Consider the following 288,358-nt stretch of genomic DNA (forward strand, 5'->3'; position numbering starts at 1 on the left):
ATTAAAAAAAAAAAAAGAAAGCACGTGGATGTGCATAGCAGCTTTACTCATGATAAGTGACCAAATTTAGAATGGCTACATGGTGGTATATTCCTACAATGGATGAAAAAGAGCTAACCCTAATACTGCAACAATATGAATTAATTTCATAAACATGTTGAGCAAAAGAAGCCAGACACAAAGAATACATTATGATTCCATGTATGTGAAACTTCACGATAGACAAAACTAACATGCAGTGCTAGAGGTCAGAATAGCAGTTACCTTTTGGGGGCTTGTTTACTGGGAGGGCGCATGAGGGAAAATTCTGGGGTAGCAGAAATGTTCTATATCTAGAACTGGTGGTAGTTACATGAATGTTGTTCTGGTTTATGTATTACTGTGTAACAAACTAGCTCCTAACTTAGCAGCTTAAAACAACAATTATTTATTTTTCTCATGGATCTGCAATGTGGTTAGGGCTTAGTGGGGAAGGCTCATGGCTGCTCCACCCAGAGTCAGCTGGGGTGGCTTGACTGAGGGCTGGAGGACCCACTTCCAAGAAGGCTCACTTACGTGGCTGGCAAATTGGTTCTGGCTGTTGGCTGGGAGCTCAGTCGGAGTTGAGGGCCCAGGACCTTGGTTTCTCTCCACATGAGCCTCTCCATGAGACTGGGCTTCCTCACAGCATGGCAGCTCCAAGCGCAAGTGGCCTGAGAGAGAGAGAGAGAGAGCCAGGTAGAGGCGCTATCTCCTTTTATGACCTAGCCTTCACAGTCACACAGCATATCACCTCCACACTTCACTTGTTGAGGTGGTCACAAAGGTCTGCCCAGGTTCAAAAGGAGAGGATATAGACTCTTCTCTTGATGGGGGAGCAGCAAGTCACATCGTGAGAAAGCCACATGGGATCAGAGACATTGTAAAGTCATCTTTAGAAAATACAGTCGGCTACAGGTATTACATATGTAACAATTTTTTAGCTTTATACTTGAGACTTGTGTCCTTTACTATATGTAAGTTATACCTCAATAGAAAGTAAATAAAATGTGAAAAACCTGTAGAAGAATATATAGAGATTAATGCAGAAAGTAAAGATTGACAATTCTTGCCCTTCTTTCCTGTACAACCACACTGTGGGGATCACCACCATTATCTGTTTGATACCTACACTCTTGAACTTTTTCGTATATACCTAAGAACATTATCTATCTATCTATACATATAAACACATATACCCCTAAGTACAATTTTTTAAAACTAAAAATGGTATCATACTACACATATTGTTCTGAAACTTGCTTTTTTTCACTTAATACATTGTGGAAATCCTTCCATGCCAAGAAGTTTGGGAGTGGAATGCCTTCAGATGTTCAAAGAATAGATGCTAAATACACTACTGAGAGCTTAGATGATGAATTTCCAAATTCATATCACAAAGTTAGCTTAACTCTGATACCAAAACCTAACCAAAAGAGCTCAAGGAAAGGAAACTATCAGCCAATATCATACATGAATATAATATGAAAATCTCAAATAAAGTAACAGCAAATCAGTTTGGCACTAATTAAAAGCATAATTAACCACAACTAAGTAAAATTTATTCACGTTAATTCGAAGGTAGTTCAATGTAAAGAAATGGCACTGGCAATTACCACTTCAAATATGGACATCTTGACCCAAGTATCAAAAAGACGTCTCCAGGGCTGGCCTGGTGGCATAGTGGTTAAGTTTGCACACTCTGCTTTGGCAGCCCAGGGTTCGCAGGCGGATCCCGGGTGTGGACCTTGCACGATTCATCTAGCCGTGCTGTGGCAGCATCCTACAAACAAAATAAAGGAAGATTGGCACAGATGTTAGCTCAAGGACAATCTTCCTCAAACAAAAAGAGGAAGATTGGCAATAGATGTTAGTTCAGGGCAAATCTTCCTCACCAAAAAAAAAACAACAAAAAAAGACATGTCCATATCCTTTGACACAATAGTTTCCCTCTTGAATATTTATCTGATTCAAATATATTCACACATTTGTGAAATGACACAAGTACATGGATATCATGACAGCTTCATTTGTAATAATAAAAGATTGGAATTTCCATCAAGAGAGAACCGCTTAAATTATGGTATATTCATATAATGGACCACTACACAGCCACTAGAAAGAATGAGGTAGTATTATATGTACTAACACGGAAGCACTTCACATTTTATTGTCCAGTGAAAAAGGAAGATTGAAAAAATAAAATGAGTTATACAGCTGAAATCATATAAAATTTAATAGGACATTACAGTGGATAGCAATACTCCTGTGTGACAATGTATTATCCAACTCTTGACCTTGTCTTCTCTCTACCTCAGTTTCCTCACCCCTAAATTTGTTATCAGATCATAATAAAAGCAGTATCATAGAGTCAGGAGTGGATCCAGGTTTTATGGGTTTGAAGCTTATACAAGTGTGTGTAGGGGGGTACTTTTTAAGAAAAAAATGCAAAACTAGATAGAAAATTAGGGTATATGTGTCTTCATTACAAGTACAAAGTACAACTCTTTTAAACTTTTCTATATGTTTGAAATTATTAGATAAATTGGTTAGAAGAGTATTTATTTAAAATGAGAAAAAATTATAACAAATCACACATTTCAAAAAATCTGATAAATATCACAAACAGCACAAATCCAGAAAATAACATAATCTTTTTTATTAAGTAACTGCCTGAAACACTTCTAGAATACTTCTCCCCTGCAATTTTGGCATCATACTCTTTGATTTTCTCTTTGCGTGAAAATGATTTTGGAACATCATTTTCTAGAGAGAGAACAGAAAAATTATTTATGTTTTTCCTCTAGCAGGATCAGAAAATTTATTATTGGCTATTTAGAGAAGTCTCTTCAGTTTCAGAACTTGTTACTGATAATATGTACATTTTTGGGGTTACTGTGAAATCTGGGAAAGCCACTTTGACATTTCTTTTCTGAACAAGCTGTAAGAGACATTTACAGTACTGCTACAGATTTGTCCCCTACAAACACAGAAATTCCAATAAATTCTACTTTGTGTGATTCCTATCACAAAACAGTATGATTATCTATAATTGTAATCAATGAATTATCAAGAATATTCCTGACAAGAGAGGACTTCTTTTTTGACCAGGTGTTAGTAAGAACCAAATCCTTCATCCTTTGATGGATTGGAGAAATTTTCCACAGACTAGCTTTTGTTGCTATTTATTTTTAACCTTGTTTTTCTCCACTACCCACATACTTCTGGGGCTGGGTCCCAGAGGATCCATTTATGTTATGATAAGTGTTCTGGCCCTGTACCTTTGTGTCATGATGCTGAATAAGTTGGCACAATGGGCAGTAGGAGTATTCCTGGAAGCTATTCCTATAATGGGCATCTAGCAAAAGTGACTGATAACCACATCAGGATATCCTACTAAACCTAATGAAATGTTCCCCTCACTCAGCTTCTCCTTAACGCCAGAGGCCCCGCCACTGCCCCCAATGACATAGGGGAATTGTGGAGGAAAGGTTGTCAGAAACAGCAGTCTTAACCAACTGTAGTTAAGATACTTTATTTTGCAAATCTTACAAAAATATAACATGGTGTGAATATATTGCTAGGGCCCCTCCCAGGGTCTAGGAGGAGATTTGTGCAAGTGAAGAGCCCTGAAGCTTAAGCTTCATTAGTTTCATGATAAATCTGCCTCTGCATAGAGTTGATGTGAGAATTAACTGAATTAATGTATGGAAAGCATTTAGAACAGCCTGGCAACAGAATGAGTGCCCAATAAATATTACCTATTATACATTACTGATATAGAAACAGACAGAAAGATAATACAGAGACTAGGAAGGCCAGAAACAGACCCAATTATATATATTTATTTATTGGAGTTAGCTTATATTTCACTCTCTACTTCAAAATATATGCCTGAAAGAATAAATCTGTATATTAAAGAAGACAACAGTAACAAAGAAGAAAAAGAAGAAGAAGAAGAAGAACAATGAGAAGCTCTAAAAGGACCAAAATAAAGTGCAAGTGAAATGATCTGGTTCTGAGGTGAAGAATGCCTTTCTAAACATAGCACCAAAGACTACATTCACAAAATAAAAATACTAGAAGATGACTATCTAAAAATGTTAAACTTTTGTCCAGCTACAAATAAAACATAATGATATTAAAAGTAAAAAGACAAACTAGGAAAATGTTTGTATGACTTACTACAAAAGGGCAGTATCCTTAATATATATAGAGCCCTTACAAATCAATAAGACAAATACCCACCCATCTCCTTTTCTTAATGGACAAAGGACATGAACAGAGAATGCACAGAAGTATAAACTTTCTGAAGAGCAATTCAGAAACGTGTGTCCACAGTTTAAACATCTATGTATCTTTTGTCCTGGCAATTCTACTTGTGGCAATTTATCCTAAGGAAATAAGAGCTGGGTATAGAATTTAAAAAAACAACAACAAGGATATCAAAGCACCATAATAATTTTTACAAATGGTAACAACCTAGATGGATAGTTGGTTAGGTAAATTATGGTACAATCAATTATATGTTGGAGCAATAAATATTTTGAAGAACATTATTGATATGAAAAAGTGTTCTTGGCCCATGACACTGAGTGAAAGAGCAGACTACAGAACAAGCAGCATACCATTTTGTCTCATGGGCTCAGAGTCGATCATTTTGTTTTAAATGTCTGTATTATATGTATAAAAAAGTCATTAATTTGGTAGATTGCAGGGTGATGGGAGTGCAAGTGATTCCTCCCATTTTATATTGCTTTTCTTATTTGAGGGTAAGAACAAGGTTTTTTTTTTCAAGTAAAAATATTGTGAGATTTGACTACATACAATTTTTGAATTAGCTAACTGGTAAGCTATAGCAAGGACACTAGCATGTCTATGTCATAAGATGCAGTTTATTTCTTTGACTTCCTCTGAAATGCTGTTAGGTATCACCTTTCATTTGACTAAATGCAACTTAATTCAGTTCAACACTCATACATCCCTATGCGCAAGGCACTAGAGAAGAGACTGAAAGGATGACTAGAACATATTACTTGCCCCAAAGAAGCTAAAAAGTTAGTAGGAGAGGGAAACCCACTGAGATCCACTCAGCTAGAAATAAAACTTCTTTTTGGATTTTTTAAAATCCAAAGGCAATTTGCCATACCCTAGACTAAATTCAGCTTACTTATGGAGCTCTTCTTTCTTTGGTTGTCATTGCTTTCTGGAATTCAGCCTAGGAAAGTAATATATGTCACCATGTGCGCGAGTTTATAATTAGAACAAATGTGAGGACTTATGAGAAAGTTATTGGCAAAAAACATTTAGTAAAACTCTAGAAAAGGCAGTCAGGAGAAAGAAGGAGGAAGAGATCTATTTTGGAAATTAATTTAAGGCTAAAGAAAGAGAAGACATTTAAAAAGTATAAAAGGCAATTCTGTCCTTAGGATTTTTATATTTCAGGAGTGCATGAAAATGTAGCTGCTATTGGATTACACTCTATTTGAAAGGATGAGTATTGTAGGTATAAATAGAAGCTAAGGTCAAGAAGCTAAAGGCAGAAAGAGACTCACGTGTCCAGCAGAGTCTGATAAGCATGTGAAATAATACCCTCTGCTCCTAAGGCTGCAATTAGGCCTGTGACCCGAGTTTGAGCTCCAGGGACGAAAGGAGGGGAAAAGTCAGAAGGGGCCAAGATTGCTCTTCTTATAAATCTTAAACTAGTCCTGGCCTTCACCAAACTTCACTGTGATAACACTAATACACAGCAGAGTCTTATTTCTAAGACCTCTGAGCCCACTGGGTAATTTTCTCCCCACACTCCACCTGTTTCCAACTAAGCATTAACACTTTTCAGAAAGATCAGTTGACCTAAGCCCTGAAATCCAACAGCCCCTCCCTTTGTAGGGTCAAGAGGTTCTGAGAAGCCTTTCCTAGAGGTATGGCCCCAGGAATTAAAAAACAAACAAACAGGTAGAGGGTCACCCCTAATCTAAAGCAGCTTGATTTTCCACCATCTTTCCATCCCCCGCCTCCCCATGATGCTGACCTCTCGTATCCCAGATTTCCCACATTTTGCTCGCCCCACTCAGACAGAACAGAGCCATTCAGGTTTCCTCCTTCTCCACTGTCCTGTCAGAGACAGCTTTCCTGTATCCTCAGGCTCTAACAGGGCGCGCTTCCCTGAGCACCTCCCCACCTCCTCCTGCCTTGACTGTCCCCTTGTCTTGGGCTTCTGTTCCAGCTGCCAGAGCCAGGCTCATTCACTAATGAATCCACCATCATGCCCCACTGTGCATGGTTGCAAGGGTCTCCACTGGGTGGTGGTGGGCTACTGGATGCTCAGTGGATCTTCTGCCTCTTCTTTGTCCTTCTCTCAGAGGTCTCTTCTCTGCATTTGACTCCCCTCATTACTTGGTCAGACCTTTCTTCAAGAAGAGAAGAAAGAATGGCCTTTCAGTTCACCAAGTCAACTCAAGTTCTCTAAGTCCACAGCTCTTTCTCATACATGCCTCATCACCACGTAGAATCTCTCTCTTCTGCCTTCACCTAGGAGCCACTATTCTGGACGTGAATGAGAATTTAATGGCTGATACACAGTTTGAGTCTGTGATCCATCTGAGGGATAGGGCAACACACCCATCCCAAACAGATTCTTGGCATCTTTTCACTAAGGTGTTTTACCAGTGGGTGGGAACAGGAGGTACTGTCTGTGCCCTTTATCTTTTTGGATCGAGGAGAGAGAAAATCCTATCTCATAGGTTCCCTCAGGCGATAACATTTCTTCTCATCCAGCTTTCTGGAACATGAATCGGGGAAAGCTGAGGTTTGTAACTTGCAAATTGCCCTGGTTTCTTAACCCAAACATCTGTCAAGTTGGCTGGCACCAGGACACTAGGCATGGTTTATCTTTATTGGCTTCCCACTATTTTTCTTAGAAACCCCAGATGCTACAAAATTGTCATGGATTTCTTGAACTGTCATCTTATGTCAAAATTTCTCCTCCTTTCTCTGACTCTATAAGAGCATGCATTCTTTCGGGCCAGTAGAACTGAACTAAATGTTAGATTTTAAACTAGACTGAAGTGTGTACAGGGCCTTGTTAAATAAAGAGGAGTGTTCAGGGAAAATAGATTTGTTAATTAAGTAGAAATAGAAGTCAGGGCAATTTGAGGACAGTTTATTTAGATGCCACGATAATACCGATAAGCATATATACGTAAGTACTAAGGGTATTATTTTTGGTCATCACTTTTCTCCTCCTCCTCCTCCTTCTTCTGACATTACCTCATCACTTTTAACAACTTTCTCATTCAAAAATTCCATTTTTAATTCCCTCTGGTTTCATCCAACAATTTGGAGAGTCGGGATAGCACAAAGGGTAGAGCATACACTCTGGAACCAAATTGCCTGAGTTCGAATTCTGACTCTGCCCGTATTGGTGTGTGACCTTGGGCAAGTTGCTTAACCTTTATATGCCTCAGTTTTCTTACCTGTAAAACGGGGAGTATGACATCTACTTTATAGAGTTGCTATGAAGATTAAATAAGATAATATCATAAAGCACTTAGAATATTGCCTGACACATGGTAAGAACTGTATTTAAGTGTTTTAAAATAAGTGATATATGCCTTTAAGCAAATTAGGGAGTACAGGCATTTGATTATTAAGTTTCCTAAGACTTCGCAGCCCTGAGAATGTCTTGGTGTCACCTTGTTCTGCGGATGACGGCTCTGCTGAGAAAACAGCCCTTTGCAATAAACCTCACCCTCGCCCGCTCCTCTACCACTAAGCCCTGTAGATGTCGTCCCATTGCATCTGGGCTCGACACGGTCCTCAGAAGAAGCAAAGGCATTTCTGACTTGGATTTTTTAAAAGTAATCTGCTCTTTGCTGGGAAACTTTGCAAGGTGTTTGCAATTTGAAAACACCGTGGTGTCAACCTCTGCCTTAATTTTTTGTTTTTACTTTTTATTGTGGAAGATTTCAAATCTATATGAAAATGCGGGCATTCCCTGACTTAATTTTAATAAGGACCTATTTATAGACTCATTTTCCACCCTCAAATTCCATTATACCTTTAGTTATTGACTGTTGAGAACTGGGACATCTTCTTTGGAGTTCCCGAGGTCCAGAGTCCAGAGGCTGCATTGTGTTGTCTCTGAGTTCTGTTTTATCACCCCGGGTGATAAATGCTGTGCGAAAGCCTGGGCCTGAATTCTGGCTTGATCATTTACTGATTACGACTTTATTAATTTTCTCTAAAAATTTCTTCATTTTTCAAGCATAGACAATAACGCCTACTTCTTTAGATCATTGTTTAGGATAAATTAGTTAATCCTGTATCTCATTGATACAGGACACCAACGATTATAAGACATACCACATTTTAGGTACCAGTAGGAAACAAAAATGGCTGTCAATTAAACTAACACACAATGGGTTTGTTTTGTCACCTAAGATTTCCAGTTCATACTTATTGAAAAGATTCCTTCAGATTTATTTAGACATATATTTTTATCATCTATCACTTTTGTAGAATTTCATTAGTATTTTTGATTTGAGTAAATCTATAGTTTTTTCCCCCCCTCAATTGAATCACACATATCAATTATAGGAGGCATTCTGATTTCAGAGATGTTAAAATGGGAAAAAATATACATTTAGAATTGATGAAATACACTACATGAAAACCATTCTGCTTACAATAGGAGTTCAGTGATTTTCTTCATTTTTTGTTTTACTGTGTATTTTTCTTTATAGAGTTCTTTCATATTCTGAATGCTTCTTGAGTTAAATCTGTTGTACTGACAGATTTTCTACCACATCAATTTCAATTTCCACTGTTTTTAATGATGACTTTAAGTAATCTATCATGATTTTTATAATAATTTTATTTTTATTTTTTTCTAAAGTATTTTATTTATTTATTTATTTATTTATCTATTTATTTATTTATTTATTTATTTTTCCCCAAAGCCCCAGTAGATAGTTGTATGTCATAGCTGCACATCCTGCTAGTTGCTGTATGTGGGACGCGGCCTCAGCATGGCCAGAGAAGCGGTGCGTCGGTGCGCGCCCGGGATCCGAACCCGGGCCGCCAGCAGCGGAGCGCGCGCACTTAACCGCTAAGCCACGGGGCCGGCCCTATAATAATTTTTAAAAAAGACTCAGCTTATTGTTCTTGTCCTCTGTTATCTTTTTTACAAATGGTGAACCTCACAGGACACAAAAAACCCATTCCCGATCTAACTGTGACAGGCCCAAAAAATCTTATAGCAGAAAACATAGGAGAACATATTGGAGTAGGCAAAACTTTCCTAAAAAGGAAATAAAAAGCACTTTACGTATGAAAGAAAAATTAATAAATTGGACTATATTAAAATTAAGAACTCTGTTTATCAAAGACATCAATTACAAGAATGAAAAAGAAGCTATAGATTGGGAAAAGATATTTGCAAAACACATATTTGACAAAGACCGTTGTCCAAAATGTGTAAGTTGATAAGAGAAAGGAAGCCAACTCGATAGAAAATGGGCAAGAGACTGGAACAGGCACTTCACTAATGAGGTTATGCAAGTGGCCAATAAGCACACAAAAAAGATGTTCAACATCATCTTCATCAGGGTAATGCAAACTAAAACCACAATGAGATACCACTACACCAGAACCAGAATGGTTAAAAAGTAAATGGCTGACAATAACAAGTGTTGACAAGGTTGTAGAACAATCAAAACACTCATATTCTCCTGATGGGAGTGTAAATTGATACAACCATTTTGAAAACTTATTTGGCACTATTTCCCAAAGGTGAATATACACTTAATCTATGACTAGAGATTCAACTCCTAGGGATATTCCCACTAGAAATATGTACATATGTTCACCAAAAGACATGCCGAAGAATGTTCATAGGAGTACAAGTTGTAATAAAAACTAGAGAGTACCCAAGTGTTCATCTTCAGTAGAGTGGAATACAAATTGTGGCATATTAACACAATGGAAATCCATACAGAATGAACTAATACATGCAATGGCATAGATGAATCCCACAGACATAGTATTGAATAAAAAGAGCCAGACCCTAAAGAGCATGTACTGCATAATTTCACGAATGTAAAGTTCAAAAACAAGAAACTAATCTTTGGTGTTAGAAGTCAAGATATGGACAGGACATGAGGTGGGCTTCTGGTGCTGTTAAAGTTCTGTTTCTAGATCTGGGTATCATAGGGGTGTGGACCTGCTTTTGAAGATTCACTAAACTATACACTTAGGATTCATGCATATTTTGGTGTGTATGTTAGACTTCATTAGAGTTTCCAAAGAAATATTGGAGATTTGTTCTCCAAATTCTTGCATTTCTTCTGGATGATTTAATCAAGAAGTCTTTTTTAGGTGCTTACTGCTTTTGTGTGTCTGTGTGTGTGTGAGGAAGATTAGCCCTGAGCTAACATCTATTGCCAATCCTCTCTTTTTGCTGAGGAAGATTGGCCCTGGGCTAACATCCGTGCCCGTCTTCCTCTACCTTATATGGGACACCGCCACAGCATGGCCTGACAAGTGGTGCGTCAGTGCGCACCCAGGATCTGAACCTGTGAACTCTGGGCTGCAGAAGCGGAGCACACGAACTTAACCACTGTGCCACCGAGCCGGCCTCAGGTGCTTACTGCATTTTACTGTCATTGTCCTTAGATTACTTTTTGCTTGCTTGAGTATTGGTGACAATACTTTGTTTTGTTTTGTTGTTGTTTTTTATTTTATCCTATTGAGGTCATAATAGTCTATAACAGCGTGAAATTTCAGTTGTACATTATTATTTGTCTGTCACCATATAAATGTGCCCTTTTACCCCTTATGCCCACCCCCCAACCCCCTTCCCCTCTGGTAACACCAATCTATTCTCCTTATCCATGCATTAGTTTATCTTCCACACGTGAGCGAAATCATGCGGTGTTTGTCTTTCTCTGTCTGGCTTATTTTGCTTAACATCGTACCATCGAGGTCCATCCATGTTGTTGCGAATGGGATGATTTTGTGGTGACAATATTTTTGCACACAATGAACGGATGTATTTTATTTCCCTCTTAAATAATGTTACCTTGCAGCCTTCCCTCTCTAAGACAGGAGGCCTATCTTCCCAGCACAGAAAGAGTGAATATTTGGCCTCCTTATCAAGGTGATTGGTTTAAAATTAGGGTGTCTGGGAAGAAGATCTGGTGTTCACTCCTGAGCCTCTTTTAGCCCCCAGGAATGCAGAATTGAGAGCCAGAAGCCCTGCCATGGACCTGCTGGGTAGGGGTGAGATGACCCCATTGCCTGGACCGCTTGGTCAGGGGCTGGATGGACAATGTGGCAGCAATTCAGTGGAGCCGATGGGTCAGTGAAAGCCAAGGGGAGGCTGAGCCAGCTGGAGAGCAGCCCTCAGGCTCTGACCCAGAGAAACAACACTGGGCTGCAGGTTAGAGCAACTGCAGGGGTCAGCCGCGGACACCAGAAGCCAGGGCCAGGTTATACCTCAGTGGTCACTAGCCTGCACATATCGAAGGGCCAGCATGAGGCCATAATATCTTGAGGTCACATCAGCCTCTTCCCTGTACCCAAATGCTACCTTAGAGATAAGCTGGAGAAGGAGAATCTGAGGGACTGAGTCATTTCGTCTCTGAGACAGCCTTACTTAAAGGGATTGGTCACATTCCTGCCTTGGACTAATTGTACTTGAGTAGACGGAAATATATTTGTTTCCATGTCACCGAAGTAGTGCGACCTGGTAAGACAAGGCTACATTTGCAGTCTTCTTTCTCTCTTTTGTTGGTTTCTTTTTCCTTGATTTTGCCAACTTGGAAGCCGTTGTTGCTGCTGAAAATAGTTCATTTTAGGAATTTTTCTAGGTATTTGAATAGAATTTGAGAAGAAAGCTCATGGCATTGCAACTCTCCACAATCATTCCTTTATTTATTAGTAAAACAGCTTTATAATTTCTCTTACTTTTTTATTCTATTCATCATCCAACCATCTATCTACCCACCCAAATGATAACCAGTCTTTGGAGCCATGTGTCAGGCATTGAGCTGGAAGATGAATGACCATCCTTGCCATCAAGTTTCAAATACAGAGGGTGAGCAGATAACGAACGCTGTTCTATATTCACTCCTCCACACAGCCACATGGGCTTGTTTTCACTTTTGGTGTCTAGGCATATTAATTGTTCAAAGCACTGAGGTCTGAGCCCTATGACAATGACAGTAATCTTTGAGAACTTCTTGCTTTGTAGAATGTCAAGATGTACTCTCCTGCCCCAGACCTGGAATCAGCCATTTCTCTAAGGAGCCTCGGTTCCCTTTAGTGGGAAGTATATTTAGAAACCAGAATCTGGCCTCTAAGGAAGCTCATTTCTTCTGGGTTGGTTATTATCTCTAGGCCTTTTCTGTGGACAGAGATGAGATGAAGAATATTAAAGGAAGAGCAGATTTTGGAGGGTAAAGGAAAAACTAATTTTTGTCAATCATTTTTCTATCAATCATTTAGATTGTATTTATTATTATAATAATAAATACATCTGTTAAAATACCTTTATTTGTAGTTTTTTCTCCTTTGAATTCATTTGCTTAGGATAATTTACTCTTGTAGGTTTATTAGTGCAGAGGGGAGGAAGGAGTACTGGGCTGTCTTGCCTAATTATTTCCTCAGAGGCTATATATGGGACCAGCTACATAATTTGCAGGGCCCAGTCTAAAGTGAAAATCCAGGGCTCTGGTCCAAAAAGTGGTAAATAAATTCCATTAAAGTACTAAAACATAAAGCTTTTTTGTCTTCTGCTGTCCTTCCCTTCCTCTCTCCCTCCACTCTCAGCCCTCCACCTGTCCTGTTGTTTTTAATTTCCTAGTTAATCTCCAGTTCCCTTGGGTACACAGATACTGGCAGGCTGAGTGCAGACCTCATGGGCCCCATCGAGGCTCAGTCCCCTGGCGGTGTGCACTGGGCACACCAGCTGTCGGGTGCCCCCTCCGGGCTGCCACCTGACCAATGTACCCGAGCTGGGTGAGGGATGTCCCCCTTTCATAGGCCGGCTGCCCCAAGCCACCAGGATGGGTGAACCCCAAGGGTGTTGCAACTTTCCTGCCAGGACGTGGTAGGAATCTAGATCCGGGATGGGTGAGAAGTTTGCCCCGCAAATTGTCTGCTGAACACACCAGGGCATGTGCACTCTGGGGCGAGGTCAGCTGCTGCCTTTCCTTCCCTAAGTCAACACCCCGCACAGGTGCCCGACTCACATCCTTCTATACCCAAGCCTAGGCCCCCGCAGGCGATGTGGGTGCCATTAGTTGCTGGGCAGGAGCAGGGAGAGGGAGACCAGATGAGGCCCACGACACCCGGGGCGGGGCGGGGCGGGGGGATTGAGCTGGTCCCTGGGAGGCAGGGAGGCAGCAGGAGGGGGACAGCGCATGAGCAAGGCTCCAAGCCTCGGGTTCACGCCCCATTGTCCCATCGGACTTCACTTACAAAGCACAGATTCAAAGATAAAATTCTTAAGAATTTCAAGATGGCAACTGGAGAGCGTGAAACCCCAAGCGGGGCTCTTAGAGGACAGGGCCCCATGTGACAGCGCTGGTCCTCTGCCTGGGAAGCTGGCTCTGGCTATACAGCAGCAGTTTAAAAAATATGATCGGGGCCTCCGGGGTTCATGTAGGCCCTTTCAGGGGGTCTGTGAGGTCAAAACTATTTTCATAATAACACATTATAAAGACATTATTTGCCTTTTTCACTCTCATTCTCTCAGGAGGGTGCAGTGAGGTTTTCCAAAGGCCACCTGAGAGCGTGATGTTGTAACAGAGACTGCAGAAGCAAAGAGTCAGGCTGTCTTCTATTAAGTCAGACAGATTTTCAAAAATGTGAAACTAATTTCTGTTTTGGAAAATATAGTTTTTCATAAAAATATATTATTTGTTGTTATTTAAAATTTTTACATATATTTCTACACATTCATTTTAGTTATTTAAAAATGAATAATGGTTTAAAAAATTCTCAGTTCTAATTTCTAACACAAATATTGATAGATATAAATCATGTAAACAAAAGCTCTTTGGGGTCCTCAATACTTTTTTTGTTTTTTTTGGAGGAAGATTGGCCCTGAGCTAACATCTGTTGCCAGTCTTCCTCTTTTTCTTTTTTTCTCCCCAAAGCCCCAGTACATAGTTGTATATCCTAGTTGTAGGTCCTTCTACTTCTTCTATGTGTGATGCCATCTCAGCATGGCTTGATGAGCAGTGAGTAGGTCTGTGCCCAGGATCCAAACCAGCGAACCCCTGGCCACTGAAGCAGAATGCGCGAACTTAAGCACTACACCACCAGGCCAGCTCCCTCAATACTTTTTTTTTATGAATAAATTTTTTTAATTAAGGTAAAATTCATATAATATGAAATTAACCATTTTAAAGTGCACGATTCAGTGGCCATTAGTACAATCACTATGTTGTGCAACCATCACCTCCTTCAGTTCCAAGACATTTTCATCACCCCAAAAGGAAACTCAGTACCCATTAAGCAGTCACTCTCCTTTCCTCCCTCCCCTAGGCCCCTTGCAAGGGCTAGTTGGCTTTCTGAATCTACAGATCTGCCCATTTTGGACATTTCATATAAAAAGAATTATCCAATATGTGACCTTTCTTTCACTTAGCACAATGTTTTTGAGGTTCATCCACACTGTAGCATGTATCAATAGTTTATTCTTTTTTATGGTTGAATAATATTCCATTTTATGATATACCATATTTTGTTTATCCATTCTTCAGTTGATGGACATTTGGGTTGTTTCCACGTTTTAGCTATTGTCAATAGTGCTGCTGTGAACATTTGTGTACAACTGTTTGCTGGAATACATGTTTGCAATTCTTTGGGGTATGATACCTAGGAGTAGAATTGTTAGGTCATATGATAATTCTATGTTTAATTTTTTGAGGAACTGACAAACTGTTTTCCACAGCAGCTGCATCATTTTACCTTCCCACCAGCAATGTAGGAGGATTCCAATTTCTCCACATCCTCGAGGACACTTGTTATTTTCCACTTTTTTTATTGTAGCCATCCTAGTGGGTGTGAAGTGGTATCTCATTTGTGGATTTGATTTGCATTTCCCTAATGATTAGTGATGAGCATCTTTTCATATGCTTACTGGCCATTTATGTATCTTTGTTGGGGAAATACCTATTCAAACCCTTTGCCCATTTTTAAATTGAGTTGTCTTTTTGCTGTTGAGTTGTAAGAGTTCTTTATATATTCTGGATACTAGACCCTTATCAGATATATGATTTGCAAATAATTTCTCCCATTTTATAGGTCGTGTTCTTACTTTCTTGGCAGTGTCTTTTGATGCACAAAAGTTTTTAATTTTCATTAAGTCAATTTGTCTAGTTTTTCTTTTGTAGCTTGTGTTTTTGGTGTCGTTTCTAAGAATCCCTTGTGAAATTCAAAGTTATGAACGTATACCCCTATGTTTTCTTCTAAGAGTTTTACAATTTTCTCTCTTACATTTAGATCTATGATTCATTTTGAATTAATTTTTATGTATGGTGTGACATAGAGGTCTAACGTCATTCTTTTGCATGTGGCTATCTAGTTGTCCCAGCACCATTTATTGAAGACACTATTCTTTCCTCAATTGATTGGTCTTGGCACTTTTGTTGAAAATCAATTGATCATAGATTTTTGACTTATTTCTGGATCTCAATTCTATTCCAATAATCTATCTATCTATCTATCCTATGCCAGTACCACACAGTCTTGATTCCTATAGCTTTGTAATGAGTTTTGAAATTGGGAAATGTGAGTCCTCTAACTTTGTGTTTATTTTCCAAGATTGTTTTGGCTATTCAGGGCCCCCTTGCAATTCCTTATCAGTTTTATAATCAGCTTGTCAATTTCTGCAACAAAGGTCATTGGAATTTTCCTAGGGATTGCATTGAATCTGTAGATTGCAATGGGTAGTATTGCCATCTTAATGATATTAAGTCTTCCAACATATGAACCCGGAATGTCTTTCCATTTATTTAGATTTTTATTTTCTTTCAGCAATGTTTTATAGTTTTCAGTGTACAAGTCTTGCACCAACTTGGCTAAGTTAATTACTAAGTATTTTATTCTTTTTGATGCTATTATACATGCAATTTTTAAAAAATTTTATTTTCAGATTGTTCACTGCTAGTATATAGAAATACAACTGATTTCTGTGTGTTGATCTTGTACCCTCCAACTTTGCTGAATTCATTAATTAGCTCTAATGGTTTTTTTGTATATTCTTTGGAATATTCTATCTATAGGATCATGTTATCTGTTAATAAAGATAATTTTACTTCCTCCTTTCTAATTTGGATGTCTTTATTTCTTTTTGTTGTCTAATTACTCTGGCTAGGACTTCTTGTGCAGTATTGTTGAGTAGCAGTGGTGAAAGTAGGCATCCTTATCTTGTTCCTGATCTTAGAGGAAAAGTTTTTAGTCTTTTATTATTGAATATGTTAGCTGTGAGTTTTTCATAAATGCCTTGTATCATGTTGAGAAAGTTTCCTTCTATTCCCAGTTTGTTGAGTGTTTTTATCATGAAAGTTTCAATAATTTTTAAGACTGTAAAGAGGTCCTGCTTGTATAGAATATTAGTTAAGAGCAAGGGCTCTGAAATCAGTTTACCTGGTTTGATTCACAGCTTGGCCACTTACTTGCTTCATGACCTTGGACAATTTACCTAACCATTCTGTGCCTCAGTTTTCTTATTCGGAAAATGGGGATGACAATAGTGACATGATCTACCTCAGAGGATTAAATGAAGATTAGATGAATACACATTAGAACAGTGCTTGATGTTGAGTAAATGCGCCATAAATGTTAGCAATTATTCAAAGAACTGAATTTAAGTATTCACTCCTAATTTCTGTATTACTCTTTTCATAAAAGAGTAGGAAATCTACCCCACATAGATTTAATAATTTAACTTTGATTTGATTATTTCATAGATGGTAAATGTAAATGGAATTTACATTTCTGTAGTTACTGTGGAGGCTAAACAGTTTTCAAATTTTTGTCACAGTTGTAATTTTTCCCTTTTTAATCTATTTTAACTGTCCAGTTGTACTTTTATTATTAGCTGTCTCACATACTATGTTAATGCAATAAAGTATAAGATAAATAACTAACGTTAGTCCAGTTTATACCACATTATCAAGGCTGTTGTCATGTTCATAAAAATAATATTAGGGATCCAAGGACAGTGAAGTGCTGGAATTATCTGTCCCACATGTTCTGAATCTTTGAAATAAGCCGTGGAGACTGGGCTCAGTTGCTGTGATTCTGCTGTAGTGATATAAATATGACCTTCCACGAAAAAGCATGTCATGGCCAGAAATGAAATTCAAAGCAGCAGGTTGAGTTTCAGAGTCCACATCACTAGAATATGCTGCCTCTCTGGTTACAGGGAAGTAAATATAGACAGGCTGATTATGTGAACACATTTCATTTAACTTTGCTACTCATTTCCCAGCAACAGAAACTAGATCAACCCAGTTATAAGTAAGTCTGCTATTCTTTTCCCATCTGCCTTAGAAATTTCCCTTCTTTTCAAGGCTAATTTTTCCACCTTTGCTCTTGGGTTCATTCCCTTACTCTCTTGCTGTACTCTCTCTCTCTTTTCTTTCTGGTGACTTCAGCCTATCCATTTCTACTGGCAGCTTTTCCTGGTACCCATACACATACAACTATTTCCCCCAACAGAAAAAAATGCCCTCAACCTTGTGTCAGCCTCAGTGTTCCCCTTTCTTCTTCCTTCCTATCACAGTATCTTCAGTCCGCTTCCTTATCTCCTGCCTCTCCTCAAGCAATGATAGTCAAGCTTTGGCCACCACTCCCCTGAGCACCTCTAAGGCTGCTGGCTGGTGATCTCCTTACTGCCAGATCTATTGAGCCTCTTTCTGTCATTTTATTTGACCTCATTGAGTGTGATGGTTGACCACTCACTTTTTGGTACTCTCTTTGCCTGGGTTTTTTTTTGGTGGGGAAGATCAGCCCTGAGCTAACATCCAATGCCAATCCTCCTCTTTTTGCTGAGGAAGATTGGCCCTGGGCTAACACCTGTGCCCATCTTCCTCTACTTTATATGTGGGACGCCTGCCACAGCATGGCTTGATAAGTGATGTGTGGGTCCATGCCCGGGATCCAAACCTGCGAACCCTGGGCCGCTGAAGCAGAGCACGGGAAATTAACCACTATGCCACCAGGCCAGCCCATCTCTGCCTGGGTTTTGTGATATGGTTTTGTAATTTTTCACACCTCTCTAACCTTTCCTTTTCAGTTTCCTACATGATGAGCTCCCTGTTTGTCCCCACCCTTAAGCATTGGTATTGATACCAACTCAACAGAAGTTGACATAAGGAAAACCATATTGAAGAAAAGAAACCATATTGTAACTTTGAATGACCTGATTGACTAACCCAGCTGGATATGCACCCTCCAGGAGATATACATGCTCTGTAGATTTTATGGCCCCTCCCAGCTGCAATAAATTGATAACTTGTTGTTTTGAGTTCCTTAGGAATGTGATGACCCCCCCAGGGCAGAGAGTCTATGCTGACAGCTGTCATAAATGGCTGCTGAAAGATCAGGGGAATAGGGCGTTGCTCTTGTCTCTAATGCATATCCAGTAAAACAAAAGATTAGCAGGAACTAAGATCAGATGTCTGCCCCCAACCCCAAGATCAGATGTCTGCCCCCACCCGGAGACCAGCCCCCTATATAACTGGCCATAGTCTTTGTTCTGTAAGATGGTTCTTTTGGACACTAGTCAGTCATCTTCCCTGTTGCTAGCAAGCTGTAATAAAACCCTTTCTCTCCTACCTCCTTGCCTCTTGGCTATTGGCATGTCTTGTGGTGGGCAGATGACCCCCCTTGGGCAGTAATAGTATTACTCAGGGTTCCATCCTTGGCTCCCTTCTTTTTTACCCCTCCACTTTCTGCAACATCTAATCTATTCCCAGAATTTCAGCTAATGCTGGTGATCCCAAAATCTACAACTCCAGACCTGATAATTTTTCTTGGCATAATACTTGTTTTGGATACCCAAATGTCTACTAGAAATCTCCTACCAGGGTCTCACATATACAGCAAACTGAGCTGACCACATCTCTTTCTGTGGACCCTCCTTCAACTCCTTATGAAGTAAATGGTTGCCTTAAAAAAATCCCGCTGAAATCCTGGCAGTGAGGTGGAAAGAGTGCCTGACGTTAGCCTTTGGCCTCAACAGATCAGTTATATCAGAATGGAACAGAATTGTCTTCTGTATGTTGTAAAATTGTATTCAGAGATGAGGGGAGCCATATGATTACGTTCCTGTCTCAGGGATTGGCTCCACCAACCAGTCAGCCACATGCTCTGGTAGAATAGTGACTTTCTAGTCACTGAGCACTGGTTCCTGTCCTTGTCTGTGCATTACTAGTTAGGTGAGCATGGGTGAGATTTTAACCTTGCGAAGCTGCCATTTCTTCATCTGTCAAATGAGGATACTTTTGTTGTTTACCTACCTGAATTAACACAGATGGTCGGATTGTTTGATCAGACTCACAAGAACCAGAGACCTTACCCAGTACTGGCCTTTACTAGTTGGGATGACCAACGCAGCTCCAGGTCCTTCCTCAACACCTAAGAATGCAGCTTGGCCTGGAATGAACATATGAGGTCTTTAAGTGCTGCACGTGGGCGTTGCTTACACAAAGGGGTGAAGAAACATCTTCGTTTTATACTCTGGTAATTACATAGTTGATGCTAATATTTTTCAGTAGGCTAGCCCCCATAAATGCATACATTCCAGGCATATTTTCCATAAGGAACCTACATAGACCAATTATATCCTGGTAAATGCATTGCATAGATAAGGCCTTTTGTTATCTTTCCAATTGTAAATACCGTCAAGAGGTATTTAGAAGAAAGCTGACATGGATCATTTCTTTTTGTCTTTTTCATCCCTTCTCCCCCAGGGTTCTGAAGGGAGGAAATATGACTTACAACCACTATCTAACGGTTATTTCTCTTTCTTTCCTGGTTTAAAAGACCTGATTTGATTTGGGCAGCAATACTCACAAGGAAGGAGGAGCTATCCATAGGCCTTAGAGAAAAACCATCATGGGTCGAAGCTTAACTGTTCCCCTGCTAGAGACTGGTTTTGAACTGAGCATATAACCAGTTCTGGCCAATGAGAGGGAAGAAGTCTGGGAGCAAGCTTTTGAGGAAGATGTTGTAGTCCAGTTAAAAATAACTGGACTACAATTAAAAATAAAAGCCAAGAGAGGCTGGCAGTTCCTAGATTGTGTTATGGTATTTTAGCCTCTGTTCTATTCCACATGTTCTAGGTAAGTTCTGTCCAGTTAAAAATAAAAGCCAAGAGAGGAAACAGCTGTGTGCTGACAGGCTTAAGGGTGAAAAACCAACGTGCTGAGGATGGGGATTAAGAAGCCATAAAGAGGCTGGGTCCTTAATGGCATCCTTGAGCCACTGCAGCTAAAGGGGAACCTTCTTTCTCCAGAATTCTTGCCATGTCACATTTCCAAATGTCTTCATTGCCGAAGCCCAGTGTGGGTTATGCATTCTGTTACTTGCAACTCTAAGAGTTCCTAATTGAAACGCTACCTTGCAGGGTTGTTTGAGAAGCAAGACAGACACTGAATGTCACACGTCAAACATATAATAGATTTCAATATTTCTTACAACTACTACCCAACAGTTTTCTCTTCTTTCTTTCCTAATTTATAAAACGTGATTTTATCTGGGGAGCACCAAGAGCAAGAAAGGAAGACTCTGTCTCCAGGCGTCAGAGGAAACCACAATAGGCTACAATACGGTATTTCAATGTGTCTTAGTCCCCCTAGTTCCCTGTCCTTTCCTTCTCTGCAGCAGCTGCCGTTCCTAAAGTCTCCTCTGGTCCACGCCTCTCACATCCAATTAATCACCAAGCTCTGTAGATTCTATTCGTGATCAGCCTCTCCTCTCTCCTCTCACTGTAGCTGCCCTGGTTCAAGACTCCTTCTTTTTCTTGCTTAGATTACTGCTACTCTTGTCCCTTTGCCCGTTATTTCATTCCCCCTCGCCTCAATCTCTGCACACTGACCCGAGTAAGCTTCTAAAGGGGCCAAGCTGAACACTTCACTCTCCAGCTTAAAATTTTCCTTAGCTCCTCTACCCCATGGGGGTAGCTGGCAGTTCCTAGATTGTGTTATGGTATTTTAGCCTCTGTTCTATTCCACATGTTCTAGGTAATTTCTGTCTGAAATGCCCTCTCTGCCCTGGTCCTTCAGGGATCATTTTCTCTCAGAAGAAAATGTATTGTTCGCTTCCCTGGCTGAAATTTTTTTTTATTGTGAAATTTTTGTTGTACATTATTGTTTATCAGTCACCATATAAGTGCATCCCTCCACCCCTTGTGCCCACCCCCCGCCAGCCCCTGGTAACCACCAAACAGTTCTATCTGTCCGTGTGTTGGTTTATCTTCCACATATGAGTGAAATCATGCAGTGTTTGTCTTCTCTTTCTGGCTTATTTCACTTAACATAATACCCTCCAGGTTCACCCATGTTGTTGCAAATGGGACGATTTTGTCTTTCTTTATGGCTAAGTAGTATTCCATGGTATATATATACCACATCTTCTTTATCCAATCATCAGTCGAGGGACACTTGGGTTGCTTCCATGTCTTGGCTATAGTAAATAATGCTGCGATGAACATAGGGGTGCATAAGCCTCTTTGGATTGTTGATTTTGGGTTCATTGGGTAGATACCCAGTAGTGGGATAGCTGGATCATAAGTTATTTCTATTTTTAAATTTTTGAGGAATGTCCATACTGTTTTCCATAGAGGCTGTGTCAGTTTGCATTCCCACAAGCACTGGATTAGGGTTCCCATTTCCCCACAGCCTCTCCAGCATTTGTTGCTTTTTGTCTTGGTGATTATAGCCATTCTAACGGGTGTAAGATGATATCTTACTGTGGTTTTGATTTGCATTTCCCTGATGATTAGTGATGTTGAGCATCTTTTCATGTGCCTATTGGCCATCTGTATATCTTCTTTGGAGAAGTGTCTGTTCATTTCCTCTGCCCATTTTTTAATTGGGTTGTTTGTTATTCAGTTGTGTGTGTTCTTTATATATTATGGAGATTAATCCCTTGTCAGATATATGGTTTGCAAATATTATTTCCCAGCTGGTGGGTTCCATGTTCATTTTGATCCCGGTTTCATTTGCCTTGTAGAAGCTCTTTAATCTGATGAAGTCCCACTTGTTTATTTTTTCTTTTGTTTCCCTTGTCCAAGTAGACATGGAATTCAAAATATCCCTTTATGGCTGATGATGAGTAGTGTACTACCTATGTTTTCCTCCAGGAGTTTTATAGTTTCAGGTCTCACCTTCAGGTCTTTGATCCATTTTGAGTTAATTTTTGTGTATGGCGAAAGAAGATGATCTCCTTTCATTCTTTTGCAAGTGGCTGTCCAGTTTTCCCAGCACCATTTACTGAAGAGACTTTCCTTTCTCCACTGTATGTCCTTAGCTCCTTTGTCAAAGATTAGCTGCCTGTAGATATGAGGTTTTATTTCTGGACTTTCAATTCTGTTCCATTGATCTGTGTGTCTGTTTTTGTACCAGTACCATGCTGTTTTAATTACTATCACTTGGTAGTATGTTTTAAAGTCAGGGATTGTGACACCTCCAGCCTTGTTCTTCTTTTTCAGGATTGCTTTAGCTATACAGGGTCTTTTGTTGCCCCATATGAATGTTAGTATTTTTTGTTCTATTTCTGTGGAGAATGTCCTTGGGATTCTGATTGGGATTGAATTGAATCTATAGATTGCTTTAGGTAGTATGGACATTTTAACTACGTTTATTCTTCCAATCCAAGTGCATGGAATATTTTTCCATTTCTTTTTGTCATCATTGATTTCGCTCAATAATGTCTTATAGTTTTCATTGTATAGGTCTTTCACTTCCGTGGTTACATTTACTCCTAGATATTTTATTCTTTTTGTTGTAATTGTAAATGGGATTGTCTTTTTGAGTTCTCTTTCTGTTAGTTCATTGTTGGTATATAGTAATGCAACTGATTTCTGTAAATTGATTTTGTACCCTGCCACTTGGCTGTAGTTGTTGATTATTTCTAATAGTTTTCCAATGGATTCTTTAGGGTGTTATATATATAAGATCATGTCATCTGAAAACAGCGAGAATTTCACTTCTTTGTTGCCTATTTGTATTCCTTTTATTCCTTTTTCTTGCCTAATTGCTCTGGCCAGAACCTCCAGTACTGTGTTGAATAAGAGTGGTGAGAGTGGGCACCCTTGTCTTGTCCCTGTTTTCAGAAGAATGGCTTTTAGTTTTTCCCCATTGAGTATGATGTTGGCTGTGGGTGTGTCATATATGACCTTTATTATGTTAAGGTACTTTCCTTCTATGCCCATTTTGTTGAGAGTTTTTATCATAAATGATGTTGGATCTTGTCAAAAGCCTTCTCTGCATCTATCGAGATGATCATATGGTTTTTATTCCTCTTTTTGTTAATGTGGTGTATCACATTGATTGATTTGCGGATGTTGAACCATCCCTATGTCCCTGGTATAAATCCCACTTGATCGTGGTGTATGATCTTTTTAACGTATTGCTGTATTCGGTTTGCAAATATTTTGTTGAGGATTTTTGCATCTATGTTCATCAGGGATATTGGTCTGAAGTTTTCCTTTTTAGTATTGTCTTTGCCTGGCTTTGGTATCAGGGTGATGTTGGCCTTGTAGAATGTGTTGGGAAGTGTTCCATCTTCCACTATTTTTTGTAATAGTTTGAGAAGGATAGATATTAAGTCTTCTTTGAATGTTTGTTAAAATTCTCCAGAGAAGCCATCTGGTCCTGGATTTTTATTTTTTGGGAGATTTTTGATTACTGTTTCAATCTCTTTACTTGTGATTGGTCTATTTAGGTTCTCTATTTCTTCTTGATTCAGTTTTGGGAGGTTGTGTCAGTCTAGGAATTAACCATTTCTTCTAGATTGTCCAATTTGTTGGCATATAGTTTTTCATAATATTCTCTTATAATTTTTTGTATTTCTGTGGTATCTGTTGTAATTTCTCGTTTTTCATTTCTAATTTTATTTATTTGAGCCTTCTCTCTTTTTTTCTTGGTGAGTCTGGCTAAGGGTTTGTCAATTTTGTTTATCTTCTCAAAGAACCAGTTCTTTGTTTAATTGATCCTTTCTACTGTTTTTTAAATTTCAATGTCATTTATTTCTGCTCTGATTTTTATTATTTCCCTCCTTCTGCTGACTTTAGGCTTTGTTTGTTCTTCTTTTTCTAATTCTGTTAGGCGTAGTTTGAGGTTTCTTATTTGGGCTTTTTCTTGTTAAGGTGGACCTGTATTGCTAGGTCCTGAGAGTTTCCCTCTCAGGACCGCTTTTGCTGCATCCCATATGAGTTGGTATGGCATATTTTCATTTTCATTTGTCTCCAGATATGCTTTGATTTCTCCTTTAATTTCATTGATGATCCATTGGTTGTTTAGTAGCATGTTGTTGAGTCTCCACAGCTTTGTCACTTTCCCGTTTTTTTCCTTGTAGTTGATTTCTAATTTCATGGCATTATGATGTGAAAAGACGCTTGTTAGGATTTCAGTCTTCTTAAATTTGTATAAGCCCTGTTTCCCAACATATGGCCCATTCTTGAGAATGTTCCATGTGCGCTTGAGAAGAATGTGTAATCTGCTGTGTTTGGATGGAGTGCTCTGTATATGTCTATTAAGTCCATCTCATCTAGTTTTTTATTTAGGTCCATTATTTCCTTATTTATTTTCTGTCTGGATGATCTGTCCATTGATGAGAGTGGGGTGTTAAGATCCCTTACTATTATTGTGGTGTTGTTAATATCTCCTTTTAGGTTTGTTAATAGTTGCTTTATGTTCCTCGGTGCTCCTGTATTGAGTGCATATATATTTAAAAGTGATATGACGTCTTGGTGGAGTGTCCCTTTTATCATTATATATTGCCCCTCTTTGTCTCTCATTACCTGTTTTATCTTGAAGTCAACTTTGTCTGATGTAAGCATGGTAACACCTGCTTTCTTTTGTTTGCCATTAGCTTGGAGTATTGTCTTCCATCCTTTCACTCTGAGCCTGTGTTTGTCTTTAGAGCTGAGATGTGTTTCCTGGAGGCAGCATATTGTTGGGTCTTGTTTTTTAATCCATCTCACGACTCTGTGTATTTTGATTGGAGATTTCCGTCCATTTACATTTAGGGTAATTATTGATATATGAGGGCTTGTTGTTATTTTATCACTCTTTTTCCAGTTCTTTTCCAGTTCTTTTATTTCTCATCCCGTGTGTTTTGGACTACCAATTCAGTTTAGTAGTCCTGTATGGGGGTTCTCTTAGTTTTCTCTTTCTTTATTGTGTGTGATTCTGTTCTAATTATTTGGTTAGTGGTTACCATGAGGTTTGTATAAAAAAATCTCGTGAATGTGATAGTCCATTTTTTGATGGCCTCTAATTCCCTTAGACTAAGTCAATTTGATCCCTTTCCTCTTCCCCTTCTAAGGTATTGTTGTCACATCTTATTCCTTCTTGTGTTGTGAGTTTGTGTTTAACATAATGAGGTATTATTTATGCTTGCTGCTTGCCTTCCCTTGATATTTGGTTTCATAATAAAGTGTTTGCCAATCTAGTTTCATAGAGAACTGCAATTTTTCTGGTTTTGTCAACCTATTTTCCTCCTTGTTCAAAACTTTGAATCCCCTTTCTCTTTTTTTTCTCAGGGATGAGGGCCTTCTTGAGCACTTCTTGTAGTGGGGGTCTTGTAGCAATGAACTCCCTTAGCTTTTGTTTATCTGGGATAGTTATTATTTCTCCTTCATATCTGAAGGATATTTTTGCTGGATAGAGTATTCTTGGCTGAAAGTTTTTGTCCTTCAGAATTTTGAATATATCATTCCACTCTCTCCTAGCCTGTAAAGTTTCTGTCGAGAAATCGGCTGTAAGCTTGACAGGAAATCCTTTGTATGTTATTTTTTTTTTGTCTAGCTGCCCTTAATATTTTTTCTTTGTCATTGACTTTTTCCAGCTTTACTACTATGTGCCTTGAAGAGGGTCTTTTCGTGTTGATATATTTAGGAGTTCTATTGATTTCATTCACTGGTATTTCCAGCTCCTTCCCCAGGTTTGGGAAGTTCTCAGATATTATTTCTTTGAACAAGTTCTCTGCTCCTTTTTCCTCTCTTCTCCCTCTGGAATACCTAAAATCCTTATGTTGGATTTCCTAATTGAGTCGGATATTTCTCAGAGAGTTTCTTCATTTCTTTTTAGTCTTAGTTCTCTTTCCTCCTCCATCTGGAGAATTTCTGCATTGCTGTCCTCAGAATTTTTAATTCTTTCCTCCATATTGTCAGCTCTGATGCTTAAGCCTTCCAGGTTTGTCTTTTTCTCCTCTATTATGTTTTTCATCTCTAAGATTTCTGATTGGTTTTTTTTTTTTTATAGTTTCAATATCTTTTGTGAAGAAACTCCTGATTTCATTGAATTGTCTGTCTGTGTTTTCTTGTATTTCATTAAGCTTTTTTATGATGGCTATTTTGAATTCCCTGTCATTAAGGTTATACATTTCTGTGCTTTCCAGGTTGATTTCTGGGTGCTTGTCATTTTCCTTTTTGTCTGGAGATTTAATATATTTTTGCATGGTGCCTGTCAGTGTTGGCTTACTTTTCCTCATAGTGAAAATATATGGTCACAGTTTCCTCTTGCTACTGCTGGGTGGGGGTCAAGGGCCTTGTATTCTGGCCCGCCTCAATCTGTGAGCACTCTTGTCGGCCCCTGGCTGATCTGAAGTGTGGCTGAGTGGAGGCTGCTGGGGAGGAAGTGTGGGAACAGCTGGAGCTGGAGCATGGGAACAGCTGAGACTGGAGCGCAGCTAGGCCAAAGCATCTGGGGCTCAGGTGCAGGTGGATTGATGCAGCTGCAGCTGAAGTACCGCTGGGCCAAACAAGCAGGAGCTGGAGTGAAGCTGGGCCGAAGAAGCTGGAACTGGAGTGCACGGGACCAAAGAAGAAAGAGCTGGAGCTCCACTGGGCCAAAGAAGCTGGAACTGGAGTGTGGTGGGCCAAAGAAGCTGGAACTGTAGTGCACTGGGCTGAAGAAGGAGGAGCTGGAGTGCCGCTGGGCCAAAGAAGCTGGAACTGGAGTGCGGTGGGCCAAAGAAGCTGGAACTGGAGTGTGCCGGGCCATAAAAGCTGGAACTGGAGTGCACAGGGCCGAAGAAGGAGGAGCTGGAGTGGCACTGGGCCAAAGCAGCTGGAACTGGAGTGCGGTGGGCCAAAGTTGCTGGCGCCAAGTCAGCTGGAGCCTCCTTCCACTTATTCTGGGGATTCCAGCACCACAGTCCTCGGATGTATGGCTGCCTGGGTGCCTCAGACATCCCCTGTGTTGTATGAATATCTTCTGTTGGAATATGAAGGTCCTTTTTGTTGTGTCTTAGAGGGGGAGAGTTCAAAGGGGGAAGCTCACTCCACCATGATGCTGACGTCACTCTTCCCTGGCTGAATTAATCACTCTCTTCCCTGTGCACCTTTGAACTTTCAACTTAGCCTCAAAACAACTTTATTCTGGAATAGCCAAAAGAATTGCAATTTGGGATATGCAAGCTATGGCAAACTACAGGCAAATCCAGCAAACAAAGAAGGGGAGCTGCTTTTATATAGAAAAAGGGGGAGTAGGGAGGGGCTGTTTTAAAGGAAAGTCCATTGGGGAAAAGTAACAGTTCTAGGTGGCAACAGTTTCTCATTGGCTAAGCTGTTGCCACGTGGAGAGAGAAATCTTCCTTCAGTACTAAAGTAGTTCTACTACCTGTCCAAGATGCAAGCCTCCCTCTCTTCCTGTTTGGTGTCACTGACGATGTGTGATAGGGCTCAAGAGCTCCCCCTACAGGCTTTCTCTATTAATTTCCATAGAACCTTATTGTCCTTCACAAGCACCAAGCACAACTGTGATTGTGATAATTTGTTTACACGTCTGAGTCCCTTAAAGATTGTGAATGGGTTGGTAACTTATTCACCCCTTCATTTTTTATGACCACAGTGCCTAGTACAGTATGTGGCACACTGTATTCATTCAAAAAGTACAGTCATGCGTTGCTTAATGACAGGGATACATTCTGAGAAAGGTGTTGTGAGGGGATTTCATCGTTGTGTGAACATCACAGAGTGTACTTACACAAACCTAGATAGTATAGCCCACTACACACCTAGGCTCTATGGTACTAATCTTATGGGACCACCGTCATATGTATGGTCTGTTGTTGATTGAAACGTTATGCAGTGCATGACTGTAAATGTGTATTGAGTGAATGAGTTTTAAATTTGATTGATTGGATAGAGATTCAGTTAGCTCTCCAGGACTTGGAAACTGGTTATAAAACGTGTAACTTATTTAGTCCTCATCCTACGTCTCCTTCTCACTTCTCTCTGCTTCCTGCTTTTATGCCATTTTCTTCCACACTGGACAGCAAGCAGGTGGTAAACCAATGAATGAGGAGTGAATGTGACATTTGGGACAGTCAATTTACTATAAACATAATTCTTATTGTCTGAGTATTCATTACTCAAGATTCCACAGTTTGAGTTTACATAAAGTAGCAAAAGTCATCAACTGTCCAACGTATTCACTAACAAATCAGTTATGAAATTAGTCCCCACTGGTTTAGCCCCAAAGTCTATCCCTGCCCATTGAGTCAATGGCTTTTTTCTAGTAGTCAGTCAGCTTCTCCTGAATTGTTGGACTGCAGAATTTCATGAAGTTGATTAAAGTGATGCTGGAGGATGGTTATTCACAAACAAGAATTTGATTATAAAACTAATTAACAAATGAAGAGCAAAGTGACAAGGATGAAGACTTGATAAGTGCTTCAAAGAAGGTGTTTGAATATCTAAGGATTAACAGCTGCCTTTGGAAAATTGACTCATAATCTCTTGAATACTTATGCAGACGCCTGTCTTGAATCTTGCTGCAAAACTCAAAAGTGAAATGAATGTTGTTGTATTAGGCAACCTCATTTTATTTACTTATTTTTACCAAAGTTATATATATATTTAATAAAAATGACAAACACGAATTTCCAAGGCTTGTAATGAAAACAGGAATCCCTTGCCCTACTTTTCCCCACCCCTGATTTCTGCCCCCAAAAGCAACATCTTCCAATGCCTGCTTTCCCCCGCATATTTCTAAATAACAAGTTTACACTGATATTTCTTGAATTTTTTTGTTTAGAGATTATCTACTGATTTTCTACTATGGAAGATGAGGCTGTTTCCTTAGTTTTCTATTTCCTCTCACTACTTCGGCCTCAAACTCCCTGGTGAAAAAGATTTTCATCTCTTAATACATTCAAACACACTAGATAACCTAACAATTTCATCTTTTTCTAGAGACAGTTCTCCTGGAGTTGCCTTCCTCCTGCCGTAAGCTGGACTGCCCATTCTCCAGGCCTGCTGCTGCACAGCTGTCACCCTATCATCTCAGGGGATCCCTCAGCTCCATTCCTGGAAACAGTTTCCTGTTTCCTGCATCCCATTTCTTCCTTTGCATTGTATACTCCTTTGTTTTGGTAGAACACATTCTCCAGTAGCTTTCTGAGAAAAGGCCCATGGGAGGTAGAGTTTTTTGAGACCTTGCATTACTGAAAATGCCTTTTTTGTTTTTGCCCCTCTCACTTGGTGGTTTAATTTTTTCAAGTTAAATCCTAAACTACCTGACTAGATAATCTGAAAACTCTCCCACTAAAAACACCTAAAAATGCTAGATAAAATACGACAAAATCACTTAAGCACATAGCCAAGCCTGCAAGAAGGTAAGTGAAGTCCCCAGAGGCTAAGAGAAAACTACACTCTGGGACCTAGAGTCTGTGAGCGATGCGGTACAGCTCCAGGGTTGCTGTCATTTCAATAACCTGGAAACTTGGTTTTTATGTCCACACCAGGTAGGAGACCAGCTTTGAGTTCACTGGATGCAAAATGTTGAAACTGACATCCCTGCAGAGACCTAGGACCTTTAAAGGCGACATACACCTTTGATGAAACGGTGAACCAGCAAAAAATCAGTTCTGTCTAACCCAAATCCTACCATATGGGGTCTTTTTGTTATACCTCAGGAGCAGTCTCAGGTCTGGATCTAGTCCTTGTCCTAGTGCTCAGCCTTTTCATGCAAGAGTCTCACATTACCCTCCATTTGTTTTCCTGTTAAACTACAATATCTGTCCTTACCTATCAACAGAGACTATTTCTTCTCTTGCCAGTCACTACCCATCGCCTTGTTTGTATTACAATGTTATTATGCGAAATGATATTCATAGGGCATTGCCTGAAGGATATTCGTGAATACCCTCTGATCAGAGCTGGCACATGGATTCAAGCTGGTGAGTGAGAAGAACCCCATCGGTGTGCCCCTTGGGAAGGCCTGTGGGGTGAGGTCTAATCTCTGTGGGAGAGAGTTCAGGGATCCTTGGTGATGTCTGCCTTGGCCTTGGACTTGAAGTGAGGATGTGCTTGCTAGGAAGGTATTTTTTACCCCTGCTCCCAGATATTACAAAATTTATCACTAAACGAAGCCAAACTTCCAAGAGTTGCTTATCTGTGTGCAATTCTTTTGGCTCCTTGAGGGCACTGAGTGGCTCTTGGCAATATGTCAATCGCCTGCACTGAGAATGTACTGAGAGACAACTGTTCAGAATCAGATTCTACATTTATTGCAGGAATGTTGCTGAGGACATGCTATATGACACAGCGGTCCTTTTAAGAGGAGCCATGGGAGAGTTCTTCTGAGCAACTGATCTGTTTTCATCTTATGGACACTGTGAATGCTATAACATTATGTTTCCCTCCTTGCTTTGGTTGCTGGGAAATCCAGGGCCATGGTGTAGACCTCCTCTAGCAGCTGCACAAGACCTTTTGACAAACACATTACACACTAACTTTACCTCTCCCTTCGTTTTATTTTCTTGTCACTTTCCTACAGACTTCTTTCCTTCCTCTTCGTCTTGCTCCTTCCTTCCTTTTTTTTTTTTTCCAAACCCACCTTCCTTTCTTCCTTTCTCCTTTTTTCTCTTTAGTTTACCTTTATTGAGCTCTGATCTATGCCTGGGCAGACAGCCACCATCACCTGAAATACCCATGTTAATAATTGCAGCCCTGGTCAGGGCACTCATGGCGACCGAAGAGAAACCTAGTATTTCATATCACTTAGTGTTTAGAGGAACTCGGTGTTTCTCTGGGTGGACTGGGCACTCTCTGGTCCTTTCTCCGGACAGGATCCTGGTGATCTCCCCACTAATGCCCACACCCTTGCCCTGGTCACTCTCGGGTGATTTTCCTGTCCCTGTACACCCTGCAGATCCATCTGTTTGACTGCCCCTTGCACATTCATCTAGAGTGAGCAGGCCTTTGTCAGAACACAAACACAGCTTTTATCAGAAGAATAAAAAAGTGGGAAACAGACGCATGTGAAGAGGGGAAGACTATGAGAGCGCTGGGGCTGGGGGCTTGAGAGTAAGCTGTAGGCTGACTTCTACTTGACTCTTCCAGAAGAGCATGACTCTGTGCTACCCTCAGCCCCAGCCCAGCAGCGTTCTATCTATCTTCGTTCCTGCTTCCTGAGTGACCAGGTTTCCTGCTGGTCTGCTTTCACTTCCCCTCCATGGCAGAAACACGCATGATTAGTCAATTATTTTGAATCAACAAGACAAAAAATCTGTGTCTTTCTCCTCAGGGGAAGGGCAGCGTACAGACCTCCATGTATCTATTTTTGCTTCTGAAGAGCTTGGAGTCAAATGTCACAGCTACTATATTAACCTTCACAGCTTGCAAGATTGATGCTCCTAAAAAAACAAAAATCAAAAACCAAACAGCAACAACTTTACTGTCTGAATACTTTTTATTTTCAGTCATACCCAACTCTTTTTCAAGAGAATGGGAACTTAATAATTACTGATCTGCATGGGGCAGAACTTCAGACCTCAGCCTCCTGAGCAATGAGTCAACTGGCCAAATCTGTAGCGTGTCCACCCACCGTTTCTAAGGTGCCCAAAGCGGTGGTTTGCTGTTGGTCCGCTGTGGTTTCCTGGGCACAGCGACAAAGGCAGAAAACATGAACTCAAGTCCACATTCTCTCTTGGCCCTTGACCTTGGGCGAGTCGTCTCACTTCTTTAAGCCCCAGTTTCTTCATCTATAAATGGCTCTATATTCTTCAGAGAGCTGTTGTGAAGACTAAAGGAGATAATGTCGATGGAATTACTTTATAATCTACAGAGTACTGTAGTGTTGCAGAGTGAGATTATATTCACCGCTTTGTGCCCTCCTCAGGAACCTGGGGAGGGTTCCTGTCAAATAGTCTTCTCAACTACATGCATTCTGACCACTCGTATTTTCAGCACTGAGAGAAATTGTTGTTAACAAACTCCTATAGTCTCCAATGTGTATATCACAGTACCCCAAAGCTTTGCCGTGACCCTTGGGTCCCTTGCAGACTCTGAGGGAGCAGCTCTCAGGGTTGGGATGTTGGATGCTTCTGCCAGTGAGTTCCGAGTTCTGATGGCCTGGGGCTGCTCTGCTGGTGGCAATGCTCACCAATCCCTCTCAGGTGGCATCTGTTACCATTCTCTTCGACTCCACCCTCTTTCTGGGACATTGAATTCATTTCCTTGATTTTAAGCCACATCTCTAGGCTGATGACCCCAAAATCTGTATCTGTAGCCTGTGCCTCTCTTGGTGCCACAGACTAGTATCCCCCATTGCCTATGGGACAGCTCCTCCTAGGAGCCCCATGGGTAGGGGAAACTCATCATGTCCAAAACCAAACTCGTCTCGGTGCCCTTCCTGCCCACTTTCTCCTCTTACAATTCCTATCCAGATCTTTCACATCTGCCCTCTCCTCTGCCCTCTCATTGCCATGGCTTTGGTTCAGGTCCTCATCATCTCTCACTGGGACAACTGTTGTGGCCTTCTGATTGGTCTTCCTGCCTCCTATCTCTCCTCTCTCTAAACTGTGGTCCACACCAGCTGCCAGGCAGAGCTTTCAAGATGCTGCTCTGACCAAGTCAGCGTGTCCTCCCACTCAGAAATCTTAAATGTGCTCTGCACTTGAGGTTCTCTGAGACTGAGCCCTGATCACCTCTCCATCTTCACTTCGTCGCAGCCCCTCTCTTGCACGACATCCCAGTATTTCCAACCAGAGCAAATGACTTGAAGTTCATCAAGTGACAGGCTCTCTCACACATTTCTGCCTTTAACATGCGCTGTCTCCATCGCCTGGAAAGCCCCTCCTATTCCTTGCCTGATAGGCCAGCTCCTACTTGTTCTTCAAGGCTGGTCGAAAGCCTCATCTCCTCTCTGAAGATTTTCTTGACTCTTCCACACAGAATTGATGGTTCCTATAGCAATTTGTACATACATCTTTTATTGCCTGGTATGGTAATTGTTTACAGGTCTTTTTCTCACACTAAACTGTGGTCTTCTTGGGCAAGATGTGTTTGTAATTCATCTTTGTGTGACCGCCTCTTTGAACAATGCTGGAAACATGGTAGATTCTCTGAAGATGTTTGAATAAGTTTATTAGTGATTGAACTATCACACCCATTCTTTTTTTTTTTTTGTGAGGAAGATCAGCCCTGAGCTAACATTCGTGCTAATCCTCCTCTTTTTTTTTGCTGAGGAAGACCAGCTCTGAGCTAACATCTATTGCCAATCTTCCTCCTTTTTTCCCCCAAAGCCCCAGTAAATAGTTGTATGTCATAGTTGCACATCCTTCTAGTTGCTGTATGTGGGACGCGGCCTCAGCATGGCTGGAAAAGCAGTGCGTGCGTCCGTGCGTGCCCAGGATCCGAACCTGGGCCGCCAGTAGCGGAGTGCACGCACTTAACCGCTAAGCCACGGGGCTGGCCCCACACCCATTCTTATAGTAGCAGCACACCTGAGGCCAAATCAATATGATAGGAGGAGTAAGTCCAGAGCTGTGAAGTCCAGTAAAGATGCCACTGGCCACATGTGGCTATTGAGCACTTGAAATGTGGCTAGTCTGAAATGAGATATACTGTAAGTATAAAATACACACAAAATTTCAAAGGCTAAATATGAAAAAAAGAATGTAAAGTATCTCAATATCTTTGACATTGATAACTTGTTGAAATGATAATCTTTTGGACATATTGGGTTAAATAAAATACACAATTAAAATTAATTTCACCTGTGTATTTTTGCTTTTCTAATGTGCCTACTAGAAAATTTAAAATTACACATGTGGCTCACATTTGTGGCTTGCATTATATTTCCATCGGGCAGTGATGATCTAGACAATTCATTCACTGAACAAATATTTCTTGAGCACCTGGTGCAGAGGATGCTCTGTACCAGGTGTTAACCTAGATGATGGGACTAGTACAGTAAACAGGATAGATAGGGTTCCTGACCTCGAGGAGCTTACATCATAATGGAGAGAGACACAGAACAGGAAGCAGATGTGCAAGCAAGATAATTTTGGGTAGTATAAGTAAAGTACTATGAAGAAAGCAAAGCAGGGTGCTTGATAGAGAGGTTGGGGGAGGCGCAGGAGGGCAACCAGGTAAGGTCTTCTAGAGCAGGTGAGGTGAGAGGCAGGGAGACGAGCAAGGAGGCTAGGACATGAGAGACGGTACAGACCTGAACTAAGACAGTGGTGGTACAGATGGGGAGGAGCAAACAGACTGGAGAGATTTGGAAAGTAACATTGGCAGGACTGTTGTAACCAAAGGAATGTGGCATTGGCCAGAACTAATGTGGACTCCCAGGCTTCTGGCTTGGATGACTGGGTGAATGGTGGTGCCACCAGATGAGATAAAGCTGGGGTGGTCTTGAGGCAGATGAGGAATTCCATTTTGGCCATGTGGAGTGTGAGGTGCCTGTGGGATGCCCATGCAGCAGCACTGAGAGAAGAGGTCAGTGCTAGGAATGACAATTTGGGATCTATCAGCGTTGACGCGGTCATTAAAATGGAGCATGGATGAGGAAGGAAAGAGAGGAGATGGCAAAGGGAGGGGAAACTCAGGTCCAGGAGCACATTTCTAAATTGGAACATACATGAGCACGTGTCTAGTGCGGTTCAAAGTATAAGAGAGAAGGCAAGATTGACACAGAGAGGTTTGGGTGGTGGTGGAGGGGTCGCGCTGGCCCCAGAGGTGGTGGAGATCGGTTGGGAGGAGAGAATGGTCTCAAGGGAGGTATGTGTTTTCGGGAGGAAGAAAGAGTTTAAGGAAAGTGGTGAAGGTTAGGAGTAGGTGTGTAAGAGGGTGATGTCCAGGTCACAGGTGAGGACATCTCTTGGGGAAACTTTGGATATGTCACAGTTTGGGCCAAGGCTTTATCATTATGTCCTCAGAGTTGGAGAAGCTTCCAAGAAGCACAGGATAGGGGGTCAGAGAGCTGGCTTTTGAAAAGCTGGGTCACCCTGGAACTGGTCATAGTCTTTTGCAGCTCATTTTTCTCATCTCTAGAGTGAGCCGCATGGTCTCTCCAGCTCACTGGCATTGTAAGGACACTAGTACATGTTGGACCTCTCTTGATTGCTTGAGTTGTTCTCTGAAACTTACTTCCCTTCCCTTTCCCTGCCAGTAGACCAATCCTGGCTCAGTCCCAGGGGGCTTTCTGAGGCCACCCCCAACACATGGTCATGCAGCCAGGGCAATACTCGGCATGCATTATTCCTATATTCTATAATGATATCATATTATTCTGTAACCAGAGGGCATCTGTCTGACAGTATTCTGAGGGCAGGGCCCTTGTCTTCCCTTCCTTGCACCCTGCAGGGCCTAGTGGGGGCTGCTGGCAGTAACCTGGCCTCCAGGAACCCTCCCTGGGATAGAAATGAAGGGCTCTTGAGTCTCCTAAGTCATGGCATTCCTCTGAGTGTCAGTTTCAATCCAAAAAATGGGAATTGCAGGCGACAGTAGCGTACTGAGCAGTGTACGGTGAGCGCTTCATGCACATTAACTCAGCGAATCCCGTGATCGTAGACGTGGGTTATCCCGGTTTGATAGAGAAGGGAAAAGACACAGGTTAAGTAACTTGACCAAGGTCAACAGCTGGTGAGTGCGCAGCCAGGGTTTAAAACCGGGATTCAGACTCAGTGTGCTTACAGCCTGTTGATGGCTGCTCCGGTGGAGGGGTTCCAAGGTTTCGGGATCATTTGTCCCTTCGCGTCCCCGGGCCGAGGGTTCCCCCCGTGGATGATCTTGCCGGCCCTTCCCGCTCTGACACTCCCAGTCTGGCTCCACCCTCCGCCGGCCCGCGGCTCAGCCCGGAGCCTCTCCAGGTCTTCGATGACAAGCTCCTGGCCGCCGGCTTCCCGCAGAGCGCGCGCCACGGGGGCACCTGTCCCCGCCGCTCCTCGGCGCCGCCCGCGCTCGCGGCCGAGCCCCGGCGCCCCTTGGCAGGAGGACGGCGCGGGCGCCTCCGGGACTGCGCCCCCGGGCGGCTGCGGGCCGGCGCGCCGAGGGGGCGCTGCAGCGGGCGGAGCGCGGCGGGCGCGGGGCGCCTCCAGGGCACGGCTGCCGAGGGGCGCGGGCGCTGCCGGAAGCTGGGCGGGGCGCCCGCCGGGATGCGGTGAAGGGCAGGCGGCGCGGCGGCGGCGATGAGTGCCTCTGCGGCCACCGGGGTGTTCGTGCTGTCCCTCTCGGCCATCCCGGTCACCTACGTCTTCAACCACCTGGCGGCCCAGCACGAGTGAGTGGGCGCGCGGCGGGGGCGGCGCGAGGGGCGGCGGAGTCGGCGCCGGGCGGCAGGAGCCCCACAACTTTTCAGATGGGTCTCGAGCCGCAGCTGCAGGGCAGCGGTTCGCCGGCCTCCAGCGGCGCCCCGCGCCGGGCCAGAGCGGGGAGGCGCCCCGGAGATCACAGGGGCCAGGGTCCTCGCTCAGGCTGGCATCCTTGACATTCGGTGCAATTCTTGGGCCGAGTGCTGGGCGCCCGCTCCGTGCCAGCGCCGTGCTAGGTGTCCGGGGTTACAGAGGTCAATAAGGCGATGCCCCTGTCCTTGAGGAGCTCAGGGGCAGAGACGCGGGCGGTGCAAACACCGACAACTAGGAGTGTGGCCATGTTATCTCGGGTCATGCCTTGTTCGTTTCGCATTTCTCAGAAACGTTTCCATGTATGGACACACACATGCTTATCGTTTCTTATTAATTTTAGAAACTGTTGTGAATGACTAGCAGAAATAGCCCTGAGCCAACAGGCAAAGACCTGGGTTGTAGGCCTGGCTTCGGCACTAACAGTGTGTCTGGCCTCAGTTTTCTGGTCTGTCAAATGGCCTATATTCGCGTCCTATTGCCAGGATCCAAAGAGACTGCGTAGGGGCGCTGTGTAGGATGGGCGGCTGGGATGCGAGGCAGAGCAGTTCAATGCTAGGGAAATGGGTGGGGCTGAAGGAGGCCGCAGATGGGTTTGGTTCAAAGCCCTGCTTCTCCCCATTGAGGGATCCCTGGCCGAGTAACCCCGCACCAGCCGCCGCACGCCCGCCCGGGCAGTGGGAGAGGTGCCAGGCCTCCGTGCTTGCGTTTGTTCCTGTTCTTGCCGTCTGCGGGGAGGAGGAAGTAACCTGTTATGTTCCCACAGCAGTTGGTGCTAAGGAAGTTGCATCAGTCTGTACGCTGCAAACCCCCCAGACCGACTGCGGAGAAATGTCTGCCCACAGGGCGGGGACTTCCTCTCCGGGCCGGGCCGCCACTTGCTGCCTGCCTTATCCAGACGCCCCCTCCATACTGAGCACTCGCTAGGCACCGGCAGTGTCTGCGCTCGGTCGGACCCAGTCTTGGGGCACAGCTACTAGAAAAAGCAACTCTGGGCAGTGGATGTCACACGTCTGTGAATATAGTGCGTGGGGAACCCTGCACTCCTAAAATGGCATTAGGGGCAATTCAGCAAGTGTTCATTGAGTCCCTACTGTGTGCTTGGCACTGTTCCAAGTGTTGGGGCTGTAGCCCTGAACAAGCCAGAAAGGGCTGGAGAAGCTGTTGAGACAGACATCAACAGATAAAATGGGGCAACATGAGAGTGACTGGGAAGGGGACTGGTGGTCAGGGAAGGCTTCTTGGAGGAGGTGACACTTGAGCTGCAGGAGGTGACCACAGGAAGATCTGGGGACAGAGACTTCCAGGTAGGGGAACAGGGAGCAGTGCTGGGAGAGGGATGTGGCTGGGACCAGGGGAGATTCTGGAGAGAGAGCAGTGCAGCTTACAGAAGGACTGCAGGTCATGGCGAGGATGTGAGGATGACTCGGAGGTTTTGGCCTCAGCCACTAGGAGGGTGGTGAGGGCACTTACTGAGGACACACTGAATTATGTATTGCCGTGCATTATTGAGCACATTGCTAAGCCCTGTAGAGTTTTGAATGATTGGTTCCAACCTTTCTTCCCATCCTCCTGCAGGTTAAAATCCCAGTGGCCTTTGACCCCTCCACTCCCTCCCTGCCACTGTCCCCTTCCCCATAAGGCCTGGGGCTAGGCTAGCATCAGTTTCCTCCTTCTAGTTTCCCCTGGCACTGGCCCTCCCTGACGTGGACCATGGCAGAGCCTCCCCTGGGGGGTCCCCCTGCCTCAGCGCCCCACGTCCACTGTGCTAATATTTCAGCCACACTGCAATGTTCTGTACCCCTTGGACACTCCTTAAATTTCCTGCCTCCTTGCCGTTGCTCATGCTGTCCCCTCTGACTGGATGCCTTCTTCCCTGGCTGACTATTGAAGCCACACCTGGACTTGACGGCCTGGAGCAAAATGGCACCTTTTCCTTTTCCAGACCCTCCCTCCAAGCAGACGTGCTCTCTCCCTCCTCTGAGCCCCCTTGGATTGCGCCTTTCCCATGAGAGTTGCTTTCCTGTGGTCAGAACTTACCTCCCCAGGCCATAGCTCACCTTAGTACTGCCCTGCCCGGCACAGGGCCCTGTGCAGATTCAGGTAGGTTTGGATTCGCTGGAATTAGTTGAGGCCTTCTTCCTATCAGACCATTTATGAAAGCCTGGAAAACAGAAAAAGCAAATTAGGTTGAGGAGTCACGAAAGTGTTGGAATCTCTCTCTGTCTCTCTCACATACACACACACACATGCACACACACACACACACACTCTCATACTCACCCACACATGTCCCCTCTCAGTAGGTGTCTGTTCACAAAAGGGCATCCATAAAAACCCCCCATCCCAAGACTAACAACTCTTTCACTCTTGGGGGAGTCACAGTACTTACCCATCACCCCCTGCCTCCAAGTCCCTGCTGGATCTGTTTCTCCCTGTCTGAGCAGGTCCTGCACTTGGCTGTCGCCAGGAGACAGAGATGATCTGGTGCCCCAGTTTCTCTTCATTCTTTGCTCCTCCACTAGAGGTGGAGAGCATGAGAGGACGCCGTGAACCGGTTTATTCTGTTCTCTCATATTCCAGAAGAGCACCAGCTATGCGATCTTGCTGGCTGTGAGCCCAGGTCCTTGGTAGGAGCAGGGATGAGGGTTGTCTCCTGGCCACCACCTACCTCAGGCTGTTTATGATTAAAATGCCTGTCAGCTTACATAGCGCACCTAATCTGTTCCCTCTTCACGGCATGCCTCAGCCCAGCATCATGTTTCTGACCCACATCAACTTTCTCTTCCATCTTCTCCTCCTTTGGCTCATCTCTACAAGAGGAGCCTGGAGCATCCACTGATGTGCACCACTAGAAACCTCCTATTTCAGTCTATTACCTGGACACTGACATGGTCATCCTTGTTCTTATCATAGAACTGTGTCATCCAGCCAGCCAGCCAGCCAGCCATCCAGCCAGCTAGCCAGCCATTCATCCAGCCATCCACCATCCATCCATTTATTCACTATCCACCATTCATCTTCCATCTATCCATCCTTCCATCTACCATCCATCCACCATCCATCATCCATCCATCCATCCATTTCTTCTTCCTCGCTTCCTCTCCCCGCTTCCGTCCTTCGTCCATCTATTAATTCTTGTACACCTTAGCAGAAGTCCTCAGGCAGACTTGCTGCATCACACTTATCCAGGTATCTTGAAAAGAGTTGCATATTCCCATGCCCCATCCTTGAAGTATTCTGATTCTGTAAGTCTAGGGTGGCATTTGGAAATCTGAGTGCTGCTGATGCGCAGAGCCCACTCCCCGACTCTGTGTGGGGCCTGGGACCAGGTGCTGGAGATACGGCTTTCCTGCACCTGTGGCCACTCTCTTTGGGGCCTGCAGGTTGGATGGATCACTTCCCGAGTGACCCCTCTGACATAGGGGAAAATAGTTCTGCCTAGTGCCTAGCACCCATTCCAGCTGCAGGCGTGTAGGGTGAACTCCAGCATGAGTTTGTCCCTCAGCTGTTGGTAGGCTGTTGGTGGGCTGTGGAACCTGTGACTGAGAAGGGTACTTTCCAGAAGTCCCGGTGCGTATGGCGAAGGTTATCCGAGAGTCCTCGTGTTGGGCTGTGTTGTGTGGAGGGATCCTGATGGGGAGGGTGCTGGCGGCAGCTCTCTCGGGCTGTGCAGGAGGCTGTGGTGCAGCGGTCCGTGGGAGCGGGCCAGGTGGGGTTTATCAGCACCGGAAGCCCTGCTGGTGCTGGAGTGTGAGGGGCAGAGTGTCTCTGTAGGACTGGAGGTGGATGAGAGCTCAGAGCTCATGAGATAGGTCCCTCCACGAGCACAGGGGCCTCTCTTGTTCATCCATGGTGCCTGGCACGTGTGGGTGTGTAATATATTTTTTCTTCAATATGTTTTTCCTTAATTAATAAACAGGTGACTGAAATGACATGACTTTCCTAAGGTCACACAGTCAGGCAGTGGCAGAGCAGGTACTAGAATCTGGGTCTCTTGACTGCTCCCTCCAGCAAGCCTCAGACCCTAGTGCTGCCCCCCTGAGGAGGGGCCTTGGCCCCTGGTCTCCTTGGTGCCAGGTGCCGCGCCCTTTCCCAGGAGAAGATCCGGGGCTGTGCTCCACCGAGCCGAGCCTTGGCTTCTTGGGTTTAGGGTTGGATGCTGGCCTGCTGGCCCTGGTGTGGGGGCTGGCTTCATTCTGGCCTCAGGTCTGGCCCAGACTCTTCCCCTCCTTGGATTGGCCTCGTCCCCTGGCCCCTTTGATTATGCACATGACCTGTGTCCCTTCTTCCTTGTCCCCCTGGAAGGTGTGTGTCGTTGAACTCCTGCGTGTTCCCTGGAGATCAGTCTGCAGTTTCCAGCTGGCCCTGAGGGAGGTGGCAGATCAATGGTTAGGCCTGTCACCCACCAGGACCAGGGACCAGGGGTTGGAGGAGCAGAGGCAGTGGGTCAGCGGCCATGTTGGGGGCAAGCTGGGGTGGGGCTGAGGGTGCTCAGGCACATGGTCTGTGCAGAGTGACAAGAGTGAGGACCTGCTGCCTCTGGTCCCTGAAATTCACAGGAGTGGCCCCGAGGGGCCAGAGTGCGCAGATCAACGTCATTCACCCTGAGGGGCCAGAGTGGGCAGATCAACGTCATTCAGCCTGAGGGGCCAGAGTGCGCAGATCAACGTCATTCACCCTGAGGGGCTTGAGCTGCACGCAGAGGCAGGGCTGGAGTGAGTGCCTTCAATTGCCAGGAAGTTCCGGGCACCAGCGTGTTTATTTTGGTGAGTGACCACCTCCCTGTTCTGGTTGTTGCAGTTCCTGGACAATTGTGGGGGTTGCTGCCCTCATCCTGCTCCTGGTCGTCCTGTTGGCTCGTGTCCTCGTCAAAAGGAAACCGCCCCGGGACCCACTGTTCTATGGTACGTCTCCCCGGGCGGGAAACCGTTTGTGTCCACTTAATAGCACAACACGTGGGCCGCCCTTCCTTTTCCTCCGTGGCTGTGAATGCTCTGAGCCCACGGGTGAAGTGGTGGGAAGTGGAGGAGTATTTCAGGATGGCGTGGCCCTCACCTCCAGGCCAACGCCTCCCCTGGCTGTGGCTCCACTACCAGGGCTAGGCAGGACCTCTGTGTCCCCCACACCCCCCCCATCTCCCCATGCTCTGATCTCTGACCTCAACTCTAGTACCAGCTCCTTCCTGCTCCTTGCAGCCCCCGCCACCTGACGTGGAACTTAACTGCATAGTGCCTCAGTCTGCACATTTGTATAACGAGGAAAATAGTAATGCCTACCATGGAGGGTTGGTACAAACATTAAATAAGATCATATTTGTAAAGTACTTAGAACAGTGCCTGGCAAATACACATGTATGTTAAATAAATAAAAACACCACTGATGGAGCACCCACGGTGTACCTGATACGGCTCTGAGCACGTTACCAGGATTATTTTACTTAATTCTCACAACAGATATCCTCCACTTACAGATGAAGACACTCACTCAGAGATGCTAAGAAACATGATCAAGGTGGCATAGTGAGAACAGCACTGACCCCGAAGCCCATGCTCTCTCTGCGCCACACTGGCTCAAGCAGAGCTGTCACTGGCCCTCGAGCACTTCCTGTGCCGGGAGCTCTGGGCATCTTATTCCTTTAGTTCCTGCTTTAGTAATGCTGCACATCACACATCCCCGGCTCAGTGTCCTACAGCAATGAATGTTTCTTTTTCTTTTCTTTTCCCAGGTTTGTGGAGATATAATAGACATATAACATGGTGTAAGTTTAAGGTGTACCACCTGACGATTTGATACACGTGTGTGTTGTGAAATGAGGGCCGCAATAAGGTTATTCACCTTAAGCTCCTTTACCTCACATAATTACCATTGTTTGTGCGTGTGGTGAGAACATTTACGGTTTGTTCTCTTAGCAACTTTTAAGTATGCAATTGTTGTTACGAGTGATCAAGTCGGCTCTGACTCCTGGTGACACTATGAATGAGCGATGTCCACAATGTCCTGTCCTCAACAGCGCCACTCACCTTCTGTAGACTCGTGCCTGTGGCTTCCTTTATGAAGTCAATCCAGCTCAAATTTGGTCTTCCTCTTTTCCTGCTGCCTTCTACTTTCTACTTCTACTTTCCCAGCCATGTTGTTGCTAATGGGATGATTTTGCCTTTTTTATGGCTGAGTAGTATTCCTTTGTGTGTGTGTGTATATGTAGACCACATCTTCTTTATTCAGTCATCAGTCGATGGTAGGCCAGTTTTTCATACGATATGTTCTGCATACAGATTAAACAGATAGGGAGATAAAACGCCCCCTTGTCTGACACCTTTGTGTGCTTCTCACGTTCCATGTTCCAACTGTGTGTGGCACAGCATCGGACTTTCCTTTCACCTTCATGCACTTCAGCCACAGACATCCTTCCGGCTTTAGTAGGTTGTGTCGTTAGCCACAGTGCTATTTGCACTGGTTCTTCACTCCTCCCCAGTAGCTGAGTGCCTTCTGGCCTGGGGGTTGCATCTTCCAGCACTATCTCATATTTCATTTTGCACTATCTCATCATAGAGTTTTCAAGATAAAAAAGCTTTAAAAGAAGGAGAAAAAGGAAAACGCAGCAGTGGGTAATTGACATTGCCTTCTGCTGCATGGTGTGTGGCTTGTCTGCTGCATGGTGTGTGGGTCCAAGCCACACGTGCTGGGGTCTGTGGTGTCACAATCACCAAACACCTGTGAAATGTAGATGCCTCTGTGGGTAAGTGTCCGATGCGTGTTGTTAACTGTAGTCGCCATGCTGCTCATTAGATCCCCAGAACTTATTCATCTTATAACTGGAAGTTTGTGCCCTTTGACCCCCATCTCCCCATTTCCTCCACCCCTCCAGCCCTTGGCAACCACCATTCTACTGTTACTGTGAGTTCGCTTTTTTAGATTCTACATAAGTGAGATCATGTGGTATTCGTCACTTAGCATAATGGCCTGAGGTCTATCCATGTTGTCACAAATGGCAGGATTTCCTTCTTTTTTATGGCTGAATAATATTCCATTGTGTGTGTGTGTGTGTGTGTGTATATATATATATATACACACCACATCTTCTTTATCCATTCAGCCATTGATGGACACTTAGGTTGTTTCCATGTCTTAGCTATGAACATTTATTTTCCTTGCTCACGGGTCTGCAGGTTGGCTGGGCTGCTCTGCTTCAGGCTGTGGGACGGGTTCAGGGCTGTTCCATGTGTCTCCTTGTTCTTGGACCAGCAGCTCCTAGGGCGTGCCCTTCTCGTGGCAGATACAGAGCACAAGAGGAGTAGTGGAAAAAGAGCAATGCCACTTAGGGCCTTGGCTTGGAGCTGGCCACTGTCGCTTTCACACACATTCCACTGGCCAAAGGGAGTCATGTGGCTGAGCCCATTGTCAATGGTGTGGGGAATATTCTCTGCCCACATTGGATCTTGGCAAAGGTAGGGAGGGGGAGAAGAATTGTGAGTACCTAATTTCTCTCAATTTGCATATGAAAAACTCTGAAGTTTAGAGAGATGATGTAACTTGCCTAAAGTTTAACAGCCTGTCAGTAGATGAGCCGGCCTGTCTGATGTCAAGGTCCATGTCCTTTCCCTGCCCCACTCCACAGCCTTTGATCTGTCCCCTGCCTGCCTCTCCAGACTCGTCCCCTGCTGCCATCTTCCCTCCTTGCCCTCCCCACTCCATGGAGCCCACACTTAGCTGCATCGTGTCTCTCCCAACTCCTCAGGGTGGGGCTCCTACACCCTCAGCCCCCTGTCCTCATTTCTGTCACAGCTTTGAGCATACTGCAGCCTCAAGCTCAGACCCTAGGCCAGACTCCTGCCCACTGGAAGACAGAGACTGTCCCTGTCATCTCTGACCCAGCGTCCGATACTCCTGTTGGCATCAGCGATTGTTGGTAGGATGATTATGTGAATGATCATGTGCCAAATGCTTCCTTTCCTGGGAGACATATGATGGCTGATCTACTGATGGCTGATCACCATCAGCCAGATCTGGGCCAAGGCCTGCCCAGAGGCATGGGGGGCAGGGTCCTCAGGACAGGAAGCGCGTGGGCCTGCCGCTGTTCCGGGGAAAATGTGAATGCTGGACTCCTGGCTGCAGACTCTGGGCAAGGCCTGCTTCCCTTCTTGGTGAATTCCCCTTCCCCACTCTCCTCTCATTTCTTTTTTCTCAGCTTTTCTTACATTCAACCTCAGATTTTTCTACTGTCCATGCCCATCACATGGTTTAAGATATTGATTTGTTACAACTTGAAAATGCAGCTGTATTGATAAACTAACATGAACTAAATTTGATCACTCACTGTTTAAAAAGTGTTATTCCTTAGCTATCTGTTGCTGGTAGTTTTAAGCCCATTTAGGAGATTCTCACAACCTTAGTAAGATTCTCTGAGATGCTATGGCTTTCCTTTCTTTTTTTTTTTTTTTTTAAAGATTTTATTTATTTATTTCCACCCCCCACAAAGCCCCAGTAGATAGTTGTATGTCATAGCTGCACATCCTTCTAGTTGCTGTATGTGGGACGCGGCCTCAGCATGGCCGGAGAAGCGGTGCGGCAGTGCGCGCCCGGGATCCGAACCTGGGCTGCCAGCAGCGGAGTGCGCGCACTTAACCACTAAGCCACGGGGCCGGCCCCATGGCTTTCCTTTCTTAATATTCAATTGTACCATCTCATATCCATTTTTAAAAGTCACTGGCCTTTCTTCTTAAAACCATTGTCCCTTGCTCATCAGCTGCTGTCTTTAGGAGCTCCAGTGTGGGAAGGGCAAACATGCTGGACACACTGTGAGTTGGCCTGCGTGGTAATCATTGAGATGAATTCTCTCTTCTGAGTCATTATTCTAAACCTGGTAGTCACCTCTATGCTTCCTTGGCCACTGGTCCCACTGTCCAGGTGGGATGCAGGTGTAGCCCTGGGCAGCCACTTGTAGGGGAGTGGACGATGGGTGGGGGCGGCCTGGTAGAATCCTCTGGGACAGAGTCAGTGGGTGAGTTCGTCATTCTGTGCCCCTGGCGGGGGTCCCCTCGGTGAGAGCATTAGGGCAGTGATGGGGCGATCCGTGACACAGGCAGAGATTGCACTGTGTGTGCAGGAGGCGTGTTCTGTTAGTCCATGTTGACAGTGTCCATAGTATCTTCTGGAAAACGTTAAAAACAAGCCATTATTATTATTATTTTTTAATGCTTTGTATATAGTAACTCTTTTTATTTATTTATTTATTTGTTTATTTTTCCCCCAAAGCCCCAGTAGATAGTTGTACGTCATAGCTGCACATCCTTCTAGTTGCTGGACGTGGGACGCGGCCTCAGCATGGCCAGAGAAGCGGTGCGTCGGTGCGCACCCGGGATCCGAACCTGGGCTGCCAGCAGCGGAGCGTGCGCACTTAACCACTAAGCCACGGGCCGGCCCCAAAACAATCCATTATTATTGATGAATGCCAAGTTCTTCGTCATCGTCCCCTGAGCTGCTGCTTTTCAACTGTTCTTTCTTTGCTCTAGTGTACACGGTTTTTGGATTTACCAGTGTGGTGAACCTCATCATAGCACTGGAACAGGACGGAATCATCGACGGGTTCATGACACACTACCTGAGAGAGGTATGGGGTTGCTTAGCGATGATGAGCCTTAACCCAAAGGGTCAGCTACCCCAGCTGTGTTGCCCAGAGATGAAATCCTTTCCGTTAGTGTGAGCAGGTGTCATACGTGGTGTTTCATTTCCTGCCGGACACACGGGCTGTTTACTCCCGGGGCAAGTGAAGCAGGAGGCCAGGATCAAGTCTCGGCGAGGCGATTCTCTTCAAGGGTCGGTCTTACAACTCCTCCCTCACACCTGACCCACTGCCTTTCTCCTTTGCTTGTATTTAATATAAATGAGATACTTTAAATGAATTTAGTATTTGAGTGTCTGTTTTTATTAAAACATCACTCTATCTGAAAGTCAGTCTCACATGTGGAAAGGACCAAACTCTGAGGCAGTTAATGGAGCCATTGGACTGTGATGACCCCCTGTCCCCATCACAGCGTTACAGAGCTACCCACACCTGAGAGAGTTAGTCCAATTTTCTTTTTTTCTTTTTTTTTGTGAGGAAGATCAGCCCTGAACTAACATCTGATGCCAGTCCTCCTCTTTTTGCTGAGGAAGACTGGCCCTGGGCTAACATCCGTGCCCATCTTCCTCCACTTTATACGGGACACCGCCACAGCATGGCCTGACAAGTGGTGCATTGGTACACACCTGGGATCTGAACCCCAGGATGCCGCAGCGGAGCACGCGCACTTAACCACTACGCCACCAGGCCGGCCCCACCGATTTTCTTAGTTTATGGTGTGAAGAATCCAGCAGCCCCAGAGAGGTTAAGTAACTTACTCAAGGTCACACTGGAAATTAGGAGCAGAGCTGAGAGTACAGTCTTCACCTGTGTTTCAAATCATGGGGAGCTTTGTATGCAAGCTAAGGGAGTTTGGATTTTATCCCATATGTGAGGGAAGATTTTAAGTCAGGGAACAATGTGGTCAGCCCTGGGAAGGAAGAGGTTGAAGGGAAGGGTCAATGCCATGAGCTGGGACACCAGTCAGGGCTAGTAAGGGCATGAAGATGGCCCAGACGGAGAAGAGCACAGGAAGTGGAGAGGGACACACTTCAGAGAATTCAAGTGGCTGGAATGAGCAGGACTTGGGTGAGTTGGGGGTGACGGGGAGAGGAAGGTCCAAGGTGACATCCTGCTTCCTGCTTTTGGAAGAATGCTGCTGTTATTAAACCCGAAAGGGATGAGAGGAGGAACGCAGGTCCATGGGCATGTGTTGAAGCAGACTCGGGCTCATAAGGCCTGCTTCCTCCCTCCGGGAGCTGTCAGGGAGATGGCACTGTCCTAGGTGCAGTGACAGAGACACCCTAGGCATGGAGTGCACAGAGGAAGAATTGACTCTGGGAGCAGTCAGGGGAGGCTCCATCGAGTTGGTGACAATGCTTTGGTATTTTTTAGAATGGCAATGGCAGTGGAGGATAAACATCTTCCAGGTAGACTAGGGAGGTGGAGGCCATTCCAAGGATAAGGGACAGCTTGGGCAAAAGCTTGGAGATGAGGAATAGCATGTGTCTCCCCACTGCCAACTGGGGTGCAGGTTTGCAGGCGTGATGCTGCGTTCATTTAGAGACGTGGAGTTTTGGATGGTTGAGGGACATCCTGGCAGATGTCCCAGCTGGCAGAGTTGTGCAGGTCTTGAGCTCTGAGGAACATTCCTGGCAGAGAGATTCGGGGGCCATCTGAGTATAGTTGGTACCTGAAGGTCTAAGAGGAGAGGAGCTTGCCCAGGAGAAGGTGGAGAGAGAAGAGGGCTGAGGCGAGAACTTTGGAGACTGTGGCCAGAAGAAGAGGAGCCTCTGAAGTGGGCCATGAGAGGCAGGCAAAGAGGCAGAAGGAAAACCCTGGGAGCATGGGTCCACTGAGGCCAGAGGAGCCAGGTTTCAGGGAGGAGGTGGCTGCCAAGAGGGCCTGGAGGCCGAGCTGGTGGCGTGACAAGCAGTGAGGCAGACAGGATAGGAGAAGGGGACTGGGGTGGAACCATGAGAAGGTCTGCAGGGCCAGGCTCTGGGGACCTGGCTGCCAGACAGAGGAGGTGGGGGTTGGGCCTGCAGGCAGCAACAAGCTTTGGGCGGTTTTTGAGCAGAAGAGTGACCTGTTAAGAGCCAGGCCCCGTGAATCTTCCTTTGGCAGTGGGAGAGTGGTGGATCGGAAGGAGATGAGAGAGGTAAAGAGACTGTTTGGGAATGGTTCAGTGGGGGCACTGACGGCTTGAACTAGGCTGCGACGAAGAAGGAGGATTGCCTGGGGTGATGTTATGGAGATAAAATTGATAGGACTTGCCAAGAGACCGCATAGGAGAAAGGAATAAAAAAAGACCCTGTGGTTTTTGACCTGGGTCAGTTGAGTGGCATCACCATTAATATAGAGAGGCCAGGTGGGGCTCGGGTGAGGGGAGAAGCTGATGAGTTAAAGGAATTCAGGTGAGTTTGCAGGACCCATGGGCCATCTGGGTAAAGATGCCCATTAAGGCACCAGGAGAGGCCAGCCCTGGCTCCAAGAGCCAGGTGTGTAGCGTGAATGATTAAAACCATGAAACTGGATGGTATTGTCCAGTCGAAGCCAGAGAGAAATGTCAGAGAGAAAACATGTGGGCCAGGCATGGGCAGAAGGACACCTTTTGTCTTGTTTCTTCCTCCTCCATGATTTTCATTTGATCTGATTTGTGGGGAGAGATGTCAGAGCAGTCCTTGCCTCAGGGGAGTGCAAAGCTTCAGAGAATGCCCCTCTTGCTTGTTGATTGATGGGCTGGTTGATCTGCACTGTTCCTTGTTGTGGAAAGGACTTCAGGCATCTTAGGAAGACATGTGAAACCAGGCAGGAGAGCACGAAGTGGGAGGAAGAAGAAAGGAAAACGGAGTGGAGCCAGAATGACACTAAAACCCCATGCAAATCGGACAGTGATGTCTAGTCGCCACCTGGACAAGGGAAATGTAGTTCATCATATCACCTTCTGTTCATAAGATTAAAAATTTTGCAGGAGAAGTACGGCTCTTCTTGAAAAGAAGCAGAGCTAGATACTAGCTATGTGACCTTAGGCAAGTCTCGTAACCTCTTGGAGCCTCTGTTTCTTCATCTGTAAAATGGAGTCAGTCACGTCCGTCCTGTAGGGCTGTTGGGAAGGTTGAACGAGGGGTGGGTGTGGAGCTCTGAGTGCAGTGCCCGCCTGCCTGTGTGTGTGTGGGCTGGGGGGTGTGGGCAAGGACGGCCTTGCTCACACTCATCCCCATGAGCCTCAGCGTCAGCATGAACTATGAGGGTCACCTAGAGGCTCTGGTGAGCAGGGTCTTCTCTGGCCACTCACTCTGGCCAGAGCCAAGCACCAGCAGTCACACATTTGACTTGGCCTCAGTGAGTTCAGGACTGCCCAGGGCGCCATATGCTCTGTAGCACTGCACACACCTGTGTTGACCCAGCATATTAGGGAACGGCCAGACCTTCTCTCGTTCCATCCCCTGTGGCAGACTCTAGTTTTGGCAGTTCCAGGGTAAATTTATATTTTCATGTTCCTACCAATTTTGTAATTTTAGAAGCTTAAGGATAGTTTCATTTAGCAGCCTAACAATTTAGTTCTGCTATTTTATTTTACTTGCAATACGTCTGGTATTCAGCATTGAAATGTTTGAGTCATTTTTACAGTGGACTTCTTTTTAATGTTTTCTTTAGGGTGAACCGTATCTGAACACTGCATATGGGCACATGATCTGCTACTGGGATGGCTCTGCTCACTACCTGATGTATCTGGTGATGGTGGCAGCCATAGCATGGGAGTAAGTCAGTTTGCCTGGTGTGTGTGTGCTTCTGCCACCTCAGCAACCGATAAGTGAGTATGTAAGGAAAACACATATAGAGGCAAATACACCAACAGGTTACATGGACATGAATGTATGCTCGATGGAGACAAGTTAGAATGGCTTTATTGTCCTTGCCTTAACTTTCTGATTATGTTCAACACATTCTAATTCAAAACTTCAATTTCATTTCAGTTCAAAGCTCTCTTTTCCCCCAGTTCAGGCATAGCCCTGAGGCTTAGGGGCCTGCAGTGAGGCAGGGATGTCTGGTCTATCCTTCTATTCCTTCTCAACTCACTCTGTAGCTGGCCCCTCTGGGAACGTGTGTGTACGTACATGGGGTTAAAGGAAGAGGGGCAGAGTCTCACATGACAGTTGCTGTCTTCTGGGTACTGGTTCCTGTTATTATGCTACGCTAGGTCTGTCTCGTAGGGCACATGTGTGGGTTCTTTGGAGACTCGTACCCATAGGAACCTTTGCATTGCCCCAATCCCTGAACTGAGCAATGCTCTCTCTGGCTGAATTTGTGTGACTTCCCTGCCCATGGTGGTACACCCACAGCTTCTTTCTGCTGGGGTCCCTGTAACCCGGAAGGCAGGATCCTTTCAAGACTCCTCAAGCCCAGCTACCTTCTTAGGCCTCCCCTTGGCTCCAAGTTAGAGAAAGTCATGCATTCTTGCCCCATACAAGGTTGAAATTCAGCTTGACCAACTGCCTGCCCCCTGCCCTCCCCCCAACCCCTAAATCATGAACTCAAGGACAGCTCCAGCTAATTTTTGGACTTTTTAGGCACCAGCCCCTCTCTTCATGAATGTTCCCAAGCTCTAGGGAACCCGTCAGGTGTTTTTGAGAATGCTGGAGCTCTGCTTGGGGGCTGCCAGGAGTGGGCCTGAGTTTCCATGGCTCTGTTAGCATCCAGCTGGGGAAGAAGACTCTTGTCTGTCCTCCTGCTGACAGTCCCAGCCATTGTGAATGGGCCTCCTGGGATCTGCTGCGTCTGGCTCATTGGGTGGGGCAGGGCAGGAAGCACACAGTGTTCCCCACTTCTGTTTCCCTTCAGAGAATCTCCTTTTGAATTTCTCGTAGCCCCGTACAGAGGTGGGTTATTGGGGTTATCAGTTGAAAGAACTTTTTGTCAACATCGTCTGTTTAGAAGATTAGGGGTGTATGTCTAGCAGCTCCTTCGGAACATGAGGGATGTGTCACTTATTATCTTCATCTTTGGAGCTTTGGCCAAAGTTCTGTGACACCAGAGAAAGTCCATGTAACATCCTATTACTCGTACTTAGAATGATTTAAAATATGGATCCAGTTTCTTTTCGTCTTTGAACCTTCTTTTTCCTTTCATGCTGTGAGTTTCACACAGAACAGGGAGGTGTGGGACTCTGACAGTGATGAGCATGCTGTAGTTTAGCAGAAGATCAGCGTAGCAACATAATTCCTATTCAAAAGGAACATCGAGGGCTCTGTAGTATATCACATATGGAAATGAAGTCTGATCAGTAGGGTTCCTTGTGTTTGTTATTCTCGTTCAGTACGTTTCAATTTATGTACTTTACTAGTTAGAATAAAGATAATATTGTGGACCATCTTTTGCTAACAGTATTCTAAGACCAGTGCATTAAGCCAAGATTTTTTCATTACAGGGAAAGTTACAGAACCATTGGCTTATATTGGGTTGGATCTATTATTATGAGCGTTGTTGTTTTTGTGCCTGGAAACATTGTAGGTAAGAAACTTTATCTTAAAATTTACTTTCCTTTTCTGGAACAGTGGGGATTGTTTTTAAATAGAGAAGCTATTTTGGTTGTGATAGAAGCAAGAAATTCCAAGCTTACCAAAAAGCTGTTTTGCAGAATTATTCCTTTTCACCTTCTTAAGCTCACTTTTTAAGAAATGCTTTCGAGCAGTTTTCAGAAGTGTACATTGAACAAGTAGACAACATAATATCAGTGATTCCTGACTTTTAGAAGGATCTAGAGGGGGCAAGTATTGTGTTTGTGGCTACCTTCAGTGTGCAAATATTTCTTACAACTTATATTTAACTCTTGACACACTATGGGGAACTCGATAAATGTACTTGAAAATTAAGACTCTTGAAAGCTAATGTAAAAAGAGGTTATTTATGCAAGCAAGAAATCAGGATATTATATTAAATATACTTTTAAAATACTGTAGATAGGATATGCCTGTTAATAAACACCTAATAGTTTTAAATTGACTTTTTTTTTTTTTTTTTTGGTCTCATTACAAGGTATTGTCTGGTCCACAGCAAAATTTTAGATGACTTGAGATGGGGAGCTATCTTAAATGTTATTTGTGTTTCGATATACTTTTGGTAAACTTTTGACTTTCTCTTTCTCTCTCTCTTTTAAATAGGAAAGTACGGAACACGCATTTGCCCTGCTCTTTTCTTAAGCATACCATATACTTGTCTTCCTGTCTGGGCTGGTTTCAGAATCTATAATCAGCCATCAGAAAATTATAATTATCCTTCAAAGGTGATTTTATTAAGTTAAATGTAACCTGTTCTGAAACTCACAGGGCTCACTCACACCCACTGGCTATTGGACTGAACCGTGCCTTCATGGACTGGAGCATTTGGGGCATTCAACCGTGTGACTGTGTTGATTCTGCAGCACTGGTTCACACGGTAGTTACCATGGCCAAGAAGATCTGTTTCTGTCTGAAAATGTCTGCTTTGATTGGCCAGGCCATACATTTTGGAACTTCTTGTGCCAGTGGTCATATTGGCTCTTTCCATCAGATCTTGCATTAGTGCGCTAGTGTGTGGTTTGTCTCGGGCTATTAATGGCCTGGAGTTTGAGCACCTGGGCACCTCTTTCAGCGATACTTGTACATTTATTGCCCCAAGGGGAGGCTGGAGAGATACTGTTGTTCAGGTAGCACACAGAGCCATAGGGTCTGATTATCAACAGATCCAGGCACATGGAAACTGGCTACAGGACGTCTTCTGAGACAGCTCCTGTCCATTCACAGCCAAGGTGGTCAGGGTAAAACAATACTGGCTGGGCAGGTACTCTGTTAAGGCCTTCATTTCTAAGCTAGTGACATCTTTCTAGGTTTCTCTTCCTTTTATAGGTATTAAATGATCCTTAAGATCCTTTACGCAGGGCCGGCCCTGTGGCTTGGTGGTTAAGTGCGCACGCTGCGATGCTGGTGGCCCGGGTTCGGATCCCGGGTGCGCATCGAGGCACCACTTCTCCGTTCATCCTGAGGCTGAGTCCCGCATACAGCAACTAGAAGGATGTGCAGCTACGACATACAGCTATCTACTGGGGCTTTGGGGGGAAAAAATAAAATAAATAAAATCTTTAAAAAAAAAAAAAAGATCCTTTACGCAAAACTGATATGTGAAAATATGAATTACTAGAGATAATCAAAACATTATTCATTTTACAAAAAGATTTACAATAGAATTCATTAAAATACATTTTAATTTATAAACACTTGATTTGTAAACATTAGACACCTGCTATGTAAACTCAGGTTGGCACAATGACAACTGGTACTCCCTTACATCCTTTTGAGGAATGAGGTGGTTGTTAAAAAAAAGCAAACAGTCACCATAGCCTTGGTGCTCACTCCACTGCCTTTGAAGGCTCCATAAGAGTGTGTCAGCAGAGTGTTCCTGTCATGAGACACACAGAACTGTTTATTAGTATTTTTTTTTCCGAGGAAGATTGGTCCTGAGCTAACATCTGTGCCCATCTTCCTCTATTCTTTTGTATGTGGGACACCGCCTCAGCGTGGCTTGATGAGTGGTGTGTAGGTCCACACCTGGGATCCAAACCTGCAAACTCGGCCGCTATAGTGGAGTGTGTGAACCCAACCACTACGCCACCAGGCTGGCCCTATTACTATTTTTTTAAAATGCTAAAACACAGTGATGGCCAGGGAGAAATAGACATTATCGCATAGTGCTGACAGGAACATAAATTCAGAATCGCTTTGCAGAGCAATTTGGCAATGACATCAACCTCAACAAATTTAACCCTTTAACGTAGTATTCTCTTAACATTCTAGGGCCTTATCCTAAGAAAACCATGAGAGAGATGCTGTCAAAGATTTATGTACAAAGTTGCTCATCATCACATTGAATGTAATAGTGAAAGTACATAAATGTCCAACAATGGGAAAATAGTTAAAATATGGTGCTTCCATATGATATTAAGTATTAGAATTCTTAATAATGTGGAAAACTGCTTATAATATACGTAGATGTTGAGTGTCAAAAGAACAAATACAAAATTGTTTATACATTAAGTCCTAATTTTGTGAAAAATAAATGTAGATTATCTATATATAGTTATATATCCATCCAGAAAAATATAGCAACTATTAATAGTAGTGTGATGGGCTTATGGTTTACTTTATTTTTAAAATGAGTGTGTCTTACATTTATAATCACAAAATTTTTGCTATTTCAAGAAAAAAATATGGACTCATAGAGCTAAAAGGGCCCTTCAGGATCACCTGGCCCAATCTCCTCCTTCCACAGGTCAGGAAGCTGAGATGTGAGGGGGAAATGATTTTGCTAAAGTTCCATGGCTGGTGGTTTATGAGATGCGTTGTGAATCTGCAAAAATCCTCTCATTACCCGTCATCATGGCATTTACGTCTCAGTAGATCTCAGGTTCCTCCTTGGCGCTTTGAGCCTGCTCATTACTTACAAACTCTGTTTCAGGTTGTACAAGAAGTCCAAGCGAAGGACCTGCTGAGAAGACCGTTTGATTTAATGTTGGTTGTGTGTCTCCTCCTGGCAACTGGTTTTTGCCTGTTTAGAGGCTTGGTAAGCATAACAGATCAAAATAACATAAAGAACTCTCTCTCTCTTAATCAGACTTCTAGCATGCTCACAAAATATTCCTCCTGTTAGAGCCTAGAGGCTAGACCTGCTTCCTGCCTCTCCCACCCAGGTCAACCCCAAACCTCCCCTCCCAAAGGGCGGTCCATTCTGGGCAACTTCATACCACCTCCTTCAGGTGCTTAGGTCAAGCTCTACTCAGAAGTATCTTCCTTCTCCCATTTTAGGGCACCTGAAAATTACCCATTAGTCTCATTCTTTTGGTTCCTTTGATGTTTCTGATTTAAATTTAAATATCTTTGGTAAGGGTGATAACTTAATACTCCAATAAAACTGTGGCACAGAGCATCCATGTATTCTCAGTAGGCGGATGGGACTGAGGAAGGGGTACCAGAGTAAGGAGTTAGAATCCTGGCCATTACTAGCCGTGTCGCCTTGGAAAAATTATTTAACCTCTTTGACCCTCAGTTTCTTCCTCTATAAAACAGTAGTACTTACCTTATAGTATTGTTTTGAAGATTAAATAAGATAATGAAGATTAAACACTTGTACAATGACTTATACATATTAAGTGCTCAATAAATGTTTGATGTTACTATTTTTATTGATCAATGATCCTTCACGATGCCCCAGTTTCGTGATTTATTCTTAGCAGAAATAAACTTGAGCAGCCGGAATTACATGGTTAATTATATTCAGCTTCAATGACAATTCCTAACTGTTCTAAGCCTACTGGTGTTGCACAACAGTTGGGGAGCGGAGGGGCAAGTGTAAGCTGATGTAGCTGACTCACTGTTTTGGGGTCCAGCGCGGCTGGCTGGGTTCACGGTGAAAAGCTGTTGTAAGAGTTGTGTCTGTCTGTGGATTGTCAGAAACTTCCTGGAGGAGAGTTGGCTAGTAGGCAGAGTGGCACAGGGAAGGGAAGTGGAGAAAGCAGGGCCATAGGCTTTGCTCAGACCACAGAGCAGTGAAACTGTTCTTTGCTTAGTTTACTATAATTCCCAAAGTTAAAAGAACAACAAAAATGAGCCCCAACTGTGTTCTTGCATAGCCATATGCACTCCTGTGCACATGAGAAAAACGTGTGCGTGTGGGGTGTGCACACCTGGTGGGTGGGACTTTTGCAGATGGGCTTTTAGGTTGGGGGCCATTTTTACCAACTCTGCCACTGGCCTGTGTCATATGTTATCTAGGTGGGAGGACATTTATGGCCAAGGATAGGACGAATGATGCCTGAGGGAGGTGACTCAGAGGGGATCCAGTAATGTGCCAAAGAGACATTTGTCTCTTCTGTGGCCTAGAGTCGACTCTGCCGTGATTCAGTCTGCTCTGCTCTCTTTCAAAGTGGACGCAGGAGGTGGCTTCAGACAAGAGGACTCTGCTCTCAAATCATTATCCTTTACTGCCCCCAAAGGCCATATTCTCTGTGAGGCACTGGAGAGAGGAGGATGCTATTTTTGAATCTTGCGAAGCATAGTAAGATGAATTTGGCATAGAAATGTACTTTTCTTCCTGCAGGAATAGTTGCCTAGTTATTCCCAGGAAAAGCGAAATTCATAATCTAAAGCTAGCTGTGCTTTGGCTAGCAAAACCTAGAGACTTAAAACCGAATACTCAAAAGGTACCCAAGAATAGGGCATTCGCTTCCATTTCCTGCTCCAATATTAACCTCTGCTTAAACTCCTTAGAGTAAATCTGCAGAATGTTTCTTTTCTTTCGCTTTTACAATACAGAGTTTTGGTTAAAATAGCAAAGCAGCTTGTGACTAAACCTGGCACATTTAGCCTTATCAGCAAACATAAGAGCCAGATGTGATTGTATCTTTATAATGAATTCATTTTTGTTCTCAGATTGCTTTGGATTGCCCAGCTGAGCTCTGCCGACTTTATATACAATTTCAAGAGCCCTACCTAAAGGATCCTGCTGCTTATCCTAAAATCCAGGTCAAGTAGTTATGAAGCCTAAGATTTTTATAAAACTAATTTTCTCTCTTTAAGAATGGGAAATGTGGTCTCATGTAGGAAATAGGAATTAACATTTTTAAAGATGAAAATGCTAATTTTCTGTGTTTTTCATCAGGCCGGGTTAACTGTTAATTTGCTGATGATGTTATTTCTCTGTTCAATACAGATGCTGGCGTATCTGTTCTATTCTGTCCCTTACTTTGTGATTGCACTGTATGGCTTAGTGGTTCCCGGATGCTCCTGGATGCCTGACATAACCCTGATACATGCTGGAGGTCTAGCTCAGGTACTAAGAACGTGCTCTATTAAGAAAGTTTACTGGCTGTCCTTGTTGAGTATCTGAAAAACATCTCTGCTTAGTGTTTTAGGGTAGGAAATAGTTATTAGACATGTCGTCCCCTTTTGTTTTACAGTTCTTTAGAAGACATTTCTGCACATACATTTTATCTAAATCTCACAATAACTATCTGGTAGGTGCACCATCCAGTTATACAGATGAGGAAACTGAGGCCCAGTGAGGTTAAATGATTTGTCCAAGGTCACATACAGCAAGTGGCACTGCTGTTTTATAATTTATTTATTTTTTCCTCCAAAGCCCCAGTAGATAGTTGTATGTCATAGTTGCACATTCTTCTAGTTGCTGTATGTGGGACGCGGTCTCAGCATGGCTGGAGAAGCGGTGTGTCGGTGCGAACCCGGGATCCGAACCCGGGCCGCCAGCAGTGGAGCGCACGCACTTAACCGCTAAGCCATGGGGCCGGCCCCGGCACTGCTGTTTTATAGTATTGTTTCCCAGTTCTGAACACCACAGCTCCTAAAAAAGAACTGAGAGCTGTTATCTTTAAGATGTCTATCTAACTTGAACATTTCAGAATTCCACTATACTATGCTATACAGAACCAGGGAAACTGGTTTTAAAACAGTTCTGCTCCTGGGAGGCAGGGCTTGTCATTCCATCCCCCAACCCCTGCTACTTGGCCATGTCCCTGGTCTAGAGCAGGTGTTCAGTGAACGCTTCCTTCATTGAACTGGAAATGATATTACCTGTGGAGCTGTATTATCAGACAAAGTACATTTTTTACAAGGTAACATCTAGCAAAACAAATTGATCTTATGAACAAGGAAGAAAATTAAGTAGTTTTATCTGTTTTTTTTCCCCTTACTGTAAATAAAAAAACCAAATGAACTCATCTTTTAAAATCATTATCTTCATCTTGCTCTTTTCAAGCAGGCATAAGCATGAAGTTCATCCAGAAACCCTAGGCATGTACGGTTAGTTATACTCATGGTACAGCAACCGTGATGGCAAAAAGACACAAGAATTTAGAGAGTTGAAAAATAGTTACAGCATTTATGGGTTAATACATTGGGCTAAATCCTTCCAGTCTGAGGTACTTCCTTAATTACAGAATTAGAATATTAATATAAAAAAAGTTGACGTAGCATCCAGAAGTAATGGTTTCTGTCCTTCCCTTGAAGGACTTACGAGGGAAGAGAACTAACATTTACCCTCTTTGCAGACCTCTGAATACTGATTCCTGAGGCCTTGGTTTTGGGTCTTTATTTCCATAACTTTCAATATCAGCTATAAGCTGATAACTTCCAATTTTCTATCTTTAGCCCAAACTGTTCCCAGACTCCTATATTTAATTCTAAACTCAGTCTTTTCACTGGGATGTCTCACTAGCATCTCGGATTTAATGTCTAAACTAGGGCTCTCGATCCTCCCCACTTCTCTTCCATTTTCTCTCATCTCTGTAAATAGCCCTTCCTTGCATCCAGCAGCTCAAGTCAAAAACTTGGAGTAATTCCTTACACTTCCCATTCCCTCGCCTTATACATCTAGCCCATCGCTAGATCCAGTTAGTTCTGTCTCCAGAGTAATTCTCAAATCCACCAATTTCTTTCCAGCTCCACTGCCACTACACTAGTCTGAGCTCTTGTTACCTTACTTCATGGGAGGCAAACCACGCTGTGTTTTACTTACCTATTTGTAAAGGATAGGCTATGTGCTCTGCTGGAGTAGCAAATATTCAGTGGTTTAATACAATAAAGTTTATTTCTTGCTTGTGCAAAGAGCATGTGGGATATTTTCAAGAGCCAGGCCTGGCAGCAACCTGACTGCAAGGGAGGCTGATAAACGTGGTCTTCCTGCATGCCTCAGAAGAAAGTGCATGAACACATAGCATTATCTCTGCAAGTTTTTTTAAAAGCCCCACTTAAAGATAAGAAAGCTGAGGCTCAGAGCAGCTTGTTACTTGCCTAAGGTCACAAAGCTACTAAATGGCAGAACAGGGATATGACATCCTGTCTGACCCCAAAGCCCATATTCTTCTGCACTGTTATCCCTCTCCCCATGCAAACAGTTAGCTACAGCACAAAGTAAGACTTTGTACGTGGCAGGGAGGGTGGGAGGCAGTGACATCTGAGCTGGGTCTGTGGGCTGAGTGGGCTTTATTAGACCGAGGAAGCGTTTAGGTATGGAGCATGCAGCAGGTCAGAGGGGACCGAGTAAGCCTTGGCTTTGTTTCCTTGGCCTGGTTCCCCTGCCTTATTCGCCTGTCTCTCAGGACAGAGGGCCTTCCACTCACCCCACTCTTACCGGTCTGTCTTTAAAGAATTCAACTGCTCAGAGTTTGACAGCTGCTCATTACCTGTGTGCTTTGCCTGCACAGTTGGGCTTCCTCTGCATGCCATGTGCCATGGTCTGCCCTGCACCCAACCCCGATGCAGGAACACTGAGTGTCATCAGCTAGGAGGCTGGCAAGAGTGAGGCCAGGTGTTGGACCTGGCCAAGTCTCAGGAGACAACTGGAGAACTAGGCAGGAAACCCTAGGCACAGGCCTGGTCATGTAGACAGGGTCAGAGAGGAGGCTTGGGAAGGTTTGCTTGGGGGCAAACGGGTGCTCGAACCTGTAGCAGTAAGACTGACCCCAGTGTACCTGCTGGGGAAGCTAAGCTTGCAGACGGGCACCTGTGACTCCAGCCAGGCGGCTCTGGGAAGGGCAGTGTGGCCAGCAGAGCAACTGGCAGCAGCAGTGGCAGCTCCAGCCAGACCCCAGGCCTTGCAGGAATCCTTGGGCTTCTCCATCACTGCCCAATTTGACAAGGTAGCCTGAGGCTAATGACTAGATCCTGTACATGTCAGAAGGCTGTTTCTCCCAATCCAGCAGAAGAATGGTGTAATCCGAGTATTATGTCACTGGCATTCCCATTGCTCTTGGCTGGGCTTTAATATCTACCTATTGGGAGTGTTTAGCCTAAGGAAGTTACAAATCATATTGCAGCAGAACTGCATATGATAAGAAGGTTGAATTTGTCACGTGATTTGTTTTCTACTTAGTGAACACTTGCTTATTGGTGAAGCTTGTCGCAGGAGGGTGTCTGGCCCAATCACAGAAAGCGCCCTCCAGAAGCCTGACCGGCACCCCCAGCTTGCCCAAACTGTCAGTCCTAATTTAGGAGCTCGATGCATTCAGGATCCCACTAACTTTATCAACACCTGCATTTACTGAAAAACCTAGTGAACCCCCAAGTCTATGTGATTTAATAGGAAAAAAAATCTTAAAAAAACTTCTAGATCAGTACAAGTCAATGGAAAACATGTTAAGTAGTTTTCGGGTCCTGATTTCAGACCATGTAAGAGTCTGTCAAATCTGCTGCCTTCAGAAATCAAAAGATCAATCATAAAGTAAAAATAAAATCAGGGCACATTTTACACCAAAGGGTTCCACTGGGGACTTAGTCATAAGTCCAAGTGGACTTTTCATATAAAGTCCTTATCATAGGATTAAAGTTGCAAGTCTAGTGTGAAAAGTATTACAGGCTGCTTAGATCCACTTATTACCATTTTCTATCAATTGAAGAATTCTTCTCTCATTGAAAATTAAAGAAAAAACCCAGAGCCAGTATAGTCTACATGGCTAAGACTCTCATTGAAAATTAAAGAAAAACCCCAGAGCCAGTATAGTCTACATGGCTAAGACTCTCATTGAAAATTAAAGAAAAAACCCAGAGCCAGTATAGTCTACATGGCTAAGACTCTCATTGAAAATTAAAGAAAAAACCCAGAGCCAGTATAGTCTACATGGCTAAGAGCATGAGCTCTGGAGGCAGACTGGCTCACAGCTCAGCTTGTGCTGATCATCTCAGTGACCTGGTTACTCCCCTCTGAGTCTCGGTTTCCTCCTATGTCAAGTAAAGAGAATAACAGTACCTTTCTCACAGAGCTGCTGTGAGGACTAAATGAGGTAATATATGTAAAGGGCTTAGGACAGTGCCTGGCATATAATAAGCTGTCAACCTCTTTGTTGCTCTTATTATTATTGTTGTTGTTGTTGTTGGGAGAAGATTCCCAATAAGAGTCTGGAGGAAAAAATGCCTTATGTTGCTCAGAAGATTCATTAATTAATCTGTAGCTATGTGTATTGTATATAATTACCTAAAAATCAGAGAAACTGGGAGAAAGCTTTGGGATAGATTCACAGTGGGTTTGGTAGGGCACCTGCCACGCCATCCAGTAACACCCCCGGCCACGGAGCAGCAGTTCCACCTCAGCCAGGCCATACCCCTTCCTACTCACTGCCTCACCCTCCTGCTCCCTGGCTATGCAGGTGCCATGTGCCTTCTCACGAAGGGTCTGGAGGCTCGTCTGTGGAAATTTGGTTGTGAAGAGTTGACTCTACTGAGGCGAACTTAATAAGTTTTTTCCTTTATCAAAATCTTTAAGAAATATTTGAAAGTCAAGGTTTAGGAAGAAAATAGATAATTGGGATACTAATGAAAATCTCATCTTAATCATCTGCTTCTTGTGTGATTCATCACTAAACATATTTAGTATTAAAACTAGACTTTGGGTTTAATATCTTTACATGCTTATTATCCTTTGGTGGAGACAGACAGTCTTGAAATTGTCGAAGGTCAGCAAGAGGATCTAAAACAAAGAGCCCAGGTTTTTAACAAAGTAGAGTGCCAGATCACGAACAGGTATTGCAATTGGGTTTTGTATCTGTGTCTGTGGAAGAGCGCCACGTGCTTGGCACTGTCCGAAGCACTTCACAAAGATCAACTCACTGAACCCACATAACAATCGTGTGAGGTAGGCTCCGTTATTATCATGCTTTTACAGATGAGGAAGCCAAAGAGGTTACAGACTGAAGCAAGGTCATACTGCTGGTTTGGGGTGGAGCAGGGATTTGAAGCTGTCCATCTGGTTCCAGAGTCAGTGTTTTTAACCTCTTAGACTATGCTGCTCAGAAAACCCTAAGAAATGATAACATGGCTCTGGATTAGCTGCTTACACTGTAGGGGTGAAATAGCCTGGCTATTGTCCCAATGACAGTTTTTGCCTATAATATTTATGTGAACACATAAAACTCTGAGTTCTCCTTTCTGGAGCCAGGATTGTGATTTTTAGTCATCCTTTCCAGGTTGTCTCTCTAAATATAAGAAAACAGAGCTATTACAATTTAACCTTTCTTTACCTTTATTGCCTCATTGTCCATCCTAATCATCCATTCAAAAAAAAATCAAAATATATCTCTTAATTAAATTTCTTTAAGGTGAAAAATGATTTCGACTGAAGCAGAAGAAAAATTATTAGGGGTTCAACCTCACTCACATCACTGAATTTTGGAGAAATTTCTAGGATCCATTACTTGTACCTATAATCTTGGGCCACATGTCACTTCAGCAGCACGGAGTTCATTGAGCCACTTGACCCCAGCATAGTGCTCAGGCTGAGCTCTCCCCGTGATAAGAAGGCCTGTGTGCTAATGGGAACAGCACTCAGGAGGCATGATGCAGCCCCCTAGCTATGTGCTCAGGAAGGAAGCCCTCCTCAGGTGAGACTGAGGTCTTTCTGAAACTTTAGACCCCTGGAACAGACACCACCATATGCTTTCGGAGGAAGCTACAGCTGCGTGCTCACTCAGCGGGAGGTGTGGCCACCATAAGTACCTCCATTAGAACCATAAACCCATTAGAACTGTAATACCGACACCACAAAAAACTGGCCTCAGGCTGCTTCTCTCACCTACACCTCTTTTGATTAGACATATAAAACTTTGCCCCTTGTTGAATAATTCTGAAGAAAAAGGCCTACTAAAACAGGTATATAAATAGAGAAATGCTTTGTAGAAACTTCTTCTATTTTGACAGTCACAAGACCATTATTGTTGAACATTTATTAAGTTCTAACAATGTGATAGGTGCCACACAAAACATTAGACATAGTACCTGCCCAGTGGGCTTACAATCTAATCTAAGGACATGATCATTTTTTAATGTTGCCATGAGTTTGCTGTTTTTGAAAATGAGGTATTAACTGCACTGGTTAGTGCAGGAAAAAGAGTCTACGGACTCAGTGATTTTTTATGCAGGTTTCCCTATGCAAGTAGGCATGATTACTCATATCACCTATTCTCTCCAAGTATGGTTGGCATTTCCCCAAATTTGATGATTTTTGTGATGTGTACAAGTGTCTATAAAGATAGGGACACCAAACTTACATTTCTGAAAATCTGGGTTCATATCTGGCCTTTAGTCCAGAAGAAAAAGTTTAGTTATATTATTCAGAAAAACAGTTATTCAAAATAGGCCCTAGGGAAAAACAGTGACGGGGACCAAGCTCCTGTTCAGTGTTCCTACAATGTCCAAAAGAGCAGCTCCTCAGGGCTGCCTCTCAAATGCCCTTTACTCTCAAGGTCTTTTGTCTTCATAGCCCAGAGATGAAATGCTTAGAGTGGGCTGGGTTCTGTTGGGGCATATGCCCAGGGGAGGAGTGTTTGAGGGCAGAGCCCTCTCAGTACCTCGAGGATCACTATGCAGAGGTGCATCCAGATGATTCACCTCTTGGTCCTTGGCAACATACCACAGTAATTTAACTTCTATCTCCAGAGAGTAGCAAAACTGTACCAGAGGCACACAGAATGGATCAGTAATTTATAAAAATGTAGCCTGTGAAAATATCCGTCACTGATACAAATGCAGACACATGCTGCTTATGAAAGCTTGTCCTTTTCCTGTCATGGTAAAGTCAAATGCCAAGTAACACTTTTTTTTTTTTGTGAGGAAGATGGGCCCTGAGCTAACATCTGCCAATCCTCCTCTTTTTTTGTTGAGGAAGACTGGCCCTGGGCTAACATCTGTGCTCATCTTCCTCCACTTTATATGGGACGCCGCCACAGCATGGCTTGCCAAGTGGTGCGTCGGTGCGCGCGCCCGGGATCCCAACCGGCGAACCCTGGGCCGCCACAGCAGAGCACGCGCACTTAACTGCTTGCACCACGGGGCGGGCCCCCGCCCCCCCCAGTAACACTTTTATCTGTTAATCACTTAGCAGAATATTCTGATTTCATATGGAAGGAAATGCAAGATACGTATTTTAAGCAAATTATTTATAGTTTTTCATTCTTGTTACTTTTGTGCCTTCTTCAGATTGTAATATCTTTTGTCTCTTCACTTTGATCCTGATGAATTAATAATTCGCCACTTACTACATTTAGACTCTCGATCCTTTATTCATGTATATCCTGAATTTCAGTAAGCTATGAAAATGCAGACTCCAGCGCTGCATTTTGTAACGATAGAAGGATCCTGAGGGAATCTTCTCACAGAAGCCTTTTCTAATCGTTTTCCCCTGTGCTTATGAAAAGTATCAAAAAAGATCAACTGGTACATTCTAAATGTATGTTCTGAACAAGTACATGTTTATAAGTACAAATGGGAAGCACTTGCTTTTCCGTCTTGTAAACTCAGATTATGCTGACAAGCTGTACTTCTAAATAAATTGTAATTTGACTTGAAAAGGTTGCCTGCTCTACATTTGACATTTTATAAAGAGCAACCATAATCCTACCCCCACCCAAGTTGCTAACAACCATATCTTACAAAACAACCTTTAGTATTTTTTAAGTTGCATAAAAAACAAATACATGAATAAATAAACCAACAAAAAAATACATAATGAAGGGCTCCGAGCTCCTGCTCCAAGGAGTAGGTGAAAGACTGATAAATGAAGTTGAGGTCCTCAGTGCTTCTCTTTAAATAGTAAGCTAAAAATATGTTAGCTTTCTAAATTCTGTACTTTCTTCATTTTCACTGGAACACATTTTGTGAGCCACAACTGAGTTCCTATATAGGATTTCCAGAATGCAAATCAGAAACAAACTTGAGATTTTGTTCAGATTTTCTGTTAAACTGAGCCACTAATGTTTGGTATGGGGAACTGGGTGGGTTAAAGAATAGCTGGCGTGATAAAGCCACATTAAAGAAGGTATACTTTATTGGAACAGTTGTGTGTCTTAAGACTGGCCGTAAATTCAGTGAAAAACTGAAGACTATGGATTGTTTGAAAGCACTGGTTTTGAGGGCACAGGAACATGATCTGAATGAATCATTTAGAACTCATCGTTCATCCAACTGAACACAAAATTCACGCTTACCCCCCCCCCCCTTTTTTTTAAATGCAACAGGCTCAGTTTTCTCACATCGGTGCTTCTCTTCATGCTAGAACTGCTTATGTCTACAGAGTCCCCGAAGAAGCGAAAATCCTTTTTTTAGCATTAAACATAGCATATGGAGTTCTTCCTCAGCTCTTGGCCTATCGCTGTATCTACAAACCAGAGTTCTTCATAAAAACAAAGGCAGATGAAAAAGTTGAATAAAAACATTATTTCATGTTCTTTTCTCTCTAGATTACTGACTTTTGTTATCCTCGTACTGATATTTTGTCCCATTTCACTCCCTTCCCATACACGAACACTTAAGAATACATAAATTCTTGCTCTGCACTGTATGTGTGAGCTCTCACATGGTTTTGTGTGGGTAAATTTTCTTTTTTTGAAGGAAAATTGAAGTTGTTGAGAAACAATTTGTTTAAAGAAATATATTCAAAATTATTTGTAAATAAACTTGACCATCTATCTCAATATTGTTTGCACATATTACATATAAGTGTGAAAAATCACAGTTTAGCTCCTACAATAATGAGCATGAAAACGAAAACTATTCAAAAGTGAATATGGTCTGTGCATATTAAAAAATTCAAAATAGCAAATACAGACTGGAGAAATATTTTTTGCATATAAGATATATATGCTTCGTTATCAACCTCAATATAAAAGGCAAATCATTAGAATATTTTTAAATGTTGTTTGAAAAATGTTTTCGCAAGGAAAGTATATTCTTTACTGCTGTTTTAAAAATTGCTTTTATTAAAAAATTTTTTTGTGTCTAAATAGATGAGGAGGGATCGATAACTTGATCATTATCCTTAATGAATACTTGTTTTATTGGTGACTGGAAATATTTCTATTGTATTTCTGTGTACATTTTTAATAAAATTATTTTTGGCCTTTTATGAAGATAAATCTTATTAAATTTAAAACATTTTATATATTTTTTCCCAGAAAAAGTTTTATAGTCTTTAGGCTTTTTATTTTAAAAATCTGTCAATTATATGTTTCAATTCAAAATGTCATCTACATTCTCCTTATGTTTTAGTGTGAGCAACGAAGAGGCCTTTGATGAATTAATTAAATTTCATTAATTTTAAATTAAATCAACATACTCAAAATTAAAAAGTACCTTTCAAGGAAAAAGAACTGGATTGGCATCTTTACTATCCTTTAATGAACTTTTCATATTTGGAATTATGAGTGAGTACAACAGAAAAAAATCGATATTTGCTAAATGAGAGAAACAAACCAAAAATACAGCCACCTCCTCAGTGCCCTAGGGTAGTAAGTGGATCAGTGCTTTCACACGCTCAGCTGCCATCATCACCACCATCACCATTGACGGCCCTAGGCTTTTGGAGTGTCTCACATTTTCTCTTGATATTATTTATTAGCTGTTCACTAAAATAAGAAAACTGAAAGAAAATGAGGTCCAAATCAATGCATGGATAATGTTAATCGTGTGAATTTAGGGTCCACTGAGCAGGTGAATATTATCTTAGATGTGCAAGCGACCATGTAGCCATTCCTCTCCCTCCCTCCAAAAAACCTAAAACCCAGAGAATGTTTAAAAAAAAAAAAAGAAAACCCTCACCTGCACTTGATTCTATTGTCAACTTGCTGTTAACAATTTTTGCTTTAATATATGAATTACATTAATACCTCACATTACACATATGAAGCCAAATTACACTAACTTAGTTGTTTACAACCTCAAATCTTACTCCCAGTACACATTCCAATAAATTTATTCTGTAAAAACAATACATTTTTTTGTTTTTGATTTTTTTTACAGTAAACTTTTCAACTACAAACCTTGAATACGCAAAAGATGTTCCAAAGACAAGCATAACAGGATTGATAAAACCCAAACTGACTAAATGTGTTCTCACAATATAAGCTGGCATAAAAATAAATAAAATTCTCTATTATCACAATAGCAACAATAATGTACACATAATAATGGTTTGTGGATGAATATTAACTATTCTAATTCTAGTTCCAAAAGAAAACAACAGTTCATTTTAAAAGTCTATATTTAAAAGTCAATGCTTTGTCTGGTTTCCCATAGGGCTACTGCTGGTTCCAGCTTTAAAATGTAAAGTATCCACCTTGAGTGATTAGCTCAAATTGTATTGGGAAAAAATAAATCATTGCCTTTATTTTGGAGTAACACAAAAGACTCACTAACTTCACATATAGAAACTGAGTTTGTGTACATAACATGAGTTTTGAGAAGTATAAGCTATCAACTAGCTATTTCTAATACAGAATAGATATTTTACAATATGATTAAATTTTACAAATGGCCTCAAAACTGAAGGACAATTTTAATTTCATCTTCAATATGCCAACATTATGTATCAAGGAATTGGTTCTTGGGTTCTGTCACAGAGAGAAAATTCCTTAAGCATTATGTTGAGTGGTCATCTTAAAAAAATGCTAATTTATATTTAACTGAGTGTTTGGTGATGATAGAGTAAAGGCAGCAGAATGATGAAAATAACTGCCTTGATAAAAGGATCCTAGACATGTATAAATTTGTGCAAAAATCTTGATAATCCTTAGTGGTTAAGGGCAACTTCATGCAACCAAATAACATAAAATTAAATCAATAACCTTAAAAAAGGCTAAAATGTCTTTTTTTCCCCCAAAACACAACAGAGAGGAATGTGAATAATGTACATACAAACTGGGATTCTGTCAATGACAACAAGGATTATGTGTTGGTTCATATCAAATCCAAGAATATGGGACAACCAAACGTATAACCTTCACGTGGTTTCTCTTAATATGCAGCATTCATTATGGCAGTTAGGTCTGTAAAAAAAGGAAAGAAAACAAGCCCTTAGGTGATTTAGGATATTAACAATAAAAGCTATCCACACCTATACAGTATAATAACTGGATTTTCTGAGATTTTAATCTACATTGCAGCATTAACAATACTTAGCAAGAACAGCCTCTGAGGCTTTGCTTTATACCTATCAATGCAAAAAGCTAAAGGAACCAGTACAGCATTTTTCCATTAAACAAAAAGAAAAAAAACAGTAAACTTTGTCTACTGTCTGGCAGGGCACAGAGTGCAATACTGTGCACTCTGTACAACTCCAGGACACCGTGTATTGCTGGGATATATAAAGTCAATGGAGAAAGTGAGATTATCTTTGTAAGGACTGTGGTGTTACAAAAAAAGATAAGCTGCCTAACATTTAAAAAGCATTTGGAGTGTTATTATTATTCTGTATAATATTTACAACTTAATTACTTGTGACAAATGGCTTAAAGAAATATAAGAGTTAAAATCAAGATGTATAAAAAGAAAGGAAGCCTAGATTTCTCTTAAAATTTAGATGGCATCCATGTGACAAAGATAAAATATTTCCATTTTCTAAAAGAAATATGTTTCAATTTGGGTCCCAATTTAAATTGTGTCAGGTTACATTTCCCCATAGGAATGCTATTTTTGTTTTCTTTATCATTAACCCAAATATATTTAACCCCCTAGTAATACTCTCATGGGATGAATGAAAGAGGGTATTCAGGCCCCAAATATTTTTTCTAAAAACAGCTTGTTTCAGCTTTTGACTTCACTAAGTGAATGAGCTTGTTTGTAAGCACACGTGCTCACTCATGGGTATGATGTTCTCACTTATATAGCCAAAATCTATACTGTACTGTATATAATGCCATATATAAATAATTCCAGGACCTTCAAATAGGAGAAGTTACTAAACCTACCATCCTCTCAAGATGGCAAAAATACATTTCTTAGCCTTCTCTGCTCCTACCAAAATGAGAAAGCCAATCTTGGGAAAAAAAAAAAAAAAAAAAAAATCGCATTTAAAATCTCTGAGTTTGCAAAATGCAGTGCCTCACTAGTGACTCCTAGTTATTTATTAACAAATAAAAATACTGATATAAGATCATATGCACAGTCTTTGGAGGATTTTCCTCCCTCGTGAAGGAGGAAGACGTCCATTAAAACAATGAAAACTGTTAATCAACTAAAGAAACTTCTTTAATAATGTCTTTTTATTAGCAATGTCTTTTTATTAATATTAATGTGAAAGGCAATAAATTCTGTTTACATAGAATGGTAAACATAGAAAATTTTGGTAGAAAATTCATATTAAGAACTACTCAATCCACACTGAATAATATTTTTGGAAGAAGTGGTCCCAGAGCAGCCTCAGAATATTATTGATGCCCCAAACAAAGTGAAGGTGGTACTGGAATGTGACTACAACTTTAAGGATATGGTTTTCTTTGGTCTTTAAACAAGATGCTGTCAAATGGGTGCTTATAAAAGCAAATTATCAATCTAAATCTTTTTTTTTTCTTTTACTTTTCATACCATAATCACTCTATAGTCATGAGTAGCTTAACAACGGGGATACTGCTGAGAAATGCACCGTTAGGAAATTTCGTCATTGTACAAACATCACAGAGTATACTCTCACAAACCTAGATGGTATAGCCCACCACACACCTATGCTATATGGTACTAATGTTATGGGACCATTGTTATATATGCAGTCCCTCGTTGACTGAAACGTTACATGGCTCATGACTGTATTTGCATCTGTGCATCAAAAAATATCTTGATAGTTTATAATGGTGTATATTTGGGACATAGTGTTCTGAGCGTTTGTCGACCGGAAGTCTCCTCCAAGTGAGCCACCAGAAGTGGCTCCTTTGCCCTGGCTGCCATGCTTGGTGCCATGCCACTCCCAGAATGGATAATGGCTGGTTAATCCAATCAGATTCTCTCTTGAGGCATCTGCATGTGAGGCACATGGAGCGCTGTAGGGTGGTAGCAAAGCTGAAGGATACCCAGAACACAGTAAGCAGAAGTTACGAGGCAGTGGAAGTCATAGGATCTTTTCATGGAGCACCATTTTTACTTGAAAAAATGATGAAGATAAACTATGGTTATTCAGACGTGAGTATCTGGCACTTTGTCAAAAATAAATGAAATAAGCCTATTACTTGAAGGAAAACAACTGGCAGTATTTACTGTCAATGATAAAATTTGAGATTTTAAGTGAAAATAGGAATTCTGGAAAACTTAAATCCTCCATGATTGACAGCTTCTCAATACTTAAAAGATTTTTCTGACAAAATAGGTAGTGATATTAAAAAATATGATTAAAAATATTTTACAATGAAATACTTGGAAGACCTGAATAACTCAGGGAACCAATATTTTCCAAATGGGTAAAAGCTATTCAAAGTGCCAGACAGTCCAATAGATTTTTTTTTTTGTGAGGAAGATCAGCCCTGAGCTAACAGCTAACATCCGATGCCAATCCTCCTTTTTTTTTTTTTTTTTTTTTTTTTGCTGAGGAAGATTGGCCCTGGGCTAACATCCATACCCATCTTTCTCTACTTTATATGGGATGCCACCACAACATGGCTTGACAAGTGGTGCGTCAGCGTGCGCCTGGGCTCCAAAGCTGCGAAGCCCAGGCCGCTGAAGTGGAGCACGCGCACTTAAACTGCTGCACCACCCAGGCCGGCCCCAGTCCAGTAGATTTTAACCTAACAAAATACAAAAAGTTGATTCTACATTGTAATTAACATTTAAGAAACTGCCACTTATAGAATTGGTGTAATACCAAGGAATAATATCCACAATGATCTGAAAAGACTATTAAAATCCTCATCTCTCCATTTTCCAACTACATATCTATGTGAGGCCAGATTTTCTTCATATACTTCAACCAAAATAACATATCACAACAGACTGAATACAGAAGCAGATATGAGAATCCTCAAGTCTTCTATTAAACCAGACATTAATATTATATTTAAAAAATATAAAACGTCATTTTTTTCAAAAAAAATTTCTTTGGGAAAATGTAGTTATTTTTCATAAAAATGTGCTATTTATGTTAAGTAATGGGTTTATTATTATTTTAAAATGAATTAATAACTATCTTAAAATTTGTTTTTATTTCTAATTAAGTAAAGATCAATAGCTATAACAAAAGCTCTTTGGAGTCCTCAATAACTTGTAAGAGTATTAAAGGGGTCCTGAGACCAAAAAGCTTGACGAACCATTGGTTTAGAATAAATGAGAGTAAATGGTGAGAAATGAGGCTGGAAAGATAAATTAGGGTCAGAGTGTGAAGGCCATTATATGCTGAAATAAGGAGTTGGGAACTGATCTTGAGGGCAACTGGGAGACATAAAGAGGCAGCACTATACTGTAGAAAGAACAGTAGGTCCAGGGTCAGAAGAATAAAGGCATGGACACTGGTTAGTGGTTATAGTGAACACTGTGGCTGTCCTCCCAACATTTAATCTACCTTCTGCCCCTCTCAGCAATTATGGGATAGCCTTGTCATTTGGGAACTTGACTCTAGCTCCAGGGGTAGAACCTGACTGGTCTAAGCCAGTTCTAATCCGCTGTTATCAGTGGTTGGTTCAGGGATGGGCAGCTTTCTGACATGGTCTCCAATGATCCTGCCTCCTAGTATTCAGAACCTCGCCTAAGCCCCACTCCTTGAGTGTGGGCTGGAGCTTGTAACTTGCTTCTAATTAACAGAATGAGGCGAAAGTGATGGGATGTCACTTCTGATATTAGATTACAAAAGACTGACTTCTGTCTTGCTAGCACTCTCTCTTGCTGATGAAGCCAGCTGTTACATTGGAGCTGCCTTATGGAGAGACTCATGTGGCAAGGAACCAAGGGAGGCCTCTGGCCAACAGTTAGTGAGGAACTGAGGCCCTCAGTCCAACAACTGTGAGGTATTGAATCTTGCCAACAACTACTTGAGTGAGCTTGGAAGAGGACCCACCCCCAAGTGAGCCTCAAAATGATTTGCGCCCCTGCTAACACCTTAATTGCAGCTTTGGAGAGACCCAGAGACAGAGAACTCAACAAATTATGCCTGTGTGGATTCCTCATCCATAGAAAATGCTAGATAATAAATGCTGTTTTAAGCCACTAAGTTTTGGGGTAATTTGTAACATAGCAATAGATAATACAGCAGGCCCAAGCCAATCAGTCCCTGGTGGCCTGGCCACAAAGAGTAGTAACCTCTACTTTATAGCCACATGAATCAAGGGGAGCTCCAAGTGTTCTGGAGCCTGCCCCTTTCTGCCTCATGCTTCCATTGGCAGGAGTAAGGATGTAGTCAGAGAGCCTCTGGAAGTAAAGGGGGCCCCAGAACTCTGTGGGTTCCTGTAAGAACCTCTTCTCTCCTTCCTACCAATACTCATAACCTCAACACCACCATCTGTCTTGAGATCATCAAGCTTTTTATCCTTATGCCCTTTATCTTTGCTTACTTCAGTTACCACAAGACGGGCTGCAGAGCATCTGTCACTTCCTGGACTCTCATCCTCAGTCAGCTGTGTACATGTTTGTTTATGACCTCTTCTCTTAAACCCTCCACTCCCTAGCCCAATTCCTCAATCTCTTCCACTGGGCCCCTAGGAAATTATAACAAATCTCCTACATTCCCAACTTGCATTTCCAAGATATTCTACTCACCAACTTGTTCTCACTGAAACCTGGCTTCCCCTGAGGATAGTGCTGTTGCTTCTCCTGCAACCCTTTCAAATGGAAGCTCTTTCCTCTGCCACAGCTCTTGTACTACTGGCCCTGGATGTGGGGAAAATGTCCTTCTTGATCTTTACTACTATTTCTAGGCTATTCTTCCTCTCCCCTGTGCTCCCTTCCCCAGAAAAAAAGAATCCTCCTAGCTTTTACAATACTGTAAACCATTACCCCTCCTCCCTGAAGTCATCTCCAGACTCCCTGGGTCACTCTCCCTGACTCCTTGAAGATTTTAGCTCTGGCCCACTGTCATTCAATATCATAATTGCTGAGATGTAGATTGTCTTTCCAACACTCTAGCCTCTTAGTTCCTTGACTTGCTCTCCTCCAAAGATCTTGTCCTCTACCCTATCTCAGTCACTCATTCCCATGGTTATTTCTTAGACAAATGATTCTCAACCACTGGGAGTATTTGCAAATACTGTTTTAAGTCACTATTTTGGTTGGCAAAATTATAGGAGCACTTTAGGTTGTCATAAGAACTTGAGGATTCTATGGCATTTAATGGGAAGGGACCAAAAGTACTAAATGCCCTGTGATGTGGACAGTACTCACACTGTGAAGATTTGTCCCACTCAAAATACCAGTAGCACCTGCACTGTCATCAGCAACTACTGCAACCCTTCCATAACCCGGTTTAAAGACTGCACTCTTCTATCACCACTTATCTTTCCAGCTCACTCTTTTTATCTAGTACTCCAACTCCAGTAATTCTTTGATACTCACAACCTGTTGATCCTACCCCTTCCTCATGTCCTTATTTCCCTCCAAACATATTTTGGATTCCATGGTCCATTGTTATAATTGCTCCCTTCCTTACACACACCCCCAACTCCCTTGCCTTTTTTTTTTTTTTTTTGGTGAGGAAGATTGGCCCTGAGCTAACATCTGCCAATCCTCCTCTTTTTGCTGAGGAAGACTGGCCCTGGGCTAACATCGGTACCCATCTTCCTCCACTTTATATGGGATGCCGCCACAGCATGGCTTGCCAAGCAGTGCGTCGGTGCGTGCCCGGGATCCGAACCGGGGAACCCCCGGCCGCCGCAGCGGAGCACGCGCACTTAACTGCTTGCGCCACCGGGACGGCCCCCCAACTCCCTTGCTTTTAACCTCCTTTACTCTCTGGGAAAACCCCAATTCTAGTTAAATTCATTCTCTGCCTCTCTGTGACTGCAGAATTGAATATGCCTGGAGAAAAACAGAGAACCATCCCAACTGTTCTCACTTTAAATTCATGACCACTAACCTCAAGTGGGCCCTTACTGCTGCCTGGCAATTCAACTTCATTTCCCAAGTCCATTCACTCTTCTATTCTTCTAAGTGACTATTTTATCCCTTTTCCTCTCTCTTGAAACTTCCAACACTTCTTCCTGTTCTCATTCTCAAATGTTGACCTTGCTTCCTAAGAAAACAGAAGCATCAGATGAGAACTTTTACAAGCTCTCACCCCAAGTACCCACTTACCTGTATCTATGCTGAAACACTTTGCCTTCCCTCCCACTCCAATGGATTAACTAAGGTAACCCCTCCAGATGTGCTCTAGATCTTATGTCTCCTTGCCTTCTGAAGGGCACTGCTTTGGCAATTCTTTCTTACATTATCATTGTGTGATCATTCCTCATTTGGATCATTCTTACCAGCATATGTGCTATAAATTTTCCCATCAAGAAAAAAAGCCCCTCTTGACCTTCTATCCTGGACCATGACTATTAAGTACTTGAAAAAAAGTTTAAGATTCAGCTACTAGCCCTACAGGATATCAGGACCCATATTAAAGCTATTATAATTAAGAAAGTATGGTACTAACCTACAGAACAGAATCGAGAACCCATATGACAGATGACACTGCAGATCAGAGAAGAAAGGAGGAGCTATTTAATAAATGGTGCTGGTTCAAATTGTTATGCTATGGGGAAAAAGGCAACGGGATCCTACCTCATACCATACACCAAAATTAATTCCAGATGGATTAAACACTAAAATGTTAAAAACAAAACTTTACAATTTCAAAAGGAAATATACGAGAATATCTTTCTGATCTTGAGATAGGAAAAGATTTCTTAAACAAGACAGAAAAATGCTAACAATAAAAAGAAAAGTTTGATACATTTGACTATAATAAAATTAAGAAAGTCTTTTCACCAAAAGGTATCATAAAGAAATTGAATAGATAAGCCACAAACTTGGAGAAGATATCTGCAATGCATGTGACCACACATCTTAGAATCCAGACTATGTAAAGGATAAAGGAGTCCTACAAATCAATAAAGAAGAAAAAACCAATAGGAAAAAAGCCACAAACTTGGAGAAGATATCTGCAATGCATGTGACCACCCGTCTTAGAATCCAGACTATGTAAAGGAGTCCTACAAATCAATAAGGAAGAAAAAACCAATAGGAAAATGGGCATAAAACCAAAATGAAGCACTGCACAACATGGGTGGTAAATAAACATATGAAAAGAAGTTCAACCTCATTATTAATCTAAGTATTGCAAATTAAGACTATAATGTACACTCACAATAGGCAAAAATTTTTAAGTGTGACAATGCCAAGTTAGTCACAGAAAGCTTGTACACTGATCTTGGGAGTGTAAATTGGTCCAACTACTTAGGAAAATAATTTGGCATTATCTTGTAAAGTTAAAAACCATACTCATGACTCAGCATGCCTAGTTCTAGTTTACATACCTAAAGAAACTTGTGCATATGTGCACTAGGAGACAAATATGAGACTGTTCACAGCAACACAGTTCATAATTGCAAAAAGCTGGAAACAACCAAAATGTCCACCAATAGGAGGCTGGGTAAATAAATTGTGGTATACTCATAAAACTGAGTATTACACAGCAGTGAAAAAAACCTACTCTACACGTAACCACATGAAGGAATCTTGGAAGTGAAGTGAGTAAATGGCACCATTTTTAAAAAAGCTCAAAACCCAGCAAAATTAAACACTATATTATTTAACTGTATACTTATATGTTACGTATGGGCTAGAATTTTGAAAATGAAAGGAAATAATAAAGACAACACTAGTGGCCATCTCTGGGTAGGAAGAAGATGGGACGGGGAAGAACGTGTAAATAGATAAAAGCTATTGTTATGTTTTGGTTTTTGGGTTGAGTGGTAGGGTCACTGGATTAATTAGAATACTCTGTTTTGCTGTGGCAGCGACCCACATACAAAGTAGAGGAAGACTGGCACAGATGTTAGCTCAGGGCTAATCTTCCTCAAGCAAAAAAAAAAAAAAAATAAAGGGGAAGACTGGCAACAGATGCTAGCTCAGGGTGAATCTTCCTCAGCAAAAAAAAAAGAAAGAAAAAAGAATACTATATTTATTACTTTATATTATATATATATTCTCTTGTATATAACAAATATATTATTAAAAACAGGTTAAAAATAAAAGGATCTCAGGCTCTTGCTTCACCTTCAGGGTCTTACTAGCTGTGTGACCCTGGGCCAGTCTTTTCAGTCTCAGTTTCCCTAGCTACGAAATGGAGATAATACCTGACCTACCTCCTGGGATTTGTGTGGGGATGAAAAGAGATGATGCGTGCATAGCATTTAGCAGAGTGTGTGACAGAGTAAAAATGTGAGCCACTACTACTCTGACTCTGCTGCTGTTGCTACTTCTGGTAGCAACTATTTTCTGAGGTGCTTTCAAGATATTCAAGTAGAAATGGTTTCATTAACAGTTAGGAAAATGAATCTACAATGCAGAGATACAGGGTGAGAAGTCATCAGTAATAAATAACAGTTAAAACCATGTGTGTGGATAAGATGGACACAGGGTAAGCTTTCAGAATAGAAGTGCACCAAGACAGATTGAAGAAAGGAGCTCTAGAAAGAGACTGAGAAGGAACTGAGAGAAACAGAAGAGACTGGTGACCTGGAGGCAAAGTTAGCAGAAGAAAGTGGCTAATGGTATTAAATGCTGCAGAGTTAAAATAAAGATTAAAGGAGACACTGGATTTGGCAATGAGAGGATCACTAGGGACCTTTATAAGAGCAATTTCAATGAAATGGTCAAGGATGACACAAGAGTGCAGTGGGTTAAGGCATGAGTAGAAGGTGAAGAAATGGACACTGGGAGAAAAGAGAATTCTTTTAGTTTAGAGATGAAGAGAAAGTTGGAAAGAATAGAATATATGGGGGAAAGGAGGTATCTTTAAGGTTAAGGGATACCTGATACTGTTTACAGGCATTGGGGAAGGAGCCAGTGGAAAAGAAGATTAAGGTATAGGAGAGAAAGGGGACAACTGACTGGGTGTGGCCTTGGAGGAAGTAGGAGGAGATGATCTTCTGGACCCCAGCAATAGAAAGGTGGAGATTAATGCTTCTCAAACTTTAACGTGCATATGAATGACCTGGGGGTTTAGTTAAAATATAGATTCTGTTTCAGTAAGTCTGGGGTTGGGCCTAAAAATCTACATTTCTAACAAGCTCCCAGGTGATGCTGATGCTACTTGTCCACAGACTACACTCTGGGTATTAAGGGTGTAGACTATCTCTTCTTCTGTCACAGGAAGTGAAGTGCAGCTAGAAATGAGTTTGGCAGCAACGGGGAGAGAAGTCGCGGGAGTTTTTGCTATATGCATATTGAAGCTACCTGGGATGAAGGTACCAGGTGGGATAAAAAGAAATCAAATGAGTCAGGTACTCAAGCCTTCCGTGACTGTTGGCAGGACTGTATCCCTGGGAGGGCTGCAGGCAAAGGTAATGACAGAGGACTAATTTACTGGAAAGAGGTCAAGAGAAGGAAGACAGGCAAAGGAGAGTAAAGCTGAGCTGGGTGAGAGGAATAAGGAAACAATTAGTATCGTAATAACTTGTGAGTAATTATGGATAACTGGATGAAGGAGGAGAGAGCTGAGAGGTAAATAGTACCGATAAGAACAGATAAGAACTCAGCTGAAACCAGAATTTTACAGAAGAGTAATAATAATATATTTTACAGGTTATTATTTTTTTGTGTGTGTGAGGAAGATCAGCCCTGAGCTAACATCTGCCAATCCTCCTCTTTTTTTTTGCCGAGAAAGACTGGCCCTGGGCTAACATCCGTGCCCATCTTCCTCTACTTTATATGGGACGCCGCCACAGCATGGCTTGCCAAGCAGTGCGTCGGTGCGTGCCCGGGATCTGAACCGGTGAACCCCGGGGCCGCCGCAGTGGAGCGCGCGCACTCAACCACTTGTGCCACTGGGCAGGCCCCTGAAGTTTGTTTAAAAAAGAATAAACCTGTTCATAGAGTTCCAAACTGATAGGCAGGTGTAATTCTCACCTGGCTATCTTTTATTCTCAGACTCTAAGCATCTAATCACTTATTCAGGAGCTGAGAGTGGGTATACACATCAGGTTGAGAATATTTCTCCATTTACTAAAACAACATTTACTAATGCTAAGATATGGATCCTGATTCTGAAGCAAAATGTCTTCTAGTTAATAGACGATAAGAGAAATTACACACATATCCTTACCCCTTCACTGGTTTTCTGCAAGTCTGAAGTTGTGTTTCTTGTGTCATTGCCGGCATCTCCACCTTCAGAGCTGCTTTTGTTTTCCTCTTCTTTGCAGTCCTTGTCATCTTCATCTCCTGGAGATTTCCGCGACTGTTTAGAGGATTTCTAAATGTTTGGACAAGTTAAAAATTACAGTCAAAAGTAGAAATCCAAATGTACAAGTGTAAGTGAGAAATACAGAAGCAGCTGACCTACAACCAGTCTTTGTGGCTTGTTACAGGATATACTGATATAATATGCAGTGTGCCAAGTCTGAGCTGGGTGACCTTGGACAAGTCATTTCACCTCACTGGGCCTCAGTCTAACCAGCTGGAAAGGAAGTAGAGGTGGACCAGATGACCCTTTAGTTCTTTCCAGCAGTGTGTTGTTAAAAGCAAAAAATAAAGATTCTTGTACCCAAAACGCTGTCAATATGAATAAATATAGCTGGATGGACCTTGGGAAGGCTACAGAGCTAGTAGGCATCCTAAAGGTTATCTCGTCTTTCCCCAACATTTTACAGTAGAAATTGCGGTCCAGAGAAGTGAGGTGAACTATCCAAGATAATATATCTATACTCATGTTGGGACACCTGTTGAAGCTGTTTGGTTAATGGTATATATGGAATGATCTTGACAAAACTTTTATACCGCTATGTGATATAAACTAACTTGAATCTTTTACGCTATGGATCGTTATTTAAGAACCCAAGGCCATATGGTGAACTAGCCCTTTTTTCTTATCATCTTGCATTTTAAATCACGATAAACTCTATAGGAAGATGAAAATACAAGTATAGTTCACAGCCAGAGTTGCTTTGCAGAACAGCATTAAAATTATCAAAAGTTGTCCCCACTGTGCACCTTTAAGAAAGTAAAATGTAGCATTTCACTAGTATTTCCTTTTTGAGGAATTTTAAGAATCTTTAAGCACATGGCAAATAACAGCCAAGGCAAAACTGATTTAGCCAAGTCACTTCTGGTCTTCCAGAAATGAATTAGCAAACTGGAGCTTCTTCAGACAATCGATATTTTAAAACGCAACTTCCAAAGAGAAAATATCTTCTAGCTATGTGATAGAATATTGAATTACATTGCTTGTATTTTACTTAACTAAAATTACCAACCAAGCCCAAAATGTCAGTTTAAAATGAGGTCATTTTTACCTTTTACATGAAGGGAAAGAAGGGATTTAAATCCAAATGTGGAGTATCTAAAGTTAAGATCAAGTATGACAATATAAAAAGTGAAACACTTTTTATTCTCCTAGTAAATACAGTAATTATTGAAATGTAGTAACTGCTTTATACAGTAATTCTCAAATAATAGTCTTTGACTTGGAGTTCTTATAGATAATAATGCACAACTCCCTAAAATTTATGAAGCTTACAAAAGACACTTATGAGTAACCATACAAGTGAGTTTATAAATATTATAATTTGGTGTACATGGACTAGAATTAGGGCATTACTAGAGTTTTGTTAAAGAGTCACATTCAGTATTCTACTAAGAAATCTGGCTGCCTAGCTATATTTGGTAACCTAGCAAAAAGCTCTTACTGTGCATATTCAGATCATCGCCAATTCCTGTAATTTTGGGGAAGGACCCTTCATCTGTTTCACCAATGTGGTCTTGAATTGGCTGTGTCCAATTGCTGCCATCTTTGTTTTTTAACTCAGATTACTAGTGGTTTAGCATCATCATCAGTGTAGTTTGTTGATTAGCCCTACTTTATACAGTAAATAATTTTCATGCAAAATATTTTTGACCTATAATTTTTCAGTATCTGTTATGGCTCACATATGAATCATCCATACACTTACTGCTAAAAAGATATATACAAAATCTCTCTCAAATATGCTTGTACTATGGCTTTTCATTATGATTACTGAACTTTTTTTTCACAGCAAAATGGAATTAGGTGAGATAGAGGGGATGTAGGACCTTTCCCTCTACCTAACTGGGTAGGTTGACTGCAGTCAAAAAAGTTTGTGAACCATTGGTTTTTAGTGGCAAAGAAGATTATTCGACTTCAAGAGATAGATGTAAAAAAGATCACCACAATCAACAAAAAGGACACATCTGGGAAGAAAGAGAAAAAGGTTATGCCAGGTAAGTGCTTCTCTTAAGATGGTTCCCAGATCAGCAGCATCAGTCTCATCTGGAAACTGAATTTTCAGACCCCACCCTAGACCTACTGAAATAGAAATTTGGGGCGGGGGGTGGTGAGGCGCAGCAATATGTGTTTTAACAAGCCCTCCAGGTAATCCTGAGCATGTGAAAGTTTGAGAACCACTGTTTTTTTTTTTTTTTTTTGTGAGGAAGATCAGCCCTGAGCTAACATCCATGCCAATCCTCCTCTTTTTGCTGAGGAGGACCAGCCCTGAGCTAACATCTATTGCCAATCCTCCTCCTTTTTCTTTCTTTCCTTTTTCTCCCCAAAGCCTCAGTAGATAGTTGTATGTCATAGTTGCACATCCTTCTAGTTGCTGTATGTGGGACGCTGCCTCAGCATGGCCGGACAAGCAGTGCGTCGGTGCGTGCCTGGGATCCGAACCCCAGTTGCCAGTAGTGGAGCGCGTGCACTTAACCACTAAGCCACGGGGCTGGCCCTGAGAACCGCTGTTTTAACAGGTTACTCTGTTGATATTAAAAACAAAAAATCATAGTTCTTAAGTGATCATGAAAGTTGTGATCTTGAAAGAAAGCGAAGGACATGATCCTTTAAGCGAAGGACATGATCCTTTAATTTAAAATAGATAAGCCTTGGGGCCGGCCCAGTGGCGCAAGTGGTTAAGCGCGCACGCTCTGCTGTGGTGGCCTGGGGGTCACTGGTTCGGATCTCGGGAGTGCACTGATGCACTGCTTGTCAAGCCATGCTGTGGCGGCGTCCCATATAAAGTGGAGGAAGATGGGCATGCATGTTAGCCCAGGGCCAGTCTTCCTCAGCAAAAAGAGGAGGATTGGCAGATGTTAGCTCAGGGCCGATCTTCCTCACAGGAAAAAAAAAAAATAGATAAGCCTTAGTAAGTAAGTAAAGTTTGTTTTTACCCCTTCACTGCTTTAAATTGTAAATCCACCCCAGGTATAAGGCCTATTACTTCTGGTCTTCATACCAAGCAATGAAATAATGACATTTAAAAGCCACATATCCACACTACTAAATACCTTGGCTATCTTAGGTAGCTTAGATAATTTGCGGTGGTACAACACATTACACAGAAGCTCAGCAGGCAATTGTAAATTAAATAAAATCAATTAAATTGGGTGTTTGAGTGAAGTCCAAAATGCTAAAAGAAATTCAGCTTAAAAATGACTGCAATGGAAGATACAGTCTGATGGGGAAAATTCTAATTATTTTGTTGTTATTTGCAAACTTTATTCCCACCCAAGACAAATACTGTTTTTCACTAAGTGCACAGGAAGTAATATGTATTCATACAATTTTAACTAGGTGGATTCAGTTAGGTGGGTTTTTTAGACTGTAAAATAAAATGTTGATAGCCTGATAAACTCTTTATACTTGTTTTTAAAGAGTTTCCTAAATATATCCAGCCACTAAATACCAGAATCTAAATGGAGGTAATTTATCCAAGTATTCAATTGTGTGACAGACCAATCATAGTGAAACAAATCTTTGGTCTTCAAAGATCATTTATGTTGCTTTCAGTTTCTAAAAGGTGAACAATTTTCACAATCTCATAGTTTTTTCAATTGTATTTCTGAATTCCTGTATGAAAAACCTAATTTGTAAATCTAGGATCATGTCACTCTTTTGTTTAAAACCTTCAATAAATTATTGCTAAATTTGGAATAAAATCCAAACTTTTAAACTAAATAATTTAGCCTTTGCCTGACTCTTCCTCTTCATCATGATTCTCCAACCACACCTGCCTTCTTTCAATTCAGGACATGCCAAACCCCTCCCTGCCTCAGAGCTCTGCTGCTCTGCCACACATGGCTCCTCCTCCCACACTTGCCTTTTGGGTCTCAGCATAAACTTTGCCTTTTCAGAAAGGTCTGGTCACTCTATCTAAAGTAGGTACCCTTAGTCTGTCATTCTCTGCTCCCATTCATTTCCTTCATAGTCCGTTCACAATTTATATTTATTATTTGCTTGTTTACTCTGTGTTCCGCCCTCCTCCCCGACCCACTGTATTGTAAGTTATATGACGCTAGGGATGGAGTTGGATTTGCTCACCACTGTAACCAGTACAAATGTCTGACATAGAACAGGTGATCAGAAAATGAGAACTGAACAAATAAAGAGCTAAAGCACATTCTTTAAAGCAGAAAGACAAGAGTATATCTTTATATTTACATGTATAGTACACACACACAGTCCTGAATCGTTCTGAGTGTTCTATATAGCTAAATTCTTCAGAGCTCATCTGGTTGCAGGAGGCATACCTCCTTTTATATCCTTGACTAAAGAATAGTCCTCCTCCAACTGAGAAGGTGGTATTTTCAGGGCCGAATCAGCCCTGAAGAGTCAATAGCCAGTTGCCCTCACATCTAAGGTTATCCGTCTTACTCCCCTCGGCTATATTATTGTCTCTAAAGGCAGAGGCTCCACACAACTAGTATATTTCTATGTGCCCAATGAATGAATTAAAGATAATCTAAAAACTTTTAATGAATATGCCTATAACATTAATAACAATGGGGAAAGTTTCTCAGTAACCTTTGAAGTGTATGACTTTTTCCGTTTTGAGCCTGCTTTTTCATTCTTTCTTTTGCCTTTTCCATCTTCTTCTACTCTATCACCTTCTTCCTCACTGCTTGCATCTGCAGTATTTCCACCTTCTCCCTCAGTTTCTGAAGAGCTCTGTTGCTGAATTGCCTAAGAAATAATAAAATATTAGCTAATTACATTTTTGAAAAAATAGCAAAGAACATAGACTGTGACAAGAATCATTCTATTCTAATTTGAAAGGGTTCAGCTTACTCTTAAGATTTTCAAAATAAGGGCTGTCAACCTCAATTTTCCAGTGACCACTTTACTTGAACCCTCTTGGGTAATAGAATTACATTTACTCCAAAATGCTATTGGACCCAAAAACAATCCTGACTTCAAATGGATGGAGGGTAACTATTAGTAGAAAGGATGTATAAGAAAGATCCAAAAAAAGAGTTAAAACCAAAGAAATGAGATATAGCAAGTGACAATGAAGTAAACCATTACCTGGTATCCAGTAAACTTTACTCCCGGGTTATTTTCTATTTCCCATAATCCTTCATTAAATCCTTTCCGTTTATTTGACTTTCCAAACTTGTCTTTGTATTCCTTATAGGGAAAAAGGTCTTTGGGACCTAGAAATGCACTGCAGAGATACATTAGAAATAGAATTGATACTCTGATCTTCAAATGTAAGATATTTTTAATATCAATATCAACTAAAGTGTCAGAGAATATTTTAGTAAAAAAATTAAAAGTATAAACCCACCTACCACAAGATGTTTTACATATATACTTCAAGGCAGAAAAAATGGTTAGCTGGTTATATAAGCCAGCAACCCTACATTGTGCTACTTTGATTTAATTTTAAATTACAATTTTTTTTTGTTTTGAAATTGATTTTTAGTTATACAAGTAGTTTTAAAGATGTCTACTTTGACCACTTAAATCATCTTAAACTAAGACTTATCTATGCTAATCTTCTATAGGTGAAGCTTTTGTGAGATTTACAGTAAAAATAGAAACACTAGATTACAAAAATGATTTTAACTCCATATACCAAATTAGTATATTTACTCACTATTATTTCCATAAATTAAAAAATTATATTAGTGTTTAATGAGGCACTAAGCAATAAAAAAATTAGAAGTGGCAAACTAGATAGAATCTTATCCAATTTAAACCTTATCCTAAATTAATCAAAACCACGAAAAGAAAATAAGTTAGAATAAATCCTGGGGCTCACTAATAGATTCAAGCATTCAAACCAGAGTTTTCAGCATTATTATCTATGCTGTTAACCTGGTGAATGAGATGGTGGAGGCCCACATCCCAGCTGATATCCATGAAGCTTACATTTCAAACTAAGATTCATTTATTCATTCATTCAACAAATTTGACTGATCATCTATAATGTCTCAGGCACTATTCTAGGTGCTGGGGATTCTGTAGGGAAGAGATGAACATCTCTATCCTCATGGAGTATACATTCTAGGGGGTAGGGGTTTGGACAATAAAAAAGATAAATAAATAAAATACATAGTATTTTTTGCTAGAAAAAATTAAATAAATAAAGCAGAGAAAGGGGATGGCAAGGACTTGGGGTGGATTTTACAATTTTAGATATACAGATCAAGGAAGGCCTCACTGAAGAGGGAATATCTAAGAATTAGAGGAGGTGAAGGAACAACCCATGCACTTCCTTGCGGAAGAGTAGAGCAAACTGAAGGAAGAACAAGTACAAAAAGGCCCTTAGCTGGGAGAATGCCTAGTGTGTTTAAGAAATGAAGAGGCCAGTGTGGCTAGAGCGGAATGAGTGGAGGAAAAGCAGTATGAGAAGAGGTCAGAGAGGTAACAGGGTGGGGGCACAGATTATGCAGGGCGTTGGAGGCCACTATAAAAGCTTTGAGTCAGATGGGAAATCATGAAAGGTTTTGAGAAGTGACAATTTATGTTTCAATGGGATCCTTTGGCTGCTGTGCTGAAAAGAGACTGAAGAAGAGGGTACCAGGGTAGAAGCAGAGAGACTAATTAGGCTATTGAAGTAATGACAGTGATGTGGACAGGGTGTAAGTAGTGCCGTTGGTGAGAAGTGGTTGGATTCTGAATTCATTCTCAAGAAAGAGCCAAGATGATTTGTTGATGGGCTGGATATGGCATGTGAGAAAAAGGGTGGAGTTAAGGATATCTCCGAAGTTTTAGACTTAGAAATTAGAAGAATGGAATTGATACTGAAATGGAAAGATTTTTGAGAGAACAAGGTTTGAGGATGAAAAGCTCAGTTTTGGATGTTAAGTTTGAAATCCTGGTCAGATATCCAAATGAAGATGTCAAGTAGGCAGCTGGAGAGGTGATTCTGGAATTCAGGGGAAAGGTCTGAGCTGGAGATATATATTTGGAAATTATCAGCAGAGATGATATTGAAAGCTTTGAGACTATAGGTTAATAGTTTACTGTTGATCTTTGTAAATTCCATTTCTGACTAGGTCTTAGTACTGATCCTTCACATTGCCTAGCTGATCAAAAACTTCAAATTGATAAAAACACCTGAGGAAGCTTTCTGACCCACCCCCATCACCAAACCTTCCTTGATTGTTCACCTTTAATTGGTCAGTCAGTATGATTCCATCTCAGTGAATCCAGACATAGTTTATTAGGTTACTAGACATTTTAATCAAAAGCATGTCAGCGTCTTGCTCAACAAACTGAACATGAGAAATAAATGGACTTTGGGTATCGTGATTTTACTTTTAGAGAAATTTGTCATGAATTATTATTAGACTGTGGCTTTTGACCTTTTTCCAGACTTTGACTCTATGTATAGGAATTAACTGTGGGCTAAGCTGCCCGAGGTTCACATCACAGCTATTGATGATAACCAGAGCTTGCCTGTACTTTAATCATGCCACAGGCGGCAGGGTTAATGGTTCAATTGGCCATGCTAACTGTTGCCAGAAAGAGGCACTCTGAAGGAACTATTTTAAAACAAGTTCTTACTTTTGATAGACAACCTTGTTTTTCCCTGGATTATAGATAATTCCACAAATCAAATGCCCTCTCAGTTGGTTAAGTTTGCTGCATGTTTTACAAATCTTATTAAAAGGTAGGCCAGAAAATAAAATTGTTCAAAATTACATGCTCTAAGGACGATGGTTTTATTTTTCCTGGCCAAGGCTGCCTTGAAAATTGTCCAGACTAAAACTACTGGGGTTAGTAATTAACTAAGGTTAAGTTATATGGAGCAGAAGAACTTGGGGCTCCATTCACCTATCTGTCTAGGCATTAGAACAGATTCAAAGCCATGTTCTGAGGAAAATTCTAGTCCTGCCTAAGGGTGCTCCTTTGGCTGACCTGCACACAGCTTTCTTGTTAAATTCCTCACCTTTCACATGGTTTTTCCCCCTTTCATTTATTTCATTTAATTAATTTTAATTCATTCAATAGCTGTTTTTTTTAAACACCTACCATGGGCCTGGCACTGTGCTAAGCAACATCCACATGACTCTGCCTTCACGAAGAGGTTGAACATTAGGTACTTGCCAGGGCATATAATCTCAGGTTCAAGGACACCCAGTATCAAGTAAATATTCAGCTGAAACAATGTTATGGCAGGGTTTTTGAAGTTCATTCACCTCTAGATGTTTTAAAATCTACCTCTAGATGATCAAACCAGCAAAAAACTCACATATGGACTGTACTATGCTGCTCTTTGGTAGAACTTCTTTTACTGAATGGAGCCTTGGAATGATGCCATTGACTTATATTAAGGATGCTATAAGAAACAGCTCTGTAAAATCCTTCACAACGTTCACTAGAATGATCTGTTACATTCACCAGCAATACACCAGGTGGCAAGCTCTTTAATGGCATCTCTTTATTTCCAATGCCTTAAAGAATGCCAAAAAATGTTTACTAAGTGAATGAAAGTAACCATATAATGTTAGTAAACAATTGATTGGGTGTATATAGTGGAAATGTGATAATCCTGTTTATTAAATTCTGCCTTGTCCCAGAAATACAACCAGATCACTTGGAAACAGGTCCTAAAAAAAAGCAAAATAATGGCATAGAAATAAAATGGAGGCAGGAACGAGGCAAATACAAAAATATGTATCACAAAGCCCTATGCATTTATTAAAGGTAAAACATTTATTCCTAAGCTTTCTAGCAACCTCTGTAAGGAGGAAAAACATGGTAAGTTGCATAGTCCACAGTGTCTATTAGATTAAAAAAAAAAAAGAAAATAAAACTAACTTCCTAAGAGAAACACAACTATTTTTCATAGGAAGACAAGAAAGAAATATGTCTTAAGGGCCCTCTCCTGGCTAGCTCTCTTTCAAGATGAGAATGAGGAAGATGTCAATGGCAGAGACAGCAGGCTAAGAAAAAGTTCATGCCTGGCTCTACTAACATTCAAATGAACATAAGGAGTGACTCTGAATTTGAAGACCTATAAGATTTTGTGATAGTTTTTAGCTTTTCCCCACATATGCAATTCCTATGCCATTTGTGTACCTGTCGTAATTAACCATATACATTCTTAAGTGTGTCACCATTGCCAGCTGTCCCCTAGTATCCATTATCTTCTTCTTTCTTTTATTAATGGATTACTCCTTCCAGTTTTTCCTCCCATTAGAGTTGCCCAGCTAGAGACTATGTTTCACAGCTTCCCTTACAGCTGGATGTGGCCACATGACCAAGTTTTTGCCACTGGAAAGAATGCAAGTGGCAGTGATGTATGCAACTTCCTTGTCATTTCCTTACAGGGAAGTTACTTGTTCTTCACCTCTTCTCTTTCCCCCTTTCTCTCCACCTGAAAGATGCACAGGTGTTGCTAAGCCAGTTTTTGTTTGTTTGTTTTTTTTTTTTTTTGGTGAGGAAGATCAGCCCTGAGCTAACATCCATGCTAATCCTCCTCATTTTTTGCTGAGGAAGACCGGCTCTGAGCTAACATCTATTGCCAATCCTCCTCCTTTTTTCTCCCCAAAGCCCCAGTAGCCAGTTGTATGTCATAGTTGCACATCCTTCTAGTTGTTGTATGTGACACGCGGCCTCAGCATGGCCAGAGAAGCGGTGCATCGGTGCACGCCAGGGATCCGAACCCGGGCCGCCAACAGCGGAGTGCGCGCCCTTAACCGCTAAGCCACGGGGCCGGCCCGCTTTTGTTTTTTTTTAAATAAGCAGACAAGGGCAACACTCCAGGGAATGGCAGGACAACATGAAGAAGGAACCTGGGTCCCTAGAGCAGAGTAGTCTACCCACCTTCACCTATCTGCCTATCTCTAGATTGTTTCAAAAGGAAGAGAGAAACTTCTATATTATTTGAGATGCTGTATTTTCAGATTCCTTTATTCAACAGTTTAGCCTGTACTCTAACCAACACAACTAGAAAACCTTAAAAAGGTTATATGTTTGCTTCAGGGTCCAACAAATTGAAAGAGCCTAAGAGTATATAACTTTGTTCTGTGAAATATGAATGGAAGAAATTTCCCTAAGGGAAATATATAAGAGCTACAAAAGAAATTACTGGGAGTGGTAAGGGGATCACCCCAGGACTTAAAAGTGTCCTAAAGGAGACTTCTGGGTGATGCCCAACATTTAAACAGAACCAGAAATGACATTCAAAGGCAAAATGAATGAAAAATCTTTACACTAAGAAAAATACATTATTGAGCTTGGTAATTTTATATAATTGATTATGATGATTTTTAAAAGCATATCCATAGATCATCTATAAACAATGTAGTCTAGCAGAGTCAAATTAGAGCTGTTGAAACTTCAAGTTGTTTTGTTGACTTACGTTTCATGGGTGCCAAAAAAGAAGATAGGATACTTGTTTGCTGGAGGCTTCACAGCTCCCTCTGGAAGTTCATCAATCTATTAAGGATAAATTTAGTTATTAAATATTGAGTTAAATCATGTAAAATAGCATAACATGATATAACCATTGTTCTGATAATTTATTGCTAATTTCAAAATAAAATTACTTTAATCAAAATCCCAGTAGTTTTTCTTTTCTTGAACCTTACAAAATGATTCTTAAGGTCATATTTGGCCCATGACATGGAGAGTAACACTGTAAATTGGTTATAACCATATGGTAATACATAATCAGGAGCCAAAACGACTCATTTCCTTCAACTGAATAGAATTACTCCTAGGAATCTGTTCTAGTGAAATAATTAAAAAGAATAACAAAAAAAGAAACAAAAAGATGCACTTTTTGGGGATAATAGTGAATTTTACACACACACACACACACACACACACCCAGAAACATAAGTGTTGCAAGACAGAAGAATTACGGAAAATTAACTCGATGAAATATTATGTAGTCATTAAAAGATATCTCTTGCTTAGACTACTGCAAGCCTCTCTCCCCGCCCAGTTAAGCTAGAATTACCTTTTAAAATGCGCATTTGTTTATTTCACTTCCCTGCTTCAAATCCTACAGCTTCTCACTGCTTACAGCATTCCTAGCTATGCCTCTGAAACCTCCGGAGCTTTTTAAAAATAAAGATACTTCAGCCGGTCCCCAGACCTACCAATTCTTACATACAGCTGAGGTTGAGAACCTCTAATAGGATAAAGTCCAAATCCTCAGAATGTTATACAGTTACTTATACATTACTCCCCAGAATGTTTCAAGATATGGTCCTTGACTCCCAAATCTCCACCTGTAGTCTCAACCTTTCCTTTGAACTCTGGGCATTAAATCACAAACGTCTACAAATGATTTCCATTTACAGGTCCTACAAGCAGCTTAAACTAAAGAAAAGTTTACAAATACGATAAGAGGCAGACTTGTAGTTTAGAGAGCCAGAAAAAAAGGTCTGGTATCCAGTCTCTTGAAATATGCAGGCCTTCTTAACAAACATATGGCAACAGCCTGAAGGTTACTACACCATCACAAGTTCATCTCTGAACTGAACCAATTCGTGTATCACAGAGCAGAGGCTCTGGTGTACTGAGAAAAGATGGCCTTTGAACCTAGAAACTTGTAGTTAAGTCCTGCTTCTGATTTAAATTGTGATATCGAAGGTATCACTTAATTTAATCTCTTGAGACCTTGACTTTCACATGTATAAAATGAGATGGTTGCACTAGGCAACCTTTAGGTTTCCTTTAGTCCTGAAATTTCATAGCTTGTCTAAAACTGAACCAATTTTCTGTGAATTTGTTGTTTCCTATTTTAATTATTGGTATACTGTTACCAAGAAAGAAACGTTAATCTTTTTATTATTTCCTCAAGCTCCATATTCAATTTTTCACCAAATTCTGCCAATTCAGTTCCTGAAATGTCTCTCAAATTGATCACCATTCCCATTACTATATTCGGTTCCCTTATTCAAGTTCTTATGATCTTCTGACAAGGCCATTATAGCAGCCTTTCAAAATATCTCCTTGTCTCCAGGCTTTCCTGTTACCTACTATACGGATTTCTGTGAAAACCTTGTATGGGGCCGGCCCCGTGGCTTAGTGGTTAAGTGCGCATGCTCCACTACCAGCGGCCTGGGTTCGGATCCTGGGCGCGCAACGATGCACCACTTGTCGGGCCATGCTGAGGTGGCGTCTCACACACAGCAACTAGCAGGATGTGCAACTATGACATACAACTGTCTACTGGGGCTTTGGGGAGAAAAAGGGAAAAAAATAAAGGAGGAGGATTAGCAATAGATGTTAGCTCAGGGCCGGTCTTCCTCAGCAAAAAGAGGAGGATTGTCAGAGATGTTAGCCCAGGGCTGATCTTCCTCACAAAAAAAAACCAAAATAAAACCTTGTATGTATTACATTCAATACTATACCACAAAGACAATTTAAAACAAATAATTCCATTTTGAATAAACTCAATATATATTCAATTATATATATATATAATTGTGGTAAAAAAATATAAAAATTAACTATTTTGAATGTACAGTTTAGTGTTAAGAATATTCATACTGTTGTGAAACAGATGTCCAGAAAATGAATATATTTTAAATCAACAAAAAACAGAACTTAAAATGCAAATGAATAAGTTTATGTATGTGGTAGACACTAAATTACTAGTTGACAAAACACCATCACGTTTTTTTTCACTCGTGAGAAAACTGAAAGTGAACATTTAAAAAAATCTTTTAAAACTTTTCTTTCAAACAAAAACACAACTTTTGGTTAAACTCTTCCTTCGCTATAATGTTATATAACTACTACCTACTGCAAAAGTTGGAAAGTGATGGCCCTTGGGCCATTTCTGGCCTGAAGACATGTGTTGTTTGGCTCATACAGTGTTTTTTAAAAACTGAATTAGTTAGCAATGCTTTAAAACTGGAAGACTTACATTAAAATCCAGATTAATAGCTTCTCTGAAAAAAATATTGAAGATAGGGATAAGCAACACTAAGCTTATATTCCCACAAGGCAACAATTAGCTGAAGATGATCAACAGTTGCCACCTTTAGATAAGGTATGAGCTCTCAAGTTCCTTACACTCCCCACTACTCTCCAGATAATGTTGTAAATGCCCGCTTTCCTTATTTACATTGCTTGCCTGGCCCCTCTGAGTGTTTGAGTTCATGCTCCCTGTAATAGATATTGTCAAAGAGAGTAACTGGCCTTATCATCATGCTGGTTCCCTCATAAAGGTGTTAAATAATGTGTTGACATGCACTCATTATATTTTATTGAGAGTCCTATTTTTAACTTTTTTGAAAATTATACTTTGACAATTTTGGAATTATACTAAGTTGTTCAAGTGGACACACCTTCCTGAACCAATTAAAGAGTGCACCTCTCAGGAACTGGGTTTTTTTTTGGCTCCTAGAGTGAATACCAGTGGCAACAGAACTTGATCTTCAGAGTTTTTGTTTTTCTACTGTTTCTGTTTTCCTGACTTTGTATTTTTACTTTTGTTTCTGGTTCTTGGCTATGTTTGGTTATGATTCTGGTTTGCACATAGCCAGTGTTATTCCTCATAACAGGATGATGAAGACCTACTGTTTTTTGGGTGTGACATGGAAAAGAATCTGGCACATTAGTCTTTTGGTTTGTAGAAGACTATGTCTTGCTTCTACTGGAAAGAAGAAAAGCCCTTTGAGATCCAGATCAGTGAGGGCATTTTGTGTTTCCTTTAACCTGTAGCTAAAGTTTTAGACCTGAAGCTACAAGCTCTCTGTGTGTCTATACTTGAGAGAGACTTTACCCCTCCTTGTGTGAGTTTGAAACATTGTCCTATTTCTGGAAAGGGTATTAAAAAATTAGATATAAACTTCTTAAAAGAGCTCTGTTTTTATTGGTTTATACATACTAATAAGACTTACAAAAATCTTATCTAAAGAAACAAAAGAACCTCAGGAAATAAAAAAGTGACTATAGAACACTTTAAATATAGTGTCCTTGTTGTTATTGTTCTTTGTCTTCTCTGTTCACTGCAAAGACACAGAGGGGATAAACTGAGGCTCTACCCCTAGGCGTCTACAACTCTACAGCACCATGGTCTTGGGGCCTGGAGGGAAGCACCCTCATGTTTCCTAGAAAACTTGTCCTTCGAGTTTCATCCCTGGACCTTCACCATCAGTGTCACCTGGGAACTCATCAAAAATGCCAGTTCTCAGTCCAGAATACAGACCAACTGACTCACTTTGGGGGTTAAGCCCCCAAATCAGTGTTTTAAGAAGTCTCCAGCTGATTTTGATATTCATTATAAGACATTTCATCCTCTTGCTGTGGTTCCTGTTGATAGCTTGTCTTTGTTTCTTGTGATTAACCTAAGTCTCCCTAAATCTGCAGGATTTTTGCACTGAGATTGCAAAAATACATCACTGCACATTTGTTTTCCTAATATTTAAAAAAAAATGTATAAAATGTCAAAATTTCTATTTTTATTAAAGGAGTACTATACCATATTAAATATGGTGGCCTTTTAAGAAAAACCCTTGTCAAGGAAACTGTTAGCTCAGACGCATTTTTTTAAATTGAAGTAACATTGCTTTCTAACATTATATAAATTTCAGGTATACATCATTATATATTGATTTCTGTGTAGATCACCTTATGTTCACCACCTAAAGACTAATTACCATCCATCACCATACACATGTGCCCTGTCACCCCTCTCACTCTCCTCTTCCACCCCCCCTTCCCCTCTGGTAACCACCAATCTAATCTCTGTATCTACGAGTTACTTTCTTGTTGTTGTTTTTATATTCTATTTATGCATGAGATCATACAGTATTTGACTTTCTCTGTCTGACTTATTTGACTTCGCATAATACCCTCAAGGTCCATCCATGTGGTCGCAAATGGCAAGATTTCATCTTTTTTTTTATAGCTGAGTAGTATTCCATTGTGTGTGTGTGTGTGTGTGTGTGTGTGTGTGTGTATCACATCTTTATCCATTCATCCCTTGATGGGCATTTAGGTTGTTTCCAAGTCTTGGCTATTGTGAATAATGCTGCAACGAATATAGGGGTGCACATATCTTGATGCATTCATGTTTTCGTGTTCTTTGGATAAATACTCAGTAGTGGAATAGCTGGGTCATATGGTATTTCGATTTTCAATTTTTTAAGAAATCTCCATACTGTTTTCCATAATGGCTGTAATAGTTTGCATTCCCACCAACAGTGTATGAAGGTTCCCTTTTCTCCACATCCCCTCCAACATTCGTTACTTTTTGTCCTGGTAATTATAGCCAATCTAATAGGTGTAAGGTGATATCTCATTGTAGTTTTGATTTGCATTTCCCTGATGATTAGTGACGCTGAACAGCTTTTCATGCACCTGTTGGCCATCTGTATATCTTCTCTGGAAAAACGTCTGTCCATATCCTCTGCCCATTTTTTGATTGGGTTGTTTTTTGTTGTGGTTGAGTTGTATGAGTTCTTTATATATTTTGGAGACTAACCCCTTGTCGGATATATGACTTGCAAATATCTTCTCCCAGTTGGTAGGTTGTCTTTTCGTTTTGTTCATAGTTTCCCTTGCCTTGCAGAAGCTCTTTAGTCTGATGAAGTTCCATTTGTTTCTCTTGCTGGAGTAGATATGGTATTCAAAAAGATACTTCTAAGAGCGATGTCAAAGAGTGTACTGCCTATATTTTCTTCTAGGAGTTTTATGGTTTCACATTTTACCTTCAAGTCTTTAATCCATTTTGAGTTCATTTTTGTGTATGGTGAAAGATCATGGTCTACTTTCACTCTTTTGCATGAGGCTGTCCAGTTTTCCCAACACCATTTATTAAAGAGACTTTCCTTTCTCCATTATATGTTCTTAGCTCCTTTGTCAAAGATTAGCTGTCCATATATATGTGGTTTTATTTCTGGGCTTTCAATTCTGTTCCATTGATCTATGTGTCTGTTTTTGTAGGCAATGTATTCTTTTTTTTTTTTAAATTTATTTTTTCCCCCAAAGCCCCAGTAGATAGCTGCATGTCATAGCTGCACATCCTTCTAGTTGCTGCATGTGGGACGCGGCCTCAGCGAGGCCGGAGAAGTGGTGCGTCGGTGCGCGCCCGGGATCCGAACCCGGGCCGCCAGCAGCGGAGTGCGCACACTCAACCGCTAAGCCACGGAGCCGGCCCGGCAATGTATTCTTAATTTCTCTTTTTCCTACTTCGTTGTTAGTGTATAGAAACGCAACTGATTTTTGTATGCTGATTTTGTATCCTGCAACTTTACTGTATTTATTTATTATTTCTAATAGATTTTGGTGGATTTTTAAGGATTTTCTCTATATAAAGTCATGTCACCTGCAAATAGGGACAGTTTTACTTCTTCCTTTCCAGGTTGGAACCCTTTCATTTCTTTTTCTTGCCTGGCTACTTTGGCTAGGACTTCCAATACTGTTATATAAGAGTGGCAAAAGTGGGCATCCTTGTCTGGTTCCTGTTCTTAGAAGGATAGCTTTCAGTCTTTCTCCAATGAGTATGATGTTAGCTGTGGGTGTGTCATATATGGCCTTTATTATGTTGAGGTACTTTCCTTCTCTACCCATTTTATTGAGAGTTTTTATCATAAATGGATTCTGTATCTTGTTGAATGCTTCCTCTGCATCTATTGAGATGATCCTGTGATTTTTATTCTTCATTTTGTTGATGTAGTGTACCACATTGTTGGATTTGTGGATGTTGACCACCCCTGCATCCCTGGAATAAATCCCACTTGATCATGGTGCATGATCTCTCTTTTTTGTTGTTGATGTTTTAATGGTTTTTAACATTGTGAAATTTTGGGTTGTGCATTTTTGTTTGTCCATCACCATATATATGACTCCCTTCACCCCCTGTGCCCACCCCCTACCCCCACTGCCCCTGGTAACCACAGTACAGTTCTCTCTGTCCGTGTGTTGGTTTATATTCCACATATGAGTGAGATCATACAGTGTTTGTCTTTCTCTTTCCGGCTTATTTCACTTAACATAATACGTTCCAGGCCCATGCATGTTGTTGCAAGTGGGATGATTTTGTCTTTTTTTATGGCTGAGTAGTATTCCATTGTATACATATACCACATTTTCTTAATCCAATCGTCAGTTGAGGGACACTTAGGTTGCTTCCACTTCTTGGCTACAGTGAAAAATGCTGCAATGAACACAGGGGTGCATAAGCCTCTTTGGATTGTTGATTTCAGGTTCGTTGGATAGATTCCCAGTAATGGGATGGCTGGGTCATAGGGCATCTCTATTTTTAAGTTTTTGAGGAATCTCCATACCGTTTTCCATAGAGGCTGCACCAGATTGCATTCCCACCAGCTGCATATGAGGGTTCCTGTTTCTCCACATCCTCTCCAACACTTGTTGTTTTTTGTCTTGGTGATTATAGCCATTCTAACGGGTGTGAGGTGATATCTTAGTGTTGTTTTGATTTGCATTGCCCTGATGATTAGTGATGTGGAACATCTTTACATGTGCCTATTGGCCATCTGTATATCTTCTTTGGAGAAGTGTCTGTTCATTTCCTCTGCCCATTCTTTGATCAGATTGTTTGTTTGTTGTTCAGTTGTGTGAGTTCTTTATATATTATGGAGATCAACCCCTCATCAGATGTATGTTTTGCAAATATTCTCTCCCAGCTGGTGGGTTGTCTGTTCATCTTGATTCTGGTTTCATTTGTCTTATAGAAGCTCTTGAATCTGATAAAGTCCCACTTGTTTATTTTTTCTTTAGTTTCCCTAGTCTGGGTAGGCATGTCACCCGAAAAGATTCCTTTATGACCAACGTCAAATAGTGTGTTGCCTATATTTTCTTCTATGAGTTTTAAATTTTCAAGTCTCACCTTCAGGTCTTTGATCCATTTTGAGTTAATTTTTGTGAATGGCGATAGCAGATGGTCCACTTTCTTTCTTTTGCATGTGGCTGTCCAGTTTTCCCAACACCATTTATTGAAGAGACTTTCCTTTCTCCACTGTATGCTCTTAGCACCTTTGTTGAAAATTAGCTGTCCGCATATGTGGGGTTTTATTTCTGGGCTTTCAATTCTGTTCCATTGATCTGTGTGTCTGTTTTTGTACCAGTACCATGCTGTTTTGATTACTATTACTTTGTACTATCTTTTGAAGTCAGGGATTGTGATGCCTCCTGCTTTGTTCTTTTTTCTTAGGATTGCTTTAGCTATTCGGGGTCTTTTGTTGCCCCGTATAAATTTTAGTATTCTTTTTTCTATTTCTGTGAAGAATGTCATTGGGATTCTGATTGGGATTGCATTGAATCTGTAGATTGCTTTAGGTAATATAGACATTTTAACTATGTTTATTTTTCCAATCCACGTGCATGGGATATCTTTCCATTTCTTTATGTCATCATGGATTTCTTTCAATAATGTCTTGTAGTTCTCATTGTACAGGTCCTTCACCTCCTTGGTAAGATTTATTCCTAGGTATTTTATTCTTTTTGATGCAATTACAAATGGTATTATCTTTTTGAGCTCTCTTTCTGTTAGTTCATTATTAGCATACAGAAATGCAACTGATTTTTGTAGATTGATTATGTACCCTCAACTTTGCTGTAGTTGTTGATTGTTTCTAATAGTTTTCCAACAGGTTCTTTAGGGTTTTCTATATATACAATCATGTCATCTGCAAATAGTGAGAGTTTCACTTTTTCGTTACCTATTTGGATTCCTTCTATTTCTTTTTCTTGCCTAATTGCTCTGGCCAAAACCTCCAGTACTATGTTGAACAAGTGTGGTGAGAGTGGGCAGCCCTGCCTCGTTCCTGTTCTCAGAGGAATGGCTTTCAGTCTTTCCCCGTTGAGTATGATGTTGGCTGTGGGTTTATCATAAATAGCCTTTACTATGTTGAGGTACTTTCCTTCTATTCCCACTTTATTGAGAGTTTTTATCATAAATGGATGTTGTATCTTGTCAAATGCCTTCTCTGCGTCTATTGAGATGACCATGTGGTTTTTCTTCTTTGTTTTGTTGATGTGATGTATCATGTTGATTGATTTGCGGATGTTGAACCATCCCTGCATCCCTAGTATAAATCCCACTTGATCATGATGTATGATCTTTTTAATGTATTGCTGTATTTGGTTTGCCAATATTTTGTTGAGGATGTTTGCATCAATGTTCATCAGCGATATTGGCCTGTAATTTTCTTTCTTTGTATTGTCTTTGTCTGGCTTTGGTATCAGGGTGATGTTGGCCTCATAGAATGATTTAGGAAGTGTTCCATCTTCCTCTATTTTTTGGAATAGTTTGAGAAGGATGGGTATTAAATCTTCTTTGAATATTTGGTAAAATTCACCGGAGAAGCCATCTGGTCCTGGACTTTTATTTTTTCGGAGGTTTTTGATTACTATTTGAATCTCTTTACTTGTGATTGGTCTATTCAGATTCTCCATTTCTTCTTGGTTCAGTTTTTGGAGGTTGTATGAGTCTAAGAATTTATCCATTTCTTCTAGATTGTCCAATTTGTTGGCATTTAATTTCTCATAGTATTCTCTTATAATCCTCTGTATTTCCGTGGTATCCATTGTAATTTCTCCTCTTTCATTTCTAATTTTATTTACTTGAGCCTTTTCTCTTAGGAAGCCTGGCTAAGGGTTTGTCGATTTTGTTTATCTTCTCAAAGAACCAACTCTTTGTTTCATTAATCCTTTCTACTGTTTTTTTGGTCTCAATTTCATTTATTTCTGCTCTGATTTTTATTATTTCTCTCCTTCTGCTGACTTTGGGCTTTGTTTGTTCTTCTTTTTCTAGTTCTGTTAGGTGTAATTTAAGGTTGCCTATTTGGGCTTTTTCTTGTTTCTTAAGGTGGGCTTGTATCGCTATGAGTTTACCGCTCAGGACCGCTTTTGCTGTATCCCATATGGTTTGATATGGCATATTATCATTTTCATTTGTTTCCGGATAGTTTTTGATTTCTCCTTTAATTTCATCAATGATCCATTGGTTGTTCAGTAGCATGTTGTTTAATCTCCACATTTTTGTCACTTTCCCAGTTTTTTTTTCGTGGTTCATTTCCAGTTTCATAGCATTATGGTCTGAAAAGATGCTTGTTATGATTTCAATCTTCTTAAATTTATTGAGGCTTGCTTTGTTTCCCAACATATGGTCTATCCTAGAGAACATTCCATGTGCGCTTGAGAAGAATGTGTAGTCAGCTGTTTTTGGATGGAGTGCTCTGTATATGTCTACCAGGTCCATCTCGTCCAGTTTTTCATTTAAGTCTGCTATTTCTTTATTAGACTTTTTGTCTGGATGATGTATCCATTGATGTAAGTGGGGTGTTAAGATCCCCTACTATTATTGTGTTGTTGTTAATGTCTCCTTTTAGATTTGTTAATAGTTGCTTTATGTACATTGGTGCTCCTATGTTGGGTGCACATATATTTATAAGTGATATGTCTTCTTGGTGGAGTGTCCCTTTTATCATTATATATTTCCCTTCTTTGTCTTTCTTAACCTGTTTTATCTTGAAGTCTACTTTGTCTGATATGAGTATGGCAACACCTGCTTTCTTTTGTTTGCCATTAGCTTGGAGTATTGTCTTCCATCCTTTCACTCTGAGCCTGTGCTTGTCTTTAGTGCTGAGATGTGTTTCCTGAAGGCAGCATATTGTTGGGTCTTGCTTTTTAATCCATCCTGCCACTCTGTATCTTTTGATTGGAGAGTTCAATCCATTTACATTTAGGGTAATTATTGATATATGAGGGCTTAATGTTGCTGTTTTGTCACTTATTTTCTGGTTCTTTTGCGTTTCCTTTGTTTCTTGTCCCATTTGTTTCAGACTGCCAATTCAGTTTGGTTGTTCTGTCTTATGACTCTTCTAGTTTTCTCTTTGTTTATCATATGTGGTTTTGTTTTGATTACTTGTTTAGTGGTTACCTTGAGGTTTGTGTAAAAAACCTTGTGTATGAGATAGTCCATTATCTGATGGCCTCCTATTTCCTTATACTAAATCAGTTCAATCACTTTCCTCTTCCCTTTCTAAGTCGTTCTTGTTATACCTTATTGTATCTTGTGTTGTGGTTGTGTGTTTACAGTGATGAGGTTAAATTTATTTTTGGTGAGTTCCTTCCTTTGATCTTTGATTTTAGTATTTAAGTGGTTGCTAACCTATTCCGGTAAAGATCTACTAGTTTTCTGAGTTTATCTACCTATTTTTCTCCTTGCTCCAAGCTTTGTATTCCCTTTCTCTTCTTTTTTTCAGGCCTGAGGGCCTTCTTGAGTATTTCTTGGAGTGGGGGTCTCGTGGCCATGAACTCCCTTAGCTTTTGTTTATCTGGGAGAGTTACTATTTCTCCATCATATTTGAAGGATATTTTTGCTGGATAAATTATTCTTGGCTGAAAGTTTTTGTCTTTCAGTATTTTGAATATATCAGTCCAGTCTCTCCTAGCCTGTAAAGTTTCTGTTGAGAAATCCGCTGAGAGCCTGATGGGAGTTCCTTTGTATGTTATTTTTTGTTTTTGTCTAGCTGCCCTTAATATTGTTTCTTTGTCATTGATTCTGGCTAGCCTTACCACTAGGTGTCGTGGAGAGGGCCTTTGTCTGTTGATATATTTAGGTGACCTGTTGGCCTAGCTTATTGGTATTTCCTGCTCCTTCCCCAGATTTGGGAAATTCTCAGCTATTATTTCCTTGAATAGGCTCTCTGTTCCTCTTTCCCTCTCTTCTCCCTCAGGAATACCTATAATTCTTATGTTACATTTCCTAATAGAGTCAGGTATTTCTCGGAGTCTTTCTTCATGTTTTAGTCTTAGTTCTCTCTCCTCTTCCATCTGGAGCATATCTGTATTCCTATCCTCTAAAATGCTAATTGTTTCCTCCATATTGTCAGCTCTGTTCTTTAAAGATTCCAGATTCTCCTTTATCTCCTCCATTGTGTTCTTCATCTCCATCAGCACTGATTGGTTTTTCTTTATGATTTCTTTTTTTTTTTTTTTTTTAAAGATTTTATTTATTTTATTTTTTCCCCCCAAAGCCCCAGTAGATAGTTGTATGTCATAGCTGCACATCCTTCTAGTTGCTGTATGTGGGACTCGGCCTCAGGATGGATGGAGAAGTGGTGCCTCAATGTGCACCCGGGATCCAAACCCGGGCCACCAGCATTGCAGCGCGCGCACTTAACCACCAAGCCACAGGGCCGGCCCTTTCTTTATGATTTCAATCTCTTTTGTGAAGAAACTCCTAATCTCATCGAATTGTTTGTGTTGTCTTGTATTTCGTTGAGTGTTTTTATGATAGCTATTTTGAAATCTCTGTCGTCTAGATTATGGATTTCTGTGTCTTCGGGGTTGGTTTCTGGGTGCTTGTCATTTTGCTTCTGGTCTGGTGATTTCATATATCTTTGCATTGTGGTTCCTGTGTTGGCTTTGTTTTTCCTCATCCTGGAAATCTCTGGTTGCAATTTCCACCCGCCGCCACTGTGTGGTGGTAAAGGGCTGTGTAGTCTAAGCCCCGTGCACTCTGCCGCGGTTTTTCTGCTGCGATCCGCAGTTTGTTTGTTTTTTTTTCCCGCTGCGAACCACAGGTCGAGTCGCTTCATCTGGTCTGCCGCAGATCGCTTGGTCTGGTCTGGTTGGTTGAGCCGCAGGGTCTGGTTTGCGGGGAGTGGGGGGTCTCTCTTTTGCCCTCTGGGTCCCTGGTGTGGGGGGCTTCTCCTTCGCCCCTCGTTATCCGCTCTCTGGGGTGCTCAGATGTTGATGGTAGCCCTGTGGCTCTTCTGAGTCCCCTGTGCGGGAGTTTCCCACTGGCTGAGAGAGCCGGAAGAGCTACGGTTTCCCTGCCAAGGGCCACCCCTACCCCCTCTCTGGGAGCCTGTGGACCGGGATGGCTGATCTGATGGGGAGGGAGAGGAGTTCTCCTTAGCTCTCCCCACTTCCTCTGGGGGCCCAGCACGTTCCACTCTCAGATGTGCGGCAGTGTGGATCTTTCTGATCTAGCTTTTCACTGTCTGGGATTCCATTGTTGGTCTGTGACTGTTCCTTTTGTTGTATCTTATCGGGGAAGAGTTCACAGGAAAACTCACTCCGCCATGATGCTGACGTCACTCCCTCCATGGTGTATGATCTTTTTAATGTATTGTATTCTATTTGCTAGTATTTTGTTGAGGATTTTTGCATCAATGTTCATCAGTGATATTGGCCTGTAATTTTCTTTTGCATTGCCCTTGTCTGGTTTTGGTATCAGGGTAATGTTGGCCTCATAGAATAAGTTAGGAAGCTTCCCCTACTCTTCAAATTTTTAGAAAAGTTTGAGAAGGACAGGGATAAAGTCTTCTTTGAATGTTTGGTAGACTTCACCAAGGAAGCCGTGAGATGTATTTTTATATAAGAATCTAAATTTAAGTAATCAAAGTGAATCCTTGAACAAATCAGACTGGTTAATAATTCTGGTTTAAAAACAGCTATTTGTCTTTGTCTGGATTTAATCATTGTAGAGTGTAATATTAAGCAAATGTTTTATCTTTTTAAATAAAATTTGGGTTTGTTTTCTCAAAGATACTAATTACTTCTGACTATCTTAAATAGGTCTATCGATAAGCTAATATTACTTCCATATAATGTTTAAGATTAAAGAAAATGTAAACTTGAATTATAATTCTGACAAACTTTTCTATATCAAGAGTAATTATGTTCTGTGGTGTGTTAGATTAAACATAATTTCCAATAGTTAACTTTAAGACTTTGGACTAATATTAAATTGAGTTAGTTAATAGATAATCTTTGCATCCTTGAATAATTTCTACATAAAACAATACCGAAACATTGGTCACTCAGTGTAGTTTTAACATATATATGATTTTAATTTTTATATGTTATGTAGTGGCTATTTTTGCCACTTTAAGAAGGTAGAGAAAGGATATGGGTATTATGTATGTCCATGAGCTTTGCTGGCTTGCTAAAACACTTGTATTTGACAGAAATTTCTCAATTATCTCTCTGTGAAATAGAAATTAGTTACTTTGGTTAAGTTATAATTAATATGGAGATTGAGACTATAACAACAGTGGCATAGAAGTATGACCATGTATGCAAGGTAATGGGATGTGTTTTTGTTTATTAATGGGAAAACATTAGTTTTGTACTTGAAGTAAAGTATCTAGGTTGTTCTAAAATATGAGAGAGGATAATGAAGAACAAAACCTGGATGAATATTGAAAGCTATAGAAGGTCTGTGGAAAGGGAAATTCATTTGTCTTGGGCTGTAACTGCAAATAAGAGTCTAAAAATATGCAATGAAATATTAAAATTTTGCCCAAGCTTCCTCAGTTTTGATGGATTTATTCATAAGATTAAAAAGGGAAAGCTTATAAATCCATTAAGGTCAAATATTTATTAATACAAAACCAGAATTTGGTTTTCTCTGTTAAAATAACAAATTGGTCTTGGAATATTCTGTATGTTCTTAACAAGATGAGTAAGGTTATTTTTTACCCTCTAAATAATCTGCATAGATAGCAAAGATGCCATATCTCACTAGAATAACTTTCTGGACTTTGTGCTGACTGTCATATCCTTAAATTTGTTTTTAAACAAACAACAAAAGTTCTTTGCTAAAGAGCTATGTTCTTTAAAAAAAAATTGGGTTACCATTTTCTATGTTAATTTAAAACATTACACTGTTACTTTAAGTCATTATTCATTATTCTGATATCTAAGCTCCTATCTTAATCAAGTGATTAAATCTTCTCTGATGACTCTTGTGATGCTGCTGAGTTCAGAGTATTCATTGGGAAATAAATGATTTGGCTCAGATTGTGGTATAAGACCTAAAGCTCAATATTAAGTGCTGCCTCAGTATCTGCTAAAATCAGGATGGCCTTGAATGGCTAATCGACAAGTTCTCTTGCTCTCTCTGCTCCTGTGGATAAGGTCCCCTAATCAAAAAATCCTCCTTACCAAAAAGAGACCAGGCATAATTCCTACTCATTTCCAAGTGGCAGGTTTCAGTTCCCTGCCAGCCCTTCGAATTATTCAAACAAGCCATCACATCCTCCTGTGGGAACCCCACTCTCTTGATACTACTAAACCTGCCTCCCACTGCCTCTGGTTGTTCACTCTGTTCCTGAGTGCAACCCCCATGTGGTCCTGTATGGCATGTAGTGTCCTCTTCTTCTGGGATGTAAGTTTACGTAACTAATAAAACGTTGTCTATCTTATCTGTCCAGTGTTGTGTGTTGAGCCATTCCCATAACTATATAGTGGGAATCCCTCTCTCACCAATAGGGTGAATAGCAGGTGATTAAAACACAGGCAACAACATCAGGGGAATCTAATCAGGATACTAGGGGCAGGGGGTTCCACATGGTAGCTCAAATTTATATGTGTGGTAGCCTAGTGGTTTCATTCATTGTGGGAGTCTAGATGGTAGTTGAGAGTGAGGTGGTGTGGAGGCTGGGATGTCCTAAGGGCCAGAGGGCTAGGCAAAGATACCAAGGTCTCTCCCTCAGCAATGTCAATTCTCTCAGAAATGCTCATGGCCCATTCCCTTACTTCATTCAAATCTCTGCTCAAATAGCACCTCATCCAAGAGCCTTCCCTTACAACCCAACTTAAAATAGCACCTCTTTCCCTGTCATTCTCTATTCTCTTATTCTGCTTTACTTTTATTCTTAGCATTTTCCTGACATTGAATATTTGTTTGCCTCTTCACATTAGAATATAATCTCCATGAGGGATGAACTTGGTTTGTTTACTACAGTAGCCTTACTGCCTAAAGCAGTGCCTCACAGATGGTAGGTACATAATACATATTCCTTGAGGACCAAGGTTTCCTTATTTACCCAGGATCTGAAGAAGCCTACACTGTGCACATGGAGAGAACCAGTGGCCCCGGCTGTGATGGAGAAGAGAAGGGTATGTTGTGGAACACTTTTAGTAACAGATTACTATGAAAAACTATTATGAAGTTATAGTATATAAAGGAGGTTCTATGCTTAAGAAAAGAAAATAAGAAAGACAAGCAAACTTGCCTCTTTGAATATGCCAATAAGAAAGATTTTGGGGGCTAGGTGACAAAAAATGCAGAGGAAAAAAGACCATTTTAGCTATGAAAGTTTATGAGGTGAGGTTAAATTACAGAGGGGGAAAAAAAGCTTGTGATCTTGTTATAAAAATGGCTTTATATCAAGAAAAGTCTATAAATGAGTCAACATATTTACTGTGGGGTAAGAAGGGGAAAGCACACTATGGATAAATGTGCACAAGAGAAGGGGGAAAGAACTTCTTAAATGTGAGTACATTTGGTTTAATAAACAGGTAACTGGTCAACTTAATATCTGAAAATAATATTTTGTTAAAAGAATCACAAGCATGATGATACAGAAACACCTTCCAAAATGACAGTTTGAAAAATCTCTAGAAAACCAGTCTCTAATTATCTTCAAGTATATAAAAACCATTACCTATTAGTTGATAGGACAATTTCACATTTAAAGACATTTTGTTTTTTACTCAATAAAACTTTGAAAAATCTTGACATTTTTATCTTTAAAAGAATTATAAATAATTTTGAGAGGTCATGATATACTTAGAACACAGTGCTTTTAACTTATTGTAGGTTTTATGTAGGTGATAGGCCAGATGATTTATAGAGGTCCCTCATTAGTATGTTACATTGCTGATTCTGGAAGAGCATATGTGGGGCATTAACTCACCTTCATGGTGCACTGTGGGGAGAGCCAGTCTCTGACAACTGGAAAAATTCAGGTTGAACACTAAAAGGTGAGGGATTTGGTTTACGATTTTCTTAGAAGATCTTCATTTAAACCTCCAGGTCCCCCTTTTTTAAATGTCAGAAGTCACATTTTTGGCCAGGAGCAATCTTAAGGTATGAAGCCTCCCCTGGAGGAGTGGGGGAGCTGAGCAGGGGAGTGTTACCACAATAAGCAGCTTTTGGACTCAGCATAACCAAGACAAGTGTCATAATACCTGGCTTTGCTGGCTATTAACTACAACGGGGAATACTCCCAGAAAAGCTATCAGATATAAGTGAAAAAAAAGCCTGTTCTTAAAGGGCCCATACACAAATTCACCTTTTTCAGAAAGCAACCTAAAATCACCAGAAAGAAAGGGGCACAGTCCTTTGGTAAAAAAAGACCCACCTGATAGGCTCTGGGTGCATCTTGGTGAGAGGTGAGACCTCTCCAGGGATTGAGACACTGGTGGCAGCCATTATTGTGACCTAGTACAGGCATGCTGACACAGACAATGGCAGACACCACTGGAGTTCTTCCCTTGGCCTGATAGCCCAGGGGTCTGCCCCACCCACTAGAGCACAGATTTAATCCAGCTCAGCCAGGGCAGGCAGCCTGTCCTAGGGACTGGCCCCACCCAACAGCAAGCCCTCGGGCAACTTGTGGGCCTGCACAGGCGGGGTGCCTGGAACCTCTGCAGCCAGGTGAGTGGGTCCACCTCTGCCAGGCAGGGTGTGCACGAGAGGTGGGCCTGTGTTCGTGGAGTGTGTGGGGCCTCTGCAGTGGGGCGACTGGGTCCGCTTCAGTGGGTCAGGGCGTGCACACGGGGCAGGACTGTGTTGACAGGGTGTGTGGCCCTATGGGTGGTGGGGCCTGGCAGCTGCAGTAGACTTGTGCTTCTCAAACAGCCATATAGGGGATCGGCCTCATCTTCCAAAGCCTGAAACAACTGGCTGCTCCTATGTCTGGGGCCAGCTCCATTCAGCTGCAACCCTGAGAGAGCTGATAACAGCTTTGCAGGCTGGAGGCCTACAGCAATTGTAAGCCCCTGAGCCTAGCAACCAGTCATGCTGGGAGCCTACTCACTTAACAGAAAAACTGCAACAGGAATGTGCTATTAGAGCTTGCAGCCAACTAAGCTGGGGCTCCCCAGGCCTGATAAAGTGACTGAAAGGACCACAGCAGCCACACACAGCTGAGCATTACAACCAGCCGGCCAGGAGGACAGCCTAGCCTCCCCTGGCACCTGCAGCAAGAGCAACCCTGCCATAACAGGTCACATTTAGCCCACACAGGGGACACTCCTGGAACATTTGGAACTGGTGATGAGAGGGAAGCACACTGCTGGGCCTCATAAGGCATCTCTTACATAAGGCCCCCTTTCCAAGATCAGGAGACATAGCCGACCTACCTAATACATAGATACAAGCACAGAGAAAGAGGCAAAATGAGGAGACAAAAGAATACGTTTCAAGTAAGGGAACAGGAAAAAAACCCCAGAAAAAGAACTAAATGAAACAAATAAACTATCTACCTGAGAAAGAGTTCAAACAAAGAGTCATAAGGATGCTCATGGATCTTGGGAGAAGAATGGCTGAACTCACTGAGAACTTCCACAAAGAATGGGAAAATATAAAAAAGAACCAATCAGAAATGAAGAATACAATACCGGAAATGACAAATTCACTAGAGGCACTCAATAGCAGAATAGGTGATACAGAAGAATGGATCAGCGAGCTGGATGAAAGACTAGAGGAAATCACCCAAGCTGAAGAGATAAAAGAAAAAAGAATTAAAAAGAATGAGGACAGTCTAAGGGACCTCTGAGACAACATCAAGCACACTAACATCCATGTTATAGCTGTCCCAGAAGGAGAAGAGACAGACAAAGGGGCAGAGAATCTATTTGAAGAAATAATAGCTGAAAACCTTCCTAACCTAAGGAGGGAAACAGACATCCAGGTACAGGAAGCACAGAGAGCACCAAACAAGATAAACCCAAAGAGGCCCACACCAAGACACATGATAATTAAAATGTCAAGAATTAAAGATAAAGAGAGAATCCTAAAAGCCACAAGAGAAAAGAAACAAGTTACATACAAAGGAATCCCTTTAAAGCTATCAGCTGAATTCTCAGCAGAAACCTTACAGGCTAGGAGGGAGTGGCATGATATATTTAAAGTACTGAAAGGAAAAAACCTACAGCCAAGAATACTCTATCTGACCAGGTTATCATTCAGAATGAAAGGAGATTTTCCCAGACAAGCAAAAACTAAAGGAGTTTATCACCAAGAAACCAGCTTTACAAGAAATGCTAAAGGGACTTATTTAAGTCGAAAAGAGAGGATCACAAATAGGAATAAGAAAATTATCAAAAAAAAACAAACAAACCATAAAACCACTGATAAAGGCAAATATACAATAAAGGTAGCAGATCAACCACCTATGAAGCTAATAAGAAGGTCAAAAGACAAAAGTACTAACATTATCTATTTCCATGATAAGAGGGTGACAGAAACACATGCACAAAAAAAGAGGTTAGATATGATATCAAAAACATAAAATGTAGGACAAAGGGAGTAAAAGAGTAGAGCTTTTAGCAAGAGGTCAAACTAAAGAGACCATCAACTTAATACAGACTGCTATATACATAGGTTATTATATATGAATCTCATGGTAATCACAAACCAGAAACCTATAATAAATACACAAAAACCTAAGAGAAAGAAACCCAAACTAATACTAAAGAAAGCCATCAAAGCACAGGGGAAGAGAGCAAGGGAAGAAGAAAGGAACAGAGAAGGACTACAAAAACACCCAGCAAGAAAAGTAACAAAATGACAATAAGTACATTCTTATCAATAGCTAGTTTAAATGTCAGTGGACTAAGTGCTCCAATCAAAAGGCATAGGGTGGCCAAGTGGATAAAAAAATAAGACCCATATATATGCTGCATACAAGAGACACACTTCAGACCTAAAGACACTCACAAACTGAAAGTGAAGGGATGGAAAAAGATACTCCATGCAAATGGCAATGAAAAGAAAGCTGGGGTAGCAATATTTATATCAGACAAAATAGACTTTAAAACAAAAACTGTAACAAGAGACAAAGAACGGCACGACGTAATGATAAAGGGAACAATCCAACAAGAGGATATAACACTTGTAAGTATCTATACAGCCAACACAGGAGCACCTAAATATATAAAGCAATTATTAACAGACATAAAAGGAGAAATAGCAACACAATAATAGGAGGAGACTTTAACACTCCACTTACATCAATGTATCAATCATTCAAACAGAAGATCAATAAGGAAACATTGGCCTTAAATGACATATTAGACCAGATGGACTTAGTAGATATACACAGAACATCCCATCCAAATACCGCAGAATACACATCCTTCTCAAATGCACACGGCACATCCTCCAGGATAGATCACATATTAGGCCACAAAACAAGTCTCAATAAATTTATGAAGATTGAAATAATACTATGTATCTTTTCTGACTACAATGGTATGAAACTAGAAATCAAGTACAGGAAGAAAAGCAGAAAAGGCACAGATACGTGGAGATAAAAAAAAATGCTACTGAACAACAACTGGGTCAATGAAGAAATCAAAGGAGAAATCAAAAAATACCTGGAGACAAATGAAAACGACAATACGACATGCCAAGATTTATGGGATACAGCAAAAGTGGTTCTAAGAAGGAAGTTTATAGCAACAGAGAACTACCTCAACAAACAAGAAAAGTCTGAAATAAACAATCTAACAGTGCATCTAAAGGAACTGGAAAAAGAAGAAAAACAAAGCCCAAAATCAGTAGAAGTAAGGAAATAATAAAAATCAGAGCAGAAATAAATGAAATAGAGACCAAAAAAAAAAAAGAAAAAAAAGGAAACTAAGAGCTGATTCTTTGAAAAGATAAACAAAATTGACAAGCCTTTAGCTGGACTCAGCAAGAAAAAAAGAGAAAAGGCTCAAAAAAGTAAAATCAGCATTGAAAGAAGAAATTACGACAGACACTTCATAGATACAAAATATTATAATAGAATAATATGAAAAGCTCTATGCCAACAAATTGGATAACCTAGAAGAAATGGATAAATTCTCAGAATCATACAACCTTCGAAAACTGAATCAAGAAGAAATAGACAATCTGAATGGACCAATCACCAGTAAGGAAATAGAAACAGTAAACAAAAACCTCTCGAAAAATAAAAGTCCAGGACCAGACAGCTTCCCTGGTGAATTCTACCAAACATTCAAAGAAGACTTAATACCTACCCTTCTCAAACTCTTCCAAAAAACTGAAGAGGAGGGGAAGCTTCCTAACTCATTCTACAAAGCCAACATCACCCTAATACCAAAACCAGAAAAGGACAACACAAAAAAGAAAATTACAGGCCAATATCACTGATGAACTTCGATGCAAAAATCTTCAAGAAAATAATAGCAAATCGAATACAAGAATACATTAAAAAGATCATACACCATGATCAAGTGGGATTTATTCCAGGGATGCAGGGATGGTTCAACATCTGCAAATCAATGAGTGTGATACACCACATCAACAAAATGAATAAAAATCAGATGATCATCTCAATAGATGCAGAGAAAGCATTTGACAAGACACAGCATCCATTTATGATAAAAACTCTCAATAAAATGGGGATAGAAGGAAAGTATCTCAACATAATAAAGGCCAAAAATGACAAACTCACAGCTAATATCATTCTCAATGGAGAAAAATGGAAAGCTATCCCTCCAAGAAAAAGGACCAGACAAGGATGCCCACTTTCACCATTCCTATTTAACATAGTACTTTAAGTCCTAGCCAGAGCAATTGGGCAAGAAAAAGAAATAAAAGAGATCCAACCTGGAAAGGAAGAAGTAAAACTGACAGTATTTGCAGATGACATGGTTTTATATATAGAAAACCCTAACGAATTCACCAAAAATCTTTTATAAATAATAAATGAATATGGTAAAGTTGCAGGGTACAAAATCAACATACAAAAATCAGTTGTGTTTCTATACACCAACAATGACGTAGCAGAAAGAGAAATTAAGAATACAATCCCATTTACAATTAGAACACCAAGAATAAAATACCTAGGAATAAACTTAACCAAAGAGGTGAAAGAACTGTACACTGAAAACTATAAAACATTGCTAAAAGAAATTGAAGAAAACACAAAGAAATGGAAAGATATTCCATGTGCTTGGATTGGAAGAAATGACATAGTTAAAATGTCCATACTTCCTAAAGCAATCTACAGATTCAATGCAATCCCTATCACAAAGTTCCAACAATATTTTTCACAGAAATAGAACAAAAAATCGTAAAATTTATATGGAATAGGAAAAGACCCTCAATAGCCAAAGGATTCCTTAGAAAGAAGAACAAAGCTGGAGGTATCACACTCCCTGATTTCAAAATATACTACAAAGCTGTAGTAATCAAAATAGCATGTTACTGGCACAAAAACAAACACACAGATCAATGGAACAGAATTGAGAACCCAGAAATAAACCCACACATCTATGGACAGCTAATTTTCAACAAGGAAGCCAAGAACATACAATGGAGAAAGGAAAGTCTCTTCAATTAATGGAATTGGGAAAATTGGACAGCCACATGCAAAAGAATGAAAGTAGACCATTATCTTATACCTTACACAAAAATTAACTCAAAAGGGATTAAAAATGTGAATGTAAGACCTGAAACCGTAAAACTTCTAGAAGAAAACATAGGCAGTACACTCTTTGACATCGGTCTTAGCAGCATATTTTCAAGGACCATGTCTGAACGGGCAAGGGAAACAACAGAAAAAATAAATGGGACTGCATTAAACTAAAAAGCTTCTGCACAGCAAATGAAACCATCAACAAAAGGAAAAAACCTAACAATTGGGAGAAAATATTTGCAAACCATATATCTGATAAGGGGTTAATATCCAAAATATAGTAAGAACTCATACATCCCAACAACAAAAAAACCAACCACCCAATCAAAAAATGGGCCAAAGATCTGAATAGACATTTCTTCAATGAAGATATACAGATGGCCAACAGGCACACGAAAAAATGTTCAAAAACACTATCAGGGAAATGCAAATCAAAACTACAATGAGATATCACCTCACTCCCATCAGAATGGCTATAATTAACAAGACAGGAAATAAGTGTTGGAGAGGATGTGGAGGAAAGGGAACTCTCATACACTGCTGGTGGGAATGCAAACTGGTACAGCCACTATGGAAAATAGTATGGGGATTCTTCAAAAAATTAAGAATAGAACTACCATACAATCCAGCTATTCCACTGCTGGGTATTTATCCAAAGAAAATGAAAACATGAATGTGTAAAGTTATATGCACCCCTATGTTCATTGCAGCATTATTCACAATAACCAAGACTTGAAAGCAACCTAGGGACCCATCAAGGGACAAACGGATAAAAAAGATGTGATATGTATACACAATGGAATACTACGCAGCCATAAAAAACAATGAAATCTGGCCACTTGTGACAACATGGATGGACCTATGATCAAATACCATATGATCTCACCCATAAATAGAAGATAACAATAACAAACACATAGAGACAGAGATTGGATTGGTGGTTACCAGAGGGGAAGGGGGGAGGGAGGAGGGCGAAACAGGTGACAGGGCACATGTGTATGGTGATGGATGGTAATTAGTCTTTGGATGGTGAACATGATGTAATCTACACAGAAAGTGAAATATAATGATGTACACCTGAAATTCATATAACGTTATAAACCAATGTTACCACAATAAAAAAGAAAAGTCACATTTTAAATCGAAATGTCTAAAAATTTGGCATATTCCCCCAGCTCCTCCTCAGTCCCTTCAGTCTTTCAAGCAATTGTCCACACAGGTTCAATTGTGAACCAAGTATTTATACACTTGTTTTTAGGATTTTCACTTTCACTGAGATAAAATTTATATATAGTGAAATATACTGATCTTAAGTGTATATTTAAAGAGAATTTGATACATGCGTGTACCCATATAACGAACACCTAATCACGTATAGAATATTTAAGTCATCTCAGAAACTTTCTTCATACTCTCTACCAGTTATTTCCCATCCACCACAGACAACCACTTTCCTGATTTCCATCATCATAGATCAGTTTTGCCTGTTCTTGAACTTAAAATTAAAAAAAAAAGTAATAGGCTTCTTTTGCTCAACATGTTTTCGAGATGAATTCATATTATATATTAGTTCATTCTTTTATATTGCCAAGTAGTATTCCACTGCATCCATTGCTCCTACTGATGGACATTTATACTGTTTTCAGTTTTGGTTATTGTGAATGAAACAGCTATAAACCTTCTTGTACATTTGTTTTTGATATATGCTTTCATTTTTCTTGGATAAATACCTAGGAGTAGGATTACTAGGTAATAGCGTTAAGTATATGTTTAACTTTGTAAGAAACTGCCAAGACTGTTTTCCAAAGTGGTTATATCATTTTATACTCCCTCAAGCAATATACGAGAGCTCCAGTTGTTCTACATCCTAACCAATATTTGGTATGGCCAGTCTTTTTAATTTTAGCCATTCATGTGAAGTGGTATCTATTATGGATATCTTTTATTACTATTATTTTTTATTTTATTGAGGTTATATTGGCTCATGACTGTGTAAATTTCAAGTGTACATTATTATATTTCAGTTTCTGTGTAGGCTGCATCGTGTTCACTACCAATAGTCTAGTTTTTATCCATCACCATACATATGTGCCCCTTTATCCCTTTTGCCCTCCCCCCAACCCCCTTCTCTGGTAACCACTACTCTGTTCTCCTTATCTATGTTTATGTTTATTGTGGATTTTTTTTTTTATTGATGTTTTAATGGTTTCTAACATTGTGAAATTTTGGGTTGTACATTTTTGTTTGTCCATCACCACATATATGACTCCCTTCACCCCTTGTGCCCACCCCCCACCCCCACTGCCCTGGTAACCACAGTCCAGTTTTCTCTGTCCATGTGTTGGTTTATATTCCACATATGAGTGAGATCATACAGTGTTTGTCTTTCTCTTTCTGGCTTATTTCACTTAACATAATATGCTCCAGGCCCATCCATGTTGTTGCAAATGGGACGATTTTGTCTTTTTTTATGGCTGAGTAGTATTCCATTGTATACATATACCTATTGTGGATATCTTTTAACATACCAAAACTGTTACAATGCTCTATGTATTTACCCATAAGAAATGAAAGCATATGTCCATACAAAGATTTGTACAACGATGCACATGGCAGCTTTATTCATAACAGGCAAAATCTGGAAACAGCCCAGGTGTCCATCAACATGAAAATGGCTAAACAAACTGTAGTATATTCATACAAGGGAATACTATTCAGTAATAAAAAAGAATGAAGTACTAATGATACAATAACATGGATGAATCTCAAAAACACTATGCTAAATGAAAGAAGCCTTACATAAAAGAGTAATATTGTGTAAACGGAATATTGTATGATTTCATTTATATGAAGTTCTAGAAAAGGAAAAGCTAACTTACGGTGAAAAAAAATCTAAACAGTGATTATCTCTGGGGGAAGGTGGGGGTGGTGACTGACTGGGAAGAGGCATGAGATGATTTTCCGGGATGATGGTAATATTCCATATCTTGACAGGAGTTTGGGTTATAAAGGTGTATAAATTTGTCAGAACTCATCAAATGGAACACAAGATTTATGCACTGTATGTAACTTACCTCAAAAGTTAAATAAATGTCAAATTCTAGTTGATTATATGCATGGTGAAGTGAAATACAATAATGTATGCAAGTTAATTTAAAATACATGAAAAATTAAATGGATTGACAGATGGATAGAGATTGTTAGATGGATAGAAATGTGATTAAAAAAACCTAGCAAAATATTAATTGTAGAATCTAGGTGGTGGGTGTATGGTGTTTGCTTTATATTGCAAAATTTCATGTGTTTCAAAATTTTCATAATAATATTTTGGTAAAAATAGGTAGGAGGAGAGGAGAGAGAGGATGAGTGTAGTATATAACGAGTTGGTTATATCCTTGTCTTTTAAAATGGGAAATCAACAGATACTGTCTAGTCAATAAATCAAGATGAGACAGTAGACTGTTGTGGTTCATTGTAAGCCGAGGTTGATTTTTAAAACTATGTACATACAATACGTTAGCTACAAGCAATTCAAAAAAATTTTTTTAAACCGCCAAATTGCCAATAACAGAGATTGCCCCAATAATACTTCCACTAATAATGTTTGAGTCCCTATATCCCTGTATCTTCACTAATAATGGGTATTATCAATTTATTAAATCTAAATTTGCTATGTGAAAGTGTTTTGTTTTAATTTGTACTTTCTTAATTACAGATGATGTTGAACATCTTTTCATACGTTAAAACATGATTTGTATTATGTTTTCTATAAACTGCTTTTTCACATCCACTGCCCATTTTTCTACTGGGTTGTTGGTCTTTTGTTACTAATCTGTAAAAGCTCATTTTGTATGGTGTGTATATATATCAGTCTTTTTTCCACCATATGTTACAAGTGTTTTTTACCTATTTATCATTTGTCTTGATTTCATATGCAACATTATTTTTGCTAGCAAAAATTCTTAATTTTTATATGGTAAAAGCTATTAATCTTTCCTTTGTGGCTTATGGGTTTATATGTTGCTTAAAGGGCCTTTCCTATTCCAAGATTGCCAAAAAATTCTCCCATATTTTCCCTTGTATTACTTTGTGGTTTTAATGAATTATATTCTGAAGCTAGAAATGTGCCTAATAGTGTAGGGAAATGAGCATCCATATAAATGATTACTAGGAACGTAAATTGCTATCAACATTTAAGAAGTTGATATGATTCATATATTATAAAATTAAAAACATACATACCACATGGCCTAACAATTCCATACTTCTAGGAACCAATCTATCCTACAGAAATAAGAGCATGAGTATGTAAAGATAAACAAACCAAGATGTTCACCAAAGCTCTTCTGCCAATAAAAGAAACAACTAATGGGCCACCAGTGTAGAAATGGTTAATTAAATTACGGTGCAGCCACACTATGGTATATCCATAGCCAAGATCTATATGTATCGACTTGGAAGCCAGCAATATATCAAGGACAAGTGAAAAGGGCAAGCTGTAGAATAAAAAATGGTAATTGCATAGAACCATGTGTGCATGTGAGCACGTATATAAACATAGGAAGACATTAGGAAGGGTACACACCAAACTATCAATGCTAGTTACCTCAGTGGAATAGGAATGGTAGTGTCATAAAACTATTATTTCTTCTGAAATTAAAAACAAACAAAAACCTTCATTATTTTTTTAAACGTAAACCAATAAAAATACAGATGCTTAGGGCTTGCCCCAGACAGTCTGATTCAAAAAATAATAATAATAATTGCAGAACGGAATTTTTATTAAGTAAAGAACAACTGGACAATTAAACTTATCAGACCCTGCTGTCTACGTCTGCTGAGGATGACTTTTCCTAAAAACAGTCAGCATCTGTAAGGACTCAATCAATAAGAACCTTATCTGATTAGATATAAAGAGCACCTTTTCCTATTGCAAAGGCGGTTTGGAATGACTCTCCAGTTCTAAACTTTGTTTAAATTTCTAGGAAACTATCTTTGCAGAATTTTAGCTTTCCCTTTCCCATTTCCCCAGTAGGGATTCTTAGCTGGTCCTCCTCCAGAGAAATTTCCTTAATTACATGCAAAATTTTATATAGTACATTTTAATGGGGAGAGAATTCACTGCTTTATTCAGATCTTCCAAACCCTGCCTCCCCCACCAAAAAAATTTAAAGGAAGATAATCATGTAAAACCAAATTCGGGTATTTGTGAATCTAATTCACAAGATTTGTGTCAATTTGGGCACATCTTTTATTTTTGATATCAATTTCATTCATTGGGCTTTATGTTGTCAACATAAAATGATATGCAATACCTGCTTTTTTCCCCTTAAATTCTATTTTGTCTGATATAAATTACTGCCATCTCTTTTTGTTTTATGCAAGTCTGATAAATACTTCTTTCCAATTTGGGGGCAATTTTTGCCTTCTATTATTTTGTGTTAGATCGGTCTCTTATAAACATTATATTGTTGGATTTTATTTATCAATCCAAATTAAGATCATTTATGCTTGTAATATAATGTCTGGCTTTTTATGCCTCTGTTTTCTCTCTTCATTGTTTACCTTTATTCTATGAATTTTAACTCAAATACTTCACTTTTAATTCTACAAGTACTTCAGATATATCAAGAACACTATTAAAACAATAGTATTTACACAATAATATTAAGATAATATTTATCTATTTATCCTAATCTGAAACAAAATAAGGTATTTAGTGTTTTCCCCTCTCTTCTTCCCTTTTCCATTCTTTATTAATCCTTCTTTCATCTTTTCTCTCTTATGTTTTACTGTTTGGTTTAATAAATTAGTTAGTAATCACTTTTCTTGTTACAGTGACTGGAGGCAACTATCCAGGGCAGATGCCTTCAAACAAGGAGCAGGAAGAAGGCAAATAGCAGATGAAACAGGATGTCAATATGGAACTACCTGAGTGTCAGTTTCAGCTCAAGATTCAAGACAACAAATAATATATTCCAAAATGAGGTGAGTAACCATCATGCCAGACTTGTAAAGAATGTGGTCAAAAACGCTTGTAAACTTCAGGTCTAGCACAACAGCAACAACAACAACAAGAACAAAATGTTGGAGAAGGCAAGAGAAGAGCCGAAGACGAGGAGAAGATTTTTAGAAAAAGCTCCCTTTCCCCAAGTACCTTGACCTAGGGAAAGAAGCTTCAATAAGACCACTTGGAGAGCTTAAGATATGTCTTCTAGAGCTTGGGAGTCACAGAACACTGGTGTTTGACTCAAATCTGAGAAATCTTGAGCAAGAGCACAACCCTTTCTGGTTAGTCGCTCTGATGACAGAGTGAAATGGGTGGTGACTGCACTGGGATTGGCTTACACTCCCGGAGTTTCTTATGGTAAAGGATGCAAGTCTTCCATGGACCATTAATTAGAGATAGTATGGGGGTTGTCTGAAATCTTGTCCAAGAGGGCCATATGGAAGTGAGGGGACCACAGCAGAAAGAAAGTAGAAACGTACCATGAAGATGCCCAGGGAGGAGGGAGTTTTAAGTGACTACTCAGAAGAGAGATACATTTGCCTATGTTAAGAGAAGTGAAGATGAGATAATCCTAGGAATATTGGCGATGGGGTGGTAGGTTGCTTCTAAAATGGCTCCCAAATGATCCTCATTTCCTGGTATTCATGGCCTTGTGTAATCCCCTCTTCCTGAGTATAGGCTGGATCTAGTTATTTACTTCTAGTGAATGGAATATGGCAAAAGTGATGTGATGTCACTTCCTAGACTGGGTTACAAAAGACTGTCACTTCCATCTTGTTGGCTCTTGCCCCCTTGCTCACTTGCTCTGAGGAAGTCAGCTGCCACATTGTGAGTTGCTCTAAGGAGAAGCCCATGTGGCAAGGAACTTAGGGAGGGCTCTGACCAACAGCTCGTGAAGAAATGAGGTCTTTAAGGCCAATAACCCATGAGGAACTGAATCCTGCCAACAGCTACCGGAGTGAGCTTGGTTGGAAGCAAATCCATCCCCTAGTTAAGCCATAAGATGACTGTGATCTTGTGACAGACACAGAGGCAAGGGTTCAGGTAACCCATGCCTGGATTCCTGACCCACAGAAACTGTGAAATAATAAATGTGGGTTGTTTCAAGCCACTACGTTTTGGAGTAATTTGTTATGTGGCAAAAGATAATTAATATGAGGTAGCTCCAAAAAACTACAAGAGATCATGAGCAAAAGAATCAGCTCTAAACAGTTGCCAAGTCCAGACAGCATCAACGTCAGCTCACAACAGCTATTAGTAGAGTAAAAATTTTCCTGCCACCTTCTACCCCACTTTAACCCTAGAGGGCTGAAGAATGTTGGAAGAGCAATTAATATTAGGTAGGTGTGGTCAGAAAAATTAGTTGACCCCTCTTTCCCACTGTAGTAGGCCAACCTTCAGGAGGTACAAGCTTCTTTGGAAGGGAGAAGTTTGGCTTTAAATAAAGTTTAAAGTTTTAAAATATTACACAGGATTGACCGTATTCATTATTGAACTTAGTCCACTTTTGGGACTAGAACTGATTTGAGGACTTTTCATTAGCAGAGAGTAACCAGAACAGTTAGGGGACCTCATTCAAAGGGACAGGAGCAATGCTATCACCACAGTATGGGTTTGAACAGAGAGTAAAGGGAAAACAAAACAAAACTTCAAAAAAGTAAAACGAGGAAAGAAAGAAGTCAGATCAGCTAAATCACAGGGAGAAAGAGCAAAGGTGGGGGCTGGTCAAGATGAGTACCAAGCAATGCATGAAGACAAGACTTAAGAGAAAATCAGCGAGGCTAGATCCAACATTTTATAAATGGCAGTTTCCAAATCCACAGGTCTCCTGAGAAGTTTGCATTATTAATGACAGTCATGATGTCTGTTTCAATTTGAATTTCAAAATCAATAAATACAATAATTTAAATACTCTGTCTCTAAAATTGAACAGTACGAGAGCCTCCTGGTACCTACTGAGCAAATACGTGTAGTAATAACAGATATCAGATAAGTGTGTTCATGATTCAGATATTCAGTTAGGTTTATCACTCAATAGAACACAGCTAGCTGCTTGTGGATTTGACCACTAATCTGTTCTAATTTTTATTCTTAGTCTCATATTATTTAGTGTATAGCCAAAACAAACTGTTGGTTACAGACTGAAAGCTAAGATAGCAAAAGGAACATGGATGTTGAAACAGAAGTTAATGAAGAGCATAAAATAATAACCCTGTGAACTTTATTTCAAAATTATCTTTATTCTATTTGAAAACTGAATTTATCTGATCAATATCAAGAGTCTCCATCTGAACCAGCACTGAAAGGAGAAAAAAATGGTGACAAGTATATCCCAATTTAGCATTTTATTTTTAAAAATTAATTATACTTTTGGATTATCATTTTGGTGACTATCTTTTCATGTCTTTTATATACATGCATATATTTTACATAAATGGGATATGTCACAGAAGCTGTTTTATCATGAAGATCCTCCTTCTTTTAAATAGAGACGTGTGTGTGTTTGCTTACTGAGTGAGTGGGTGAGTAGAGGCTTACCTCCACGATCTCCCTCAGACTTACTTATTCCCAAGTAATCATTAATTACAACAAAGTATGCTTCTCTCCATGTTCAGATACAAATGTTTTATACACAAGCAAAAGATTTTTTGGGGGGAGAGGCTACTGTGTTTCTCACACACACACACACACACACACACACACACGATGAATCATATTTTATCAAATTCTCCGCATTATGAAAAGTCCTTGAGGGCCAGCCCCCTGGCATAGTGGTTGGGTGGGCGCGCTCCGCTGCTGGGCGTGTGCTGACACACCGCTTGTCCGGCCATGCTGTGGCGGCATCCCATATGGAGTGGAGGAGGATGGGCACAGATGTTGGCTCACGGCGAGTCCTCCTCAGCAAAAAGAGGAGGACTGGTGTGGATGTTAGCTCAGGGCTGATCTTCCTCACAAAAAAAAAGAAAAGAAAAGAAAAGTCCTTGAAGTCAACTGGCATAGATCTAATTCATTTATTTTTAATGGCTGCATAATAATCCAGTGATTGGATAACCTATAATTTATTCAACTTTTTCCCTGATGGATGGGTATTTACCTTATTTTTAGTGTTTTTGCCCTTAAAAAAGGCTACAGTAGGGGCCGACCTGGTGGCATAGCGGTTAAGCACGCACGCTCCGCTTCAGCAGCCCGGGGTTCGCAGGTTCGGATCCCAGGCGCACACTGGCGCACCGCTTGTCAAGCCATGCTGTGGTGGCGTCCCATATAAAGTAGAGTAGGAGGGGCACGGATGTTAGCCCAGGGCCAATTTTCCTCAGCAAAAAGAGGAGGATTGGCATCGGATGTTAGCTCAGTGCTAAGCTTCCTCAAAAAAAAAAAAAAGAAAAAAAAAGGCTACAGTAAAAGTACTTAGACTTTTATGCACTGGTGCTTCTATTTCCATGAGCTAGATTTCCAGGAGTGAGACTGCTGGATCATAGATTAGAGGTATTTTTCATTTTAATAGATACTGCTAGGGTGCTTTCAAAAAAGGCTTAATAATTCACATTTCCACCAATGTATGAAAATGACCTCCCTTCCAATCTTTGACAGCATTAGGTGTTATTGCTCTTTTAAATTTGCATTTCCCTGATTAATGGTGAGGTTAAGCATCTTTTCATAGGTTTATTGGCCATTAGGATTTGCCCTTCAGTGAACTGCCTATTCATATCATTTTTGCATTTCTCTACAGGGTCCTGGCTTTTTACTATTCATTTGTAACATATTAATCTGTTGTCTATAATTTCCATTGCAAATATGTTTCTCCATTACATAATATGTCCATAGAAACATTTTCTTCTCTTGAGTTCCAGGACACTATACTCTCCTAACATTTTTTTTTTCTTTCTCACCATCCACTTCTTCTCAGTCTCCTTTCACAGCTCCTCATCTCTACACTTATCACTCCCTTGGTGATCTCATCTAATTCCATGGTTCTGAATGCCATCTACATATTGAGTTATGACATTTCTACCCCCAAACTCCAGACCTCCCTTCTGAGCTTCAGACTCACGTACTTGGGTGTCTCATAGGCATTTCAAATTTAAGAAGTCTAAAAACGAACTCTTAATCTTATGGCCCAACCTGTTTATCTTTCAGTACTCCCAATGGTCCAACCAGCTGCTCCTATTAGAAACCTGGGAAGTCATTATTGATTTCTTTCTTTCCCATACAGACGTATCTCATCTATCACTAAGTCCTTTCAATTATACCCCCCAAATAAATCACCAAACTAACCACTTCTTTCTACATCCACTGCTGTCCCCTCTGGTCTACTCCATCATCACCTAATGCCTTAACTTCTACAAAAGCCTCCTAACTGGGCCCTTTGCATCTGTCTCCCTATCCCCTACCTCCACCCCCAACAAATCAATTCTTTAGACCCTAAACATAAGTCAGATCATGTCATTCTGCTCAAAACTCTCCAATGACTTTCCATAAATATATATTTTTTTGGTGAGGAAGATTGGCCCTGAGCTAACACCTGTTGCCAATCCTCCTCTTTTTGCTTGAGGAAGATTGCCCCTGAGCTAACATCTGTGCCAGTCTTCCTCTATTTTGTATGTGGGATGCTGCCACAGCATGGCCTGATGAGCGGTGTGTAGATCCAAGCCTGGGATCTGAACACATGAACCCTGGGCTGCCAAAGCAGAGTGCGTGAACTTAACCACTACACCACCAGGCTGGCCCCAATTTTCTATATTTTTAAAAATCCTAAACTCATTACTAAAACTAGAAGACCCTACATAGTATGAATTTTCTCTACCTCTTTGAACTCATCTCCTGCCCCTCTCCCTCTAATCCTAGCTCATTCTGTATTAGCCTCATTTGCCTTCCTGCTCTTCCTTAAATATGCCTGTGCCATCTCATTCCCACTCTTATTCCAGAGTTGTACAACTCCCTCACATAGAACATTCAACTCTGCTCAAATGTCACATTTTCAGAAAAACCTTGGTCGATCATGCAAAAACATACAACCACAGAACATCACATCATACACTATTCTTTTACCTTGCTTCATCTTTCTCCATAGCTCCTATCATTACACTAAATTACAGACTGCTTTGCTTCCTTCGTTATTCATCTGTCCCCCTCTAAACTAAAATGTAAGCTTCATGAGGACAGAAAATATGTCTGTCTGGTTCACTATGAAATCCTCTGCACCCAGAACAGTGCCTGGCACATAGCAAGAATTCAGTAAATTTTTTCCTTAAAGAACGAGTAAATGTTGCTTTATTATTTTTTGACACTGATCATTGCAAAGCTAGCCTGATCACACAGAAAGCAACCAATATATAGCTGTAGTTCATTCATTTTTAATGCTGTTTAATATTTTTATGTCAGTATACCACAATTTAATTTTCTATTCTCTGTCAAAGGACATTTGGGTTACTTCCAAGTTTTTTTGCCATTATGAATCGTGTTGCTGTGAATTATTCTTGTACACATTTTCCAGTACACACGTGTAAGTTTCTCTACCTTGTACAACTAGGATTAGAGATGCCAAGTCAGAAATTATGCAAAATTTAACTTTACAACATAAAGTTAAGTTGTTTTCCAAAGTGGTTGGGATTTATAGTCCTTCAGGGGTATATAAGAGTTCCTGTTGATCCACATCCTCTCCAACATATGATACTGGTAAATCTCTTAATTTTTAGCAATCTCATTATGATCTTAATTTACAGCTCCCTAATTACTAATAAGGTTGAGTGTCTTTTCATATATTTATAGGTCTTATGAAATGGCTGTTCATGTCTTTTGTGCCTTTTTTCTACGGAGCTGTTTTGTCTTTCTTATTGATTCATTCTGTATACTAAAGCTTTGTTGTTTCTGTGTGTAGTAAGCATCTTCTCCCAGTTTTTGTCTTATATTTTCAAGTTCATTAGAGGATTTTTTTATTCAACAGAACCACTTGATTTTAATGTACTCCAATTTATATATCTTTCCTTCCATGGCTAGTCCTTTCTGTGTCTTGACAGGAAATTCTTCCTTATTCCAGGGACATAATGTATTCTCCCATATGCCCTAAAAGCTAATATATTCCCCCACGTGCCCTAAAATACTCTCATCTATTAGAAATGACTTTTGTATATAGTGTGAAATAGGGATCTAATTTCACATGGATACTATATAGTTAACCCATAGGGATATTTAACTCATGGATAATGAATCATGCTAGCATGGTTTAAAAATAGCCTCTCCATTTTCCCCTTTCTCCATCTGCAATGCCACCCTTGTCACATGGTTCCACATATCTGTGGACCAGTTTCTGAGTAATCTTTCTGTCTTGCTGGCGAATATATCTCTCCCCAAGCCAAACTGTCTTAATTTACTATTAATTACTATTTGACTAACTCTACATTTTGATATCTGGTAAGACAAGTCCCACCACCTTACTCCTCTTGTTCAGAAATGTCTTGTCTTGGCTATCTGCCTTTCTGTATACATCTTAAAGGACAGCAATAAAAAGAAAATATAATTTAAAAACACATACTCATTTATAACAGCAGCAAAAAGTATACCTAAGAATGTATCTAACAGAGGTACAGAAAATTATAAAAAAAATTAAAAACATTTAAGAAATCCAAATAATTTCTCCAAATAATGGAGAAATAGACCACTTTCATGGATTAGAAACTTTAATATTATAAAATGCCAAATTTCCCCATATTAATCCATAGATATAATCCAAATCGAATCAAAATCCCAATAGTTTATTGTGAATCTCAACAAGCTAATATACTGTTTGCTCCCTACTCCCTGATTGGAAGCATAAAGAATTACAAATTTAATATAAGATATAAGACTTTAACTAAAATGCCTCAGAATCTAAAATGTGATAAGCCTTATCTACTTCTAACATTAGGTCTTTTTTTAAACTGAAGTGTAGAAAATTTCCTTTATTATACTTCTGATAATAAATTTTGACCCATCTGTCCTGTCTTCTAGAATTCACACTATTAGCAAGCTGATTCTCTCTGAAATATACTTGATGTTTAATTATCATCTCTTCCCTTATATTTGTCTCTCGACCACTTCTTTTGCTTTCTAGACATGTTCCTCAAAGTCTGTCTTATATTTGGCTAATTTCTTGATTCTGCTTGTTATTGAGAGTGTTTATATACTTTCCACTCTGGCCTTTCTTATTTAATAGCGTCACTGTTGACATCCTAATTTTCTTCATTGAAAAAAACATTTGAAGAACACAGATGTGGTAGAATACCATACAGAATGATTTTGGATAATCATAAGGCCTAGCACAAAAGGACTCTTAAAAAGCCTGTGGGAGAGGGAAGAAATAACAGAAAGGTTGGAAGGAGGAAATACTCTGTATACTTTCAAATTTAAGATAGCAGCAATCATCCTGAATGCCTCTGAAAAGGGGGACCTATGCCTTAGACTGCTGATATCAGACAGAAGCCAAAAATCACTGAATCAAAGTACAAGCGTGATAATCTATCAAAAGCCTCAATTAACCTATAGCAGCATTAATAACATTCTAAGGATTTAGAACCATCTGCTAAATGCATCATCCTATTGTAATTTATCTCTTTTTAAGGATAAAGATGTAAAGATAGTTTTTGTCGTTCTGCCAAAACCACCAATCTAAAAATAAAAAAACAAAAGCAAAGAACAAAACCAAAAAACTTCAATAAACTTGTGCTCCTGCCAGGGTTGCTAAACAAATATTTAATAATAGAAAGTAGATGTAAGAAGACAACACCAATAAATGCCACAGTTAAAAGAGCAGACAATGGCAATTATTCTGATTAGGAAACTAATGTTAACTTTTGATGTTTCAATGTAATTGTTAATAAAATAAAAAAATCAAAGCACAATGAGCTAGTTGTAATAGTTCCACAAGTAGAGGACAAGACTTGGTTCCTGGCATAAGAGTGTTCAGAAAATAGAGCGCTTTTTAGATCATTTTCTCAGCGACTGCTTCATTCAGTTTATGTCTCAGGGATGAAATTCAACATATGAAAATTTGAATAATTCTTGGCATAAATCAAAATCAAACCATATTTAGTCTTAAACTATGCCTGTTTTTGACAAATAAAGGTGGTAGCTTAGCCAAACCATCTTGACCGCCTTACCTATGTAAAAACTCATATGATCATTTAAATTATCACTCACAGGCATTTTCTGAACACCATCTCATTTTCCTGGTTCTCAGTTCCACCCAAGTGCCTCATATAAGTCTAGGAGTGGGCAAATTTATGGAGTTTGTCTTCAGTTTTGCCTTTTCATCTTTCAGTAGCTTCCTCTCTTGTTCTATTCCATGTATCTGATAATAGCACAATGACCCCAGGACTCATATTTCACTGCTCTTGCCTTCCCTACATATGCGGCATACAGACTTCCATAAAAACTCACTGTCCCAGGGATATCTCTTCAGAGTCCCGTTCTTTACTTATCTAAACAAATTACAATGAGCACAATCAACAGAGAAAAAAGGCAACCCACACAATGGGAGAAAATATTTGCAAGTCATATCTGATAAGGAGTTAATATCTAGAATATCTAAAAAAACCCTTGCACATCCATGACAAAAAACCAAATAACCCAATTAAAAAATGGGTAAAGGACTTGAATAGGTATTTCTCCAAAGATGGACAAATGGCCAATAAGCACATAAAAAGATGCTCAACATCACGAATCATTAGGGAAATGCAAAGCAAAACCACAATGAGATATCACCTCACACCCATCAGGATGCTACTATCAAAAAACTAGAAAATAATTAGCGTTGACAAAGATATGGAAAAATTGGAACCCTTGTGCACTCTTGGCGGGAACGTAAAATGAAGTCCCTTTAGAAAACAGTATGGTGTTTCCTCAAAAAACTAAAAATAAAAGTATCACATGATCCAGCAATTCCACTTCTGGGGATATATCCAGAAGACTTAAAGGCAGTGTCTCAAAGACATATTTGTTTCTTCATGTTTATAGCAGCATTCTTCACAATACAGCAGTCACCGCTTATCCGTGGTCTCAGTTACCTGCAGTCAACTGTGGTCCGAAAATATTACACGGAAAACTCCAGAAATAAACAATTCATAAGTTTTAAATTGAGCACCGTTCTGAGTAGTGTGATGAAATCTAGTGCCGTCCTGCACCATGCCCCTACCTCACCTGAATCATCTCCTTGTCCAGCGTATCCACGCTATATAGGCTACCTGCCTCTTAGTCACTTAGTAGCCATCTCGGTTATCAGATCAACTGTCGCAGCATCACAGTGCTTGTGTTCAAGTCACCCTTATTTTACTTAATAATGGTTCCCCAAACAACTTTCTTATTAGCTATTGTTGTTAATCTCTTACTGTGCTTAATTTACAAATTAAACTTTATCATAGGTATGTATGTATAGGAAAAAACATAGTATATATAGGGTTCAGTACTATCCGTGGTTTCAGGCATCCACTGGGGGAGTCCTGAAATGTGTCCTCGTGGCTAAGGGGGGACTACTGAAGCTAAAAGATGGAAGCAACCGAGATTTTCATCAACAGGTGAACAGATAAACAAAATGTGATATATACATACAATGAAATAGTATTCAGCCTTAAAAAGGAATAAATTCTGACACATGCTACAACATGGATGAACTTTAGGACATTATGCTAAGTGAAATAAGCCAGTCACAAAAAAGACATTTACTGTATGATTCCACTTATATAAGGTACCTAGAGTAATCAAATTCATAGAGACAGAAAGTAGAACAGTGGCTGACAGGGTTTAAGGGTAGATGGGAATACGGAGTTATTGTTTAATGGGTACAGAGTTTCAGTTTTGCAAGATTTTGAAAGAGTTTTGGAGGTGGATGATGGTGATGGCTGCACAACAATGTGAACGCACTTAATACTATCGAATTGTCCACTTAACAATAGTTAAGATAGTCAATTTTATGTTATGTGTCTTTTGCCACAATTAAAAAAGGAAAAAAAATTATAATGAGCACATAAATAACTCATCCCAAGACTGGTTTAAACCCTTTTCTTACCTGAGCTTTAAATTTTCCAAATTAAATCAAGGTTTCTGTCTAATTGTCAAAATGGTTAATGTGAATTCTGTATTTCCTTTCATTTATTCCTCTCATCCCATGGAGGTGAGTAAAAAGGTCAATAGATTTTCGTGCAGTTCTTTCTACTAACTTGTTCTGTAACTCTGAGCAAGTCACTTGGTCAAAAAGATTAATGCATTTTAGTTTTCTCATCCATCTCCCTAAAATAACAACAACACTGAAGTCATCTTAAATCTTATGTCTCAGAAGGTAACAATCATTTAACTTTTCATTAAAGACTTCAAAATTGTCTGCAAGGAGAGAAGCAATAGCACAAAACGTAAGGGAAGGTTCATCCAGGATGCAGTATTTTCTCTCTCTAACGAGTAAGACCACATAGTCCTATAACAAGTAATAGGACAGTAACTAGGTAGTTCTAAAAACTACACTTCAATGTCCTATGACAAACAAGGGCTGAAACTCAGCCTTTTTGTAATGAAATGTCAATAAAAAAAGTCCCCATTTATTCTCTTTTTCATGTTCCTTCTGGGTTGGTCAGTTTTAGTTACTTCTTGTTCCTTTAGTCTAGCCGCCTCATTGACAGGAAAATCTTGTCATCACTTTCTACACACATCTCACTTTTCTTCTTTTTCTCTATACACCTATGCTTCTGTTCCTTAACCTATCTCAAGCTTTTTAAAGGTCTGGTCATGTCTCATTCATTTTTTTTTGGTGAGGAAGATGAGCCCTGAGCTAACATCTGTTGCCAATCCTCCTCTTTGCTGAGGAAGATTGGCCCTGAGCTAACATCTGTGCCCATCTTCCCCTATTTTGTATGTGGGACGCCTGCCCAGCATGGCTTGATAAGCGGTGCATAGGTCCACGCCCCGGATCCGAACCTGCAAACCCCAGGCTGATGAAGTGGAGCACGTGAACTTATTCACTATGCCACCGGGCCAGCCCCCTCATTCATTTTTATAACCCTAAGTCTATCATAGAGAGTAACTCAGAATACACACTCGATAAACACTTAACGGGATTATGATGGCAGAACACTAGTGTTACCCAATTCACATAGCCCCACCTTTACATGGAGATCACTGGAAAATCAAAAAAGGAAAGTTTCAATGATAGAAATTAAAAATGTTACACAACAATCTGTTTAAAACCAGGAAGCATTTCTACTAACCAAAAAAGTACATAAAATCTTAACGAAGACTGTCAGCAAAGGAGAAAAGGGGAAAATCTCCTATGGGCAGTCAAAAAACAACAAAATTAAGCTACATATTTACTGTTTATACAATTGACATCTTAGAACAGAAAAGTTATGAGTAAAAGGCTGGATAAAGATACATCAGCCAAATGTATACAAAAATAAAAGCAGGTTACAAGACTAATATCAGAAAAAGTACGATAACTTATGAGCTAAAAAAGAATGAAATAGTACGAAGTGGATCACTATACAATCATATGCTGCATAAAAACGTTTCAGTCAATGACAGATTGCATATATGACAGTAGTCCCAGAAGATTAGTACCATATAGGCTGGGTGTGTAGTAGGCTATACTATCTAGGTTTGTGTAAGTACACACTGATGTTTGGACAACGAAACCACCTAACAACACATTTCTCAGAACGTATCCTCTATCCTCGCTGTTAAGTGACACATGACTGTATTTTGACAAAAGGTACATTCTACCCTGTAGTTATAAGTCATAAACATTTATGTGCCAAATGAAGCCCTGAAATTTATTAAATAAATAGTAAAAAATATCAGGAGATAACGTAAAAATATAATAGGACTGAATCCCACAGAAGCTTTCTTTTCAGGAATACAAAGAATGTTTTTTAAAAGTTGATCACATATTAAAACAAAACTCAATAAATTAAAAATTAGTTTAAAAGGATATATACTCTGACTACAAGGTAATCATATTAAAAACAATAATAAAACATTATACAAAAACTTTCAACCAATTATTTCTAAAATTCTCTCAAATATCTCTTGGGCCAAATAAGAAAAGAAAATCACAATTAAAATCTATTCTGAAAATGACTAGAAAACACCAACTATCCAAATCTACGTGTTGAAGCCAAATCTGACCTGAGGAAAGCTCCTAGCTTTTAAATTTTTCATTTTCAAAAAAAATTTCAAAGAAATTAACTAAGAATTTATTTCACGAAGTTTAAAATGGAAGAAAAGAAAAATATACTGGGGAAAGGTAGTGAAGACAAAATCAGAAATTAATGATATAAGGGAAAAAATAGGAAAATTGATTAACCAAAAAAAAGGAGAAATAAAGACCAACAGCAGAATTTGGGGGAAAAAAATAATAAAGTGACATACCTTTGGCAATCTAATTTTTTGAAAAAAGTTAAAAAACATATATAAAATTAGTAATGAAAAGATGTAACTACAGTGACTAAGACTTAAAAAATTATAATAGAGGGGCCAGCCCAGTGGTGTAGTGGTTAGGTTCGCATGCTCCACTTTGGGGGCCTGGGGTTTGCGGGTTCAGGTCCCAGGCGCGGACCTACACACCACTCATCAAGCTATGCTGTGGCAGTGACCCACATATAAAAAATAGAGGAAGACTGGCACAGATGTTAGCTCAGGGACAATCTTCTTCATCAGAAAAACAAAAAATTTGAATTCAGTCATTCAACAAATATTTATTGAGTGTTTCCTGTGTGCCAGGCACTATTATAGGTGCTAAAGATACACCAATGAACGAGGGACAAAAATCCTTGCCCTCAGGGGGGAAAATAAAACAGTAAATAACAACTATAATAAATAATTACTTAGTATGTATGTAAAAAGAGCTAAAAAAAAAAAAACAGAGTGAAGGATAAAGACATGGTTGTAATTTTAAACAGGATGGTTTAAAATTTCTCATTGTGAAAGGGACATTTGAATAAGACTTGGAAAAGGTCTGGGAGATATCTGGGGAAGAGCTTGAGCAAAGTCCCTGAGGCAGCAGTATGACTGGCATGTTCAAGGAACAGCGAGGAGGCCAATATGGCTGGAGTAGAGCAAGGAGGAGAGCAAGTTGGATCTATATTCCATTTTAACAGGATTACCATGCCTGCTCTGTTGAGAACAGACTTTTAAAAGGCAAAAATGGAAATGGAGAGATCAATTAGAAATCTACTAAAATAATCCAGTTAAGAGATAAGTGATTTAGACAAGGATGGTGTCAGTGGAACAGACTGGATTCTGCACATGCTTTAAAGTTGGAATAACAGGATTTGCCAACAGACTAGATTTGGGGGGTAAGCAAAACTATGAAGTCAAGGATGACACCAAGATTTCTGTCTGAGCAACCAAAATTCAATTTATAAAAGCATCAACAATAGCAAAACAGTAACTTAAAAAAAAAAATGTGTGGAGCCAGCCCTGACCGCCTAGCGGTTAAAGTTCGGTGTGCTCTGCTTTGGCGGCCCGGGTTTGGTTCCCAGGCACGGAACCACACCACTCATCTGTCAGTAGCCATGCTGTGGCGGTGCCTCACATAGAAGAACTAGAAGAATTTACAACTATACATAACTATGTACTGGGGCTTTGAGGGGGAAAAAGGAAGAAAAAGGAGAAAGACTGGCACAAATGTTAGCTTAGAGCCAATTTTCCCCTGGAAAAAAAGAAAAAAGTCTGGATACTTTATGAAGAAAACTATAAAATTTTACTGAGATAGAAAAATAGAGAAAAACATTGCATCTTTCTGGCTGGAATGCCTCAATATTGGAAAAAGTGTCATCTCTCATATTAATTTATAATTTAATCACTTCAAACTAAAATCCCATTGAAATTTGTCTTGAAACTCAAGGAGCTACTAAAGTCAATCTAGAAAAATAAATAAGTGAAAATAGTTAAGGAAAATTATTCTTAAGAAAAAGATTAATTATGCAGGACTTGTTCTTCTCTCTGCCTAGAATGCTTTTCCCACAATATCCACATGGCTCCTCCCTTACTTCCTTCAGGTCTTTGTTCAAATGCCATCTTATTAGAGAGGCTTTCCCTGAACATTCTATATTAACACGGCAAGATCCTCTTTATACTCTCTACCCTGCTAGCACTCCCTATCCCCCTCAACCACTTATTTTTCTCCTTAGAGAAAAAGCACTTGAAGGCAGGTTCTTTGTCACGTTCTGTACTATGACCTCTGCTTCTAGAACAGTGCCTGGAGTATAGCAGGCATTCAGTAAACAGCTGTTGAATGAATGGATAAATAAACTTGCATTACTAGAGATAAAACACAATATACCATAATGGTTCAAGTACAGCCTCTGGAGCCAGGTCTCTGGTTTATCATTTACTATAATTGGAAAATTTTTAGGGAAGATACTTAAAATCTCTCTAAAATTCAAGTTTTTTCATCTGTAAAAAAGGGGATTAAATATAGTATATAGGGTTACTGTGATGATTAAATGAATTAATGGCACACAAGCTCTCAAAAATTAATGCTAAGACTTTCTCTTTCTTAACTGTTCTTCCTTAAAGTAAACCTACTTAAATCAGTTCAAAACTTCTATCCTCTAATTCTAGTTCTACTCTTTTAGAAACTATCAAAGAAAGAAAGGAACTAGTATTTGCTTAGCTTCAATTATGTGTTAGGTACTTTTAACTAACTTATCTCTTTTAGGTTTAACTTAGTTCTCTCAACACCCTTGTGGGGTGGGTAATACTATGTCCATCTCAGCGAAGAGGAAACAGAGGCTAAGGGAGATTAGGTAACTTGCCCAAGATGGCACAGTTACTAAGTGGTGGAGCTTCATTTGAACTCATACCTCCTTGGCTCCAAAGCACATGCTCTTTTTGCTACCCCATGTTTCCTATTTCTTCTTTCATATAAGAGTCTTTTAAATATTTGAAGATCACTATCACAGCCCTTTCATCTTTCCTTCTTTGACTAAACATTCAAATCTCTAAGTATCTCCTTATATGTCTTTGTTTCTAGATCCCTCACTGTCAAGAACTCATTCTAGTCTGTTGAGGCCTCTTAAACTGTGGCATCTTAAATTGTTACAAAATTTTATCATAATGTTCTGAAATATGCACAAATATAACAATAGTACTATTGTAATCATACACTATAAAACCAAGATAAATTTATATACTAAATAGAAATAAAATGATGCCACCAATAAAATCCAATTAATAATATTAATTTAATGTCATAAGGTTTTGCTGAAATTATATCTTGTTTACAACATGAATATGCCTCAGGTCCTTTTGCATTTAGCATCCTTACATTGCCCTGGGCTGTGTGATGAGTCAAATTTCACACCACTTTTCTCTAGCAGAATTACTACCAGCCTCCACTTGCACAGCCCATCTTGACATCATTAGGTGATCAATAAGATACAGGAGGTAAAGAAAAAGGAGCATCTAGGATATCTGAGGTCTTTATTTTTGGGGGTGACTAGCTAGATAGTAATCTTTCACTAAAACAGGAATACTTGGGTGGGGAGGGGCGGCTAGACTAGTTATGACAATGAATTTGTGGTACCTGAGGGACAGCTAGATGGAGCTGTCTAGTAGGTATTTGGATATATGGATCAGAAGCTCACAATAGTGACTCTGGGTCTGAAACAGAGGTTTGGAAGATATTACTCTGAAGAATGGTGGCTTGAAGCAAAAGAAGAGCCTGCAAAGGCATGGTCAGAGAAGTGGAAGAAGGAAGAACCTTACAAGAAAAGAAACACATGAGGGAAGCCAAAGGAAGAGAATTTTTAAAAGGCAGTATTAAGTTCCACAGAGGCAAAATAAGGATTGAAATGTGTTCTTTGGATTGGTAGGTCACGGTGACCTCTGGGAGAGAGGTGAGAAAGAGACAGGAAGGTCAGTTATTTAAGAAGCTTGGCTACCAAGGAAAGCAGACACAGCAGTGCCTGAGAGATGGGAGAGATTATTATTTCCAGTCTGAAGAAAAAGAGCTAGTAGAGGGGAAGAGGCTGAAGACTGAGTTAAAGTCTATGAGAACAAACACTTTGTTTAGGTCACTTCTCTACCTCTAGCACCTATTAGAGTACTTGGGACATAGCAAACATTCAAAAAATATTTACTGAACGCTGAATGAAAGAAGGAAAAGAGAGGGGTCAAGCAAGAGGAGGGTCTTAGTATGGAGGATGGGGAAGAGGTGAAGAGGAGTGAAATGAGCATTTTTTGATCCTCTGTTCAACTACAGGCTCTTTATGTTCAAAATCCTTGAAATGATCCTGAGAAGAAGTCATCATTGTCCTCATCTTACAGATGAGTCTGTGGAGGCTAAGAATCAGGTAATCTAACCAAGGTCATTCATCAGTTGAGGGCTACAGGCAATATGCAGACACTGCGTCATCTGCCCACAGGGCTCTTGCTCTTCCACTGCATCTTGAAAATGAACGCACGAAATATGAAGGTAAAATGATTCGCTAACAGTGAGAGGAAAGAAGTTGAGTTGGAAGAGAGTAGTAAAAGTATCTACTAACACCTGCGAGAACTGACAAGGAGCTGACCCAGGGCAAGTAAAAGGACTGATAAGCAGTGTTGAGGACCTAGATGAAATTAATCTTGGAGCAGGTCCCAGTGTGCGTGGCTTTGTGACTATCTCCAGCTGGTCTCTGTAGACGATTTGCTTGAGCAGAGAAGACAGATTATAAGCATGACCCAGGAAAGGGTTGTAGGGTGAATGCACCACAGTAAAAAGCAGACTAGAGTGAGAGCAGTTCAAGTGATCACGTGAGTCTAATTTGGATAAGGAGTCAAACCAGGAGGTGGCTGGTATACCAAGAAAAAAGGGAGAGGTCAAGCGCTTACTTAGAGTTTACAATAATACTGAACGAGAAGCAATTTTAGTGGAGCAAAGGGGTAGCCTTCAATCACCGTCATCTCCATTTCACTTCAACAAACTTCTCCAACTGCCCGCTCTTGTTGAACTGTTCTACTTCTGTAATTTGCTTTTATGACAATATAAAAACAAAGGACACATTTGTTCTGGGTTACCCGATCCCTTATAGTTACATAAATCTTTTCCCCAGACAAGGGGCTTATTAAAAATGAACAATGGAGACCATCATATTTCATAACTCTATCAAAGGCTTTGTCCTTCCCCTGCCACCTCACATAACACAAGATAGGGCCAGTAAGCAACAACAGGAACAAAAGGCTGAGCTGGAGAACAACCCGATTCTCAACTACCTGGCATTACACAAAGATTAATCTAATATTGTCGCTCTTGTTCCCAGATATTTTCATCTAGTATAATGGAGTCATAGAAAAACCCAGAGCCTCAATATTATCAGCCAGGAAACACTATGCGGTCAATGTATATAACCGGGTAGTTAGCAAATGTATGGAGCTTATTATCCTTAAGAAGGCGTATATATGAAACTACAATTAGTTTCAAGAAACTTGTAGATACATTTGCAGTTCACAGATAAGAAGGAAGATGAGAGTAGAAATATTTGATCTATATACCCAGCCTTTTGAGATCAAGGGAAATACTGGCCTGGATGGTTAAATGACCTAACATAATCTAACTTTCACTTTTTATATTTATGTGACCTTCAGGTAAGACTACGGCTACAGCAGAATAAAAAGCTCAGGACTGTTAACTCATCTCAAAAATCCAACTACTGTTCTATATAAACATGTACAACTCACATAGATTAATTTCCCTTTGGCCTAATAGACCAGACCAGTGATTTTCAAACTGTAGGTAGTGAAATTGATTTAGTTGGTTGCAAACTGGTTTTATACAAAATGAAATATAAAAATATCAGAATGTATTACATATAGTATGATTTGGTGAAAATTTTTTCTGGTGTGTGTGTATGAAATTAATATTCATTTCTTACTGTCAGTTATAGTCAAAAAAGTCTGAAAGCCACTAGACTAGACTGCATCAGAATCAACCAGCAGCAATGACTCATTTTCAAGGTCTAAATACTTTTTCAAAATTACTGACTTAATCCTCATGGAGCAGTCCAGTGAAGGCGATAAGAACAGTTATGCCTTGTTTGAAAATAGTTGGTCTCATTTTAAAAGTCAAACTCAGTTTTAGAGGGAATTAATTTTCAATCCATTCCACATACGCTAACTCTGAAAAAAATGAACTGAGAATTTATAATGTTGCTCTGAATACGCATTCCTTCCAAAATTAAAGATGCCATTAGTACGAAAGTTCTACTTTGGTGACAAAGAAAGAGGAAAACAAAATCTAAAGCTGTGAGTTTACTTTCTGACATTCCTCTCTACATAAAAATTTTGAATCTTCTGTGAAACTCCTATTATTTGCTAACCACTACTGAATCTAACTGAACCTATCACTTATTACAACTCTCAACTTAAACACATTTTGCAATAGAAACTAAAAAGTTACTACTATGTTAGCAAGCATTTTCCAGTCCCCATGGAGGCAACTTTGTTACTACTAACTCTCCTCCAGTTTGAAAACTGGATACCTCCACTTCTGGGTAGCCTTAGTGACTCTATAATCAGACTTAGAAAATCCACTCAGCTTGAGTCTCAGTGATCAAGTGGGAAGAGTAGTTTATTCACGGACCCTTTTTTTATGCTAACATAGTCCAGTTTAGTCTGCCCCCAAATCCTGAAGCTATGGGGAACCTCTAGAAATGGCCCATCACACTCAGGAACCTGAAGGAGGGGTAACAATGGGAAATCCCCATAACTCCCAGAGCCTAGAGCCAATTCACTATTATAAAGCCACAAGGAAACTGCTGAAAGACACACCTGCCAAACCACAAAAGCATTTACAGTCGTCCCTCGGAATCTGTGGGGGATTAGTTCCAGGACTCCCCACGGACACCAAAATCTGCGGATGCTCAAGTCCCTTAGTTGGCCAGTATCCGCGGATTCGACCAACAGAGGAGGAACCCGTGGATACCGAGGGCCGACTGTATTGAGACTTTACTAGGTTCCTAGCATTCTATAATAAGAAGTCTGGTGTTCCTGGGAGGTAATTATTAGGTACTTAATTAGCAAACACTTCTTTCATGTACATTTTAACATTTCATCTCTAGGAAAAAAGAAGGAAAAGAGAATAAGAATTACCATCCTTCCTATTTTACAAAGAGGTTGTAATAAAAAAGAGGCTCAAACCTAACAAACCAAGACAGCGGCAGAATGCGGTGCTTGTCTCTCAACTCCTGGTGTAGCTGTCTTTCCCTACATCGTAGGAAATCTTTCTTGGAAATCTGGAGGTTATCATTCTGAAGCCTTGAGCTCACCAATCATTACTACTCATTCTGTTTACCTCTATGTGGCTCTCTGTGACTATATAAATGGTTCTTCACCTAACTGCAGCAAATTCTTATTTAAGTAAGAAGATATAATAGAAAAATTCAGTTACTACCTGTATTTCAATCAGCTGAAAGGAGATTAAGTATATGAACGGCCGCGAAATAACATAGGAAAATGTGGTTACAGGGATTAAGAATGCAGAAAACTGGCAAAACACTACAGGGGAAAGGAGGAGTTCTGATTTAGCTTCTAGGCTCTACTGAACCAGCAACGCTGATAACCACCCTACCTGACGGTTAAAGTACATGTGTTCTCTCACTCACAAAGATCTGGAACCTGTACCTAAGTCAATACCATTCTATTCATCCAGAATGGTTTTAATGGGTCTCTGCTTTGTCTATTTGCATAACTGTCTTATCTCTTTTTATATTGCCTTGTGTCACATGGGTTTCAAAGAGATAAAGACTAGAGAAAGATAATATAATAAATGTTACATTATAATAAAAGTTACATTCTCTGATTTAGGATTGCCAGCTTCACAGCAACTTGTACTACACACACACACACACAAATATATATGGTCTTCTTACCTAACTGCCAAATGCTTCTTCAGTCCTTTCACCTAATCTGATATCACATTTCTTATGTTCTTGTGGCATTTGTAAGTCTGAGATTAAGACACTTATTATGCGTGTGACCTTAGCTGAATTTCTTAAGCTAAATCTTGGTTCTCTTACGGGGTTATCTACCTCATGGTAGTGTAATCATATATATTCATCCTTACTTGTAATCACGACACGTATATATGATTTGATATATATCATACATGATATATTCAGCCTAACTTGTAACCAAAGAAAGTCAATTAAATATTTGTGTTTATTAAAAATGACAAAGATTTTTTAAAAATTTGAATCATCTACTTTTAATGACAATGTGAGAAAACAGATATTCTCTTATTCTGCTAGTGGGTAAGAAAGTCAAACTTCTCTGGAGGGCAATGTAACAATATAATTCCAAAGCTTTAAAACATGCAAATGCCCCCTGACTCAGAAATATAATGTTCAGAGACTTCTAAAGAAATAACTAATGATTTAGGTAAAAGAATGTTTCTCAGAGTATTATTTTATAGTAAAAAACTGGAAATAATCTAAATGTCCTATAATAGGAAGTGGATATTATTTATAATAAATAGGTTCATACCATAAATTACCAAATAGCTATTACAAATAATGTTATAGAAATGTATTCATCACCATTGAAAGTCATCTAAGATACAGTGTTTATCTTCATAAACACTTTATAAAGTGTTTCTAAAAAAGATGCAAAATTATATGTATTACAAAAATTATATACCTACAAATACAGGTGCATACTCATGATGTTTATAACTAGATATGATAGGGATAGTAATCTTTCTACAATGGACATTACTTGTGTAATAAGTTTTCTACACAGGTGAAATTAATATTTATAACATGAATGTCAATCCATTCTCCCTTTTAAATAGTTGAAGATAGTTTAAGCAGTTTACAGTATGAGCAAATTGTTTTAGGTGCAAGGACCACTACTGACCTTTAAAGGTCCTCTACATGAAGGACTAGTTTTATTATTTTTTTTAATTTTTAATTTGTTAGAGACTGACATTTTTATAAAATATATTAAAGATGAATTATTAGAAAAATAAAATTAAAAGACATACAAAATACAAACCTCATTTTTTTATGGTTAGATTCCAAGACATAAAGTTACTCTATCATATTGCTAAAAAAAATTTCTAAACTCTTACTCTCAATTTCTGTACCTATCTTGTCACTGATATGTAAGAGTCTGCAGACCATGCCTTCAGTGGCACTGCTCAAAATGATTAGGAAGTCTTTTTGCAGTGGACTAATAACTGTACCAAGTGGACTAGATTCTGATCTAACATCTGGAGATTGTTCCATGATACAAGATAACTTTCTCCAATAAACAGAAATATTTGGGCTCTTCCTCTATTATGTTTGCTATACTTACTAGTCTATAATGTTTTTCTAATGCTAACAGATATTTTCAATAAAGTCATATATAATTTTAAACCATCACTCATTTTCCAAAAGAATCAAACATATAGTGGAAACTTGACTTCAGAGAATTAACAATATTTTCCAAATCATGGGGAAATAGTAGTCATTAGGGCATTCCAAACGGGATGTGCCAGAAATACAGATTCATCTGGTTGAAATGGGCACAATGGGAAATGTACATTTTGATATTGAGAGTTTAAGTTGCCTATTTGCTCCCAGGGTTGAACGGACGAAAATGAGACAACTTGCTAGTTCCTTGACAACGTGAAGATAGTCCCTGCGGAAAAGGCTGAGTGAACCTGTGCCACTTGAGGAATGTACAAATGATGGACTTCTTTGGATTCAGGCCAAAGTAATGAAGATTATAAACATACTTTATGCTGAGATTAAAAAGAACCTAAATCCCAAGTGATTCCCTAAAAATTTGTAGTCTGGTCTTGAGAAATAAAGTCTCAAAGTCTAGTAGTTTATTGTCAAAGGTGACAAAAATTTGAAGTGCTATGGATCAGAAACTGAGGATTCCCAACCAGTATTTATATTAATTTAACATAAATACATTAATTATTTAATTATAATCACATTTTTAAATTGCTGCAAATGTAATCTGTTGGTAGAAAAATGATAAACTACACCTCACACAGTGCCTTACATACAGTAGGTGCTCAATAAAAGTTCAGTAAGAGTTCAGCTCTTCAAGCTGTTGTAGAATGGTAAGCCAAATGCTTTATTCTTGTGTTATCAAGTGAAAGGTTGATGCTAGATCAAAAATATGATGAGCAAGGGCCAGCCTGGCGGCATAGTGGTTAAGGTCACGCACACCCTACTTCGGTGGCCCGGGGTTCATGGGTTTGGATCCCGAGCACAGACCTACAATACTCATCAGACCATGGTGTGGCAGCAACCCACATACAAAAAAAAATAGAGGAAGATGGGCACAGATGTTAGCTGAAGGACAATCTTCCTCAAGCAAAAAGAGGACTGGCAATGGATGTTAGCTCAGGGCCAATCTTCCTCAACAACAACAACAACAACAACAACATATGATGAGCAATGATTTAGCATGAAAGGAACAGAAAGACTCTAATGCAGTTAAACAAAACAGAGGCAGAAACCAGAACTAAAAAGAAGCCTCAAGAGAAAGATCTAAAGTGGTAAATGAAGTTTCTAAAACAGTCAAAATGGAATAGAAGATGCAACTTGGTAAGACTAAAGCCTTAGAGCAAAAAATTTCTCGTTGAAAGCTAAGAAGGGTAAAATTCAATCCATGAAGAAGCTTGGAGTATTGGATTCTTCTTTTTCCCCACCTCATAAAAAGTGCATGTTTTTTAAATTGAGGTATAACTTACAGTACAGTGCACAAATCTTAAATGTGCAGCTTGATAAATCTTTATATAATGTATACCCTCATGTAACCACCACCTAGATCCATTGATCAGTTTTGCCTGTTTTTGACTGTCAGGGAATCATACAGAATGTACTCTCTTGTGTTTGGCTTTTTTCATTCAACCTTATATTTTTGAGATTCATCCATATTTTTGTGGGCATCAGTAGTTTGTTCCTTTTTATTGCTGAGTAGTACTCCACTGCATGAATATACTACAAATTTGTGCATCCATTCTCCCGTTGATGGACACCTGGATTGTTTTCAGTCTTCCGCTATTATGGATAAAACTGCTATGTATAAGAATTCTTGTGCAAGTCTTTTGGTGGACATAAACACTCATATCTCTTGGGTATATGCCTAGAACAGACTGCTAAGTCACAAAGTAGGCATGTGTTTAACTAGAGTAGATCAGGCTAGTATTCTAAAGTGATCATATCAATTTACTCTCCTACTAGCAACGTGGAGAGTTCTCATATAAAGTTTTTAAATTTAAAAAAGCTCTTCAGTTGAAACAAGAGTTTTGGTTTTTCGTATTGTTTTGTCATCTTTTAGAGCAGAGGTAACATAAGCAGAGTGCTCACACCTCAGAGGATACACAAGATGATTTAGGGGGTGGTGAGCGTGAGAAGAAAATAGTACAGCTTCTATTTTAGTTTCTTAATCTTTTACCTAAAAAGTAAATTTCACTAATATTCAATACATAAATTGATACTAGTGTCCTTATTCAGATGGTTATATTTATTCACTTTGGGCATATTGTGATTTACTACCATTTGTGTGTGCAAGGTTGAGCGGAATTATGGAATATCCACTTCCAAGTGAATTCTCGCCAAACAAACAAGTGGCTAAAAGGAGTCCTACAAAGATCATACTAATAATATAAGCACAAGAAAACAAGGAAATGGCTGAGCCGATAGTTCTAGTCTAGAAAATCTATTTAGAAGATAGAAACTGTAACCATCTAGTCAGATCTCACAAGAAGCAGGCAAAAAATATTCCAAAAATTAATACTTTTAAAAATATGGACTTAATCTATTACTATTAGTGATATTTTGCCAATAGGAACTTTAAAACATAAAATATTGTTTATATCAAGTCATCCTTTTTAGTTCCTTTTTGTATTTATTTTATAATGTATGTAATAGTATGAAGCACATATATGTAATTTTAAAGTAAATTTACACATATTTGGGATACATGCTCAAATTTTTTTACCAACAGGGTTCAGAGACTCTTGTTTTAGCCTAAGTACTTTCTAGTATTAAGCTAGTTAATCCTTAGGCATAAATGAATGTCTGATTTTTAACGTTATATATAATATACCCCATTAGAAATAGCTAGCTGCTATTTAATGTTAAAATAACACATATGAACAGGGAGGAGGACAGGAATAAACTGGGAAAAGGCATGAGGGAACTTTCATGGGTACTGGTACCATTCTATATCTTGGTAGGGGTTTGTTATTATACCAGTGTACACATTTGTCAAACTCACTGAATGATACATTTAACATGTGTTTCAGTCTATGTAAATTTTACCTCAAAAGTGGCAAAAAAGAGGATCTATAAAAAATATTGACCTCTAGTTAATGATATGCATGCTGAAGTGTCTAGGAGTAAATTATAGTGATGTCTGTAACTTACTTTGAAACGCATTAAAATAAGATAGACTGCTGTATGGCCAGAGGGATGGATATATGAACAAATATGTCATAGAGCAAGTATAGTAAAATATTAATTGTAGAATCTAGGTGGTAGATATATGGATAGATATTACTGCACAATTCTTTTGACTTTTCTATATGTTTGAAACTTTTGATGATAAAACATTGGAAAAAATAAATCTCTAAGAATTGAAAATTTAAAAAGTGCAGTGATACGGGGAGAAATTAGAAATTTTTGAAAGGAAAAAAGGTACGAATATTCAAGTACCACTGCTTGGTGCTTTTACATACACTAATCTATCAGGTGAGAAGTATCCCTATTTTATATACTAGTAAACTGAAACTTAGAAAGATTACAGAACATGCCTAAGGTCACAGAGTGTGAAGCCTAGCAGGAAGCTGAATCCAACCTCACCAAATTTACTAGACATCTGAATCCTCCTGGCCCACACTCCTCCCAAGGGGCTGCCTAGGACCAAACTTCTTCCCTACAGCAGGGAAGTTGCTTCTCTATTCCAGCATGGACCAGCTCTGACTGTGAGAAAGCTCCTCTCCACAGCCTGAATTGACATGTTTCCCCCACCCTTTTACTCCTAGGTTGGATTCCTTCGGGCCATATAGAATCCCAACGTTACTGGCCTTCAGATCAAGTGATAGTATTTGAAATTTGATTATGTAGGATTTTTTTCCAGGATATTTTATAACATCATTATCTACAAAGCTATAGCTAGCTGTAAAATGGGGATATGTCTCATAGAACTGGGATGAAAATAAAATGAGAAAATATATGAAGTATACAGCACTATAACTAACAAAGAGTAGGGACTCAAATACCTTTTCCTAACCTTTACCTTTGGAAATTGCAACACGCCACTCACTATAAGATAATCCTTTTTTTTTTTTTTTTTTTAAAGAGACTTAGGTCCTTTCCTTGAGGAGGTCATGTTAAATGTGAACAGACATAGATTTTTCTTTCCTGTATTTATTCTATCTTATCTAACAACCTAATTGATTTTACTGTCCTCATTTTATTTTCCATTTTGCCTTGGTTTGGAATTATAACTGCTAGAAATTTTATGTACAATTAGATATACAACTAGGACCACTTCTGCAGCACTTTTTTGTTTCAAAATTACGACAGGTGGCCAACCTATGCAAGCCAACATGTTCAGGAAATTTTAAGTCTATTTTCTTTTAGACTCTGGGAAGACATTTTTCAAAGGTAAGATTAAAAAAAGCCATTGTGTCACAAGGAAATGACCAACTGGTAATGATAATCTTTAATTCACTTTTGACTATCTATAAATATATGCGCTCCATAGCTATTTATTTCTTACTTGACAAATATATTCAAAGATTCCCTAAATGACGCCTAAAGTCACAAATCTTGCCCCTTTAAGCAATATGGCGCTATAGAATAAAAATAACCAGTTATTCTACCATGAAAACTTTGCCTTAATTAAGGACAACCCATAGTTCAGAAGTGGAGAAAAGTTATTTGCACAGCCTAATGGAACCTATTTAGGTTATTCAAGACTGTTTTTTCTACTTGAAATCTGAAGTTGTTAGTGTTGGAAGGAATCCTAAAGATGATCGTTTTATAGTTGCAGAAACGGATATTCAGACAGTTGAAATGATGAGCCCAGACCAGATACAGGTCCCCCAATTCCTGCCCAGTGTTCCTTCCATTTTACAAAAAGTGATTAGGTCCATCCACTACTTCAATTTCACTAAATTTCAGTCTGGCCAACCATGATGTCACTTCTTCTTGTGCATGGCTGTATTTTTTTTTTTTTTTTTGGTCTTCCTATCTTCACTTGACCATAGTACAACATTTTAGAGCTCACGCTCCTATTTACGCCAATATTTCCCATGTCAATCTGTATTCCTCAAGGGTACCAATGTAGTCTTCAAGATGTCTTGACCCTCCTTTTCACTATATTTTTTATTTCAAGCAATTAACTGCCAACTATTATAAAATTAAAAGTAAAAAGGATTTATTTTACAACACAAAGCACACATGGTAGTGTTGTATCTGTTTCTCACTCAAAGGGCCTAATAAAAAATGTTAATGCTATGTATTGCACACAGATGCTTTCTAGAGAAAGAGCCCAGGGACAACTTGCTACCCAGGAAGAGGCAGCTATTGTGGACTGGTGTGGGAGGCCAAGGATAAGGTTTGGGATCCGACCTAAAACAAATATGGAGGTGAAAAGGCCGGAGGAGCTTACTGGTCCCACTAGCCAGTGCCTAGCTGCAAGCTCCAGGCTATTCGGTGTCGGTGTAAAGGAACGATGGGCACCAGAGATGCAGGTACCCCTGGACAATGATAGGGCAGGCGGGGCACCCGGAATCGCGCTCAGGAACACTCAACAAGTCTGGATGGCGAAGGAGGCACCGAGAGATGGATGAATGATCGCCAAGAGGCTCCTGCTGGCTTCCGAATGACCACCACCCCCTTCCAGGATTCACCGCCGCCGACCCTGCCGGCTCGTGGACGGCCATTTGCACTGCGCTCCTCTACGTGCCCCGACGTCCGCCCCGGCCGCCGGGTGTAGATCAGCGACCCTGCCCCGAGCCGCCGCCGCCGCCGCCGCCGCCGCCCCAGGCCCGCTTCCCGGCGGCGCAGGTCGCGGTCCCCACCGGCTTTCCAGGAGGAGGGCAGCGGCGGGCCTGCCGGGGCCCGGGCCGCCTTCGGAAGTCGGCGGAAGGATGGCCGCCTTCACGGCGCGGCCCGGAACCCTCGCCTCCGCCCGGCGCGTCCTCTCCGCGCAGCGCCGGCCGCGGCCGGCTGCGAGCGCCGGCTCCGGGCTTGGGCCGAGGCGACGGGGAAGGGGGCGGGCGCGCCATCATGAAGGGAAAATGGTGGGCGGGCGGGCCCGCGCGGCCGCGTACTCACCCGGGCCGGCCAGTGCGGGTAGCCCTTCATCTTGGCGAAGACCAGGTCGCCCGCCTTGTACTCGCGGGGCCGCGGGCGCGCCATCCCGGCCGCTCCCCTTCCCGGTCGTCCTCGGTCGCCGCGCAGATGCCGGGAGGCCCCCCCCCCCGCCGCGGGCCGACGGACTGCGCCGCGCTCCCCGCGGGCCTCGAGCCGGGCGGACGGCCGCTCCGACGAGGGGCAACGGCGAGGCGGCGGCTGAGGCGAGGGTGGGCGGGGGGCGCCGCAGGCCCGGCAAATCACGGCCCGGCAGCGGGGGAGGGGAGCCCCGGCCGCTCGGCTCTCGCCCGCGCCCAGGTCCCCGCCGCCGCCGCGCGCTGCTCACAGGCGCCGCGTCGCCTGCCTCATGCCGCCGCCGGCCTCCCTCCCGGGCTCCGGGCGCGGCGCGAGCGCCGGGCCTCGCGCCTCCTCCGAATTCCTCCTCGGGCAGCGACCGCAAACACGATCTTATTATTGTTCTCGCGCGCGCTCAGCATCCCCCCGCCCCGCTTCCCGCTCCCTCCCCTCCCGCGCCGGCCGGTTAATTCCTAGGTACACGGCCAGCTTTCGCGGAGAAACCGAGCGCGCCAGCCCGGCTGCTCGGCGGGCGGGCGGGCGGGCAGTGGGTGCGTCTTCCCTCTCCGGGGGACGCCAGCCGCCCGCTCTCTTTTGTTCTTGGCCCCGAGCTGCTAGCCGCAGCCTGGCCGATCACCACCTGGCCGCCCCCCTCCCCGTCCGTCCGCGCCACACTGGGGGTGCTCCCATCGGCGCCCCTAGGGCCCACGCCCACCTCCCGCTGACTCGCCCCCGGCCCGGCTGCCCCCCGCGGGCCACTTCTGCGGGTGCTCTCCGGTGAGTGGGGCACAAAGGCGCTGCAGGCCTGGGGGTCGGCTGCGGCCCCCAGGGGAGGGGACCCGCTGCCCTGAGCATTGGGCTGCTGGAAAGAGCACCAATCCGGAGTCAGTGACCTTGCAGGTTCTCGCCCCAGGTCTGCCCTTGACGATACAGTGCGATCCACCCAGGGCAAGCTATGTAAACCGGAGTCGAGGGAGGTTGTCTCATTTGCCTAACGGCCCAGCTAGGATTCGAACATGGATCTACATGACTCCAACTCTGTAAGCGGTTGTCCTTTATGCCTGAGTCTTATAGGCCTGTAGTTTTGTCAAAGAGACTTATTCCAACAGGTCACTTGTTTCCAATCCTGGCAACATTTTGGACAACGTTTTTTTGAATCTGCCCAATGAATGAATGAATGCTGCTTCTTGCATCATCCTGAAGCCCATCTTGAAGAGCTCAGCTGGCGCATCTCCTGAGTGTAGCTGACTTTCTGTGGCTTTCATCTTGTCACAAGGACAGTTCTTGTTGGGGTCTGTCCCCTCTTCTAGACTTTCCTGCCCTGTCTCCCTTTTATAGAAGCTACAGTTTCTTCAAGCATCTGCCTCCTTCGCTTGCCCTGTAGAATTGTGTGTGTGTGTGTGTGTGTACCCCTGCTTTTGTTCCTTGGTGCTGGGCTTCCAATAATGGGGCTTTAAAGTCTAGACTTCCTGTGGACTGTTTACTTTGTTAATAGTGCTTGACATTAGCTACTGATGCATTTCCTTACTACTTGCATCTCTTGATTTTTTTTTTTTTAGATTATCTACCCTTCTCACCAGTCCTACAGGTTCATCTTTTCCTCTTTTCTCACTGTAGAAGACTAGTCTAGGTTCTTTTGCCTCAGTTGTAATAGCCGGTGTCTTAGTCCCTTTGGGTTGCTATAACGACATACCATCGACTGCGTGACTTAGAAACAACGGAAATTTATTTCTTACAGTTCTGGAGGCTGAGAAGTCCAAGAACAAGGCTGAGGCAATTCTGTTGTCTAGTGAGGGCCCACTTCCTGGTTCATAGATGACAGTCTTTTCTCTGTGTCCTTAGACAAGGTGGGAGGGGGAGGAGGGTGAGGAAACTCTCTGGGGTCTCTTTTATAAGGGCACTAATTCTATTTATGAAGGCTCCATCCTCATGACCTAATCACCTCCCAAAGGCCCCACTTCCAAATACATTGGGCATTAGGATTTAACATATGAATTTTGGGAGGACACAAACATTCAGTCCATAGCAGTCTGCTAACGTGTCTCCCACTTCTAGGACCTGTCATGTGTACCTGTCATCATGTCATCATGCCATCATGCCCTGCTTGTGAAACCTGTGAATGGTTCCTATATCCTCTTATGTCAAACACAAATCCCGCTGACTAGCTGTCAAAGTCCTAGCTGTTGGCTGCTTGCCCCCTGTGGTCCAGCTTCCTTGTGGGCATAGGGTAGAAATAGGAGAGAGGGGAGAAATGTGAGGGGAAAGATTGTCAGTTGGAAGCCATGGGAGGCCTTTAAGCAGGGGAGAGACATGATCATGATTTGGGTTTAGACAGATTACTCTGGTGGCCAGTGTGGAGCTGGATTTGAGGATGAGAGTCTAGAGGCAGGAGCTCAGCTGAGGGGCTCTCACCAGGAGAGAGAAGACAAGGGCTGAGACAAGGCTTGCTGACTCATTGGGTGGCAACTGGGTAGGAAGAAGGAGGAATCAAAACCATTCCCTGGTTTCTGGCCTAAGCAACAGGATGATTAGTTTTGACAGTCACCAAGGTGAGGAAATCCATGAAGAATGGGCAATTTGGGGATGAGATCATGAGTGGTTTTGTGTGTTGAGATTTCCATGGGGCATCCAGAAAGAGATGTTTAGTGGAAGCTGATATACAGCTTAGAGAAATAGTCAAGGCTGAACATAGAGATTTGACTGACATCAATATACAAGTGGTGGCTGAGACCATGAGGGAGGTTCCCAGGAGACTGTGTTGAATGAGAAAAGGAGTGGCCAAGGATGGAGCCAGGTAACACCAACATTTAAGGGTCAGGCAAAAAAAGAAGAGACGTGTAGTGCTATAAGAACCAAAGAATTAAAGAATTTCCGGAAGAAGGGATCTGTCCAGACAGATGCCACAGGGAGGTCAAGTAAGATAAGGAAGGAGATGGGTCCATTGAGTCTAGTGATTGAGAAGCATTGGTGACATTGTTGGGAACTGTTTACCTGAAATGGTGGTTGGAAGAAACCAGAGAACAGTGGCTTAAGATGTGAGTGAGAGGTGCAAATGTGGAAGCAGGAAGTGTAGACAATCATTCCCAACAGTAGAGAAGGAGTAGCATGAAAGCATGAAGGAAGAGTTGTTCTGTTGTGACTGTTTGGCTAGTTTTTAAAGATTGGGGAAATTTGTGATTGTAATGAGGAGAAGAAGCCAGTAGTGTGGTTGAAGATGGAGGCCAAAGAGGGGATAATTGATGGGGTTTGGTTATTGTGAGAATGTGGAGATTTCTCCCACTCTTCTCTTCGGTGTCAGGTTTTCGATTGAGCCTGGTCGACTGATGAGCACACGTCATTTGCCTGCCTCTCATGCTCCTCCATGTCAGACTTAATAACACACACACAGAATCCCCTTATAGGCTCCCTCTGACTGGTCATCAGGAATTTCCTAATGTGCCTGGCTAAAAGCCCGTCTGTCTCTGCAGCCAGGTTGGATGCAGACCACATTGTCAACACAGTGTTGCCCAGGATGAAGCATTACCCTGTGGCTTTCACTGCAGACAGAGCTTTCAGATTGGTTCCTCTACACATACGCAAAGGAGTATTCCTGTGGCTATTCCAGAAAAATGCTCTATTCAAATATTTAACAGATAATAACTAACCCTTTAGAGCTACCACTAAGACCATTAAAAGAGCCTGATGTATTTTATTTTAGTCAATGTGGCCCCAAGAGCTGGTGTGTTTGCTATGTCAAAATAGAACATTAATTTTACTTCTGAAACTTGGAAAGAACTCCACTCACAAATGGTGATAATATCAACTTCCTTTGATCACTTTTGATTTCAGCATCCTCAAATCCCCATGGGCTACTACTTCTCCCTGTGCTTGGCTCTTTGATCTATTTTTTGCCATTCTTCTCACTCACACACATCCTCACATTTTGTTGACCCTGTTCTGCTTTTACCTTCCCCTTTCATATCTTTACTCAGCTTCTTAATAAAACTTTAACAGTTCCTTCAAATCTTGTCCCCGAAATTCACCCATTCCATGATGGGTGCCTACATCTATTTGCCTAAAATCTATTCCTCCACCCAAAATTATGTATGAGATGATACATATAAAGCACTTAGTACAGTGCCTGGCACATAGTAAGTACTCATTAAATGTGAGTTGATATTGTTATCTTTGTTGTTGTTGTTGTTAACATGGTGTGATGAAAAGAATTGTGGAAAGGGAATCAGGAAAATTTAGTGTTAATCACACACACACACACACACAAACACACACAATCAGTATGTCAGAAGGGAGCTCCCTGGGCTTTGCATCCGAGTTCATTTCTACTACGTTTGCCTCTAGAGGTATCTCTCAAATGTCTCTGACCCAGTCCCAGGGGAACTGGTCTCACATTTTTTGAAAGAGAAAGGGCTGTAAGATAGTAATACTCTCTTGAGAGTCAAATAAAAGAACTGTAATATACTACTTGTAGTGTGAGAGAAAACTCCCACCTCCATGTGAGCACTGGGGCAGTTCTAGGTTGGGAGAAGGCACTATAAAGTCAATGTGGGCCATGATGGGACAGGGTAGGGATCAAAGGTTGGGGTCAACCAGGGTGGACAACAGCAGCAGCTGTACTCAGGCCACCAAGTAGAGAAGCAGCGAGCACCCCAATAATGACCTCAGACACATGTTAATGTCTCTGAAGACACTACATGAGCCACTTGGGATGTTATTTGGGAAGGAAAAGGGGTTGATTGTTTCAGGTCCTGGGAATTCTCCTACCTGAGAGTCAGAGTCCAAAGGCTGTTTCCATTGAGATTGTTCTCATTCTCACTCCTTCACTGTCCTGTCCTAGGCTGAGGAGCAAACCAGAGAATTTTAATGAGTTACTAGCTATTTGTGAGGACGTGATTCAAGATGTAGAAGATATTACAAGCTTGAAGAATTTGCAAATTGGTCTACCATTTTTGCTAGTATTGTTCCAATATTAGTGTTTATGCTGTTGAAGAGAGCATTGGATCAACAGTTGGCATTCATTCATTTATTGAACAAATATTTGTTGAGTGTGCTATGTACCAGTCATTGTTCTAGGTCTCGGAGCCATGGAGAACAAGGAGGATGGTGCAGGAATCAAAATCACACCGGATGAAGTAGTGTTGCAGGGGTCTGAGGAGGATAGGGTATTTAGCTTCACCCATCTTAAGGGCTACTATGTGGAGTGAAGGATGTGGGAGAAATAATGCTTTGCTTGTTCTGGGCCCAGGCATTAAAAGGCATGGAGCATCCATTTTCACCCTCTTGGAGTCCCAACCCACCGTGTAAATAATTTTAAATACCCTGCTCGTATGGACGGGGAAAGGGCACATGGAGAGACACAGGCCCTGGAGAATGAAAGAGAGAGACCCAGCGAGTCCCCAGCTCTTCTGATTCCCCTAACTGAGGTGCTAGACATGTGAGTGAAGTCAACTTGGATCCTCCAGTCGCAGTAAAGTTACCCTAGCCAACACCACATGGCACAGAGACAAGCTGTCCCCTCTGAGCCTTGCCCTAATTGCAGAATCATGTGCAAGTAAATGGTGGCAGTTATTTTAAGCCACAAAATTTTGGGGTGGGTTATTATGTTATGCAAGGACAACTGAGGCAGGGTTTAATAGCAGATTAGATACAGCTAGAGAGAGCTAGTGATCTGGAAGATAGGTGAAAAGGAAAAATATTCAGACTGAAGCCCAGAGAGATAAAAGGAAGGAAAAAACAGAAAAGAACATAGTATAGCCACATCAGCTTTCTATTGGTTAGTATTTGTAATGTGTTTTCTATCTATGAGATATGGTGAAAAAGTCACGGATCCCCTGATGAGAGAGAGAGAATGCAGTAGAAGCAATATTTGAAGCAGTGATGGCCCAAGAATTTTCTAAAACTGATGAAAGCTATCAAGCCACGGATTAAAAAGTATGTTGAATACCACTCACGATAAATCCAAAGAAAACCACCCCCAAGAACATAGTAAAATTGTGGAAACCCATTGACAAAGAGATGACAAAGTTCATCAAAAGTGCAGCAAAAAGACTGATAGCTGATTTATTAACAGAAAGAAAATAATCAGCAACCTAAAATTCTAAACCAAGCAAACTATCTTTCAAATGAAAGAGAAATAAAGACAATTTTTGGATAAACATAAACCCAGAGGATTCAGCAACAGTAGACCTGCACTAAATGAAATACTAAACGGAGCTAATCAGGCAGAAAGAAAATGATCACAGATGGAAGCAGGGAGAGGCAGGAAGAAATGAAGAACAATGGAAAAGTAAATATTTGAGTAAATCTAAGTAAACTTTGGCTGTATAAAATTAAATAATGATGAATTACTTGGGTTATGTTTTTGGAGATATAAAGATTCACAAAAAGTGAGATTGAAGTAAATGGAGTAAAAAGATCTAAGGTCCTAAGATAACACTGAAAGTGGCAAAAGTACTAACATATTATGTTTTAAATAAGTTAAAGATACATGTTGTGATCTCTAGGATAACAACTAAAAGAATAATAAAAGATTGCTCAACTAATGGGGGAATAACAAAATAGTAAAATGATACATAACCCAAAAAGGTAAGAAAGGAGAAAAAAAAAGAACATAGTATAGTGGATTAAACATGAAATAAATAGTCATATGGCGGATTCAAACACAAACATACCAGTGATCACATTAGAGGTAAAATAAATACTCCAATTACAATTAAAAGCTTGTCAGACTGGATTAAAAAGACAGTCAGCCTTATGCTTAGTAGAGACATATCTTGAGTAAGAGTATGGAAAGGTTGAAAGTAAAATGATAAAAAAAAAAAAACCTTGGGGCCAGCCCGGTGGCATAGTGGTTAAGTGCGCACGCTCCACTTCAGCAGCACAGGGCTCGCAGGTTCAGATCCCAGCCGTGCATCGATGCACCGCTTGTCAAGCCATGCTGTGGTGGCATCCCATATAAAGTAGAGGAACATGGGCACGGATGTTAGCCCAGGGCCAGTCTTCCTCGGAAAAAAAAAAGAGGAAGATTGGCAACAGATGTTAGCTCAGAGCTAATCTTCCTCACACACACAAAAAAAAAACCTCGCAAATACCAATAGAAAGTGACTTTGCTAATATCAGACAAGATGGACTTTAAGGCACAAAGCATTACTGTAGATGAGTGGCTCTCAACTAGGAGTGATTTTGCCCCCCAGTGGACATTTGGCAATGTCTAGAGATATTTTTGATTGTCACCACGGGGGTGGTGGGTGGGGATGCTACTGGCATCTATTGAGTAGAGAACAAGGATTCTGCTAAATCCTATAGTGCATGGGACAGCACCTCCCTCACCTACCCAACAAGGAATTATCCTTCGCAACATGTCAATAGTGCCGCAGTTGAGAAATGCTGCTATAAAGAGACATTACATAAAAATAAAAGAGTCAATTCACCAGAAAGAAATAAAATGCTTAATTTTTATGCATTAGTAAATTGCCTCAAAATATGTAAAGCAGAAACTTGACAAAACTAAAAGGAGAAGACACAAATCCACAATTACGGTAGGAGATTTCAACACAGTTTTCTCAGGAACTGATAGAACAAGAGGACAAAAAAAAAAATCAAGAATATAAGTGATTACAATAACACAAGTAATAAACATAATCTTAATGATATATTTAGAGCACAGTACCAAAAATCTATAGAATACACATTATTTTCAAATATACATGGAATATTTACCAAAATTGACCATATGCTGGCTCATAGAGTTAGCCCCAACAGCTTCCAAAGGATTAAAATTAGGCATTGTAGGGGCTGGGCCAGTGGCGTAGTGGTTAAGTTCGCACACTCTGCTTTGGCAGCCCAGGGTTTGCAGATTCAGATCCCAGGCGTGGACCAATGCACTGCTTGTGAAGCCATGTTGTGGTGGCGTCCCATATAAAGTAGAGGAAGATGGGCAAGGATGTTAGCCCAGGGCCAATCTTCCTCAGCAAAAAGAGGAGGATTGGCAATGGATGTTAGCTCAGGGCTAATCTTCCTCACACACACACACACAAAATAAATAAATAAATAAAATTAGGCATTGTATATTCTCTGACCACAATGGAATTAAGCTGTGAAATCAATAACAAAAAGAAAACTAGAAAATTCCCGAATATTTGGAAGTATTTTTGCCTAATTTTTTTTTTATAATTTTATTTATTTCTTTCTTTTTCCCCAAAGCCCCAGTAGATAGTTGTATGTCACAGTTGCACATCTTTCTAGTTGCTGTATGTGGGACGCGGCCTCAGCATGGCCGGAGAAGCGGTGCGTCAGTGCACGCACGGGATCCGAACCCGGGCCGCCAGCAGCGGAGCACGCACACTTAACCGCTAAGCCACGGGGCCGGCCCCATTATTGCCTAATTTTAAATAACCCATGAGTCAAGGAAGAAATCACAATGAAAATCAAAATATATTTTGAACAGAATAATATAGGAAACACATCTAAACTTGTGAGATGAAGCTAAAGCTGCTTAGAAAGTCTTAAATGCATATATTAGGGGGGAAAAGGATGAAAAGTAATGGTCTATGCATCCTTCTCAAGAACTCAGAAAAAGAACAGAAAAGTAAACCCCAAAAGGGAGAAGGAAGGAAATAACAAAGAGCAGAAATTAATAAACTATAAAAATATATCACAGAGAGGATCAACAAAGCCAAAATCTGTCTTATTAGTCTAAAAGGACTAATAAAATGGATAAGCCTCCATCAAGACTGATTATAAGAAATGGAGAAAGCACACATAACACATATGAGGGATGAAAAAGGGGACATCACTTCAAATTCCACAGATATTTAAAATAATAAAAAGGGCATTTTGGACAACTTTATGCCATTACATTTGAAATTTTAGATGAAACTGACAATATACCAGGAAAACACATCTTACCAAAATTGACACAAGAAGAAAGAGAAATGCAAATAGTCATAACTCTACTAAAAAAAGAAATTTCATCTGTAAGTGAAATCTTCCCCCAAAGAAAATTCCAGGCCCAGATGGCTTCACTGGTGTACCATACCAAACATTTTAGGGAGAAATAGTGCCAATCTCACACACACTCAGAGAAAAGAAAAAGAGAGAGACTTTCCAAGTTGTTTCATGAGGCCAGCACAATCTTAATACTGAAACCTGACAAGTACAACACAAGAAAGGAAAACTACATACCAATTTCTCTCATAATATAGATGAAAAAATCTCAACTAAAATATCAGCAAACCAAATCCTGGTATACATAAAAAGAATAATACATTATGACAAATTTGAATCTAATCCAGAATGCAGGTTGATTAACTTTTGGAAATCAATCAATGTCATTCACACCATTAATATATTCAAGGAGAAAAATCACACAATCTTTTCAAGAGATGCAGGAAAACTATAAAATTCAGCATACATTAAAAAAAATAGCAAACTAGGAATAGACAGGAATTTTCTTGATAGAATAAGGGGTATCTACAAAAAATCTACAACAAACATCTTACTTAATAGTGAAATATTAGAAATTTTCCCTAGGGTTGTGAACAAGGCAAGGATATCTGCTATTACTCCTTCTATTCAAGACTGTACTAGATTTTTAGCCTGTGATATAAGGTAAGAAAAAAACCCCAAAGTATAAGGATTGGAAAATAATAAATATACTGTTATTTTCACATGACACAATTATGTATGTAGTAAGTCTAAAAGAATCTGTAGATAAACTATTAGAATTAATAATAAGTGAATTCAGCATGTCACTGTACAAAAAGGTCACTATAGAAAAAGATCAATTGCATTTTTATACACCAGCAATAAACAATTAGAAAATGAAATTTTAGAAATGTCATCAATTTCAATAGCATCAAAAAACATCAACTACCTAGGAAGAAATCTAATAAAAGATTTGTAAGAACTTTACACAGAAAACTATAAAGTATTATTTAGAGAAATTAAAGAAGACCTAAGTAAATGGAGAGACATACCATTTTCATAGATTAGAAGATAATCTATGTGTTATTCCTCCCCAAACTCATCTATGGATTCCAATTAAACCAAATTAAAATCCCAACAACTTTTTTTCTTGGTGTGGAAATTGACAAGCTGATTCTGAAACTTATATGAAATGCGAAGAGGCAAGAATAGCCAAGACAACAGTAAAGAAGTGAGTAAAAAGACAAACAAGGGGTTTGTATTCGGAATATACAAAGAACTCCTGCAAATCAAAGAAAAAGCAACAACCCAAAAGAAAGATGGTTAAAAAACTTGAACAGGCATTTCACAAAAGATGTTAGCCATATGGCAAAGAAACAAATGAAAATGTTCTCAAATCATTAGTTATCAGGGAAATGCAAATTAGAATAACAATGAAATACCACTACACTCCCACTAGAATGGCAGTTTTAGTTCTTAATGATTCCAAGTAAAAAACATGAGAGAAGGGCTGGCCCTGGTGGCCTAGTGGTTAAGTTCACTGCACTCTGCTTCAGTGACCCAGGTTTGGTTCCTTGGCGCAGACCTACACCACTCGTCTGTCAGTGGCCATGCTGTGGCACTGGCTCACACACAAAAAGAGGAAGATTGGCAGTGGATATTAGCTCAGGGTGATTCTTCCTCAGCAAAAAAAAAGAAAAAGAAAAAAGAGAAAAAAACATGAGAGAAAATTGGAAATGTTAGTTTGGAGAGTTGTGGCCAGATCTTGAAGGAAACTAGAAGAATTTAGGATCCAGTCCAGTTTTTATGTAAATAACAAAACTTCAGGGGAAATCAACAGCATTAGAATCTAATATCTACAAATGTATATTATAGTTTCTACTGAAACATAATTTTCCTCTCTAAAATCACCCTTGTTTTGACCTAAGATAGTCAAATTAAAACTAATTTGTTTGCAAAATAAGTCTAGTTTCGATAAACTTGGCTTAGTTATTTACACAAGTACAGCAAGAATAGTGATTGATCACATAGGTTCTTTAAAATTTGCTTTGCTGGAACTTTTCATAAGGAATCTCTAGATTGAACTTTTAATAGCCTCTCAAGGCTAAGAAGCCAAGCCAAATACTTGCCATCAGACTTTGCCTGCAATACCTGTAGATTAGGGTGAATTCCTCTGTTCTTGAGGTTCTAGTACCTGAAGGAAGTGACTTTCTTTATTCACCTGGTTAGGCTGTCAGGAACCGTAAATAAGGTACCAGGCTGTTTTTTTAAGGGGCTTTATTGGCTTTCATAAAGTCAATCTTAGTTCCTTAAACTTGTCTGGTCATATCTGAGTCTATGCATGTCTCTCAAACATGACATTCCAGTAAAAGTCTGGGTAATATAACCAATGTTTCCAATTGTGTCATGAAATTAATATGGCAATACCATCCAGAGGTAGAAAAATACCACATCTGGTATCAAAATAATCAAAATAATCTATTGATTATTTTCAGTCCACCGTCGTCTATGTGGTCTATTGTTGACTGAAACATCATTATGTGGTGCATGACTGTATATAAAGTAAAATTTCCCCCCCACCCCATTCCACTAGTCCTTACTCAATGTCACTCTCCAATGATAACTACTATTAACATCTCCTATTTACAAAAATCATGAATAGTACCCTACTAAACATATTGATTTACAACTTGCTTGTTTCTTTTAGCAATCAATTGTAGGTATCTTTCCATGTCAGGAGACAAAGACTTTTTGTATCTTTATGTATCTTTATGTTACTTCCAAGTTTTCACTACTACTCACAGTGCTGTTTGCAATTTTTCACTATTACTAACAATGCTGCAGTGAATATCCTTTTACATATACTTTTGCACCATTGTGGGAGTGCTTTTGAACAAAATTCCTAAAAATGAATTTGGTGGGTTACAGGTATGTGCCTTTAAATTTTTCATCAACATTACCTCCAAAAACTTACAGTGAACCCTTCCAACTACAACACACCTATTTATTGACACACTCATCACACTCATCTTTAAATCTTTGCCAACTTTAGAGGTGTTAAAGAAACCTATTGATGTTTGCAGTAGCCAGCTTGCAAGATGGCATCCAAGGATCCCAGCCTCCTGGCACACCCTGTGAGTTTCCCCTCACATTGAATCAGAGCTGCTCTGTGTGACCATGGCTGGCTACATAATTTGCAAGCCTCAGTGAAAAATTAAAATGTGGGGTCCCTTGTTCAAAAAGGAAGAAAAAGTGCCAATAAAGGTACTAAAGTTTCTATAAATAAAGCTTTTCCCTTTCTTCTGCAGTCTCTCTCTCAACTTATCACATTTTTTAAAAATTTGCTGTTAATGTCATCTTAAGTAAAGAAAAATTAAAATATTAAAATTTTAGCATAAAATTTACCATTCATCTTTATATGTGCAATGCCAGTTTTAAATGCAAATATGAGAGCATTTAACTCACATGCAGAATCACCAAAATCACACATTTCATATTCCATAGCTTGTATATGCATATGTGTTTTTTTCTTACCAGAACAGTAGAAGTGATGCACAAAATTAACTCAACTCTTTCTTTTTTTGGTGAGGAAGATTGGCCCTGAGCTAACATCTGTTGCCAATCTTCCTCTTTTTGCTTGAGGAAGATTGTCTCTGAGCTAACATCTGTGCCCATCTTCCTCTACCTTGTATGTGGGATGCCGCCACAGCATGGCTTGATGAGTGGTGCATAGGGCTGCCCCCGGGATCTGAACCCACGAACCCCAGGCCACCAAAGCAGAGTATATGAACTTAACCACTATGCCACCAGGCTGGCCCCTCACCTCTTTTTAATTTCACTTCTTCTTATATGTACATTCTCCAAACACTCTGGAAGCTGGCAGCTTCCAAAACACATTAACCTTGTACTTGCTTTGAGTCTCACTGAACTCTCACCAGAATTCTGTGCACTGCTAATGCTATATGCAAAGGGGTGGAAAGAAACAGTGGTAGACACAAATACTACATGTATCTCCTCTGCTCACATGTATACCCCTTTGTTCCCATGGACTTCACTCACAACACAAAAGTTCAAAGACAAACTTATTAAGAATATCAATATGGCAACAGCAGAGCTTTAAACCAAGTACAGCGCTCTTCTGAATGCAGGGCCTGTGTGACTGCACAGCTTTGTGTGACCAATAAAGTATGGTGGAAGTGATATGTATGACTGCCAAGGATAGGTCATGAAAGTTATTGTAGCTTCTGCTTTGGTCTCTTGGATTGCTTGCCCTGAGGAGGTCAGTCACCACGTTGTGAGGACACTCAAATAGCACTGTAGAAATGCCTACTCGGGAAGATCTGAAGCCAAAGGCCAGCACCAACTTGTCAGTCATGTGAATAAGCCACTTTGGAAATGAACTTTCTGGCCCCATTCATGCCTTCAGATGACTGCAGCCCCAGTAAACATCCTGATTGCAACCTCACGCTAGAATTACCCAGCTTAGCCACTTCTGAATTCCCAAGCTACAAACGCTATCAGAGATTACAAATATTTATTGTTGCTTTAAGTCACTTTGGGGTGATTTTTCACACAGTAATAGACAACTAAAACAATGCTTTAATTCACATTTGGTTTAATTTTAATAAGATTTGGCATCTTTTTGCATGCTTGATTGCTATTTTCTTTGAACTGCTCATTTATTTTGCTCATTTTTATTGGGTTGTTTATCTTACTGATATATAAAGAGCTCTTTGTGAACCAAGGAAATTAGCCTTTTGTTGGTCCTATGTTTTGCACATGTTTTTCACAGTTTATTTTTTGACTATTTTTTTGTAACAGAAGTTTTAAATTTTTATTGTAGTTAAATGGACCAATCTTTCCCATTATGCCGTTTAGATTTTGCTTCAAACTTACAAGGCTTTTCTCATTTCACAGATATAAAAACATTTATCCATGCTTTGTTTTAGTATTTTGATGGTTTCATTTTTACCTTAAAATTTTTGATTATTTTAGAACTATTTTGGAGGAGAGAGAGAGAGATGGAGGTGGGGGATAGAGACAGAGAGGGAAAGAAAGAGAAATACAACTCCTCCACTTCACAACAGTTAGGTCATTATACAATTTCAATTATTAAATCATCCTCTTCCCACTCATCTGAAATACCATCTTTATCATATTCCAGGTGCCTGTCTATTTTTGGGTTTATTTCTGTACTCTCAATTCTCTTCCATTGATTTGTCTATTCCTGTGCCAATGTTACTCTTTTATTTCTGCATATCCCGGATATTTTTATGTGTTTCATTTTTCTAGAATAATTTTGGAATCATTTTTCAACTTCAAATAATTAAGTGAATCAATATCTCTTGGTACTTTTTTGCACCAAATTTATGAAATTGAGTATCCCTATCAAAGAGTAAAGTCTGTTTTTCCATTGGTTCATGTCTATTTTATGTTTTTTGATAGACTTTTGAGATTTTCTTCATTTAGGTCTTATATATTTCTTATTAAGTTTATTCCTAGGATATTTCTAACCTGAGGTATAATTGATATACAGTAAACTACACATATGTAAGGTATACAACTCGATAAGTTTTGACAAATGTATATAATCATGAAAGCATTAATGCAGTCAAGGCGACGAACATATCCATAACCTCTAAAAGTTTCCTCATGCCCCTTTGTAATCATCACCTACCCAAACAACCACCAATCTGCTTTCTGTCACTATAGATTAGTTTGCATTTTCTAGAATTTCATATAAATGGAATCATACAATATATACTCTCTTTTGTCTGGCTTCTTTTACTCGGCATAATTATTTTAAGATTCATTCATATTGTTCCATGTATCCATAAGTCATTTTTTTCATTGCTGAGTACTATTCCATTGTACAAATATACCAAAACTTGTTTATCTATTTAGCTGCTGAAGGACATTAGGGTGGTTTCCAGTGTTTGGCTATTACAAATAAAGCTGCCATGAATATTTGGGTATAAGTCTTTGTATAGATACGTGCTGGTTTCTTTTTTCTTTGGTAAATACCTAGGAGTGAGACATTTGGGTCATATAATAGATGTATGCTTAACTTATTAAAAGACTACCAAACTATATTGCAAAGTGGCTATACCATTTGCCATTCCTACCAGCAATGTGTAAGAGTGTTTTGGATCCTATTTTTGTTACTACTTTCTAGTTTTATTGCATTATTAAAACAGAATGGGGTCTGATTTAATTCTGCTTTTTGGAATTTATGTAGGTTTTCTTTATGGCCTTACAAAAGATTGATTTTTATAAATGTTGCATTGGTACTTGAGAAGAAAGTTTTCATCATGCTCAGCATATAGAATTCAACCTTATTGACTAGGTAATTCAAAGCCTTTATTGGCTTATTTATTTTTTGTCTATTGTATCTATCATGTGTTCAGAGAAATGAATTATAGTCTCTTACTGCTATGTTTTTTGTCAATTTCCTCGTTATTTTCTGCAGTTTTGTCTTATGAATTTTATTTATTGTAAAAAGATTCATGACTGCTATAACTTCATTGTGGATTGTTCCTTTTAACATTTATAAAGTTTCTCTCTTTGTTTTGTAAACTACTTTTTCATTTAATTTAACCTTACCTGATTTTAAGTTACTACACTGTATTCTTTGCTAAATCTTTAAAGCTTTTGATTATGGAAATTTTCAAACATGTGCAAAAGTATGACAAAGTATGCAAAAGTATGAATCCACTTTGTAGCTATTATCCACTTCCAACAATTATCAATTGATGGCCAATCCTGTTTGTACTCCGAACACTTTCCCTGTTCCTGAATTATCTTGAAGCAAATACCTGATATTATATAATTTCATCTGCAAACATTTCAGTGTGTATCTCTAAAAGATAAAGATGCTTTAAAAATAACTTGACAATAATTCCATAATATCACCCAGTATCATAGTCAGCATTCAAATTCACGTAATCGTTTCATAATTTTTTTTATGGTCTAATCATTCAAATCATGAGCCAGATAAAGCCCATAAATAGTAACTGTGTCTTTTAAGCAATAGGCTTTCTGCTCCATCTCTTTCTTTTTCTTGCAATATATTTGTCAAAGAGACTAGATTGTTTTTCCACAGAGTTTCTCAAAGTCTTGATTTTGAAGAGTTCATCCCTCTGGTGTCCTTTAATGTGTTCCTCAGTCCCTTGTATTTCCTGCAAACTGGTATTTAGATCTAGAGGCTTGATCAGATTCAGGGTCAACATTCTGGCAAGAATACTTCATAGATGGTGTTATGTACTTTCATCGATCAGCATATAATGTCTACTTATCTCATTTTTAATAACGTTTAATAATATCTCATTTTTAATAGATCCACTAATTCATTATGGGTTATAAAGTTGTACAATATCATATCCTATAATTCCCTCTTCACTTGTTATCTGTATTTCTTGTTTAAGAAGAAACCTCCTAATCAATTATTTGGTTATCCTGGGTACAGTTCACATAGGAAAGTCAGTTCCACTTTCTTAAATTTTCAAAATAATGAGTTGGTTCTCTAGTATTTGCCAAAGGTAATCCATGAATTTCTCCCTTTCTTTTTTATTTTGCAGTCTTATTATGAACTCCTAGGTTTAAACATATTTGATGTGTTTAAATCCACTGAAATTATCATTTTTGTTGATGTTCAAATTGTCTCATCTCTGGCCTTTGGGTGCTCTTTAAGCTACGTCAGGAGTCCTCTTGACATCACAACCATAGATGTTTTTGATACGTTCCTTGCTTTCTGGTGTGATAAGATGTCCCACATTCACCTTTTAAGTTTCTTGTCCCAAATATGGAATCAGTCATTTCTCCAAGAAGCTCTCATTCTTTTCAGTGGGTAAAGGTACTTAGAGATCATAATCTAGGCGCTAAGGACTGTATGCTTTATGTTTTCATTTGCCTGCTTTATCTATGCCCATCGTTTGACTTTTAACATTTCAGAGTCATTTTATTTTAGATACATGAGTTAGGTTTTGTTCATTAATACATTTTGAGATTAACAAAATAAATTAGTTCTTGAATGTATAATTGAAATAGACATGTTCAGCAACTGCAGGAACCCTATGTTGGCTCCCTGATCTATTATACGAGGACTGTTATGATAGGAAGAGCCAAGTAGAAGACCTTGGAACTTTCCTCCCCTACCAGGATGTAAACCAAAAGCATATCTGGAGCAATTTCAGAGGTCAGTGCCACCATCAAAGACTTTAAAGATACAGGGATGTTGATTCTACTGCATGTCCATTTACCTTGTCTGTTTGGCCTGCACAGAAGGTGGTTGGATCTTGGAGAACGATAGTTGATTATCATACACTTAATCAGGTGGAGATGCCAACTGCAGCTGCTGTTGCAGGAGTAATATCTTTCTTGGAGCAAATCAACTTAGTTCCTCATACTTAGTACACAGCTATTGATGTGGCAAATGCTTTTTCTTCTATATCGGTTTGCAACGTCTCCTGAAGCAGTTTGCTTTCACCTAGCAGAGATAATGCCTCAGGGCCATGTCAACTCTTCTGCTCTCTACTATAATCTAATCAGTAGAAATCTTGGTTGTCTTGACATCCTACAGAAAACCAAATAACTTACTACATTGATGATATAATGATGACTGGTTCTGATGAACAGGAATTAACAAGTATCCTAGATGTCTTATTAAGATACATGTGTACCAGCAGGTGGGAGATAAGAACCACAGAATTTCAGGGGCTTACTTCAGAGAGGTTTTTGGAGGTCCATGGGTCTAAGGCATGTTGGGATATCCCTTCCAAAAGGATTGACACATTACTCTATCTTGCACTGCCTACCATTAAAAAAGAGGCAAAATGCTTGATTTGCCTCTTGGAAGCAACATATGCTACATTTGAGTGTGTTCCTGCTCATTTATAGAGTACCCTGTCAGTTTCAAGGGGGGCCTCCAATAAGAAAAGGCTCTGCAGCAGGTCCAAGCTGCAGTGCAGACTGCTTTGACTTGGGTTTTATGACCCAGATGCACTTGAAAGGTCTACTTGAAAGGTCTACAAAGAGAATGGAGCCTCTGAAAAGCCCTAAAGGAGAATAACAGGATTTAGAAGCAAAGTCATGTCCCCGTTCTCCAGTTGAGAACCAGCTCCTACCGGGTTCTGGTAGAGCTAGAATGTTTAACCTTGGGACATCAAGTGGTTATGTAATCTGAGTTCCCATCACGAACTACGTGTTATCTGGCTCATTAAGCCATAAAGTTGAACACGCACAGCAGCAATTCATAATTAAATAGAAATTGTATAATAGAGATGAAAATTAAGCAAATCCTGAAGGCATAAATAAATTACATGAGCAGTGGTCTCAGACTCGTATGATGCCTACTCCTGCTTTATTGTTTCCTCTCCCCCTATGTATACCTATGATTTATTGGTGAATTCCTTATTACCAATTGGTTGAGGAAGAAAAACTCAGATCTGATGATTCTTCACAAGATACTGGTACTAACAGGAAGCAGACTGCTAGGACATTTCAACCTCAGTTAGAAATACTCCTAAAAGAGTGTCGAAGAAAAATTCTCTCACCTAGCAGAACTTCAAGTGATCCATTTTATTGACAACTCAGTCAGTGTGAGATATCTAGAGGCAAGACTTTTTCTTGGTCCATGGGCAGAGTTTAATGTGTTGGCCAGTTCGTCAGGGATTTGGAAAGAACAAGATTGGAAAATGAGTGAAAAGGAGTTCTAGGGAAGAGTATGGGGTTAGTCCTCTTTGAAAGGGCACAGAGTGAGGATATTTGTGTTCCATGTGAATGCTCACCAAAGGCATCTACCAAAGAATAATTAAGTAGACAAGAAGACATGCCCTGAGGAGGTCAGCCAGCCTTTTTTCCCAGCCATCTCAGTGCTTGCTCAACAGCCCATGTTCAAAGTAGCCATGATGGCAGGGATGGGCTCAACAATGTAGACTTCCCCCTCACCAAGGATGATCTAGCTTAATATCAAACTTGCTAACAGCATAGGCCAATGATGATACCCTACTGTGGAGTGGGTAGTAATTTGTTCTCATTGGAGTAATCACTTATTATGGATATGGATTTACCTCTTCTGTCTGCAATGCTTCTGGTAGTACTACCCTCCCTGGACTAATGAAATGCTTTATAAAAGTACTTCATTCATCACTTCTGCCAAATAACTCCTTTTACAGCAAGAGAAGAATCACAATGGGTCATGCTCACGTAATTCACTAGTGTTACCGTGTACCCACTCAGAAACAGCTCGCCTGAGAGAACAGTGGAATGGCCTACTGAAGACAGTTACGTATAAGTTAGAAGACAATACTCTGAAAGCTTGGGTATAACCTACAGGATGTGTGTGTGTGTATGTTTCTTTTTCTTTTTGGACTGTGATCAATATATGTGCTGTTTTTCCACAGCTAGAATACAGGTCTGGGAATCAAGGGTAGAAGTGGAAGTGTTTCCTGATAACCCACTCACAGAATTTTTGCCTCCTATCTCTGATAGGCTTCTGCTAGCTTAGAGGTCTTAGTTTCCAACGGAGGAATGTTTCCACTAGGGAATATAATTGATTTACATCCTTGATTTATAAGTTGAGACTTCCATTGGCCATTTTGGACTTTATGTGCCACTCAACAAGCAAAGAGGAGGTTATTATATTGGCTGGGGTGACACCAATTACATTGGGGAACTGAGTTGCTAAGACACAATGGAACTCAGTGGATTCTCTAAGGCACCTCTTAGTACTTCCAAGTTGAGTAGAAAGAAAGTTAATGGTAAAGTAAATGAAGACCAATGGGGATCAGACTTTTTAGGAATGACGGTTTGGGTTACCCCAAAGAATCTGGATCTGCTGAGATACTGGCTGAGGATAAAGGAGGCTGAAATGTATGGTGAGATAGGAAGCAAGAACAACAACCACGGCTTGACTACCAGTTTCAGAAATGGGGTATAGCAGCTCTGCATATTTTTTCCTTGCTTGATATATACATCTGTATATATATTATTTTTTCCTCCCCATTTTCCTTTATTATATAAGGCATACTGTTAGTCTTTATGTTCCGAATGGTTTACATGGGATTCTGACTGAATTAGAAGAGAAATTAGCCTCACCCAGAGAGGGATATGAGGACTGTTAGGGTTTTGTATATTGCTTTTTTCGGAAGAGGGTGAGGGCTTCGTTGTAGATGCAACCAAAAAATGGATGCATCTTGTTAGGTGGAAGCATGGAGTTGTTATTCTTGTCTTATACACCTATCTTCTGGCATTGTCCTTTTAGAGACGGTTAGAACGCTGCCTGATTTTAATCTCCAATATAGGTGGCTTGCCTGTGTGCTAATAATATTCTTTATCTTTAGAGTTGATAAACTTCTCCAGGATATATCTCAGTTTTGATGATACTGTATCATATTTTCCCCAGCAACATGGTTGCTTTCAGTTGCCTGAATTTGAAGATATAATTCTTTCTTCATTTCAGGGGTGTTTTCATCTGTTCTAATTTTGGACACATTTTTTTGCATCCCATTTGTTTATTTCTTATTTAGAGGTATCATTTATCTGTGTGTGTCTTCCATATCCACCATTTTAACTCTAAATGGCTTTCATTTCTTTGCCTTTTTCCTTTCTGTGAGATTTGTTTTTTGTGTAATTCTTTATCTTCCATGATTCTTATTCTTGTTTATGAATTAGCTCTGTATAGACATTTTTTTTTTTTGTCCTCAATTTCTTTCCTTGGCTCTGAAATCTCCTAATTATTCTTCCTAGTCTATTGTGTTACCTTTGCATGTTTAATCTTTTCTTTCATACATTTTATGTTCTCTAAATGTGAGGGCACAACATATTTATTACCTGGTATTTCTTTCTTTTTTTTAGGGTGCATCTACTGTCTGAATAGACTTTTCACCTGTTTAAAGGTCAGGCATCATTTCTCCAGGGAGCATGACTTCATTCTTCATGAAAGCCTTTCTAAAGGCTCTAAACATGATTATACTTGTCCTTAAGTTCATCCTCATGAAGAAGTTACCTAGGTACTTGTATTAGTCAGGGTTCTCCAAAGAGACAGAACCAATAGGATGTGTGTGTGTGTGCATTGTGTGTCTGTGTGTATCTGATGGGGTGGGCTGGCAGGCTGGAGACCCAGGGAAGAGTTGCAGTTTTAGTCCAAAGCAGTCTGCTGGCAGAATTCCCTCTTTCTGAGAAGAGGTCAGTCTTTGTTCTATTAAGGCTTTCAATTGATTGGATGAGGTCCACCCACATTATGGATAGTGATCTGCTTTACTTCAAGTTCACCAATTTAAATGTTAATCTCATCCAAAAAAACCTTCACAGAAACATCCAAAACAATGTTTGACCAAATATCTGGGCACCATGGCCCAGCGAAGTTGACATGTAAAATTAACCATCACAGTACTACACCAATATTTTCTGAATGGGTGGTGTTGAGAAAAAAGTGGGGAACTGGAAATGGACAAATTATCTTTAGACATGTAACATGGATTTCATCATCCAACCATACTTTAGAGAAGCCCAAAGTTTCTGAGGTAAACAACTGCGCTCTTTAATAAAGGCTAATCCATTATGCAACATTTTATTCATTCGAGAGGAAGGCAAAGAAAATCAGAGGTGATGAATCAATAACTCTACCCACAGCTTTGGGAAGACCAACATTTCTTCCAAGCTCTCAGAGAATGAAGGTAATCTGCATCAGCTAATGATGAAAAGGAAGCATCATAATAGCTCACACAGACCACACCAGATATCCCAGGAACACCTTTGTTCGTTTTCTCCCTTTCCCAACTTCCCTTTGGTTAAGGGTTGCCTCCCTTTGGGCCCAGTTCTGTTATCTCCTGCATCAGAACTATGATTTAGGCTCCTCTCAAATCCTATAGCATTTGGTACCTATACCAGGCATTTTATTACTGCTTATTATTTATCCTACATATTCATCATTTCTCTGAAGCACAATACTGCAAGTTTCTCAAGGACCCATGTCTTATCTTTGGAGTCCAGCACACAAGGTGGGCATTTAATGAGCTGTTAACGTCTGTTACGAATGACACCATATGCTTTTTCTTGACATTGTATTCAGATGGTACTGTAAAAGTGTAATATCTTTATATAAGATTTCAGGATTAAATGGTGATGAGTAAAAGAACCTACTCCTTCTATCTTAATCCTAACTGAAATGAACGAGGGAATGAAAAAAATGTCTTGTCCCTTTTCTATGGAAGAGGACCATCACAAGGTAGAAAATTAATTTCTGGAAGCCACAGTGAGCTAGAACATGATCAAGAAGAGTACTAAGATTTGATTTGTAATTCCTCTCCCAAAAAAGCAGTTGAACTTGTGGATTCTTGAAGCTAAGCATATTCTCTAGTTGTTTTTTTGTTTATTTGTTTGTTTGTTTTTGAAGATGGGAGGGAACATTGAGAGTGGGCTATAGGACACATAGGCAACACTCAATTCAGTACCTTCTTGTCTATTAACATCAGTCCCATTTGAGGGCCTAGTTCATGGTGCAGAATCTCTGCCAGACATAGAGAAGAAACTATGTAGAGACCTTGGCCGACAGCCCTATCTTCCTCCCTGTTCTCTTTGAGAGGCTTGATCACTTAACTGTATGTAACAAGTTCTTTACATTAAGATATGAAGGGTGAATGCCATGAGCACAGGAGTCCTGCATGAAGTGATCTAAGAAGAATGTTGGGGGCAAATACCAGGCAAGGATGGAAATCTTAGCATCCAATTCTGAATAAATACATGCAAACACACGAAGAAGCAATATTCTGTGACTTGAAAGGAAGCTACTAAAGTGCTCATGAGCCAAAAGGGCACACATTTGTAGGGGGCATTTTGTTTTGGGTTCTCAAAGTTCAAGAGAACTTGCAGGTTTCCATGGATGATGGTGGCCACCTAAATTTGTATCTTTCCACACGTCCTCCAAAAAACTATACAGATCAACAAGAAGAACAAATAAAACCATCATTAATCCATGCATGCCTTTAGCATACTAGAAGACAGGGAATACTGTAAACTTCAAATTCATTTAATATACTTAATTGTAGCTCTAAGACTAAAACAAGAGTGGGGGGAGGTGCAAAGTTGGAAGAATCATATGTAAAGGGGATGGCAGAATAAATTTATGGGTTTTTGTATAAGCAATAGGTGAGAGTCAGTGGATACTTTTCATAACTGACAAACCAAATGAATAAAAAACATAGAACTAAGAAAGGTAACAACTAAACAAATATTCCGTGACTTGGCAAACCTTTCTAAATATCAAAAGAAAATTAAAAAATTAGAACAAAGGAAACACAGCAGATAGAGAAAGAAATACAATTAATATACATATATAGTAATTATAATGTAAAATAATAAGATGGAATTGAGGCCAAATATATGTCGTATCAATAAATGTGAGTGGATATAACTCACCTAATAAGAGAAAGATTTTCAAGCTCATAAAGCTGGTATGTATACAAGAGACACATCTAAACAAAGTTATTCAGAAAGCTAAAAATAAAGAAACAGGCAAAATATATCAGGTAAATGGAAACAAAAAAAGCTGGAGTTTTGATCCAGATATCCCAGTAGTATTCAAGTCAAAAAGCATTAAGCATAACAAATAAAAGTGCTAAAACTACATATCACAATTAAGATATAACAATTATGAAGAGTTATGCACCAACAAATGCAACCACCTATATAACTAGAAACAAGAGGAGATATAAGGAGATACAGATAGAAACACACTAATAATAGGAGATTTTAACATACCACAAGTACAAGACAGATCAAATTGTCAAAAAATAAGCAAGAATAATGAAGACAAACAATATAACCAATAACAAGGTAGATTTTATGCATATATAAAACGTTTACACCCTGATTATAGGAAATACGTCTTCTCAAGCACACATAGATCATTGAAAAAACCGATCATATATAAGGTCACAAAGAAAATATTAAATTCCATAAAGAAGAAAATTACTAATAATACTCATTACATGGAATAAAACTAGAAATTAATAACAAAAAAATTTTAAAAGGCCCTTCCATTTAGAAATTTAAAAATCTATTAGTCCTAATTTTTCCAGTGTCTATGGAACATCTACAAAAATGGATTTTATATTAGGCTGCACAGAAAACTCCAATTAATTTCTCAAAGCTGAAGATGTACAGGTCACACTATCTTATCACAATGTAATAAAATCAGAAAGTAAAAACCCAAGATTAACAAACAAAAAACCTTGTAAAACTTGGAAATAAAAACAAAACAAGACACTTTAAAAATCTTGGATCAAATAGGAAATTATAGTGCAAAATAATAATAATAATGACATTACATTTCAAAACCTCCATCATAAGAGGCAAATTCTTAGCACCAAATTCTTACACTAGAGAAGAAATGAACTGAACATTTAACTCATTAAAATAGAAAACAAACCCAAGAAAAGCAGGAGTAAGGAATTAAAAAGGATAAAACTAGTATAATAGTAAATAGAAAAATGAACCAGTGTTATTAATAAACAAATTGAACAGATTTCTGGCCAGACTGATCAAGAAAGAAAACATATATTTAAATTACTAAAATTGGAGAATTATTATTAAAATTTCACAAAGTAAAGGCATTTTTTTTCCTCCTCTTCCTTCCTCAAAGCTTACCAAAAATAAGCACCAAAAAGAATGTGATCCAGACTCTACAATGGGCAGGAGACTTTCCTTGATTAGAAAGGGAGCCCAGGATGAAGCAGACACCTTGTGGATTCCATTTTTCTTCTTGGCTAGGGAGGGGTGTGGCCTTGGGTGCAATGTAGCAGAGCTTCAGGGCACCAGGACACAGTGACCGAGGTCCTGGCTGGTGTATGGTCCCTAGCGGTTGCAGAAGAGAGGTCTTTGCTGGGTGAATCTTGTGTGTGGACAGGCAAGCATTACTACTGGCTGTGTAGGCTCCAAACCTGTCTTGCTGTCTGGTTCCCCTAAAGGTTTTTTGAGCTACTTAATGTCCTTTGATAAGTTCCTTTTCTGGTTAAAACAACTAGAGTGAGTTGTGTAGTTGATAACCAAGAATCCTTACTGATATGAGGAAAGTCAGAGTCCTGAAAGTCCATTGCTTGGGGTAGTCTTCTCCAAACTTTTTTGACGGCAAATCATTATCAGAATACAATAGATGCACCCCAACATATATTTATTACTCTATAACTTATATACAGATTTTGGTATGTTCATGAACTATATAAATGATAAAACAGATTTAAGTAGAAACTTTGATTAGATGGAAATAGACTAAACAATATTTAAAGCCAAATCATTTTTTTAATTAATTAATTAATTAATTAATTTATTTTATTGAGGTAACATTGGTTTATAACATTGTATAAATTTTAGGTGTACATCCTTAGACTTCTATTTCTGCACAGATTACATCATGTTCTCATGTTCACCACCCAAATACTAACTACAATTCATCACCACACACATGTGCCTAATTACTCTTTCACCCTTCTGTCTCCCCTCTTCCCCTCTGGTAACCACCAATCCAATCTCTGTCTCTATGTGTGTGCTTGTTGTTGTTTTTATCTACTACTTAATGAGTGAGATCATACGGTATTTGACCTTCTCCCTCTGACTTATTTCACTTAGCATAATACCCTCAATGTCCATCCATGTTGTCACAAATGGCTGGATTTCATCGTTTCTTATGGCTGAGTAGTATTCCATTGTGTAGATGGAATCTTCTTTATCCATTTGTCCCTTGATGGGCGCTTAGGTTGCTTCCAAGTCTTGGCTATTATGAATAATGCTGCAATGAACACAGGGATGCACGTATCTTCACACATTGGTGTTTTCACGTTCTTTGGATAAATACGCAGCAGTAGAATAGCTGGATCATATGGTAGTTCTATCCTTAATTTTTTGAGGAATCTCCATACTGTTTTCCATAGTGGCTGCACCAGTTTGCACTCCCACCAGCAGTATATGAGAGTTCCCTTCTCTCCACATCCTCTCCAACACTTGCTGTTTTCTGTCTTGTTAATTATAGCCATTCTGACGGCGTGAGGTGATATCTCATTGTAGTTTTGACTTGCATTTCCCTGATAGTTAATGATGTTGAACATCTTTTCATGTGCCTGTTGGCCATCTGTATATCTTCTTTGGAGAAATGTCTGTTCATGTCTTTTGCCCATTTTTTAATTGGGTTGGTTGTTAGTTTTTTTGTAAAACCAAATCATTTTTATTTTCTTTATTAACAGCACATCTTTACTGATATAAATCCACACTTCAAATAGTTTTCTTGATAAAATTTGGCTTTTTTTGGACTGACTTTTCGGTTGATCGGATTAGATTGTTGTAGTTTTTACTTTGTAGTGTGGCTGATGAAAAGTTCATTTCTAGTAGTAAAAGACGTGTCACATTTGCCATTTTTGTCTCATTGTTCTGTTTTTGTTTGCTTTAGTAGTGCATTCACTCCAAAGTTTTTGTTTGTTTTACTTTATTTTGTTTTTGTTTTGGCAGGAATTTTTGTAAATTCCTTCTTCACTTTGTGCTGGCTAGGTAGGCCGGCCCTGTGGCGTAGCGGTTAAGGGCGCATGCACCACTGCTGGTGGCCTGGGTGCAGATCCCAGGCGTGCACTGATGCATCGCTTGTGAGGCCATGCCGTGGCAGTGTCCCATATAAAGTGGAGGAAGATGGGCACGGATGTTAGCCCAGGGCCAGTCTTCCTCAGCAAAAAGAGGAGGATTGGCATCGGATGTTAGCTCAGAGCTGATCTTCCTCATACACACACAAAAAACAAAAAACTAGATAGTATAACTGATAATCCTCTGAACTAGGCACACATAAACCACGCTACTTTGCACACTTCTTTTACTCCCTTTCGCTGAAAGGGAATGAACGAGGGTGAAGCCACTGTCAACAACTCTACGTGTGCAGCTTCCAGTCTTCTGCATATGCACCACATGCCCACCTGACATATGAGCCGAACAAGGGTGCTCTTGTTAGACCGGATATTCAGGATCAGTAGAGATAAACTTCTTTCTTTTTTTAGGATAAAAATAAGAGATCAAGAGAAGCTCCAAATGTATTTTCTTCCTGCAGCCCAGTGGATCATCTTGTGCACCTCCTAGGGAGAGTGTCCCGCCTGGAAGCCTCTGGATGGGAGCAGTGAGATCCAGGAGCAGGTGTCAATTACGAAAGAAGTGGAACTGTTCCTGTACAGACCACTGCACACTGGGAAGGCCAGGGAGAGGGAGCTGAAGGAGAAACTACACTGGAAGGCCAAATTTGTTGCTTGTGACCGAGTTTGTGTGGCTGAGGGTGGCTCCTGAGAGGAGCAGTGATCTCCAGACCATAGCACAGGGAGTTGTGACTCAGCCTCTGAGCCAACCACCCACTTGAAAAATGGAATATGAAAGGAGAATGACTCCCAGGACCAAGGAAAGGTGTGGTAGCCACTGCTGTTTGGCAAACTGAGTAGACGGTTCCAAACTCTTTCTCCTCTGCCACCTCCACCACAGAGGCAAGGAAAACCATCTACCTTCCCTGCTTCCCTCACTGCTAAATATGGCCACATGACGTGGCTCTGGTCCATGATACATAAGTAGATGTCTGCTAGGGCTTTCTGGGGAAACTTTTGCCTTTCTTGAAAATACAGAAAAACACAATTAGTGCCACTCCTCTAGCCCTTCTTCCTACCTTCCGTTCAGGTGTGGTGACTGGAGTCAGAGCAGCCTCACTGTTCCCTGGTGACAACGAGGAAAAAGTCAAGGGAATTGCAGAGGTGCTGGACTTGACCAGGTTGCACCACTGAGGAAATCCCAACAGTTACTTATGCCTACATTTCTTGTTATTTGAAGTAACAAATTCCGTCTGACACTACTTTTTTGAATTTTCTGTTGTATGCTTCAAAGCATTCCTAAGTGCTACAAGACACCACATTGTAGACCAAAATTATAGACCAGTTCTCTCCATCTCCTCCCTCCCGTCAGCCTCACTCACCCCCACTCTATTCTTCAGCAAGTAGCCAGCCCCATTCAAAGATGAAAAATCATCAGAAAGAAACTCACATAGGTCCTGTGCATGGAAACAGCAAAAGCCAAGGAGGAAAGAAACACAGGCAGTTGAAAAACATGCATCTCAAGAAGAATTACTCCTTCGAAATCTGGAGCTCTTAGAAATATATAAATATAATATCCAAAATAATATAAACATAATGGCCAAAATAAATATTACTTAGATAAAAATGAAAAGTAAACGGTAAACATTTCTTTTCTTTTAACAAAAGAAAGGAAAAAGATGGAAGGATGTTGGCAGGGTGGTAGCATTATATGTGATCTCTTTTCTATTTTGGTCTTTTTCTGTGTTTCCATCCACCTCCCCCTGACCGCCCATGAGTTTGTATCACTCTTGCATTCAGAGAAAAAAACCAATATTTAAGAAAAGTCACCACTTTATTATATTCTCAGGTCTCTGCTGTGGTGGTTTGGATTTTTGGTCAGAGCGATTCTTTAACAATAGCCATGCTGTTCTGACTATGTGTTTATTTATTTTTTTACTCAAGCATTGTGCAACAGCTTTCATCCTCTGTCCTTCAGGAGGGAGTGGGGGGCACACCCCACCTCGGATCCTGGCCTCAGGCCATCCCTATCGGCAGCCAGCAGAGCCCTCACCTGAGAAGCTCCTGAAGAGCTGAGTGGGGTCTGAGCTGCGGGCAATGGAAGTGGAACTGAGTGAGAGCACCTGGCTTTGTTGAATGCCTGTGACCAACTGGCCATGGAAGTCTGCTGCCTAGAAACTCAAGCAAGCCTCAAAGAGTTGGTTCCACGGGCTCAAGACAGAAAAGGGAGAAGTTGAGAAGAGGGAGAGATGAGGATGAAGGAGGAAGGGACAGGAGGACTGGATCTGGAAGCAGGAGAGCAGGTGGCTGAGAGCTCTCACCTCCTGTGTCCTTCCTTCCCAGGCAAGAGGTCATGTGGGGTAGTGGGAGAAACACTGGGCTGGAGAACCGTCCCAGTTCTGACCCTTCACATCCCTACGGCTTTGTGTAAGTCATCACCTATAAAGTGGAGCTGCCCTTGCAGCCCTAACAGAGATGTTGTGAAAATTAACTGTGTTAAGTGCCCTTGTAAACTGTAAGGTGCTTTTCGAAAACACAAGGAATTATTAATCAATATAGTTTATTAATAATAATTAAACAGTGGGATTGGCTCAGTCTATCTTTGAGTTTTTTGCCTGGAAACCTCTCAGGTATTTAACATTGAGGTTTGGGTCTTTCATGACTAAGACAACTGGATTTTTCCCAGCAGCTACTATGGATTCAATTAAAGAATTTCAATAGGCACAGTGATAACTTTAAAAAAGCTATTTGTTTATAAACACAATAGACTTAAATCCTCATTTTCCATACTAGGAAGAAAATAGATAATGTCTAAAATGGATAATTAAGCAATAGCAGTTTGAGCATATGACTTAGAAATATAGAGATAGATACCCTGTGTTTGTAGATTGCAAGAATTAATATTGTTAAAGTGTCCATGCCACCCAAAATAATCTACCAAATCAATGCAATCCCTATCAAAGTTCCAATGGCATTTTTCACAGAAGTAGAAAAACAATCCTAACATTTGTATGGAACCACAAAAGACCCAAAATAGCTAAAGTAATCTTGAGCAAGAAAAACAAAGCTGGAGATGTCACACTTCCTGACTTCAAACTATACTATAAAGCTATAGTAATCAAAACCATATAGTACTAGCATAAAAACAGACACATAGACCAATGGAGCAGAATAGAGAGCCCAGAAATAAGCCCACATGTATACAGTCAACTAATTTTCAACAAAGGATATACAAGAATATACCACACAGAAAGGATAATCTCTTCAATAAATGGTGTTGGGAAAAGTGGACAGCCACATGCAAAAGAATGAAATTTGACCCTTATTTTATATCATACACAACTCAAAATAGATTAAATACTTAAAAGTAAGACCTGAAAATTAAATTCTTAGAAGAAAACATAGGGGAAAAGCTCCTTGACATTGGTCTTGGCAATGATTTTTTTGGCATTGATACCAAAAGCACAGGAAACAAAAGCAAAAATAAACAGAGGGACTACATCAAACTAAAAAGATTCTGCACAACAATGGAAACAATCAACAAAATTAAAAGGCAACCTATGGAATGGGAAAAAATATTTGCAAACCATATATCTGATAAGGGGTTAGTATCCAAAAAATATAAGGAAATAGTATAACTCAACAACAAAAACAAACAAACCTGATTAAAAAATGGGCAAAAGATCTGAATGGACATTTTTCCAAAGAAGATACACAAATGCCGAACAGGTACATGAAACGGTGCTCAGCATCACTAATCATCAGGGAAATGCACATCAAAACCACAATGAGATATCACCTCACACCTGTGCGGATGGCTATCATCAAAGACTCAGAAGATAACAAACGCTGGCGAGGATGTGGAGAGAAGGGATCCCTTCTGCACTGTTAGTGGGAATGTAAACTGGTGCAGCCACTATGGAAAACAGTACGGATGTTTCTCAAAAAATTAAAAATAGAAATACCTTATGATCTATGAATTTCTCTTCTGGGTATATATCCAAAGGAAATAAAATCACTATCTCAAAGAGATATCGTCACTCCCACGTTCATTGCAGCATTGCTCACAGTAGCCAAGACCTGGCAACAACCTAAAATTGACAGATAAATGGATAAACAGGATGTGGTATATACAATGGAAGATTATTCAGCCTTAAAAATAAATAAATCTTGCCATTCGCAACATGAATGCAACTGGAGGGCATTATGCTAACTGACATAAGCCAGACACAGAAAGACAAATACTGTATGATCTCACTTATATGTGGAATGTAAAAAAGAAAAAGTAGAAGAAAAAGAAAAGTTGAACTCACAGTAACAGAGAATAGAATTGTGGTTATCAGAGGCTGGGAGTTGGAGGAAAAGGGAAGAAAAGATGAACAAGTTCTGGGGATCTAATGGACAGCATGGTGACTGTAGTTAATACTAACGTACTATATATTTGAAATTTGCTAAGAGAGTAGATATCAACTGTTCTCACCACACACACAAAAAAGGTAACTATGGGAGGTGATAGATACGTTAGTTTGTGGAAATCACTTTACAATGTATATCAAAACATTACATTGTACACCTTAAATATATACAATTTTTCTTTGCCAAAAATAAATAAATAAAAATATTTAAAAATATATAGAGATAAAGGTACAAGTACCTTTATAAATACCTTTATAGCGTTTATACTAAACTTCACAGTGTCTGGTATTCAGAGTCAACCATTAGGTTAGGCTTAAATTTTAAATGTGAAACTTTGGAAAACGTTTGTATAACGGAGTGGGCCAGCCTCCCCAAGAAGGTTCCAGTCACCAAACCTTACTGACCAACTTCCGTGAGCTTGTTTTTGAACTGGCTCAAACATAATTTTTTCTCAGAGGAGATAAAATAACCCTGGAGTCTGTGACAAGTTACTGAGCCTGTTGCTATAAACTTGATTTTGGAGGGAGCCACTGTCATCACACACTGAGCACCGACTTTGGGCCGGGTGCTGCTCAGGGTGAAGAAAGAGGACGCCCTGGGCCCTTACCATTCTCTTCAATGCAGTTTGAAAAGCAGGGCCGGGCAGTGCAGGACATTGTGACTTCACACACAGACACGTCTCCTCACAGATACGTCTCCTCACAGATGCACTTAGAGCAGGAGTCACAGCAAGCACTGGAAAGACTTTAGAGATCACCTACTGCATGATTTTCAAAAAGGAAGTCTGTCTTTTTCTTTTTTTTTTTTAACAGAAAAAACAAAATATTAAAACCTCATATATCAAACCAGATAGAAGTGGAAGGAAGCCCTCTGGTGGTGGTAGTTGCCCACTTGGCTCCTCCTCATGTCCCCTTTGGCCTGGGAGGCCCCTGTGAGTTTCCCTAGAACACCTCTAAGTACAATCTGAAACCACCATCTCACAGACGGAGAAACGAAGCCTCCGTGAGTGGGAGATGTTAAGGGCCCCACAGCCGGGCACGTGCCGAGGTGGAAGGTGAAGCCAGGAGCCTGGCGGCCCCCATGTGTGCTTTCCACCACATCATTCCTCCATGCGTGGGCTGGTTGGAGAGTCGGAAGGGCTCTGGTTTCAGCTTCTGTTCCAGGAGGGCGTGGCACGGGGAGCCTGTGTGGACCCTACTCGGAACCGGTGTCCTAGGCTGAGGCACGCAGGGAAGCTGACTGAAGAACATTCCGGAAAGTCCTCTTTTCAGCTAGCCTCGGAATTGGAGGACATGGGCGGGTCATGAGGGGAATTTCCAAACACATTTCCTAGATCTGACAGGACTCGAGTAGCGCACAATGCCAATTGCAATAACCAAGAAATTCCAGCAGAGGGCACCAACAATCTGAAACAAGCGTCACAGGAGATTGGAAAGCAAAGAAGCTCCTTAAAAAAATGTTTGCTTTAGTATTCCCAGCCCTCTGGACAGAACGTTAAATAAATATAGCAATTCAGGCTAATTAAAACTTACCAATCACAGATTTCTAGAATGTAGCTTTAAAAGCATCAGGTGACCAATAGACATGCAGTTTGCCTGTAGCCACTTTTAAAGTTTCTTGGAAAATCTGGTTTGAATGCCAAAAACATACCCCGGCAAAGAAGGAGTTGTGGATGAGGACAGGAGGGTGACAGGGGCTGGGCTACCTGCTCGGGACTACACAACCGGTGTTCAGAGATTTGGATATTTCTCTTGGACTCCATCATTGCCAGGGAGCTGGGAACAGGGTTTCATTTCTCCAGATGAGTAAATCCTGGTTCAAAGGAGTTGCCTGACGGGGTCTAAGACTCCTTTGTAGAGGTTCCCAGGATGAGGGGGTAGGAGGAGAGGCTGACAGAGGCTGCCCAAGCCAGGGGCCAAGTTCACTCTCCCTGTGAATGGGATGAGTGGCAGGATCCCTTCCTTTTAGGAATGGTCTAGATGAGCGGTTCTCAACTGGGGACTATTTTGTCACCCCTCACCCCCCAAGAGGATATTTGGCAGTGTATGGAGACATTTTTAGCTGCCACAACTTTGGGGGTGCTATTGCATCTATTGGATAGAGGCCAGAGAAGCAGCTTAACACCTCACAATTCACAGGGCAGCCCCCACAAGAAAGAATTAGCTGGCCCAAAATGTCAATAGTGTGGAGTTTGAGAAACCCTGGACTAGACTTTAGACAAGGGATTCTCCAAGTGAAGTCCCCAGACCAAGCTCACCAGTATCACCTGGGGACTTGTTACAAATGTAAATTCCCTGCCTCAGACCTACTAAATCAGAAGCTCCAAGGGCAACCTGTGCTTTAATGAGCCTTTCAGATGATCTAGTGCATGTCAAGTTTGAGAACCACTTGTCTAGAGACTATACTGCTTGAGATTAGTAGTCTAACACCGTGCTTCTAAGATATTAATGTGCTAACAATCACCGCAGAATTGTTAAAGTGCAGATTTTGACTTAGTAGGTAGAATCTGCATTTCTTACAAGCTCCAGGTGGTGCTGATGCTGCTGGTCACGGCCCACACTTTGAGAAGCAGGAATTTAAGATACTGCTTCCACCACTTGCCGGATCCTAAGATAGACCTGAAGTGTGTGTTGAAACTTCAGATTCCCAGGTTCCCCCGAGGCCCACTAAGTAGGACATCTCCAGAGGAGGGGCCTAGGCATCTGTATTTTCAATAAGTGTCCCAGAAAATTCTTGTGATCAAGCAGGTCTGAGAACACTGACTTCAGGGGGCAGGCAGCTTCAGGAGTTATTGACTAATGACCTCCTCATTGAGTCCCCTTTGTCTGTACCAGAAGTTCTCAACCGGGGCTAGTGAGAATCACCTGGGGAGCTTTGAAACTCTCCCTGCACAGGCCACAAAGCAGATCCATGACATGAGACCCTCTGAGGGGGGCCCAGGAAGCAGCACTTTAAAAAGATGCCCCAATGATTCCAATGTGCAACTATGTTTAAGAATCAGTGACCTTAGAAAACAGTCTGGCAGTTCCTCAAAAAGTCAAACATAGAGTTACCATATCAGCCAGCAGTTCCACTCCCAGGTCCACACCCAAGTGAATTGAAAACATACGTCCACACAAAAACTTATACACGAATGTTCATAGCGGTATTATTCATTATAGCCAAAAAGTGGAAAGAACCCAAATGTCCATCAACTGATGTGTGGAAAAACAAATTAAAATGGATGTGGGATAGCCATACAATACTCTATTATTTAGCCATAAGAAGGAATGATTTATGTTACAACATGGATGAACCTTGAAAATATTACACTAAGTAAAAGAAGCCCGATGCAAAAGGCCACATATTGCCCAATTTCATTTGTATGACATATCCAGAATAAGCAAATCCACAGAGGCAGAAAATAGATTAGTGGTTTCCAGGGGTGGGTGTGAGGGGAGAATGGAAAGTGACTGCTTTGGGTACAGGATTTTATTTTGGGGTGATGAAAATATTTTAGAACTAGACAGCAGTGGTAGTTGCACAACATTGTGAATGTACTAAACACCACTGACTTGTACACTCTAAAATGGTTAAAATGGTAAATTTTATGTCATATGAATTTTATCTCAATAAGAAACAGGAAAAAAAAGAATCAGTGAAGTATAAACTTTCCTAATAGAGATTTTAAGAACTCAGGCAAAATCTGGATGTGAGTGGATTAGGTCACTCAGAAAAATCTCCTAAGACAGACCCATAGGCCATATATGTGCTCCCATGGTCTCTGACCCTCTGTTAGCTTAGGGAGTAAATGGTTTTTGAGAGCTTGATCAGAGGAGTAGACATTATTAAATCTCTATGATTAGGGGCAAAAAAGCTGGTTTTCATCTGTCAGTTGAAGTTGTATCGATTTGAAAGTGCGCTCTCAGAAGCTGGGAGGTCGTGCTTTTCTATGCTGCAAGGCTGACGGAGAAAGTGATAGCTGAGGTCAGTTTTCTTACAGCACCAGGTGGAGGCTCAGCTTATTTAATTTGATATAAACAGAAGGATGACCTTGCAAGGTTGAAGGTTTAGAAATGCTCAGGCAATTGACAGCTAAGTTACATTTATGTAGCCACACACCTGGGAGGGGAGACTGAACACGCCCAACCATGAGGGGGAGAGGTTATGGGGTCATGACCCCATGTCCTCAGTCAGATGGGCCTAGCAGGGAGGGATGCTAGCAAGACACGTTGAAGGTAGAGCGACCCCTCTTCTGGAAATTCAGTTTGTATGCTTTATTTTTATTTTTTGGGTTTAATATCTTTCTCCCTTGCTGGGCTCTAATATTCCACAAGGGCAGGGACCATGTCTGTTGCATTTACCACATATACTCAGCAGGGCTTGGTGTACAGTAGGGGGGTTCTCAATAAGTCTCTGTTGATTGACAGCTGGAGGCCACAAGTAAAGGCCCTTTGGTGACGGGTGAATGCTGAGAGCAGAACTGCCAAATGAGGGGCTGGGGGTGGGGTAAGGCAAATCTGCGAGAAAACCTTGACAACACATAGGTGCCCAGAATGGGCTCGCTTCACTCAACACTGAGAGGGAAGGAGAGGGAGATCATCAGGGGTTCCTGGAAATGATGACACCAGAGCTGACTCTCAAAGGAGGACCAAGGGTTAGTGGGTCAGACAGCAGAACGGCAGCTCCTGCAGGGAAAGCAACATATGCAGTGCCATAGGGCACCCATCAGCCAGGATTGTGGGGCAACCACAGGGGGTCAGCCGCAGGAGGCTGGCCTTGAGGGGATTCTACCCTAGGGGCAGTGGGAAGCGCCTGGAGGCAGGGGAGACATGGTTAGATCTGTGTTATGGCAGAACTCCCTCTGGCTGCTATCTGGAGGATGGTTTTGAGAGATAAATAAAAGTAGGAGGCTGCTGAAATACATTCCGAGAAGGAAGTAGAGGATTGCCTTGTTGAACTGACATAGATAGCATGAAAAAGACGGGAAGGATTTGAGAGCATTTCTGTGTAGGTAGATTTGTTGGGATTTGGCGACTGCTGCCGTTGGGAGTAAGATACGAGGAAAAGTCTAGGATAGTAACAATGATGATGGTGCAGGTGATGCTTACAGCTAATGTTTGTTGAGCGCTTACATGCCAGGTACTGTGCTAAGTGCTTTATATGCACCATGTCATTTGAGCCTCATCACCACTCACTGAAGTAGAGACTATTTTTATCCTCATTATATAGATGAGGAAACTGAGACCCAGAGAAGCTGTTACTTGGCCAAAGTCACCTGGTTAGTATGTGGAGTAACCAACGACAGTCAGACTTGAAGAGCTCTTAACTATACCCAGTACTGCCCCCAGGTTTTTAGTTTGGGTTGGTCAGGTGATGGCACCACTCCCTCAATCTGAGGAAACAGAAGGAGGAAAATATTTGATTCGTGGAGGGATGACAAATTGAGTTTAGGACTAGTTGAGCTGGAGGTGCTGTGGATTATTCCGTGATATCCAATAGGGATTTGCTAGTCAAGAGGGCAGCCCCGGAGAGATCCTGCTGGAGATGTAGACTTAGAAGGCATCAGCCCACAGAAAGTTGAAGTCCTGCGGGTGGATGAGACAACCTGGAGAGCCCATGCGAGTGGAGAGAAAAAGGCCAAGGAGGGACCAGAGTACACCAAAGAACCAAATGTGTCCTTTGGATACAGGCATCTGGGAGTCACTGGGAACCTTGGTGAGAGTGGGGACCTCCTTAGGGTAAGGGAAGAAACAAGAATGCAGTGTTTAGGGGAGAGGCAAAATCTACTATTCTAAAGGACCTCGGCTATATAAAGAGAAGGAAAGAAGAGTCACTAGAAGGCATCAGGGGTCCAGAGAGCTATTTTTTCTTTATTTTAATCACTAATATGAGAGATAAAATCACTAATTTGCAAATATTATCAGCCAGACAGATGAAAGCAGTAGAAAGGACAAGTTTGATAAAGAATGGGAGAGGGGAGAAGTGATGGAGTGACATCCTTGAGGCAGCTGGAGGGGTGAGGTGCGAGCACCAGCCTTCAAGAATAGGAACACTTCTTTTGAGTCCAGAGAAAAATATAGGTTTGAATCCATCTTGAACAGGACACAGGGGCTTGAGAAGGGTAAGATTTGGCCAAGGGATCCAGCTACTGTGCTCTAAATCTGTTGCCACATTTGGACAGAGGCCACACTTCCCATGGGTTGCTCACAGCCAATGACTGAGCGTGGTACGGATACAACTCCCAGTGAATCCATTCCCCAGAGATAGAGGACTGCTCTGATGGTTGACCTGGGCTCAAGGACTCCCCAGTGGCCTTCTGAACCTTCCTTAGACAACACGGCAGTCTTGGATACCTTCACCCAACCTTCCCTCCTTCTCTCCCTCACTTGGGGTCAGACCTGCATTGTATCTGCCGTCTCCCCCAGCCTTCCCTGGCTCCCTTCCTATTTTCTCTTGAAATGAATGTCTCTTAATAAAATCCTTGCACACTGAGTCCTATTGGTATCTGCTTCTTGGAAGACCTAGACTAACACAGCTACCTGTAGGCCCAAGGGGATAAAATCATAAAGGTTGAGCTAGGGAAACTCGGATCCCTCAACATGGTGTTGAGCCTAAGGAGACCGTGACGGGTCTGAGTGTGACAGCAAAATGGATGGTGGGAGTGCAGGGGGATCCTGGTCACCTTCTCATAGAGGTCTGCAGCTCACTGAGAGTGTCCACCAGGCACGAGATAAATTCTCAGGAGGTCCAGGAAGATGTAACCACACAAGGATGGCTGTGAATACAGACAAACTGATAGGGGGGTGGTGAGCAATGGGGGAGAAGCTGAAGGGGTTCCCACCCAATTCTCTGAGAGCAGCAAGTGAGATCAGCCACTGTGAATATGACAAGTCAATTCGGTGGAATCCTGTAAGGTGGAGGTTTGGAAAAGCTACTGTGAGGAAAGGGAGAGAAAGCTGACAAAGGCTGTAATGCAAGACTAGTGGGAAAAGGGGATGGAGAAGCAGAAGGAGTTGAGCAGATGTTTTAGGACCTTGCAGGCCTTGGGAAGATCTATGGATTTTATGCTAACTGCTAAGGGAAGAAATTAGAGGGTTTTGAGCTGGGGCACTACATGGTCTGATTTGGATCTTAGAAGGACCATTCTGGCTGCTGCAGGAGGTAAGAACGGTCACAACAGACCAGTTAGGAGGCTACAGCAGTCATCCAGGCAAGAGATGATATGGCCTAGAGTAGGGCAGGCGTAGAACAGATGCTGGTAGATGAGAAAATTCCCCTCTGACGACTTCTTTTCTCTCAGTGAAATATGAAGCAGGGACATTGACACCACCTGAGGGGGGCTGGATGGGTAGCAGCAATCATGCTTTTATCTGTATATTACACAGGTAGAAAAAAGAGGTAAAGAAGTTAAAAGTTAAGTTATAAAAACTTATTTTTTTTAAACTGCATATTTAGGAAAGAAAGAAGAGGCTTAAATCTTGCATTGCATTCTATTTTGAGCACTGGCTACAAGGCTTATCTTTGATAGCATAGTATTTTTAAAAAATCACTTTAGTTTGTATTTTCCTTGATGATAAATCGACACCCAGCTCCTCCTCCCAGTGAAGTCGCCATTCTTTGGAACCCATGAACTGCTGCAATCCCTGGTTGATGTGGCAGTAGTTCTGACGCTATTCCCTGCTCGCCACACCTCCCCGGGTTTTCAGCTCTGTAAGATTCAGAGTGTGTCTGTGTGTGTGTGCATGACGACCTGCACTTGTACAACAGTCAGTCCATGTGACAAAACCAGTTTTACAAATGTTTGCCTTTTTGAACAAAAAGAGTGTCATATATTTTTATTAAATCATAGAAAACTCATTTGTATACAAATTTTTCCACTTTGGGGCAACTAGAATATTAAACAGCTGGGTAACAAAACAGTTGAAAGATAAATCTCACTTTAAGCAGAGGTAAGTTTTAAGTTGTCATATTTACTTTAAAAAAAATGTTGAAATAATCAGTAAGAGGTTGTTAGCTTTTTTTTACCTTTAGGCCAGAGGAATGTCTCTCTTATAACCCCCAATTCTCTTTAATGATGTTCTTCATTACTTCAACCAACCGTAAGTTTAAAAGATGGTTAACTTGAAATCTTAATATGAAATCAATTTCTTTTTCCCTACCATGGGCTTTTAGATAATGTAAATGCCAAATTTCAGGAGATGGTCTCCTTTTACAGGACTGATTGAGCTTCCTTTCTACAACAGCAAATGTGTATAATGGTGTGGAATATATTTCAGAATAAGTTAAATATTAAGACATACAGTATGGCAATAACGTCCTACTTGTCTTTCTACTACGTAGATTCAAAAGTTCATCCTAATCTTACACATTTATAAAAGAGTGAAGACTGAGTGATCCAGTGACAGTGAAAATGCACAACCATCAGAACCACGTTCTCTAAACGCTTTGGCCAAATATATACAAACGGTCCTGCAAGAGTCATGTTTGCATTCATTCCACAGGGGATCAAAATGAACAGACTCCAAAGTTCACCAAATGAAAATGGGCAGTGGTTTTGAAGTTTAGGTCGTCACCCGTTCTGTTTTCAAGCAGAGACCCAGAGGTCACACTGTGACATGTCTGCACTCACCCCAAATACTCACATAACATAAACACAAATTAAATATTATCAAAGTTATTTTAAATTAAATTGAAGACCACTATTTTTAAGTGCATGAAATATCTCCCCCTTAGCTTCTTGAACGTGTGTTCCAGAGCAAGAACTAATATCCTTGGTAACACCCATGTTCCTATGTTAGAGACAACCCACTTTCTCTGAGAACTCCCTGGAGTAACACATGAGACCTTTAGGGGGGAAAAAAAAAATGAAAGCAATTCTCCACTCCAAATGGAGGGATAGTCTCAAAAAGTCATTTTCCCAAACTCAAGTCTGGATTTCAGACTCATTAAAGCAGGAACTGAAAAATGTGATCTTTTGGACTGGCTCCTCACCCATGGTGACAGTCTGCTTACCCTGGACACTCAACTGACCCTTAATACTGCAAGCCTCACTTGGAGCTGCCCCCAGGTCCTGGGCCCCTGATGTCAATCTGCAGACCTGGAGCTCTCCCAGGGAATGTGTAAACAAATCTGGGAAAAACTGCATTTCTGCAAGTTTTCATTATGTCAGTGAAAAATCTCTTGGGTTAAGAAAAATCATAGGGAAGGCTGCTCCAATGATGGCTTTCCACAAGACTTGTCTTTTGCTCCTCCCGCTGTAGAAGACTATAAAGTCAACTCATATACTTTTTGCCTGGCTTGCCCAAATGGTATTAAACAAAGAAGCATTTCTTTGGACTACCTTTTCCCCGAATTATTACAAATGCTTAACCAAGCATACTTGGTCCACCATCTTGTTACTGGAGGTGAGCGGGAGAGGAGGCCAGGCTTTTGTGCAGGTTGGGATTCTGGCTGTGTCTGTTTCGACTGCGGACAGATGAGAACATGGTGTTGCAGCCCGGAACTTTGCATTTGTGGAGCTGGCGGAGGTGCACAGTTTTGTAGTGGGCCCTGAAGGTCCCTTTGTTACTGTATGTCTTTTGGCAGAGGTGACACGTTATGGGCAACCCAGAAGGCAGGCTGGCAAGGCTCTGGTCAGCCTTCTCCATCAGGACACAGATGGGGTACTCATCCTCCCCGGGGACAAGGCTCGGCCCTTCACAGTTCCCATCACTGTCCTCCATGAGCATGGTGCCTTCCTCGCTTGCCCCATCTGAGTCCCAAGAGGAATGGCTGCTGCTCTCTGACTTCATGCTCGAGGTAGTACTCAAATCCAGGATGGTGCCCTCGCTGGGCGGACCAGAGTTGTAGCTCTCCAGGCCGGCACTGGGGACTTGGGTTACTGGGTAAACCAGACTGCCCATTCGACTCGTTCCCTTGAAGATGACAGATGTCTGAGAGGCTTGCTGTGTGAAAGCCATGTCCTGATAGGCCTCCTTAGCCACATCTTTCAGAAGGTAAGCAGCATGGAAATGGTCTTCACTGCTCTCCAATGCTTCTTGGGTCAACACTTTTTGGTGGAGGTTTAGGTTTGAACTGTGTCTACAAGAGTGAAAAGATGGTTAGCAACAGGTTGGGCTGTTGTTTCAAAAACAGTCATCATTCTGAGTGGAGACACTAGTAGATACCAGGAAAATCCTGTGGCACGGGAAAAGTGATGATAAGGGATGCAGGATGCAATGCATGTTTAGTGTACACTGGCCCATGGCCGTCCACCACTTCTCAGAAGTTGACATTCACCAGGAAAGTCAACAGTCTGGAAAGTGGTAATGTGCAGTTCTCTTCAATTTCCACAATCTGATTGATGTGTGACTTCTTGTACCTTATCTATAGAGAATGGCTAGACTACTTCAATTAGGCCAATTCAACTGGGACATTGGAACCAGGAGACCCCAGGAAAAAACTGGTCACAAACAACAAGGAACTAAGCAGAGTACTTTATTTCAATGAAACCAGGAAATATCTTCTAGAGCTGCACTGTCCAATATGATAGCCACTCATACGTGGGTACTGAGCACCTGAAATGTGGCTTGTGGCATATACTGAAATATCTTGGATAGACTGAATAAAATAAAATGTTATTAAAACTTGCTTTACTTGTTTCTTTTTTACTTTTTTAATATGGCTACTAGAAAATTTAAAACTTCCTCTGTGGCTCATATCATGGTCTAGAGTATTTGCATATACATCACCACAGAAGTGCTACAGGAGTGAAAATCTGATTGGCTAGAAATTGTATGTGTGTGTGTGCATGCACATGTGTATACTAAGTTTAGTTCATATTTGCAACGTTTCACTATATACCAGACAGGAATTTTGCAAATGCAGCACTGTGAGCACACCACCAATCTTCTACCCAATGATTATTCCTGAAGGGCAGATTATGAGTACCCATTATGACACATGCCTTTTACCCATGATATCATTTGGATGTAACTTGTCAATCAATGTTGGCCTTGCTCAGAGATCTCCTGCTAACTTCTGACTAACAAAAACAGCCCTTACCAAGGGGTACAATCTTAAAAGTGATAGCAGAATTATTCCAAACAGGGAAAATATCTCCCCCAATACAGATCAGAATGCATGCCAGGGTCAAATTGGGAAAAGCACCCTCACCAAAATAACTAAGAATTGAATTTTCTCTTCTAAATCTTTGAAGACATGCAAGTGGGGGAGGGGAGAAGGTTTAATCACATTTCATAAAATGTATAAAATTTACTATTCAACTTCTCTTTTCTATCCCCTTACACATTCTTTTTTTGGACATAATCAGAACTATACTCCCAGATCACCCACTTTGCAAGCAGCTCTTCTCAACTGCAACTCTGCCCTGTGATTATGTCAGCGTTCTGGGCTGAAGGGGCAGGTATGTGTCGGCAGAAAACCAGACACTAGATTGACATATAGGTTCCAGTATACACAAGTGGTTGAAAAAAAGTCAGACAAACACATTTACTGGAACTTGTACAGAAAGGTCCCTGTTGCAACAAAGCAAACCTCTGGGCCCCGTGCTCAACTCCTGAGTATCCCATGAATACCAAAAGCTAACTTGTGGGCTCCTCTCTCTCCTCCTTAAGCCTCAGAGGGTAAGATGCATTTCCTGAGGTGCTATGTCCCCTAAGACCAGTGCCCAACCACCACAGGTGCAAAAACCCTCTGGACCACGTACCAGGCTTTCTGCTTCCAGGACTTTGTTAATGATGTGCCCACTGCCCAGGTCTGTATTTCTTCCCTTCAACCTCTACCTCCCCCTCCAACTCTTCCCCCCTGGTTTTTGACTATTTAGAATAGCCGAGACCAGTGGTTCTCAAAGTGTGGCCTGGGCACCCCTAGTGGCCCCTGAGATCCTTTCAGGATGTTCCTGAAGTCAAAACGCGTTTCATAATGATCCTAAGACATTATTTGCCCTTTTCACTCTCATTCTCTCACTAGTGTACAGTGGAGTTTTCCAGAGACACACGACATGTGACATTGCAACAGACTGAATGCAGAAGACCCTATGAGAGTCCAGGTGGCTTCTTCTAAGCCACACATTAAAGATATTTGCAAAAATGTAAAACAAAGGCACTCTTCTCACTAAGTTTTTGTTCTGGAAGATGTAGTCATTTTTCACAGACATGTTAACATATAATAGGTGATATAATATATATTATTTTCAGTTTTGTTTTTTTGTGTGTGAGGAAGATTAGCCCTGAGCTAACATCATTGCCAATCCTCCTCTTTTTGCTGAGGAAGATTGGCCCTCGGCTAACATCTGTGCCCATCTTCTTCTACTTTATTTGTGGGACGCCTACCACAGCATGGCTTGATAAGTGGCGCATAGGTCTGTGCCCAGGATCTGAACCTGTGAACCCCAGGCCGCTGGAGTGGAGCATGCGAACTTAACCACTGCACCGGCCCCAATTTTTTTCAGTTTTAACTTCCACTACAGTAAATATTGATAAATATAAACCCCAAAATACAAAATAATAAGTCCCAAGAAGACTTGAGGGTCCTGAGGTTTTAAGAATGTGTAAAGAAGCTGTGAGACTAAAATGTTTGAGGGCCACTGGTTTAGACAAACTCTTTCCAGGAAGCCTCCCCTGACTTCCCAGAGTCTGGGTAGGTACCCTCTCACGTGCCACAGCAACCTGTATTTCTCCCATTATAGCAGCCACTACATTCAGTTGCAATCGCCTGTTTACTGGTCTGTCTCCCCAAATGGCCATCGTGTGCAGGGACTGTATCCATGGCACCTAACACAAAAGGTTCTTAAATGTTTGTTGCCTAAGTAAGCATCCAGGGTACTGTCCCGGTCCCTTCCTGATGGGTTCTAGTAACTGCTATTGGCAGTAGCAGTGGCTGGAAGAGTGGAAGTTAGTTATTCTTACAGCAATGCAGTTCTCATCTCTGACTCAGAGAAATGGTGGTGGACCCGGGCCTGCCCACAAAGTCCTATTTAAAATGGTATCAATTTAATCACAGATTCTAGGTAAAATGCATTCCAAGTTCTAGACTACTAGAATTAGTAGTTTAAATTTAGAATGCAAGATGCTTTCCTGTGGTGGGGGAGGAGGCTCGCATCACAAATAGGTCAGAAAATAAGAAAATATTAAATATATGAAAAATAAATATAAAATGAAATAGTATCTTCAACATGCCTTCTAAATTAGTAGACATTGTAGTTCAGAATAGTATCACAAATATAAAGCATATGGCCGGCCACGTGGCTTAGCGGTTAAGTGAGCGCGCTCCACTGCTGGCGACCCGGGTTCGGATCCCGGGCGCGCACCGACGCACTGCTTCTCCGGCCATGCTGTCGCCGCGTCCCACGTACAGCAACTAGAAGGATGTGCATCTATGACATACAACTATCTACTGGGGCTTTGGGGGAAAAAATAAATAAATAAATAAATAAATAAACCCCAAACAAATATAAAGGATAATCTGACTGATACGACCATCTCTTCTTCATAATAACAGCTTATTTGTGAACAAACACTCCTCCTGGAGAATGAAGGACGGGTTCACCAGTTAGGATATCCTGGTGGTTTGGTTCAACATCCAGCAACAGAAACAGGAATTTTAACTAATATGACCTGTGCTCTATCCTCTTCACTCAAGACAATGAGTGTGTTCTTGTGAGCCCTGTCCAGGAATGTGTGTAGGAGTCTGTACATTCTCCCCTCTCGATAAATTAGGCAGTAGAATTTGGACTAAGGTGGTGGTGGTGTCCAACTGCTTCAAGTCACGCTTGTTTGAGCAAATGAAACACTTGAACATTCTGTGAACCATTTAGCATTTATCATATTGCATTTCATAAGAGAGGTGGACCTTTCCTTAAAGCCTCCTGGGGTCATCTCTTGGTATGCTTGCTCTTCCCTTTATAGGCTCGGGAGGAAGATGACCTGAAGAGTGGTTATGTGACTCAAGTTTATTAAGACAAGCACAAGCCAGATGGTAACGCCAGTGCTGTGTCCCCAGAGTGATGAGATATACTCTATACCCAGGCGCTTGGTAAACAGTTTGACTCTGTGTGCAGGTCACGAAAACCCAGCACTGACAGACTTCTCATCTTCCAGTCAATATCACAAACCCTGAAATAACCTGCTCAGAGCCTTTATTCTTTGATATCTCTACATTTTAAAAATCTCCAATCAAGCAGTTACTCTTCCTTTCCAATATAGCTGGTTAACTAGATGTCAGAGAAAATGTTTCATTCAATAGACTTCATATTACAAAGTGAAAATCAGACAAATTTCGGGAAGGTACAGAGATAATTTATAAAACTCCCTCCTCCCCTCCTCTCATGTGAGAACTATTTCATGATTCCTTATCCCAAACCCTTTGGGCCAGATGTGTTCTTGAATTCAGAATTTCTGACTTTAGAATGGCTGAATGATGCATATACTGTAATATTTTGTTAATGTCCCCACAATAAATCCATTAGTATTTCTGTACTGAATATATATAAAAAATCCACACAAAGGGAGATTTAGAAAAATATTACAAATAGCCTCACATCATTTCAGGTCAGGTTTTATGGCCAAATTAGTTTAGATTCTGGAATTGAAAATTCAGGAATGTGGATCTATAGAACAGTGTTTCTCAATCCATGATCCCTGGATCAGCAACCTATCACATGGGAACTCAGAAATGCAAACTCTCAGGCCTCATCTCAGACCTACTGAAGCAGAAATATTGGGGGTAGAGCTCTGAAGTCTGTGTTTTAACAACCCTCCAGGTGATTCAGATTCATGTTAAAGTTTAAGAACCACTGCCTTAGAAGAAATGATTGCCAAGAGATGCCTTACCTGTCTCTGCTCCTGCGGGAAGGGAAGGTGGCTTTACAGCCCTCCACTGTGCACATGTGTGTTTCTTTGGCATGCATGTTCTTGTGGTGCATTTTCACACCGCAAGCATTTTTAAAAGTCTTCTTACAGATGTCACACTGGAAGCGATTTTCTTCCTTCTGCCTTGCTAATGCGTGCTGACCCATGTGGCCCAGTTCTTTAGAATCTTCGAAACAAGGAAAAGCCATTCCTCTGCTGGACAAAGCACTGAAGAGCCCCCCGGCCAGCAGGCGCTGCTGTAGTTTGATGTAGTCAGGAAAAGGAACACAGGGCTCCATCCCAGGAGTGAGGTGGAGCTCACGGCCACCATCCTCCACCTCCCCTGGCACCATAATCAACGCTGGCTTCTGCTCAGTCTCCCTGTCTAAGTTGTGTGTGGTCTGCTCAGGGGTTCGGCTGATGGCACCACTGGACTCCATCGCTGATTCTAGATGGCAGGCCCTCTCTCCTTCAGGCAGAGGCTTCCCTAAGCTTCCTGACTGTGTGTGCTGCTCCTCAAGTGTTCTGTCTGACTGAGGACTGCACGCCTCTGGCTCATCTTCACTGACCACCTGTAGGGGCATGTCTTCATCTGAGCTGAGAGTGTGCCTCCTCTCATCAGCTATTTCCACAGCTTCCTTCTCTATTTTGATAGGCATACTGGACTTCCGGGATTTCTTCTTGGGAAGGGTATCAAATGGCATTTCGTTTGAAACCAGCTGTTCTGGGATTGAGGAGGACAACAGAGGGAGAGAAGGCAGCATCCCAGGTGTGTTTGCTAGCTCAGCTGGAGTGGCTGGACTGCGGTAGAAAGGAAGGACTGGCTGGACTGTCTTTAGGTTTGGAAAAAGCACACCGTTTTGCCCAACGCTTGGGAAGGCTTGTTGGCCCCTGGAATCCTCCGCTGAACCAATATAGCCAGGAAGAGGCCTACAGTCTGAAGAAGTCACCATGAAACCTGGGCGCTTGTAGTTCTCGGAGGTGGCCAGGTTCAGGCTGTTCCTTAGATCTTTGTCCCTGTTATTTCTGTTCATTGGCATGTGCAGCCGAGGGTTGGGGTTCGCACTGTGGCGGTTCCGGCTCCTCAGGGAGCTGAATACCATGTTACACCCTTCGATGGTGCACTTATGCTTGATCTTCAGGTGGACGGCATTGTAGTGGATCTTGAGGGTGCCTTTGTCATAGAAGGTCTTCTCACATGCTGTGCAGAACACCCGGCCCTTCTTTGTGCCAAGGCTGTTCCTCTCGGACTTCACTTTGGCCTCGGGGGACAACTGTGTCCTTTCAAGCTTAGTGACAATGTTGTATGAGCTGGAGTCACTTAAATGGGCTTTGTCTTCCTTTTTAGTAACAGTATCTGGACAATTTAGACACTGCTCTTTTTCAACCTGAAATGGTGTGGAACTGGAAGTTAAGAAGCTGCTGTTGGGGAAGGATCTATGGATTTCCTGTTGGGGGTCCTGACTTTGGTCCTGACCCTGCTCCAGCACATACTGTTCGGGCAGTGACCCTATCAATGTGGGAGGCACTGGGTTGAAGAACTGGAAAGGGAGCATGAAAGTCATGTTGTTTATGAGGTTCTCAAAGGGGTGTATACTGCTGGGGTTTCCTTTGTCTACAGGAGCAGTGAGGCTGGCACTCCTGTGGCCGCAGCTCTCGATGAAAGCCCTGATATCCACATTCGCTGTGGAAGGCGGGATGACGATGGACTGCTCTTCTTTCTCTTGAATTGCCATGAGCTCAACTATGGACTTGGTCTCTCCAAAACGAAGGAACTGCTGCAAGGTGGCCACCTCTTCCTCACTGGTCATGATGCTCCAGTGATCCAACACCTTTCCTGATGCATCCTAAACCCAAACCAGAATTTAAAAGTGCAATTAATTTACTATTCCTTATCCTTTTCTCTAAGAAAGGAGTCATGTGGTCAGGGCCTCCACTAGCACCATAGGGCACCTTTGTGCATATTAGAAAAACACATCCCCAGGGCCGGCCCTGTGGCTTGGTGGTTAAGTGCGCGCGCTGCAATGCTGGCGGCCCGGGGTTCGGATCCTGGGTGCGCATCGAGGCGCCACTTCTCCGTCCATCCTGAGGCCGAGTCCCACGTGCCGCAACTGGAGGGATGTGCAGCTATGACATACAACTATCTGCTGGGGCTTTGGGGGGAAAAAATAAAATAAATAAAATCTTTAAAGAAAAAAAAAAAGAAAAACACATCCCCATGAGCACAGGGCTTGCTGAATTCAGCCCTCACTCACCCCACTCTCCTAGGACAGAAACTTTGTGCAGAAAATAAACTGCACAAATGTAAGCAGTGGTCCAAAAGAGAGAAATAAAATTATATTACTCAAGCCTAAGGGAAATTTGGTGATTATTTTCCATCTTATTTCAAACCAATTGGTTGTCCGGCATTAGGCATAATAATTTCCCCCACTAAAATCCAAGTATGTATCATTTGAACCATAGTAACTTCTTTATCTAAAGAGTATAGATGAAGCAATCAAGTCTAGACATAGTTCAAGCATTTATTCGCTGCAAGTTTAATAATCTTCCCAAGCAACTAACATCAGAAAACAAACAACTTGTATTGATCTATTGCCCATGTTCAAAAAGCAGAGCTGTAATTACCCTGGAGTGTTGGAGATCTTTCAAACTCCAGCAAGGCCTAATTTTTCCCAAAACTACAATAAATATTTTATCACAGAACACGTATTTGATGGCCTACTGAGATTTTTCACACTGCATGTAAGAGTTTTGAAGATGATGAGGAATGTAACATCATAAATTTTTCATGCACTAGAGGTTCAAGGTAATTGATTCCATATTTTTAATCCTAACACTAGAAAGCAAGATTATTAGGATCATTAAATATTGATCCATGTCATAATGTAAGATCATAACGCTACTCTACATAAAAGGCTGTTTCTTGCCTGCTGGGGGTCCTGTACTCAAGGTGAGCAAATATGTTTCCAGAGAAGACTATGGGCTTTAGAGTTGGAAAGAAATGGGTTCAAATTCTGAGTTTGCCACATATGAATTGAATTACTTCAGCAAGATTTAGAAGCACTCTGAGCCTCTTGTTTTTCAACTGGAAAATGGGACCTTGTGAGATTACTGGAAGAGCGTTAAGTCAATAAATGGCCATTAGTGTTCGTTTTAATGATATGGCCTTCCTGAGTAAGACCGAAGTGTATGTTTGTCTTGGAAATACATTCATTCTCTCATTTCACTGAAATTTTTACCAAAATCAGCTGACACTTTCTAGTGTAGAGGCAAGGAAAAAAATTCTGTAGCTGTATCATACGTCAGAGAAATTACACAATTCGTATCAGGATATATGTTCTTCGCTTGTGAAAACCCCTTGATGGCCTCTTTGGATATGAAACATAAGGCCTATACCCATAGCATGACATAGAAAGAGAGGTAAAACTACTTTGCAAAAAAAAGAGAGGAGAGAAGGGATGAAAGGCAAGGAACATGGAGAGATGAAGAGAAAATGTGAGGAGGCCACAATAGAATTGAGGAGAGAGAGAAAGTGCAAGAGCATGAACATAGGAATACCACATGATGGAGCCTAGGAAGGAAAGTCAGCAGTGGGATGGCAGAGGGCTTTAAAGAACAGGAGGGTGTGGTATGAAATTGTAACTGCTGTATGGTTCTGTAATTTCAGTTCCCTTTCTCACCCCCAAACTCTCAGTAAAATCTGAAAGAGACAGTGTCTTGTGTCAGTAGGTAGTTTGGGGATAATAAAGAAATGTAGGCAGCACTGAAGATGGGGCAAATGGTTTACTGTGGAAGAGTTGGCTTAGTGAAACCCACATCAGAGAATATGTAATGCTCTCACATCCTGAAGTTTCACAGTATCTTGAGGAAAGCATTGGATTTCTCCCAGAACATGAGGTAGGCCTTAAGCCATTAGAAAAAATACTCAAGGGAAGGATGACCACCAGTGGCTGTTGCACTGGTACACAACTGGATTACATCAGTTACGTGGACAAGGATTTCAGAAGACATTCTAGGAGAACAGCAGCCATGGTCACCATACCTGTAGCACATATCCACGGATGTAATCCTGAAGGGTCCAGTCCAAGGCATGGAGGATCTGGAGGACCTCATCTTGCTTCAACACACTGAAAAGCCGGTCCAGTAGGATTTTCAGGCGAACAGGGATGGCCTGGGTCCCATAGAGCATGAGGCTGCTAATATCAAACACCACATTGGACTGGACAATCTCCACCTGGCTTGTTGGATACACAGGAGGGATCCTCAGCTTACTTAGAGCTGAAAAATCAAATTGAAGAAGTATCATTTTTAAAGATTCTACTTTTAAGAAAACACTGCCCAGGAACTCAGCTACAGCTAACTCTCAGCTATCTGTTCCAACAGAAAGAAAAATGAATATGCAAATAATTAACAATCTTAATAGCTATCAGGCTCCAAGTTATTCACAGGAACTTCTAAAATAAAATGGACTGGCCTGAGACTCGTCTCCCTTTCCTGTGGCATTTCTAAGGAATAAAATAGCCACAAGTAGGGAAGACGCAAAGAAAAGGGATAGAAACAAAGGCAGCAGGTGCATAACGAAGAGGATGGAAAATCAGGAAGCACAGGGTCTGGAGGTGAAGAACCTGGGCTTGGGAATCCAGCAGATCTGGGTTTGAGCCCTAGCCTGCCACCTTCAGTTGTTGGGCTTGACAAATTAAACCAATGAAATCGGTGCTGTCCAATGCAATAGTCATCAGCCACATACGGCTATTTAAATTTAGATTTAAAATAACATTAAATAAAATTAGAAATTCAGTTCTTCAGTCACACTAGTTACATTTCAAGTACTCAACAGCCACATGTGGCTAGTGTAGGGTTGTCAGGTTTAGCAAATAAGAATATTGGATGCCCAGTTAAATCTGAATATAAATTTCAGATAAACAATGAATAAATGGGATATACTTAAACTAAAAATATTCATTGGGATATACTTAGGCTAAAAAAGTATTTATTGTTTGTCTGAAATTCAAATTTGTCTGAGCATTCTGTATTTTACCTAGCAACCCTGGGCTAGAGGCTACTGTATTAGACAGCACAGAACAATTCTATCACTGCAGAATGATAGCACTGAAGCATCAGTTTCCATATCTTTACGATGGGGTTAATAAAATACATCACATAGAACTAAGATTCAAAGAGAGAACATATATAAACTCTTAGCCTGTTACCTGGCACATAGTAGTAACTTAGAAACATTAGCTGTCATTCTTAGACATTAATTCAGTTCCTGAATAACTATAAGTTTTTTACAGGGAACAGTACAGGCCAAGAAAGGAAAAAAATAAAGTTACCATGGGCCACCCATCCATGTTTGCACTGCTCACACTGACGGTGGTTTATCTTCCCTGGTTTGAAACTGTGGCAACTACAGTTCAGAGTACAGCCTATAGCCTGCAAAAGAGAACACAGGTATGCCCAGCATATTACTGATGTGTGGAACATACATCACATTTACAAAACAAAATGTGTTCCTCTGTTCAGCAACATTCATTGAGCAGTGCATGCCCACTTTATGCCAGGCCCAGACATTGTACCCTGGAAAGAGGAGCAGCTGACCTAGGACCTGGAGGTTGTGAACACTCACACAGATATTATGCATGCAAGAATGGGCTAAAAACATCAGAACTTTTTATAAGAAAAGATTATGGGTTGGAAGGAAATATCTTGCTTGTTATTAAGGACATAGAAAGGGTGAAGAGTCACATTTTCACCAAATCTCTAGGTTGACCAGAGCAGCAACCCTGAAAGGTATACAGAGGCTGTTTTGGAACAAGTAAACTGGAGAATGAGTGGAACTGAGAGTAACCCACACATGGAATTTGTTACCCTCCACGACGTAGTGGAGGCTGAATATCAAAACAGATTTGAGGACACATAATGGCTGTCTACACTGAGGATGACTCCCAACTCCACTTACTGGACTGCGTGACTGACAGAGACAGACACAGGCTGGACAAGACCTGCATCGCTGCCCAGTTGCATGTTAAAATGCCCTGTGTGGTGTGGGTGTGTGGAGTGTACAAACATATAGCTGAAACAGAAAATAGAGATGTACAAGTCAACAAAGTTCTAGTATTAAGAACAAAGCTTCACACATATTTTTAAGGTGAATTTTTCAAAAGGGGACAGAGGCCTGAAGAATTCTCTTTAATCTATTATTAAAGAGAAAAAGTTCTCACTGGAGCTCTGTCAGTGAGGTTCTAGGAAGACCTGCTGGGTGGAATCCGGATGATTCAAGAGAGCTTTGAAACTGGGGAGTGCGTGTCTGTTTGCGGGGGATGAAAAAGGCCGACAATTATGGGTTTAAATCTCCATCTGCCAATTAAGGGACTATGTGGCCTTGTGTGGGGACAGGGAAGGGGAGAATGTGGCCTAGAACTCTGGAAACTTACTTTAAGGAGTATATAACTAGTCTTCACTTAAAAATTGGTTGCTGGTGGGAATGTAAAATGGTGCAGCCTCTTTGGAAAAGTCTTGCAGTTCATCAAAAAGTTAAATATAGAGTTACCATATGACCCAGCAATTCTACTCTTAGGTATGTGCCCAAGAGAAATGAAAACATATAGCTACACAAAAACTTGTAGCTGCATATTCACAGCACCATTATTTACAATAGCCAAAAAGTGGAAACAATCCCAACGTCCATCAGACGAACAGATAAACTGTGGTATATCAATACAATGGAATATTATTAGGCAGTAAAAAAGAATGAAGTACTGATACATGCTACAACATGGATGAACCTTAAAAACATTATGCTAAGTGAAAGAAGCGAAGTACAAAAAGTCACAAGTTGTATGATTCCATTTACATGAAATGTCAAGAACAGGTCAATCCATTGAGGCAGAAAGGAGACTAGAGGTTACCAGGGGTTACCAGGGGTTGTGGGCAGCAGGTAGGGATAAGGATTGACTGGTAATGGGTGACAGTGAGGCGAGAGTGGTATTCTTTTTTTGTTTGTTTTCATCTTTAAAAAAAAAATAGCTTTAAGTTTAGATACAATTTACATATCATACAATTCATCCATTTAGGGTATAGAATTCAATGACTTTTAGTATATTCACCGAGTTTTGCAAGTTTTGCAACTCACAGTCTAATTTTAGAACATTTTCATCATTCCCAAAAGGATCCCTGTGTACAAGTTTATGGTGAACAAATGTTTTCATTTCTTTTGCGTATATTCCTAGGAGTAAAATCGCTGGATCATATAGTAACTCTACGTTTAACCTTGTGGAAAAATGCCAAACTTTTTTGAAGTGGCTGCATTGTTTCACATTCCCACCAGCAATGTATGAGGGTTCTAATTTCTCCACATCCTCCTCAACACTTGTTATTGTCTATTCTTTTTATTATAGCTATCCTACTGAGTATGAACTGGTATCTCACTGTGGTTTTGATTTGTATTTCCCTCATCGCTAATGGTGTTCAGCACCTTTTCATGTGCTCATTGGCCATTTGTATTTCTTCTCTGGAGACATGTCTATTCAGATCCTTTGCCCATTTTTTAATTGGATTGTTTGTCTTTTTAGTGTTGAGTTGCAAGAGTTTTTTTATATATTCTAGGCATAAATCTCTTACCACATATATGATTTGCAAATACTTTCTCCCCACCTTGGACTATCTTTTCACTTCTTAACGGTGTCCTGTGAAGCACAGATGTTTTAAATTTTGACCAGAGTTCTTTTTGAGGTGATGAAAATGTTTTAAAATTAGTAGTGATGTTGCACAACTCTATGAATAGAGTGAAACCACTCATTTGTATGTTTTATAAGGATGAATTTTATGGTATGTGAATTATGTCTTGATAAAAATATTATTTAAAAAATCAGTCCACTACACGTCTATTAGAGTGGCCAAAATCCAAAACACTGACAATACCAAATGTTCGTTAGGATGTGAAGCAACAGGAACTCTCATTCACTGCTGGTAGGAATGCAAAATAGTACAGCCACTTTGGAAGACAGTTTGGTGGTTTCTTACAAAACTAAACATACTCTTACTGTACAATCCAGCAAGGATGCTCCTTAGTATCTATCCAAAGGAACTAAAAATTTATGTCCACACAAAAACCTGCACATGAATATTTATGGTAGCTTTATTCATAACTGCCAAAATTTGGAAGCAACCACGATGTCCTTCAGTAAGTGAATGGATAAACAGACTATGGTACATCCAGACAATGGAATATTATTCAGCGCTAAAAAGATATGAGTTATCAAGCCATGAAAAGACATGAAGGAACCTTAAATACATATTACTAAGTGAAAGAAGGCAGTCTGAAAAGGCTACACACTATATGATTCCAATTATAAGACATTCTGGAAAAGGAAAAACTATGGAGACAGTAAAAAGATCAGTGGTTGCCAAGGGTTTGGTGGAGGTGGTGGGATAAATAGGCAGAGCACAGAGGATTTTTAGGGCAGTGAAAACACTCTGTATGATACTCTAACGATGGATACATGTCATTATACATTTGTCCACACCCATAGGATGTATGACATCAAGAGTGAACCCTAAGGTAAAGTATGGAATTTGGGTGATTATGATGTGTCAATATAGGTTCATCAACTGTAACAAATGTACCCTCTGGTGAGGGATGGTGATAATGGGGGAGGCTATGCACGTGTGGCAGCAGCGGGTATATGGGAAATCTCTGTACTTTCCTTCCAATTTTGCTGTGAATCTAGAAGTGTTCTAAAAAAATAAAGTCTTAAAAAAAATCAGTGACCTTGCTTAAATACAGGTTAAAGTTTACAGGATTTGACTGTTATCTATGATTCCTTTTGGATTACAACGAATAGGGCTGTTCATAACTGAGTTGTGAGGCAGAGAACAACAGCGTTACCTAATCCCTTCAGGAGGTTATCAAAAACAGGAAACACCGGAGAAAAAATTTTTGCTCTTTGTAAAGTCATACAATGTAACATAAAGAACTCCATGCGATCACAACATTCTCTTGCTCTAATAATGCATGCATTCTCATCAGGTGTGACATCATCACAAGGGAGTGGAAATTGGTTCTTGGGGGCTGAAAAAATGTTATTCTTTTTATGTATAAAGCACAGATATACATATCTAAACAGATAAATAGTATATGGGATGATACTACAATTTCATTGGGGGAAGCACAATTAGAAAAAAATTTCTCAAGTCTCGTTCAGTGTGGGGAGAGTAATGAAAAAAAGATTGAGAAACACTGCTCTAACGCCAGAAATTATTTTAACTTTTCGGTTATAGAGTTTCTACTTGCATATACATATACAAATGTATTACACACAGGAACATATACATCAATATACCTATATACATAGTTATATAGTTATCTTGACTAGAAATTAAAGGATAAAAATGAGTAATAGTTTAATTTCTATTATATACTGTGAAAACAAAAATTTAAAAGGGCACCATTAGCTTAGTTTGCAGCACACCTAATATGTTGTCCAGCTTCTCAAACTTCCTGCAACTCTCTGAATGTCAGCTCACAGATGAACCAATCATCTGTATTCTCAATAGCTCCCAGCATACCCAGTACTAAGCCTCGGAAATATTTTACCACCTACGTTCTATAAATATGACTGTTTTGTGTGTGTGTGTGTGTGTGTGTGTGTGTGTGTGTGTGTGTGTGAGGAAGATTCGCCCTGAGCTAACATCCAGGGCCAATCTTCCCCCTTTTTTTTTTTGCTTGAGGAAGATCAGCCCTGAGCTAACATCTGTGCCAGTCCTCTTCTATTTTGTATGTGGGATACCTCCACAGCATGGCTGATTGAGTGGAGTAGGTCCGCGTTTGGGACTTGAACCTGTGAACCTGGGCCACCGAAGCAGAGCATGCGGAACTTGAATCGTTTGGCCATGGGGCTGGTCCCCTAAATATGACTGTTTTAAAGATTTTATTTATTCATTTTTTTCCCCCTCAAAGCCCCAGCAGATAGTTGTATGTCATAGGTTCACATCCTTCTAGTTGCTGTACGTGGGACTCGGCCTCACGCTGGACGGAGAAGTGGTGCCTTGGGGCGCGCCCGGGATCCGAACCCGGGCCGCCAGCATCAGAGCGCGCGCACTTAACCGCTAAGCCACGGAGCCGGCCCTAAATATGACTGTTTTAAAGAGAATTTTTAAAAGGAGAAAAATTCTTATTTTGGGTTATGTCCCTCAAGATGCCATTCACTCTTGAAAAACAAGATGTTGGAACTATACAAAGTAAATTCACATTTCATTTACTCAGAAAATAGGACGTGCTTTAATCAGAGAGAGAGATGTCCTTGAGCACACAACTCCTCCACTTCTGAAGATTTGGCTCGCAAGGCTCTCCCTCAGGCAAAGACCCAGGAAACTCTGGGTGACTCTATCTCAGGCCCAGCACAGCAAGACTATAGAGGAAACAACTCCAACCACATTTCACAGCCGAAGTTGGAAACTCATTTTTTTCTGTATCTCTTGACACCTGACTCAGGTTTTCTCAACTTCAGCATTATCCGCATTCTGAGTCAGATAGTTCTTTGTGGTGGTGGGCTGTCCTGTGCATTGCCGGATAACCAGTAGCATCCCTAGCCTCTACCTACCAGATGCCACAGAAACACCTCCCTTCCCGAGTTGTGAAAACCAAAAATGTCTCCAGACATTGCCAAATGTCCCTGTGGGCAAAACCACCCCAGTTGAGACCCCCCTGACCTAATCTGACTATTCAGTTTTAGCAGCTTCTAGTCTTGGGACAGAATTTTAAGCAGTTTTATCTGTAATTCCAAGGTATGAATGCTGCTTTATAAGAAACATTCATATGGTTCTATATGAACCTATTTGAATAAGGCTTAATAAAGCTCATAAAACATCTATGGAAATAAATCTCAGAGGAATTATTTATGAAGTAAAAAAGCTAATTACAGTGTCTAAGAAAACTTCCAACATTAAGGCCCTTGGGTTTTTCCACCCATCTCAGAATTCCACAATGTAGTAAAAGTATAGCACCATCATCTAAAGACAAATTAAAACTTCTAAAATGAAATCAAACCAAAAAATTCTAATTACAGGACGAAAAGTACTCATGTAAATCAAGATGGAAAACTCTTAAACTCACAGTCTTTCCTTTGGAATCCTAATACTTGTTCCATTCTTCAGAAACATAAAGCAGATGTTTAGAACATTCCGAACTCATCAAGACATGATTATTGCTTTTTACGCACTCATTTTAATCAGACTATTTCCGAATTGTTATTAGTCACTTTGATGTGCTACAAATCAACATCAAAATTCTGGTTTGCTTTTTTGTAACTATCATTTGCTCATTCATTCATCTAGAAATTACTGACACACCTAGTACGTGATGGATGATTTGGTTATTTGCAATCTTGGGATGGAGAGTTATGACCCAGTTTTTAGGTAGGTTTGAGGGTCCCACTTCCTCTCCCAGACACCCCTTCTCTACCTTCAGCCTAGGGAGATGCTGCCCCAGGCCTCCTGTCAGGAGATGCTGACTTGAATTCCCAGCAGCAGCCGCCCAGGTACATTGCAGGACAGATGCACAGACATCCACTGCTGGACAGTGCAGGCTTCTGATGGGATTCGAATGACTGAGCTTGAGAATAAACACTGTCCACTTCAAAGCTGTTTTCATCTCTAGCACACGCAGATATTTTCCTATCACTGAAGATAAATTCAGGGGGATATTCTTGGGGGACTAGATGGAAGAGGAAGGAGAAAAATTATAGAAAACCATTGGGGTTTCCCGATTCATGGCATTGACCCTTTGAGAGGAGTCATTTGTGATCTGGCTCAGGCACAAAACCGAATTGTGCACCAGCCAGGTAGGCTCAAGTTACTTAATCCGCCCTGTCCAATATGGTAGCCACATGTTGCTATTTAAATTTAAGTTAATTAAAATCAAACAAGATTAAAAATTTAATTCTTTGGTCACACTAGCCACATTTCAAGTGCTCGGTAGCTACATGTGGCTAGTGGCTACCATACTGGCCAGCAGAGATACAGAACATTTTCATCATCACAGAGAGTTCTACTGGGCAGTTCTGAGTCTGAAGGAGAGACTAGCCACTCTTCTAGCATCTGCCCTTGCACATGGTTGTGCTCATATTTAATAGCTGATTTCATTTAATCCTCACTACACCACTGTGAGGTGGGAATTGTTCTCAGGAAACTTATATTTTTGGAAGATTTGTAATTTTCCCAAGGTCACACAGTTGGTAGCTTTATGGAGCATTTATCATGTATAAAGCACTGCACTACCCAGAGCCCATGTATTATCTCATTTTCTTTCTCACAACCACCCCGGGAGGTAGGTATTACTATCCCCATTTTATAGATGAGGAAACCGAGGAACTTACAGGGTATCAAGGTGGTCTCAAATCTAGATACTGGGGGTAGATTATATCTTAAAATATCAATATTTGGTGCTAACTGCACTTACATTTATGGTTTCATTTAATCCCTACAGCAACTTGTGAGAGTTAGGCATTATCATCCACATTCTTTACATAAGGACATTAAAGTTCCACATTGGTAAAGAAACTTTTTTCATTGAATAAATATTTACTGAGCATTTATGAGTCAGGCATTGTTCTAAACTCTGAGGGTTAAAGTGTTGAAAAGACCAATGCGGTCCCTGCCCTCAGGGAGCTTATAGTCTAGAGGGAAGAGACAAAAAACAAACAAGTAAATAAACAAACTACCACTTCAGAATAAGGCAAATGCTATGAAAGAACTATGCAGAAAGCAATGCTAGCAATTTTACTGGGTAGCATGGAGGGGGAGGGGTAGAATTGCATGCCTTTTAGATACGGTCATCATCGAAAGCCTTTGAAGAGGTAACATTTGAGTTGAGTCCCAAGGGATGGCAAGGAGCCGGTGAGAACCTGGAAAGGGAAGGAGTGTTTCAGCCAGAGGGCACAGAAAGTGCAAAGGCCCTGAGGCACCAAAGAGGCTGGAATGTTTAGGGAACAGACAAGGGGCCAGTGTAGATAGAGTGGAGTTAGTAAGGTTAATGGTAGAAAATGGGGGTCAGAGAGGTGACAGAGACCACTCTGTATAGGATCTGGGGGCAGGCCAAGGAGTCTGGATTTTGTTCTAACACTGATCTTTTGAGAAAAGGTATGAAATGACTATGCTTTGCCTGTATAAAGATACCTTTAGAGGCAGAGGTGGGAAGCCTGAGCTCTTTCCCCCTCACCACACTGAGCATCTTTCACTGGGAGGTAGTAAAACCTACTATTGGCCTCAGGGGACTTAGGTCTTACTTCCCGTTAAGCCATGTAACCTTTAGCTCCATGCCTTGGAGCCTTTGACTAAAATGGGCTGGAGAGCTGCTCCTGCATACCTCAGAAGCCTATTAGCCACATTAATGAGGACACACAGATGGAGAGTTGAAAAGACCAATTCATACAGTGAGACTGTTGTTGCTACCAGGTCCACAAGTAGGGTTCTAAGGTCCTCTGGACTCTGATGGTCTGCCTCTGCACACAGCTACCAAAAGTACCTACAATAAAAGTCTCCATAAAAGCTGCTACACAATGAATCATTCCCAAAAGAGGCAACAAAACCTCTGAAACTCCAAACCAACACCTAGCGGCTAGCAGTGGGCCTGATCCTTCGTAAACCCTCTACTGGCATTATTTGAGAGAATAATGAACGAATCAATGAGAGAGCTGCACCATGCTTACTAATTATAGATGCCCACCCAATATCCTTTTGCCTGATTTGCCTTGGTAAAAGAATCTTAATTTATGAGTCCCTGCTGGTGGCCAGGTGACTAAGTACTGGCCAATGGTATACGAGTGGAAGTTGCTGGGTGGAGCTTTACAGAAAGCTCCCCATAAATGGGAGCTGACTCAGCTGAGAGACTTCTTGCCTTTCCTTTTTTTCTTCTTCTTGGAACAAGAATATGATGGCTGGACTTTAGAAGCCATTTTGCGACCATGAGGCAACCTTGAGGTCAAGCCCTGAGGCTGGCTGAGCAGAAAGGATGCTGACTGTTATTTAGGAGCTCTTTTCCTAGTAGCCAAATGTAGTTCCTAATTTACACACTGATTGTCCTGCTGAACGTGGAAAGGGCCACACAAAAACCATGTGAAAATGGTGAACTAGTAGAAATCACCAAGGCCAAGTTTAGAGTCTGTGGTCCTCTCTTAAGAGTGAGATTCTAAGACTGTGCCAGATTCTCAGTAGTAAGAATCATAATTCCCCAACTTAAAATCAAAGGACCCAGGGCCGGCCCCGTGGCTTAGTGGTTGAGTGAGCGCGCTCCACTGCTGGCGACCCAGGTTCGGATCCCGGGCTCGCACCGACGCGCTGCTTCTCCGGCCATGCTGAGGCCGCGTCCCACATGCAGCAACTAGAAGGATGTGCAGCTATGACACACAACTGTCTACTGGGGCTTTGGGGGGAAAAAATAAATAAAAATAAAAATAAAAAAATCTTTAAAAAAAAAAAATAAAATCAAAGGACCCAGTCTGCTAAATCACAAATCACTTTTTAAGTTGCTAAGCTTTAGAATAAAAATGCTTCAAGTTTTCTCAAGTTATATTTTTAAATGTTCAATATAGACGATTGCTGTTACTATGTTTGAGTCCTTGAAAACCGCAGTGCATATCAAAAACTGCCAATCAGGATCTATAATACAAGATGTCTTCTAAAACAGCTGGACCACCCTTAGCTTGTGGGCAGAAGGCTTGGTTTCTCTTCACCTACAGTGAAACTGTCATTCTCATTCTCTCTGTGGCTGCAGGGCTAGCCCTCCTGGTTCAGGAATCTGCATCATTCAAGGGTGGGAGGTCTCTACCCTACTGCTCTTTAGAGCTGCTCTGCCTCTTACACACTTTTTGTACTTCTTACTTCTCTTACTAGAATTGGAGTTTTTTGCTCCCAACCTCCCCTCCTCTCATTTTTCTCTAACTTCTTTCAATTTTTAAGTTTTCCACTGTTTTACTTACTATCTTTACTTACTACCACTATCTGCCAGCTGGGCAATAAGGACAACTGGGAAGAAGAGAGAAGAAAATCCACGAGGTCCTTTTGTGTGAGGTAGCTTATCTGCTGCTGGCAGCACTAGACTAAAGCCCACCTGGAGAAACACACACAGACCGGACATTCATCTTGTGCCATCATCTTCCATTAGTAGTTTGACAAAATGATACCAATTTATTTAACAAATTGTTGTTGTTAAATTGTTAATTGTTGCTGTTTTGTGTTTGTTTTTAAAGCATCTACCATGGACTGATAACCACAGGGGACCTCATGGGGATACAAAGATGAGGAACTCCCAGTGTGTGTGCTAGGGGAGCACGTGTTTTCACTGGGGAAGAAAGTTATACAACTTGATTGGTCAAGAATAGCAGAGCAGAGAATACGACTTGTCAAAAACTAGTGTGAGTCATTCACTATATGAAAACCTAGCAATTCAAAAGATACTAAAAACAAACGAAAAACTCATTGGCTGCCTTTACAGAATGCTAGGGAACCAACTAATTATTCTGAAAACTGGAAAACAAAGGGAAAAAAATCATGTATCCTTTTTTATACAAACTGTACTCTAGGGTAACTGAATCACTGAGGAGACAAAGATTCTCTTTACAGAAGTATTCCAGTGAATAAATCAATGAAGAAATTAGAATACCACCATTCTGTAACTCCTAATGAAAAAGACGACAACCAGGTCATTTGCCTATGGATGGAAGGATACATACTACTATGTATGAGATGTTCTTGCCAAAAAAGTTCAAATCTGAATCAGATCAAGCCTCTGGTCAACTCCAGTTTACAGAAAATACAGAGGATAGAGGAATGTTTAAATGATACCACAAGGAAGCAATCACCAAAATCCAGACTGGGGAGCACTCTACAGGACAAATGACCCAGCTTTTTCAACAGATAAATTACAGGGAAAGAAGTAAAGAGTAAACCTACAGATTAAGAGAGACAATGTACCTTATTTGGATCCTGATTTGAACAAACCAATGGTAATACAAAGTTTACAAGACGATCAAGGAAATTTGAACACTGACTAGAAATTTAATGACACTAAAGAGTTATCGTTAATTTTTTTTTTTAGGTGCAATAAGGTATAATGCTTTTGTTTAAAAAAAAAAAAAGAGAGAGCCTTTTCTTTTAGAGCTGTATGTTAAAATATTTGTGAATGAAATTATATGATGCCCAGGATTTCCTTCAAAGTAATCCAGTGTTGGTAATGGTGGGGTGAATGAAATGGGATTGGCTGAAAGCTGATCACTGTTGAATCCCCGAGCTTCATTAAACTAATCTAATTTTGTTTGAAATTCTCTATAATAAAGAGTGAAAAAAATAAGATAAATCAAGATTCCCCTTGTCCCCCAAACTTTAGTTTTGAGTGAGATGGCAGACATAGAGGGAGAGAACAGTGTTGTGCAGAGAGGCCAAAGGAGGCTTCCTCCAGGAGGCAGCAGGCATGCTCTCGTGAGTGCGTGCAGGAAATACCAGTCCTAGGCTTACCCTGCTCATGAGTGTCAAGCCCAGGAGGCTGGACCACAGAGTAGAGGTTTCTGTCACGGGCACTGAGAGCCGACCCAGAAAGGCAATATAGGATGGAGGTGGGGATGTCCAGATGGGCACCCAGGAGTCTCTCTGTTGGGTTCATGGAAACATCAGGGTTCTGAACAATGAGGAGATACTGTTTAGCATAGTTGAAAGGACTCGGGAAGACTGAGAAACCAGGTAGGCAACACCTGCAATATAAAAATGACACTAAAGGAGAAATGACACAATCTGGTTTCTCTCTGCAGATGAGTGAGGATGAAAAGAGAGATCAGTCAAAGAAAACTGAAAGCACGAAGGGTCTGGCAGAGAAAGAGGAGGTGGGAGGTAAAACTCAGGGGACAGACATTAGGCCATGTCTATCTGTGAGTAGAAAGTATGCATGACACACTCGTAGTGTTCTCTTGCTGCTCAGTTCAAAGACGGTGATGGGGAAAATACCTGTTCTTTTGATCTCTATAAATCAAAGTATAAACTCTGTGCCAAAATAATTTAACAGCTGTACCTTTTTTCTTAAAATTACTTGTTCCAAAAATGGAAAATAAAAAAAGTAGAAAAATATGCAAATATTACCTTAGAAACCAAACCAAATTTTTCTTCTTTAAAAAACAACAAGAAAAAACTATACAGAAATATAAATGATAGGGATGCATTTTTTCCTTTATAACCTAAGTTTGGGAGACCTCAGAGGTAATCCTCAGAAACCTTTGATAACAAAAACGGACGGACATTAACTGCACGTGTAGGAAACTTCTGAACACAAATGAGTCAGCCTGAGGAAAAAAACCAAAAACAAAAACAAAAAAAAGACATTTACACTTAAGGATAATTTTAACTAAGGTGGCTAGTTACACAAGCAATGCAACTTCACTACTGCTGCTGATGCAAAATAACGATAAAATTGTGAACATTTCTAAGTAAAATTTTGCAAACATTTCTTCCAGGAATTTTACGAGAACTAGATTTTAAAAACTAAGTGTAAAAAAAAACCCTTGATTTTCAAAATGAAGTTTTTAAAAAGAAAAGATCAGAGTTAGTTAAATTATGCCATTCTGATCACTGCCTTAAAATTCAGCATGGTGTATCATGAAATGTTAGAGTTGTCTGTATAAAAATTTTACCTTCACAATGAATAATCCAAGAAACAATCAGAGGTCAACAGAACAAAAACAATGGTTCTGGAAGCTGGTGTAGACCCGGAAAATAATTTTTATGTTTGTTTGAGTGTAAGGAAGGATGATACAAATAATCTATAAGAGGAGACAAACTAATACAACTATATGAAAAAAAAAGTTAGCAGCCTGAATTAGAGTACCCGACACAAATCATTTCCCTCCACATAGGCTGTTTGGACCTATCCTTCACATTTTATTTCTCCAGCTCTCTTTTCCCTTACATTAGCTGGGTGAAATTATCATCCCCCCAAGGCAGAGTCCTCCTGTGATTTGTTAGGTGGTTTATAATAATGAGACCACGTGTGGACGGGAACAGCAATACCCGTTTGCCTGTGACTACGCGAAGTCTGAGAAAGCCCCAAACTGGACCCAGGTGAAGCAGATCTGCTCTCTGTTTAGACTCACCCTTTTTGGATAAAATAGGCATGTGTCTGTGAAGAGAAATGGGGCCACACTGGAATCCTGGAATTTCCAGCATTAGGAAAAAAGGCTTCAAAGAATGACAAGATAAGAGGAAGTAAGGTTTTCAGGTGGAAACCAATTTAAAAGGAAAAAAAAAAATTTCCAGATGCCCCTTCTGCATAGTACCTAGTTATCTTTAACATCTCTCAGATAAGTCATCAAAAATAAAATATCTAAATAAACAAATAAAATAAAAAATATGTCATAGAATACTCGGAGTAAGCTAATTAAAAATATTTATTGACTCCCTAAATCTTGATCTTAGATAGCAAAAAGATGGATGGCTCAGCACTGAGATTTCACCTTAGGGTATTTCTATTTCTTTTTAAACAGGGCTGTTTCTACAAAAGTAACTCACTCTAAATGACATCTGTAGAGGTGAAAATTCACCCTGGGGTATAGCATGCTCCTCCTGCAAGTAATTTACCTTGTGGAATCTTCAGGGTAACTCTTTTAACGGCCACTGTCAAAATAACTTCTAAAGTCATATAGAAAAGCTAAAAGACACTTCTGCCCCTCATCCTGTAGCTGGGGTTTAATTTTACCAACTGAACTTTTAAAATGTTTTCCCATTTATATTTATCCCTATGCATGCATAAATGATAAAACTATGCTTAAAGGACAATTGATTTGTTCCACAGGAAAACCTATATGGTTTTTCTCACCCAATAGATTGGATGGTCCTTCTCTCCAAGCTGATGATTCTGAGGTACAGAATGTGGGCACGGGCCTGGGATGCAGGCCTAACTGCTGCATGGGAGAGATGTAAAAAAATAAAAAATAAAAATAATCCTCTATGCAAACCTTACACTTCCACGGCAATTACTCCATGTTGGTTAATATTTCTAATGTGAATTATAACTAGAGCAAACAGATCATTGTTTCACATCCTAGTAGATATCAACAGCCAAATAACCACTTCAAACTACTTTCTCTCTGACTGAAGGAGGAACATGTCACTAAATCCTTACTATTCTGAAGGGAATAGAATCTATGGGCACAGATGACATTTCAAATTAAATTATGCAGATGTCTGAACATAATTATGAGTTCCCAAAGTGTTAGCAGCACTTGTGCTAAGTGAAGATTTCACCACCTCTTTCAGCATTTAACTCTAACAGGAAACATGTTCACCAGCAGTTTAGTTGAAATAGTAATACTTTCTCCGTGAAATTCAAGTTAGCAAACTTATTAGATGAGAAATCAAATGATGACTCACATCTTATTCTTTTAGGCATGCCAAAAAGGATAAAGTTATTTATCAAAATTCATCATAGCAAAAGTGGTGGTGATCTTTTCACACCTATTTCAAGCAAAAAACAAATTCTGGAAAACCTGTAACCTTTGAAATAATGTTTTTACATGATGTACAAAAAAATTTGTTTCGACATATACAACTTTAATGAAGTTTTAATAATATATATTAACGGATTTGGAAAGGGACAATTGAGAATCCTGTATATTTATCACTGAACAAAAGTTTTAACACAGAAGCATGTATTTGTAAACTAAGTCTAAGAAATCTTATGAAAAGATCTCATGAAATCTAATAGCAAATTAAAACAATAAACAAGGAATGAAAGGACACCAGAAAAAAAAACATCTGCCAAATGCTGTTTTTCAATTCACTTACTGTCAAGCCAAAATCTTTGTTGCTTTGATGAGAATATATTTTTAAAAAATTGTTAGATCTGCTCCGCCTGCCCTCAGCTGCAGTAACACATGTTCTCCCCTACACACACTCACACTCACACACACCCCCTCTGACAGGGATTCCCAGGACACCAGTGGGGCCTCTTTTAGGCCCCTTAAGCGTTAACAGCAGAGGCCTGGCTGCGACCAGGCATCTGGCCCGATTTAAACGCCCTATCTTCAGAGGACTGCAGTGGGCACAGCCATAAAACTAGGGGACGTTACCGAACCTTAGAGTGTCTGATCCCCTCCCAACACAATTTTACTCATGCAATTAAGGGTGCTAGCTGGCATTCTAATTAACTGTCAAACTCAGACGGTGGCAGCCCGACAGCCACAAAGAGATGCCTTAAATGAGAAGAACATGTTTCTACACCGCATTCGAGAAAGTTTGGCTCCGAGCTATGCACTGATTAATATCAGACCTCCTCCTTCACTCGCCTCCCGACGATCTTGTCACATCTGGCTGACAAATCCCGAGGAGCTTATGCAAAGCCAGGCGGCCGTGGGGGTCGGTGCCGGCCGGCGGCGCCCGAGGGGCAGCGGGGACCACGCGGGGGCCCCCTCTTCCGCCCGCGGCCCCCTGCCCCGCCGCCACCGCGCGGTCGCCGACCGGGAACCGCCCGGGCGCTCCGGGCCGGGAAGCCGAGGGTCGCAGGGTCCACCCAGGGGGCTGCGGGTCGCGCTGACGGAAGCGCGGGGCACAGCCGTCCGCCCGGCGGCCAAGCCCACTCCTGTCACTTGCAGATAAACCACCTCAAGCGGCCGGAACCGGGTCTGTCTGGCGTTTCCGTGGAGGCACTCAAGCCCGACCCCATTCCCCGCGCCCGGACTGCGGGCACACGGCGGGCGGGCCGCCGTGACCCGGTGGAACCCGCCGCACGCCCTGCCGCCGTCCTCCCGGGAGCTCCCGACCCGACCCGTCTGCGCCTGACGGGCCGTTTTATACAAACATTGTCCCCAGGCGACAGGAGCCCCGTCACTGCCATTCGCCTGTCCCCGCATTTCTCAGAGTGACAGAAGGTACCTGCCGCCTGGTTCTCCAGAGACACGGAATCCAGGGAGCAGAGCGGCCAGCGCGCAACGCGAGCGCTTTAGTCACTTCTGAGGTAACGGCGGCTGAGACGGCGCGTCCGACGGCCCCGGGCTCCAAGTGGCCGCGCTGAGGCGGCGGGCGCGGTGCGGGGAGGCTGACGCCCGAGCGCTCCGGCCCGCGCTTCCCACGCGCCCGCCCAGCTGTCCCGGGCACCGGCCGCTCGCCGCCGCGGGTCGCGCACTCGGGGCGCGTCGGGCGGCGACGGGTCCGGGCGCCCCCCTGGCCCTCCCACCCCGAGAGGCGCGCCCTCACGCCAAGCTTCGCGGAAGGGCCGCGCCGCCGCGCAGGCGGCCCCTGGGAAGGTGGCCCGGACGCGCCCCCGGGACCGACGGGCTCAGGGCCCCGCGGCGCCCCCGCCGCCCCGCCCGCAGAGGGGCCGCGCACCCGGGAGACGCCGCGCTCACCTCGGCCATCGTGCGGCCGCTGCAGTGCTGCGGCGCCCGGCCCGCGTCCCCGGCCCGGGCCGCCCCGCGTCCGCCCGGCTCGGCGGGCGCCGCCGCCTGCAAGCTCCCGCCGTCGGGGCCCGCCGCGGCCGAGTGGGCGGCTCCCTGGCGCCCCGGCCGCGCGGCGCGGTGACCGCCCCCGCCCCGCGTGTGCCCGCACGCCCGCCCCCTGCAGCGGGGGGGGGGGGACTCCTCCCCGCCCTTCCCCCTCCCCCTCCGCCGCGGCGAGAGGCTCCGGGCGCTGCTGCGCCGCCGGGGAGCCGCCTCGTGCTCGGGCGGCCGCTCCCGCGCTAAGTCGGTGCAGCTGAGGCGAGGCCGGGGCCCGCAGACGGCGGAGAGCTCGCGGCGGCCGGCGCGGAGGTGTCTGCCGCCGCGGGCTTGAAGGTACTTGTCGGCGAAGACACGGACGTGTCCGCGTTTGCCTGTCCCGGGGAAGGGCCAAAAGCTCTGAAGCGCTCTGGCTGGCGTCTCGGGGGATGATTGGGCGCCTTCGGGGTCCCACTGCGGCCAAGGAGACAGCTGCGCTGCCCGCGCCTCCAGAAACTGGATTTCCAGAGGCAGTGTGGGGACGGGGCTCAGGCCGTGGACACTGGGGGTGCCAGGAGGCTTTATTAAGAACTCAGACAAGCACCCACTTCCCTTCTATGGTCTAATGAGTTCTAGTCCCAGCTTTCCCACTTTCCCAGGAGAAGTGACTTTGCTCCCTGAGTCTCAGTTGCTTCAGCTGTAAAATGGGATTAACTTTTCACCTCTCTTATTGGGGGCTAAGGATAAAATGAAATTGTCCTGGAAAACCAAACAAGAGCTTGGCCTCCTTGAGCCGGTGGGGCGGGGCCTGCCCGAAGAACGGGCTTCCTGGGCCTGAGGGCGAAGCAGGATCGCCCACAGCTGTTGAAGCCGGACCCAGCTTTTCTTCCGCCCCTGGGCAGGCCAGACACAGAACCCGCGCAGAATCAGGCCTTCTCTCCCTTTCAGTTCCATGAAAAGATTCTCTGAAGGCTGGACTTTGGGGGCGGGGGGGTTCCTGCTTCCTCCTCCCCCGATTTATTCCACCTACCTTGCTGCTGTTGGAGATCCTTGAAAGGGAAACAAAACTCTTCTGCAATCTGAGATTGTGGAAAAAGATGTGAGATGAAAGGAAAAAGAAGGGAGCTGCAGTCAGACAGAGGGTGCCTGGTTTTGGCTCTGAAAGGCTCAGGCCTCTGAGGGGAAGAGGAGGGAAAGGAGAGAACAGGACGCATGGGGAAGAAAGTGTGGGTATCTGGGCTTCATGGGATCTAGCGGGCCCTGCTGCCTCTCCACAGGCTGGACACACATATCTGGCATTCTGGCCAGGTGAGTGTGCTAGGTGTGCAGTGCGGTGCCCTTCCTTGTAGGTATGAGGTCGCCTGACCTCATGTGATGGACTCTGCTCTGCCTTGCAGATGTTGGGAGCATTCATTTTTTTCACATGGCTAACTTTATTATGAAGTTTTGCTTTGTGAATTCCAAACCTAAACTGACCCCCCGCCCCACCCCCCAGCATTTAGGCCTTTCTTCCGTTCCTCCTCCCTTCTCTGTTGTAACAGAATGCATCCTTCAAGTTCTTTCTCAAATGTCACTGCTTCTCAGAAGCCTTACCTGACCCATCAGCCCTCCACTCCGTGTGCTTTTGTCCTCTTCTGACCCCCAAGCACTTGTATCTGCCTCTCTTATTGCATTCTCTAGCCTAGTTGTGATGTGTCCTTGGCTTAACTTCTTTGGTCGTTACTCATCTTCGTGACTTCTGTGCTGTGAGTTTCTGTAGCAGAAAAAGTTCAGGTTTTGGAGTTAGAATGACCTGAGTGTAGCCTATTCCCAGCAATTGGAAACTGGCTGAGGAAGTCAGCTTTCTTGGCTTCACTGTCCTCATCTTTAAAATGAAACCCTGTCCCTGATCAGGTTGGTAGGGCTAAATAAGACAGTCTCTGTTCTGCCAACACTGCTTTCTTTCCTCCTTTCCTTTCCACTGTGCATAAAACTAATTTTTGGATTAATTTAAATTTGTTACCAGAGGAGTCCTTTGTTGCAGTATTACTGAATGGCCATATATATTATTATTATAAATACATATTATTATAAATATACTAAAATGTCTATCTAGGCAATGGCTCACCTAAATGCCTTTAATCTGTAAAATTGAGAGTTTTGGTCAGTATCTTTGTGTTTGTTGCAACTGAATTATATTTGTTTTAGTAAAATTTTCCACTAGCAACAAATATCAGGATCAATCTGTTTAACTCTATTCCTGGTTACAAACACAAGGAGGATTTTGGCAATATATAATTTGAAAACGTAAAAACAGGCAGCCTCTCCCAACACTCACCATTGGGATCAACAGACATTTCTTCAAATATGACAATTTTGACTGACTTGTAGGGAATCAATAGGTCTAGATGAAAATTGCCAATTAATCTTCTGCAGGTTCATTTAGAATCATGTACCTGATATTACCATGTGACTTCTGAAATCAGTCCTTGCATTTATTCCCAGATCTGATGGGCTTCTCTGGCACTCCTTGGAAACATGTAAGCAGAAACTGGGACAAAGAAACCATCCCTGCATATAGAAAAGAATGTGGTACCAGCTGGGTAAAGACCATCCAGGAGACGCTTCTGTTCTCCTACTGGTCCATAATGGGACCTGGGCGTGCCCTTCCCCTTCTCTAGGCCTCAGCTTCTTCATCTGGCCAATGGGGACATCCTTGAGGGCCCACCCTGCTCTCACAGTCCTCACTTTTTGCTTCCTTGCTTCAACCTTGCCACTTTACTTTTGTGTCAAGTTCCTCATTTTAGCAAGCACTAAAAACAGAATGTCTTCTCTAACTTTACAATACCTAGGATTAAAAAATTATTTTTTAAAAGGGGGAAAAGTTGAGAAGACACAAAATAAGAAAATCCCTGTGTGACCTGTTCTTATGGAGGCAAGCGGCAGTTCTTCCGAGATGAGAGGCTTGGTCGAGTTGTTCTGTCCCCGAGTGAGGCCTTTCCCAGGGTGGGTGTGCTATGACTGCCCATCCTGAGAACCACCAGTGTAGGCTGAGGGGCCAGGCAGGTTGAGTCAGGGGGAAGCAGGGCAGGTGAGGGCTGTATGCACCCACAGCCAGTGCCTGTCTGAAGTGGGCAATTGTTACTCTGCTTGTCATCGGCTGGGAATTTTTGCTCAGTTTTACCAGATTTCCTGAGTTTTCAAAAGAAGCTGGAAATATTCTGATATTTAAAAGTGGGCAACTAATTCAAATTTTTGATAAATATGGTGTGAGTCAAACAAAATATGTTTGTGGGCTGAATCTGGCCAATGTGCTGTTCATTTGCATCCTCTGCTATATTTAGTGATGTCCTCTTGAGGCCTGGGCTTATAGTACATAGTAAATATGCAATAAACATTTGTAGAGTGAATATCACTCCTGATGGAGAACGGCTCACAGCCCACCTGAGCTTTAAATGGAATTCTCCGAAGCCACACAGAGGTTAGTAACAACATTTTTGTGTTGGATTCAGAGTCCACTAATGGGCTGGTAAACTTTTCCAATATTTACACCCTGATAAAACTCCCTGTAGTTGTTAATAATTCTGTTAAATACAGAATAGCCTCTCTTTGGGAAACTAATGCTCACAAGAAATTTTTCCCCAGTGGGGACAAATGAGCTTAAAAAAGTTGTTTTTTTGATTAAAAAAGATATTTTTAATCATGGGATCATTGTATTAAAAAGAAAAAAAAAAAACACCTTTAGCTGTGGCAGTTTGGGCACTAATGATGGGAACAGTGTAAGTATTACAGCAGGGCAGGTAGGTAGCTGAGCCACCAGTGGCCTGGAGGAGGAGCCAGCCTGGGGCTAGCTGTGGGCAGGAGGAGTGCGTGAGGGCCAAATGGGCAGGGCAGGCAAAGGCTTTTGGCATGTCAGGTGGGCAGGGAGCTGCGGCTCTGTCAGAGGCCTTCTGAGGTGGCCTCACCTGAGTCCTCCACATTCCTCTGAGGACAGTGTCGGGAAACATCAGGAGGCAAAAGTCACATTTGCTCCGTCACCTCCCGGCCCAGACACAGACACCTGGTGGCGGCAGGTCTGGGCACATCTACAGCTTGGCTCGGCATTGGAGCCTGACTAAGCAGCATTTGGGCCAAGCTGGCCCCCCCACAGAGCTGCCTGCTCAGGGCGGGGGGTCGGGGGGGTGCTGTCGGCCTGCCACAGGCCTGGCCCAGGTGTCGCAACTTCTCCCCTCCAGCCCCAGGGCTGCTCCCCGTTGAGAGAGAGAGGAGGCCACTCCAAAGGGGCACAGGGTTTTGGTGGCAGAGAACTGTTCCTGTTCCTCCACCTCTCACACAAGGCAAGGGGTTGAAGGGACCAAAATGCCTTGCAGGTCCTGCTACACAGAGGGAATTGCACTGTCTTGCACTTTGGGTTTTGGTGGCCAAGATTGCCCAATCTCAAGGAGAGGATGTCAGTGAGGAAGAGTGATAAATACAATTGTAAATTCCAAATTGAAGACAAACCTAGGCCTGATTCTAAACTGCTTCTCTGAATAGGTCTGCCACTGATGAGCTTGTGAGCATCAGTGGCACCCTCTAGAATCAGGATACTCATTTCCAACATGGACAAGTTGAAACCTTATGATTTTTCTTTCAAGTGTAATACTTGGAGAAGACATTGCAAGTTTGCCATTGTTTTGATACGTCTGGGGTGTATGATGTGAAATTCTCATGTAGTTTGTTCTCTGTGGCCTGTAAACAGTCAATGACAGTCATAAGAAAGCTGTGGCCTGCCTTCCAAACAGCTCATTCTCTCCTCACCAAGGCAATGGGAGGAAAATATCACAGGTGAACTCCTCCCTGGACACATTATCTAGTACTACAATTATGTCTCTGAACTCAAGGCACTCTATTTCTAATTAAAGTGTAGAAGAAATTCTTAGTTGTTGAAAATCCCTAAGACTGGCATTTTGCATATTGAGTTGATGAATTTGGGGTTAGTTTTATGAGGACAGGACAGGTACTGCTTTGATAAGTTTTGGGAGGCTGGTGAACATGCATCAGAAGAAAACTTTTAAGGCTCATTATACCTTGGAACATCTGCAAATTTAATGATCCATTATCCAAGTTGAAGGAGAAAATAATTGAGTTACTATAACTGAGAATTCCAAATTAGATCATATTGCTTTTGGAAATTCGGAAGAAAGGGGTAGGAAAGATAGGTTATAGGATGGATTTTAAATCATTCTCAATTACTAACTGATATCAAACTTTAAAAACATTTCTTTGGGGGGTTTCAGTGTATTCTTAGGGGAAAAGAGAGCTATGAAAAAACTAACTTAGAGTTACTCATTTTATGTTTTGAAAAAGTAAAACATCTTTAAATGTCAGATTTAGCAAATTTAGAGGAGATAGATTCTCCATGTATCTCTGATATGGAATAAAAATTAATTAATAACCCAGAGTCTATACATGAAAAAGGATGCCTCTTCAACCTCCATTTCATTCCTTCTCTAGCATGTAGCAGCCATGTCTTCTGGGTAGGTACTCAACCCCAATTCCACAGAAATTGGTTCGGGTAACCCATGGTTAAACCAATTGGCACCAAAGTGTTTTCCTGGCCACAGGAATTGGTTCCAGGGTGGTCCAGTCAGCTCAAAGCTCAGGACTTTTGTTTGATGATGATAAGAAGCCAAGTTCTTCCTTTCCCATAGTTGTGATGAAGGAGCAGCTAATCCCTGTTGTTGCTGGTAGCCGTCTTGTGAATAATAAAGGAAAATCAGAAGGAGAACAGAACTGACACATGGAGATGAATAGAGTTGAGAGAATTGTAGGGAAATTGAGCTGAAGCTCTGAACAAACCATGCCTGAAGGCTTTGGCCTTTTCATTTTTTATTTATTTATTTTTTTAGAACTAAACCTATTTATTTATTTTTATTTTATTTTATTTTTTTCCCCCAAAGCCCCAGTAGATAGTTGTATGTCATAGCTGCACATCCTTCTAGTTGCTGTATGTGGGACGCGGCCTCAGCATGGCCAGACAAGCGGTACATCGGTGCACGCCCGGGATCTGAACCCGGGCTGCCAGCAGCGGAGCGCGTGCACTTAACCGCTAAGCCACGGGGCCGGCCCAAGTCCTTTTTAGATTTGTGAAAAATTAAGTCACTTTTATCATTTAAACCAATTTGAGATTTTTTTTTCCCTTATTTTCAATAGAAAGCTGCTCAACTGATATAGAAACTTACATTCAGTTTTACTGGAAGATTATTCTGGGATGAAGGATAAATAAAATACCAAGTGCCCTCTGTTATAACGGTCTTTGTTCTTTCACTTTTAGATGACATTGGTGATAGAGGATTAAGAGAGGCCCTTAATCCACAAACCCTGGGCCAAGTGAAGAGATTATTCCAATCAAAGCACATTGATGCTTTGAATGTCATGATTTTCTCCTTGATCTTAACTATTTTCCAGAAATGCACTGGCCATATACTTTAATTTTTGAAAAGACCTTTCTTCATTGGCTTTTGAGATTTAGGCGGGTAAGGACTGTTGATTTTTACTGTATCTAGCTCTTCTGTACACAGTAGGTACTTCATAAATATAAGCTTTACCTATGAATGTATAAATGAAGAGATTTAAAAACACATTCCTGACTTGTATCTTCTTAAAAGTACCTTCTTGTAAATAGCATAATTGAAGACCTCTAAAAATGTAATTGCTAACTGCACTCGGAGATCCACTTTGTCAAACTGTGGCTTCTAACACCTTGCCTCCAACACCACATCAGTTTTGATACCAACGTTTCCCAGAGGTGTGGCATTTAATCCTCAAATTACAACACAAGTTTTAACAGGCTAGTTTTGTCTGTCACCGGGAGTTTAGTAATTAACAAAATGCCCCAGCACTAATGGTTTATCAAAAGGCCGGTAAGCAAGTAAGAGACATTATACAGGAAACAGACCTGGTATGCTCATTGAAAGAACTCATTTAAGAGCACCCGATTACATGTTAGGCTCAATTTGGGCCCAGTCACTGAAGTTCAATCTAAGTCTGCCAAAGAGAGGCCAAAAGCAAGCCCGGGGCATAGATCCTATTTATTAACAAAATTCAGTATCCTTCTTAATGTCCATTCTTTTTTTTTTTTTTTTTTTTTTGGTGAGGAAGATCAGCCCTGAGCTCACATCCATGCCAATCCTCCTCTTTTTTTTTGCTGAGGAAGACTGGCCCCAAGCTAACGTCCATGCCCATCTTCCTCCACTTTATGTGGGATGCTGCCACAGCATGGCCTGACAAGCGGTGTGTCGGTGCGCGCCCGGGATCCAAACCCCGGCCGCCAGCAGCGGAGCACGTGCACTTAACCACTACGCCACGGGGCCGGCCCCTCTTAATGTCCATTCCAGAATCACACACCGCCAAATCATTTTCACAGCTGTGGGTATTTTGCAACAGCTTTTGCTACACCCGCTTTAATAAAAGTGAGTGGTTTTCTTGGGAGTCTGAAACAGGGCGCATAACAAGCAGTGAGTGACCTGCAAGTAATGCCCATGGTGACACTTTTGCTTTGTGCCCTGGGAGGGTAAGAAGCCGAGTCAGGACAAGGATTGCTCTGCATGAATGCTGGGAAAGGAAAGTCCGCACATTCAAAGAGGGGAATGTTCTCTTTATCTGAGGTGGCTGCCAACTCTTAACTACTAAAACATGTAGGTGTGCTTGAGTAAAGAGAAGGCACTGACATTTCAAAGATAACTTGATCGAAGGAAAGAAAAAAGAGGCAATGGGTTATTTGCAAGAGATTTAAGTTTACCCCTGGAAAGGTAACCTTTTTTAGAACTGCAGTGTCCTCAGATCCTGACAGAAGGGTCTGCACACATCCTCACACTTGCATTTCTGCAGAGCAGGCTTTCTGCCTGAACCTCCCCTCTCACTTTCTCTCTTCAGGACACCCCTAATGGATTGCAGATGTCCCATTTGGTTAGAAGCACGTTTCAGATACATCTGCCCTTCTTGCTTTTATGCAGAAAACACCTGCAAATCTTTATCTTTGGTTAGATTTACCACACATTTGAAGCTTTGAAATTTTTGTCCAGTGGGAAAGAGGAGCATGTCACCACCCTCCTTCTTAAATTGGATTCTGTATTGGACAATAGCCTTCAGGGGAGATGTTTTCATTTTTCTTTAAGGATAATAGTCAGGAAGGCTTCAACAACCTCAGACCTATTCAGCTGAAGGCTAATTTCTTTCTTTTATCCTATAGAGTCTGTCAAAAAATCTATGGTGAGTATGGGTGGACAGCTATGGGGTGTGTGTGTATGTGTGTGTGTGTGTTTCTTCCTGATTTTCTGAGGCTTAACAAAGAAGCACCAGAACAGGAGAGAACAATGAAATGTTGACAGACTGGCGAGGATACGGTTACAGGACCAGCTTCCTTGGATGTGCCTTGAAAATAATGTGATGTATTTCAAATAAGTAAGTAAATCCCTCTAGGCCTCAAGGAAGATTTTTAACCATTCCCTTTATTCGTACAACTTCAGGATATTCCATCCCAGAACCCAAGGAATGACAAATGCCATTTAAATAGTTTTGAGGTAATAAAAGCATGAGCTGCCTCTGGGAAGGTTGAGAAGGAAATCCACGTTAGTGTGGTTTTGTGAGGAGGTAGGAAGCTTTGGCTAGCGGAACGCTAGCTGTGTAACTATGAGCAATACATTTAACCTTTTGGAGCCTCAGTTTTCTCATCTGCAAAGTGAGGGAGATGGATTCAAGTCATTTGTTTATTCCACAAAAATTATTAATATTGAGTGCTTTTTATGTGCCAGGCACTGTATTGGTGCCTGAGGACACAATAGACATGGTCTCTGTCCACATGAGCAGCCCCTCAGCAGTATTGTCACTTCCTGGTCACTACCTGTCATTCACTGCTGACACTGGGGGTTGGCTTAGAACTTTCTGCCCCACCTGGACCTTCATGAATTCCTGGATTTCATTGTTCATGTGGTCTGCCCAGCCAATAATCTAGCCCTACAATTCTTGGACCTCCTCAGGTTTCAACTTCTCTTCTTTTTCTCACATCTTTATTCACACTTCAGAGTATTTTGAACCTATAGAGACCTCCAGTTTCTTGACTCCTCTTTTTCCTATCAGTCCCCTCCTGGCCTCTCTTACTTATGGAGTTGGAACCCTGTTTCTGTTATTTAAATTACTCTCTCCAGTAACCCACAATTCCCTGGCACCACTATCCTTCTGCAGCACCCGTCAACTAAATTCTAAACTTGGATCAGTGCTATAATCAGCCTCCTCAGCTTCAACATGCAGACTGAGTGTTGACGGAGAAGCAAAATGATGGTGGAGTTGGTGTTACCACAAATTCCAAGTCTCTACCCCAATGCCACATTTCCATGGACAACTCCCCTTTTAATCCCCTCAGTGATTTAACCATAAATACATACCCATTTTTAATCTCTTTTCTTCCAGTCTCAGAGGATGGTGTCCCCCCCCGCCAACACATTAAGCACACTCACACTCTCTGGACTCTATTAGTAATAATCTCTCTTTATTGTATCTTCAATGTCTTCCTTTCAGTTAGTTCTTTTGGGCACAGCCTATAAACATTTTTAACTCTCTACCATATTAAGGGGAAAAAAACCAACCTTATAGTGGCCTATTATATGGATAGATGTCCCTCCCCAAGTTCTCCCAGTATTCACACCCTTGTGTAGTCCCCTCCCATGTGGACTCTAGGCTTGACCATGTAATTTGCTTTGGCCAAAAGGTCATTAGCAGGTGTGATGCAAGTAGAGGCTTGGTAAGTGCTTGCACACTGAGCTGATCTCTTTTGGATTATTCCCTTTTGGAGCCAGCCACCACATCACAAGGAAGTCCAGACTGTCCTGCTAGAGAGAATGGCCACGTGGAAGAGGCCCTGGAGCATGAGTGACCACTTTGGAGAGAGATTCTGAGACCACATGTAGAGAGAAGCCTAGTGTCCCAACCAGCCCAAGCAGGTGACCCACCAGCTGAATATAGACCCAAGAGTGACCAAAGGAGAGACCAACAGAAGAGCTACCACATTCACTGATAGAATCCTGAAAAATAATAAATCTTTGTTTTAAGTTGTAAGTTTTAGAGAGGTTTGGTATACAGCAGTAGATATCCACAACAACCCCCCCAAAAAAACCCAGAACATTTCCTTGATCTCACATCTTCTCCACTTTCTCTTCTTCCTGTCCAAACTTTTCAAAGTAGTCTACACTTGCTGTCTCATGGGCATGATCTAATGGGCATTCTTCAGTTGTTCGAATTACCCCTCTCTGCTGTATTAGTCTCTGTGGACCAGAATTTCCCTGAGATCCACGACATCTCATGCTCCTGGTTCTCCTCATTCCACCCTCACCAGATATTTTCCGTGTCCTTCATGGGCTCCTCTTCCTCCACCTGTGCTTCTTCTGTTCCTCAGGTTCTGTCCTCAGCCACCTGCTTTTTTTTAATACTTCACATTCTGCCTCATTTGGTTTAGACCCTATGCATACAATATGAAAAAACTATATGCATAGTCCTAGGCCTGTAGACCATTGAGATGCATAGGAATTTTCTCTAAGCATGCTTGCCTCTATGCCTCCAATCCTATCTCCCCTGCCTCAAATAGCCTCACCTGCTAGTGGAACATTGCTCCCCACACCTCCCTACTGGCTAATTCCTACTTCCTTTAGACGTAGTTGAAGCACACTGTCCTCCAAGAAGTCTTTGCTGACAGCTTTCTTTTCCTTTTCCATGCTGGGCTAGGTGTCCCTACTCCATGCTGTACTCTGAGAATAGATTTCCTTTGCATTTAACACATTTTAATTGTTTTTTATGTGTCCCCTCCCCATTAGACTCTGCTTCTTGACATCAAGGACCATATCTTACTAACTCAGTGTCTCCCAGGGTTTAGCACAGTGCTGGTACTATCCGTGCCCAATAATAGGTGTTATTTAGTGAATGATGGTTGAGGGACTGAATTGTAGAGTCAATGTCCTTTGGAATTCCGTTCCATTTTAGTTTTTATTATCTATATTTTTAAGGGAAATTGGCCTGTAATTGTGTGTGTGTATGTAAGTCAAAAGAAGTTTGGAGTCCATGGACATGTTTATTTTGTAAAATCAATTGGTAGCTTCCCATTTTTCCCAATGATATGGAAAAGTTTTTCTAACATGGAAATTATCTGTTCCTCTAAGATCTGACAGCATTCACTTATATATTCACTTATTCCTGATAGCTGATGGGAGGCAGGGGTAGAGGTTTTATTTTTATGGTATTTTCTATTCATTTTCCCTTATTAGTCTTTCCGAGTTGTCTGTTTCTTCTACTTTCAATTATTTTATTTGTTTTTAGGGGGGAAATGTCCACCTAATTGCTATTTTTAAATTAAATAACATATAAATGTGTGCAATTATATAATAATTTAAAATATACCTATTGTAATGTCAATTTTCTCAATTCTAATTTTGTTTTCTTTTTTCTTTTAATTATATTTGCCACTCTGTTGTCTATTTTGCCACTTTATTTGTCTATTTTATTTGTTCTTTCAATAAGTCAGCTTCTTTTATCTTTATTATTTCCTCACTCTAATTTTACTTAGGATATCTTTCGTGTTCTAAGTTTAAGTTGAATGCTAAATTCTTTTCCAAAAAATTATTTCATGCTATAAATTCAACTCTGAATATATTGTTAGCCACATTTCTTATGTTTTCTTATGTAATATTTCTATAATCATTTTTTCTAAATCTTTTATTGTATTATTAATATTTTTCATTGAGCCAGATGTTATATAAGGCTTTCCAATTTATTAATGACTTTTTTTGCCTTAAACTTTATGATTTCTCACTTTACTACGCTATGATTAGAGATTATGGCCAATATAATTTCTACCTGTTTGAATTTATTGAGAGGGTCTTATATAAAAATAATTTGTGTTTCTGCTTATAAAGTATAATCTACCAATTCCACCTTAAAATTATATTATTCATATTCTCTAATTCTTTTTGGTGCCTACTCTATTTAATCTGTCACAACCTAATAACAGTGAATTAAAATATTTCCAAAATCCAAGCTCTGGGATATTAATTTGACTTTGGATTCCTGAATTAAAATTTTTCACTGCAGTCCTGTGTGTGTATATGTGTGTGTGTGTGTGTGTGTGTGTGTGTGTGATTTAGGGTTAGGGCTTGGGAATCTTGGAAGGCTGCTGGGAGGGTGGTGCTGATATGTGGATAGTCCAAAACCAAAGAGGTTAAAAATACTAAGGTAGAAAAAGTTACATCAATCAACTCTTCTTATGTCTTCTACTTCCCTACTTGTTGCACTTACTCTCCTGTGTTATAATTGCTTGTTTGTATTCAACATCAGATCAAGTCAGCCTTGTTCAACAGGTATCTCAGTAGGTGCTCAGTAGATATTTGTTTACCAAGTAAATATTGCTGGATTTTCTTTTTTAAACCAGCCTGAGATTCTTTGTTCTTTAAAATGGTACCTGATCTAATGGCTGCACTTGCTCTGACTTTAGAGATTTCATTACATGCTTTCTCGTGTTTCTTTTTTATTTTCGTGTTGACATATGAAATATGTTCTGTTTACCTTTGGCTATTTGAAAGCCAATCACCATATTGTTAATCCTAGTAGTAATTCTCTTAAAACATTTTATAAATTTTGTGTCCTGTACTTAATCAAAGTTGGTATCTTTTGACTCCCTTTCAAGGAAAAAAGAAATATTATGCCCTTCTGAGCTTCCCTCTTCTTTCTCTTCCTTTTTCCATTCTTCTAAAATCTAAAATATAATCAGACAATGGGTATATTGGTTATATATTTCCACGTAACAAATTATCCTAAAATTTAGTGGCTTAAAACAACAAACATTTATTATCTCATAGGACATGGCTTAGCTGGGTCCTCTGGCTCAGGGTCTCTAATAAGACTGCAGTCAAGGTGTTGACTGGGGCTACAATCCTCTCAAAGCTTAACTGGGGGAGAATTTGCTTCCAAGCTCACTCATGCAGCTGTTGGCAGGCATTAGATCCTGGCTGGCTGTTTGCCAGAGTTATCAGTTTCCTGCCACATGGATCTATCCGTAGGGCAGCTCACAACATGGCAGTACTTCCCTCAGAGCAAGCAAGAGAGAACAAGAGCTGGTGAGCAAGATGGAAGCCAGAATCTTTTTGTAAACCAGTCTCAGAAGTGACATCCATCACTTCTGCTGTGCTTTGTTAGAAGAGTGTTACTAGATCCCCTCACGTTGCAGGGTGGGAGACTTTACAAAGACCTGGACGCTGGGAGGGGGGCTCTATGGGACCCCTCTTAGAAGCTGCCTACTACAATATAAAACTTCCTCCTTTTATTCTTTCAAAATGTTTTTTCATTTGGTTCCAATATCTGTAAGTTATTTAGACATCAATAACACTCTTTCCCTGTTACTTGTAAAAACCTAGTGTAGATTTTTATGCTTATCTCCATGATTTAATTTCAATAACAATCACTATTTCTTTTCAATCATAACTTCCCAGTTAATAGTTCTTTCACTAATTCTGACCACCTTGATTTGAATACTCTTGGAGAATCTCTGCATAAACCGCACTGAGCTTATTAATGTTTTCGAGTCTGCAAATCTTAGAATGTCTTTCTATTTCCCTTATGTATGAACAACTCGTGGCTGGGAATGAAATCCTTGTGTGTCACATCTACATCTTAGTGGACTGTAGACATTTCTCCTTTCCATTTTAACATTGACAGAGATATATAAAGCAAACTGATTTTAACCCCTTTGAATATGACCTTTTCCCCCCTCTCAACTGATTATCAGATTATAGGTATATTTTTTCCCTTGAGGTTTAAGAATACACCAGGATATGTGTTAATATTGTTTCCTTTTTATTGATCTTGTCTAAGATAAGGTAAGTCCTCTTGATTTCCATTGTCAGGTTTCCCCCGCAAATTCTGGGAACTTTGATAATCAATTCTTAACCAGCTATTCCTTCTTTATCAGGAATGTTTTACTCACAGTTTGGCTGTCAGGTCAGTGTCTTGTTCTTCATATCTATTGTCTTCTTTTGCTTCATCTGAAATATTTTATATTGATTTATTCTGCATTTGCTGTATCATTCTTTTTTTTTTTTTAACTTTATTTATTTATTTTTCCCCCCAAAGCCCCAGTAGATAGTTGTATGTCATAGTTGCTCATCCTTCTAGTTGCTGTATGTGGGACGCAGCCTCAGCATGGCCGGACAAGCGGTGCGGTGCGTCGGTGCGCGCCCGGGATCCAAACCCGGGCCGCCAGTAGCAGAGCACGTGCACTTAACCGCTAAGCCACGGGGCCGGCCCATGCTGTATCATTCTTGACATTATCATCTATTTCAATGAATAAATTCTCTGTAGTTTTCATTCTGCTTTTATTGCTTTTAACGAAGACCCAATTTTAGCTATTATGAGTATAATTTTCTTCAGTTCTCTTTTTATGCTGACCTGTTCATTGATATAATAAATTCCTTTATCTTATTGGAAATATGAAGCAGCTTTATCTTTAAGTTAACCTACTCGAGGAGGAAGATTTTCCTTTGGGGTCTTACATATTCTTTAGTGCTGCAGAATTTTTTCATAGGTCCCATGTTCCTTTTTCATTTGAGTTTGAGTTTTTCTAAAAGTCTTTACTGTGTTTGTCTGGAAGACTTGAGGGACTGGATTGCTTAAAAAACCCACAGCCCATGATTCATTCAAACATGGAGAGCTCTCCCTGGGACTAGTGCCAAAGGTTCTGTCAAAAGGCTGCCAACAACTCCCTTAGGAAGTTCCTGGATCTGAAAATGAAGGATAGACCAGGAATAGCTGCAGGTTAGCTAACCTAAATCTTTCTTGGAATAAGACTGGAGTATAAATCAATCAATAGATGAAGGTCACTCATCCCTTCTCTGCTGAGTGGCTGAACGAAGAGAATCTAGAGCAGACCAAGTTCTTTCTTATTAATGCTGTGAATTATTTCTTTGTTTTGGCTCATGTTTCAACATTTCCTCTTTATCTTATGCATCTTCAGGTAACTTCTGGCCAAAATTTACAGTCAACAGTTAATCTACCAATATATTTTTCCCTATTTTGGGCTTTCTGATTGCACACTATTCCATCCCTTTGGGTTCACTTTTCTTCTTGCTGAAGTAAGTCCTTTGGTAGTGTTTTCAGTGAGGATCTGTGAATGGCAAATGCCCTTAGACCTTATAAATCTGAAACAGCCTTTATTTTGCTCTTAATCGTGAATGATAGTTTAGCTGTGTGAAGAATTCTGAACTGATGTGTTTTTCTTTCAGCACACAGATGATGTTATTCCATTAGAAGTCTTCTGGCTTCTGATATTGTTGATCAGTGGTCCACTGTTAATCTAACATTATTCTCTTGTGGGTAATCTGTCTTGCCTTTTACATAGCTTTAATTTTTTTCTTTTTATCCTTGATTTTCTACAGTTTCATAGTGATATGTCTAGGAATTATTTATTTTCAATTATCCGGCTCATTTGGTGTGTTCTTTCAAGTGAGGAAAAATTCTCAGCCAACATTTCTTGAACAATTGTTCTCATTTTCTCTATCCTCTTACTCCGGACTACTATTAGACATGTGCTGGAACCTCTCTGTTCATCACCTGGGTTTCTGAACTGCTCTTCATTATTTATCTTTATCTTTCTGTGCTTGATTCTGGGTAAATTCCTGGTACTATCTCTCAATTTGCTACTTTTATTTTTGTGTCCAATATAGAGGAATATTTTTTACATTTTACATTAATGAATATATTTTTAAGTTCTAAGATTTATTATAAGTTCTTTTTCATATTCCCCTCATCTTGTTTCCTGTCTGCCTATTTTTTTCATAACTTTTTATTCTTTTATGGATGTTATTCATTCATTTATTCCTTTGAAGACCCTAAAATAGTAATTTTAAAGTCATTTTCAGGCAGCTCTATTATTGTCATTTCATCTGGAATGAATTCATCTACTCATGGTTGATTTAAAACTTAATGCAAGAGTGAGGACTAGATCTAGGATCACTATATAAGACTGAGATTAAGGTGGGACTCCCTTATCCATTAAAGAAGCCTGAAAAAAAATAAGTTAAGATTGCCAACTGGACCTACGGCTCTTAAAAAAGCCACTATCTATAGAGGTGGGAAAAGCTCCACCTTGTATCCAGGACCTGAGAAAAGCCATCTCGTTGCTCAGTGTTTGGATCTGTGCTGTTCTGCAGTGATCCTGGCTTCAGTTCCCCATCTCATGGGGTACTTTTGAACCCATCAACTCTGCTTACCACTCGTAAGCTTGTATTCCTGATAAATTTATAGTCCATGGAAGTGCTTATTCTCTTTTTGAGCATGGCTATACCTTTTTAGTGTTCTGTTTTTACATTTTATCTGTGACTGTCATGTGGTTAGAGTTGGAGAGGGGCTCAAAGTGTGAACTTAACTCAATTTTGACTAAGTCTTGCTTCCAAATGTATGATTTATATTGGAAGTTTAGTATCAAATTCATGTCTTCGGTATCTCTACATCTCAATATAGTATTGTGATTTACAAGAAGAATTTTAAAGTTCACTTACAATAAGCAAGTATTATATATAATTCTTTAATTTTGAATTTTTATTTTATTACGTATATTGGCAATTAGCATAATCGTATTATACATTATCCTCCCAATCACAGTTTCTATCTAAACTTAAATGCCTTATGAATCTTTGAACTGTGGATATATGTCAAGGGATGTGGCCAATATATTAAACAACTACCAGTGTAAGTTATTTCCAGCTCACAGTTCTTGTTTATACAGATTTGGTTGGTTCTCTTAGGCAGAGATATTTATTGATGACTTTGCTCCTGGCCCAGTGCAGTACTAGGACCTGTGGGTGATCAAGTGCACTAGACATAGGTCAGCAGAGACCATTTCTGCACCCATGGAAGCTCTGGACCTCAGTGCACATTTATGTTATGCTATCTGTGTCCACCAAACATCTGTGTAATAGCCAGAACAAAGTGATAACGTCGGGGGGAGGATGATATCCCTGCCGATGACTAGGGAAAAGATTTGAGGTGATGGTTACTCATATCCTCTCCTTTCCATCCTGTAGTCACCAAGGTATAATTGTAACCTCTCCTCTTTGCTTCCTTGGCCCCAGGTTGTGCGTGCGCACGCACGTGCGTGTGTTATGTGTATCTACACGTATGCGTCCTCCCTCATTCTTATGTTTCTGTAGCTACAAGGTATAAACTTTTCAGACAGCTGTCTTAGACCCATATTGTCTGCGCTAAAGGGAGGACTCCTGTCCAGGGTTTAACATAAGGTGCTGGGAGCACAGAACTGAAGGGCATTGGGAAAGAAAGGGCTCTAGGGCTCATATTGGGAGCCAAATCCAGACTCCAGTGGCCAATGAAGCTGAGTAACAGAGGACTGCATTCTGGTTTTGTGAAAGCCTCTAGGGTCATGCAGCCAAGAAGACTGGTCCTACTCAGCCAGCCTATGCATGTTCTGAGACAGATAATGCCACAGAATGAAGAATCCTGGGAAAATGTGGCCGGGAGAAATAGCCCTGTATCACTCCTCATTCACTCCTTTTGGCAGTTTAACGTGGGAAGAGTTAGATATATAAAGTCATCAATACCCACCATAACACTTGTACTACGTGCAAGATAGAGAAGGAATTTGTTTCATGTTCCTAAATTCTGAGGACATGATATAAATTTTGTTTCCTATTTTGCTAATTTTATTATATTGGAGCTCTGACAAGTGACTCTTCCTCTCAATACTAACCCCTATTACAAGAATGTACTCTAATATTTTTATTCTGTTCTGTTCCATTCTATTCTATTACAGTCCATTTTATTTAAAAAAAAGTCTGCAAATGTTCATCAATGGATGAAATGAATGGATTGAAACAAAATGTGGTATATATGTGTACCATGGAATGTTATTTCACTTTATAAAGAATGAAATCCTGTTATATGCTACTACACAGATGAACCTCGAGGACATTATTCTAAGCGAAATAGTCAGCCACAAAAAGACAAATACTGTATGATTCCACTTATATGAGGTACCTAAGAGTGGTCAAATTCCTGGATACAGAAAGTAGAACGGTGGTTGCCAGGGCCTGGGGGGAGAGAAAAATGGGGAGTTTCAGAGTTTCAGTTTTGCAAGATAAAAGAGTTCTGGAGATGGATGGTGGTGATGGTTGTACAAAAATGTGAACATACTTAACACTACTGAATTGTATACTTAGAAATGGTTGAGATGGTCAATTTTATGTGTTTTTTGTTGTTTTTTTACCACACACGCACAACACAATGAGGTAATTATGACAAAGCAAGTAGGCTTCTATGGGAATACATAGCAGGCAGACCTTGACTAATCTGGGGTCTGTCAGATTAGTCTGGAGTCTAGGAGGACTCCCCAGAGGAAGTGGCATTTAAGCTAAGACCTAAGGGATGAATGAAGTTAACCATGGAAGAATGTGCAAGGTAGGGGCTGAAGAGGGGTCTAGACTATGAATAGGTTAAGCAGCCACCTCCCAGCCCTTATCAAATCATGTGTGGTTACTACAGCCAACTGGCTTCCTGCTTTCAGTCTCTTTCCACCCACACACTGATGCCAGATTAATTTTTCTAGAATACCACCTGGATCATGTCACCCTCCCACCTTCCTGATTAATTCTTCCAGAACTTTTTTCTTTTTGCCTCCTGAATAACCCCTCTGCCTGGCACTCAAGGCCCTTCACCTGGCCCCACCCTGGCTCTCCAGCCTGACTCTTCCGTTACTCCCCTGTGTGAACTCTTGCACCAGCCATATCCCTCTGTTATTGTTCCCTGAATGCAGCTTATTGGTTCCCGCCTTAGAACCTTTGCTTATTTCAATGTCTCCTCCCTTTTCTCCTCCATGTCCTGTTTGTTCCTTCAAGCACTGCCTCAACTCTGTTTGCTCCTCAGAGATCGTTCCTTTTCTGGATTCTGTAACGTTATTTGGCGTTGGCATTCTTGTCCTTTAACTCCACACCTCCCCTCCCCACCTTCACCCACATCACCCGGGAATGGAGTCTTACTCATGTCTGAGTCCCTGGTGCCCAGCGCCAGGTCCAAGGGGCTAACAACACTTGGTGCACAACAGCATCTACTAATAATTAGTCCTTAGGGTCAGCAGCTTATCACCAGCCAGTGGGTGCTGGCAGATCCGAGGCTGATGTCCAGCAGGAAAGCAGCCTGTTTACCTTCAGCCCCGAGCAGGGAGCCCACCTCTAGCACCGTTCCATCTACTCCTGACATTCTTGAGCTGAACCGCTCCTGACCAGGCCCTCCAGATGCTTAACAGGATTATCTGCCCAACAGCACAGCCCTCCCAGGCGAGTGACTTCATCTAGGGGCATGCAGGGACAGTAACAAGCACAAAGACACATTTTCCTGAAGGCCAGAGGACACATTTCTGGGCTGGGGGTGGTGGTGGAGAGGGCAGAGGAATCAGGTGGAGGCCCTGCACTCACTAGAAGCAAAGCGAGTGGCTTAACTCAGGAGAAAAGCCACTTTCACAAACGGCAGTTTTGCACAGCAGCTCACTGCCTAACTATTCAGTTGGCAAATGCGGCCATGTCGTGGGCTGGAGAGGAGAAGTGGGGGCGGAGGGTGAGGAGGTGCGGGGGTTGGGAAATCCACCTGGATGCCATCAGTCTTGCCAGAGTAAACAGAGCTGACAGGAGTGCTTGCCGGCAGCCTGGTACAGGTTAGGGGGGGTCACAGAAGGGGCCTGGTGACCCGCCTGCCTTAAGGTAGAGACGCTCTGGAATCTGTCACAAAGGACAGAGCTGAAAGCTCATTCCTCCCCGAATGAACTCGTTTCCTGGCATTCCGCACAATTGGGAGTGCATACACTTTTAAAATGTTTTAAATGTAAATCTGAGCTGGGATCAAATACACACATTTAAAACAAAACAAACAAAAAAGACCCCCTCCCCTCAAAGTAGGCCCAATATTGTAGATGTCACTAGCAATAAAAAATAATTTTTCAAAAGCTCTGTCTCAGTTTTCTTGAAGGTTGAGGGTTTAGAAAGAATAGCCGGATTTATAAGGAGAATCTACCACGTAATTATCTAGAACTTGCCAACACAGCAGCAGAATCTAACTGGAACAGAAATCCTTTATTAAAATCCTACACTATGAGAGATGGAACTCTCTCTTTATAAGAACAAAAACCCCCAAACACTCTTCTTCTGAGAGTGCAGGTGTGAAAGCGATAGCAGCGGCATATCTAGCACGCGTCACAGTACTCTCCCACAAGCCGTGCAGAGTGGGAGAGGAACTGTGAATAAGAGTTTGAGTAACTAATAAGGAACTTCTGAATCGGAAGCACTGGTAAGACTATCGTTTATTCCTCTCTTCAGCAGGCACTGTGGGCCTATTATGTGCCTTGAGTGTGCCAGAGAGGACGGGGGTCACCCAAACATTGAAAGTCACAGCCACGGCCCTCCAGCTCAAAAGACACACAAATAGTTTCCTGTAAGGCTGAAGAAAAAGAGTCACCGCCTAAACCTGCCTGTGCCCTCCAAGATGTCCCGCTGATTTGTTTTGTGACCTTGGGCAAGTCACTTCATCAGCCCAAGTCTTGTTTCTGCACCTATAAAACAAAGATAGTAAAACCCTGCTGCCTTCGGGGTATTCCTGGCACTAATGAAAGCTCGTAAAGTGCTTTGAGATCCTTAGGATGAAAGTCTCTTCAGAACAGTAAAGCCTGATTATTATGCTTCGAACATGACATTCCCATGAAAACCATGGTCAGGCTCTTATCCCACCTCTCAGTGAAGATTTAATAGCAGAGAGTTGTAATAAGTTCTTAAAGGATGGAGACCTCCATTACTGATACAAAATATGCTGCAGCGAACTAGTATATTAAGGGCTATTATCATGAATAATTAAGGCCGGGCTCTACTTACAGATTAATGAACCAAGTGTGTGTTGTGATGTAGTGGATTTTCATTGTGGCTTCCCCCAACTGGCTGATGTCACGAAATTTATTTATTCTCAGTGGGTCCTCCAGTCTGCATAGATAGCAGGTTTACTTCACAAATAGGTTGGCAAAGTGAACTTCTGAGGGATACTTATATACCTACTATAGGAAATAAACCCAATTAGAGGTCTCTTCTTAGTACAGACGAAGAAGGTTCATTAATGATAATGAGGGGCTGAGCTACACTAGGCCCCTAAGTTTAATTAATCTTGTACAGACCTTTCACCTTGAAAATATTGAAGAATATCAAAGTCATGTACATTGCTTCAGGCTAAAACACATGCACGTGGAAAGGGGAATGCAGGCTCGTGCACAGACGTTTTGGCTGATCTTGGACAATGCTACTTCTGAGGATGCATTCGCTTTGGAAGGTGGAACCATAATTAGATCAAATAAAAGCCTTTCGATAACTCACTAAGTTTGAATATTAAAAATCCATAATTTCTGAATTCAACAGTATTAAAAAAGATGTCAGGAGTAAGAGACCAAGTTTGTCTTCTTAGACAAACTAAGAAGAATTACAGACACTAATGTGTTTGTATTAAGTAGTGGAATGACTTAAGTTATAACTGGTCCAAGACAATTTTAAGCAAATATCCAATGTATTAGTGTTTACATCATGTGCTCCTTTTCTGTGATTTCTGTCTTTTCCTGTGATTTTTAAAATAACGCTGCCATTGGAAGTAGCCAGTATAAGGTAATTAGCACCACCAGTGTGTCTGTAACTGTATATAGTGAGAGAAAAAGAGATTACTTTCTGCTGGAGATAAGGGTCACTTTCAGATTTCTGGAATGTTATTTGAAAAGGGAAAGGTGCTGGGTAACAGAAGAGGGATGTTGTTACCACAGTGAGCTCTATCTTTGCAGCTGGGAAACTCATCTGCAACTCACCTTGATGGGCCAAATACTGAAAAAATAATTAAGGCCATTCAGAACCATTAGGTTTATAGATAAGCAGAATAAACTAACTTTCAAGAGAATCTGCAGTTCTTTTCCTGACTCAAAGCCAGGTTTTCCAAGCATGCTGTGCAGTGGTGCACCTCCATGCCTTTCCTCAGCAGTTACCTCCGCCCACCCACTCCCATCTCTGCCTGGGAAACCCCTCCTTATCCTTCAAGATGCAGGTCTGAATCTCTCTTGTTCTGCGGGCCTTCCTTGGTGTTTCCAGGTAGAGATACATGCTTCCCTCCTGATGCTTTTACAACACTCAGTTTACACCCTCTTCTACTGTGCAACATATTCTATTGCAAGCATTTCAGTGTCTATTTCTACCTCGAGGCTTGAGCCTTCAAACACTGGGACCACATCTTAATCACCTTTGTTGTGGATCTAGCAACAGGGGTGATATGACAAAGTGCCTGGTGCCTAGTACAAGTCCATTGACTCTAAATTCAAGTGTTTACCAACAGTGTGGCACAGGCACTGACCAGTCAGAGCAGACGCTGGCTGTAAACAATTGTGAGGGCCGTTCTGGAGTATAGTCCTCCACAGACTGTGTAACAGACGCCAGATGTTTATTGAAATAAATTCTACTGTAGCCTGAGTTACAAAGTGGGGCTTTTATGGCCCAAGAGCCAGGTATCACCATTTTCCCACCAGTAAAATGGCAGAGTAATACCTCCTTCATGATGTTGTTATAAATCTAAGATGAGGAATCAAGTGAGAAGGTGCCTTGTGTGCCTATTACAAGTTGATGGATTCTGAAGGTGCCTGTGGCTAACTGACCAACTATTAAAAACTCTAGAAAAATGGCCCTAACTCATCATTTCAAAAGGGATCATTATCTCCCAAGTCATCAGGGATCCTTTGGGGAGTTTGGCCTGGAGCCACTTCAGAGAAGGTCAAATGTGAGGGTCTGGTGGGGTGATGCTTCTACTGACAAGGTGGCCCAGCCTTAGGTAAAGGGAACTGGTCAATTTGGAGGTCAGCAGTGCCCATGGAAAATGCCCTGGGGTCAGAGCTCTCCAGCCAGTTTGCTTCCTCAAGGGCAGTGGTTCTCAAATTTTGCTACACATTAGAATCACCTGGGGAGCTTTTAAAATTGCTGCCCAGGTTGCACCTCAGGTGAATTAAATCAGACTCTGTGGGTGGGACCCAGACATGGGTATTTTCTAAAGCTCCATTGGATTATTCAAATGGGCAACCAAGTTTGAGAACCAGAGTCTAGGGCATAGGAGTTACAGACCTAGATGCCTGCAGAGGCCTGGCGGGTCATGTGGACAAGCCAGTGTAAGACAATTGGGAGTAGTGAGGACTGTGGTAAACTGGAAAGCAAGTGTCCTATTTACAGATTTTCAACTTTTAAAAAATGAATACACTGTTCAAGCCAAAGGAAACACGTCTGTGAGCTGGATTTGGCCCATGGGGCATTGGTTTGCAGACTCTGCCTGGGCTAATATTACCTGAGAGGCCACGGCAGGTTCTCAGGATAGGTCAAAGCCAGGCCTCAGGAAGTGCTGCTGAAGCTATCAGCTGTATGCTTCCCAAGGATTTCCCCTACATTCCATTCTCTTTTCCCCAAGCGGCATCTCCTCAGATGCTCTTGTTCATTAGCTTTTATTTATTTTACATGCTTTTACATTTCAGGTGCCTAGAAAATATATTTTAAAATGCCGCTGCAGCACATGCCTATGAAGGTTGAGTTTCATTTTGGCAGAAGGTTTTTCACAGTGTTTACTGCTGACAAGCCTCTTGTTGAAGCTATTGTACAAGCTCTTCTGTTTAAAGGGAAGGAAGTAGATCAGGTCAGCTGCTTGTTCTTTCAGTAAAACGGTCGGATGTTCTTCAGAACAGATCTCCTTTTCAAGACCATCCTTGTAGTGCGGGGCGTTTCTTTCCTGGTAGAGGTTAGATTGGATTTCACTGCAGGAGCAACTGACATTTTTAAGGCCCAGGTACAACCTCACTGTGTTCCTTTAACGTTCTTCGGGGTTCAGAAATCATTGACTAAACTGGGTGTGGCCTGGACAAGGCTGAACGAGTCCTGTCACATTTTCCTCCCAGCTCATCCCCACCCGTTATTAGTAAGTAATTCCCTACTGTGCTGAGGCCTCGACAAGGACAAGTCCTTATCACAGGGTCTGCTTTGGGTGGGATGGCCTGGGCACAGCAGTTCTCATCAGATTTTGGGACATCCTCCCCCTGTGTCCCTGGGGGAGGATGTCCCAAACTCTATTTCCTCTTCCATTCCTTCTGCAGGTCTGTGTAGTCACTATAGAGTGAATTAACAGCATCAGCTTCCCATTTGTAATGTCTGAATTTCTTTCCAGAATCTTCCCCGTTTTGTACTGAATTGCTATTCCTCTATCAGCATTGCAATATTTAATATCTTTCATAAATGAAATTACTCAGATTGATCACAGTAAAGAAAAATAAACAACACCTTATCATAATGATAATTACATAAGAATAAACAAGCATATGTGGAATAAATGAATGAATGAATGATGCCTCACCCTAGACCATATTTATCATGGACTTATAGCAGACAAGTTTCATGGGGAAAGATGAAGACAGTCTGTGATTCCAGTTCCATTTTTGAGCATCTGCTCTGTGTCAGTTGCTGCATCAGGGAACAAAGATGAACACGTAAGTTCCTGCCCTCAGGGAGCTCCCTGGTGAGTGGGGTGATCTAAGAGTGCTCCAATATGCCGAGTGCTCTAACAAAGGAGTGTATGAAGTGCTGTGGGAGCTCCAGAAGGAAGTGACTAACTCTGCCTTAGGGCACAGGGAACGTCTTACAGAAGCTGGGACATCAGGGTTGGGTCTCAGAGGCACTCCCTTTCCCAGCATGAGCCTGATTCTAAGTTGGGGACAACGTCTGCCCTCAGGGGAAAAGCCCGAGTTGGGCCCCATGCCTGGTTTCCCAGCTCCTCTTTCCCAGACACCTTCATGGGGAGAAGAGAGGGCAGACACAGCTTTTAAAGCCTACTCCTCTCCCTCCCTTCCAAATTAAGCCTCTTAACCTCCTCACCCATCACTTGCAGTACCAAGAACCCCAGCGAAGAGGGAGAGGGGCGGTATTGGGGATTGATGGTCAGACTCCCAAATAAAATGGTGGAAAAGCTGGGCATGAAAGCTATGGTGTATCAAGGTTTGTGTGTGTGTGTGTGGGGGGCGTCAGTAGAAAGGTCCAATCCACAGGGTTAGGGTCTTTTATCACTGACACTGTTTAGAATTGTTGGTGCATGGAGAAAATAAAAAGCAGATAGACTTAGTTAGTTCTGTTATTGTTTTGAAATTCTCTACAGAAAACGTGCCCCCCAATTCCATGTACCCCGGGTGGACTCCTCCCATGCTCCCTGCCCCATTTGTCACTGAATAAAATAATTCCTAAAAATTCAGAAAAAACTGAAAATTCAAAACCATTGCCTGTGTCTTGGGATTCCAAACAGGTTCTGAGACTCCGTGTGTCCAGCATGTAGCAACTGGTAGGAGAGACCGGAGACTTGATCTCCAAACTCTGAATCTCCAGAGGATACACTGCTGTGAGGATCCATCACACCAAAAGCCCAATGGTTGCCCATCCCCTATCTTGCTCTCCAGATGTGAACCCATGAGGCGATGGGATTGGGGAACAGGAAAGGAGACCCAGGGGATCCAAGGAACCCCACATCTCCAGGATCAGGAGTGGATGGATGTAAGATGATACAGGACATTTCTCTAGGACCACTCTGACCCTCTCAGAAAGAGAAATCATAGCCTGGTGAGGAGGTAAAGAAGCTTTCCCAAATGGCAATAGCAGGCTGTTGGTTTGGATCCAGAAGTCTAGAGTTGTTGTTAAAGAGACGCTAAAAGGTCTAACAAGACTCGGCAGCCAGAATGCTTAGATTTGAATCTTGTGAGCTTGGGCAAATTGCTTAATCTCTCTGTGCCTCAGTTTCTCATTCTAAGATGGGGATAATAACAGTATCTAGAGTATAAAGTTGTGGTGAGGATTAAATGAGTTAATACATGGAAAACACATGGAATAGAGCCTGGCAAGTAGTAAGTGTCGAATAAATGTTAGCTACTATTGTTAGTGGAGATGAGCCCCATTAAGCTGTTCAAGTTTGATGTCCTTACCTGCTCCTTTGCTCAGTGATTTGGGGTCTCTGAATTCTCTCCCAGATAAGATATTTAGGGAAATAAAAATTACTCTAAGAACACATGGTACTCTACAAGAAGCATCTTTTCCTTGAAGTTGTTAAGTTTCCTTAGGAGCAGTTGCACCTTTGGTTAGAATCATGTGCTATTGTGGTAGGAATACAGCAGAAAGAGTGGGGTCCTTAAGGCCACCTCTATTTTGTTCTGCAGTTTATGCATTGCTCCTGGTTTCCATTTCTTGTACATCAGAGTGTCATCTCAGAAAATGGAGTGTCCCCCTCAGTTTTACATTACATTCTTTTAAAAAGTGAAAAGTAATTTGTTTCCTTGTTACAAAAGCACTGCTTGAAGAAAAAAAAGCTCAAAAGAAGAAAAACTCATCCTATTCTCCTCACCCAAAGACACCCTCTGTAACACCAGGTGTACAGCTTTCCGGATCTTTTATATCACATACACAGCTTTTAAAACAAAAGTTGGCTCATACTGTGTATACTATTTTGTAACCTGTATTTTCCACTTGACAATATATCATGAGCATCTTTCCATGGCAATAAGTATTAATTCTACAACATCATTTTTAATGGCTGAATAGTATTTCATTTGATGGCTGGACCATCTTTCAACACAACCCTTACCGTTTCACATGCAGCTCCTTTGTAATTTTTGAAATCTTAAACAGGGTTGTTGGTCAACCACCTGGAGGGTAGTTGTTTGGACACACTCTCAACTATTTTTTTAGTGTAAATTCATGTAAGTGATATTGCAGATTCAAAGGCTGCATAGACTTGAAAGGTTTGAGATGCATGTTGCCAGATTGCCTTCCCCCGGGAAGTCTGGACTCTAACCTATGAAATATTATTTTAAAAAATTTTTGCCAATTTATTAGATTAAAAAGTGTCTTACTTTAACTTATATTTTTGATAGCTAATTAGATGGAATATTTTAAATATGTTTTCCAGCCATATGTATTTCAGCTTTTAAGAACTACCTGTTCATGTCTTTAGTCCATTTTTCTGTAGAGGTGTTAGTCTTTTTCTTTTTCAATAATCTGTAGAGTCTGAAAGAATAAGATTATTGACCTTGTCAAATTTTTTGCATATATTGTTTTGCAGTTTACTATTTACCTTTTGACTTAAAGTTTAAATTTTTTTTAAACATAGGGAATCAAATCTATAATCTTTTCCTTTTTAGTTTCGATCTTTGGTTACATCAAGAGTATATAGAGAGCCACATATTTTCTTTTGGTAATCTTTATGGTTACATTTATAAATTGATATCTAATTAATATACCATAGAATTCACTATTTTAAAATGTAGAATTCAGTGGTTTTTAGTATATTCACAAGGTTGTGCAACTATCACCACTAATTCCTAAACATTTTCATCACCCCCCAAAGAAACCCCATAGCCATTAGCATCACTCCTCATTGTCCCTTATTCCAGCCCTTGAAAACCACTAATCTGCTTTGTGTCTCTATGGATTTGCCTCTTCTGGATATTTCATATAAATGAAATCATACACTATGTGGCCTTTTGTGTCTGGCTTCTTTCACTTAGCATAATGTTTTCAAGGTTCATCAATGTTGTAGAATGAATCAATATTTTGTTCCTTTTTATAGTTTCCATTGTAGGCATACACATTTCCTTTATTCATCATTTATTGTAATTTTATAATACATTTTCTAGTGAGGAATAGTTTGCCTCAGTGGTTCCTGAAGTGTGGTCCTCAGACCTTCGGCATCTCCTGGGAACTTGTTAGCAATGCCAATTTTCAGGTCTCATCCAGACTTACTGAATTACAACCCCAGGGGTGGGGCTTAGCAATCTGTGTTTTAACAAGTCTGCCAGGTGATTCTGATGCATACATACTTGTTTGAGAACCACTGGTATACCTTATTACTCTTCTTTAACATATTCTTGGCTTTTCTAGGTATATTAATTCCTCTGACTGAAGTCTAGTGTTTTGCAACATATATCCAGGTTCTAATTTTATAAGTTGTTAAAGTCTTCCTAAAGTCTTCTTTTCTCCACACTTCTTTCATTGTTAGGGTCAATAGTTAACTGGTATTTAAAATTTCCTCTCCTCTGTTTCTCTTGTTTAAACACCCAGTCTGGGGTGTTAGATCCAGATTATTATTACTTTTCAAAATGTAGATTCTCTTAAAGAAAAAAAATGTTCACATTTGTATTTAATTTTATTTTATTTAGAAGTTTCTCTATTTTAGCTGGTTTTAGGGCTCATCATAATTTCCCTGTTCTTGGGCTCTTAATTTTCTTTTAAACTCTGAATTACTATTGAGCATAAAAACTACAATTCCCAGCATGCACTGTTACCAGGGTTCTTTTGTCTCCACTGCCTCATTTGTGGAAACTACATCTTGGAATATACAGTATGTGTCACCATTTGCCTGCTCTCTTTCTGCCAGGGTTGCCTTTCTCTATGTGTATGTGTAGAGATGGTTCTACTGGATGGTGTGGGGGTGGGGCAGGCAGAAGAACTCATAGTACAGTGACCAACAGGTGGAGGGCTAGCTGCCTGGTTCCCTGGTGATAAAGAAGGTACAATATCTTTCTTTCCTTTTCTGTTGGTCTCTGTTTTGAGAAGTAAAGCCAGATCATTCCATGAGCTGAAAACAAAAGTAAATTTATAAAATTTCTGCTATGCCCACCTTATGTTTAATGTCAGTTCCTCCTTTTTTTGGTGGCAGAGTCTTTGTTTTCAGCAATGTGATTTAAAAAAAAAAAATCTTTCCCCATGTTTTCATGGGCATGTTAGTGGCAGGTTGAGAGAGAGTGTTTGGGGTATGGTGGCTAGACACTAGCTTGAAATCGAGTGGCACGTTTGCTTCAGAGCCTATGTCTCAGGAGAGAGGCTCCTGTATCTCAGGTTCATTTTGTTTTGAAAAATCATATTTGGGCTGAAAGGGACAGAGAGGGTACAAAATGAAAAGAGGTCTTTGGATTCCCAGAATTCTATTGGTGAGAAGCAAACTGAGAAAACTATGCAGCTGCAAACACAGGTTACCTTTCCTGGGAAAGGAAGGAAAACTCAGAGGGTGGAACCAAGAGCCAAGAGAATCACTCCTAAGCAGAAATAGGACTGAATCCTAATTAAGGGACTTCCAACATTTGCCCAGCTGGATTTTGGAACTGCTAGTGGCCAGTGACTTTGGTGTACCTCCTGTTTCAACCGTTTTTGAATAGGAGTGGGCACCCATAGTGGTTGCCTGTGCCTGTCCCATCACTCTATGTTGGGTAAAAGATAACTTGTATCTTTAGTTCACAGGTGTTCAGATCAGGAGGAACTGTACTCAGGGAGCTGCACTTAAGAGCTACACCTGAGGAGCTTCATCCGCACCTTGATTCAGATGATGCGATTCTGGGCTTTGAGTTGATGCTTAAATGGGTGGGACTTTGGTAGCCTTGGGAGGGGATGAGTGTTTTTTACATATGGGAAGAATGTAAATAATTTGTGGTCAGAGAGTGGACTTTGATGGTTTTAAAAATATGTTCACAAATTCTTTGATATTTCTCTTTGAAAGGTGGACCTTAATTCCCCTCCCCTTGAGTGTGGGCTGGACTTATTGACTCGTTTCTAATGAATAGAGTATGGTAGGAAAGGTGGTGTGTGCCTTCTGAGAGTGAGTGATAAAAGACATTGTAGCTTTCCCTTATGCTCCTTCTCACCCACTCTGGGGGATGCCAGCTGCCATGTTGTGAGGATGCTCTAGCAGCCCTGTGGAGAGATCCACACGGTGAGGAACTTAGGCCTCCTTCCAACAGCCATGGCAATGAGTCATATTGGAAGTGGATCCTACAGGTCCGTTTAAGCCTTCAGATGACTGCAGCCCCTGCTAACATCTTGCCCGCAACCTCATGAGAGATTCTGAGCCAGAACTACTCACCTAAATTGCTCCTGAACTCCTGACCCACAGAAGATATGAGATAATGAATGTTTGCTCTTTTAAACCACTATATTTTAGGGTAATTTGTTACACAGAAATAGATAACTAATACACAGGTACACTGTCCTTCTGGCAGAGCTTGATTCCTGATATTTTTTGATTCTTGACATCTATTTAGAAAGAAGGATCCAGGCCAAGATCTCTCCAGAGACAGTACATGTGGCAGAAATGTGCTCAGAGAGAGGTACCTGTATCATAGATATAATACTCAATAAATCTTTACAAACTGAAAACTTGTGTAATCAGTACCCAAATCAGGAAACAGTTCATTATCAGCACCCCAGAACCTCCCCTGATGCCCCTTTCAGTCATTACCCCTCAAGGGCAGTTACCATCTTGACCTCTAACAGCAAAGATTAGATTTACCTGTTGTTGCACTTTACATAAATGGAATTATACTCTTTCGTATCTGGCTTCTTTTACTCAACATTGTGTTTATGAGATGCATCCAAATTGTTGGATATATAGTTGTAGATTGTTTATTATAATTGCCTTGTAGTATTCCATTGTGTGAAATCCCACAATTTATTATCCATTCTACTAGTGATGGGCATTTGGATGGTTTCCAGCTTTTTGCTATTACAAATAGTTCAATTATGAACATGTAAAGAAAAGTTTTATGATATGTATATCTAAAGATTGACAAATGAATATGCAGATTACTTTCCACAGCTTCACTTTTGGATATGGAAAAGAGGAAACCAAAGGTTGTAAAAGTCAAAATTCACACTCCCAAAGGCTAATCTAAACACTTCTACTAACAGACAGCACGAAAGGGTTCCAACTGGAACCATTCACTCCTGCATATTCACTGGCTGCCTACCATGTGCAAAGCTCTTGACACTGTTATATAGCAATTATACCTCAATTTAAAAAAAAAAGCTCCTGGGGGAGAGCCCAGTCCTCGTATCTAGGAGTTTTCCATATAGCACAGACTAAGGGGTGGGGCAGGGATCCACATGGCTGGGATGCAGGGTAGAACCCTGTAAGAGCCACAGAGGTACCTTAATGAAGGGATTCCAGGGAGATTGTGGAGGGCTTCCTGGAGGGTGGGTCTCAGATAATAGGCGTAATTAGATACTCAAAGTTGGAGATAGGGTGGAAAAAAGGACATTGCAGGAGGAGGAAATGGGAGGAGAAAAGTCACAGAAGTTGGCATTGTTTATAGATAACCCATCTCATTAAAAATGATTTGAAGAATCTCAGAGGTGGGAAAAATAAGTCTTCATTCCAGTGCCCGATCCCCCCAAATCCCCATAGTTAAAAAGCATGCATGGCAGTTTTTTCTCCAGTAAAGAAACCTAACTTCACATGCAGCTTTCTTTTTATTTATCTATCTATCTATCTATTTATTTATTTATTTATGAGGAAGATTAGCCCTGAGCTAACATCCGATGCCAATCCTCCTCTTTTTCCTGAGGAAGATTGGCCCTGGGCTAACATCTGTGCCCATCTTCCTCTACTTTATATGGGACACCACCACAGCATGGCTTGACAAACGGTGTGTCAGTCCACGCCTGGGATGCAGACCTGTGAAAGCAGAGCGTGTGCACTTAACTGCTACAGCGCGGGGACGCCCCGCATGCAGCTTTCTTTTGAACCAAAGCTTATTTTATTAAAGATTAGTATGTCTGAAATGGAGACTTGATTTAAGTTAGAAGATGCCAAGCTCATTCATTCATCCACTGAACATCTATTGTATGTGTAAGTCACTCACACCACTGAGGATGCACGTGAATGAGAGATAGCTTGAGACAAATCAATTCCCAATGATCTTAAATAGCACTGCAGCCCACATAGAGAGGTTGTGAAATGGTTAAGCAGCAAATTCCTGGGAAGGCTTGCCACAGGAAGCTTGGTAAAGTTGATGATATCTGCACAGTGGGGGAGACATTTTCAAGTTGTTCTCAGCCTAGAAATAGTTCCCTTCACCAAAAAAACCCAGATGCTGTAAAAGCTCCCTCATGGCCACAGTGGCAATCAGAGACGCAGAGTGCTGGATGGAGAAAGGGTTTATGTGCAAGAAGTGCAGAATACACAGATGTAGTACTGATAGAGCTAAGCAGGGGGCATTTTGCATTGTTTGTGCCAGAGCTCATGGCATGTGCACAGGTCTGTGCAGTAGCCAGTAGGAATAGGTTTATCCAGAGCTATATGAATTGTGTCAGCAAAGATGTACTTACAGTGTAAATTCTGAGCAACTATGGATAGAGGTAGAGCCCATCACTATTGATAGGAAACAATGAACAACAAGAAGGGAACTTTCCCATACAATCCGTGTTGAATATGGCCATGGCATAAGACCCAGAAAAGGACATGTGGGTGATGTAAATCCAAGACAATGACAGACGAAGAAGATTCAAACAGCATGTAAGAGACTTTTCCACATACGGCTGAGGGCCTCAGTGGTGCAGAAGTGGACGCAACATTAGAACCCCCAATGCTGTAGAGCATTTGCATTATAGCAACACACACTCACATATATATGATTAATTATTCTGGAATCTGTAATATGGCACATTTTATGGGATGAATTCAATTCTCAATAGTATGAGGTGCCTGGATGAGATTTGCCCAATAGATAAAAAGACCAAATGTAGTAATTCTTCATACTGCCTTTAACGTCCTGAAAAAGAACCTGATCTCAGTAGATTTCTGGACAAGGTGGCCTCCACTCAGTGACCAGAGTCCATTGTGCGGACTGGAGTGCCTGCAAGTGCTGTTCTAGTCTGACAGTGAGGACCCCGTGATACAGCAATAAAGAAAACCCTTGTGTTCTTTCCCAGGGATGTGTTCTAGTCCTGCCAAAAGACTGGTTCTCAAAACACTATGAGTCTCAAGACACTATGAGAAGGTCGCCCTGCTGGCAGTTGGCATACATGGATGGTGAACTTGGCCACCAAGAAGGAAAAGTCCACCCTCCTCGTAGAAAAGCACGTTCTCTCCCTCCCATCTGGGTTTTTCAAAGTTGACTACAGAGTCCCACCTGACCAAGTCTTCCTGTAAGTGCAGAAGTGGTGACCCATCAGATAGGCCCTTCACTCAGAGCTTGTGTGGAAGGAACGTGTTCTCTAGGGCAGCTGAAAAACCTCGTGTCATCAGCATGGTCTAATGGCAAGTGCCCTTGGGGGAGTGTGAGGGAGTTCAACTCCTCATTTTACGGTTAGAGAAGCTGAAGGCCGGCTAAGGACTTATTCAAAAACCCACAGTGCTAGAAGCCACAATCTCAGCGGGTCTCCCCACCCTCTACCTTAAGCAAGACAGCCAGGCATTAGTCTTTTTATAGAATGGCCTGTGTTGTATAGATGAAGAACTTGGGGCAGAGATGCCGTGGCCTGTCCAAGGTCCCACTGAGGGTCAGTGTGGTACCTGGGCAGAAACAGCCCTGGTTCTGGACTCCTTCTCCAGGCCTCTTCCATTAGCACTGCTGCTTTCCTGTGGCTAGTGTCCCCTCCCCCACTGCCCATCCCAATCTTAACTGAAAATCCTTCCAAGTGGTTGCCTTCAAATCTAAAAATAAAAGTAGAGTGGCAAAGAGTGTCACCCTCCATATAAGGTGTGTCCATGGTAGCTACCTGTGTCCTGCTACCTGTGTCCAGGTAGCTGAGGCCAGGCTACCTCAGGTTGGGTCCCTGCAGCAATGGCTATTTCTGAGAGAGGGCAACTGGCCAGGCAAAGTGGGTAAGTATGTCCACTCAGTCTAATGACGACAGCTGCGGAATTTAGACACTGGGCATCAGAATACTCGGCAGGGTTTAATCCTCTCTCCTGCAGCCTTTTCTTTTGGTATTTCCTGAGGACAGTGTGGGGCCTGCAGCAACTGGCTTTGGGTCTGACTAAGCGTTTCCTCTGGAGAGGAGCAAGCCGCAACGAGGGCCTCGTTCCTGGCCGGGTGTAAGACCCGGGGACAGGCAGAGCAAGGATGCGAGCCGCAGCGCTCGGCCTGGGCCTTGGTGTCCCTCACGGAGGGGAGAACCTGAAGACGTGTGGCAGTACCTTTACAAATGCGTGAACTCAGCTGCGGGATACTGACAGAAACAAGAACAAATCCAGAATTCTCCCCCGTAGCTAAAGACAAAGAGTTTTCCTCCGGGAACGTGTTCTTCCTCAATTGTGAAATGTCGGGTATAAGAGGACCCCTAGATGCTGTAACCTATGGGTGTTACAAGATCATCTCGTCAAACTTGACCTTGGGCCCTCTGTGCAAGTTTGTGGCAATTTATAAAATTTCTGTTGTTTGTGTATGGTGAGATATTTATTACCCACTCAGAACCCCAAATAAAAATGTTTTTTTCTCTACTCTATGGTGATAGAGGCCAGCACAGTGGGGACCTTCATGGGTGGGCTGTTGACAGGGATAGGTACAGGGGAGCCTTCTGGAGAGTTGGGAATGCTCTAAAGCTTGGTCTAGTGGCTCCGTGGTGGTGTGGGTGGGTAAACCATGGGTGGTGGCCCCATGGGTATGTGCAAGTGTAAAAATTAAAAAGTCATCAAGGTGTACACTTAAGATTTGTGCATTTTATGTAAGTTATGCCTTGATGAAAAAAGAAAAATTAAAATTTTAAATGCTGTTTTCATTGCTTTGATAAACTAGTAGTTTGGGAAGGGTGCTTTTATTTCCAAAAGCTAAAACATAAGTAACATATATTTCAAGCCATTTCTGGGCTCTTTCCTATAATACCTTTTGTGCCCAAGCTCTGACCTCATAAAACATGGCCGATTTTTAAGGGTCAAAGATGATTTTTCTCCATCTGTCATTCTTGTCCGTGGCAAATGTGGACATGTCATTTGGAATGTAGCACAGAGGCCTTGATGAAATTAGAAAAGCATGTGGAGATAAAAATCATTCTGGGATGAATCCAGACACTTCCTGCCACTCTCCAGATGTCACAGAGCTGGAAGCCACCCTCCCTGGGGAAGTGATTCAGCCAGCCCCAGCCAGATGTGTAGGAAGCTGCCTCAGCCCCACATGCTAACACTGTCCGGATTGTGTGGAGCATATGCTTTCAGTCAAGAGTGAAAAATGCAGGCAGGGGCACATGCCGGGAGTCTTTCAAGCATGGCCCACCAGTCAGCCTACAGCGCAATGCACTGATCCGTCCAGTCAGCAGATGTGTGTCACCACGACGCAGGCTGAGGCTGGTTAAACGGTAACAGAACTCAGTGACCTAATGCACACACTCAGCCCTTCCTGAGAACCTCGCTCCAAGGTTGTCATGCTGCGGGATTCGTGTCAGCTTGATTTCGAGGCTGCCTGGAACATCTGCACTTGAACAGCACGGGGTGGCAGAAACGCCCTTTCCTGCACCCAGCAGTGTGTCAGAGACTTTGACGAGCGGACCAGCAGCCCTCTGGTGCCTAAGTGCAGAGTTTTAGCTCCATGTCACTTTGAGTAATCCTTAATGCAGCCGTGTGGTGGCTGTTTTGGGAAAATTGTCTAGTCGCTGAGTTCTCTCTTCTGGTCTAGCTTTCCAGGGGCCCAGGCCGCCTGCAGGTCCCCTGGCCCCTCCCCGCAGCAAGACTTCAAGCCTTCAGCCTCTCTCCTTTATAGAATACCCTGAGCATGGAATTTGTCCAAATGTTCTAAACTCACTGAGACAGACTTTGCACCAGTCCTGCCTGCTCTGATTACAGAGGATCAATGTGCATGCGTACTCACTCACAGGCATGCACACACACGTCTGTGTGGGAGAAAACAGGCACCCACATACAATGTCATTCAGAGAGAGAGACATGAGACAAGGACAGCGACACCCTGGATGACACCGAAAGGCCTCATCAGGAAAGCCTGTCTGTGTACACAGTCCCTCAGTTGGCCAAGAGCAGCGATGTTGTCCTGAGACAGAAGGCACGGTGTGCAGTTCTCGTGGGCGAATATCATTGGGCAGATATAGAAACGTTTCTCAACAGTCGTTCCCACCAGTTGTTTGGAAACCAGGCTTGGAGAGCTCTGCCACACACTGCTTTTGTCTGCAGACCTCCCAGCCTCTGCAGAATTCACTGAGGCCGCGTAAGGACTCTGTTCCCCCACCATCGATAGAGCTCGTAGGCTGTCATTTTTGGCAAAGGCACGCACCTGTTCTCTTTCCACCCAAACGCCAGGAAAGCCAAAATGACTTCCATCATCACTTCAACTCATCAAAAAACTATTGCCTTCTTGTCCACGCAAAGCTCTTCCTTTATAAACATGGCTCTGGTTGCTTACAAGCCAATCCTCAGAATGCCAAGACCAGAGGAACTGCGTCATCCATAATGTATGTATCCCTTTCCTTGAGGTATCAGCAGGACACACTTGGACTGTGTGCATCGACCTATCTGCCAGTCACCATTTCAGCACCAACCGCTAAAAGCAGTTGCTAAGAAGTTGGCTGAACCTCCCATTTGTGGGGTGGATTCCTTCCCCTTGCAGAGAAAATTCTCAGGGAAAAGCAGTGGTCGTGATAATACATACCTGTGGCTCATCACCAGTCATTTACTTGGCTTTAGAATTTGTTTTTGTGCTTACGTTGGAATATGGGTCTGCCTAAGGCTGTGGGAATTCACAGCACTTTAGATAAACTAAATGTTCTTCCCCTTAAAGACCTGACTCAGGCAGAACCGGAGGTGGTTTAGTCTCTTCTTCTGCCTCCTTGCTCAGAACCAGGCATGGGAAGGCCTGGAAGTCTTTCCTTGGCAGGCCCAAGCATCTTTGGCTGCCATTGTGTCGACGGAGGTGACAGGCCTTGAGGAAGGCCACCTGCCCCTGTGCTCTGATGTTGCTGCTTCCCTCTGACATCTGGTCTCCTAAAAAGCTTCTTATTTGACAGTGTGGAGTTTTGGGGCCACTGAAAGGGCAAAAAGGGGCACCTGCCATTTTTACATAAGTGTTTATTTTATAGTTGTACTTTGGATATTTCTGCTTATTTGATGGAAACCATTTAGAGGGTTCATTGTCTTCAGGGACAAGGACGAGAGAGGTGAATATAAGGTAAGAAATTATGGGGAAGAGTCAATACCTGAGAGAGAGTACCACCAAAAGAATGCAAGCATCCCAAAGGCAGGGTTTTTTTGTCTGTTTTGTTTCTGCAGCATCTAAAACAGCACTTGGTACATGACAAATAGTCAACAAATATTTGTTGAATGAATGGGGTGAATCAATTTGTTAAAAAGCCCTTCTAATCTCTAGAAATCTGGGATGCTGTTTTCTTAAAAACAACAAATAAATACGAAAAAAAAAAAAAAAACCCAATAATCAAAACCCAAAACAAAAAATCCTCAATGTATTAACTCTTGATTTTCTGAGGAAATGATAAGGAAGGTCTACTTGGGCTTATTTGTTCATTCAACGTACATTTCTTACACCCCAGTCATGCCCCAAGCACCAGGCCCAGAGCCTGTGGGACTTCAGCTGGTGAAAGAAGGCAGCTCCACCCTCGGGGACCTCCCTGTCCAATAGCAGACAGACGGGGCCTTGATAATTACTATACAATGTGATGAGTGTTCTCCGTCCTGGAGAGGGGCTCCAGGAGCCAGGCGGGGAGTGGCTCACTTCTGACTTTGCCTGGAGGCCCTTAGGAAGGCTGGGACTTGAAGCCTTAACAGGAGTTCACATGCCTGGCAAGGGGCAGAGAGAGACAATGAGTCCAAATTCTTGTCTTGGACCATGGTTCCATCAGATTACATTCTTACCAGGGTTGCTGACAAGGAGCCAAACAGACAAGCGAAAGTTGGCTCTTCTTTCCTTTTCTCTCTTCTCGCAAGAAAGATGCTAATGAACAACAGTGGCCAAAAGGCAGGTGAGAATAAGGAAGAAACTGGAAAATGGGCCAACTAGATAGCCAGCCCTTTCCAAATCATGCAGCCTTGGCCATATTTGATGTCAGCGATGCAGACTGAGTCCTGATAACCACATGGCTTCTCCATCAGGCTGGGCCCTCAGAGCGGAGAGGTCCCAACTGTGACGTCCACTTGGTTTATCACCTTGCAGAGAGCCAGCCGGCGGGAGCTGCTTAATCAGGACGACTTGATAACATGATAGACAGGGATTCTTGAGGCAAAGAGTAACTGCTCTTAAGAAAGTGGGTGCTGCTAAAAACCTGTTGCCCGTTAATTGCTGTAAAGTGGAGTATGCCAAGGTATCTTAATTCAAATCTTACCTCACCGTCCTACGGACCTTTGTTGCTGTAAGTAAGGATGGTCCTCGGTTCCAAGAAGAAAATTAAAGGCTGTTCCTGAGATGAGCACAGTCATTTGGATGAAAGAAAACACATGGTTGCATTTAAGAGATCAGATCTCAACAAGACAGGGCACCACCTCCTGCCCGGAGAGGAACGGGCCACAGGATGCAAAACTGGAATTTATGTGAGAATACTTTGCCCTTATTACAGCACCTCTAGCAGAGGATCTTGACATACATTTCAAGTGCTAATTAGGTCTTGTGTCTATTGCCATGGGTGCATATTGTGCATGCCCATTTTCCTGATGGGAAGACTGACAAGAAGGAGACGGGCAGAAAAGATGTTCTTGGAGGAAAATGATGCCATATTTTCTTAACTGTGTTTCCCCAGGGAGAACTGTGCCTCATTACTTTTACCTGAGGACATTGTTTGCTGCTGAGCTCAGGGTCTCTGTCCTTTAAGGATTGGTTCCATAATCTGTCCCCGAATTTGGAATAAAAATGGCAAAGGCCTACGTTGGAAGCTAAATGCTCATCGGATTGCTGATTTCTGAAGAGTCGTGTGGTGGTTAAGGGCATGACCTCTGGGGCCAGCCTTCGTGGGTTTAAACTGAAACTCTGGAGCTGAGCAGCTGTGTGACCTTGGTAAGTTTCTCGAGTAAGAAATTGTGCCTCGGTTTCCTCAGCTGTGACCTAGCCTTGATGGTAATAATAATTCTTTTCTCATAGGATCCATGAGGTTTAACTGAGTATTTGTAAAGCTTTTTTTTTTTTTTTTTTTTATTGAAGGATAATCAACGTACAATATCCTATTAGTTTCAGGTCTGCATCATAGTGATTCAATATTTATGTACATTATGAAATGATCACCACAATAAGTCTAGTTACCATCTGTCACCATACAAAGTTATTACGATATTATTGACTATATTCCCTATGCTGTACGTTACATCACCATGACTTATTTATTTTATAACTAGATGTTTGTGCCTCTTAGTCCCCTTCACCTATTTCACATGCCCCCTCCAACCATCCCCACTCTGGTAACCACCAGTTTGTTTCCTGTATCTGTGAGTCTGTTTCTGTTTTGTTTTGTTTGTTTTGTTTTCTAGATTTCACATATAAGTGAAATCATATAGTATTTGTCTTTTTCTGTCTACCTTATTTCACTCAGCGTAATGCGCTCTATGTTCATCCATGTTGTTGCAAATGGCAAGATTTCATTCTTTTTTATGGCTGAGTAATATTCCATTTGGTGTATATACCACATCTTCTTTACCCACCCACCCATTAATGGATGCTTAGATTGCTTCCATATCTTGGCTATTATAAATAATGCTGCAATGAACATAAGAATTAGACAAAAAAAAAAAATAAAACCCATCCAAGTTGGAAAGGAAGAAGTAAAACTGTCACTATTTGCAGATGACATGATACTATGTATACAGAAAACCCTAAAGTCTCCACCAAAAAACCATTAGAACTAATAAATCAATTCAGTAAAGTTGCAGGATACAAAATTAACATACAGAAATCAGTTGCATTTCTATATGCTAATAATGAGCTATCAGAAAGAGAAATTAAGAAAACAATCCCATTTATAATTGTATCAAAAAGAGTAAAATAGCTAGGAATAAATTTAGCCAAGGAGGTGAAAGACCTGTACTCTGAAAACTATAAGACATTGACGAAAGAAATTGAAGATGACACAAATAAATGGAAAGATACACTGTGCTCATGGATTGAAAGAATTAATATTGTTAAAATGTCCATACTACCCAAAGCAATCTACAGATTCCATGCAATCCACATCAAAATACCAATGGTATTTTTCACAGAGCTAGAACAAAGAATCTTAAAATTTGTATGGAGCTATAAAAGACCCGGAATAACCGAAGCAATCTTGAGAAAGAAGAACAGAGCTGGAGTTATCATTCTCCCTGATTTCAAACTATAATACAAAGCTATAGTAATCAGAACAGTATGGTACTGGTATGAAAACAGACACACAGATCCACAGAATAGAATAGAGAGCCCAGAAGTAAACCCAGGCATATGTGGTCAATTAATCTATGACAAAGGAGGCAAGCATACACAATGGGGAAAGGACAGTCTCTTCAATAAACGGTGGTGGGAAAACTGGACTACTATCTTACACCATATACAAAAATAAGTTCAAAATGGATTAAAGACTTGAATTTAAGACCTGAAACCATAAAACTAGAAGAAAACATAGGCAGTCAGCTCTCTGACTTGGGTCTTAGCAATATTTTTTTGGACCGGTCTCCTCAGGCAAGGGCAACAAAAGCAAAAATAAATAAATGGGATTACATCAAACTAAAAAGCTTTTGCACAGCAAAGGAAACCAACAACAAAACGAAAAGGCAACCTTTTGAATGGGAGAAGATATTTGTAAATCATACATTTGAAAAGGGGTCAGTATACAAAATAAATAAAGAACTTATACAACTTAATATCAAAAAATCAAACAACTTGATCAAAAAATGGTCAGAGGACTTGAATAGACATTTTTTCCAAAGAAGACATATGGATGGCCAACAGGCACATGAAAAGATGTTGAACGTCACTAATCATCAGGGAAATGCAAAGCAAAACCGCAACGAGATACCACATCACACCTGTTAGAATGGCTATTATTAAAAAGACAAAAAATAACAAGTGTTGGTGAGGATGTGGAGAAAAGAGAATCCTCCTACATTGTTGGTGAGAATGTAAATTGGTGCAGCCACTATGGAAAACAGTATGGAGATTCCTTAAAAAATTAAAAATAGAACTACTATACTATCCAGCCATTCCACTTCTGCATATTTATCTGAAGAAAATGAAAACACTAATTTGAAGAGATATATGCACCCCTCTGTTCATTATTTACAATAGCTAAGATATGGAGTATTTGTAAAGCTTTGGAAACAATACCTGACCCACAGTAAGAGTAAAGCATTAGGTTGATCCACATGAAATTACCAACATTTTACTGCGTTTGACCTACAAAAGCAGCAACTTCATATAGCTTATTCTAATTTGTTTAATAATAAAGAAAAGGGTTTTATTTAAATATTATTTATAAAATTATCATATTTATAATATTTTTATTGTTATTATATTAATCTCCACTTAATTTATTACTTTATTACTAGATAATATTGGTTTGTAATATGCTTGTTTTTTGTTCACTTGTTCAATTCACATATACTTTAAAAGCAATGTGCAATCCCCCCCCTTGTTTTTAATAATAATCATATATCACAGGATGGTGTTACGTATCATGTGCCTGAATTGGTAGTCAAAGCCTGCAGCTAAGAAACAAAGGGATTGAGGAGCCTGCAGTCTAGGGTCAGGAAACTGTGGCATATGGCTTCTGGGGTTAACCACTTCTGCAGAGAGTGTGGGCGTTCCGCCACAGCCTCAGCCCCTCAACACTGGCTATAAGAGGAGGCCTGGAGGAGGACAGACCTAGCCTGTCAGAAAGAGGGGCCGGGTAGGGGTGGTGGGGGGAGTGCTTCCCTCTTTGAAGCCAAAGGAAGGAGGCCTCAGGGGACACTCTTGCCAAGTTGGAGGGATGGGGGATCTGAGCCTTCCTGGCTCACTCTGGAACCGATGAGCCCCTTGACCCTGCCTGTTGCAGCAGTTCCCAAGGTGTAGGGAAGGAGCCCTGGTGTGAGCTGCATGATGGGGGCTGTGGGTAGAGAGGGGGCAGGACCTACCTGGCCTGGAGTTTCAGTCCCAGTTGGACATAAAATTGTCCATGGGACTAATAATTGGCTGCTAAGAGTAGGTGACTTTGGGAGCCAGTGACCACTACTGAGTGGGGCATCAGAAGTATGCAGCAGGATGCTGTCAGCTGTGCCGGGAAGATACAGGCCAAAAGTCTAAAGGGACCATCGATGGCTATGGGAGGTGCCCAGGAGGGAGCCCTCCTTTGTGGGCCTATTGAAGGCACCACCTGCCAGCATCAAGCCCATGTATATTATGTTATTGCTGGGTAGGAGTGAATGCTCCCCTTGCTGGGTCAAGTGGGATGATAGCTGTCTTTTACTTCTTCCTCCAAGCCCCAACACTGGCCTCCTTCTGGAAAGATGGAAGGAGAGGGAAGGATGATGAGAGAGACCACCAGAACTATAAGCAGACAAAGCCACAGATTTAGCCTTGCCTGGAGAAGAGAAAGAGAGGAGCTTTGAGTTGGGTATAATAATAGCAAAACTTACATAGTGCTTACTTTATGTGCCTGGCACTCTTCTAGTGCTTTAATTGTATCCTTTAACCTTGGAAACAACCCTGTGAGGTAGATACTATCATTATTCCCATTTTACAGCTGATGAAACTAGGGGCACAGAGAGGTTAAGTAACTTGCTCAAGGATCTCAGCTAGTAAGTGCAGAACTGGGATTCCAACCCAGGCAGCTGGCTCTAGAATTTGTAGTTTTTCCTTGAACAAAACTATATCTTAAGAATTGAAATAAGACTGTTCAAAGCAATAATAAAAAAATGGATGAACAAAAAGTAGCCAAGAAATTATAGAACCAGAATGAAATATCATCAGGGGTGCTACTACCCAACAGGAAAGGAGAGTTTGACAGAATATAATTAATGGCAAGTTTTAGATAAATAAAACAATTCCTTGTTTATCCACCCCAATGAGTTGAGATTCCTTGATTAACCGCCTTCCCACAGCATTCTTGGTCCCTTCCTGCAAGCCCCTGAGGTGGGCACAGGTAGTATCCTCATTTTACAGACAAGGAAAAGGAAACTGAGATTCAGAGAGGTTAAATGAGGTACCTAAGGTCGCCCAGCTACAAGGTGGGTGTTTGAAATTAGTTCTTACTGGCTTTAGAACCTGAGCTTTGAATGCCTTTGGTTCTGTGGAGGACACCAACATGAAGCCAACATGGATTTTACCATGTTTTTGATCTGGTTATATGAGAGGGAAAGTGCAGTGTAGAACTACGATGTGAGGGAGAAAGGTGGGGAGACTCACGAGCTGGAGGTACATGTGACATTTTGAGTGGGTGGAGGAAACAGGGACTCAAAGTTACACCTCCTCAAAGCAGTTAGAAATGACTATGACTAAGGACATGGCTAACACATTGCAAGACAATGATAGTGATGGCTGCCATTTTGGGCCCTTCCCCAAACCAGATACAAAGGGAGCTCCATATTGTTAACTGAGCTAAACTTCACAGTAACCTGAGGAGAGAGGTGGTATCAACTCCACTTTGCAGATGAAAACCCAAGGCTCCGAGAAATTAAGTGACTTATCCAAGGTCACAAAACTTGTAAAAGAGACAAGCAGAGATTAAAACCAGGTCTGTCTGATACAAGTGTAAACCCTTTCCTCCAGCATTTTGCTGTCCTCAAAGCACCATCACAACTTTCCTCACTTGATTCTCGTGGGGATTGGAGGCAGAGGAAACACTGTTATGCCCACTTTATAGAGGGAACAGCATGTGCAAAGGCTTTGGCCAGACTTCTCTCTGGAGCTCAGACCTGCATATACAGTGGCCCCCTGAACATCTCTCCACTCAGATATCCCACGAATGCCTTAAACCCACCATGTCCAAAATCAAATGCATCATCTCATCTTCCTCCCAAACTATTCTCCTCATTCTTCCATTTACTCATTGATTTAGTCAACAAAGATTTCCCAGGCTCTGGAGATAAGCAGTGAACAGTCAGTAGCTAGTGACGCTCTCTACCCAGTTACCTAAGCCAGAAACCTGGAAATATTCTTGCATTCCCCCACCCCCTCGTAGCCAATTATTCACCAACTTCTTTCTACTCCTCCTACTAGATCCGTCCTTGTCTCCCAGGCCTCCATCATCTCTTGCTTGGAATGTTGCATCAGCCTCCAGTTGTCTCCCTGTTCCATTTTCCTTCTCTCCTCAAACCACCTTCCATGCTACAATCTGAATGATCTTTCTAAACTGCAAATCTGACCGAATCAATCCCCTCTACTTAAAACTGTTCAATGGCTTCTGAAACTCATTAAGGTGGCTTACAAGGCCCTCCAGGGCTGGCCCTACCCCACCTCTTCAGCCTCAGTTGTCCCTACTCTCCCCTGGCACTTTCCACTCCTGTTTTGCTGCACTTGTTTTGGTTTCTGGAGCTTTGTCACAGCGCTCTTACTCCCAGGATTTCACACAGTCTGCCCCCTCTAGCAGAACACTTTTTCTGACTTTTTTTTACCTGGCTGATGCCTGTGCATTCTTTAGATCTCGGTTTAAATGTCTCCTCCTCAGGGAATCTTCCTTGGCTCTGTGGATTAGGTATTTTTTCCCCTGTCCTAGCACCCTGTACATTTCTTCTCATACCAGCTATCACTCATTAATGTATTAACTTATTTAACACATCTTCTCGCAAAGACCATGTTGTCCTGCCCACCAATGAATACTTAATGATGGAATGAACATATGAACAAATGGATCAACAAATGGAAGGATGAAGGCCCAGAGTTATTAAAGATCATGGCAAAGCTGGGAAAGAGGAGGTATCTCTGGGAGCTCCAGCAGGAAATTTTGGGGGACAGTCATGACAGGAGAGGATGGAAAAGTAAGCAGGAGCTAGTGTGCCCCTCAGGTGTTTGGACGTTGTAGGCAGTAGCATTTTGTTCTTACTGGAATAGAAACTCACTCTAGATCTGCCATCCCTGTATGCAATGCTTCTGCCAAAACTACCATCCAAGGATGTATAGGATACCTTATCTACCATCATGGTATTTCACACAGCATTGCTTCTGATCAAGGAACTCGCTTCATAGCAAGTGAAGTGCAGTAATGGGTCCATGCTCTTGGAATTCACTGGTCTTACCATGTTCCAGCACCCTGAAGCAGCTGGCTTGATAGAATGGTGAAATGGCCTTTCAAAGACTCAGGTAGAGCACCAGCTAGGTGGCAATACCTTGCAGTACTGGGGCAAGGTTCTCCAAGAGGCTGTAAATGCTCTGAATCGGCGTCCAATATATGCGGCATCCAATATATGGTGCTGTTTCTCCCATAGCCAGGATTCACAGGTCCAGGAATCAAAGGATGGAAATGGGAGAGCACCACTTACTATTACTCCTAGTGGCCCACTAGCAAAATTTTTGCCTTCTATCCACATTACCTTATGCTCTGCTGGCCTAGAGGTCTTAGTTCCAAAGGGAGGAATCCTTCCACCAGCAGAAACAATGATTCCATTGGACTGGAGGTTTAAGATCACCACCTGGCTACTTTGGGATCCTCAGTCCTCTAAATCAACAGGCAAGGAAGGGAGTTACTGTGCTGCCTAGGGTGATCGATTCTGACTATCAAAGGGAAATTACTACTCCACAATGGAGGTAAGGAAGAGTGTGTCTGGAATACAGGCAATATCTTAGGGCATTTCTTAGTATTACCATGCCCTATAATTAAGGTCAATGGAAAAATACAACAAAGCAATCCAAGCAGGACTACTAATGGCCTAGACTCTTCAGGAATGAAGGTTTGGGTCTTCCCACCACGTAAGGAAGCATGATCAGCTGAGGTGCTTGCTGAAAGCAAAGGGCATATGGAATGGTTAGTGGAAGAAGGTAATTATAAATACAAGCTATGGCCATGTAACCAGTTAGAGAAATGAGTATTTCTTCCTTATTTCGTTATCAATATGTTTCTGTGTGTGTGTGTGTATGTGTGTGTATTGTGTAACATAAAATGGATGTATTAATTTTATATCATAGTATTTAAGTATTAAAAATTTTTTTTCCATTCTTATTGAGATACAATTGACACATAACATTATGTAAGTTAAGTATTTCTAACTTTACATCCCAGTATTTAAGATACAGGATATCAAGGAGAAGAGTAAATATCATCCAAGGAGTTTGCATCCTCTTCTGGAGAAAGGGTTACTGTGTTTTCAGTTGTATGTAAGATAGTTGTATCATGTTAAGCCTAAGTATGACCTTGTTATTGTCCTTATTTAGAGATTAAATATGGTTTAAGGAGATGTGTATGGGTGCCAAGTTAACAAGGAGTGGACTTGTGATGGTTAATTTCATGTGTCAATTAGGCTGGGCCACGGTGCCCAGGTATTTGGTCAAACGTTATTCTGGATGTTTCTGTGAGAATGTTTTTGGGTGAGATTAACAGTTAAATCAATGGACTTTGAGTAAAGCAGATTGCCCTCCATAATGTAGGTGGGCCTCATCCAATCAGTTGAAGGCCTTAATAGAACAAAGACTAACACCCCCTGAGCAAGAAGTAATTCTGCCAGCAGATGGACTTTTGACTTGAACTGCAACATTGGCTCTTCCCTAGGTTTCCAGGCTGCTGGCCCATCCTGCAGATTTTGGACTTGTCAGCTTCCATAATTGTGTGAGCCAATTCCTTAAAATAAATCTCTCTATATATACATACACATCCTATTGGTTCTGTTTCTCTGGAGAACCTTGACTTATACAGATGTCCCTCAGACTATGGGGCAAGCTGACCTTCTCCTCAGCATTCTCAAGCAGATAAATGGGGAGAGAGAGTTTAGCGTCACCTGATGGCATTCCTGCACAGCTGACTATTTAAACACACTTAAACACAAGGAAGAGGGGCCTTTGTTTTCACGTCCCCCAATCCGTCCACCTAAGTCGAGGGCCAACAAGGGACCTCTGGGAGCCCATTCTCCCTGAAGTCGGCCCTAGGGAGTGAGTCTGCTGCTTCGTCCATAAACAGAAGACACGCCTCTGATGTTTAGCCCAGGTAGACCCTTCCATCAGAGATCACCTGGACCATCATTGTCAGTTCTCAGATGGGGAAACTGAGGCCCAGAAGAGGAAGGTACACACCCAGATCACACAATTAATTACATTTAGAACTAACATAATTACGTATTAGAACAAAATCTTGTTGCCAGGTTCTTACTCTAGTGCCCTGGACCGGAATACGCCATACTGCTCATCTGTTTTATGTCAGTTTGTTTATTGTCTCCCTCAGAACGGGCCCCTTCACTGAAAAGCACAGAGCTAGAAGGGAGCTAGCCCAGCCCTTTGCACTCAAAGGGTGAGTTTTTAAAATATTCAAGGGATGATTACTGATCTAAAGGACTTGACTGTCCCAGCAAGGTAAACACTTAGATTAACAGTGTGATAATATGTTGTAATTCATAATGGCACAAGGTGGTTAACAAAAACTTGGAAACATAATCCATGACAAGTACTCTTTAAATGGTTATAAATCTAAACATTGTGTTTCCTTTTGTATTCTAATTGTAGAGGTGTTCAAAATTAGTCACATAGCACAGTAAAGATTTAATACCATTCAGGCTATTACCAGAAACACATAAGAAAAATTAAAAGGCTACACTGACAGTTTAATTGGTGATTGAGGAAGTTTGGGCTTCTATCATCTCTTAAATATTTTCAGGTATACTCAAGCTTAAAAGTGAGGTCTTGGGCCAGCCCCAGCAGCCTAGAAGTTAAGTTCAGCACACTGCTTCAGTGGCGTGGGGTTGGGTTCCTGGGTGTGGACCTATGCTGCTCTGTTAGCAGCCATGCTGTGCTGGCAGCCCACAGACTACAAAATAGAGTAAGATTAGCACAGATGTTAGCTCAGGGTGAATCTTTGGGAAAAAACAAGTGAGGTCTAGGTAAGAGACTCTTGAGCTTTTCAGGCTTCTATATTGAATAATTCTGGGGATTTTCTGTCTTTCCTCAAATCTAACTGCTGAAATTCTAAGTCTACCAGACATTATATGCTGTGAGAACTGTATTGGGTATTTTATCAACTCAAGGTTAATGAGATATAATTAAAATTTATATATCTATGGTCCCATCTTAAAATGGGAAAAATCTGTTGAAATCTTCAAATAATTCTACTATTTTTATTGCTACTAAAAATGTTTTGCAATTTAACATTATTATGTATCTTCAGATTGAGAGATTTCCTTGTTGAGAATTTTCATGCCTGTGGGAACTGTAGTGATGTACCCTTTTTCATTCCTGATATTGGTTATTTGTGCCTTTTCTCTTTCCTCCTTGATTAATATTGCCAAGGGTTTATCAACTTTATTCTTCTCTGTACAGACTCAACTTTTGGCTCTGTTGATCCTCTCAGCTCTTCTTTGGCTCTTTATTTCATTAATTTCTGCTCTTATCTTTATTCTTTCCTTTCTTCTACTTTATTTGGGTTTAATTTAGTTCTTTCTCCAGTTTCCCAAGTTAAACACCAAATAATTGACCTCTTTTTCTAATACATGCATTTAAAGCCATATATTTCCTTCTAAACCTAGCATTAGCTGCGTCCCATGCATTGTGATGTCATATATTCATTATCATTCAATTCAAAATATTTTACCATTTCCATTGTTATTTCTTCTTTGACCTATGGGTTATTTAGAAGGATACTACTTAATTTCCAAACATTTGGGGGATTTTGTTTTAGTTATATTAGTGTTACTGATGTGTAGGTAATTTTACTATAATCTTAGAACATATCCTGGGGCCAGCCTGGTGGCGTAGTGGTTAAGTTCACGCACTCCACTTCAGCAGCCCAGGGTTTGCAGGTTCAGATCCTGGGTGTGGACCTACACAAAGCTCATCAAGCCACGCTATGGCAGCATCCCACATATCAAGTGAAGGAAGATTAGCACAAATGTTAGCTTAGGGCCACTCTTCCTCAGGGCCAATCTTCCTCACCAAAAAAAAAAAAGAAAGAAAGAAAGAAAAAGAACATATCCTCTATAGTTTAAAAACTTTGAAATTTGTTGAGAGTTAATTTTTGACCCAGCAGAATATGGTCAATTTTGGTAGATGTTCCCACGTACACTTAAAAGGAATGTGCATTCTGTGTGTATTGGGTAAAGTGTGTGTGCGTGTGTGTAATCAGATCAAGTTTTTGTTCAAATCTTTCCACATCATTACTTATCTTTTGTCCACTTATTATCTATTACTACTATGAGAAGCATGTTAATATCCTTTGCCATGAGGCAAAGCTGGCTGGCTTTAGTCTTCATGAGTGCTAGTCTATCTCTGGTTCTCCCTTATTCCTAGACCCACAGTCCTTCAGGGGCTCCAAACGAAAGCCTGGGATGTTTACTAGAGCCCCTTCTCCTTGGTCCCTGAATGTTCGTTTCTCCCCAGCCCTGTGAGGCTGCTGAAGGCTCTACTCAGCTTCTCAGCCGCTCCTTTTTCAGCTTTCTGCTCATCTCTACAGTCTCTTAGCTGCTGCCTTATAATTGACACATGCCTCAAGAGGAAAAGTGGTGTCTCTGGTCAGGTCAGGCTCACCCCTCTGTGCCGCCCTCCTCTCCAGGACCTTGGCCCCTCATGGTGGCTGCCTGTAGAGCTCTTGGGTGACTTCAAACAGGTTTTATTTTCCCTAGTGTTTATCTACTTTTTCTAGTTGATTTCGACAGGAAGGTCAGTTGGCAACAAGCTAGTCTGCCATTGCTAGAAGTAGAAATCTTTTTTCAGAGAATTTTTATCTCTTTAGAAAAATATGAGTATATAAAATTCAAGAAAGTAAGAGGAAGCTGACTCCAGGTGTAAAGAAGTGCCCTCGTTATGTCCTTCACCTAAGAGCCTAAAACCACAGGTGTGGTTAACTGATAATGTGTTTATTGAGATTTTTCACTTTGTGTCCCTCCTACCCAATTCTATTTATTACACAACCAACAGTAATAAAGAAAAGCAATTAATTACCCACAGTCTCATTCTTCCAACACACCACTGTTTTTATTCTTAATTTTTGGATATGTACCCTTATAATATGTTCTTTGTGCATAATTTCTATCTATGGTATCATAACCTGTATGATTTTTTTCACTCAACATTATTTCATAAAGGTATTCTATGACAATTCTAATTTTAATAGCTGTGTACTTAAGCTGAGTTGCCTTACATACTTGTTTTAAAACTTATATTTCCTATTCAAATTGGCTGCATATCTACTTATTTGACAGAGGTCTTTATTTTTAAAATCGAGTCTATCATAAGTACTTTAAAATGGCTTTCTTTTAAAATCCATGCTATTTTATTTCCCAAGGTTTTATTTTATTTTTTTCACACAGTTAAATCTGTCACAATGTTTCCCTTGGGACTTCTTTGATTACAGAGAAACTGAACCGTAGCTGGCCCCTTGCATTTGCTGAGGATATATTTTAGAGTCCCCACATATCGAGAAAGTCTATGGTTATTGCACTAACCTGCACTTAGTATAATAAGGAAGAGGCACGTACAGGGAGGATACAACGATAGAGACACGCTCTTGTGTCCGGGGAAGTGAAAAGTGTTCCTTGCACGTAACTACTCATGCTAATCCGACCGTGATGAGGCGTGTAATGGAGACATCAAGAAAGGATCTGGGAAACAGAGTGGAAAAAGTTGTTACTGGAGAACAAGGTAAGTGTTCTCCTTCCTGACAGCTCCTTCACACTTAGGGGAATCAGGGAAGGCTTTGCTGAGAAGGTGAGTGAGTAGGAATTGTCAGTAGAGAAAGAATAGAAGGAATTCTAGGTAGAGGGAAAAGCACACGCCAAGATGTGGAAGCCTGAGAACGCACCAAGGAACGTAGATCAAGATCAAGGAATGGCGAGCAAGGCACGCTTCAAGTGTAGGGGGAACGGAGAAAAGCGGTGGCAACGTCGGCCAAAATGATAGGTTGAAGGCTTTCTTCCTTCTTTGCCCAGTCAAAATTCCTCTTCTCCAGGTACTGAAATCAGCAAAGGTTGGCTGGGATGAGGTTTGACTCTCTCTTAGGGCTTTTGAATTTTCATCCAGATGAATCTAACTGGTGTAGAGCATATGGAAAATGTTTTTTGGGCAGGGAACTTCATGTACCCCTTTCAGATCACCATCTCCTCCTCTCTGGGGAAAACCATTCCTATCCTTTCCTTTCTTTTGCAATTTGGACTTAGTGAAAATAAATATTTATTGCTTAAATTGGCCCAGAGAGCCATGAACATTTTCATCAGCTAGTTATTGAGAACTTCTGAATAACACTTTATTAAGAGAACTGAAATTAAATATCAATGCAGATCTGTGTTTTCAAGTTGCGTGCGGCTGTTTCAAGAACTCAAATATCTGCATATCTGCACCGTGATGTTGGATGGTACGGATCATACAGAAGTCATTTAATTACTGTTCACTATGGTCGTGAACTCTAGGTTAGAGTTATGACAGCAGAGTATAATTTATTTATTTGTTCCTCGTGGAGCAAAATTTAAACCAACACTGCGTTTTTCACTCTAATGAGGAATTTTCATTATTCTTAATTCTTGCTTCTTTCCTTTTAGTACTGCACCACACAGGTCTCCATTCTCCCTTCCTGCATCCATGGCAGACATCACCAGTTGATCTTGAGGATTTTCCAGTTAAGCCGCAATATGGCCTCAGTGGCTTCACAATCTGACTCCCAAACATCACAATTGATGGATTGTAGGTGTTTGTGAGATGAAACCTACTTCCTACCCTAGCATCATCTCTGTATTCTCTTGATCTTTTCTGACATTGGAAACCTTATCCTTTGACCACAAATCTCCCACTCGCTGATGGTCATACGTTTCTTTCCGGTTGCCAGCTACATTTACAGTCTCATTTTCACCCTCGTTCTTTAACAAGGAAGGACTCTGCAAACCTCCACAGAACTGAAACATCGGTGGCAAAATATCCAGGTTGGGAATTTTGTTTTTTTTGTGTGTGTGTGTGAGGAAGATCAGTCCTGAGCTAACATCCATTGCCAACCCTCCTCTTTTTTGCTGAGGAACACTGGCCCTGGGCTAACATCCGTGCCCATCTTCCTCTACTTTATACGGGATGCCGCCACAGCATGGCCTGACAAGCGGTGCGTCAGCGTGCGCCCGGAATCCAAACCTGGGCCGCCAGCAGCGGAGCACGCACAGTTAACCGCTATGCCACGGGGCCGGCCCCTCCAGGTTGGGAATTTCTTTAGCAACAAATCACTTGCATAGCAGTCTTTTCCAAATCTGAGGAGAATAACTCTAAAAAAGAACTTGAAGAAATTAGCTCCTTTCCCAAAATATTCCTAGCTGTGGGATTCTCTGAAAGATTGTTAAGTGTAAATGATGGTAAAAAGATGGCCTCAAAATGGCCCCACCCTTCTGGCACAGAAAGCTTTTCTTTATAAAGCTTCCATTTGAACTCACATCAGACTATTTACATTACAAAAATAGCACAAACGTGTTTATTGTAACAACAGCCACAAAATATAAAGTAAAACGCAAAAGTCCCCACTCTCCTTTCCAATTCCCTAAGGCTAATTACTGTTAAAAGATCTTTACGACAGTCTTCTAGGCATATGTAAATATATATATATGTCTCTCTCTATGTGTAGTGAAAACATTTTTTTAAACACTAATGATATTATATACCATACATATTATTCTGAAATTTGCTTTATTTCCTCCATATGATTAATACATTATGTGTGTATAGATACATATCCTTCCATATCAGTACTTATAATTCTACCCCATTCTTTTAGTAGCTGAATAATTTTTCGTGTGTCGATATACCACAATTATTGAACTATTCTATAATTACTGAACTTTTATACTATTACAAATAGTGTTATAAGAACCAGCTTCACGTACTTGTGTGCAAATACTTGTGTACTTATGTGATTGTTTTTATAGGAGAGATAACCAGAAATGAAATTTCTGCATCTAAGGATATATGTTAGAAGATTTTATGAGACTATGCCCTTCACTTTTACTAACACTGGATATTATTGGTCTTTTTGATTTTTCCCAAAATAGTAATCTTTAAAAAATTTTACATTTCCCGGGTCACTAGCAAGGTTAAACATTTCCCTGCATATTTATAAGTCATTTGTATTTCTTCTATAAATTGCCTGTTTCTATGCTTTGCCCATTTTTCTATGAGGTTGTCTTTTTATTGATTTGAGTGTGCTTGAATGTGTTTAGTCCAGTGGTTCTTGATTGCAGCTGCACACTGGAATCATACATGGAACTTTTAAATACATGCCCCACCTTGAGAAACATTCTGATTCTAATGGGCTGTGGTGAAGTCTAGGCTTCCCACGTGAGTCTGATGTGCAGTCAAGGAGAATCACTAGTCCAGTGGCCGTGGGAATGGCTGGTTGAGATAGGATGGAGGTCAAGTTCATAGGAAACAAGAGGTCAAGGAACTGAGAGGCCAGGGTGTTAGAAGAATTGTTTATGTGGTTGTCTTAGTCAACTTGAGCTACCATAACAAAATACCATAGACTGGGTGGCTTAAACAAATTTATTTTCTCACAGTTCTGGAGGCTGAAGTTCCAGCAGGGTTTGGCTTCTGGTGAGCGTTCTCTTCCTGGCTTGCAGATGGCGACTTTTTTGCTTAGTCCTCACATGGTGGAGAAAGAAAGAGAGAGAGTTCTGGTGTCTCTTCTTCTTCTTATAAGAACACTAATCCCATCTGGGTGCCCCAACCCCATGACCTCATCTAAACCTAATTACCCTCAAAAAAGCTCACCTCCAAATACCATCACATTAGGGGTTAGGGCTTCAACATATGACATTTTGTGAGGACACAAACATTCAGTCCATAACAGTGGTGTCCTCTATTTCGTTACTCATGTTGTTATTTTTCGTTTACTGTCTTTTTATCTTGATGAGACTAGTTAAGGTTTGTATGTTAATCCTTCGGCTACTCTGCTCTGTTCTCACCCATTGTTCTTTATGTTCACTCCACTTCAATTTGCTTCTCTTTCACAGTCATATCAAAGTCACAAGTTGAGAGGACAGCCAGTTTGTTGGGTCTCATTCTTCAATGTTTACCCCCAAATTAGGATCATAAAGCCACATCTGGTCCTTGGAGATTAGTAGATAAAATGTTTTTATACTGTTTATTCTTAGCCACCCTCATTAGACCTATACAGTATCAAAAAAATTTTTTTTTTGAGGAAGGTTAGCTCTGCGCTAACATCCGTTGCCAATCCTCCTCTTTTTTTGCTGAGGAAGATTGGCCCTGGGATAACATCTGTGCCCATCTTCCTCTACTTTATCTGGGACGCCGCCACAGCGTGGCCTGACAAGTGGTGTGTCGGTCTGCGCCCGGGATCCAAACCTGTGAACCCCAGGCCATCAAAGCATAGCGCTCGAACTTAACTGCTATACCACTGAGCCGGCCCTATGCAGTATCAAATTTTTAGGAGAATTTTTGGGTGCAGAGTCAGGTAGGAACAACAAGGTTTGGACTGAAGGCACAGGAAGTCCTCAAATCTGACAAGTGTTTTCATAATTTGACCCAAAAAGCCATAGGCTGAAGGCAAGGTGGCCATGAGCAGTGAAAATAAAAGGAAGAGTCCACATGGGGAGTGGGATGCACGCTGCACAGGAAATCAGGAGGATGGTCCTAGCCTGGCCCTGCTGCCACCTTTTCCTGGCCTGACTTTTCCGATTGGAAATGGAAAGGGTTGGAGGGCTCTCTGAGGTCTCTTGCAGCCCTGCATGCCTTTGCCAGGAAAACAACATCAACCCCTATCTCTGCATTTGGTATTTAATTGTCCAGTGATAAAGGCAACAGTAAAATTTCCATGGATACCTTCTCCCCAGTTTACAGTTCTTTTTCAGAATTAAATCCTTCAGTTAAGAGGAAAGAATGGGGACGACTGGGTCTAATGTGTGTAGCTTCCGCATCTTTACATCTGCCTGTCGTCCTAATGATGCAATGTGTGCCAAACATGAACCACTTTGTAGAAGGCCATTTTATCCTGGAATGGTGTTTAAAGTGCAGAGTGATGTCTTTTAAATATGAATATTAAAACATTTACAATATGCATGCATAATGTATATTTTTAGAAAATTTAAAGAAAAGGACGGTTTATGGTACCAAAATTTATTCCTGAATTTCTTGCCTGCCTTCCTTTCTTCCACAAATACATGAACATCTTCCATGTGCCAGCAGGGTGACCAGCCATCTCAGGTTGCCCTAGACATTCCTGGCTTGAACATTAAAAGTCCCATGTCCCAGAGACCCCTAGTTCTCAAATAAATGGGGACAGTTGGTCAGGCATTGTACAAGGCACTGAATATATAGTGGTAAACAAACAAAAACCAAACAATTATAATAGCTTATATGTCCCAGTTATTATTTTAAAGATAAAGTTTAGAGAGGGAAGTCAAGATGGTGGCATAGGCAGACCCTGAACTCACCTCCTCCCGTGGACACAGCCAATTTACAACTACTCGTGGAAAAATTACCCCTGAGACAGAAGTGAAAACTGGATAAGAGGAACTCCTGCAACAACGGACAACCCTAATTGAGGTGGAAGAGGCAGAAACTCCCTTCTGGAGAGAAAAAACGCCGCGTTCACAAGCCGCAGCGCTTCACGGCCGCCCAGGAGCAGCCCCGTTGTGGGCATTTTGTGGACCCAGCACAATCCAGACGAGTGGCATAATATCTGACTTTGCCTGCTACTAAAACATTGGGGAGCACCCCCAGAAAAGCTGGTTCACAAAGAAATTAAAACTGGCTCTGAAAGGACCCACGCGCAAACTCACCCGTTTCAGAAAGCAACCTAAAATCACCAGAAAGAAAGGTACACAGTGCTTTGGTGAAAAGAGACTCACCTGATAGGCCCTGGGTGCATCTCCGTGAGAGGAGAGACCTCTCCAGGGACTGGGACATTGGCGGCGGCCATTGTTGTGGGCTGGTGTGGGCGTGCTGACACAGACGCCATTGGAGTTCTCCCTGGGGCGCCTGCTAGCCCAGGGTCTGCCCCACCCACTAGAGCACCGATTTAATCCAGCTCAGCCAGGGCAGGCAGCCCACCCTAGAGACTGGCCCCACCCAACAACAAACCTTCAAGCAACTTGTGGGCCTTCATAGATTGGTGACTGGATTCCCTGCAGCCTGGCGACTGAGCCCACTTCAGCGGGGCAGGGCATGCAAAAGGAGCGGGTGGAAAGTGTGGGGCGGTGGTGGAGTGTGTGGGGCTCCCGCCGTGGAGAGACTGGGTCTGCTTCGGGAAGTCGGGGCACGCACACGGGGCAGGACTGTGTTGACTGTGTGTGTGGACCTGTGGGCGGCAGGGCTTGTCAGCTGCAGAAGACTTGTGCTTCTCAAAGACCCACATAGGGGGTTTGCCCCGCCTTCCAAAGCCTGAAACAATTGAGTGCTCCTGTGCCTGAGGCCAGCCCCACCCAGCTGCAATCCTCAGAGAGCTGACAAGAGACCTAAAGGCTGGAGGCTTATAGTAATTGTAAGGCCCTGAGCCTAACAACCTGCCACGCTGGGGGCCTACTCACTTAAAAGAAATACTGCAACACAAATGTGGTATTAGAACTTGCAGCCAACTGTGCTGGGGCTCCCCACACCTGATAAAGAGACTGAAGGGCCCACAACAACTACAAGCAGCTGAGCATTACAACAGCTGGCCAGGAGCATAACTCAGCCTCCCTGGGTGCCTACAGGGAGAGCAAACAGGCCACAACAGAAGGACACACGTAGCCCACATAGGGGTCACCCCTGGAACATTGAGAACTGAGGGAAGCACACTGCAGGCCTCCTAAGCCATCACTTACATAAGGTCACCTATCCAAGAGCAGGAGACGTAGCTGACCTACCTAATACGTAGACACAAGCACAGGGAAAGAGGCAAAATGAGGAGGCAAAGGAATACATTCCAAGTAAGGGAACAGGACAAAACCCCAGAAAAGGAGCTAAGTGAAACAGAAATGAGCAACCTACCTGAGAGTTCAAACAAAGAGTGTTAAGGATGCTCACTGATCTGAGGAGAAGAATAGATGAACTCAGTGAGAATGTCAACAAAGAAATGGAAGATATAAAAAAGAACCAATCAGAAATGAAGAATACAATACTGGAAATGAAAAATTCACTAGAGGGACTCAACAGCAGAGTAGAGGATACAGAAGAATGGATCTGCAAGCTGGATGAAAGACTAGAAGAAATTACCCAAGCTGAACAGGTAAAAGAGAAAAGAATTAAAAAGAGTGAGGACAGTCTAAGGGACCTCTGGGACAACAACAAGCGCACTAACATCCGCGTTATAGGTGTCCTGGAAGGAAAAGAGCGAGACAAAGGGGCAGAGAATCTATTTCAAGAAATAATAGATGAAAACTTCCCTAACCTAAGGAAGGAAACAGACATCCAGGTACAGGAAGCACAGAGAGCCCCAAACAAGATAAACCCAAAGAGGCCCACACCAAGACACATCATAATCAAAATGTCCAGAATTAAAGATAAGGAGAGAATCCTAAAAGCCGCAAGAGAAAGTCAAGTTACATACAAAGGAAACTCCATAAGGCTATCAGCTGACTTCTCAGCAGAAACCTTACAGGCAAGAAGAGAGTGGCACAATATATTTAAAGTGCTACAAGGAAAAAACTTACAGCCAAGAATACTCTACCCAGTAAGGTTATCATTCAAAATGGAAGGAGAGATCAAAAATTTCCCAGACAAGCAAAAATTAAAGGAGTTCGTCAACAAGAAACCAGTGCTACAAGAAATGTTAAAGGGATTGATTTAAGGGGAAAAGAGAAGACCACAAATAGGAAAAATTATCTATTTCCATGATAAGAATGTAATGGATACAAATGCATAAAAAAGAGGTTAGATATGATATCAAAAACATAAAAGGAGGGAGGAGGGGAGTTAAAGAGTAGAGCTTTCAGACAGAGGTCAAACTAAAGAGACCATCAATTCTGTATAGAAGAAGAAAGGAACAGAGAAGGACTACTAAAACACTGAGAAAAAAAAAAAGTTAAAAAATGTCAGTAAGTACATACTTATCAATAGCTACTTTAAACATCAATGGACTAAATGCTCCAATTAAAAGGCATAGGGTGGCTGACTGGATAAAAAAACAAGACCCATATATATGCTGCATACAAGAGACACACTTCAGACCTAAAAACACTCACAAACTGAAAGTGAAGGGATGGAAAAAGATACTCCACGCAAATGGCAATGAAAAGAAAGCTGGGGTAGCAGTACTCATATCAGACAAAATAGACTTTAAAACAAAAACTGTAAAAAGAGACAAAGAAGGGCATTACATAATGATCAAGGGAACAATCCAACAAGAGGATATAACACTTGTAAATATCTACGCACCCAATGTAGGTGCACCTAAATATATAAAGCAATTATTAACAGACATAAAAACAGAAATAGACAGTAACACAATAATAGTAGGGGACTTTAACACTCCACTTACACCAACGGATAGATCATCCAAACAGAAGATTAATAAGGAAACATTGGCCTTAACTGACACACTAGAACAGACGGACCTAGTAGATATATACAGAACATTCCATCCAAAAACCGAAGAATACACGTTCTTTTCAAATGCACATGGAACATTCTCCAGGATTGATCATATATTAGGCCACAAAACAAGTGTCCATAAATTTAAGAAGATTGAAATAATACCAGGCATCTTTTCTGACCACAATGGTTTGAAACTGGAAATCAACTATAGGAAGAAAATCAGAAAAGCCACAAATACGTGGAGATTAAACAAAATGCTACTGAACAATGACTGGGTCAATGAAGAAATCAAAGAAGAAATCAAAAAATACCTGGAGACAAATGAAAATGAAAATACGACATACCAGAATTTATGGGATACAGCAAAAGCGGTTCTAAGAGGGAAGTTTATAGCAATACAGGCCTATCTCAACAAACAAGAAAAATCTCAAATTAACAATGCACCTAAAGGAACTGGAAAAAGAAGAACAAACAAAGCTCAAAATCAGTAGAAGAAGGGAAATCATAGAAATCAGAGCACAAATAAATGAAATAGAGACCAAAAAAACAATAGAAAAAATTAATAAAACCAAGAGCTGGTTCTTTGAAAAGATAAACAAAATTGACAAACCTTTAGCTAGACTCACCAAGAAAAAAAGAGAGAAGCGTCAAATAAGTAAAATCAGAAATGAAAGAGGAGAAATTACAACAGACACTTCAGAAATACAAAAGATTATAAGAGAATACTATGAAAAGCTATATGCCAACCAATTCGACAATCTGGAAGAAATGGATAAATTCTTAGAATCATACAACCTTCCAAAACTGGATCAAGAAGAAGTAGAGAATTTGAATAGACCAATCACCAGTAAGGAGATCGAAACAGTAATCAAAAACCTCCCCAAAAATAAAAGTCCAGGACCAGACAGCTTCCCTGGTGAATTCTACCAAACATTCAAAGAAGACTTAATACCTATCCTTCTCAAACTCTTCCAAAACATTGAGGAGGGGGGGAAGCTCCCTAACTCATTCTACGAAGCCAACATTACCCCGATACCAAAACCAGACAAGGACAACACAAAAAAAGAAAACTACAGGCCAATATCACTGATGAACATCGATGCAAAAATCCTCAGGAAAATACTAGCAAATCGCATACAACAGTATGTTAAAAAGATTATACACCATGATCAAGTGGGATTTATTCCAGGTATGCAGGGATGGTTCAACATTCGCAAATCAATCAACGTAATACACCACATTAATAAAATGAAGAATAAAAATCACATGATCATCTCAATAGATGCAGAGAAAGCATTTGACAAGATACAGCATCCATTTGTGATAAAAACTCTGAATAAAATGGGGATAGAAGGAAAGTACCTCAACATAATAAAGACCATATATGACAAACCCACAGCTAATATCATCCTCAATGGTGAAAAACTGAAAGCTATCCCTCTAAGAACAGGAACCAGCCAAGGATGCCCACTGTCACCACTCCTATTTAACATAGTACTGGAAGTCCTAGCCAGAGCAATCAGGCAAGAAAAAGAAATAAAAGTGATCCAAATTGGAAAGGAAGAAGTGAAACTCTCACTATTTGCAGATGACATGATTTTATGTATAGAAAACCCTAAAGAATCCACCAGAAAACTTTTAGAAGTAATAAACAAATATGGTAAAGTTGCAGGATACAAAATCAACATACAAAAATCAGTTGCATTTCTATACACTAACAATGAAGTAGCAGAAAGAGAAATTAAGAATACCATCCCATATACAATTGCAACAAAAAGAATAAAATACCTGGGAATAAACTTAACCAAAGAGGTGAAAGATCTGTACACCAAAAACTATAAAACATTGCTGAAAGAAATTGAAGAAGACACCAAGAAATGGAAAGATATTCCGTGCTCTTGGATTGGAAGATTTAACATAGTTAAGATGTCCATACTTCCTAAAGAAATCTATAGATTCAATGCAATCCCTATCAAAGTTCCAACAACATTTTTCACAGAAATAGAACAAAGAATCCTAAAATTTATATGGAATCATACAACCTTCCAAAACTGGATCAAGAAGAAGTAGAGAATTTGAATAGACCAATCACCAGTAAGGAGATCGAAACAGTAATCAAAAACCTCCCCAAAAATAAAAGTCCAGGACCAGACAGCTGGTCCAAAAGACCCCGAATAGCTAAAGGAATCCTGAGAAAAAAGAACAAAGCTGGAGGTATCACGCTCCCTGATTTCAAAATATACTACAAAGCTATAGTAACCAAAACAGCATGGTACTGGCACAAAAACAGACACACAGATCAATGGGATAGAATCAAAAGCCCAGAAATAAACCCACACATCTATGGACAGCTAATCTTTGACAAAGGAGTCAAGAACATACAATGGAGAAAAGAAAGTCTCTTCAACAAATGGTGTTGGGAAAACTGGATAGCCACATGCAAAAAAATGAAAGTAGACCCTTACCTTACACCATACACAAAAATTAACTCAAAATGGATTAAAGACTTGAATGTAAGACCTGAAACTACGAAACTTCTAGAAGAAAACATAGGCAGTACGCTCTTTGACGTCGGTCTTAGCAACATATTTTCAAGCACCATGTCTGACCGGGCAAGAGAAACAATACAAAAAATAAACAAATGGGACTACATCAAACTAAAAAGCTTCTGCACAGCAAAGGAAACCATCAACAAAATGAAAAGACAACCTAACAAGTGGGAGAAGATATTTGCAAACCATACATCTGATAAGGGCTTAATCTCCAAACTATATAAAGAACTCATGCATCTCAACAACAATAAAACTAACAACCCAATTAAAAAATGGGCAAAAGACCTGAACAGACATTTCTCCAAAGAAGATATACAGATGGCCAACAGACACATGAAAAGATGTTCAACATCATTAACTATCAGGGAAATGCAAATCAAAACTACAATGAGATATCACCTCACACCTGTCAGAATGGCTATAATTAACAAGACAGGAAACAACATATGTTGGAGAGGATGTGGAGAGAAGGGAACTCTCATACACTGCTGGTGGGAGTGCAAACTGGTGCAGCCACTATGGAAAACTGTATGGAGATTCCTCAAAAAATCAAGGATAGAACTACCATATGATCCAGCTATTCCACTGCTGGGTATTTATCCAAAGAACTTGAAAACACCAATGTGTAAAGATACATGCACCCCTGTGTTCATTGCAGCGTTATTCACAATAGCCAAGACTTGGAAGCAACCTAAGTGCCCATCAAGGGACGAATGGATAAAGAAGCTGTGGTATATGTACACAATGGAATACTACTCAGCCATAAGAAACGATGAAATCCAGCCATTTGTGACAACATGGATGGACATTGAGGGTATAATGCAAAGCGAAATAAGTCAGAGGGAGAAGGTCAAATACCATATGATTTTCTTCATTAAGTAGTAGATAATAACAACAATAAACAAACACATAAAGACAGAGATTGGATTGGTGGTTACCAGAGGGGAAGGGGGGAGGGGGGAGGGCGAAAGGGATAATTTGGCACATGTGTGTGGTGATGGGTTGTAATTAGTATTTGGGTGGTGAACATGATGTAATCTACGCAGAAATAGAAGTATAATGATGTACCCCTGAAATTTATACAATGTTATAAACCAATGTTACTGCAATAAATATAAAATTAAAAAAAATAAACAAAGATAAAGTTTACATGAATGAGAGAAATCATCCTTCACTATATCATATACTCGTCCATGGAAAACGCCCCTTAATTTTGCTTTAAATGCAAGTGTCCACATTACCAAAAGGTGGTTCTATTATATTTGACTATGGTAAAACGAAAACATTCAGAATGATGAAGTAATAATTAACAAAATGTGGAGTCGTCTCAATAGACCGAAATGGCTGGTTCCCATATAAACTCAACATCTATTCAAGACTGTTAATGACTTACAGCCAACTTGAAATCATTCTTTCATCTTTTTTCTCAGCAAACAGCTTAATAACAATGCCATTGGAAGTGTCTGTGCAAAATGTTAACTTCTAAGAGCTTTTACTTATGAAGTATGATAGATACACACATCTATACATTTATAACTGTACACTGGTGATTTTCACACAGTGAACACACAGGTAACCATTTTAAAGTACTTGCACTGACACCATCTCATTTAACTTTCATAGCCACCCTAGAGGCAGGAAAGACAGATATTATTTCTAGTTCACGGCTGAGCAAAGTGGAGCTCAGGCAGATTAAATGGCTTGTGCAGGACCCCTCAGCTAGTCGGAGGCACAGCTGGGATTTGAGCCCTGGTCTCCCGGCTCTCACTGTCAAGCCCCTGGTTTCCATTTTCTATGCTGGAGTAATATGTAAACAGCAGAAAAGATGAGGGAGAGGGAAGATGGAAAGACCTTACTAAATCACATTTCTGGGTGATGGGGCACCAAGGAGAATAACTCTGCTTATTTGCTTTCAGTAAAGAAAAAAATTTTGGATATTCAGCACAATCGGACTTAACTTTAAGACCTCTTTCATTAAATCTCCACCATTTTACATAAACAGTAATTTGTCCTCAAATGTTCCCAGGGTGGAATTGACACAAACATATACTGAGTCCCTCTTCAGTGCAAAGACTATAGGGGACAAAAAAAGATTAAGAATGCACAGGTTTTCCTTGAGCACTTTGAAATTTGTAGGTGAGATAATATACAAATGGCTGCGCTTTAGGAGCAGTGTGGGGCTGGAAAGGAGGAAGAAATTACTTCCAGAGAACACCATCGGGGCAGCCCCGTGGAGGTGGGCTAGCATGTGAGCGGGGTCTGAGAGGCACTGAATCTGAGAAGATGGGGCATGTGACAGGCCCCAGGCGGATAAAGGCCTGGGGAGAAGAAGCAGAAGACGTTTGTCATGGCACAGTGGCTGTCAGTTTAGCTGGGAAGCCGGGCTGAAGGAGACCGTGCAGCACATCCAATTGCTTTATCTAGCGTGGGCTGGAGCTGTCCCTACACACACATTTGTTTATGCAATCTACCTTCTCCCAAGAAGCTACCTGAGGGAACGGTGGAATTATATACCTGGCAGCTTGAGAACAAAGGTAAACAAAGGGCAGACACAGCCTGAGGTCACAGAGGGAGCTGGTAATAACATCACAAATTCCTGAAGGGAAGGGTAGTCTGGTTGCAGCTGCAAATGCCTACAGGGAGGAGGTAGGTGCTTGCTCAGTTCCAGCATAATCCATTTAATCTGCTTTTCATGTCCATAGCAGCAGGTCTGAGTGCACAGGGAAGTGCCTTCATGCGGGCAATCTGGTCTGATTCTCAGTCAAGAATCAAACCTACAAGGGTGCGCCTTTCAGAGACCTGAGGGCACCTACAAATGGCCAATGTCACGGCAAACCAGCTTCCTCCCCTGGCTTATATGCCCCGAAATGGTTGCTAATTCTGGCTCCCTTTAGAAGATCACAATCTTTTTGGACTACATTGGAGGGCATCTATACAGATATGAATTTAAATAGCCATGCATGCAAGGGAGATGACAAGGTATTTGTATGCCAGGCAATGTGCATTTTGTTTTAAAAACAGGAACTAATATAGAAGCCAGAGTTCAGTAATGTGGCCCATCATAAAATGTTAACAAGTCTAAGTTTTAACAGAATCGGAAACCAGATGCTGATAGCTTGTGTCTGTGTTCATAATAGAAAATAAGCTTCATGGGAGCCTGGCCTTAATTACCTGGTTCCCTATGTATCTCCAATGCCTACAATAGTTGTGCTTAGTAATTGCTTGAATTACGGAATGATTCCAAGTAGTGGAAATGACCACGGGGGCTCTAGTCCTTTCCTGACCCTGGAGGCTAGCCAGAATTGCTTGGTTAGACTGGAACACATCCCCTTATCCTCCTTACTCCTGTTTTAACTCAGTGATTCACAGGCTTTTCCATGAGAAAATTGATGTTTTAGGAACATCAAAAAGCGGGTACACACACATACATATTCAGAGACCTGAGGGCACCTACAAAGGGAGGAGGGTCCCTCTGCTTACAGGTTCACAGCGGATTCTTGACTGCTCAGCGAGGGAAGCCTGGTTGAGACCCCTGCACACGCTAGCTGCAATCAGAGAGCCTGACTTGCACGGGGACAAAAGCTGACTCGACAGACAGCAGTTCCTCTGTGCTCCACTCTGGGCATACAGGACCAAGGTGCTAATTCATACCTCGCAACAGCCAATTCGTCAAATTGGTCTCCCCAGGCCCAAGAAATCCCCTGCTTCCTACTTTAAAATAGTCCAAAGAAAAATGCACTTCTCATTAGATTTATTTTTCTTTCATATCATCCTGCAATTTGAGTCAGTGCACACAGCACAGAATATTGAAATCCAAAGTCAGGCCGTTCCTGCAAGTCAGCACCTTTTGCTCTGAGTCATCACCCCGAAGCTCAGCTAATAGACCTTCCTCAGGTGAAGGGTCCTGGGAGGGCTGAGGCAAGAGGACGGAAGAGGCTGTGTCTGCTGGGGGCTTCACTGTCCAAGCCCCCACCTTCCCCTTTTCCCTCCTCCACCCTCTTCTCTTGTTGGGATTCTCTTAAAGCAGTCATGTCTTCTACGAAAGGCGAGGCCTGTCTGGACACGAGGCAGCCACAAAAGGTCCTCCAGGCAAGGCTTCCCAGAGACAATTTGGCCAAATTGATAAATTAAGTTGAAAATTTGATCCTGCTTGCTGCCAAGCAGGGCTAATTAATTTCTGTAGAGACTGATGAACAGGAAGCACACTGTGCACATTATTTCATCAACAATTAATTCACTAAGCTCAGATTCATTAGTTTCCTGGCATTCGCCATCCTAAACAGTGTTGGAAGGCATTTGTGGAGGGAACCCGGCTATTGTAAGCCTCCTGGAGAACACCTGAGGCTTAGCTGCCTCCCTGCAGGTGACTTCACCCTCCCCCGGAAAAGACTCATTAGGGATTATTTTGCAGCCCCGGGAGGCAGGCCTGGGTGGTGCTCCATTCCTCCCCGGGATGTTCTGGAACTTTGTGGCCTCCCTGGCAGGGGGAAGCCATGCTCTGGGCCTCCTGTTAATCGCTGCTTCACTGATGAGCTTCATAGATGCCCCGGGGAACTCTCAGGGACGGGATGCTGGGAGGGAGGGAGCTCCAGCGCAGCTGGTCTTCCCAACCCCTCTTCCTCCTCAGATTCCTCCCAGACCACAGGCTCTGTGTTCTAGAGCAAAAGGCCCCCAAGTCAGAGCCATTAATCAGTCAGTCAGTAGGCACCTGAAGCAATCATGGGCTCAGTCAGGAAAGGCTTCCTGGAGGAGGGACAATATAAATGCTCCACAAGAACGTAAGCTCCACAAGGGCAGGGACCCTCTCTGATTTGTGACAATTGTATACCTAGCTCCTAGCACAGGTCCTGACATATAGTAGGTGCTCAATAAATGTGAGAGACAGGAAGAAAGGGAGGGAGGGAGGGAATAGGGAAAGGAGGAAGGACAAAAAGACAGAAGGAAAGGTAATGACTAAGCCAAAAACTGAGATGAGTATGGGCTACTCCCAGATAGGAGAAAAGGGGTAGAGATAGCAGGCAAAGCCATACTGTTGTTGTACAGGTTGTGCACTGTGTATTTCTGAGGGCACCATTCACATATATGTGAATAGATCTAGAATTATGCAGTATGCAACCTACACAGTTGTACATGGCAGTCCGAGGAACAGTGAGATAAAGAGAGAGTATTTTCAGACCGAGGACGCAGCATGTACAAAGATCTGGAAGTAAACAAGAAAAAGGAGGAGTGTTGAGTAACTAGAAGAAGCTCAGATTAGCTAGAAATCTCCTTGAGGGTGGAGACTGTACTTTCTACTTCTCTGCATCCTCCACATAGTGCCTCACATGCAGTGGCAGATGAGGGATGGTCCCTGAATTTAAGCAACCTCGCGTTTCCTGCCAGTATGGGGGAACTCAGGACTCTATGCTGATGTCAAGTCTCACGACCATGCCCAGCACCATGAGGGAGGTGCTCACTCCCTAGGGCCCTCGGAGATGGGAGAAGAGATGCAGAGAACGTCCAGGCATTGTGGTACAGCCCTCGCAGGAGAAAGAGAACTTTCAATGGTGCCAACTTCCCCCATTTCCTCTTAGAACAGCGACTTTTAGAGAACAGCGACTTTTAGGTAACTGTGGCCTGACTTTCTGTTCACTGTACTATCTCAGAATGTCAGAGCCATAAAGGGCCGTAGAAATTATCTTACTCAGTCCCCGTTTCACTTTGGAGGAGACTGTGGCCCGGAGAGGGAAGGAAAGTCCCCCAGAGCCACCCAGCTAGTTAGCAAAGGAATCGGGGCTCCAACCTTGTCCTTCGGAAGTTCCTGCACATCAGAAGTACTCAGCAAACATTCCTCCCATCCACTGCCCACCTCCCCATACGGCACGGAGCCAGCCTGAGTGGACAAGGTACGGTCAGTGGTCCTGGTCAGCTCTCAGTCTGAGCCAAAGTGAGGAGCCCTTATGTGATGTTGTGCCACATCCTACTTGTGTGGCCTCTAGAACCTTCTCCTGCAAGCCTCTTGACCTCAAAGAGCATATGCAACAAGGACTGGCTGGACGGGCGTCGCAGGAGAAAAGGTTTGGACAGAGCCACATCCAACTCCCCCCACCACACACACACACAAGGAAGCTGCAGGTTATGCGTCTGCGCGGAACAGGAAGTTTGCCTGCAAACCTGGCTTGGTGACAACCGGCATCCTCATTCAGGCTGAGGAGGAACAATAAGGTGCCCTGCAAAGACACACAGCCACAGGACTGCGCAGAGGTGGTCAGATCGGTTTACCTGGTCAGCTCCACCCTTACGAACAAGGAAAGGCCGAGGAGAGGCTCGCCCAGGAGATTCTGGCTCTGATTCTTGGCAGTGGCCGTACACCTGACATTCTCTCTGTTCATGAATTTCTGAAGAGTTTCTGTCTGTGCACAGTAAACTGTTGTGGCTACAGCAGGCTTTGGCCCACAGGGCAGGCACGTCAGAGCCCTTGACAGCAGCCTGCCTCGAGGCCGCGACTTGCTCCGACCCTGCATCATTGGGAGAAACCAATCCCATTTCCTCCTCCTGCGCTCATTTCCCCAGGACAGTTTTGCTCATTACCGCTTTGCTTCCCCATTTCCCCTGGGCATTGCCAGAAGCAGGATTTTATTGAGGCTCCACCGTTTGAAACATTTTGCAAAAAATGTTGTATATTGCCCTCTCTTACAACCTCGTACAGGAAAAGGCTGTGTTTCAAAGTCGAAATACTTCATGTAAGAAAGATTCTAGGCTGAACAAGCAACAACAGTACACTCAGCTTTTAGGGCCCCAGGGCCCTTCCTCACAATTCTAAATTGAATTATGGGAGAGCCATAAAAATGGCGGAAGTCTTCATTCGTGCTAGAAGCTGAGTAAGGGTGCCAAGCAAATGTCAGAAAACTTCAAGGAATTACTGTTCCACTGAGTATAAATAGTACAAAATGAAAGAAAGATGCCCAAGTTCAACCTGTAACTCAGCTTCCTGAGAAAGCAGAAAACCTCATGGGAGAAATGGAGCAGATCCTGGATATCATGGACATTTTCCAGTTTAAAGTGGGGAGAGGAGGTTTAGAAGCAGCACTAAGCTGGGGGCTTGGGGAGTGGGGAAGGTGGGGCAGGAAGGTACCTTCTGAACAGGAAATGTCCAGCCAGCAGCCTGGCCAGCAGCCCCTGGAGGCGAATCAGGCAAATCCGAGGGCTGCTGTGCTGGAAGGTCTGGTACAAAGGTAGCTTCATTCAGTCTCAGACCCCTGGTGGCACAGGGGTGTTGTGGGAGCTGCTGGCCAAGGCCCAGAGTTGGGAGTCCAAGGAGAGGTTCTTAGTGATGGCAGGAGGGGAGGGCTGTTTGTGCACGGGGACCAGGGCCCTGGGTGGAGATGCAAGAACCCGGGCTCTCTCTCCATATCTTTGGGTGGCTGGGCTACTAACTGTCTGCTGTTTTAAGATCAAATAGAAAACCAAGTCAAGGAGCAACATGAAGGCCAAGTGGGGCGGGAGGGAGGATCCAAAAAGCATTGAACATCCAGATTTGATTTTTTTTTTCATGGGAAGGTGGGAAACAGGTCTGAGGAAAACTCTTATCGTACAAGGATGGGAAATACCCGAAAAGGAGGAAAGTCTACGAAGTCTATAAAATAATGATGATGATTATGGTAATCATAACAATAATAATAGCACCAGCAGCTAACATTTGTTAAACTGTTACTAAATGCCAAATACAAAGTTCTAAGTGCTTTCGTCCTCACAAAAACTCTATGAGACTTGTTACTATTACTATCCCCACTTTATAGATACGGAAATGGAGGCTCAGAGAGGTCCAGGAACTTGTACAAGGTGGCAGAGCAAGAACACACTTCTGAAAAATATTTACTGCAAAAAAATTTTTACATGACATCAGCTTTACTCTCTCTATAAAATTTGGCAATGCTTTCAAGACACAAAACCTGAATTAAGATGAAAGAAAAAATAGGAAGGAAGTCAGATGACCTAAGGTTAAAATGATGTGAATCTAAAATGTTATGGTGGAATCTGAAGCCTTAGAAGCAGTAAAGAGCAGAATTTATACTGGAGAAAATGAAAATAGAATCCATTTCTTCATGTGTTGAAGGCATGGAGAGAGGGAAGGTGAGAGTGGGTGATGTTAAGGTTTACAAAGATTAGCTGTCCAGGCCTAAGACTTGATTCTTTCACTGAAAACATTTACACATTTTCATCCACCTGGAAAGATCTGGATTTGATCCTGCCGAAAGAAAGAGGATCAAACAAGATGACTTCTCTGCTTGCTTTCCAGCTCTTATATTCTGTGAGCTTTTCTTCTATCAAGCCACAGAAATGGGTCCTATCAAAAGTTAGGTTTGAGGTATAATGATTTTTGGGGAGTGAGACTCTTAGATCTCTTTACCTTTCTTCTATTAAAAACAAAAACAAACCCTCCAGTACCTTGCTTTTTCTGTGGGGCCCATGCCTCCCCCATTCTCAGCCTTTGTCCTTTGAGTAGGTTTCCTGCCCCTCCAAGCTCCCAGGGTGGGCACTCATGGTCTTCAGCTCTCTTTTTACTGCAGGATTTGAAGCTGAGCTGCAGCCGCTGCTTTCTGACCCCAAGGGGAGATATTGTCTGAGAACGAATCAACACACTGGAAGAACAGAGCTATGCTGAGTAGTAATAATATTGTTTGACCCCTGTGCAAAGTTGTGCCTGACCTTTCCTTAGCCCTGCGCCAGGACAATCCAGTAACGTAAGCCAATAAATTCCCTTTTTGCTTCAGCCAACTTGAGTTGGGTTTTCTATCACTTGTAACCACAAGAGTTCCAAGTGATTTGCTTGGGCAGAATAAATCAATAATACAGTCTAAAAGCAACCTGACTTCTCTGAGAATCTGCAGGTGTTGAATATAGCATTAATATTAACATCTGTGCTCATGAGAACATTCTATCTTAAGATACTTTTTAAGAACAGTCAACAGAGGGAAAATCAATGAGCTGTACATAAATGGCATGTACACAAAGAGAACTTCATTCATGTGTGCTTTTAGTATTTTAATTGTCCTGAGAGCTGCCTTCCTAACCGGGTTCTGACCCTCAGGGCCTCAAAGACCAAAGGAAATAAGAAGTTGAATGAATTGAAGGCGACATGACTTGTTTCCCTACCCCAACGCCAAGCCCACCCAGTCTGAAGACGAGCCTGCTGGGTTTCCAAATGGGCAGAAACCCTCTCTGATAAAGAGGAAAAAAGGAGGAAATCTCTTTCCTTCATCTAACAACATCCCCCCACTCTCTCACTGTGCTCTGGCCACACTACCCCTTCCACTTCCTTAAATTTGCCATGCTTTTTCCTTCCTAGCGCCTACCACTGTAGGTCATAAAATGCTCATGGAAGTTTAATTGTAGAACGTCAGACTCTGCCTCGGCTGTAAGATCTGCAAGGCAGTGGCCACGTAGGTTTCAGCCTCTACTCTATACTCTTTGGGCGGCCAAACTACAAACAGGTACTTGCTGAACGAATGAATGAATGAATAAATGTATGAATGAGTGCTTGTTGCTTCATTGGGGTTAAGAGGGATGAAGGAGTGAGTTTCTTCATACAATATTTTTGACTGAGATTTTTTTTTCTTCTGAGCTTTTTCTTTAATAAAAGGTTGCTATATTGTCACCTACTTTTGATCTTCGATTTCTTTGGAGGCAGGTGGGGAGGTGGGAATGCTCAGAGCTCAGTGGAGGAAGGAAGTAGGGACTTGGTGCTACCTAGAAACTGGTTCTGTGAGTTCATCTTTCTTTGGATGCAGGAGTGAGCTATTTAGAAGGGGAAAGGAAAGCTATGTTGATTCTACTTCTGGAGGGGCATCCAGCAGCTGCTGCCAGAAGTCGTGCAGATGGTGGGTTCTGGTTGACGGTTCCAATTCTGATTTGGGATAAAAGAACATTAATACATCTATCCTGCTTAGAATTTTCCAACTTGTCATTATGTGCAGACCTTGGAGAAATAGGAGGGAAGTGAAATGTGAAGCAAAGAAAAACAAGCTCTCTTTTTTTAATTAAGTAAATGATGCCTCATCCATGGGGGGAATATCATGTATCCATTAACATACTTTATAATAATGTGAAACATGATTATGCTATAGTGTTAAGTCCAAAAACAAAAACAAAAAAGGAAGCAGGACCTAATATTGTAGCTACAGAATAATAACAACTTGGTTGATAAATGCCCCGCCTGGCATGGCCTGGCTTACCTCCCCAGCAGCATCTCTTATCACTCTTCCTCCTGGAGGCCCCTGCCCTCTGCCCTGCAGCCATCCTAAACCCACATTTCATTCACGCCTTCCCCTCGTTGCCACCCTTCCCCTCTCCTGGACAACTCTCCTTGATTTTTCAGGCCTCAACTTAAACGTCTCTTCCTCTGGAAACCCTTTCCGAAACCCAGAGTCTGAGGAGGTGCCCCTAGGTCCAGTCCCTCCCACATGTACTTCCAGGTCGTCACACTTAACACAGGGTCTCTTTCTCTCACTAGGCTGTGAGTTCTCTGAGGGTGAGTGGAGTCCTTCATTGTCCTCTCCCTAGCACCCAGCACAGTGCTTGGCACAGGGTCTCAATAAGTATTTCTTAAATACAGACCTGAAGGAAATAGGCCAGAGCGTTGCCAGTGGTTGCCTCTAAAGTGGGGCAACTAGTGCTGATTTGTTTTCCTTCTTTCCATATTTTTTGAATTTTCCTTATTTTTTGAATGTTCTACAATAAGCATGCACTACATTTATGATAGAAAACAATAGCAACCCTTTGATCGTAAAATATCTGGAGAGGGCATGAATAGGGGCAATATCAATTGTGTTTTCTTTCTTTGTAGAACAGTGGGATTTCATCTGCATTTTTAGGTCTTTATCTAGGAAAAAACATACAAATCCACGAGTGAGTGTAATGATGCCAGTTGGCTGTGCAGGGTTCTGTGATGACATTCTCCCAAAGAGCTGTATAGGCTGGCGCACCTCCACCTGGCGGGGACAGGCTTGTCATCTCTGGATTCCCAGCAACCTGCTCAGGGCTGGAACAGAGCAGGCACTTGCTTAGCAAATGTTTGTTTGCTGAATCCCTTGATATCAGTTTTAGGAATGAAACCAACTTAGACTGATACAAAGAAAAGTACAATGTGTCTTGTGCCATTGTTCTGGAAATTTGGGGATGTGTGATAGGGGAAATTCCACTCTGCCTCAGAACTTGCACAGTTGGTAGGTGTGTAAATGTACAGTTACACTCCATTCATCTAGAGGGAAGATTTAAAGCAGCGTCAATCTTCCAGATGATGAGCAAAAAACAAAATAAGCAAAACAACAAATTAAGAAAAAGAAAAGAAAAAGAAAAAGCGGATTCTCCTTTGTGCATCCTAAGAAGCTCACCAAGGCCCTGCTGTCCGGTTGCAGAGCCTCCCTCAGAGCCCGTGCATGGGGACTTTGGGTACAATTCCAACAAGCATGTCCTGAGCCTGACAAGAGTCCCAGTCCCACAGAGGGGCGTTTCCCACTGCCTTCCACTGCAGAGGCACCTGGGACTTTACCTACAGCGCGACCTGAAGGACACAACCGCAGAACTAGAAAAAGCCCTTAGAGAACATCTAGTGACGCCCACCCTTCCTTTTACAGATGAAGAAGCACAGTTAGGGAGGTTAACGGGCCTGCCCCACATCACACAGCAATAAGAGTAAAACTGTGTTACAAAATCAACAAACAAACAAAAAATTCCTAGGCTCCTGGTTCCCTGCGCCAAGGTAACTGTAATTGAGGGTCAGCATGACCAAATGAGATCAAGGAAGGCCGGAGAGTGAGCCCTATATTTTAGGGAGATTCCTAGCAAAAATGCTTTTATAATTTTTTAATTGGTTCTGAAGAGTAATTATCCTCAGTTATCTGAAGTACTGATTTTTTGGGCAAAGTACCAGTGCCCAATATTGCCAGACAAAAAAAGAACTTCTTCATGGTTATTCATTTTTTTCCATCTATTATTGCAAAATAAATTCAGTAACCCTCCACCCCCACCCCCATACCCAGTTTTCCATGTCATTCCATTGGGCAGACTGGGAGCTTTATGAAGGCAAGGTTCAACTTGCCCATTTTGGTACAGTGCCTAGGGCAGTGCTTTCTCTGGATGAATGAATAAATGAATGAACAACTGAATGACTAGTCAAGCTGTCCTGTTTAATCTTCAGTGTAGCGCACCCATGTCTTGAGGCCAATTCTTAAAATCCATATTATGGATGCATTGGGTATGACAGGAAGTAATTAAAACGAACCATAAGCATTGAGGGAACGGCTGTCAACGCTCATTTCTATAACCAACAATATGGAAACGGCATTCTTCCCTGTAAGTCGGGGCATGCTAACGTGGAAATGCAAAAAACTCCAACACAATATATAAAATCTAGTCAGCAAGAAAGAAATCACACAAGGTAGTGATCCTCCACATTTTTGGTGGGAGATTTACACACGTACTTTTGTGTTTCTTTTGCTAACTCACCTTTTCCTCCATGGATAACTGTTAAAATCATTCTCCCACTTAGTTCCCTTATTTAGCGCCTCCTTAAAATTCAAGCTATTATTTCTTTTAATGCGCAAAATTCGGGGATATATCATCCTATTCATCTGCATCTTCTCTGAGACTGCAAATTATCAGGATGCACCTCATGTCTAGACACCCGCAGGTGTCATTTGAATCACTGATTTAAGCTGTTTACACCCCACCTTGTTTTATTTATCCTTCCACATCGGGTATCTGTTTAATTAAAATTTACTTTGGTCCTCCTGGCGAGTGCCGGCATTGTCTCCGTTGCGGCACAGTAGTTTTGCTCTTATTGATTCCATCTTTGCCTCTGTCTGCTCTAGCGCAAGAACGCTGGCCGCCCAAAGCCTGACCTTGCTTTCCTTGAGTGCTGGAGTCTTGAAAACCACAGGCGATTGCCCAGGATATCTCCCATTTACAAGCTGTTCTCCAGGCTAACGCTGATCTTCCCCAGACGCTAAATCATAATCTTCGTGTTTTTCGTATTTCACATTCTAGCCACAATTTCAACATCCCATCCCCGTGACATTAGGGAATGATAAATCAGCAGGCGGGACAGCTCCCCTGTACAGACTGGTACGGGCGGACCGGGCTCTGCCAACGCCCTCGCTCCTGCCAGATGTCGGCGCCCGCCGGGTTAACCCTTTCCCGAAGCTCTGCCTTCCCCTGCCGGCCAGAAGCTTCCCCAGGCAGCTGTTTTTTAAAAAACATAAATGGCTTTTATTTCTTTTCTTTTTAAACTTTCCTCCTTTTTTTCTTTTCCCTCCTTTCCTTGCCTTGCCAAACCTAACAGAACTTTAAGGCAGATACAAATGCTATCAAACCACAGACAATGTAAATATATATTTTTTTCTCCAGTTAAGTTAGTCTGCGTTAAAACCGTTTTGCTCCCTCCTCTTCACTGTATATTATTAGAGGAGGAGGAGGGTGGAAAAAGCTTATTTGAAGGTGGAGAAATATTTAATGCTAATATTTTGTTGCTGTTGTTATTTTTTAAATAGCTTTATTGAAGTATAATTTACATACCATGGAATTAATCCATTTTACCATACAATTCCATGGTTTGGGGTATATTTATAGAACTGTGCAACCAGAGCCGTAATCTAATTTTAGAACATTTCTATCACTCCCGTCCCTCCAAAAACCCCTGTGCCCATTTGCAGCTACTCTGCCCACCACCAGCCGCAGGTAACCACTAATTTACCTTTGGTCTCTATAGATTTGCCTTTTCTGGGCATTTCATACAAATGGAATCATATAATAGGTGGTCTTTTGTGTCTGGCTTCCTTCACTTAGCCTAATGCTTTTGAAGTTCAGTGCTAATGGCTTTTATTAGTTGGCAAAGCTGTTTGGAATGGCCAAACTCTCCCAGAAGACTACATAATCTGATATGTACATGCTAAGTGTGCTCTCAGAATATATGCTGCATAGATGTGTGCAATAGGGTGAGAAACTCACTCTTCTGTTTAGGGTCAAGTTCTAAGGGGTGTGTGTGGTGGTCAGAAGGGTCAGTCAGGGGCCACGTGCAAATACAAAGCACATCAATTAGTGATTGGTATTGGTTTTGTTTCAGAGAGGGAAAAATCCAAACCATTCAATTCGCCTGTTCTTTAAATGACAGATCCAGGTTATGTAACTTTATTAGATAAATATAAGGGTGTTTAAACTCTCTCCTTTTCATATCATCTAGTGAGATTATATATATTAAAGTACTTTGCATACTGAAATGATATGCTCATGGGGAAAGTATTTTTTATGCTGACTTTATTCTACATCATTAAGGGAGCGAGAAAGAGAAAGCAAAAGACAGAATGGGAGATCAAAGGAAGCAAACGAACGAGAGGAGTGATGGAGCCTGAGATCTGTGGGGGAGCTGGAAGAGGCGTGGAGGAGCGTCACCTGTCTGTCCCTGCCCCAGCTGTACACTCAGCAGTCGGTGATGACTTCGCAGTTTTTTGGCTGCTGTTTCAGACTTTCATCACGGGCTATTCACAACGGCTGCCCTGACAAAGACACCCTTTTCCCACCTGAGGGACATGGCTAGAGCATTGGTTCCTAGCCATGGCTGCACAGTGGAATCACCCGGGGGGGATTTTAAACTATACCCGTTCCCAGGCTCCATCCTAAATCAATTAGATCAGGGCTCTGGGGTTGGGCCTGCGCATAAGTATTTTTGAAAAGCTCCCCAGGTGACTCTAGCTCAGGGCCAGGCCTGAGAACAAATGGGCTACAGAGAGCAGTGCTCATCAAACTTTCATCCGCAGGCGAATCGCCTAAGGGTCTTGAACTGAGGATTCTGATTCAACAGGTCTGAAACGGCAGCCTGCGAGTCTGCTTTTAGAACAAGCTCCCAGGTATTGCTGATGCTGCTGACCCCCAGACCACACTTGTGTGTGTGTTTTGCATTTTTTAATTGAAGTATAATAGACCTACAATATCCTATTAGTTTCAGGTGTACGTCATAATGATTTGATATTTATGTACATTATGAAGTGATCACAATAAGTCTAGTTACCATCTGTCACCACACAAAGTTATTACGATATTATTGACTATATTCCTTATGCTGTACATTACATCCCCATGACATTTATTTTATAACTGGAAGTTTGTACCTCTTAATCCCCTTCATCTATTTCACGCCCCCAACCTATCCACCCTCTGGTAACCACCAGTTTTTTTCCCTGTATCTGTGAGTCTGTTTCTGTGTTGTTTTGCTGTTCATTTGTTTTGTTTTTTAGATTCCACACTTTGAAAAGTGAGGAGCTAAAGGAAATCCAAGTTTTTTGGCACAGACAGGGTGTTCCACCACCTATTTCTGTGGTTCTTAAAGTGTAGTATCTGGACCAGCATTAGCATCACCTGAGCACTTGTTAGAAATGCAAACCCTTGGGCCTTACCCCAGATTTATTAAATCAGAAACTCTGGGGACAGGGCCCAGCAATAAATTGTTTTAACAAGCTCACCAGGTAATACTGATGCACATTAAAGTTTGGGAGCCCCTGATCTACTTATATGTCCTAAATGTGCTATGCCTCTGTGTGTGTATGGATTCCTCCTGGCTGGAATATTTTTTCTTCCTCCTGACTTCACTCTACCCAAGGATCTCCATCAGATTCCTATTCATCCTTCGAACTCATCT

General features: G+C 41.2%; 3 protein-coding genes across 6 annotated transcripts; 1 reads left to right on the plus strand and 2 right to left on the minus strand.

The window, feature by feature from the left end:
- The first annotated feature begins 36,619 nt into the window (after positions 1–36,619).
- TM6SF1 (transmembrane 6 superfamily member 1) lies at positions 36,620–65,765 on the plus strand. 3 transcript variants are annotated; one of them, XM_087429023.1, is made up of 11 exons: positions 36,620–36,782; positions 41,707–41,810; positions 42,632–42,664; positions 46,416–46,513; positions 50,165–50,268; positions 51,936–52,018; positions 52,669–52,790; positions 54,998–55,102; positions 56,968–57,060; positions 57,248–57,367; positions 65,556–65,765. In XM_087429023.1, exons 1-11 carry the CDS (start codon positions 36,691–36,693, stop codon positions 65,745–65,747), a joined length of 1,146 nt encoding a protein of 381 aa, XP_087285149.1. In that variant the 5' UTR covers positions 36,620–36,690; the 3' UTR covers positions 65,748–65,765. The 3 variants fall into 3 exon arrangements, with proteins under 3 accessions (XP_087285149.1, XP_004432048.1, XP_087285150.1); XM_004431991.3 differs by lacking the exon at positions 42,632–42,664; XM_087429024.1 differs by lacking the exons at positions 36,620–36,782; positions 41,707–41,810; positions 42,632–42,664; positions 46,416–46,513 and having other exon boundaries at positions 50,256–50,321.
- A 922-nt stretch (positions 65,766–66,687) lies between these two features.
- HDGFL3 (HDGF like 3) lies at positions 66,688–144,815 on the minus strand. Of its 2 annotated transcripts, none has more exons than XM_004431993.3 (6): positions 144,415–144,815; positions 89,091–89,167; positions 83,798–83,936; positions 83,297–83,455; positions 78,593–78,739; positions 66,688–68,360 (listed from the first exon to the last, which is right to left on the minus strand). In XM_004431993.3, the coding sequence occupies exons 1-6, from the start codon at positions 144,496–144,498 to the stop codon at positions 68,355–68,357; spliced, it is 612 nt and encodes a 203-aa protein (XP_004432050.1). In that variant the 5' UTR covers positions 144,499–144,815; the 3' UTR covers positions 66,688–68,354. The 2 variants fall into 2 exon arrangements, with proteins under 2 accessions (XP_004432050.1, XP_087285151.1); XM_087429025.1 differs by lacking the exon at positions 144,415–144,815 and adding an exon at positions 119,941–120,056.
- Positions 144,816–183,233: 38,418 nt separating this feature from the next.
- Positions 183,234–211,690, minus strand: BNC1 (basonuclin zinc finger protein 1). Its single transcript, XM_087429142.1, has 5 exons — positions 211,654–211,690; positions 195,607–195,706; positions 194,316–194,551; positions 190,256–192,120; positions 183,234–185,504 (listed from the first exon to the last, which is right to left on the minus strand). The coding sequence occupies exons 1-5, from the start codon at positions 211,660–211,662 to the stop codon at positions 184,820–184,822; spliced, it is 2,895 nt and encodes a 964-aa protein (XP_087285268.1). The 5' UTR covers positions 211,663–211,690; the 3' UTR covers positions 183,234–184,819.
- Positions 211,691–288,358: the final 76,668 nt, after the last annotated feature.

Source organism: Ceratotherium simum, chromosome 3, assembly GCF_057802395.1.
Source record: "Ceratotherium simum simum isolate JZ-2026a chromosome 3, ASM5780239v1, whole genome shotgun sequence".
Taxonomy (NCBI): domain Eukaryota; kingdom Metazoa; phylum Chordata; class Mammalia; order Perissodactyla; family Rhinocerotidae; genus Ceratotherium; species Ceratotherium simum.

Coding starts and splice junctions, on each gene's coding strand:
- TM6SF1 (XM_087429023.1), top strand. CDS start 36,691: ATGAGTGCCTCTGCGGCCACCGGGGTGTTCGTGCTGTCCCTCTCGGCC. Junction 36,783..41,706: donor CACCTGGCGGCCCAGCACGA/GTGAGTGGGCGC, acceptor TGGTTGTTGCAG/TTCCTGGACAATTGTGGGGG. Junction 55,103..56,967: donor TTTGCCTGTTTAGAGGCTTG/GTAAGCATAACA, acceptor TTTTGTTCTCAG/ATTGCTTTGGATTGCCCAGC.
- HDGFL3 (XM_004431993.3), bottom strand. CDS start 144,498: ATGGCGCGCCCGCGGCCCCGCGAGTACAAGGCGGGCGACCTGGTCTTC. Junction 89,168..144,414: donor ACCCGCACTGGCCGGCCCGG/GTGAGTACGCGG, acceptor TATCCTTAATAG/ATTGATGAACTTCCAGAGGG. Junction 83,937..89,090: donor TTTTTTGGCACCCATGAAAC/GTAAGTCAACAA, acceptor GTATCTCTGCAG/TGCATTTCTAGGTCCCAAAG.
- BNC1 (XM_087429142.1), bottom strand. Junction 194,552..195,606: donor ACATGGATGGGTGGCCCATG/GTAACTTTATTT, acceptor TTGATTTTTCAG/CTCTAAGTAAGCTGAGGATC. Junction 192,121..194,315: donor TCCGTGGATATGTGCTACAG/GTATGGTGACCA, acceptor GTTTGGGTTTAG/GATGCATCAGGAAAGGTGTT.